The sequence below is a fragment of the Hyla sarda genome, chromosome 1 (genome assembly GCF_029499605.1).
Source record: "Hyla sarda isolate aHylSar1 chromosome 1, aHylSar1.hap1, whole genome shotgun sequence".
NCBI lineage: Eukaryota > Metazoa > Chordata > Amphibia > Anura > Hylidae > Hyla > Hyla sarda.
Genome location: NC_079189.1, coordinates 150,895,289 through 151,183,646, shown reverse-complemented (window position 1 = coordinate 151,183,646; position 288,358 = coordinate 150,895,289). Strand labels below are relative to the sequence as shown.

Below are 288,358 nucleotides of genomic sequence, written 5' to 3'. Positions count from 1 at the left end.
TTCTTCAACTGAATCGGGGACATTTATCATCGTTGCTTTGGTAAGCGAGCTCTGTAGGCATTTTTTTTATTGCTTTTGATATTGTTTATGTGTGACATATTTATCATACTATCACAGGGGGTTGATAAATTTGGCTCACATAAGCAAAAAACTATAAATCGTTTTTGAATACCATTTATTTAGCACACATAAGCAAAAACCATTAAATTAATTCAGAACAACACTTTGTAACACCACCTCCTCTCCTCAGTGACTTTTCTTCTCTAAAATCGCAGTTGTGAAGAAAATGTGTGAAATATAAATATTTTTTAACCCCTTTTGGGTTCTTTTATTTTTGAACTTTCGTTTTTTTCTCCTTACCTTCTAAAAATAATAATGCTTTCAATTTTCCACATTACATATAAAGAATAGTTTTTTGCACCACCAATTTTACTTTGCAATGGCAATAATTTCATCACAAGATCTACGGCGAAACAAAAAAAAAATATTTGTGGGACAAAATTGGAGAAAAAAAACGCCACTTTTAAGACCTTCCATTTCTACCCAGTGCACTTTTCTGTAAAAATGACACATTCTATGTATTCTGTAGGTCCATACAATTGAAATGATATCCAACTAGGCTTCTTTCATACTGCCTTTGTGACACGGCAGTATGACATCCATCGAGGAACCCGGGGAGAATAGCGGGAGGAAAAATACATCATGCATGTTTTTTCCTCCCACTACTCCCATCAAAAAACAACATTGCCTGACAGACCCCATAATAGTGAATGGCATCTGTCGGGACCCATTGTTTCCTGTCTAGCCCGGTCAAAAATAACGTCCATTAAGGCACAAAAAAAGTGCCCGACGGACTTTTGTGGCAGTGTGAAAGGGGCCTTATATAGGTTTGATTTTGTTTTGCTTTCTTCAAAAAATTATAACTATTTATATGAAAATTAGCATGTTTAAAATTGTCCTCTTCTGACCCCTCTAACTTTTTTATTTTTCCGTATACAGTGATGTGTGAGGGCTAATTTTTTCATCACCGGAGTTGTAGTTTAGAAACAGCCAGACTCCAGCTGTTGCTAAATTACAACTTACATCTTTCCCAGACAGCCAAAGGCTAGAAATCATGGGGATGTGGCTTAGCAACAGCTGGAGGCTCCCTGTTAGGAAAAGCTGGTTTATGGGCTTTTTCTTAAGGGAGGGCACTATAAATGTACTAACCAATTTTATGTGTTTTTTCTTATTATTTCAGATCCATTTATGCAGAAGACTTCTTCGGATTCGTGGACTACGTTGATGACCAGCGTTATTTTTATTTTTTTTGTTTAATATTAATAACATGGTTAATGAGGGCTTGTGGGGGAGTCTTTTTTGGAATAAAAGTTTTTAAAAAGTGTTAGGTTTTTTTGTTTAAATTTACTTTACAGTCTTAGTAGTCGAAGCAGTCTTAGTAGATAGAATCCATTACTAAACCGAGACTTAGCGTTAGCCACACAAACAGCTAACGCTAACCCCCTATTATTACCCCGGTACCCACCGTCACAGAGGTGCCAGGAAGAGCTGGTACCAACAGGCCCAGAGGGTAAAAAAATGGCACACTTGGGCCTAGGCAGTAACAGGCTGGAGTTATTTAGGCTGGGGAGGGCCAGTAACAATGGTCTCCACCCACCCTGGTAACGTCAGGCTGTCGCTGCTTGGTTTGTATCTGTCTGAGAATGAAAATACAAATAAACCCCACATGTTTAATGCATAAATAATTAAACAATAAAAAAAATGTGTGGGGTTCCAGCCAGATACCAACTAAACAGCAACAGCCTGATGTTTCCGGGGTGGGCAAGGACCATTGTTACTGGCCCTCCCAAGCCTAAATAATGCCAGCCTGTTACCGCCTAGGCCCAGGAGCGCCATTCTTGATGTTGGTATTGGCTCTTCCCAGCACTCCTGTGGCGGTGGGTACAAGGGTAATAATTGGGGGTTAGCACTAGCTGTTTTTGTGGCTAGCGCTAAGCCCTGGCTTAGTAATAGATTCCGTCTAAAAGACAGCTTCCACTACTAAGCCTGTAAAGTAAATTTAAACAAAAAACAACCCACAAGACTTTTTTAAAAACTTTTATTTAAAAAACACTCCCCCACAAGCCCTCATTAGCCATTTTATTAATATTAAAGAAAAAAACACTGGTCAAAGGCGTAGTTCACAGATCCGAAGAAGTCCTCTGCATACACGGATCCCAAATGATAAGAAAAACACATTTATAGTGCCCTCCCTTAAAGAAAACGCCCATAAACCAACGTTTCCTAACAGGGAGCCTCCAGCTGTTTCTAAACTACAACCCCATCATTTCCAGACAGCCTTTGGTTGTCTAGGAAAGATATAAGTTGTACCTTAGCAACAGCCGGAGTCTTGCTGTTTCTAAACTACAACTCCCGGGAATCAGGAGAGGGACCAGGGGACTACGGTAATGTGGCTGGGGGCTAGTGATTTGAAAGGTTGTGTAGTGAGTTTTGGAGGCGGGGCCGTGTGCCGGCGTGACTGTGACATGCGGTTTTCGCCTCCAAAACTCACTACACACATAGGGCTGCCGCCGTAAAGCCTTGTGTGTATAGTGAGCAAGGAATATGCAGCGTATTTCCCCCTGCTGCCGTAAATTTTGCACAGTAGGAAATACGCTGCGTACACGCCAAGTGGGAACGCACCCTTAAGGCCAACAAAAAGCGGCCTGGATTGTGGGGAATGGCCTCCACCCAGCACTTGAACATTCCCAGTAAGAGCCATCCCAGATTGGCCTTCCAGCTATACTACGGCCATAGTGTCAGTCTGCATCGCAGCACAGACACTGAATAAATACCTGCTCTTACTTCACCAAAGCCAGGAGCCTTAGTGACACATATCGCCCATCCACCACGATGCCTTTCACCTTCTCACAATATATATGCATATATATATATATATATATATATATATATATATATATATATGCTCAGATTCATAAGAGCTCTACTATCTATGGCCTTTAAGTTGTACAATCTGTGTCATCACCCAGGATGGCTGATCTTCTTGTGTAGGCTTAGTACTATGATATTACCAGTGGCGTAGCTTGTAGCTTCTGGGCCCCAATGCATAATCTGCAACAGGGCCCCATATGCCAATTAAAATACTCTTCTCCTATGGGGCAGATGTGTTTTTGGGGCCCCCTTAGGCACCAGGGCAACTGCTACCTCTATAGCTACACCCCTGGATATTACATAGTATGGCACAGTACATAGCAGTTTAATTATTTTTATTAATAGTCCACTATTAGAACTTGAAAAGTGTAAAATCAATATAAAAAAATTAAAATATAAAAGCCCCCCATTATAACAATATAAGCCACTCCCCTTTTCCCATAAAAAAAAACCATAAAAAAACTGCATATTTGGTATTGCCGCGTGCGTAAATATAATGTTTATTATCTTGCATGGTTAATGGCATAAGTGTAAAAATATACAAAACATAAACACAAAAAGTACAGATCTTGGCACAAAAAATAAGCCCTCATACAGACTCTTATATGGAAAAATAAAGTTAGAGTGACCAGTGAATAGAGCAACATATAACATATTTATTTTGTTTAAAAAGTTTAACTGTTTTTAAAAGAAGTACAATAATAAAAAAAAAACATGTAAACATGGTATCATTTTATTCGTATTTACCCATAGAATAAAATGTCAGCTATACCATAAACGTTAAACAAAATTCCCCAAATGTTTTATCAATTACCCCCCCCCCCCTCCCCCTTTTTTACTTTTTTTTCCTTCCCTCTACATTGTATGGTAAAGGTAAAATGAAAGATGTCATTGCAAAGTAAAATTGTCCCCGCAAATAAACACTCCCTTATATGGTTCTGTGGATGAAAAAATAAAAAAAGTTATGACTCTTAAAACTAGAGGAGAGAATCAGAAAACACAACAATTAAACCTGGCTGTGTCCTGTGCTGTGTTCTTAAAGGGATTATTCAGGAATAAAAAAACACAGCTAAAACATCTACACGTCTGTCCCCAGGTTGGGTGTGGTTTTACAACTTGGCTCCATTCCCTTCAATGGAACTGAGCTGCAGAACCACACCCAACCTGGAGACAGACGAGAAGCGGTTCTTGAAAAAAAGTAGCTCTGTTTTTCTATTCCTGGATAACCCCTTTAAAGGGGTTCTCCATTGCCCTACCCTCCGGAGCTCCGCTCGCAGCGTCCAGAAGTTTATTACTCCAAACCCCCTCATGACGTCACGCCCACCCCCTCATGACGTCACGCCCGCCCCCTCGTGACGTCACACCCGCCCCCTTTCCATAGACTTTCGTTGAGGGGGCGGGCGTGACATCATGAGGGGGCGGCCTCGAACACAGAAGCCTGCACACAACGTTCGGAGTAATAAAATTCCGGACGCTTCGAGCGGAGCTCCGGAAGGCAGGGCAGTGGAGAACCCCTTTAAGGGGTAAATATAAATGTATGACTTAATTGTCAACTGGGTGTCTAAGAGTATCCAATGAAAAATTGTGTCAAGACACGACCACAGCTTGTAACACCACAGTTGCAATTTTGTCAAATATTTCTAGAAAGAATAAGATGAATGGCCCAATGAAGCACATAAGAAAAGACATTTCTGAATTATTTCATGGGGAATATATGTATTTACTCAAACAGATGTGTCAGGAGAGCTTACAGATCCACTTTAACATTAGCTATATATGTTTTATTGTATGATTCTTATCATATGACACTTTTCAGGTTGTGTATGTAGTTTTTTTAAATCCTTTAAGTAGCTCATTATTATATAATCACATACCATCGTGACTTCATTTCAAGTTTATTGCTGTACAGTATTTATTTCAGCATTTGAATGTCCGATATTTCTGTGGTTTGTAAGTCAAATAAATCATAATATGTAGATGAAATGCACCATTCAGTTAGAGCCCGGAACTGGTTGAATTCACAAGTATTTAAGAGGTCTTTATCCAATTGGCAGATTTTCAGGATTATCATTAATTCACTCATCTCTAGAGCTAAACTTTTGCACCTAAACTTTAGTAACATGACCACTATGTCATTGCTCAAAATGTAATACTTACTCACTCATAATCAGCCATATGTGTGCCACCAAGCCTCCACATACATATGAATAGTGTTGAGCGGCATAGGCCATATTCGAATTCGCGAATATTCGCGAATATATGGACGAATATTCGTCATATATTCGCGAATATTCGCATATTCGTTATATCCTCGTTTTATTTTCGCGTATGCAAAAATACGCGCATACGAAAATTAGCATATGTGGAAATTCGCATATGCGAAAATTAGCATATGCTAATTTTCGTATATGCGAATTTTCGCACGCCAGTCTTACACAGTGGTATTACAGCCTTCTTTACACCACACAAGCTGGAAGCAGAGAGGGATGATCACTGTGATGTGTACTGTGAAGAAAAAAAAACAAAAAACAAAAAAAAAAAAAACGAATATTCGTAATTACGAATATATAGCGCTATATTCGCGAAATTCGCGAATTCGCGAATATGCGATATTCGCGAATAATATTCGAATTGCGAATATTCGCGAGCAACACTACATATGAAGTGCAAAGGGACACAACACGTGGCTGTACTTTCGACGCAAGCCTTTTTGCAAATCAGAATACTGTAGGAAAGTGCGGTTTGGTTATACTGTAGGATCATGATGAATTTAACCACATTACTATTCGGATCTCTGCCACAGTTCATCTTCTGGAAGAGTACTTTAAAGACACAGCCCTATGAAATATGAAAGCTCAAGTAATATGACAGTACAGACACATTTACTCAAACAAGATACAGTACAGGAGCTTTTTAAACAATGTTGTTGGATAACAGAACCATAAATAGACCTGAATCTAAAATGGCGGATCCACATGGGAGGACGTAAGACAAGGAATCCTGGGAAGGTTAGAAAAAGGGTTGGCAGGATGACCCTGAATCACATGCAGCATGCAGCCTATCACCAGCCAGCTACCCCTGTGATGTCACAGCCCTATATAATCGGCAGCCATATTGCGGCCAGTCACTTCAGCCTTTTATTGCAGAGAGATAGAGAGGGACAGACAGTGCTGTGTGTTGGCCAGAAAAGCTTTCTTCGCGCAGTGATTCACCTCCTAGTCACATCAGTGTTCTGTTGCACAGAGGGACAGAGAGCAGTGTGTGTTGCACAGAAAAGCATTTTTACTGCAGCAATTCACCTACCAGTCACTAGAGTGTTCTATTACAGAAAGGTTCCAATACCACTCCAAACTCCATGGAGCATAATAGCACTGCCAATAAGGTAATCCAGGGGTGATGATAAAAACGTATCTCATTAAAACATGCTACGCGTCATGAAACTGGACCAGTTTGTTCTTCAGGCAGAAGAAGAAACCGGTCCGATTTTGTAACGCGTAGCATGTTTTAATAAAATACGTTTTTATCATCACCCCTGCATCACCTTATTGGCAGCGCATATTATCCTACGTGGAGTGGTATTGGAATCTATTATTCACGCTTGGGAGTGTGAGGAGGAATGTGCAGCAGCCTTAAATCAGCAAGTGCATATATGTATTGTACCGGAATTTGCACAACTGTTTTAGGTAAGTTAACCTTTGGCTCACCTATTTTTTATTTTTATGCTGAAGGTGTCACACGAGGGAGCGCTTTAGTCTTTTGTATTTTACTATTACGGAGAGGGAAAGAGAGCAGTGTGTTGCAAAGTGTGTTGCACAGAACAGTAGCAATTCAGCTCAAACACAAATCCGGCCTAGAAGCACAGGCAAGGGAGTGAGATTGAGAGAGAAAGTGCAATTTTGCGTGTACTACACAGCGACTGTGTGCTGCAGCACCTTTGTGTACTGCTGGTGTTGTACACAAATACCTTTTTAAGCGTACTGGAGCGCATTGTCCTCCCCTCATAAGTCCATACATGCGTACATCTAAGTGGTGTAATATTTTGTTCCTGTTTAAGTCTCAAGGGCCTAGATACTGTGAAAGGCCAGCGAAAAGTACACACTGGCTGGTGTTGTACACAAATACTTCTTTAAGCGTACTGAAGCGCATTGTTCTCCCCTCATAAGTACTGCATACCACATACGTACATCTAAGTGGTGTGCTATTTTTTTCCTGTTAAAGTCTCAAGGGCCTAGATACTGTGAAAGGCCAGGCAAAAGTACACACTGGCAGGTGTTGTACACAAATACTTTTTAAGCATTTTGTAGTGCATTGTCCTCCCCTCATAAGTGCATACCACATACAAACATCTAAGTGGTGTACTATTTTATTCCTGTTAAAGTCTCAGGGGCCTAGATACTGTGAAAGGCCAGACAAAAGTACACACTGGCAAGTGTTGTACACAAATACTTTTTTAAGCATTTTGTAATGCATTGTCCTCCCCTCATAAGTGCATACCACATACGTACATCTAAGTGGTGTACTTTTTTGTTCCTGTTAAAGTCTCAGGGGCCTAGATACTGTGAAAGGCCAGGCAAAAGTACACACTTGCTGGTGTTGTACACAAATACTTTTTTAAGCATACTGTAGAGCATTGTCCTCCTCTCATAAGTGCATACCACATATGTACATTTAAGTGGTGTACCCTTTTATTCCTGTTAAAGTCTCAAGGGCCTATATACAGTGAAAGGCCAGGCAAAATTACACACCTGCTGGTGTTCTAGACAAGTACTGTTTTAAGCGTAGTTGAGCGTATTGTACTCCCCTCATATACGCACTAAGTATGTCAGGCAGAGAAGTGGCAGGACATGCACAGAGGAGTGGCAGAGGCCTGAAGTCATCAGGCAGAGGTCACAGCAGACTAGGGGCCAGTGGCAGCAGGAGTCGCAGCGAGAGGCCTGAGCTCCTGGTATCAGCTAGTGGTTGTGTCTCGACCAGCAACCCATCTGCCGTCATCAACTGGTTAACACGGTCATTCGCTTCATCACAAGTGACATCTGACACCCCCAGTCAACACGCAGTGGGTTCCTCAGACACAACCCTCAGTTGGAATGGTACAGGACCAGTCCCTGTCGTCCCATTGCCTCTGTCCTATGCTGTTCCCTCACCCACAGAAGTATCTTATGTTGTGGGTTCAGCTCCACTATTTAGTGAGGACGATCCAGAGGATAGTCAGCAGCTACTTCCCAGCCAAGAAGTGGGGAAACATCTGCCGCTTCCTCCACAAGGCGGGCAAGTAGTGATGAGGAGAGTGGCGTGGGAGGTGGTGTTGCGAGCGTTAAGGGTCCTGAAGCAGACACTGTTGAGGAACCTGAGGAGAACATCAGTGATGTGCAGACACAACTCGTTGAAAATGAAGCCTTGGGAGCTGTGTGCAGAAGGGTCTTAATCATCATAAGGAGAAGAGGGTTGCAGGTTGCCCATGAGGCAGCAGCTGAGCCCGCAAGGCCGTAGTGTGGTTGACAGTCAGCATGGTGGCAGAAATAGAAAGTCTGGAGCCAAACATGCCCGGGGTAGACCACCTGCTCCGCAGCAGCCTTCCTCTCCGGGAGGTAGTGGACAGGGGTTCCTTGAGTCAGCGGTAGGAGCAGTCAATCAGTGTGGACTGTTGGTGGGAAAATCAACTACTCGGCGGTGTAACAGTTTTTCATCAAGCATCCGGAGGAGGTTAACATGGCCATATGCAAGATGTGTCGGCAGGTGAAGCATGGCCAGGGTCCCAATGTTTGCACCACAGCCCTGCGTTAACATATGCAGCCTCAACATAAAGCAGCCTGGGAGAACCGTGGCTCTGATGTGGTGGTCTAGCCTGCTGCATCACCCAGTGGCACGCTGCTCACTGTTTCAGCAAGCAAAGGCTCCACCACCTTAGCCGAAGGGAACTCTGTGTCATACCCATCTTCTGTCGCTCCAGATGCTCCTGCTTCTCCTACACTGAGTGAATCATTCTGCCAGCAATCCATCGGCGAAGCCATGTCCAGGAGACAACAGTATGCGCCCACTCATCCAACGGTGCAGAAGCTGAATGTGCTTCTGTCCAAGTTGCTGGTGCTGCAGTCCCTCCCTTTTCAAATGGTGGACTCTGCACCTTTCAGAGAACTGATGGCTTGTGCAGAGACGAGGTGGAGAGTCCCAGGCCACCATTTCTTTGCAAAGAAGGCAGTACTAGCCCTGCATAATTTTGTGGAACAGAAGTTGGGCCAGTCCTTGAGCCTGTCGGTGTGTACCAAAGTGCACGGCAGCGCTGATGTGTGGAGCTGTAACTACGGTCAGGGACAATACATGTCCTTTACGGCACCACAGGTCGGACAGGTCATGCCGCTTCCTTCCTCCACGCACTCAGGCCGTTGGTCCTTTGACAGTGTGTGACTCCGCCTCCTCATCCTCCACCGTGTCCTCACCCTTCACTGCACGGACAAGTCTCAGTGCCCCTCCAGCATATCATGTGTGCAGGGCACAGCGGTGTCACGCTGTTCTGCACAAGGTTTTCCTTGATGAACAGAGTCACACAGGGGAGGAACTGCTAAAAGTAATTAATAAAGAAATTGAATCATGGCTTACTTCACAAAAACTGGAAATGGGAACCATGGTGACCGACAACAGGAAGAACATCTTGTCTACGCTACGACAAGGAAGCCTGAGCCATGCGCCCTGCATGGCACGTGTTCAATCTGGTTGTCAAGCAGTTCCTGAACTGGTCCCCTCATCTGCAAGACATCCTAACAATGGGAAAGAAACTTTGCATGCACTTCAGCCACTCATACGCCGCAAAGGACACCCTCCTCGAGCTGCAGCGTCAGAACGTCATGCCCTAACATAGTCTGATTTGCGACGTTTCCACACGTTGGACTTCCACCCTCTATATGTTTGACCAATACAAACAGAAAAAAGCCATCCCCAATTTTTGATCATCCAAGCCGATAGGGGGACTCCCCTGTGTAACTTCAATGTCAACCAGTGGCTGCTCAAACGTGGGAATACGGGATGAACTTCCACTGCTTCTTCATGGGATCTACATCATGTGTTGGAAATGATGGCTGGTCAGGGCACTGGAGATGTGGCGTCTACATCTCACAGCCACATAACCCCTATGGGGGCTGAACTGGAAGAGGGGGAGGGGCACAGGGCAGCACAGTTTAGGTTTTGTGAGATGGGCAGTTTTTCTAGTCATCTGAAAGAAGAGGAGGAGCAGGAGAAGCTAGAGGAGCTAGAGGGTTATGAGGAAGGCGAGACGCAGGACCCAGAAACACCGTGGCAGTATGCAGTGGCGATGGAGGCCGGGAGTCGCTCTGAGTCACTTGCACAAATGGTATGATGCATGCTCACTTGCTTGCATAGTGACTGCCGAATTGTCACAGTTCAGCAGCTGGATGACTTCTGGGACTTTTTAACACCTACTGAGAGGGAGTACAAACTGACCTACTACAGAGACATCCTATGTAGTCAGTTGGCCAATGCCTATCTGCGCCATTGTCCATCTTCTCACAGGTCTGACTCGGGGGGCCCTCTGCGCATACCTTCCACTGCCATGGCTGCTGGGGAGGGGTGGGGTGGCAGGAGCAGTACCAGCTCCATCTGCAGCAGCCCAGTCGTTTATGAGTAGCTTTCTTTACCTGCATAGTGAAGCAACTCATCAGCAGCAGGTAGACCTGGAGCAGGACCTGAACCAGCAGTTGATGGCATACCTTGACATGCCCATGCCAACACACCTTGAACATCCGCTCAACTTCTATGCAGCCAAACTTGATTTGTAACCACAACAAGCAGAGTTTGCCATGGAAAGGCTGTCCTGCCAGTAGTGTGCCATCAGAGCGCGTGTTTAGTGCGGTCGGGGTCATAGTAACCCCAAGGAGAACTCGTCTGTCCACGAAAAATGTGGAGAGACTGATTTTTGTGAAGATGAATCAGGCATGGATCAGCCAGGATTTCCACCCACCAATTCCTAATGCATCAGAGTAGATTGACCATGGTGCCACACCAACACTTCACAAATATGGTTAGTGCTAAATATATTTAAGGAGCTGCTCCCAGTTACAGACATTCCTTGCCATTAGACCACAAGTAAGTATTGAGGATATGCATCACATAAAACTTAACTTTTCTTAGGATAAAATATATGTACATAATATATATGTACATGTGGTAGCCCTTGGGGGGTGTTTGGTAGTTGGGGTGTTGTTTCGGTAGATGAGGGGTTAAGGTTAATCCTATAGTTCGTGACGCCAGGCTGAGGGCTAGTATGAGGTAATTGAGGTAATTCTCCAGCCTATTGCTGCCCTTCCCAGCAAGATAGGTGCACGCATAAAATGACTGATGGTCCACAAGGTAGTTGAACTTGAACTTGGATAACTTTACTTAAATGCTTGCGGTACATCCAATGAACAGTAACAGTCTCAGGAATATAGTCTCTATACAGTTCAATGACTGACAGTTGTTGCGGACCTTGACTTCTGATATAGTCTGAGAATTTAGGGTAGTTTGCGAAGATCCGTCCGGATTTATGGGATAGATAAGGTCCGGTGATCTTGCAGAGTGCTTAGGGATTGATACACTCACGATACTGAATAGATCAGCCGTTGCCGCAAGGCTCGGGCCTAACTCACTGCGGAAGACAGCTGCGCAGATCCTGCTCGTTTGACAGCCCGGGAACAAGAGAGATGCTTACTGCTTGGCTGCACAGGAACAAGAGAGAGAGCAATGGCCGCCGCTCCCTTATATGGACAGGGGCAGGGCCGCCTTTTACTGGTCCAAGCAACTGTCACTCACCGTCACAGGGAGTGATGGGTGAAATACGTCACAGGAACCTCAAAAGGTCCTCAAGCACAAAAACCACAGAGTTTACCTCACCACGTGACCCACAGGTCCTGCTACACTCCGTACAAGTAATTAACCATTTATATACATTTATACAATCCTTTATATATGAATCCTAAATAATTGCTAGATAACTAATACCTAGATGAGAGGTGACCAGGGGTGGACTAGACAATAAGGAGCCCACGTCCTAGGGAGTCTGGCTATGTGGACCTATACACAAAGGTACCGGATAGGATGCGGTACCGGGACACCACAAACCCCCTTACTTAAGATAAGTCGACCTTGACACCTGTCCCCTAAGACAGAGGGACTAGGACTAGAACAGGATGATCCATAAATTGGCTATACATTCTAAGTAAACATGGAACACATTTACATTCTCTGATACTCTTACTAGTATCTGGACTAAACAATAGAAATCTATCTAGACATTGGTGCTATCTAGACATTTAAGGAAGCTATCTTACCTTTTAATTTCTAGCTTCTTAGACATTTTATTAAACTTATTATACATTTTAAAGCTTACTAGACAATTAGGCAGCTATCTGACATGTAGTTGCTAGCTCCTAAGACATTTTATTAGCTCTCTACACATTTTTATGAGGCTAAACTAAACATTAGTTCAGCTCTCTATACTTTTAGTTTCAAGCTGACTAAACATTTTTATTATCTCACACATTTTATTCACCAACAATGAGTTACCTGTTAGTACACGAAAGGTTATACTGGCAAGCCGGAAGCTAGGTCACAGTAAGGTTGGCTGCTAGGGTCTATCGGCTACACGCTATTTACCCCTAAAGCACTTCACATAACCTACCTAGGTTACTTTAAGAATTACGTGTTTAATTCTATATTCGCAAGAGCACCTACTGGCCAGGCAGAGCATCTCACACACGCAAAGAAGGAGTGTACCTAATAGTGGCAGGAATTGGGTATCAATATGCTACAATTCCTAAATGTTTTCTTAAGTGAGATATCTACTTTGGTGTATGTACTAGAGAAACTTGAGGTAGTTCATTTAACCCCTTAAGGACACATGACGTACTGGAACGTCATGTGTCCGCTCCCGATCTATAACGCGGGGCCACAGCGTGGCCCCGCGTCATAGCGGGTCAGGCCCGGCCTCTAACAACCGGGACCCGTGGCTAATAGCGGGCGGCATTGATCGAGGTGTCGCGCGCTATTAACCCTTTAGAAGCGGTGTTCAAAGTTGAACACTGCGTCTAAAGTGAAAGTGAAACCATGCCGGTTAGCTCAGTGGGCTGTTCAGGATAGCCGCGGTGAAATCGTGGCATCCAGAACAGCTTACAGGACAGCAGAAGGGTCCCTACCTGCCTCCTCGCTGTCCGATCGCCGAATGACTGCTCAGTGCCTGAGATCCAGGCATGAGCAGTCAAGCGGCAGAATCATCGATCACTGGTTTCCTATGAGAAACCAGTGATCAATGTAAAAGATCAGTGTGTGCAGTGTTATAGGTCCCTATGGGAGCTATAACATTGCCAATAAAAAAGTGGGGAAAAAAAGTGAATAAAGATCATTTAACCCCTCCCCTATTAAAAGTTTGAATCCCCCCCCCTTTTCCCATAAAAAAAAACCACAGTGTAAATAAAAATAAACATATATGGTATCGCCGCGTGCGGAAATGTCCGAATTATAAAAATATATTGTTAATTAAACCGCACGGTCAATGGCGTACGCGCAAAAAAATTCCAAAGTCCAAAACAGTGCATTTTTGGTCACTTTTTATATCATAAACAAATGAATAAAAAGCAATCAATAAGTCCTATCAATGCAAAAATTGTACCGTTAAAAACTTATTAGTTATAGGGCTCAGAAGATGACAATTATAAACGTATACATTTTCCTGCATGAAGTTATGATTTTTTCCAGAAGTACGACAACATCAAACCTATATAAGTAGGATATAATTTTAATCGTATGAACCTACAGAATAAAGATAAGGTGTCATTTTTACCGAAAAATTTACTACGTAGAAACGGAAGCCCCCAAAAGTTACAAAACTGCGTTTTTTTTTTCAATTTTGTCTCACAATGATTTTTTTTTCGGTTCGGACCCGTCTCTCTGTTTTTTCTGTTTCACCGTAGATTTTTGGCCAAAATGACTGACGTCATTACAAAGTAGAATTGGGGGCGCAAAAAATAAGCAATCATATGGATTTTTAGGTGCAAAATTGAAAGAGTTATGATTTTTTAAAGGCAAGGAGCAAAAAAAAAACCCCTACCCCCTGTCTCTGATGTGGTGAATCAGCAGCGTCGGTTGAAAGGTCTTTTTCTCCTAATCTTCCCAATACATGGTAGGCTGCTGAGATGGGAACAAAGGAACGTCCATAGTGGGATGAATTCCTTCTCCCGGCACATATTCTCTCACTGGCCTTGTTGGAGGTGGAGTAGAAGTAGCAGGAGGAGCAGAAAGAGTAGGAGGAGATGGGCCAAGCACATCTTCTTTCAGGCACATTTTTATCCTATTCCTGTGGACCACCTGTGGTTCGGACCCGTCTCTCTCTTTTTTCTGTTTCACCGTAGATTTTTGGCCAAAATGACTGACGTCATTACAAAGTAGAATAGAAGTAGAGTAGAAGTAGCAGGAGGAGCAGAAAGAGTAGGAGGAGATGGGCCAAGCACATCTTCTTTCAGGCACATTTTTATCCTATTCCTGTGGACCACCTGTGGTTCGGACCCGTCTCTCTGTTTTTTCTGTTTCACCGTAGATTTTTGGCCAAAATGACTGACGTCATTACAAAGTAGAATTGGGGGCGCAAAAAATAAGCAATCATATGGATTTTTAGGTGCAAAATTGAAAGAGTTATGATTTTTTAAAGGCAAGGAGCAAAAAAAAAAACCCTACCCCCTGTCTCTGATGTGGTGAATCAGCAGCGTCGGTTGAAAGGTCTTTTTCTCCTAATCTTCCCAATACATGGTAGGCTGCTGAGATGGGAACAAAGGAACGTCCATAGTGGGATGAATTCCTTCTCCCGGCACATATTCTCTCACTGGCCTTGTTGGAGGTGGAGTAGAAGTAGCAGGAGGAGCAGAAAGAGTAGGAGGAGATGGGCCAAGCACATCTTCTTTCAGGCACATTTTTATCCTATTCCTGTGGACCACCTGTGGTTCGGACCCGTCTCTCTGTATCTCATACACGTCCGTTTCAGGATAAGGGACTGCAGTAATGGTGTATCTCTCCATTTCCCACAAGGAGTCCAATTTATGGGTTCTAGGAAATTTTCTGAGCCACACTTTATCTCCAAGCTGTAAGGGCTGAGCCAAAGCATGTTTATTATAATCTTTCTGCTGGCGTTCATGAGCTTTACAAATTTTCTTCTCAACAATGTCCTTGGCTTCCTTAATTCTTCGTTGATGCTTTGACACCCAACCTTGGGAAACCTGAGGAGAATTGTTGAAAGGTACCTGTAGCCCGAAGGTTCGATCCTTTGGCAATTAGCCGTGTCGGCCCATCATCAGGAAAAAAGACGTGTACCCCGTAGAGCAGTGGACAGTGTTGTTGTTGTTCAGGCAACAGCTGAGACCACTCTTTGTGCTTTGAAACAGAGGCAGCTCTAAGCATTTGGATGAACATTTGATTGATCCTCTCGCAGAGCCCATTCCCTTGGGGATGGTAGGCCGTCATCCGGAGCTTCTTGCAATCATGCAACCAGCAAAGTTTCTGGAACAACTGGGCTTCAAAGGCGGTTCCCCGATCCGTGAGGACCGATTCGGGACACCCCAGAGGTTGGATCCAATGTCGATAGAAGAGTTGAGCAGTAGTATTGGCGGTAAGATCCTTGACAGGGACCACAACCACCCACTTGGAATAATGATCCACCATGGTTAGAGCATGGCAATAGCCAGATCGAGTGGGGGCCAGCTTCACATGATCCAAGGCAACAATTTGATTCAGCCTTTCTGTACAGATGGGATGCAAAAGGAATCTTGCGTCCCTTCGGGGGTTCTTTATCACTTTGCACACGGAGCACTCGGCACACCATTTCTCGATGTCTCCCCGCATCCCAATCCAGTAAAATCTCCTTCTGATGGTGATCTCTGTTTTATGGACCCCGAAGTGTCCGGATTGATCATGATAGGCATTCAGGACCATGGCTGCATCTCTTCTGGGAACCACAAGCTGGTGTATGCTGTCTCTGGAAACTGGGTCCAGGGAATTTCGGTAGACCAGCCCCTTGTGCAGGAACAGGTGATTCCTCTGCCGTCACAACCGCTTCAATTCGAAGTCCCTATGGGCCTTACGCACCCGAGTGGGCACTTTCTTGTGGAGGCAATAGTCTAGGAGGTCCCCGATAACCCGGCTTTCATCCTGAAGTGTCTTCCAGGTGGACAGATCTTCAGGGACTTTGGGAGATTCAGGTCCGTCACCCGCCTGGGCAGTACTCTGGCTCACGAACCTTCGGTAGAAGGGAGGCATTTCCACATCTTCCCACACGTCTTCAGCAGGAGGTGCTTCTCCCGGGGCCATGCGAGAAAGTACATCCGCATTAACATTGGTTTTTCCGCTGCGATACTTAATGTTGAAATCATAGTTGGCCAACCGAGAGGCCCAATGCTATTCAAGAGCTCCCAACTTAGCAGTGTTCAAATGGGCCAAGGGGTTGTTATCAGTGTAGACCGTGAAGGGAGTAGCAGCCAGATAGTCCTTAAACTTCTCAGTAATGGCCCAGACCAGGGCCAGGAGCTCCAGCTTGAAGGAGCTATAGTTGGCATAATTCTTCTCAGCACCTCGGAGATGCCGGCTGGCATAGGCAATCACCCTCTCTTTGCCATCTTACACTTGAGATAAGACCGCCCCCAGACTTTCAAAGCTAGTATAAGTGTATAAACGGAACAGAAGGCTGTAGTCAGGATATGCCAAAACGGGGGGTTCCGTGAGGCATCTTCTTGTTCTTCAGCCCACTGTATGGGGAGCCTCCCATTATACTTGTCCCGGGCAGTCCCTCTCAGTAATTCGGTTAAGGGTCCAGCAATTTAAGCAAAATGGGGGATGAAGCGTTGGTAATAACCAGCAAATCCCAGGAAGCTTCGGACATCTCGCACCGTCCTGGGTGTAGGCCACTCTTTCACAGCGCTCACTTTGTCTGGATCAGGCTGGACTCCTTGAGCACTGACGACATGTCCCAGATAGTGTACTTGTGGCTTTAGCAAGTGACATTTGGAAGGTTTAACCTTGAGTCCATGTTGGATAAGGACTTGGAAAACTTCTTTCAGGGGTTCCAGGTGTTCCTGATATGTCGGAGAATAGACGATGACGTCATCTAAATACAACAGAACACTCTGGAAGTTAAGATGCCCCAAGCATCACTCCATTAGGCGTTGGAAAGTAGCTGGTGGATTGCACAGTCCAAAGGGCTTTTGAACTCGAAGAGACCCATAGGGGTCACAAATTTGGTCTTCTCTCTATCCTCTTCTGCCATTGGCACCTGCCTGTAGCCGCTCGTCATTTCCAGTGTGAAAAAATAGGGGGCCTACCCCAATGCAGTCAAGGATTCTTCGATGCGAGGGAGAGGATAGGCATCTTTATGAGTTATGCTGTTCAACTTCCAGTAATCCATGCAAAAGAGGATAGTCCCATCTTTTTTCTTCACCAGGACCAAAGGTGCAGCCCAAGCACTCTGGCTTTCCTGGATGACATCGGCCTCTTTCATCTCCAGGAGCATTTTCTTTAGGGTCTGATACATACCAGGAGCCACAGGGCGATGTCTCTCTTTAATGGGTGGATTGTCCCCAGTGAGAATCCTATGTTTGATCATGGTGGTCCTGCCAAAGTCTGTGGAAAACTTGCTGAAAGCTTCCTGATATCTCTTAGGTACCTGGATGACTCCTTCCACCTGTTCCTTGGGGGTATCTTCACCTCCTATTTGCAGTTGGCTCCACCAAGGTTCCGCTGGATTCTGGTCAGGTCCTCGTTGAGCCACTTGTGACTTCAAGACCACATCTCTGACATTGGATGCAGGATAGCCAACGGGGTATACTTGGGTAGTTGGACCGCAACTTGAGATAGGTTAATAAGTCTCACTGGAACCTTCCCATTACGTACTGTTACCAGGCTTCTAGCGGCTCGCACCAAGGGGCAATCTTCCAGTAGCTCCAAGAGCGCCTGATCATCTTGATTTTTCACCCCGGGTCGGGCACGACACCAAATAACCGTCTCCGTCTGTGGCTGTAGACTAACGGCTCGTATATCTTGAATCCTTACTCGACAGATCTCTCCTTGATGATTTACGAACTTCTGTTCTGCTTGGAGGGTTTTGAGGTGGTGTTGGGCAGCTCGCCGGCCTGGGGGTGACAAGTGAAGGAGAGATGCATGCAGTGCACAGACAATATCATCAAAACAGTGCCTCATAATATTCATGCCTAAGATTAAATCAGCTGCTCCTCATCCCTAACATTAGTGACAATCACACCCTGCCTTTCCAACACATGCTTTCCCACCTGCACCGTGGGCTCCCAGTAGCCATGCCTGGGTACTGGTTTCCCGTTCCCCGCAATTACTCTAAACTCTGCTTCTTGAGGTTCATACAACCTTTCTGGGCCTCAATACTTATAGAAAAACCCCTGCGGAATAGTGGACACCTGAGACCCTGTATCTATCAGAGCTTGTAACCGGATACCTACAACGATCACCTGTACATAAGGACAAGAAGCTACATACATCGACAATCCTTTCTTGTCGCTGATTGATTCTGGACCTTCAGCTGCTACTCCTGGGGTGCGGTCCTCGAGCCCAAGGGACGCCCGTTAAAAGCCCAACATTGGCTCTTCCAGTGTCCATTCTTGTTGCAATAACTACATACAGGTCTCAGACTTCCAGGTGGTTTCACAGGAGGGGTATTAGGTGGACCAGCAGGGCGGGGATCAGGCTTCTTAGGTGGCAGGGTTGCAGATCTAGAAGGGTTTGGCCGTACCGCCATTTCTTTAAAGGCCTTGGCTAACTGCTCAATGTCCTGTTTAATGTCTTGTAGGTCAGCTGTCCAAGGGCTAGAAGAAGGTGTTGGCGGGGCAGACTGAGAAGGGACAGGTGGCTGGGGCGAGGGCCCCGGAGATTCTGTAGTGGGAACACTAGCCTCCTCTGTCTGAGGTCCTGATTCTATCACTTTAACCTCTAGTCTCTTAAAAGCTGGGAAAGCCATGTCGGGATTTTGCACAGCCAGCATCCTAAGTTGGGCCTTGTCCCATTTGTTCAGTGCCCCTTCTATAAAACGGTCCATCAGTACTCGATTGCCCTGATCGGGCGTGATGCCGTCCAACTTCTGCACCGCCTCTAATGCACTCTGTAAAGCTACTGCATATGCTCGGAGAGTCTCACCTGGCTTCTGGCGCCGTTCATAGAGTTGGAGGTGTACCTCCGAGGGAGAATGAGATTCAAACACTTGAGAAAGTCCTTCAAAAATCTGTCCCACTGTGGCTTTATCAGCTGCTGGCCAGGTGCGAAGTTCTTCCAAGGCGGGTCCCTGGAGCTGTCCCAGAAGCAGCTGTATCTGTTGATGAGGGGGTAATGCGTAAAATCCAAAGAGGCTGTAGAATTTTTCTTTAAAGTCTCTCAATGTAAAATGGTCACCATTGTATGTGGGAAGCACAGGATTCCCCAAGAAGACAGGTGCAGCAACAGGGGCTCCCAACACATAGGGAGAGACTTAATGTTGACTTGCTGGGTCCTGCTCCGCCTGTGATGGAGGTCTTGCTGGAATCACAGGTAGAGCACGTCTTTGTGAGGTAGAAAGTGTTGATGAAAGCGGCAACACCCTTCTGACTTGGGGTGGAGACCCCATTGTTGGGGCCACTGGAGCATCGCTCACTTGCTGTTCAGATGGGGACTGTGGGGCTGCAGGTTCTGACATCTCTGTATTTGGTATGCTGGCCCTTTAAATAGATCTTGAATTCCTAGGTCCCAAGGAGATACGCAGTTGTTCTCTAATCTGGAATTTGAAAGCGGTGACTTGAAACTCAACAGCCTTTAATTGAAATGTGAGTGCATTGATCGGCAGCTGAAGCGACTCTATATAGGACTTCAATTTGGCAATCTGGTGTCTCAGAGTCCTGCACTGTTCTGGCTTCTCACGGCTTCCAGCCCGTTTTCGCACTCTGCGCCTTTTCCCGCGCTGAACTGTCTCTCTTTGTTGGTTTCAGGCACTAGGCTCCAACAAAATGGCCGCCGCGGCACCAAGGGCTTCGGTGGGCGGGGTCTCTGGATCACGTGCGCTGGGAGGTCCCGCGCTAACTTCAGTTCTTCCTTTCACAGCTTGTAGCTCCGCTGTACTGTTCGCCTCCCCCTTACTTTACATGCGCACTTCCTCCACACGCAACCCCTTACTCCGGAGTATAAGTCACAGTACATGAATAAAGTTTGTTTTCTGGGGGGGGAGTACACTTTCACTAGTGGCGACTGTAGTAGGCACACACCCGAATCCTGTTTGTGACGCCAAAAAGGCTTTGTGGTAGCCCTTGGGGGGTATTTGGTAGTTGGGGTGTTGGTTCGGTAGATGAGGGGTTAAGGTTAACCCTATAGTTCGTGACGCCAGGCTGAGGGCTAGTATGCTGAGGTAATTCTCCAGCCTATCGCCGCCCTTCCCAGTAACGATAGGTGCATGCATAAAATGACTGTAAGGTGAACTTGGATAACTTTACTTAAATGCTTGCGGTACATCCAATGAACAGTAACATTCTCAGGAATACAGTCTCTATACAGTTCAATGACTGACAGTTGTTGCGGACCTTGACTTCTGATATAGTCTGAGAATTTAGGGTAGTTTGCGAAGATCCGTCCGGATTTAGGGGATAGATAAGGTCCGGTGATCTTGCAGAGTGCTTAGGGATTGATACACTCACGATACTGAATAGATCAGCCGTTGCCGCAAGGCTCTGGCCTAACTCACTGCGGAAGACAGCTGCGCAGATCCTGCTCGTTTGGCAGCCCGGGAACAAGAGAGATGCTTACTGCTTGGCTGCACAGGAACAAGAGAGAGAGCAATGGCCACCGCTCCCTTATATGGGCATGGGCAGGGCCGCCTTTTACTGGTCCAAGCAACTGTCACTCACCGTCACAGGGAGTGATGGGTGAAATACGTCACAGGAACCTCCAAAGGTCCTCAAGCACAAAAACCATAGAGTTTACCTGACCACTCCTGCTACACTCCGTACAAGTAATTAACCATTTATATACATTTATACAATCCTTTATATATAAATCCTAAATAATTACTAGATAACTAATACCTAGATGAGAGGTGACCAGGGGTGGACTAGACGATAAGGACCCCACGTCCTAGGGACTCTGGCTATGGGGACCTATACACACAGGTACCGGATAGGATGCGGTACCGGGACACCACATACATGTGCCACCTACACCACCAAGCATTGATGTGATGCAAAGACCTCTAAAAGGTGGAAGGAAACAACATATGGTCCATTGTAACTGGTGGGGGTAAAAACTTCTCCTGTAAGGCCTAAAAAAGGGCTGCCCCACACAGGAACCTCTCCCTATTTCCCCCTACAAACACTGCCTTTTCCCAGGGTTTTTAGGTGGAAACAGAGAGAATTTCCTTTGCGGGGCAGCCCTTTTTAGGGTGAGTAACACTTGCCAAGAAGGGAATTAATAGGACGAGAGTAGGGCCTTACAGGTAAAGTTTTCCCCCTACCAGTTACAATGGACCATTCGTTGTTCCCTTTCACCTTTTAGAGGACTTTGCATCACATCAATACTTTTTACGTTTTTTTGCATGCCTTTCCTTTGGTTTCATTTAAAAAAAATGCTGTCCATATATTTTATCCTAAGCATATTATTAAAAGTTAAGTTTAACGTAATGCATATGCTCAATACTTACTTGTGCACACAGACACTTTTACAAAAGAGACCGTTTTCTTCTGCCTACCTGCCTCAGCTACTATTCTGATCCTGCCAACCGTCTGATGCCATACATTTGATGCCAAGTTCTCCTTTTTTTCACCCACCTTCATCACCGGGTACTGGTATTACCACCCACCGCACCACTCTGTCACCAGGTCACTTTCAGGACTCCTGATGCTGCTGCTGCCACCTCCAGGCTGTCTCATTCTGCCACCATATGTTCTCTTCATGTTGATGCCACCTCCAGGCTTTCTCATTCATCCACCATATTCTCTTCATGCTGATGCCAGCTCCCGGCTGTGTCATTCTGCTACCATAAGTTCTCCTCATGCTGCCACCAACTCCGGGCTGTGTCATTCAGCCACTATATGTTCTCCTCATGCTGCCGCCAACTCCAGGCTGTGTCATTCAGCCACTATATGCTGCTGCCAACTCCATGCTGTGTCATTCAGGCACTATATGGTCTCCTCATGCTGCCACTACCTCCACGCTGTGTCATTCAGGCACTAAAAGGTCTCCTCCTGCTGCCGCCACCTCCATGCTGTGTCATTCAGCCATTATATGTTCTCCTCATGTTGCCACCACCTTCACGCTGTGTCATTCAGCCACTATATGTTCTCCTAATGCTGCTGCAAACTCCAGGCTGTGTCATTTAGCCACTATATAGTCTCCTCATGCTGCTGCCAACTCCAGGCTGTGTCATTTAGCCACTATGTCGTCTCCTCATGCTGCCGCCAACTCCAGGCTGTGTCATTCAGCCACACTGTGTTCTCCTCATGCTGCCGCCACCTCCAGGCTCTGTCATTGTACCGCTCTGATACAGTGATTACAATTGCGACGCTTCTGATCTGCATGTCATACTGAATAACAGTATTATTTCACTTATCAAGCACACGCCCTATGCGTGTTACAGCAAGGCAACGTATTCTACACCCCTCTCTGTAGACCAGAAATAGCCATTTATAATAGCGATTCGGACCAAACCAAATTTATTCTCAGAATTTGTCGAATCCGTCGAATCTAATTTTTTCAAAAATTCACTCATCTCTACTTAAAGGGTACCTGTCACCAAACTAAACTTTTAATATATTGTTCTTTATGTAATTATAAGACACTTTGCAATTTACTTGCTGTTAAAATTCTCAACCTTTATATGTTTTAATGTGATAAAAAAAAAATGGCCACTAGTTGGCTCTGTTGTGTTCCCTGACACAAGTCAAACAGTTAGCTTGGTCTCCTCCCAGCCTGGCAGGAAACAAAACTCAGGAAGTGCGTGTAGGACAGTTCTCTCTCACTGCCTGCTTGGGAACACCCACTATCTCCTGTCGGGAGCTCACACAATGTGAGCAAGGGAAAAGGTATGATACAGAGCTTTTTAAAGCTCGGACATTTTTTTAAAGGGCAGGAAGAGTGTTAGTAGTAGTTAGGGAATATAATCTGAGTTCATTTAGATATATGGTTTGATGACAGATACTCTTTAAATGAAAAGGCACTTGCTGCCAGCCCAATTACTTATACTTATGTCTGTATGTTACCTAGGCTCCTAGACAACAGCATCATTTACACTGTTTAGCATTTGTGCACACTGCTGGATGTGGGCACAAATGCAGTACTGCTTCAGCCCATACTTTTTTGTGAAGATTATGTGACAATCTATTTTCCATTTATTCTGCACATTTAAAACCAGAAATTAAAAGTTTGATTTTACATGACAGGTTGTGCTGGAGGATCTTTCTCTTCTTTCTATGACAAATCTAAAGGTGTAGAGAGTACTCAGATCATCAAAGAAGGTAAATAATGTTATATGGTTGCAATGTTTTCATTTGTCCCTATTTAAAGACCCATGTATGGAGAAATCAGTGAAATTTATTACAGCCCATGGTTAATGCTGGGGGCAGGTCTTTTATATTAGCTACATATACTTGTCTCTTTACCTGATGTAACAAGTGGCTTGAAATGTCACAGCTATTTATATACAGGACTAAATTTTTTCACCCAAATCACCTTGTTGCTCTTACCTGCTTCTTTGAACACCATATGGGAGGTTAACAAAACCTGTGTAGAGGAAGAGTGGTGCAGTTGCCCATATCAAGTTAGCAACCAGAGGATTTCTATATATTTATTTATTTTTTTCCATTTTTTAGAGGCCCTTTTAGAAATGAAAGAAGCGATCTGATTAGCTGCTTTGGGCAACTGCCCCACTCTTGCTCTACACAGGTTTAGATAAATCTCCCCATTTGAACTTTGTCCTGTTCCTCGAACCATTCCTGAATGATTATTACAGTGTGGCAGGATGCATTATCATGCAGCCAAAATGTAAAACACAGCCAAATTCATCAGACCAGGCCCCCTTCTTCCATTGCTTTCAGGTCCAGTTCTGATAATCATGTGTCCATAGTAGGTTTCTTCAGCAGTGGACTGAGGTTGGCACTGACACCTTTCTATTCTAGCCAGAATCAACCTTTTCAGCAATTTGTGCTACAATAGCTTTTCTGTGGGATTGGACTAGGCAGACTAGCCTTTACTGACCACGCACATACCGTGTTTCTCCAAAAATAAGACCGGGTCTTATATAAATTTTAGTCACAAAAAACACACTAGGGCTTATTTTCGGGGTAGGGCTTATTTTTTTTACGGTATGTACATTGAACAAAATACATTGCCCCCCAACGTCCCCCCCCCCCCCCCCGCCGGTTTATCAGCCCAGCGCTGCACCCCACATCGGGGGACTAATCGTACCGTATGTTACCCGCGAGTGCTGCTTCTCTCTCCCCCCTGCCAAATAATTATCAGCCGCTGCGCTGTACTTTGTATTCCTGTGCCCGGGCTGCAAATATTAAAAAACAAACTTTAACTTACCTTCGTCCTCTGTTCCCCGTTGCTAAGGAACCGGCCTCATGGTCCCTCCGCTGTTCTTGCTGCTTCATGGTGTTGGGATGTCTCAGAGCCTTCAGCCTATCACCGGCCGCAGCGATGTCCCACCTCTGCCGATGATAGGCTGAGCCCACTGTCATATGTGAAGCCGGCCAGCTCCTTACATGACAGTGGGCTCAGCCTATCATCGGCAGAGGCGGGACATCGCTGCGGCCGGTGATAGGCTGAAGGCTCTGAGACCTCCCAAAACCAGGAAGCAGCAAGAGCAGCAGAGAACAGTGAGGCCGGTTCCTTAGCAACGGAGGACGAAGGTAAGTTAAAGTTTGTTTTTCAATATTTGCAGGCTGGGCATTGTCTAAGTCTTATTTTCGGCATAGGGCTTATATTGCAGCCCACCCCTATAATCCAGCTAGGGCTTATTTTCAGGGTAGGGTGTATTTTCAGGGAAACAGGGTAAATAAGCCTTGAGCACCCATGATATTTCTATACATAGGGGGGAATTTATCAATGTTTTTAGTGTGGGTTTTGATGAAAAAATTGTTACACACTATTGAACAATCAAACATTTGCACAAAAATGAGTGACTTTTTACACCATGGCCCAATAAGCTTTCACTTATGGCATAACCGGGGGCCTTTGTTAGGTTCCTCACTACCATTCATGGCAACCCATCTGCACAGAGGGAGCCCTGTCATGTAAAACCACTGAGATTCTGCAGTCACTATTGACAATAGCTTCTCAGGGAATAAGTTTCCTGGATGAGAGTTTCCTCCATTCCCAGCAGTTAGAGCACGGGCCATGTTGTCATTAGACAGAGGAACACCCGTTTCACCTAGCGCAGGGTTTCTTGATTAAAGCCTTAATGGTATGACGTAGGAAAGCTTATTAGTGATCGCTTAGGGGTTAATTATAATGATAATCATTACTGAAATAAATGAAAATGGAGAAAAAAGAATGGGCATGATACCAATGCTGCTCCCCAGATATCATTTACATTGGTCAAGCATCTGTGTGGTCTGTGTGGTTATTTTGTTGCTCAACCCTTAAGATGTGACTGATAGTCATAGAATAGTCGCTGTCACAAGATACCTCTTATCATTGCTTCCATTTGTAAGTAAATGTTTGTTTTACAATGTGATACCTCCTTGGCTCAAAATGGAACACAGATGCTGAAAAAAAGCTAAAGCCTGTTTACATATGTTCTAGTTTAAGTTCATCCTCCCCATAACTTATCTATAAACTTCATATCACATATATTAATCTAAAATAGTTTAAAAACATTGCAACATGTTTCTGCTAATATTTTATTCCTCTCCTCACCCCCTAGTACTTGTACAGATCTGAAGTTAGTTGCTCAAAGAATTCTGCACTCCCATACTGTACTTCTGTGTGCCTCACGTTCCTCAAAACAAGACACGGGGAGGTGTATGAAACCTTATGCGGACAAGCAGTGGAGCAACCAATCAGATTGCTCTATTCATTTTTAATTTTTTTTTAAAGGCAAATGAAAAATGAAAGCTGGCATCTGATTGGTTGCTCCAGGCAACTGTATCTTTCTAGGAGGTCCAAAAGTGGCACTATTACTCATTGTCAGCACTGAGAAGGTCACATTTTAGTGTGCATGGCCACCAATACTGTATGCAGTACAATAAAGTGACACTATAAGGCTACAGCCACATAGTGACTGTGACATGAAATGTGTGGCCAAAGATCACCGTGTTTTTCTCTCTAAATCATGCTGCATCACAGCTAATGTATATGAATGGGGTAGTGTTCGCACCTGCAAATTATGGCAACCAGAAATCCATCCAGAATAGATCTCTCCATTTTGTCGTGTCATGGTTGCAGCCACTTGCGCTTTTTAATGCAACCCCATTTGTTAAGATTATCGTATTTATCGGCATATAACACACATTTTTTAGGCTAACATTTTTTGCCTAAAGTCTATCTGCGTGTTATATGACGATAAACTGTTTGTGGCCCCGCAGAAGCCGCTGCAGTTCAATGATTTAAAGCAGGCACTTTAATTCTGCAGGGCAAGAGTCCCACCGCTACTGCCTGATTCCCTCCCCATCCCCGGTTTTATAGTTACCTGTCCTGGGGACCACGCTCCTTCATGCTCTGGCCGCGTCCTGGGCTGGGCTGTCGCTGTGTGCTGCACAATGACACATGACATCCTCAACGCGACGTCACTTGTCAGTGCGCGGCGCACAGTGACAGCTCAGGGTCCCCAGGACAGGTAACTATAAAATCGGGGATGGGGAGGGAATCGGGCAGCAGCGGCGGCGGCAGGACTCTGGCCACACAGAAGCCGGTGCAGTTCAATAATTAAGGCGCCTGCTCTATTTTTCATCTGCTATATGAAAATTATCTCCTGACACCTGAAGGATGCGGGACTGATGCTGGCAGCTCCCCATTAGCCCCTTGATTTAAATTTAAATTTACGTCCTGGTGCTGGGGTACTTAGCGCACCAGTACGTATATTTACGTCTTGTACATGACCGCGAGCATTGGAGTGATGCTTTGATCAGTCGTGGCTGGTCCCAGCTGCTGATTGCAGCCAGGGACCCGCCAGTAATGGCCGACATCCGTGATCGCGCGGTATCACTGCCATTAACCCATCAGATGCCGTGATGAATACAGATCACGGCATATGCAGCGATAGCCCGGAAAATAGGGATGATCGGAGCTTTCATAGACAGCTCTGATCATCCTACATGATAGGAGCGAGGTGGCAGGGGTGCCACCTCCTCCTATCCCCTGCGATTGGCCAATCAGGATGATCTGCGAATCACAGGGCAGGGGCGGGGAGGGGGGTCAAAGTTGAGATCCCCGCTCTGCCAGCTCTGGAAGTCATGGCAGAGCGGGGCAAAGATGGTGGTGGAGGTTACCAGCGGGGGACAGCAGCATACAGCGGGGGACCGGTGAAAGACAGCGGTGGACCGGTAGCATACAGCGGGGGAGCGGCGGCGGGGAGAAGGGGCAGCAGCAGAATGCAGCAGTGAAAATCTGGTAAGTGATCTTCACTGCTGCATTGTAGTTTCACAACTACAACTCCCATCATGCCCAGATAGCCAAAGGCCAAAGTAGTCTCCAAACTGTGCACTTGCACTTCCAGATTTTGCAAAACTACAACTCCCAGCATGCCAAGACTGTCCAGGCATGATGAGCGTTGTAGTTTGGCAATATCTGAAGGGCCAGATATTGCAAAACTACAACTCCCAGTATGCCCTTCAGCTCTCCGGGCCTGCTGGCAGTTGTAGTTTTGTCACAACTGGAGGCACACTGGTTGAGAAAAACTGTCTGTTTCCTAACTCAGTGTTTCCCAACCTGTGTGCCTCCAGCTGTTGCAAAACTACAACTCCCAGAATGCATTGACAGACCATGCATGCTGGGAGTTGTAGTTTTGCAACAGGTGGAGGTACACTGGTGCTGAAACATTGCGGTAGTCTGTTACCTAACATAGTGTTTCCCAACCAGTGTGCCTCCAGCTGTTGGCTAACTACAACCCCCAGCATGCACTGACAGACCGCATGCTGGGAGTTGTAGTTATGCAACAGCTGGAGGCTTGCCGCCCCCCTCCCCCACCACCACCACCACCACCTCATGTGAATGTACAGGGTGCATTCACACGGGCAGGTTTACAGACAGTTTCCCGCTCTAAGTTTGAGCTGCAGCAAATTTTCCGCCGCAGCTCAAACTCCCAGCGGGAAACTTGCTGTGAACCCCGCCCGTGTGAATGTACCCTAAAAACACTACATTACACTAGCACATAATAAAGAGTAAAACACTACATATACACCCCCCCCACACACACTGCCCCCCCCCCCCCACCACCCAATAAAAATTAAAAACGTCTCACACGGTAGTGTTTCCAAAACGGAGCCTCCAGCTGTTGCAAAATAACTCCCAACATTGCCGGACAGCCATTGACTGTTCAGGCATGCTGGGAGTTTTGCAACAGCTGGAGGCACCCTGTTTGGGGAACACTGCCATGTCTGTCCCCATGCAAATCCCTAATTTAGGCCTCAAATGCACATGGCACTCTCTCACTTCGGAGCCCTGTCGTATTTCAAGGCAACAGTTTAGGGCCACATATGGGGTGCTTCCGTACTCAGGAGAAATGGGGGGGGGGGCTTTTTCTCCTTTTACCCCTTATGAAAAGGTAATTTTTTCTGAGTATGGAAATACCCCATATGTGGTTGTTAAGTGCTCTGCGGGCGAACTACAGGGCTCAGAAGAGAAGGAGCACCATTGGGCTTTTTGAGAGAGAATTTGTCTGGCATTGTATGCCATGTGTGTTTACAAAGCCCCCATGGTGCCAGAACAGTGGAGCCCCCCACATGCGACTCCATTTTGGAAACTACACCCCTCACGGAATGTAATAAGGGATACAGTAAGCATTTACACACCACAGGTACATTAAAAATTTAATTTTTCACTTGCACAGCCCACTGTTACAAAGATCTGTCAAACGCCAGTGGGGTGTAAATGCTAACTGCACCCTTTATTAAATTATGTGAGGGGTGTAGTTTCCAAAATGGGGTCACATGGGGGGTCCACTGTTCTGGTAGCACGGGGGCTTTGTAAACACACAAGGCCCCCGACTTCTATTCCAACCAAATTTTCTTTCCAAAAGCCCAATGGCGCTGCTTCTCTTCTGAGCATTGTAGTTCGCCCGCACAGCACTTTACATCCAGATATGGGGTATTTCCATACTCAGAAGAAATTGTGTTGCAAATTTTGGGGGGATTTTTCTCCTATTACCCCTTGTAAAAATGAAAAATATGGGATAACACCAGCATTTTAGTGAAAAAAAAAATTTTTCATTCTCACGTCCAACTTTAGCAAAAATTTGTCTCATTCACCTGTGGGGTGTTAAGGCTCACTATACCCCTTGTTATGTTCCTTGAGCGGTGTTTTTTTTTTTTTTTGCTGTTATGGCACCATGGGGGCTTCCTAAATGAGACATTCCCCCCAAAACAGCCATTTCAGCAAAATTTGCTCTCCAAAATCCCATTGTTGCTCCTTTCCTTCTGAGCCCTGTACTGCGCCCGCAGACCACTTTACATCCACATATGAGGTATTTCCTTACTCGAGAGAAATAGGGTTACAAATTTTGGGGGACATTTTTACCTATTACCCCTTGTAAAATGAAAAAGAAAATGGGTTTATAAGAACATGTTAGTGTAAAAAATAAAGATTTAGAATTTTCTCCTCCACTTTGCTGCTATTCCTGTGAAAGGGTTAACAAACTTTCTGAATGTCATTTTGAATACTTTAAGGGGTGCAGTTTTCATAATGGGGTCCATTATAGGGTATTTCTAACATAAAAACCCTCAAATTCACTTCAAAACTGAACTGGTCCCTGAAAAATTCCGATTTTGAAATTTTATGAAAAATTGCTGCTAAACTAAAAAGCCCTATAATGTCTTCAAAAAGTACAAACATGTCAACTTTATCATGCAAACACAAACTAGACATATCATTTATTTGGAATGTCCACTTTTCTTACAAGCAGAGAGCTTCAAAGTTTGAAAAATGCTAAATTTTCAAATTTTTGCATTCAATTTTCACCAAGAAATGATGCAAGTATCAACAAAAATTTACCACTAACATAAAGTAGAATATGTCACGAAAAAACTATCTCAGAACAAAATTCATAAGTTAAAGCATCCCAGAGTTATTAATGCTTAAAGTGACAGTGGTCAGATTTGCAAAAAACGGCTGCGTCCTTAAAAGGGTATTCCAGGAAAAAACCTTTTTATATGTATCAACTGGCTCCAGAAAGTTAAACAGATTTGTAAATGACTTCTATTAAAAAATCTTAATCCTTTCAATAATTATCAGCTGCTGAAGTTGAGTAATGCTCTCTGCTGACATCTCTGCTTGTCTCAGGAACTGCACAGAGTAGAAGAGCTTTGCTATGAGGATTTGCTTCTAAACTGGGTGGTTCCCGAGACACGTGTAATCAGAGAGCACTTAGACAGAAAAGAACAGCTCAACTTCAGCAGCTCATAAGTACTGAAAGGATTAAGATTTTTTAATAGAAGTAATTTACAAATCTGTTTAACTTTCTGGAGCCAGTTGATATATATAAAAAAAAGTTTTTTCCTGTCCCCCAATAAAAATGGAAAATTTCCTTTTCTTCCCATATTACCCCCATAAAGTGAACAGCGTGAACGCAAAAAAAAAAAAAAGCTAAATTGCTGCTTTTTTGTCACATTTTATTAAAAAAAAATATAAAAAAATGTATAAAATTTTATAAACACAAATGTGGTATCAATAAAAAGTACAGATCATGGCGCAAATAATGAGCCCTCATACCACCGCTTGTACGGAAAAATGAAAAAGTTATAGGTCGTCAAATAGAAGGATTTTAAACATACTAATTTGATTAAAAAGTTTGCGATTTTATTTACCGTATTTTTCGCCGTATAAGACGCACTTTTTCTTCCCCAAAACTGGGGGAGAAAAGTCGGTGCATCTTACACGGCGAATACCCACCTATGGCGGCGGTCCCTGCGGCCATCAACGGCCGGGACCCGCGGCTAATACAGGACATCACCGATCGCGGTGATGCCCTGTATTAACCTTTCAGACGCGGCGATCAAAGCTGACCGCCGCCTCTGAAGGGAAAGTGACACTAACCCGGCTGCTCAGTCGGGCTGTTCGGGACCGCCGCGATTTCACCGCGGCGGTCCCGAACAGCCCGACTGAATAGCCGGGTTAGTGCTTACAGGACACCGGGAGGGACCTTACCTGCCTCCTCGGTGTCTTCTCCGTTCAGGGATCCCCTGTATGGCCGGCGCTCTCCTTCCTCGTCATCACGTCGTCGCGTACGTGCGTCGGCGGCGTAACGACGTGATGACGGCGACGGAGAGCGAGGATACCCGGCCGGCAGCAGAGACGTTCCAGAGCGACGGGGACACGGCGACAGCGATGGAGCGACATCCAGGGCAGCGGTGAGGGGTCCGGTGCGGCGGGGACACGTGAGTATTACCTGCTATGCAGTGGTCTTCAATCTGCGGATCTCCAGATGTTGCAAAACTACAACTCCCAGCATGCCCGCACAGCCAACGGCTGTCCGGGCATGCTGGGAGTTGTAGTTTTGCAACATCTGGAGGTCCGCAGGTTGAAGACCACTATTGGGTTAAAAATCTTTATTTTTTTAGATTTTGCACCTTTAAATTGGGTGCGTTTTATACGCCGGTGCGTCCTATAGGGCGAAAAATACGGTAAGCACATCAATAATAGAAAAGTATGTAATAATGGGTATCATTTCAATCATATTGACCCACAGAATAAAGAACACATGTCATTTTTACCATAAATTGTACGGTGTGAAAATGAAACCTTCCAAAATTGGCAAAATTGTGATTTTCTTCTTAATAATATTTTTATGGTTGCGCCATACATTTTATGATAAAATGAGTGATGTCATTATGCAGGACAACTGGTCACATAAAAAAAAACAAGCACTCATACTGGATGAAAATATAAAAGAGTTACGATTTTTTGAAGACGAGGAGGAAAAAACAAAAATGCAAAAATAAAATTGGCCTGGTCCTTAAGGTCAAAATGGACTTGGTACTTAAGGGTTAGAGACAGATGCTTATCTTTAGAAACAGATATCTATCTTTAGAGACAAAACTAAGGAATAGGCAGCACAACCAAAATGTAGACGTCAGCAGATGGTGGGGTGCAATTAGAAAACGCAGTTCCAGTCGCAGACTGTGTGAATAGATTCCAAACATGCAAAAAGATCCAGTAGCACACCTAGAAGTCATATGGTGAAACACAAAGGTGACCCATGTTACAAATACGACATTCCAACGGTATGACACCATCTTTATCAATCATAGTGCATAGGTGCAGGTTAAAGGGTTACTCAAGTGGAAAACTTTTTTTTTTTTTAATGAACTGGTGCCAGAAAGTTAAACAGATTTGTAAATTACTTCTATTACAAAATATTTATTCTTCCAGTACTTATTAGCAGCTGTATGCAACAGAGGAAATTCTCTGCTTTTTGAATTTCTTTTTTCTCTTGTCCACATTGCTCTCTGTTGACACCTCTGTCCATGTCAGGAACTGTCCAGAGTAGCATAGGTTTGCTATGGGGTTTTCTCCTGCTCTGGACAGTTCCTGCTACGGGCATCAGGTGTCAGCAGAGAGCACTGTGGACAAGACAAAAAATACATTTAAAAAGCAAAGAATTTCCTCTGTAGCATACAGCCTCTAAAAAGTACTGGAAGAATAAAGATCTTTTAATAGAAGTAATTTACAAATCTGTTTAACTTTCTGGCACCAGTTGATTTAAGAAAAAAAGTTTTCCATCAGAGTACCCCTTTAACCCCTTAAGGACCAGGCCATTTTACACCTTAGGACCAGAGCGTTTTTTGCACATCTGACCACTGTCACTTTAAACATTAATAACTCTGGAATGCTTTTAGTTATCAATCTGATTCCGAGATTGTTTATTCGTGACATATTCTACTTTAACATAGTGGTAAAATTTTGTGGTAACTTGCATCCTTTCTTGATGAAAAATCCCCAAATTTGATGAAAAATTTGAAAATTTTGCATTTTTCTAACTTTGAAGCTTTCTGCTTGTAAGGAAAATGGATATTCAAAATATTTTTTTTTTATTCACATTTCCAATATGTCTACTTTATGTTTGCATCATAAAATTGACGTGTTTTTACTTTTGGAAGACATCAGAGGGCTTCAAAGTTCAGCAGCACTTTTCCAATTTTTCACAAAATTTTGAACCTCGCTTTTTTTCAGAGACCAGTTCAGGTTTGAAGTGGATTTGAAGGGTCTTCCCATTAGAAATACCCCACAAATGACCCCATTATAAAAACTACACCCCCCAAAGTATTCAAAATGACAATCAGTAAGTGTTTTAACCCTTTAGGTGTTTCACAGGAATAACAGCAAAGTGAAGGAGAAAATTCACAATCTTTATTTTTTACACTCGCATGTTCTTGTAAACCCAATTTTTGAATTTTTACAAGGGGTAAAAGGAGAAAATGTACACTTATGATTGTAGCCCAATTTCTCTCGAGTAAGCACATACCTCATATGTCTATGTAAAGTGTTCGGCGGGCGCAGTAGAGGGCTCAGAAGCGAAGGAGCGACAAGGGGATTTTGGAGAGTACGTTTTTCAGAAATGGTTTTTGGGGGGCATGTTGCATTTAGGAAACCCCTATGGTGCCAGAACAGCAAAAATAACCCACATGGCATACAATTTTGGAAACTAGACCTCTTGGGGAACGTAACAAGGAATAAAGTGAGCCTTAATACCCCACAGGTGTTTCACGACTTTTGCATATGTAAAAAAAATAAATAAAAATTTCACTAAAATGTGTGTTTCCTCCCCCCAAATTTCACATTTTTGCAAGAGTTAATAGCAGAAAATACCCCCCAAAATTTGTAACCCCATCTATTCTGAGTATGGAGGCACCCAATAAGTTGGCATGAAGTGCATTACGGGCGAACTACAATGCTCCGAAGAGAAGGAGTGATATTTGACTTTTTGAGAGCAAATTTTGCTCGGGGGGCATGTCGCATTTAGGAAGCCCCTATGGTGCCAGAACAGCAAAAAAAAAACACATGGCATACCATTTTGGAAACTAGACCCCTTGAGGAACGTAACAAGGAATAAAGTGAGCCTTAATACCCCACACGGGTTTCACGACTTTTGCATATGTAAAAAAATATATATATTTTTTTCACTAAAATGTGTGTTCCCCCCCCAAATTTCACATTTTTGCAAGGGTTAATAGCAGAAAATACCCCCCAAAATTTGTAACCCCATCTCTTCTGAGTATGGAGGTACCCCATAAGTGGAACTGAAGTGCACTACGGGCGAACTACAATGCTCAGAAGAGGAGGAGCACCATTGAGCTTTTGGAAAGAGAATTCGTTTGGAATGGTAGTCAGGGGCCATGTGCATTTACAAAGCCCCCCGTGGTGCCAGAACAGTGGACCCCCCCCCCCCCCCCACATGTGACCCCATTTTGGAAACTACACCCCTCACAGAATTTAATAAGTGGTGCAGTGAGCATTTACACCCCACTGGCGTTTGACAGATCTTTGGAACAGTGGGCTGTGCAAATGGAAAATTAAATTTTTAATTTTCACGGATCACTGTTCCAAAAATCTGTTAGACACCTGTGGGGCGTAAATGCTCACTGTACCCCTTATTACATTACATGAGGGGTGTAGTTTCCAAAATGGGGTCACATATGGGGGGGGTACCATGGGGGCTTTGTAAACACAAGTGGCCTTCAATTCCGGACAAATTTTCTCTTCAAAATCCCAATGGCGCTCCTTCTCTTCTGAGCATTGTAGTGCACCCATAGAGCACTTTACATCCACATATGGGGTATGCTCTTACTCAGAAGAAATTGGGTTACAAATTTTGGGGGGCTTTTTTTATTTTCCCTTGTGAAAATGAAAAATTTAGGGTGACACCAGCATTTTAGTGAAAAATTTTTTTTTTTCATTTTCCCATCCAACTTTAATGAAAATTTGTCAAACACCTGTGGGGTGTTCAGGCTCGCTATACCCCTTGTTATGTTCCGTGAGGGGTGTCGTTTCCAAAATGAGGTCACATGTGGGTATTTATTGTTTTGTGTTTATGTCAGAACCGCTGTAAAATCAGCCACCCCTGTGCAAATCACCAATTTAGGCCTCAAATGTACATGGTGCGCTCTCACTCCTGAGCCTTGTTGTGCGTCCGCAGAGCATTTTACGTCCACATCTGGGGTATCTCCGTACTCAGGAGAAATTGCGTTACAAATTTTGGGGGTCTTTTTCCTTTTACCTCCCGTGAAAATAAAAAGTAAAGGACAACACCAGCATGTTAGTGTAAAAGGAAAAAAAGCCCCCAAAATTAGTAGTGCAATTTCTCCTGAGTACGGCAATACCCCAAATGTGGCTCTAAACTGTTTCCTTGAAATACGACAGGGCTCTGAAGTGAGAGAGCGCCATGCGCATTTGAGGACTAAATTAGGGATTGCACAGGGGTGGACATAGGGGTATTCTACGCCAGTGATTCCCAAACAGGGTGCCTCTAGCTGTTGCTAAACTCCAAGCATGCCTGGACAGTTAGTGGCTGTCCGGAAATGCTGGGAATTGTTGTTTTGCAACAGCTGGAGGCTCTGTTTTGGAAACACTGACGTACAATACGTTTTTTATTTTTTATTAGGGGGACAGTGTAAGGGGGTGTATATGTAGTGTTTTACTCTTTATTATGTGTAAGTGTAGTGTTTTTAGGGTACATTCACACTTGCCGGTTTACAGTGAATTTACCGATAGGAGTTTGCGCTGCGGTGAAAAATTTGCCACAGCCCAAACTTGAAAACTTACTGTAAACCCGCCAGTGTGAATGCACCCTGTATGTTCACATGGGGGGGCAAACCTCCAGCTGTTTCAAAACTACAACTCCCAGCATGTACTGACAGATGGGAGTTGTACTTTTGCAACAGCTGGAGGCACACTGGTTGGAAAACCTTCAGTTGGGTTCTGTTACCTAACTCAGTATTTTCCAACCAGTGTGCCTCCAGCTGTTGCAAAACTTCAACTCCCAGCATGTACTGATCGCCGAAAGGCATGCTGGGAGATGTAGTTATGCAACAGCTGGAGGGATCGCAACTACAACTCCCAGCATGCAGAGACAGCTCTTTGCTGTTTAGGCTTGCTGGGAGTTGCAGTTTTGCAACATCTGGAGAGCTATAGTTTAGAGACCACTGCACAGTGGTCTCCAAACTGTGGACCTCCAGATGTTGCAAAACTACAACTCCCAGCATGCCCAGACAGCAAACTGCTGTCTGGGCATACTGGGAGTTGTAGTTTTGCAAGATCTGGAGGTGCACAGTATAGAGATCACTTTGCAGTGGTCTCAAACTGTAGACCTCCAGCTGTTGCAAAACTGCAACTCCCAGCAAGCCTAAACAGCACTCTGGGCATGCTGGGAGTTGTAGTTTTGCAACATCTGGAGGGTTACAGTTTAAAGACCACTATAGTGGTCTCAGACTGTAGCCCTCCAGATGTTGCTAAGTAACTCACCGGCTTCCGTTGGATCCAGGGAGCTGCGTCGCAGTCCTCTTTTTCCGCCGATCGTCGTCCGCTGCCGCCGCTGATCATCGCCCGCTGCCGTCGCCGATGGGTAAGTGGATCTTCGGCGCCGGTCCCTGACGGTTTCCCCGTCCTGCCCCGCCTATTGTGGGTGGGCAGGACGGGGAAACCGAAAGTAAACCCCTCCGCCCCCGATCTGCTATTGGTGGTCGTGTCTAGACCACCAATAGCAGAGATAGGAGGGGTGACAACCCTGCCACCTCACTCCTATCGCTACAGGGGTCCCCCTTCTATCGCGATCCCCCTTCTATTCTGGGTCACCGGGTCACCATAGACCCGTATGACCCGGAATCGGCGCAAATCGCAAGTGTGAATTCACTTGCAATTTGCGCCAATCGCCGACATGGGGGGGTCTAATGAACCCCCTGGGCATTTGCGCGGGGTGCCTGCTGATAGATATCAGCAGTCACCCCGGCGCGATCCCCGCCCGGCGCGCGGCGGGGACCTAAATTCCCACGGGCGTACAGGTACGCCCTTAGTCCTTAAGTACCAGGGAGCAAAGGCGTACCTGTACGCCCTTGGTCCTTAAGGGGTTAAGTGAACTCATAAACGTATAACTCATAGTGCAAAATTCATATTGGCAGTATCATATCAATCATCGTAACCACGTGTCAGCTGTATGTGATAAAGTGCTAGTTAAAAACAATGATACTTCCATAGGGGCAGATCTTGTGCAAGCAAGACAATTGAAACTATATCGTAATCATCAGAAGTATATTCCATATATAGAAAAAAAATGCGTGCCACATATATAAAAAAAAAATAATAAGTGGGAAAAGACATGTGAGAAAAAAAATAAATGTTGCATAAAAATAATAACAATAATAAATAAAGAAGTGAATAAATGGATGAACAATGTGTAGAAAGCGTACAAATGTGTGTGCTATAAATATGTAAATGAAATGTAACCGGAACAATCCAAAAGCCTAAAAAATTCCGGAAAAAAAAGTTATTAAAATTTTTCATAGAAAAAAGTGGAGCCCCAATGGATTTCATAACGTACAGTCAAAAAATGTTTTTCAACAATAATGTGGTCCAGGTGAGTGTTCTTGATTGGTCCCCATGGAAACATGTCAGTATAAAGATATCCCAAATTATACAACAGTAAATTACCAATGCAGAAGACGTGACATCAGCTATGCATTTTAAATTGATGAAGTCACTGTAAAAACAACGTTCAAGCCACAGGGGCGAAGGGTATTTAACTCTCAAATCCAAAATAGTTCCCTTTTCTTAAGGCAACTCACCCTGTCCCCTCCCCATTTAGATACAGGAACATGGTCGGCTCATTCAAATAAATTAGATATGGGCTGGATCCGGCTGGGATACCGGAACACCCAGTTTTCACTCTACCCAGCCAGATCCGCTGACCGTATCTTCAAAACGTAGTGTGAACCCACCCTGCGGTTGGTTTTACAGGGCAGTATTTGGCTGAGCATTTTGCATCAGCACTTGTAAGCCAAAATCAGTAGAAAGAGTTTTATCTTTTTCTCCTTTTGTGTACTCCCCTTCTCATATAAAGAGATTCTGACTGTCACATGATTTGCTTTGAACTTTATTTCCCAACAGTCATTAATGTAGATGCTCCTTATTGTGCTGCATCGAGAATGTAATCCTCATAGTGCTAAAGTTATGTCTTCTCTCCTCATACAGCATTCAGTGTTATTTTAGGAAATAGTATCCTCCTCCTCTCCTGCCAAGTGAATTTTGTATAGTGAATTTACATAGACTATAATGCCGACAGCTATACAGTTCATAATATTATATGTGGTATATTTTCTTCATCTTGGCCAGTAAGTCAGATTTCCTCATACAGTGGTCCCTCAACATACGATGGTAATCCGTTCCAAGCGGACCATCGTTTGTTGAAACCATCGTATGTTGAGGGTTCCGTGCAATGTAAAGTATAGGACAGTGGTCTACAACCTGCAGACCTCCAGATGTTGCAAAACTACAACACACAGCATGCCCGGACAGCCAACGGCTGTCTGGGCATGCTGGGTGTTGTAGTTTTGCAACATCTGGAGGTCCGCAGGTTGTAGACCACTGTTAGAGAAAGTTGTACTCACCTGTCCCCGCCGCTCCGGACCGTCACCGCTCGTCACCACTGCCCGGGATGTCGCCGTCCATCCCTGTCGCCGCGTCCCCGAGGTGTCCCCGGCTTCTGCTTCCACAGCAACCGCGCTCTCCGTCGCCGCCATCACGTCACTATGCACGCCGCTCCTATTGGATGACGGGACGGCGTGCGCAGCGTCGTGATGACGTCGATGGAGAGCGCCCACAATGCAGAGGATCCCGAAGAGGACGCGCCGGAGCCCCGAGGACAGGTGAGTGACCATCACCGGAGCTCACGGGGCACCGTAAACGGCTATCTGGCGGCAGCTGAAACAGTCTGCGCTGCCGGATAACCGTTTATGCGATGGCCCCGACATAAATAAGCATCGTATGTTGATGCTGCCTTCAACATGCGATGTCGGGGCCATCGTAGGTCGAGGGGTCACTGTACAAGTATGTAAGTGAACTGTAAGTACTATAGCAGCTGTATATGCTGCAGTCAATTTGACTTTATAGTCCCTGCGTGTAAGGTGAACTGAGCAACTAAGCAAGCCTGACCAGAAGAGAAAACTGCCTATAGGCGACAAGCAAAAAACAAGTGATCATCCAGCCTATATTGGTAGGACTGCCTTTCAAAAACTATTGATTTCTGATACAGTAACCCCCCGACCTGCGATGGCCCCGACACATGGCCATCGCATTAACTGCTATCCGACAGCGCAAAATGCTTAAGCTGCTGTCGGATAGCAGTTTAAGCATCCCGGGCAGGTTCGCCTACCTATTCCCGCTGCTCCGGGTCCACTTCGCAATCCTCCGGCGTCTTCCGCATCTTCTCCAGGGTCCGGGCCTCGCTTTCCGGGGTCGGAAAGCAGCAGCGTAATAACGTCACCAGAAAGCGAGGCCCGGACCCTGCAGAAGATGCGGAAGAAGCCAGAGGATCGCGAAGAAGACACCGGAGCAGCGGGACAGCATCGGGAGCCCCTTGGACAGCATCGGGAGCGGTGAGGACGTGGTCCGGAGTGGCGGGGACAGGTGAGTACAGCTTCCTATACTTTACATTGCACGGATCCCTCAACATACGATGGATTCGACAAACGATGGGTCGTTTGGAACGAATTACCGTTGTTGATCGTATGTTGAGGGACCACGGTAATTGCTTCTATTAGCAAAATATGTTTTATTTCCCATAATGCATCCATCTAGGCCTATTTATCTTCGTGGTAAAACCCCTTTAAGTTCTGAGCAGGATCTAGAGCAGGTGTACTTTAGTTTTCTTTTCTAAAGTGCCACAAAGTTCTTTCCATCAAAGTGGCCTATTAATGGCTCCAGTGAATCAGTAGCACAACCTCCTACATGCAATCTACAGTAGTTAAGAGTAAAAAAAACACTCTTATTTTCATTTTATGGTGGCAGGTGAGAAAATTTGTCAAAGCGTGATGGTGGCAACCAGAAAAGGTTTATTGGGGCGTATATTTATGTGCACTACTGGCTCTTCCAAGCTACCAACGATAGAAAAAAATTGCCATTTGGGACAAAACACTTGGTCATGGATTTTTTCAATGGATTTTTTTATGTATCACAGTGACAAAAGAGGGTATAGAACTTTGTGTCTACTTTCATGAGTTTGTCTGGTGCCAAAGTACCAAAACACCTTCATAATTGCTTTAAAAAACCTAAAATATCGTGGTTTATAAAGTAGCAAAGGGGAAAAAACGATGCAATGTAAACTGTAAGCAACAGAGAAATCAACATTGACAATATTATGGAAAATATGTGAAGATAGAGTAAGTGGTATTCATAAACAAGATATACATTCTGAGGATATTTACTAAACATATGCAGCTGTTAAAACTGTTGATACTGATCTGCCAAAGCTGGTTCTATGGTTGCTTGTATGACATGTTAGGTACCGTTGTGCTTACTGTGGCTGTCAAAAAGTAACTTTTCTTCACTAAGCTATTCAAAAACAGCTTTTTCATAGTGTGTAATTTGCACCCTACTTCAAAAAATTATGTTTTCTGATCCCTACTGTTGACCTGATACTGCTGATCACATGCCATACACCTAATGTACGTTATGTCAGTAAGACGTATATATGGGCAAGTTCAAGAGCACTGTTCAGGCATGATAAATACAATATTGGGGAAGCACAGTCTTAAAGGGGTTCTCCGGTGGAAAACGTTTTCTTTTTTAATCAACAGGTGCCAGAAAGTTAAACAGATTAGTAAATGACTTCTATAAAAAAAAAAATCTTAATCCTTCCAGTACTTATTAGCTGCTGAATACTACAGAGAAAATTATTTTCTTTTTGGAACACAGTGCTCTCTGCTGACATCTCTGTTCATTTTAGGAACTGTCCAGAGCAGCATATGTTTGCTATGGGGATTTTAAAATAGACTGCAGATGTCAGCAGAGAGCACTGTGGTCATGATGTCAGCAGAGAGCACTGTGTTCCAAAAAAAGAAAAGAATTTCCTCTGTAGTATTCAGCAACTAATAAGTTTTAGAAGGATTAAGATTTTTTAATAGAAGTTATTTACAAATCTGTTTAACTTTCTGGCACCAGTTGATTTAAAAAAGAAAAAAAAGTTTCCCACCAGAGTACCCCTTTAAATGTACCTGCACAACTAGTGTACTATCTTGTATTGGAAGATTCCTCATTGTAAAGCATGAATGAGCGTCAGAAATAGTGGGTGCAAAAAAACATCATCAAAACAAATAAAAGGTATTTAGTTAACCCTATTTACATGTAATACTTTTTTTACAGTTAATTTGGGATATTTTAATTCACAGAATTATTTGTTCACAGCCAAGTAAATAGGAGCTGCCAACAGTAGAAGGGGTAGTGCGTAGTGAATTTCATTAAAATTCTCGCTAACAACACTAGTACGTGACCTCAGAATTATAGGTTAAAGTTTTTTCTTAAAGGGGTACTCTGCCCCTAGACATCTTATCCCCATATTCATAGCCATCACACCCCTTCCCATAGATATTAATGGAGGGGGTGTGGCATGACGTCACGAACATGGCTGCCCAAAGCCGACGTTCTGAACATTAATGCTCAGAAAGTCGAGGTGCCTTCCTGGAGATCCTGGAAACCACTGCGATCAGACATCTTATCCCCTATCTTTAGGATAGGGGATGAGATGTCTAGGAGCAGAGTACCCCTTTAAGTATTACAACATTTTTGTGCCATATGTGGTAATGTAATTATAAAATTCAATATTACACCTTGTAAAAACAACTTTTCATATGGAAAATACATACTTCCAGTTATGTGCATACTAGAATTATTTTTTATTTGTCACTGTCAAATAGAAAAATCCGATCTGCCCTGAGGCTCCTACCACCCAAATGATTAGCCATTCTGCATATCATACAGCCTTGCAGTGTTACTACAAGAATGAACTATACAATTAGGGCACAAGTAATAAAAAGGATCAGCAGTGTGCGCTCCCAGGTTTACATTTTTTTTTCTTATTTTGTTAAATGACCTCAGAGGTTTGAGGCCTTGAAGACATCACTGTTGTATTTAATAATGAATAAGGTAAATGGTGCATTTTTCCGAACCAGACTTTTGCAGTCTGTGCCAAGATATTTAAATGTTTCTCTTTAATGGATAACACAATGTGGGTGGCAGATGAAAAAAAAAAAAAAAGATATATATATATATATATATATATATATATATATATATATATATATAATAACCATCCTGCAGTTAAAAATGCTTTTAGATTTCCTATGAGAAAGAGGAAACTATAGTTGCTAAAGTAAACTGTTAAACTAAATATTGTATATACAGTTAATATGCAAAAGAATAATAAATAATGTTCAGTGACCTTCTTTAGGCAGTGTGGTACTATATGTGGCATGTAGAGATGAGTGAATCGAAGCTGACAAACCCAAACTCATTACGAATTTCATGAAAAATGTGATTGGCAATGAATGCGAATATCGCCACAATTCTATCGTGCAAATTGTTTCATTAAACTCCATTTAGTGTGGTCCAGGCTCCAGGGCATCTAAAATGGCGGATCCACATGTCAGTACATGGGGCAAGGAACGCTGGAAGGCGGGTGGGCGGATGACCCTGAATCACATGCAGGATGCAGCCTATCAGCAGCCAGTCACCCTTCTGATGTCACAGCCCTATATATTTGGCAGCCATTTTGTGGCTCGTCATATCATTCATTGCACTGCAGAGAGAAAAGACGGACATCGCTGTGTGTGTGTTACACAGAAAAGCTTGTTGACGCAGCATTTCACCTCTTAGTCACCTCAGCCTTCTCTAGGACACAGAGCATTTTTGCACAGAAATTAATTCTTACTGCAGCGATTAACCCCTCAGTCACTGTGAACAGCATTGTATTACAGAGAGGGTCAGAGAGCTGTGTGTTGCCTCAGCTGCAGAAACGTTTTCAGAGGAAGGAGAAAAAATTTTGGGGGGCAAATCTGTGTCTTTGTTCCACAACAACTGGTCTGCTGGTTATACTAGTCTGTAGACGGTATAATCCATACCCAGCAGTCCATTCCTAATAGTATTTGAGAGAGAATCTTTTTGCAATTTTGGGTTTAGTACACAGTGACCCTCATTTACTATTGCAAACCCGACATGTTTTGTCGAGTTGTGCACCAGATTCTGTCGCATTGCGCCCGAAATTCTGTCTGCACCAGATTTTGCGCAAGAATTTCCACCAGAATTGAAAAAAACCCGACTAACTCTCCATTTTGGAAAACCCAAAAAAGGGGTAGGGCCGCCGGGAAAGGGGGCGTGGTCACCGAAAAGGGGCGTGTTCCCGACACGATTTTCACAAAAATCTAACATTTTTACTAAGGTTTCCTCAGAAAATGTGGTGGTTTTCAGCTGAGGAAAACCCTACAGATCAGAGCATGTGTAAAAAAAAAAAAAGCAAAATGTAAGGAAAGTGGAAAATGTAGGGAAACCTTAGTAAATACTATGGAAAATAAATTGTAGGGAATTAAAACCCACAAAGAAACCTACACAACACTCTTAGTAAATAAGGGCCATTCTCTCTCCTAAAGCCCAATGGCACTCCTTCTCTTCTTAGCATTGTAGTGCGCCCGCAGAGCACTTTACATCCACATATGGAGTATGTTCTTACTCAGAAGAAATGGGGCTACAAATTTTGGGGGGCATTTTTCCTATTCTCCCTTGTGAAAATGAAAAATGTAGGGTAACACCAGTATTTTAGTGAATTTCTTTATTTATTTTTTTTTTCATTTTCACATCCAACTTTAAGGGGGAAAACTTTTTTTTTTTTAAATCAACTGGTGCCAGAAAGATAAACAGATTTGTAAATTACTTGTATTTAAAAATCTTAATCCTTCCAGTACTTTTTAGGTGCTATATACTACAGGGGAAATGCTTATCTTTTTAGATTTCTCTGATGTCATGACCACAGTGCTCTCTACTGACCTCTGCTGTCCATTTTAAGAACTGTCCAGAACAGGAGAAAATTCTCATAGCAAACATATGCTGCTCCGGACAGTACCTAAAATAGACAGCAGAGGTCAGCAGAGAGCACTGTGGTCATGACATCAGAGAAATCTAAAAAGATAAGCATTTCCTCTGTAGTATATATCCCCTAAAAAGTACTTGAAGGACTAAGTGTAATTTGCAAATCTGTTTAACTTTCTGGCACCAGTTGATATATAAAAAAAAGTTTTCCACGGTAGAACCACTTTAACGAAAATTCGTCAAACACCTGTGGGGTGATAAGGCTCACTATACCCCTTGTTAAATTCCGTGAGGGGTGTAGTTTCCAAAATGGGGTTACATCTGGGTTTTCATTGTTTTGCGTTTATGTCAGAATTGCTGTAAAATCAGCCACCCCTGTGCAAATCATCAATTTAGACCTCAAATGTACATGGCACGCTCTCACATATGGGGTAATTCTGTACTCATTAGAAATTGCGTTACTAATTTTGGGGTCTTTTTTTCCTTTTACCGCTTATGAAAATTAAATGTATGGTGCAACACCAGCATGTTAGTGTAATTTTTTTTTTTTACACTAACAAGCTGGTGTAGACCAAAACTTTACCTTTTCATGAGGGGTAAAAGGAGAAAAAGCCCCCCAAAATTTGTAACACAATTTCTCCCCATATGTGGCCCCAAACTGTTTCCTTGAAATACGACAGGGCTCCAAAGCGAGAGAGCGCAATGCGCATTTGAGGCCTGAATTGGGGATTTGAATCCACCACAAAACTACCCTACGGAAGTGTTTCCCAAATGGGGTGTCTCCAGCTGTTGCAAAACTCCCAGCATGGGCAGTCAGTGGCTGTCCGGAAATACTGGGAGTTGTTGTTTTTCAACAGCTGGAGGCTCCGTTTTGAAAACAGTGCTGTACAAGACATTTTTTATGGGGGGGGGGGACTGTGTAGGGTTATGTGTATATGTAGTGTTTTACTTTTTATTTTGTGTAGTGTACTGTCTTTATGGTGCATTCACACGGGCGGGTTTACAGCGAGTTTCTCACTGGGAGTTTGAGCTGCAGCGGTAAATTTGCTGCATATCAAATTTGCAGCAGAAAACTTGATGTAGACCTGCTCGTGTGAATGTACCCTGTACATTCACATGGGAGGTGCAAACCTCCAGCTGTTGCAAAAATACATCTCCAAGAATGCACTGACAGACCATACATGCTGGGAGTTGTAGTTATGCAACAGCTGGAGGCACATTGGTTGCGAAACACAGAGTTTGTTACTTAACTCAGTGTTTCGCAACCAGTGTGCCTCCAGCTGTTGCACAACTACAACTCCCATTATGTACAGTCTCTCAGTGCATGCTGGGAGTTGTATTTTTGCAACAGCTGGAGGCACACTGGTTGCGAAACACTGAGTTAGGTAACAAAATCTGTATCACAACCAATGTGTCTCCAGCTGCTGCAAAACTGCAACAATCAGCATGCATTGACAGTCGAAGGGCATGCTGAGAGTTGTAGTTTTGCAACAGCTGAAGGTGAACAGGCCTCACCTCCTGCTTTATCCTGCCACCAGGACCGCCGCCGCTGCTGCCACCGATCCAGCTGTTCCTGTCGCCGCACCTGCACACGAGGGGAACCCCGCCAAACCAGGGCAAGGTAGGAGACCGGCCCCGATCGCCGCCATGATCGACGTCCCGATCACCGGCCAGCAGGGTCGCGATTGGTCGGTCGTTCTGGCCGATCAATCACGTGATCGTGAGGCGGCATCCGTGCAACCTCACTCCTGCTGGGTAAGGGTGAATGGGGCTGTCTCGGACAGCCCCATTCACCCTTTTTGTCCTGGTCACCAGGTCACCAGAGACCCGATTGACCCGGAATTGCCGCAAATCACCGGTCTGAATTGACCTGTGATTTGCGGCGATTGCCGACATGGGGGGTCTCAGGACTCCCCCAGGGGTTTGCACAGGGTGCCTGCTGATAGATATCAGCAGTCACCCGGTCCCCACCCCGGCGAGTGTCGGGGACCAGAATTCCCACGGGCATTCCCATACACCCTCAGTCCTTAAGGACTTTAAAATGGGGGCGTATGGATACGCCCGGCGTCCTTAAGGGGTTAAACATGAACAAAAAAGTTTAATTGTAGTACAACATTTTTTGAAAACAAAAGGAACACAATTCACTTTACCCAATCACTTTATCTTTTTTTTTATTTTTGCCTACTCAAAAAAAAATTCAATTCGATCACCACTTTTATTTTCAGTTAAAAGGCGCCGCTATGGGCATATCTTGTGTACCAAATTACACAAATCTCTTCTTAGGGTGGTGGGAAGACACTATTGTTTTTTCAGATGCACATCATGATTTCACACCACACATATTTGGGGACGATGTATTGATGATGTTTTGATTTTTTGGGACGGCACCATTCAACAATTTCAGTCATTTGTTCAGTCACTTAATTTGAATGCACTTCACATCTGAAATTCACGGCACATCCTTGCACTTTTTTGGATTTAACTATCACACTTGAAACGGGACATCTACAGACTTCAATTTTTCGCAAACCCACTTCCACTAGTAGTAGTTTTCTGAATTGGAAAAGTTTCCATCCTAAACAAGAAAAGTTCCAAGAAGAATGTGATCTCCTGTTAAGACACTTTACAGCTCGTGGTTACCCCAAAAAAGTACTTCATAAAGCCTATGCCAGGTCTAGGGTAACTCCACCTTCAGAACTCCTTCATGATAAACCTCCATCATCGGATAAAAACAAAGATGGACATTTATCAACAGGTTTAGTCAGGTTTTCTTTACTATAATTGTCGCAAAATTGTCACAACTGCGACTACGTGTGTTTTCGTGTGGCAATTTGCATGAAGAACAAGAAAAGCAAGAAAATTCAAACTTGCTTAAGTAGTAAATTTTTCAAAATGCATTTGCTTTAGTCGGGTATTTATCAACTGCGCAAAAAAGAGCCGCAACAAGGTTTAAAATTGACTAAATTTACTCCAGCTCAAACATGGAGTAGAAAAAGCTACTACCAAAGTAAAAAAAGGAAAAATTGCTTTTGTTGATAACCAGTTGATAAATAAGTCACACATAAGCAAAAAAAAAGTAAGGAAAAAATTACTAAAAAAAAAAGAATACATAAGCAAACATTGATACATGTCCCTCAAAATGATTAGGTGTATTTGCACATTCGATCAGAACAATCAAAAAAAATCTCAATATCCTTCGCAAATACTGGCCTCTACTACAAGCCGATAATGACTTGAGGGAAGTGATTTCAGTTCATCCCTCAGTGACATATAGGCCCGGTCATAACATACATGATCAAATAGTGAAGAGCTTTTATGAGGAGATGGTACAAACCCCATGGCTGAGATCCTCGATACATGTCTCTCCTCTATGTGGTCATTGCACCTTCTGTCGGTTCATGCCTCGGATAAAGAATTTCGGAATCCGGTAGATAATAAACTGTACATAATCATAGATTTTATTAATTGTCAAACTACAGGAGTCATTTACATAGCATCTGTCAGAACCTATAGGGTTAAAAGGTTCTGACATGTTCTTTGTTTGTTTTTGTTGCAGGGTTACACTTAGCTGGTTGGTCAGCTGACCTTTTGATGAGAGCACCTATGGGGTTGCCTATTTAACTCGACAGTTGCTCTCATTCAGAGTCTGTGAAAGAGTCTTTACTCCAGTAGCTAGCATGTGTTCCCTGTTTATTCTTGTTTACCCAGCATCTTTGATTGAGAAGAACCTGAGAAATGCCCAAGAATTACAAAAGAGGTCTGCCAACTAGAAACGTACTTGTGGCATGAAATTTAAAGTTGGTGATAAAGTGTGGTTATCTACAAAAAATCTTTGTCTTAAAGTTCCACCTAAAAAGTTGGCATCTAGGTTCATTGGACCTTATGAGGTAATAGAAGTTATTAATCCTGTCTGTTACAGATTAAAATTACTTGCTTCATTTAAGGTCCATAATGTGTTCCACTGCTCTTTGTTAAAACTGTATGTTCCTACTCAGTCTCCAGTCCCGGTGCCACCTCCTCCAGTTGAGATCGACGGAGAACTGGAGTATGAGGTCTCCAAAATACTGGACAGTCGAAGTGTACAAAATTCTGTCCAGTATTTGGTTCACTGGAAAGGTTATGGTCCGGAGGAGAGATCGTGGGTTCCAGTCTCTTCTATTCATGCTTCCTCTTTGGTAAAAATGTTCCACAATTCTCATCCAGAGAAACCTAAACCCAAATTTAAGGGTCCAGTGGCCCTCTTAAAAGGTTCTGACAGGTTCTTTGTTTGTTTTTGTTGCCGGGTTACGCTCAGCTGTCTGGTTGGTCAGCTGACCTTTTGATGAAAGCACCTGTGGGGTTGCCTATTTAGCTTGAAAGTTGCTCTCATTCAGGGCCTGTGAAAGAGTCTTTACTCTGGTAGCTAGCGTGTGTTCCCTGTTTATTCTTGTTTACCAGGCATCTTTAACTTTTGGCTTTTTCTCGACTTCTCTCTGGTATTAGCGATTTTGTACTTAGACACCTCCTGACTTTAGACACGTATAGTTGACATTGGACTTATTGGGTGAGTGTGTAGTCTGAACAAGGAGTCACATGTCACATAGCAGCACAATGACAGAGCCTGGAGGTGGCATCAGAATGAGGAGAACATATAGTGACTGAATGGCACAGCCTGGGGTTGGCTGAAGCATGAGAAGGGACCATATAGTGGCTAAATGACACAGCCTGGAGGTGGCATCATTATGAGTAGACCATATAGTGGCTGAATGACTGCCTGGAGTTTCTGGCAGCATGGGGAGACCATACAGTGTCTGAATGGCACAGCCTAAAGGTGGCTCAAGCATGAAAAGACCAGATAGTGGCTGAATGACACAGCCTGTAGTTGGCTGAAGCATGAGAAGAGACCATATAGTGGCTGAATGACCTGGTGCGGTGGGTGGCAATACCACCCTGTTTGTAACTGGGAAGCAGCGCATTAAATCTGTTTGGCAATATCTATATTTGTGAAGTGTTGGTGTGGCACCATGGTCAATCTTCTCTCATGCAGCAGGCATTGGTGGGTGGAAATCCTGGCTAATCCATGCCTGATTCATCTTCACTAAGGTCAGTCTCTCCACATTTTTCGTGGACAGACGAGTTCTCCTTGGGGTGACTATGGCCCCCATAAACACCCACTCTGATGGCACACTACTGGCCAGGCAGGACAGCATTTCCAGGGCAAACTCTGCTAGTTGCGGCCACAAATCAAGTTTGGCTGCCCAGAAGTCCAGCGGATCTTCAAGGTGTGTTGGCATGGGCATGTCAAGTAAAAGACACAACCTGCTGGTTCAGGTCCTGCTCCAGGTGTACCTGCTGCTGATGAGTTGCTTCATTATGTGGGTGAAGAAAGCTACTCATCAGCGACTGTAGACTCAGGCTGCTGCTGATGGAGCTGGTACTGCTCCTGCCACCCCACCCCTCCCCAGCAGCCATGGCAGTGGATGGTGAACACAGGGGGCCCCCCAATTCAGACCTGCAAGAGGAAGGACGATGGCGCCAATAGGCATCGGCCAACTGACTACATAGGAGGCCTCTGTAGTAGGTCACCTTGTCCTCCCTCTCAGTGGGGTAGTGAGGCTCCAATAAGGTGGAGATCCAGAAGTCATCCCGCTGCCGAATGGTGAAAATTCCGCTGTCACTACGCAAGCAAGTGAGCATGCATCGTGCCATTTGTGCAAGTGACTTGAAGGGACTCCCGGCCTCCATCTCCACTGCATACTGCCACAGTGTGTCTGGGTCCTCTGTCTCGCCTTCCTCATAACCTCTAGCTCCTCTGGCTGATCCAGCTACTCCTCTGCTGTCAGATTACTAGAAAAAACACCCATTTGCGAAACCTAAACTGTCCTCCACTGTGCCCCTCCTCCTCCTCCTGTTCAGCCCCCACAGGGCTCATTTGGCCGTGAGATGTAGGTGCCACGTCTCCAGTGCCCTGACCAGCCATCGTTTCCAACACCTGTTGTAAGAAATGAAGCAGTGGAATGATGTCGTTCATCCCGTAATCCTGCCGACTTACTAATAATGTGGCTTCCTCAAAGGACCTGAGCAAACAGCAGCTGCCACTGGTTAACATTGAATCCTATCCGCTTGGATTATCAAGAAATTGGTGATGGCTTTTCTCTGTTTGTACAGTCGGTCCAACATATGGAGGGTGGAATTCCAACGTGTGGCAACGTTACAAATCAGACTATGTTGGGGGATACTGTTCTGACACTGCAGCTCAAGGAGGGTGTGCTTTGCGATGTACGAGCGTCTGAATTTCCTTCCCATTGTTAGGATGTCTTGCAAATGGGGGAAACACTTCAGGAAGTGCTTCACAACCAGATTGAACATGTGTGTCATACAGGGCGCATGGCTCAGCCTTCCCAGTCGCAGCGCAGAAAATATGTTCTTCCCGTTGTCAGCCACCATGGTTCCCATTTCCAGTTTTCTTGGAGTAAACCATGCCCCGATTTCTTTACGAATGACTTTTAGCAGTTTCTCCCCTGTGTGACTCCATTCACCAAGGCAAACCATGTGAAGAACACCGTGACACCGCCGTGCCCTGCACCCATGGTATGCTGAAGGGCCAATGAGACTTGACTGGGCAGTGGAGGCTGAGGACACGGTGGAGGATAAGGAGGCGGAATCGCACACTGTCACAGGACCAACGGCCTGAGAGCGTGGAGGAGGAAGCGGTGTGACCTATCCAAGTTTATGTTGTGGCTGTGCAGGAACCACATTCACTCAGTGAGACGTAAAGGACATGCATTGTCCCTGACAATAGTTACAGCTCCAGACGTCGGCGCTGCCGTGCACTTTGGTACACACCGACAGGCGTGGACTGGACAACCTTCTCTTGCACAAAATTGTGCAAGGCTGGTACTGCCTTCTTCGCAAAGAAATGACGGCTTGGCTGTCTCCACCTCGGCTCGGCACAAGCCATCAGTTCTCTGAAAGATGCAGAGTCCACCATTTGAAAAGGGAGGGACTGCAGCACCAGCAACTTGGACAGGAGCACATTCAGCTTCTGCGCCATTGGATGAGTGAGCGCATACTGTTGTCTCTTGGACATGGCTTCACCGGTGGATCAATGGTAGAATGGCTGACTAAAAATAGGAGTAGCAGGAGCATCTGGAGCAACAGAAGGAGGGTATGACACACAGCTCCATTCAGCTGAGGTGGTGGAGCCTTGGCTGGCTGAAAGAGGGAGTGGCGTGCCACTGGGTGATGCAGCAGGCTGGACCACTACATTGGAGCTACAGTTCTCCCAGGTCGCTTTATGGTGGCGAAGCATATGTTGACACAGGGCCGTGGTGCCAACTTTGGGACCCTGGCCTCCCTTCACCTTCTGCCGACATATCTTGCATGTGGCTATGTTAACCTCCTCCGGATGCTTGATGAAAATCTGCCACACCGCCGAGTAGCTGATTTTCCCACCATCAGTCCGCACTAATTGACTGCTTCTTCCACCTTCTCTAGGAACCCCTGTTCCACTAACTTCTGGGAAGGTAGGCTGCCGCAAAGCAGGTGGTCTCCCCTGGGCACGTTTGGCTCCAGAATTTCCACTTCTGCCACCATGCTGACTGCCAACCATGCTACCACCTTGCTGGCTCAGCTGCTGCCTCATGGGCAACCTGCAGCTCTCTTCTCCTGATGATGATGAAGCCCTTCTGCACCCGGCTTCCAATTGCGCTCGGCTTCATCATCATCAAGTGTCTGCACGTCACTGATGTCCTCCTCAGTTTCCTCAACAGTGTCTGCCTCAGGACCCTGAAGCCTGGCAACACCGCCTCCCATGTCACTCTCCTCATCACTGCCACTTCTCTGTGCACGTCCTGGCACTTCTCTGCCTGACATACTTAGTGCGCATATGAGGTGAGTACAATACGCTTCACTACGCTAACAGTACTTGTCTAGAACAGCAGCAGGTGTGTACTTTTGTCTGGACTTTCACAGTATCTAGGCCCTTGACAGATTAACAATAGTTGGTATGTGGTATGCACTTATGAGGGCAGAAAAATGCGGTACAGTACGCTTCAAAAATTATTTGAGTAAAACACCAGCCGGTGATTACTTTTGGCTGTCCTTTCACAGTATGTAGGCCCTTGACAGACTAACAGGTACAAAATAGTACACTACTTAGATGTAGGTATGCGGTATGCATTTATGAGGGCAGAAAAATGCGGTACAGTATGCTTAAAAAAACTATTTTAGTAAAACACCAGCTGGTGATTACTTTTGCCTGTCCTTTCACAGTATGTAGGCCCTTGACAGATTAACAGGTACAAAATAGTACACTACTTAAATGTAGGTATGTGGTATGCACTTATGAGGGCAGAAAAATGCGCTACTTTAAGCTTCAAAAATTATTGGAGTAAAACACCAGCCGGTGGTTACTTTTGGCTGTCCTTTAACCGAATGTAGGCCCTTGACAGATTAACAGACACAACATTGTACACCACTTAGAAGGTATGTGGTATGCACTTTTGAGGCCAGAAAAATTCAGTACAGTATGCTTAAAAAAACGTATTTTAGTAAAACACCAGCTGATGATTACTTTTGCCTGGACTTTCACAGTATGCAGGCCCTTGACAGATTAACAGGTACAAAATGGTACACTACTAAGATGTACGTATGTGGTATGCACTTATGAGGGCAGAAAAATCCGGTACAGTACACCTAAAAAAGAAAAGTATTTTTGCACAACACTAGCAGAACAGTGCTGCAGCACAAAAAAGCTGTGTACTAAACACAAAATTGAAACTCTGTCAAAGACTATTAGGAATGGATTGCAGATGATTTGTTGTGGAACAAAGACACAGAATTGCGCTGAAAAATTATTCCTGCCTCCTCTGCTAAGGTTTATGAAGTTGAGGCAGCTTTTTGAAATGTATGAGGCAACACACAGCTATCTGCCCCTCTCTGTAATACAATGCTGAAGAAAGTAACTGGGATGTTCATGGCTGCAGTAAAAATCCTTTTCAGTAAAAAAAACACTGCTCTCTGTCCACCAGAACGCTGATGTGACTAGGATGTGAAACGCTGCTGGAATGAGCTTTTCTGTGTAACACACACACACAGCGATGTCTGTCCTTTCTGTATGCAGTGTAATGAATGATATGACGAGCCGCAAAATGGCTGCCGAATATATAGGGCTGTGACATCGCAGGGGTGACTGACTGCTGATAGGCTGCATCCTGCATGTGATTCCGGGTCATCCCGCCTACTTCCCTTCCCGCCTTGCCTTCCCGCCTTCCCAGCATTCCTTGCCCCATGTACTGACATGTGGATCTGCCATTTTAGATGCCCTGGAGCCTGGACTGCAGTAAATGGAGTTTAATGAAGCGATTCGTGCAATAGAATCGCGTCGATATTCGCATTCGCTGTGAATCGAATATTTCATGAAATTCGTAATGAATTCGGGTTCGTCAGCTTCGATTTGCTCATCTCTAGTTTTAATATTGCATGGGAAGTATAGGAATCTAGGATCGCTTAGTGATCACTTGTTTATAGTTTTGATCATAACCCTCCATCCATAGGTCCTTTCTCTTTTTTTGGTAGTCTATCTACTCCAGCTTATCTCTGCTCCTGATATATTTATCCTGTGTTTTTTCTTAATTTTGCTTTTTATTTTGTTTCTTCCTGTCTTACAATTCGGTACCTTTATAATCATCTTGGATTTTTACCCGGCTAGATGCCTATTCTATTTCTGTGTTTGTTATACATCTGTGTTTAGTATTCTGCTCAGTGCATTTTAAGTGCATATATAACCCCACTTTAAAACCATCCCCCAAAAATCTTGCAACCTGAGGAGATAGAAACCCTGCCAAGTAGCTAGCTAACGGATTCACATTCAACCGGCTTAGTCACATACTGGCCCCATGTTTCCAAGGTGCAAGTCGATTTAGAATGAGCTCTGTGTCAAATAACGCATATATGCACTAAGCAACATTGAAGTATAATTATAGTTGTTGCAGGTCTGGTCTTTACCAAGGAAATTTATAATTCTCCCTGACTTATCCACTTGATATTTTTGCGGTGTATGTATCATGGCTCCTGGAAGAGCTCTGGAAGTGCTAGAGGTGGCTAAAGTATCTGCCTTTAGGAAAAAACTAGAAGTGTGAGCTGATGATATAGCAAAGGAACTAAGGGGAGATTTGAAGAGAACCTGTTGTGGTAACCTTGGGGGATAAAGCCTTGTGGGGTGTAGGGTAGTTAGGGTGTTGCTGTTCAGAATAGTAAAGGGCGCTGTTATCCCTTGTCACTCGTGATGCCAGGGTGAGGGTTAAATTCTGTAATCTTGATAGGCCTATTGCCCCCCTTCCCAAGAGCAATAGGTGATGCAGAAATAAAGGATTGTCCACAATCACTGTTAACTGGAAACTTGCAGGAACTTTTACTGAAGAATTTCTGTACATGCAGCAATAGTAACAGTCCAGATAACAGAGTCTCTACAGATATAACTGAACAGCGATTGACAATTGGTTGGGATCAGATAAGCTCAATTTAGCTTCTTAGGGATGTTGTAGCATAGATCCGCTGGATTTAAGGGTGCGTTTAGGTCCAGTGATCTTGCGGTGAGTAGCGGGGAATTGCTTAGTATATCCGCAAGGCTTTGGCCTAGTAAATCGTCTTGTAAGCTGCGGAGGTCCTACCTCTTCCAGAATCAGCAACCCAAGAGAGCGATCAAGATGGCACAGCTCCCTTATATGGGCAGAGGCTGTCCGTTTTGGATTGGTCCATAACAACTGTCACTCACCGTTACATTGCATTGTGGGTGAACACGTCATGGGAATCTCCAAAGGTCCTGTAGCAAAACCATAGAGTTCTAACCTAATCACGAGACCCGCAGGTCCTGCTACGCTGAACAGGTAGGCAATTAAATATATACACATTTATACTTATATTTATAAGAACTTCTATACAGTCATAGACTAACTGAGGGGTGACAAGGGGATAACTATAGGAGAGGGATCCCGACGTTCCTAGGGACTCTGACTATGGGGACCTCCACAAAGGTAACGTGGTACCGGGACACCACACTGTCATTAGAAAAAAGCTTTTCAAATGTCCTAGAGACATGTCAAAAGTTTTGAGCAGTGGGTGTCTGAGTGAATAGAGCCAACTGCTTCCAACCATGTTCAAGGCAATGTTCCACCCAAGGCAGTCTCGCCGAACAGCTGATCAATGTGTAACACTCACATTTCTGAAGACAGGAACCCCGGTGGATGTGGATCTGCTGGACCTGTGTGGCAGATGACTCGGACCGTACCAGGGAGCGGAGTCTAAGGTGCCGCTGGTTTTCACCAGAGCCTGCCGCAAAGCGGGATGGACTTGCTGCTGCAGATGGTACCCAGGCCACTACCCCTGGCACGGCTCGACCACACAGGCGGCTGAGGAGATGCGAGGCACAGGAGGGAAAAGGCAACTCTTAGTATGGATAGTAGAAGGTCAGGCCAGGTGGCACAGTAGCGTAGTCAAAGCGAAGCAGGAGTTCAGTAGGCAGGCGGCAGAGGAGCAAGGTCAAGTCACAAGAGCAAGAGATCTGATACACAGCAAGGCAATACAGAGGAACGCTTTCCCAAAAGGCACAAGGCAACAAAGATCCGGCAGGGAACTGAGGAGGAATTTAGAAATGAGCCACAGGTGGATTACACTAATGAGCGTACTGGCCCTTTGAATCTTAAAGCTCCGACGTGTGCGCGCCCTAGGGGATGGGGACACGCGTGCCGGAGTGCAGAGGCAGGAGAAACACCCGGAGTGTGACGGACTGGGGCTCGCATGCGGGCGCGTCCTGCAATGCGAGTCCCAGCCCCGTCGGAAGCAGAAGGTAAGGGGACCATGCGCTCACGGCCACCGTGTGTGGCCGGAGCGCATAACGTAACACAATGGAGGGTATTCTGAGGAAAATTCCTTTAACCCCTTAAGGTCTCAGGTCTCAGCCCATTTTGGCCTTAAGGACTTAGACAATTACATTTTTACGTTTTCCTTTTTTCCTCCTCGCCTTCTAAAAATCATAACTCTTTTATATTTTCATCCACAGACTAGTATGAGGGCTTGTTTTTTGCGCGACCAGTTGTCCTTTGTAATGACATAACTCATTATATCATAAAATGTATGGCGCAACCAAAAAAACACTATTTTTGTGGGGAAATTAAAGCGAAAAACGCAATTTTGCTAATTTTGGAAGGTTTAGTTTTCACGCCGTACAATTTATGGTAAAAATGACATGTGTTCTTTATTCTGAGGGTCAATACGATTAAAATGATACCCATTATTACATACTTTTATATAATTGTTGCGCTTAAAAAAAATCACAAACTTTTTAACCAAATTAGTACGTTTATAATCCCTTTATTTTGATGACCTCTAACTTTTTTATTTTTCCGTATAAGCGGCGGTATGGGGGCTCATTTTTTGCGCCGTGATCTGTACTTTTTTTTGATACCACATTTGCATATAAAAAACTTTTGATACATTTTTTATAATTTTTTTTTAATAAAATGTATTAAAAAAGTAGGAATTTTGGACTTTTTTTTTTTTCGTTCACGCCGTTCACCGTACGGGATCATTAACATTTTATTTTAATAGTTCGGACGTTTACGCACGCGGCGATACCAAATATGTCTATAAAAAAAAAATTACGCTTTTTGGGGGTAAAATAGGAAAAAACGGACGTTTTACTTTTTTATTGGGGGAGGGGATTTTTCGCTTTTTTTTTTACTTTTACTTTTAAATTTTTTTACATTTTTTTTTACACTTGAATAGTCCCCATAGGGGACTATTCATAGCAATACCATGATTGCTAATACTGATCTGTTCTATGTATAGGACATAGAACAGATCAGTGTTTTCGGCGATCTTCTGCTCTGGTCTGCTCGATCACAGACCAGAGCAGGAGACGCCGGGAGCCGGACGGAGGAAGGAGAGGGGACCGATGCGGGCGATCCGATCATTCATTCAAATCGCGCACTGCCGCAGATGCCGGGATCTGTATTGATCCCGGCACCTGAGGGGTTAATGGCGGACACCCGCGAGATCGCGGGCGTCGGCCATTGCCGGTGGGTCCCTGGCTGCGATCAGCAGCCGGGATCAGCCGCGCATGACACGGGCATCGCTCCGATGCCCGCGGTTATGCACAGGACGTAAATGTACGTCCTGGTGCGTTAAGTACCACCTCACCAGGACGTACATTTACGTCCTGCGTCCTTAAGGGGTTAAGGAACCCATTTAAGAAAAGACACATTGGCCGACATTTATGATTGTTTTTCTTTTAAAAAATTTTGGGTCTGGAAAAGCCGCAAAAAAGCCGCAAGCAGGGTTTATTTGCACCTTTTTTGCGCCTTTTGGTTTACACATTTCTGCTGATTTTGAGTTGCAATCCACTGATTTTGGCAATACACATGACATGGAAGGGTTTTATTAACTGCGCCTTTTTGTGAAAAGGTGCAAAAAAAGCGTAAAGCCACTGAAAGTTCTCTAAAACTACACCAGCCCAGCCTTAGCTTAGCTTTTTGGTGTATGTGAAGAGAGAAATTTCCGAAAATGTGACCTGCACAAAATTTATAAAATGCTCTGCGACCATTTAATAAATTTGGTGCTCCTACACATTATCAGCACACAAAAAAAGATGTAGAAAAATGCTTCATTTACACCTAAAATTATAAATGCCGGCCATTGCCTCCACTGGCTTGCCTTTTTTCTTTTTGTGCTTGTATTATCCTGTTACTGGTTCACTGATTAAACTTCCATGTACCACTTTTGGTGAGTATTAACTACGCACACTGAGAACACCTCCAAGGGTATGTCATGTTGGGGGGGAGGGGGCTCTGATCCTTGATCTAGTCATTGGTGTTGCTCGCGAATATTCGCAATGCAAATTTTATTTGCGAATATCGCATATTCGCGAATTCACGAATATTCGCGAATATGGCTCTATATATTCGCAATTACGAATATTCTTTTTTTTTTCCACGGTACACATCACAGTGATTATCCCTCTCTGCTTCCAGCTTGTGTGGTGTAAAGAAGGCTCCAATACTACTGTGTGAGACTGGCGTACGAATTTTCGCTTATGCAAATTTTTGCACGTGCAAATTTTCGCCTATGCGGATTTTCGTTTATACTAATTTTTGCATATGCAAATTTTCGCAGATATGAAAATATAATGCGAATATGCGAATTTAGCGAATATATGACGAATATTCGTCAATATATTCGCGAAATATCGCGAATTCGAATATGGCCTATGCCGCTCAACACTACTAGTCATCACCAATTGGTCCTTTTCAAAGACTCGCCAATTTTATCTGCTTCCAACACTTCACTTCAAGAACTGATTGTTTACTTAGTTCACTTGCAACCTTATATATAACATAAATTAAAAGATGCCATTGTTGGGAGATTATATAGTAAGGTGAGTTAAGGTGTCTCACTCTAATGATAAGGGGAAAAAAGAGGGTATATGAAATTAGGTGTGGAGTGCAGGAACAAGGATAATGTGGCACCTTATTCATATAAATCTCAAAGTGTTTGTCTAACCCCATTTCTAACTCTACAGTGGACATATAGGTGCCCCATAATTGTCTGAATCTGTGGCAAGGATGTACTGTATATTGTCACAGTAACTTTAATATGTGAGCAGAGTATTTTCTGTAATGTTTATTCTAAAATTGCATAAATATTTGTCCTAATAAATTCCAAGAACTAGGGACATAACAACTGACTGGCTATCATGTGCCACACATTTGTCCTTTGAATGTTTTTTCATTATTGTGTTGTGGTTTCTAAAAATAAAGAAATAGCTTTTCTAAATTAAATGTTTGGAAGATACAGAAACCACAACAATCCTAATTTTCTAGTATTTATATTTTTTATTTCTTGACTGGCATTTTACTTTCTAACATTCAATTAGTTGTATTTTAGCAACAAAAAAGTTGAGAATTCCCATCATACCCTATGAATTCTGTGATAACATTTTCAGCTGTCTATAGATTAAAGGTGGCGCTAAAGTAATGCATTTGCTCCAGAAACCGGTGTACTTCTTTGTTTTGTTTTAAAATATCTTTTTATAGTTGTTAAAAAACATGGCATTTGTCAATCGTATAAGAAAAAGAAATTACAATATCAAATTATGCTCTGTAAATTATTTTTATAACAATATGTATAGTTGAAGAGAAGGCATTTCATAAAGATTCATAGAGAAAGAGTGTCCCAGAACAGTGTCAAAATAGTCCACCTGGAACAGAAAAGCCTTATGATACCCCTATACAACCCCCCCAACACACATACAGCTTCTCCCTTGCTTTGGCTTAATTTTCCAACCCTCTTTGTGCCCCCAATGCCAATTGTCTGGAGAGAGGAGTGGCTACCACCACAATGGACCCAACAGGATGATTATCTCCAAAGGCTCCATAGCTGATGCTTGTTGTGCCGCTATGGTCCATCCTTTGCATAATGGAAAAACAATTAATGTATTCCTGCTGTTGATGAAAACTTTTTTGCATTACACCAGTGAACGTAATGTTCAAGCCCAGCTTCATCTAGTGAATAAATTATTCCATATTACTGGCAGGGTGGTTAATTGTCTACAAAAGCTTTCCACTGTGGAAGAAATTAGAAGGGATTTGCATTTCCAATCTTCTGCTAACAGTTAGTGAGATTGTGTACATCTTGTATCAATGGACCATGAAGCCACATTAGCTAAGCTCTCAAAGTATTCTGGTAATGTTTTGGGCATTGTTCAATGAATAATTTCAGTGTCGCTATTAATTAATGTAACAATGGTTTTTAAAACAAAACAGTCCCAATTAATACAGTACGCCCTTAGGAGCCACTCTACCGCATGCCTGGTACTTGATCTGATGGTATAAATTTAGAGTGATCTTACACGTTCAGAACTTAATCAGGTTATGTTCATTTTTTATGACACTTTCTCTTCAATTACAGCATGATCTAAACCTCAACATGTAAGACTACCTTAACTTATTTGCAGCTAATGCAGACCTGATAAACTATGTAGTAAATGCAGCATTGGTATTAGTGAAAAATAGAACACTAAGAGGGAGATTTATCATAACCAATGCAGAGGAAAAGTTGCCCAGTTACCCAAACCAACAATGAGATGGCTACTTTTATTTTTCAGAGGCTTTGTTAAAAATGAAATAGGCAATCTGATTGGTTGTTAAGGGCAACTGGGCAACATTTCCTCGGGATAGGTTTTGATAAATCTCCCCCTAACATTTTATGTCACTACTAAGGCTGGGTTTATAGGTAGCATTTTAGTCAGTATTTGGTCAGTTTTTGCAGCCAAAACCAACTAACATAGAGAAAACTTGGAAAGATTTTTATTTTTTGTTTTTTGGACACACTCTTGCTTTGGCTAAAAATACTGACCAATATACTGCAGCTATCTCTGATTTTAATTTATTAATATCATCACATATAAGCCTAATGGACATATGATCCGTGATATGAGCCAGATTCTTGAGGGTTTTGCTGACAGAATGAAGTGCCCCTCTCTACTTAACTCTCAAGTAAAGCCGTTCTGACATCTGGAACTCTCTGCATGTAATGTACACAAAACCACATTTTTGGTCACACCCCTCACCGCTCCTTTAAATATGTAGCCATACTAATAACACAAGAGGAAAATAAAAGTAGAACAAAGAAAAGACATAAATACATATAAAGGAAGGGTCAAGCATACACTGAAAGCTTATTGATACTGATGTTTGCATTGCTACCACTATATAAAGATCAATATAACCAATAATACCACCTAACAGTGACATTATGCAGGCCAGAGGAGAATGTAAGCTGCTAGTCTAGCTGGGGAGATGCTCCTGTGATGTGATTGGGCCTCATGGTAATGCAGCCTTGTGCCATTAAAGGATAGTTCAGGATTCCAGTTCAGAGTCAGTACAAGGAGGAGGGGTGGCACTGTTGTTGGTGACTGTATTAAATTGTGGCTCACCCTGGTACAAAATCCTGGCTAATGGTGGTTAGTGATGAGCGGCATGGGCCATATTCAAATTTCCTATATTTTGTGAATATATGGACGAATATTCGTCCTATATTCGCGAATTTCGAATATTCGTTCACTTATTTTTCATATGAAATTCATAATGAAATTCACAAAGTGCGCATGCACGATTATATCTTTCAAGTACTTTCCTATTGGTTGCTAGGGATGTTGCTAACCTCTGACAACTGTATTTGCATATTTCTCATTGTCCCACAAGCTAAAAGAAGGGAGGGTTCAGTGTCCTCTGGAAGTGTCAATATTTGAGAATTTTTACATTTTTGCATATTCGCCTTCTTTGGACCAAAGGCTGGAAGCAGGGAGGGATGGTCACTTTTTATTTACACAGTACAGATCATTGTGATGTGTACTGTGAAAAAAAAAATATATATTTTACTATTTTCTAAATATTTGCAAAAATCGCAAAGTGCCACTATTCACTATTTTTTTTTTAAGCCGAGGAACGTGAATTCACCCAAAGTGCAAGAAAAAGTGCAAACGTGTTACACTTAAAAAAGTGCACAAAGGATGCGGTCTATCGCAAGCCCTTCTCCGATAGGAGAGAGGCCCCCCAACAAACCTTACCCTTCGCCTCCGGACCAAAAGGTACCTGTGAGGTTCCAGGTTCGATGTCCCTTTTCGCCGAAGCTACTAGGGGACCACAAATGCTCCCGGCATCCCCCTTGGCGTTAGCCAAGGTATCTGCCCGCAGAGCCGATAACGGTAGGTACCCTGCCAAAGCAGGAGTACCCGGGGTGTTTGCAGTGAGGTGCGGAACCTAATGGCCACACACACCTCCCCTAGACCGCCAGGAGGGACACCCAGAAGGGCTACCACATCCTGACAAATCCTGTGAACACACAACACGCAAAAAGTGACACAGTGAGACAAAAATAAATAAATAAGTGAATGTGTGCAGATATACTGCCCGGACATCCGGCCGGATCTATAAAAATTTCTCTGATCCTAGCCAGAAGGCCGGGAATAAAGAGGTGAGTGCCACAAGGTGAAGAGATTATGGTGCCCGTGCTTCAACTCAGTGAGTCCATCCTCCCAGTGAGTTTCGGCACCTCGGGGTCACCACTCCCCGAGGCACAAAGTACCTCGGCTCTAGACCCTCTCAGCCTCATGGCGAGACCCGGAGGGAACAGGTCACATCGGGGCAGCCGTCGAGCTGATTCCTCAGAACCAGCCCCGAAAAGCCCTGGTACACCTGCACCCTCCATGCAGCACCCATCCCCACACCGGCGTAGTGTACCACCGGCATGAAAACTGATAAGAACAGATACTACACTTGATCTTAGCCAAAAGGCCGAGAAGCGATTCGCGAAAAAAATTTGCTATTGAAATATTCGCGCTCAACACTAATGGTGGTTAGGGGGCCATTGAGATAACATTAGGTGTAGATAAAGCTAAGACACTGAGGATTGAGGAGATCAAAGTAAACAGGTTTTATTATTGAACAGTTCCCTCTTATCCATAACGATGAAGGTACAAACTATTTGACACAGTTTTTCCAATTGAAGTTGTTACAGTGGTTAGCCCAGGAAGCATGTTGTGCTGAGTTTTATGCTGGTCTCTGTGTTTTCTCTTCCCTGAAGGACACTGGGGGGGATGTATCAAGACCTGTGCTGAGGAAAAGTTAACCAGTTGCCCATAGCAACCAATCAGATCACTTCTTGTATTTTTTAGAGGCCTTTTCAGAAATGAAAGAAGTGATCTGATTGGTTGTTATGGACAACTGGTCGACTTTCCCTTTGCACAATTTTTGATGAATTTCCCCCACTGTTTCCCCCGCAATGGTTGGCTCCCAGTAGGTGTCTTGTATAGAAATGTAGTACTAACAATGGCTAAGCTGCAGTTTCTTATCACATAATGTAGGTCTAAACACAGACAGATGTGGCAGCCATGTGTGCAACTTCTGCCCACAAGCTAACACTGATATTGGTTCTTTATCTCAAAAGCTTAAAAAAAAAAAATCTATCTCTCTACTTAGGACGGAAGAAACCGAGAGGATCCCAGTGAACTGTGAAAGGCAGCAATGAATAAAGTCAGAGTCCAAATCTGACTTTATTCATACTCAACTTTAGACTCCACTCATTAGACTAACTCCTATTTCTTATAGAACAATCTGTAATGATAAACTACAGAATAAGACTATGTAAAATATAGAGCTATCTATAACTAATATCAGTAGATGGCAATGTACAATTTACTGTGTAATTTGCTTCTCTTACCTTCCCGCACCACTTTGTCCCTTTTTCATGCACGGAACCAACATCTAGAAGTGCTGTAGTGCAAGTCCTTTTATTTTACTGTGGTCTTTCCTAACATTCCATGGGACCAGAGACAATATGTAATAAATCACATCATCCACATGTGGCTCTGTGAGTGGATAGCAGGGTAGAAGAGGAAAATGTCACCCAGTACCTAAAACAACAGGACGCAGCACAAAAAGGCAATAATAATACAATCAAACCAGAGGTGAAGACGATAGAATAGTAAAGCCACCAGGAGACAAGATACAGTTTCTGGGATAGTAAATAATATTTATTATGTGAATTTTTTAAATACATTCCTTAAGTAGATTACTGCAGACATCCAACGCCTAACTATTGCCACCTATAGAAATTAAGGGGACTCTTCCATTTCTAATAGGAACTAATCTACTAGTTCTAACATCTTTTAATATTTAATCGTAAATGTCCCAAAATAATGGTTTGGATACTGAATTTGGAAAATATTCAAAGGGGATGTACAAATTATGGGTTCACTTTTGCTTGGACACATACTTAATAGATGGAAAAACAAGTCTACAACGTTTTTGGATTCTATCTGAAGAATGTACAAACCAAGCAATAAGATATTGTTGTCATCGTGGGTGGCTTAATGATTGTTTCATAGGACTCTGATATCTGATGCTTTAAAGTGGGTTTTACATGGACTACAGTGTGAATGCGGTTCAACTAACACAGATCCAAGGAACTGTGGTTAGTAGAGCAAAGTGTATGGATGCCATAGAATTTGAGAATGTGGTTTATAAGGGTGTAGTAATATTTTGTTTGTGGTTTAACTGGTGCATCCACGTTAGCATATCTTTAGTATTTACAGAGTCAGTGTTATCCTAAATTGATATTTCAGGCATCCCAGAAAATATAATCTACAACAATATGCTCCTCTGCATTACTAGATGAAATAACAGAGTTGTGGTTTGTAATAAAATAACACCTCATGGAATAGTGGCATCTGTAAATAATATCAATGAAAGAAATATTAGATAACAATTGTTTTATTTGTAATTTTAAACAAGCACAACATGTTTGCTGAATAAGGATAAATTATTACCGCTAAAGACAGTGGCAGATTTTAATGTAGGCGGTTTGCTCATATTCCCTGTGGTGTCTGATCCAGGAATTCAGGGCTACTTGCCCCATATTCCTGGTCCAGCACTTTCTAATCTAATCTACAAGCAGCTTTAGGCCTGTGGGCTAGAAGTGAGCTGCAGTAGCCAGGGATTATGCATACTAGAGCAGGCAGCAGGGTGGCATCATCACGCACGCTGCTAACACTGGGCAGGATGTAGCTGGAAGAAGTCCTAGCCTCTGGACCAGATGAAGAAAAAAGGAAAAGGAAAGACAACAGTGCAGACGTCACCTGTGAGTTACTGATATCATTGTGTATTCTACCTTATTATGTCCCATCACTGTTGTAGTCAATTGTAAGTTCTGTAGTAATGATAGGTAAACTATACCTCATTCTGTGGCCCCCCCAGCTGTTAAAAAAAACTACAACTTCCGTGAGGCTTTTCAGGCATGATGGAAGTTGTTCCTTTGTAACAGCTGAACAAACACTTGAACAAAGATGATCAAGTGCATAATGTAAAATGCCTAGGGCTTTTTCTTGGCCCAGTCCTGCCATGGTGATGATGACAACACAGAGACTATATTGCCTATGGATGAGGCCTGGCTACTAAACAGGGGTTGGGAGCTGCAACAACAACGACAAGGTTTTGTTGGCATTGTGGGGAGTTTTTATTGTTCCACATGGCCTTTTAATGTTGTTCTAAGTGGTTACATAGAACCATTGTTCCTAAACTTATCATACTGTACACTACAACTCAACCATACCCCTTTTCTGGAAGGCTTTTTTCTAGAGCCTACAAGTGCAGCAGATCCATACCCAGAGCCTCCCAGCTAATTACAATGGCTGGGGGATACCATGTACTGTATATCTGAAATGCGGCCGGCTATTAGCACCTTAAAGGTGTATGGGAACTAAACCTATAGCCCATCCTTTCCCTCTCATCAACCTATTTAATTGTCTATTGACTATTTAAATTAATTCTATTTAATTTAATATGATTTACTGGAAAAAAAAAGAGCTGTTTTCCCTTTTATACTTGACACTTACATGCAGGGTGTGAGGAAAATGCATCATTCAGCAATCCACTATATCTCTGTCTAAGTCCCTTTCTGAAAGTCCAGAACAGGATGGTGGGGCTGCCCTCAGTGAGGGAGGTAATGTCAGTTAAAGGAGAGCTTTAATGGCTGCCAGGAAATGTAGTAATCATGCTGAAGAGGAGGGAAGGGTGGCAAACAAAATCAATCAGCCAGAGAAGACAACAGGGGCCACAGGAGCCATGCAGTTAAGTGCTACAGGGGTGCTACATGGCCGTAAATGTTGGCACCCCTGAAATTTTTCTAGAAAATGAAGTGTTTCTCATAGAAAAGGATTGCAGTAACACATGTTTAGCTATACACATGTTTATTACCTTTGTGTGTATTGGAACTAAACAAAAAAAATGAGGAAAAAAAGCAAATTGGACATAATGTCACACCAAACTCCAAAAATGTGCTGGACAAAATTATTGGCACCCTTTCAAAATTGTGGAAAAATAAGATTGTTTCAAGCATGTGATGCTCCTTAAAACTCACCTGGGGCAAGTAACAGGTGTGGGCAATATAAAAATCACACCTGAAAGCAGATAAAAAGGAGAGAAGTCACTTAGTCTTGGCATTGTGTGTCTGTGTGTGACACACTAAGCATGGACAACAGAAAGAGAAGTGAACTGACTGAAGACTTGAGAACCAAAATTGTGGAAAAATATCAATAATCTCAAGGTTACAAGTCCATCTCCAGAGATCTAGATTTGCCTTTGTCCACAGTGCACAACATTATCAAGAGGTTTGCAACCCATGGCACTGTAGCTAATCTCCCTGGGCGTGGACGGAAGAGAAAAATTTATGAAAGGTGTCAATGCAGGATAGTCCGGATGGTGGATAAGCAGCCCCAAACAAGTTCCAAAGATATTCAAGCTGTCCTGCAGGCTCAGGGAGCATCAGTGTCAGTGCGAACTATCCGTTGACATTTAAATTAAATGAAACACTATGGCAGGAGACCGAGGAGGACCCCACTGCTGACACAGAGGCATAAAAAAACAAGACTACATTTTGCAAAAACCTGGGGTTCAGGTGTAGGTATGGTTTGGCACCCTTTATTGCATATTTCTGGCAGGTATCACTCTTGTACCCTACCAGCTACTGTGGCATTTACTCCTTATACTTGCATATTTTGATGTATTTGTGTCCTACCATTGTCCTATATCTTTGTATGTCCACCAGTGCCTATCTACTCTTTGTTCCAATTTTAATATCTATTTTTTATCACTAAATTGTATTAATAAAGTTGATTTTGTACATTCTATTACTTTTCTGTTTATTGTTTGGTATGGTTCTCTTTTTGGTGTCATTATTACAATTACATACCTTTACCTACTATATATGTAGGGTTATATATACCTTTGGTGACAAAGGAAGAGTGGTTCAACATTCCGGCATAGAGGTGTAGAAGCTCATGGACGGTTATATGAAGTGACTGATTTCAGTTATTTTCCCAAAGGGTGTGCAACCAAATATTAAGTTAAGGGTGCCAATAATTTTGTCCAGCTCATTTTTGGAGTTTTAACCTTATATTATGTCCAATCTGCTTTTTTTTCTTCCTTTTTTGGTTTAGTTCCAAATTCCAATACACACAAAGGGAATAAACATGTTCTTACGCCGAGCGCTCCGGGTCCCCGTTCCTCGCCGGAGCGCTCGCAGTGTTTATCTGCTCGCAGCGCCCCGGTCGGACCCGCTGACCGGGAGCGCTGCGATAGTGTCCCTAGCAGGGATGCGATCCGCGATGCGGGACGCGCCCGCTCGCGGTTCGCATCCCAGCCTGCTTACCAGACCCGTTCCCCGTCTGTTCAGTCCCGGCGCGTGCGGCCCCGCTCCCTAGGGCGCGCGCGCCGGCTCTCTGCGATTTAAAGGGCCAGTGCGCCGCTGATTGGCGCCTGGCCCGAATTAGTGAATTCACCTGTGCACTGTCTATATCACCTCACTTCCCCTTCCCTGTATTGCCGGATCTTGTTGCCATTGTGCCAGTGAAAGCGTTCCTTGTATGTCCCAAGCCAGTGTTCCAGACCTCCTGCCGTTGCCCCTAACTACGATCCTTGCTGCCTGCCCTGACCTTCTGCTACGTCCGACCTTGCTCTTGCCTAATCCCTTGTACCGCGCCTATCTCAGCAGTCAGTCGGGGTTGAGTTGCTATCGGGTGGAACGACCTGGGGGTTACCTGCCGCAGCAAGTCCATCCCGCTTTGCGGCGGGCTCTGGTGAATACCAGTAACCCCTTAGACTCCGTTCCCCTGGTACGGCCCACGTCATCACCCCACTGACACAGAGGATCCACCACCAGTATCCTCACAGTATCCGGATCCTGACACATGTGTATAGCAAAACATGTGTTAATTCAAAAATTCAGGGGTGCAAACATTTACGGCCATGACTGTATATAAACATATATATATATATATATATATATATATATATATACCCAGAGCATTTAACTGAGTACCAATGGGTGCCAATCAGCTTCTATTAATAGATAGAGCATTTCTGTGACAGGTTCTACCAAAAGGCCGCACATTTCATAGATCAATACTGTGCATAGGTACTGTATTGAACTGTATGAGCCATTTAATGGGTGCTCATACAAGTCTCCTATGAGGACTAATAAAGTGTAAAAAAAAAAAAAGATAAACTATAGTGTGTACACCTATATAAAGTACACTTCCAAAATCTAATTTCAAATCCAACCCCCCCTCCTTTTGGTTAAACAAGAAAAGAATAAACATATTTGGTATCGCAACGTGCAGAAATGTCTGAACTATTAAAATATAACATATAAAAAATACACTGTTAATAGCGTAAAGGTAAAAAATGACAAACACCAGAATTGCATTTTTCTGACCACATCATATCCCAGACAAAAAATGTAATAAAAAGTTATCAAAAGGTCCAATTAATACCAAAAGAGTGCCAATAAATAACTACAGAACATAAAATAGCTTTCAAACAGCCCAGTATATGGAAAATAAAAAAGTTATGGGAATCAGACTATGACAATTAAAAAAAAGGATTCTAGATTTTATTCTAGATTTGAAGATTAGAATTTAAAAAAATTAGTAAAACATGATAGAAATTATACAAATTTGGTATTGTTGTAATCTTATTGAGGGGCATTTACTAATCTTTTACTATGTAGTCTGGTTTTTACCCTGTTTTTTTCTACTTCATTTTTGACTATGTGCGACAAATTTACTAAATCGTTGCACGGTGTTAATAAATTTGCACACATAGGCAAAAGTGGGAAATTTACTTCATGTAGTAGAAAAAATAGTCTGTTGTTTTTTCCTGCTGTCTGAATAGGTTTGGCTGCTGGTTTCCTTCTGGATCTTTTGTTTTTGAGGGTTTTTTTTAGCTTTTTCACCACATCTAAATAATTCAATAACTACAGTGGTCCCTCAAGTTACAATATTAATTGGTTCCAGGACAACCATTGTAAGTTGAAACCATTGTATGTTGAGACCATAACTCTATGGAAACGTGGTAATTGGTTCTAAAGGCACCAAAATGTCATCCAAAATAGGAAAAAGTGACAAAGAAAAATAAGTAGATAACTAATATAAAGCAAATCCCTACATATAAAAGTAATAAAGATCTGCTGAGAGCTGTAAATCACTGTCTATGTCAGTGTTTCCCAAGCAGGGAGCCTCCAGCTGTTGCAAAACTATAACTCCCAGCATGCCTGGACAGCCAAAGGCTGTCCGGGCATGCTGGGAGTTGTAGTTTTGCAAAAGATGGGGCCACCCTTCTTGGGAAACACTGGTCTATGTAGAGGACAGGAGCGTCTTCAGGGTTCCTGTACGTACAGGCAATGTCCCAAACAAGTAATGGAGTCGCCCTCACCTGGTGTCCAAAAGAGCAGCTAACCCTGATACAGGTAAAGTGTACAGAACATGTAATACCAGACACCAGTCAGTGCATACACTTCAGTAATACAGGGGTTTTACCAGTGAATGCCCATTCTGATTGGTCAGATCTTCCAGCCATTGACACGTTTCACAGATCTGGACTGCCTGCAGCATTGTATGTTGAGTCTGGTTTCAACTTACGATGGTCCAGAAAAGACCATTGTATGTTGAAACTATTGTATGTTGAGGCCATTGTAAGTTGAGGGATCACTGTAAATTGTAGTCATGGCTCAGAAGTGGTAAACGGCGTTTAGTGTGTGTGTGTGTGTGTGTGTTTATTACATTTTTTTAACACAGTTTTTTTCTCCCTAAATGTACTTACATTATTTTTTTTTGGTTACTTCTACAGATCTGTGTATCCTGTGGACTCCTTCGGATTCGGTGGACTACTTCGACGACCAGCGTTTTTCTTTGCTTGATGTTAATAAAATGGTTAACGAGGGCTTGTGGGGGAGTGTTTTTTTGTAATAAATTTTTTTTTAAACCTGTTGTGTTTTTTTTTATTTTACTTTACTAGACAGGCTTAGTAGTGGAAGATGTCTTATAGACTGAGTCCATTGCTAAGCCGGGCTTAGCGTTAGCCACAAAAACAGCTAGCGCTAACCCCCAATTATTACCCTGGTACCCAACACCACAGGGGTGTCGGGAAGAGCCGGTACCAACAGGCCTGGAGCGTCAAAAATGGCGCTCCTGGGCCTAGGCGGTAACAGGTTGGCGTTATTTAGGTTGGGGAGGGCCAGTAACAATGGTCCTCGCCCACCCTGGTAACGTCAGGCTGTTACTGTTTGGTTGGTATTTGGCTGAGAATAAAAATAGGGGGACCCTATGCGTTTTTTTAATATATTTAATTATTTATTTTAAAAAAAACGCAAAGGGTCCCCCCTATTTTCATTCTCAGCCAAATACCAACCAAACAGTAACAGCCTGACCATTGTTACTGGCCCTCCCCAGCCTAAATAACGCCAGCCTGTTACCGCCTAGGCCCAGGAGCGCCATTTTTGACGCTCCAGGCCTGTTGGAACCTGCTCTTCCCGGCACCCCTGTGGCGTTGGGTACCGGGGTAATAATAGGGGGTTAGCGCTAGCTGTTTTTGTGGCTAACGCTAAGCCCAGGTTAGTAATGGACTCTGTCTATAAGACAGCTTCCACTACTAAGCCTGTCTAGTAAAGTAAGAAAAAAACACAACAGGTTTTAAAAATTTTTATTACAAAAAACACTCCCCCACAAGCCCTCGTTAACCATTTTATTAAAATCAAACAAAGAAAAACGCTGGTCATCGAAGTAGTCCACCGAATCCGAAGGAGTCCACAGGATACACGGATCTGAAATGAGAAGAAAACAAAAAAAATGGGTTAGTACATTTATTATCACCTGCTCACACATCTCCCGCCCCGCACGACTACAACTGCCAGCATGCCCTTACAGTAAGGACATGCTGGGAGTTGTAGTTGTGTGGTGCAGGAGATGTGTGGGCAAGTGACAAGCTTGTCCCCTGCCCCCAGCTGCAGGACTGCAACTCCCAGCATGCCCTTACAGTAAGGTGGGGCGGAGGCCGGGCACAGTGTTTCCCAACCTGGGACTTGTAGTTTTGCAACATCTGGAGGCACCCTGGTTGGGAAACACTGTTTTAGGCCAGTGTTTCCCAACCAGGGTGCCTCCAGATGTTGCAAAACTACAAGTCCCAGCATGCCTGGACAGTTAAAGGCTGTCTAGGCATGCTGGGAGTTGTAGTCTTGCAACATCTGGAGGCAACCTGGTTGGGAAACACTGGCCTAAAACAGTGTTTCCCAACCAAGGTGCCTCCAGATGTTGCAAAACTACAAGTCCCAGCATGCCTGGACACTCAAAGGCTGTCTAGGCATGCTGGGAGTTGTAGTCTTGCAACATCTGGAGGCAACCTGGTTGGGAAACACTGGCCTATAACAGTGTTTCCCAACCAAGGTGCCTCCAGATGTTGCAAAACTACAAGTCCCAGCATGCCTGGACAGTCAAAGGCTGTCTAGGCATGCTGGGAGTTGTAGTCTTGCAACATCTGGAGGCACCCTGGTTGGGAAGCTTGGGCAACTTACCGGCTTCCGTAGGATCCAGCGCTGCACGACACTGCCGCGCGACACTGCCGCGCGACGATCTCCGACAGCGGAGATCGTCGCTGGAGCCTCGGAAGGGTAAGTGAACGTTTTCGCCGGTCCCCTTCAGCTGTTTAGTTTTGCAACAGCTGGAGGACTACAGTTTACAGACCACACACCAGTGGTCTGCAAACTGTGGCCCTCCAGCTGTTGCAAAACTACAACACCCAGCATGCCCTGACAGCCAAAGCCTTTGGCTCTCAGGGCAGGAGCCCGGGCTGACATTACAGTGCAGCCGCCCGGGCTCCTCATACGGCCTCCCCGCTACCCCCCTTGTCTCCCGGCCGGGCTCCTCATATGGCCTCCCCGCTAACCCCCCCCCCCTTGTCTCCCGCCCGGGCTCCTCATACGGCCTCCCCGCTACCCCCCCCCCCCTTGTCTCCCGCGCCGCTCAGCTCCTGCTGCTACAAGACTACAACTCCCAGCGTGTCCTCACTGTAAGGGCATGCTGGGACTTGTAGTCTTGCAACAGCAGACAGATGGAAGTTGTGTGGCGCTGGCAGGTGAGTGGGGGGGGGATATAAATCACTGTAGTGTCCCGGTAGCGCAGTGAGGGTAGCGGGGAGAAAGTATGCCGGAGCCCGGGCGGCAGTAGCTTTTCCTGCTCCATGTTGGAGCTGGAGTAAATTTAGTCAATTTTTACGGCCGTTGCGACAGTTTATTGCGCAATTGCGACTGTCTCAGTTAATAAATTCCTGACCACTGCAAGTAAAAACTGAAAACTTGCGTAAATTAAGCGGGAAAAAAAAAGTTGACTTTATAGTTCTTGCTAGGGAAAGTCGCACAATTTATAGGGTAGGCGCAATTGCGACAATTTTGCGCCAAAAATAGTCAGAAAAAAAATGACTAAACCCCTTAGTAAATGCCCCTCATTGACCATAAGAATCAAGATAACATATCCATTTTACTGCACAGTAAATTGTGTAAAAAAGAAGTCCACATTTTCAAAATTGCTTTTTTTTTTTAGGTTTCAGAGTATATATTATGGAAAAATTAAGGAATTCATTAGAAAGAACAATTGGTCCCACACAAAAAAATTATCATATGGGTGTGTACAGTAAAAAAATTTATAAATAAAAGGGGGATATTTATCAAACCCTGTGCAAAGGAAAAGTTGCACAGTTGCCCATAGCAACCAATCAGATTGCTGCTTTCATTTTGCAGAGGTCTTGTTAAAAATTTAAGAAGTGAGCTGATTGGTTGCTATGGGCAACTAGGCAACTTTTCCTCTGGATAGGTTTTGATAAATCTCCCCTAAAAGAGTTAGAGGGGTATTCTAGTGTTTTTTTTTTTTTTTTTTTTTTTTTTTATTTGACTATGCTACAGGGGCTGTAAAGTTAGTGTAGTTCATCTTACAGTGTCAGTACCTGTGTGCGACGGTGGTCTCGCAATTCTTATGTGATTTTTACCCAATTTTTTTTTTAACAGCATACAAAATGGCTCAGGTCTCGGGTCTTCCCAGGTTGCAGTGCGTCAAGACGTGACAGCACTAGTCAGGTGTGCAAAGGGATCCTGTCTGCTTCAATAGTTAGAGCGACCGCTGGGTGGGAGAGAGATAATTTTGCAACAGCTGTAGACACCCTGGTTAGAAAACACTGGTCTTTTGAATGGATGCAGCTCATTTCTGCTGCAATGGGGAGGAAGGCTGATGTGTGGGAGGGAGGAATGTAACTTCAAACTTACAAACATGAAACTATGGGATGTGTAGTTTAACCCCTTAAGGACTGAGCCCTTTTTCACCTTAAGGACAGAGCCTTTTTTGCAATTCTGACCACTGTCACTTTATGCATTAATAACTCTGGGATATTTTTACCGTTTATTCTGATTCCGAGATTGTTTTTTCGTGACATATTCAACTTTAACATGAAAAATCCCAAAATTTCATGAAAATCTTGGAAATGTTGCATTTTTCTGATTTTGAAGCTCCCTGCTTGTAATGAAAAAGGAAATTCCAAATAAATTATATATTGATTCACATATACAATATGTCTACTTTATGTTGGCATCATAAAGTTGCCAGATTTTTACTTTTGGAAGAAATCAGAGGGCTTCAAAGTTCAGCTGCAATTTTCCAATTTTTCAAGGACCAGTTCAGTTTTGAAGTGGATTTCAGGGGCTTTCATGTTAGAAATACCCCATAATTACCTCATTATAAAAACTGCACCCCTCAAAGTATTTAAAATGACATTCAGAAAGTTTGTTAACCCTTTAGGTGTTTCACAGGAATAGCAGCAAAGTGAAGGAGAAAATTCACTTTCAATCCAAACTGTAGCCCTCCAGCTGTTGCAAAACTACAAATCCCAGCATGCCCAAACAGCAACAGCTGTCTGGGCATGCTGGGAGTTGTAGTTTTACAACATCTGGGGGGCTACAGTTTAGAGACCACTGTACAGTGGTCTCACACTGTAGCCCTCAAGATGTTGCTAGGCAACTCACAGGCTTCGGTAGTCTGTAGCAGGGAGCCAGCCGCATGTCATCGCCACCCGCCAATCGCCACCCGCTGCCGCCGCCGATGTTGAGTGACCTCTGGCGCCGGTCACTGTCAGTTCCCCCGTCCTGCTCGGACTGCTGTGGGTGGGCAGAACGGGGGAACCAAACTTTAACCCCCCCCCCCCCAAATCTGCTATTGGTCGGTTGCTTCTGACCAACCAATAGCAGGGATAGGAGGGGTGGCACCCCTGCCACCTCACTCCTATCCCTTCAGGGGGATCGAGAAGAAGAACATAGATTGTTTAAAAAAAATTTTTTCACATATGTACAGTTATAAAATACTTGTATGAGCGGTATATAATATGGATACTGGAGGCGCTGTGCGCGTGGATGCGCATAGCTACCGCATCCACACATTATTAATACTATTCTTTTAATTTATTTTGATTGAATTGTGTTATATATTGAAATGCAATTTTGTATACTTTATATTTCAGATGACATGTATATCTCTTGCATATAAAAACTTTTAATGTATTTTCTAATATTATGTATTTTTTAATATATATATTGATTTGGTTGTATTTTTATTAATTGTCAAAAGAATCCAGGGAAGGGTTAATCCCTCCCTGTATATTAGACTACCCCCTACTCTGTTTTGTCACGCCTGATGAAGTCGTGCAAGCGTGGTGAAACGCGTTGCATTATTTTAAATAAATTCTTCTCTTACCTACTTGATGTGTCTACTCCTGGTCAGCGCCGATGAAACCCACTACTCCTGGGAGTTCTCTCCTGATATCGTTCTAGAGGGTTAAAGGAATTTTACTGTATTTTGTTTTAAGCTAGCCCCTTTTGTGGGTAGTCATATTTCTTTCTTCATTTCATAGTACAGTAGCAAATAATCTAGCTGTAGCTTGTAGCCTTCAGCGTGTGATGGGTGTGTTTTACAAGGATCCCCTGTGGTCTGCATATTTACATTTCAGGCTCATGAAAAGAGAGAGTTTATCTTTGTAACTGTCGTCACCCTGGTCTCCCATTGCTGCACATTTTCAAGTCCATCTGTTGCTCCACACTTGTTTTAATTTACCCTTCCCTCCAAGTCTCAGTTACATATGCACTTATGAAACCCCCAGGTGATGTGAAGATCTGGTTTCAGCTACACAATGAACTTTGATTGTGGATGCTAATGCTGTATGTTATCACTGTACTATGATAAATGGTTTCTTAAAGACTGGAATGACCGTGAATGTGTTTTTCCAATGTCTGTCCCGTAATATTCCAGCAGATTTATGTATGTTCTACACACTGGTCATATTATATGGATCCTTTCTCTCACCTGAACTATGTCAATCATTAAAGGCTGGAAGATATGAAGAAAGCCCTATACAAATGACTAAAAGAAAAGAAGAAAGCACCATTTATAGTAGTAAGCTTACACTAACACATTAACACTTCTATTCTAGAGGTATCCTAAAGAATACATGACATACAATGATGAAGAAAAAGCAAAGAGCATTACGTAATGCAAGCTTACACAAATGCAATTCAATATTAGGCTAGGTTCATACAACTGCTTTTTGCCTGTTTTTTTCAGCTGTTATCGGCTCAAAATAAGGCTCAAAAAGTGGCGTGTACTTTAATCTGAATCTGAATCTGAATTACTGTAATCTGAATTTATGTCTTTAAAGGCTGATTAATGAATTCATGGATAATATTCCAAAGCATACCTGTCATATCACAGAAAAAACAATGCTTCTATATATGTTATTCACTAGGTCATGTAGATTCTTTACATGTCTTTTTTAGGTCACTAGGTTCTGTAGTTGGCTTACAAATCTATCTGTTCTGTAGCTCACTCATTCTTACATCCACTGCTCAGGAAGGAGAGTGTCCCAGACAAGTACTGAGCCTGCCTCCACTCACTATGAATTCCCTTTTTCCCTGAGTCTGCTGTGCTGGCTCTCTTCATCCAATTACTGTGGGCTGCTCTGTACCCTCATCCTTTCTGTTTTCTGACAGGAGTCTGATAGACAGGACAGGAGTGAACACAGATTAATGCTAGCCCTGCCCTCCCTTCCTGGACTTTGACTCTGTCTGTGCTTCAGCTAGGACAAGATGATGCTGCAGCCAGAGAGGATGATGTTCTTGATGGTATCTAGTGGTATTTTTTATAAGCCATGCTTTCTATAAAAAGGAGGTTAAAAAATGATGATGTATATAAGAAAGGTAAATTTTTTGCCAAGATGTACAACATATAAAAGGTTTTTGAATCTTACAGTGCCCATTTAAAGGGGTATTCCCTTCTCAAGATGTTTTCCTCCATTAACAGAATAGTGGAAAACAAACTGATCAGTGGAGATCTAACCACAGGAACCCCCAAAGATCACTAATGAATGGAGGTGAAAGATCCTCTAGAATAAAGGGAGCACACCACGCAGCCAGCACTCCATTCATTCTCTATAGGGTTTCTGAACATTGCTGAGCACTGAGTTTGGCAATGCTCAGAAGCCCTACAGAGAATGAATGGATTACTGGGTGTGCTGTGTGCTCCAATCAATTTTTTCCCAGTTCTGCGGATTGGTGGGGGTCTCAGTAGTCAGACTCCAACTGATCATCCCCAACAGATATGGAATAATGTCTTGAGATGACAATACCCCTTTAAGCATAACATTGAAAATTATCCATTAATCCATTCGTAAAACAACACTCTTAATTTGTGACCTTTTATGGAAGGCTTTTCTTTTTCTTCTTTAGCGTATTCCATTTATCCTTTAGGATAAAAGTAAGTAAAAATTTCTACTTGGCCTGCAAGTACTGCTTAAAGGCTATGTACAATTTCCAACCACTTTTGTTGTTGTTCCAGTGTATCTAAAATTAAAATAGAGTATCCATGTTGGTAAAAAAAAGATGTCACATTTTGTTTCTACAGCTGCTAACTATGTATTTCCATGGTCTGGCTACAAAAGTCTGTGTAGTCTGATGATACAGTCATATTTTCTAACATTGGTTCCCTACATCTTGGTAACATACATCCGTCTAGGTGACAAGAAGAACGGGACAGATGACAGGAATATGACTACAGTTTCAGACTACACAAATGATTGCAAAGTTTTTCACATCATTTAACCTGTTCTTATTCAATTCTTTCTGGTGTTCTTTTGTCACTGAATGCTTTTTTTGCAGGTCCTATTTTGTCATTAAGGTTAGATTTAGACTAGTACTTTAGCACACAAGAATAAACAATTACTTCTATGTGGAACAAGTCACATGTGGCCCTGCAGGTATCTTTAAAATGTTCAACATTCCATTTTTAAGAAACAGTGTATTCTTAGCCTTAGGCTAAGACATTTGGTGCCCCCATGTCAGGTATGGACTGTAAAAAGAGTATAGTATAGTAAGTTAACTGTAAACCTTTATTGTCAGATCCATTGGGGGAAAAAACTGTCAAGTTGGAGGTAATTTGACACATAACATTTTTGGAAAAACTACCATGCATAATGTGGCCTTTTTCCTGGCATTTTTGTTGCAGAAAAATGTTGTAGGAAGATTTTAGCTGGATGTCAACAGAAAAACGTAAAATATGCTTAAAATATAGTCCCAAAGCCATCATATTTTTACGGTACATTCACTCAAGAGGTCAATTCATACAAAAGGTGTAAATGGTAAGGGTCAAAACACACAATACGGTTGTGTTTCAGTTGCATTGCATTGTAGTTGATCATATGTAGTATGAACTTCTAAAAGGCTACTGCTAATCTGCATTTTTGTTATTGGAGTTAAGTAATTAGAGTGTAGTTGCTTAAACTGGCAAGTATTAAAAAAATGCAGGTTAACAGTAGCCTTTTAGAAATATTTACTGCATACAACCAACTGCAATGCAGCCACGTTATCTCTTAACCCAGAGTGCTAAAAAAAATAAAACATAATTTGGTTGTGTTGCGCTTGTGCTGCATTGTGGTGCAGTTTTATGTTGACCGTATGCACTACTTTAATATTGCTGTTAAGCTGTTTTTGTTTTTACTACTTGCCACTTTAAGCAGCTTTTGAGGAGCATTTACTGCATGAGGCCAAATGAAAGGTTAGGGCATTGTGTGTTTTTACCTTTATGCCTTAAGTAGCATTGTGGTTGTACTGGGGTTCACAATATGCAGTTAATACTTCTGAAATGCTGTTGTAAACCTGTGTTTTTTTTTTTTAAACTTGCCAATTTTAGCAATAATACTGAAAGTTCTTGAGCCAAAGCCAGAAGTGGATCCATAAAGAAGGAGAAGTATAAGTCTTTTCGTTATATTTCCCATTCCTTTTGAATATACTCAAAAACTACAGTGGCAGAAAATGATGTGTGTATATCAGCCTAATTATTAAAGTAATAAGCAGCAGCATTTCAGAAGTATTCACTGTATATGGTCAACTGTGTGTTTTTACCCTGACAGGTTGGTGTATTAATGAAAAAGCAGGGGGGGGGGGGGGGGAAGAACTTGATAAGAGGGTACACTCACCTACATTAGTTGTGCTATAGGTACCACAACCTTTAAATTGGCACGGTCACTTTAAAACTACTTTTGACATAAGTTTTGTTTGATCAGTGTCTGTATGTCTGGACCCTGACCAATGCTAGAAGTCTGGAGAAGAGCATGCTAAGTGAGACACAGTTACAATGTAAGTTTATGGGATTGTCTCGGTCCCCAACCAATAAAAACTTTTGACAAGTCTCTAGGACATTTCAAAAGTTTTTTCAAAGCGACAGGTACACTTAATGGTTTTCAGAAGAATGGAGATTACAGTCTTCATCATCCTGGGTCCAGAATGCCAGCTTGGTGAAACAATACCCCAGCCGGTCCGGCAGTGCCTAAGGAAAAAGCAGCAAATAGTAGATGCACAAGACAAGTCAGTGGAATAAATAATAAACAGGTCTCTATTTAGTAATCAAAGACAACATGTTTTGAACCAGTAACCATAGTATTTGGGGTTACCTGTATGAATCCCTTTTGAAACTGGTATGAAACATTACTGAGGTGACTGGAACGAAACATGTTTAAAGAGACCAGTTGATTATTTATTCCACTGATCTATGGTCACTTATTTTTTGCCATATTGACAACAAAGCAGGATCAACCGGGGGGGGGGCTGGGGACAGGTAAGTATGTTTTTTTTAAATTTTTCCATGGACCCATCATTATATAAATTTTTTTAAAGCACTGAAGCACAGTGTACCCCTTGAAATGTTACAAAAGCAGCCTGCAGACTACTTTATCATAGTAGCATTTTGGTCAGAAGTGGTCTGCCAAAACTAAGAGCAGGTCCAGTACACAGAAGAGGTGCAAATCTTTCCATTTTTGTTTGATTTACAAATATTGATGCATAAAACTGACCCAAAATATGAAGCCTGATTCTCTCAAATGTAGCACAGCTGCAAGCATTTAAGTATGCTGTATAATGTAGCAATGTCAAATATGGAAGCAGTGATACTAATACATATCAGTGCATGGACATCTCATACTGTAGGTCAGTGTTTCCCAACCTGTATGCCTTTGGCTGTCCGAGCATGTTGGAAGTTGTAGTTTTGCAACAGCTGGAGGCACACTGGTTGTAAAACACCGCTGTAGATCCATAGGGAATAAATATTCTATTTTCCGTTTCCTCTACATGGTAGTTAACTAGTTAAATTTCTTAGCTTACTGCACAGTGGGATCACTGTTTTTCTCCTATGTGTCAGCCCTTTGTCCTATGAAATAGCAAGATATTTCAGCCAGGTGTCCTGCATGACCTTGTTCACATAACTTAACCCTGCATTGTGCTAAACATCTGTAAGCTACAAGTGTTCACACACCAAGGCCACCGTGCTCATGAGAAAAAAAAAGTACTTCTGCACCTAAGCTTATTGTCTGGCGTTTTCCCTCTTTTGTCATGATACAAATTTCTGTGGACATGGAAACAGGAGTCCAAGTCTGATGCTTCAGTCCCCATACAAACAGTGTGTGTAGGCACAGAATATACAAACTATTTATGACAAAAAATAAATAAATAAAATATTTATATTATTCAACACAATTATATTGTAACTAAAAATAACCAATCCATACAAAAAATTTAAAGAACATGAACAATGCACATTATTAGGTTCACACAAAGCTTTGAGGCAATGTTTTAATCAAGTTTATTTAAGAAAAGCCAGAAGTGGATTCAATAGGAATGGGAAATATAAAGGGAGGACATATACTTCACACTGAGTGAGAAACTGCCTCAAAAAGCTGTATTAGAAACCATCCTTAGACTATGAACAAATTTAGTTTGGCTTTTTTTGGCCTTAAAAATATGACACAAAAGTGTGTCCAGGTTCCAGGGCATCTAAAATGGCGGATCCATATGTGAGGACATGGGGTAAGGAACTCCGGGAAGGCGGGTAGGTGGGACGACTCTGAATCACATGCAGCATGCAGCCTATCAGCAGCCAGTTACCCTTGTCACAGCCCTATATAATCGACAGCCATCTTGCGGCCAGCCATTCCAGCATTTTATGTCAGAGAGAGCGTTATATTGCAGAGAGAGATAGAGCAGCTTCACAACAGCAATTCACCACAAACTGAATCACTGCAGAAAAGCACTGACAGGGAATGGAGAGAGATAGAGCAGCTTCACAACAACGATTCACCACAAGCTGAATCACTGTGGAAAAGCACTGACAGGGAATGGAGAGTGATAGAATGTATACTTTTGGGTGTACTACACAGTAACTCTGTACTGCTGCAGTGGGGTGTACAACAACTCTAAAGCTTATAGGAGCCAGTTAGGCTGAGCACTAAAAGCCATTGTCACCTGCTATTAGTGCATAATATTACTGTACTTTGCTGTACTATGCAGCGGCACTGTATTGCTGCAGTGGGGTGTACAACAACTCTAAAGCTTATAGGAGCCAGTTAGGCTGAGCACTAAAAGCCATTGTCACCTGCTATTAGTGCATAATATTACTGTACTTTGCTGTACTACACAGCGACTCTGTATTGCTGCAGTGGGGTGTACAACAACTCAAAAGCTTATAGGGGACAGTTAGGGTGAGCACTAAAAGCCATTGTCACCTGCTATTTAGTGCATAATAATACTGTACTGGACTGTATTACACAGCGACTCTGTGCTGCAGCACTAGTGTGTACTACAACTCTAAAGCTAACAGGGGCCAGCATGAAAAGCTATAGTCACCTGATTTCAATGTATAATACAGGTTTCGTAGCAGAGCGTATTGTCCTCTCATAAGTGTAACATGTGCGTACATTTGTACATTTTTCCCCTGTCAAACAAATTTGGGCCTATTTACTGTGAAAGGCCAGCCAAAGCTACACACTTGTTTCTGTAGTCTAATACAGTTTTAAGCATAGTGGAGCGCTTAGTCCTCCTCTCATAAGTGTAAACTGTATGTACACCTACGTGGTGTCCTTTATATATTTTCCTGTTACACTAATTTCGGACTAGTTATTGTGAAAGGCCAGCCAAGGATACACACTTGTTTCTGTAGTCTAATACAGTTTTAAGCATAGTTGAGTGCGTAGTCCTCCTCTCATAAGTGTAAACTGTACGTTCACCTACGTGGTGTCCTTTTTATTTTTTCTGTTAAACTAATTTGGGCCTAGTTACTGTGAAAGGCCAGCCCAAGATACACACTTGTTTCTGTAGTCTAATACAGTTTTAAACATAGTGGAGCGCATTGTACTCTTCTCATAAGTGTAATCTGTACGTACACCTACGTGGTATCCTTTATTTTTCCTGTTAAACTAAGTTGGGCCTAGTTACTGTGAAAGGCGAGCCAAAGCTACACACTTGTTTTTGTAGCCTTATACAGTTTGTAGCGGAGCGTACAGTCCTCCTCTCACAAGTGTAAACGTATGCTTCCACCACCTCCAGGCTGTGTCATTCAGACACTATATGGTCTCCCCATGCTGCCGCCACTTTCACGCTGTGTCATTCAGCCACTATATGGTCTCCTCATGCTGCTACCACCTCCAAGCTGTGTCATTCAGCCACTACGTGGTCTCCTCATGCTGCCGCCACCTCCACGCTGTGTCATTCAGCCTTTATATGGTCTCCTCATGCTTCCGCCACCTCCAGGCAGTGTCATTCAGCCACTATATGGTCTCCTCATGCTACCGCCACCTCCACGCTGTGTCATTCAGCCACTATATGGTCTCCTCAAAAATTAGCAAAATATAATTTTTCTTTTCAATTTCCCCACACAAATAGTATTTTTTTGGTTGCGCCATACATTTTATGGTAAAATGAGTGATTTCATTGCATGATAAACAAGCCCTCACACTCGTCTGTGGATGAAAATATAAAAGAGTTATGATTTTTAGAAGGCGAGGAGGAAAGAAGCGAAAATGTAAAAATAAGATTTGCTGAGTCCTTAACCTCTTCAGGACATAGGGAGTATGGATACGCCCTGCATTCCGAGTCCTTAAGGACCGAGGGCGTATCCATACGCCCGTGGGAATTCCGGTCCCCACCGCTAGCCGGTTGGGGACCGGAGCCGGATGCCTGCTGAAATCGTTCAGCAGGCATCCCGGCATATCGCCCAGGGGGGTCATTATGCCCCCCCATGTCAGCGATCGCCGGAGATCGCTGGACAATTCAATCCAGCGATCTGTGGCGATTCCGGGTCAATCGGGTCTCCAGTGACCCGGTGACCCGGAATTACTGGCTGTTCGGGGCCGTCTCTGACGGCCCCGAACAGCCAGAGCCTGCAGGGGTGAGGTGGCACTGGTGCCACCTCACGATCGCCCTGATTCGTCGGCCGGATTACCGGCCGACCAATCAGGGCGCCTGCTGCGGGTGTCACTCCCGCAACCCGCTCCGCCCCTCTTCCGGAGGACGTGAGCGGGTGCGGGACGTGCACCCCGGGTGCTGGGGATCCCGATCCGTCAATGCGTCAATGTTGGGATCGGGGCCCCAGGAGCAGCGGCGACGACGACGACGAGGGACTGACCTCATGCGGCTGGATCGTTGGAGGTGAGTGACAGCCTCCTGCTGTTGCTTAGCAACAGCTCCCAGCATGCAAAAAGGGCATGCTGGGAGCTGTAATTATGCAACAGCAGGAGGCAGACCACCACAACTCCCAGCATTCCCTTATGGGCATGCTGGGACTTATGGTTTTGCAACAGCTGGAGGCACATTTTTTCTATGGAAAAGTGTACCTTCAGCTGTTGTATAACTACAACTCCCAGCTTGCACAAACAGCTAAAGTGCATGCTGGGAGTTGTAGTGGTGCATCTGCTGGTTGCATAACTACAACTCCCAGCATGCCCGTTGGCTGTCGGTGACTGCTGAGAGTTGCAGTTTTGCAACAGCTGAAGGCACACTGGTTGTGAAACTTAGAGGTTTTTTTTACCTAACTCAGTGTTTCACGACCGGTGTGCCTCCAGCTGTTGCAAACTCCAACTCTCAGCAGTCAATGTACACCATGCACCGTACATGCTGGGAGTTGTAGTTTTGCAACAGCTGGAGGCACACTGGTTGTGAAACACTGAGTTAGGTCACAAACTCTGTGATACATAACCAGTGTGACTACAGCTGTTGCAAAACTAAAACTCTCAGCATGTACAGTCTGTCAGTGCATGCTGGGAGTTGTAGTTTTACAACAGCTGGATGTCCCCCCCCCAATGTGAATGTACAGGGTACACTCACATGGGCGGAGGATTACAGTAAGTATCTGGCTGCAAGTTTGAGCTGCCGCAAATTTTCTGCCGCAGCTCAAACTGCCAGCGAGAAACTACTGTGAACCCCCGCCCGTGCGACTGTACCCTAAAAACACTACACTACACTAACAAAAAATAAAATAAAAAGTAAAAAACACTACATATACACATACCCCTACACAGCCCCCCTCCCCAATAAAAATGAAAGCGTCTGGTACGCCACGGTTTCCAAAACGGAGCCTCCAGCTGTTGCAAAACAACAACTCCCAGTATTGTCGGACAGCCGTTGACTGTCCAGGCATGCTGGAAGTTTTGCAACAGCTGGAGGCACCCTGTTTGGGAATCACTGGCGTAGAATTCCCCTATGCCCACCCCTATGCAATCCATAATGTAGGCCTCAAATGCGCATGGCGCTCTCACTTTGGAGCCCTGTCGTATTTCAAGGCAACAGTTTAGGGCCACATATGGGGTATCGCCGTACTCGGGAGAAATTGCCTAACAAATTTTGGGGGGTATTTTCTGCTTTTACCCTTTTTAAAAATGTTAAATTTTTGGGAAAACAAGCATTTTAGGTAAAAAAAATTTTTTTTTTTACATATGCAAAAGTCGTGAAACACCTGTGGGGTATAAAGGTTCACTTAACCCCTTGTTACGTTCCCCGAGGGGTCTAGTTTCCAAAATGGTATGCCATGTGGTTTTTTTTTTGCTGTCCTGGCACCATAGGGGCTTCCTAAATGCGGCATGCCCCCATAGCAAAATTTGCTTTCAAAAAGCCAAATGTGACTCCTTCTCTTCCGAGACCTGTAGTGCGCCAGCAGAGCACTTTTCACCCCCATATGGGGTGTTTTCTGAATCAGAAGAAATTGGGCTTCAAATTTTTAGGGGTATTTTCTGCTATTACCCTTTTTAAAAATTTAAAATTTTTGGGAAAACAAGCATTTTAGGTAAAAATTTTTTTTTTTTACATTTGCAAAAGTCGTGAAACACCTGTGGGGTATTAAGGCTCACTTTATTCCTTGTTACGTTCCCTAAGGGGTCTAGTTTCCAAAATGGTATGCCATGTGGTTTTTTTTTTGCTGTTCTGGCACCATAAGGGCTTCCTAAATGCAACATGCCCCCCAAAAACCATTTCAGAAAAACGTACTCTCCAAAATCCCCTTGTCGCTCCTTCCATTCTGAGCCCTCTATTGCGCCCGCCGAACACTTTACATAGACATATGAGGTATGTCCTTACTCGAGAGAAATTGGGCTACAAAAACAAGTAAAAATTTTGTCCTTTTACCCCTTGTAAAAATTCAAAAATTGGGTCTACAAGAACATGTGAGTGTAAAAAATGAAGATTGTGAATATTCTCCTTCACTTTGCTGCTATTCATGTGAAACACCTCAAGGGTTAAAACGCTGACTGAATGTCATTTTGAATACTTTGGGGGGTGTAGTTTTTATAATGGGGTCATTTATGGGGTATTTCTAATATGAAGACCCTTCAAATCCACTTCAAACCTGAACTGGTCCCTGAAAAATACCGAGTTTGAAAATTTTATGAAAAATCGGAAAATTGCTGCTGACCGTTGAAGCCCTCTGGTGTCTTCCAAAAGTAAAAACACATCAATTTTATGATGCAAACATAAAGTAGACATATTGTATATGTGAACCAAAAAAAATGTATTCGTAATATCCATTTTCCTTACAAGCAGAAAGCTTCAAAGTTAGAAATATGCAAAATTTTCAAATTTTTCATCAAATTTACGGATTTTTCACCAAGAAAGGATGCAAGTATCGACAAAAATTTACCACTATGTTAAAGTAGAATATGTCACGAAAAAACAATCTCGGAATCAGAATGATAACTAAAAGCATTCCAGAGTTATTAATGTTTAAAGTGACAGTGGTCAGATGTGCAAAAAACGCTCCGGTCCTTAAGGCCAAAATGGGCTCCGTCCTGAAGGGGTTAAAGGGGTACTCTGGCCCTAATGCATCTCATCCCTTATCCAAAGGATAGGGGATAAGATGTCTGATCGCAGGGGTCCCACCGCTGGGGACCCCCGCAATCTGTCATTGCTCACCCACCTGTGTGAGCTCTCCTCAGCGCTGGACTTTCCGAGTGTGTAGCGTGATGACCACAGGGCAAGCGTATGGGAGGGGGCGTGATGGCTGTAACATCAGTTCATAAACTAGTAAATATACAGTATCGTACATAAGTGAGTCCACCATTCACATATTTGTCTTTATTTTATTATATCTTTTCATATGACAACAACGATAAAATGACACTCTGCTACAATGTAAAGTAGTGAGTGCACAGCCCGTATAACAGTGTTTAATGTTGCTGTCCCCTCAAAGGACCCCAACACACAAAATCATTACTCCTAAGTGGAAATGTCCAAATCGGGTCCAAAAGGGTCAATATTTTTTGTGGCCACCATTATTTACAAGCACTGCCTTGGGCAAGAACGTCACCAGAGCTTTACAGGTTGCCGCTGGAGTCCTCTTCCACTCCTCCATCATGACATCACAGAGCTGTTGGATGTTAGAGATCTTGTGTCCCCCTTGTGTTGAGAATGACCCACAGATGCTCAATTGGAGACATGCTTGGTCAGTCCATCACACTTACCCTCAGCTTCACTTAACCTCAGCTTCTTTAGCAAGGCAAAGGTAGTCTTGGAGGTATGCTGGGGGTAGTCATTATGTTGGAATACTGCCCTGCAGCCCAGTTCGCAAAGTTAAGGAATGTAAGGAATCATGTTCTACTTCAGTATGTCACAGTACATGATGGCATTCATGGTTTCTTCAATGAACTGTAGCCAGGGCCGGATTAAGAGCATCATGGGCCCTGTGCAGAGAATTTTTCTGGGCCTTTTTATGAAATGCATCACTCATATCCTTATATAGTGATCCAGACACTGATGGTGGCATGGTATAACTCCTATTGTTATATAGTAGCTCCCCACAATAGGTGCAGTATAGTTCCCCCACATTAGGTACAGTATAGCTCTCCACATTAGGTGCAGTATAGTTCCCCCACATTAGGTGCAGTATAGATCCCCCACATTAGGTGCAGTAAAGTTCCCCACATTAGGTGCAGTATAGTTCCCCCACATTAGGTACAGTATAGTTCCCCCACATTAGGGACAGTATAGTCCCCCCACATTAGGTGCAGTATAGTTCCCCACATTAGGTGGAGTATAGCTCCCCCACATTAGGTGCAGTATTGTTCCCCCACATTAGGTGCAGTATAGTTCCCCCACATTAGGCGCAATATAGCTCCCCACATTAGGTGCAGTATAGCTCCCCACATTAGGTGGAGTATAGTTTCCCCACATTAGGTGCAGTATAGTTCCCCACATTAGGTGGAGTATAGTTCCCCCACATTAGGTGCAGTATAGTTCCCCCACATAGGTGCAGTATAGTTCCCCCACATTAGGCGCAGTATAGCTCCCCACATTAGGTGCAGTATAGCTCCCCTCATTAGGTGCAGTATATCTCGCCACATTAGGTGCAGTATAGTCCCCCCACATTAGGTGCAGTACAGTTCCCCCACATTAGGTGCAATATAGCTCCCCACATTAGGTGCAGTATAGTCCCCCACATTAGGTGCAGTATAGCTCCCCACATTAGGTTCAGTATAGTCCCCCACATTAGGTGCAGTATAGCTCCCCACATTAGGTGCATTATAGCTCCCCACATTAGGTGCAGTATAGTCCCCCACATTAGGTGCCATATAGCTCCCCACATTAGGTGCAGTATAGCTCGCCACATTAGGTGCAGTATAGTCCCCCACATTAGGTGCAGTATAGTTCCCCACATTAGGTGCAGTATAGTTTCCCCACATTTGGTACATTATAGCTCCCCCACATTAGGTGCAGTAAAGTTTCCCCACATTAGGTACAGTATAGCTCCCCCACATTAGGTGCAGTATAGTTCCCCCACATTAGGTGCAGTATAGTCCCCCACATTAGGTGCAGTACAGTTCCCCCACATTAGGTGCAGAATAGTGCCCCACATTAGATGCAGTATAGTCCCCCACATTAGGTGCAATATAGCTCCCCACATTAGGTGCAGTATAGTTCCCCCACATTAGGTGTAGTATAGCTCCCCACATTAGGTGCAGTATAGTTCCCCCTCATTAGGTGCAGTATGGTCCCCCACATTAGGTGCAGTATAGCTCCCCACATTAGGTGCAGTATAGCTCCCCACATTAGGTGCAGTATAGTTCCCCACATAAGGTTCAGTATAGCTCCCCACATTAGGTGCAGTGTAGTCCCCCACATTAGGTGCAGTATAGTTCCCCCACATTAGGTGCAATATAGTTCCCCCACATTAGGTGCAGTATAGCTCCCCACATTAGGTGCAGTAGAGTTCCCCCTTATTAGGTGCAGTATAGTCCCCCACATTAGGTGCAGTATAGCTCCCCACATTAGGTGCAGTATAGCTCCCCACATTTGGTTCAGTATAGTCCCCCACATTAGGTGCAGTATAGCTCCCCACATTAGGTGCAGTATAGCTCTCCACATTAGGTGCAGTATAGTCCCCCACAATAGGTTCAGTATTGTTCCCCCACAGTAGGTGCAGTATAGTTCCCCCACATTAGGTGCAGTATAGTTCCTGTCATTATGTGCTGTATAGCTCGCCACAGTAGGTACAGTATAGTTCCCCACATTAGGTGCAGTATAGTTCCCCACATTAGGTGCAGTATAGTTTCCCCACATTAGTTGCAGTGTAGTTCCCCACATTAGGTGCAGTATAGTTCCCCCACATTAGGTGCAGTATAGTTTCCCACATTAGGTGCAGTATAGTTCCCCCACATTAAGTGCAGTATAGTTCCCCCACATTAGGTGCAGTATAGTTCCCCACATTAGGTGCAGTATTGCTCACCACATTAGGTGCAGTATAGTCCCCCACATTAGGTGCCGCATAGCTCCCCGCATTAGGTGCAGTATAGTCCCCCACATTAGGTGCCGCATAGCTCCCCCACATTGGGTGCAGTATAGTTCCTCACATTAGGTGCAGTAAAGTTTCGCCACATTAGGTGCAGTATAGTTCCCCCACATTAGGTACAGTATAGCTCCCCACATTAGGTGCAGTATAGTTCCCCCACATTAGGTGCAGTATAGTTCCCCCACATTAGGTGCAGTATAGTTTCCCCACATTAGTTGCAGTACAGTTCCCCACATTAGGTGCAGTATAGTTCCCCCACATTAGGTGCAGTATAGTTTCCCACATTAGGTGCAGTATAGTTCCCCCACATTAAGTGCAGTATAGTTCCCCCACATTAGGTGCAGTATAGTCCCCCACATTAGGTGCAGTATAGCTCCCCACATTAGGTGCAGTATAGCTCCCCACATTAGGAGCAGTATAGCTCCCCACATTTGGTGCAGTATAGTTTCCCACATTAGGTGCAGTATTGCTCACCACATTAGGTGCAGTATAGTCCCCCACATTAGGTGCCGCATAGCTCCCCGCATTAGGTGCAGTATAGTCCCCCACATTAGGTGCCGCATAGCTCCCCCACATTGGGTGCAGTATAGTTCCTCACATTAGGTGCAGTATAGTTTCGCCACATTAGGTGCAGTATAGTTCCCCCACATTAGGTACAGTATAGCTCCCCACATTAGGTGCAGTATAGTTCTCCCACATTAGGTGCAGTATAGTTCCCCCACATTAGGTGCAGTATAGTTCCCTACATTAGGTGGAGTATAGTTCCCCACATTAGGTGCAGCATAGTTCCCCCACATTAGGTGCAGTATAGTTCCCCTACATTAGGTGCAGTATAGCTCCCCACATTAGGTGCAGTATAGTTCCCCCTCATTAGGTGCAGTATGGTCCCCCACATTAGGTGCAGTATAGCTCCCCACATTAGGTGCAGTATAGCTCCCCACATTAGGTGCAGTATAGTCCCCCACATTAGGTGCAATATAGCTCCCCACATTTGGTGCAGTATAGTTACCCCACATTAGGTGCAGTATAGCTCCCCACATTTGGTGCAGTATAGCTCCCCACATTAGGTGCAATATAGCTCCCCACATTTGGTGCAGTATAGTTACCCCACATTAGGTGCAGTATAGCTCCCCACATTAGGTGGAGTATAGTCCCCCACATTAGGTGCAGTATAGTTCCCCCACATTAGGTGCAGTATAGCTCCCCACATTAGGTGCAGTATATTTACCCCACATTAGGTGCAGTATATCTCCCCACATTAGGTGCAGTATAGTCCCCCACATTAGGTGCAGTATAGTCCCCCCACATTAGGTGCAGTATAGTTTCCCACATTAGGTGCAGTATAGTTCCCCCACATTAACTGCAGTATAGTTCCCCCACATTAGGTGCAGTATAGTCCCCCACATTAGGTGCAGTACAGTTCCCCCACATTAGGTGCAGTATAGTGCCCCACATTAGGTGCAGTATAGTCCCCCACATTAGGTGCAATATAGCTCCCCACATTAGTTGCAGTATAGTTACCCCACATTAGGTGCAGTATAGCTCCCCACATTAGGTGCAGTATAGTCCTCCACATTAGGTGCAGTATAGTTCCCCACATTAGGTGCAGTATAGCTCCCTACATTAGTTGCAGTATAGTTCCCCCACATTAGGGGCAGTATAGCTCCCCACATTAGGTGCAGTATAGCTCCCCACATTAGGTGCAGTATAGCTCCCCACATTAGGTGCAGTATAGCTCCCCACATTAGGTTCAGTATAGCCCCCCCACATTAGGTGCAGCATAGTTCCCCACATTAGGTGCAGTATAGCTCCCCACATCAGGTGTAGTATTGCTCCCCACATTAGGTGCAGTATAGTCCCACACATTAAGCGCAGTATAGCTCCCCACATTAGGTGCAGTATAGTTCCCCACATTAGGTGCAGTATAGTGTCCCACATTAGGTGCAGTATAGTTCCCCCACATTTGGTGCAGTATAGTCCCCCACATTAGGTGCAGTATAGCTCCCCACATTAGGTGCAGTGTAGTCCCCCACATTAGGTGCTGTATAGCTCCCCACATTAGGTGCAGTATAGTTCCCCCACATCAGGTGCCGTATAGCTCCCCACATTAGGTGCAGTATAGTTCCCCCACATTAGGTGCAGTATAGCTCCCGACATTAAGTGCAGTATAGTTTCCCACATTAGGTGCAGTATAGTTCCCCACATTAGCTGCAGTATAGTTCCCCACATTAGGTGCAGTATAGTTCCCCACATTAGAGGCCGTATAGTGCCCCTACATTAGGTGCAGTATAGCTCCCCACATCAGGTGCAGTATAGTTCCCCACATTAGGTGCAGTATAGTCCCCCACTTTAGGTGCAGTATAGTTCCCCACATTAGGTGCAGTATAGCTCCCCACATTAGGTGCAGTATAGTCCCCCATATTAGGTGCAGTATATCTCCCCACATTAGGTGCAGTATAATTCCCCACATTAGACTCCATATAGTTCCCCCACATTAGGTTCATTATAGTCCCCAACATTAGGTGCAGTATAGTACCCCACATTAGGTGCAGTATAGCTCCCCACATTAGGTGCAGTATAGTTCCCCCTCATTAGGTGCAGTATAGCTCCCCACATTAGGTGCAGTATGGTTCCCCCACATTCGATGCTGTATAGTTCCCCACATTAGGTGCAGTACAGTTCCCTCACAGACATACAGCCTCCAGCCATATACAGTGTGTGGCTGGAGGCTGTATGCCTGTGTACTGCCCCACTTCAGTGTTCCGACCACCACTCCTCCGGTCCAGGCTCACAATCTACTGCTATGGCCTAAAGGCCATAGAGGTAGGTCCCGGGATCAGAGAAGTGGTGGTCGGAACACTGAAGATGACGTATAACATACAAGTAGCTTACCATGCACGCTCATTCTCCTACTCGCTGCTCCGCTCTGCTGTTGCCATGTGCGCACGCACGGGACGTCAGTGACTTCCCTGCATGCGCTACCTCCTGGTGGCCCCTGAATTTTTAAATTAACGCAGGGCTGCCACAGAGACGTAACCGTCGGACATCCTTGTGTACCGAAAAGATCTTTCGGGACAAAGGGATGTCCAGAATGTGACGGGAGCCCCCTGCGGTGGTCAAGGTGAGAGCGAGGCCCCAACCAGAGCGAGAATTCAGAGTTGCAAGAGTAGAGAGGATTTAAACTCTGTTCTCTCGCGGTCTTGCAGTGCGGGCGGCTCCACTCCTCGGCAGCCTTTTTCTAGGGGCCTTGAGCTGCAGCTCCACCAGCCCCTATGTTAATCCGGCCCTGACTGTAGCTCCCTAGTGCAGAACTCATGCGGCCCCAGACTATGGCTTACTGCCATGCTTAACTGTAGGCAAGACACACTTGTCTTTGTACTCACCTGGATGCCGCCACACACACTTGACACCATCTGAACCAAATAAGCTTATCTTGGTCTTACTGGATCACATGAAAAGATCTCTTGTCCTTAGTAAATGTCCTTAGTTTCAGTAAACTGTTTGTTGCTTTCTTGAGCATAACTTTTATAAGAGACTTCCTTCCGGGGTGACAGCCATGCAGACCAATTTGATGCAGTGTGTGCTTTGATTACTAACAGGCTGACCCAAAACACACACACTCCTCTTTAACCTCAGCAGGAATTCTGGCAGCACTCATATGTCTATTTCCCGAAGACAACCTCTGGATAGGACACTGAGCACATGCACTCGACTTCTTTGCTCACCCATAATGAGGTCTGTCCTGTGTGAAACCGCTGTATGGTCTTGCCCACCATGCTGCAGTTCAGTTTCAGGGTGTTGGCCTTCTTGCGGGGAAGGAAAATGACTCATTGGGCCCAATTTGGAAATTACCACATAGAGGTGTACTCACTTTTGTCTGGGTTTGGACCATGGTGTGCCAGTTAAGAACCCTGCTGTATAACAAATCTCTAGATGCTGTTTAAACCAGCTCAGGGAAGATTATTGACATACTAATAATGTGCAAAAAAAACTTAAATAGCAAAATTACATTCAGAAAATGTACTAATTAGAAAAAAAATTGTTTCAGTATAGTACTCTAATTTGTAAAAAAAAAAAAAAAAAAATCCAGTTGAAACATTCACTTTAAAAAAGTGCTGTAAATTGTTCCATCGTAAATGAGTTATTGACAGTTATGTCATGTGATTCCTAGGCTGACTGAACTTTAGGATTCCGTGAGCTTTTAAAAAAATCTTTCTGGCACCTCTTAGAACTCTCCCCTCCCCTTATTGTTGCTCTGCATGTACCCCCATGCACAGATTTCATCAATATTTCCATATGTAAGGAACCATCAGTTCAGTGACCTAGTAGGTGAGTACTTCCTAATTCACACTACCTGTCTCTGCTATCTGTGTGAAGAATTTCCAGTATCTCCTATGAGATGCAGCTTCACATTGCTCTTCCCCTGCCTCATGCTTGTAAGATCTGACAGAAAAAAAGCATGGAGACAGGTTAAAGGGCATTGCTCAGAAATACACTGGGACTCTGCAGTGTGAGTTCAGAGACTGAAGTTCTATTGGCACTGCTGTAATGCAATCGCAGGGTGCTGATTGGTTTTCATGACGAGAGGTATTCCAATCAAAATATCACAGTATCAAGTTGTCAACTGGGATTGAAGTAAAAAAAAACTTAGTATTGCTGCATCTATAATAAACAGAATAATAACATGAACACATTATATATCTTGTACTGTCAACAGCATTAAAAAAACACTAAAAAAAAAGACAATGCCAGAATAGCATAGCAAATTTTGTCCCCTCTGCCCCTTAAAAACATGAAATATTTAAATGCAACTAAAAAGTCATGTGTGTCCCAAAATTCTAAAGACCTGTCCTGTGTAAAACCAGCCCATGTTACAGGTTTTAAAATACAGTGATGTGAAAACAATGGAACTTGTAAAAAGAAATATGTTTTCCTATTGCGTAAGTACAAAAAAACAGAAAAAATACATGAAACAGAAATGTACCTGATGGACCTGCACTAAACATGAAAAAAAAAGCAGTGCTCAGATTATACTCTCTAATGATATTCCTAGACTTTGCTGTAATTTCAAGTTAAAATGAGAAAATATGCAGGGTATGTGAAGAGTGGACACACTGTAAAAAGAAGCTGGAAGATGAATATGATTAGTTAAATAAGCGGTTTCTTAGACTTTATATAAACTATAATACAAGCTTTGGTTGTGTCTGGTATCCATGGCTTAATATGGTAAGTACTATGAGGTAAATCTAAAGAGTAATGTGACAAATGTACTGACAAGAAAATTACTTCTGCAACATAGGTGGCATGGATATGATTTTATCATAAGTTTGTAACCACTGTAACCTCAGTTATAAGTTATAAATAGAGACGAGCAACATTTTAAAAAATTCGATTCATCCGATTCGCCGAATTTGCCCCCAAAAATTAGTTTCAGTCCGAATTTATTCACGGCAAATTGCTATTAAAAATGGCTATTTCTGGCCTACAGAGAGCCTTAATAAGGGTGTAGAACACTTTGCCTTGCTGTAACAGGCATCTGGTGTGTGCTGGGTTAGTGAAATAATACTGTTATTCAGTATGACATGCTGAATGACCCAGCCTGGAGTTGGCGGCTGCATGAGGAGAGCATATAGTGGCTTAATGACACAGCATGGAGTTGGCGGCAGCATGAGGAGAACATATGCTAACAGTATGAGACAGCTTAGAGCTGGCATCAGCATGAGGAGAACATATGGTGGCAGAATGAGACAGCCTGGAGCTGGCATCAGCACAAGGAGAACATATGGTGGCAGAATGAGACAGTCTGGAGGTGGCAGCAGCAGCATCAGGAGTCCTGAAAGTGACCCAGTGTTGTGGTGGGTGGCAATACCAGTACCTGGTGACGAAGGTGGGTGAAAAAAGGAGGACTTGTCATCAGATGTGTGGCATTTTTTAAATCAAACAAAAGGAAAGGTGTGTAAAAAACACCATGTGCCACCTACACTACCAAGTATTGATGTGATGTGAAGGGCACAACGTAGAGTCCATTGTAACCGGTGGGGGTAAAAATTCCCCCTGTAAGGCCCTACTCTCGCTCTACTTTCTCTCTCAACCTCACTCCCTTCACTATCAGTGCTTCTAGGCTGGATTTGGGCTTGAGGTGAATCACTGCTATAAAAAAGCTTTTCTGTGCCACACACTGCTCTCTGTCCCTCTCTGCAATAGAACGCTGATGTGACTGGGAGGTGAATCGCTGCTGTAAAAATGCTTTTCTGTGCAACACACACTGCTCTCTATCCCTCTCTCTCTGCAATAGAACGCTGATGTGACTGGGAGGTGAATCGCTGCTGTAAATATGCTTTTCTGTGCAACACACACTGCTGTCTGTCCTTCTCTCTGCAATAAATGGCTGAAGTGACTGGCCGCAAGATGGCTGCCGATTATATAGGGCTGTGACATCACAGGGGTGGCTGGATGCTGATAGGCTGCATGCTGCATGTGATTCAGGGTCATCCTGCCGACCCTTGTTCCCGCCTTGCCAGGATTCCTTGCCCCATGTCCTCACATGTGGATCCGCCATTTTAGATGCCCTGGAGCCTGGACCGCACTAAATGGAGTTTAATTGAACGATTTGCGCAATCGAATCGTGGTGATATTATCATTCGTTGCAAATCGATTTCTTCCTGAAATTCGATTCGATTCGCTCATCCCTAGTTATAAACTGACAGAAAAAGACAAAAATGTGGCATAGTCTGGACCTGGATGCCATGATGCAAAAAGTTTGCTGATTTCGCCTCTTGTCCTTGTCTACAATATCATCTATTTATTCAGCATATTTATCTATGTGCAGAATAGACAAGCTGACATAACATTCCTTTTTGCTAATGGAAAGCCTGTTTATCTGTGTTATACCACACGTTATAGACCTGCCGGTGTATTAAAGAAAAAAAAGTTTTTCCTGCGTACAAATACGCTTTTTCAGTGGCCTTATCATTGCAAAGGGCCTAAATACAAACAAATAGCGTACCATATACCACCTTTTTTCCTGTCTCTGTGCTAAATGAAGTGTTATACCACACGTTATACACCTGCCGGTGTATTAAAGAAAAAAAAGGGTTTCCTGCGTACAAATACGCTTAACAGTGGCCTTATCATTGCAAAGGGCCTAAATACAAGCAAACAGCGTACCATATACTCCCTTTTTTTCTGTCTCTGTGCTAAATTAAGTGTTATACCACACGTTATACACCTGCCGGGGTATTAAAGAAAAAAAAGTTTTTCCTGCGTACAAATACGCTTTTTCAGTGGCCTTATCATTGCAAAGGGCCTACATACAAGCAAATCGTGTACCATATGTCACCTTTTTTTTCTGTCTCTGTGCTAAATTCAGTGTTATACCACACGTTATACACCTGCTGGTGTATTAACCCCTTAAGGACTCAGGGTTTTTCCACTTTCGTTTTTTCCTCCTTACCTTTTAAAAATCATAACCCTTTCAATTTTCCACCTAAAAATCCATATTATGGCTTATTTTTTGCGTCGCCAATTCTACTTTGCAGTGACATTAGTCATTTTACCCAAAAATGCACAGCAAAACGGAAAAAAAAATGCAACAAAATCGAAGAGAAAAACGCCATTTTGAAACTTTTGGGGGCTTCCGTTTCTACGCAGTGCATATTTCGGTAAAAATTACGCCTTATCATTATTCTGTAGGTCCATACGGTTAAAATGATACCCTACTTATATAGGTTTGATTTTGTCGCACTTCTGGAAAAAATCATAACTACATGCAGAAAAATGTATACGTTTAAAAATGTCATCTTCTGACCCCAATAACTTTTTTATTTTTCCACGTACAGGGCGGTATGAGGACTCATTGTTTGCGCCGTGAAGTTTTTATCGGTATGATTTTTGTTTTGATCGGACTTTTTGATCACTTTTTATTCATTTTTTAATGGTATAAAAAGTGACCAAAATACGCTTTTTTGGACTTTGGAATTTTTTGCGCGTACGCCATTGACCGTGCGGTTTAATTAATTATATATTTTTATAGTTCGGACATTTACGCACGCGGCGATACCACATATGTTTATTTTTTTTTTTTTTACACTGTTTTATTTTTTTTATGGGAAAAGGGGGGTGATTCAAACTTCTATTAGGGAAGGGGTTAAATGACCTTTATTAACACTTTTTTTTTTACTTTTTTTTTGCAGTGTTATAGGTCCCATAGGGAAATTCGCATATGCGAAAATTTGCATATGCTAATTTTCGCATATGCTAATTTTCGCACGCCAGTCTCACACAGTAGTATTACAGCCTTCTTTACACCACACAAGCTGGAAGCAGAGAGGGGTGATCACTGTGATGTGTACTGTGAAGAAAAAAAAGGAATATTCGTAATTACGAATATATAGCGCTATATTCGCAAAATTCGCGAATTCGCGAATATGCGATATTCGCGAATAATATTCGAATTGCGAATATTCGCGAGCAACACTACTATTTAGTACCTGTATTTCTGTCTCGGTGCTAAATTCAGTGCTATTCCACACATTAGTATACACCAGTTGGTGTATACAACAAAAAAAAGAGTTTTTTTTCGCCGTATAAATACGCTTAACAGTGCGCTCATCATTGCAAAGGGCATACATAGAACCAAGTAGTGTACTATTTACTACCTGTTATTCTGTCTGTGCTAAATTCTGTGCTATTCCACACATTAGTATACACCTGCTGGTGTATTTAAAAAAAAAAAGTTTTTTTTCTGCGTAGAAATACGCATACCAGTGCGCTCATCATTGCAAAGGGCATACATACAACAAAGGAGTGTACTATTTAGTAACTGTTATTCTGTCTCGGGCCTATATACTTTGAAAGGACAGCCGTAAGTAATCGCCTGCTGCTGTTCTATACCCTCATAAATGCACTAAGTATGTCAGGCAGGGAAGTGCCGGGACGTGCACAGAGAAGGGGCAGAGGCCTACATACGTCAGGCAGAGTTGGCAGAAGACATGGGGCGAGTGGCCTGAGCTCCCGTTAACACCCAGCGGTCGTGTCGTGGACCCATTTCTCCTCGTCAATTGGTTTGCACACTCATCCCGATCATCACAAGCGACATCAGACAACCCCAGTCAAGAGTCGGTGGGTTCCTCAGACACAACCCTCAGTTGGCATAGCCCGGGAGCAGTCCCCGTAATCCCATTTGCCTTTGTCCTATGCTGTTTCCTCTCCCAAAGAAGTATCTCATGCTTTGGGTTCAGCTCCACTATTAAGTGAGGACGATGTAATAGAGGACAGTCAGCAGCTAATGGGCAGCCGAGAATGTGAGGAGACATGTGTCGCTTGCTCCGCAAGGCGGCCAAGTAGTTATGCGGAGAGTGACGTGGGAGGCGGTGTTTCAATTGTTCAGGGTCCTGAGGCAGACACTGTTGTGGAACACGAGGAGGACATCAGTGACGTGCACACATCTTTTGATGATGATGAAGCCGATTGCAATTGGTAGCCGGGTGCAGAAGCCGGGGCTTCATCATCATCAGGAGAAGAGATTTGCTCTTTGTCTATGAGGCAGCAAGGTGGTAGCATGCAAGCTCTTTGTCTATGAGGCAGCATGCTCTTTGTCTATGAGGCAGCAAGGTGGCAATCAGCGTGGTGGTGGCAGTAGTGGAAATTCAGGAGCCAAACGTGCCAGGGGGAGACCACCTGCTTCGCGGCAAGCTACCATTCAGGGAGGTAGTGGAACAGGGGTTCCTGGAGACGGAGCCAATAGCAGTGAAATAGTGGGAAAATCAGCTACTCTGCGGTGTGGTTGTTCTTCATAAAGAATCCGGAGGACCTTAGCATAGTCACATGCAAAATCTGTCTGCAGAAAGTGAAGCGTGGCAAGGGTCCCAATCTCGGCACCACGGCTCTGCGTCAACACATGATTCGCCACCATAAATCGGCCTGGGAAAACCGTGGTGTCACGATTCGGCTAGCTGGATGTGGATCCTCTGTGTCAGCGAGGGATTGGCGTGGACCGTGTTGGTGGACCGGTTCTAAGATGCTACTGGTATTCACCAGAGCCCGCCGCAAAGCGGGATGGTCTTGCTGCGGCGGTAGCAACCAGGTCGTATCCACCGGCAACGGCTCAACCTCGCTGACTGCTGAGAAGGCGTGGGACAGAAGGACTTGGCAGAGGCAAGGTCAGACGTAGCAGAAGTTCGGGGGCAGGCGGCAAGGTTCGTAGTCAATGTGGATAGCAGAAGATCTGGAAACACAGGCTTTGGACAACACTAAACGCTTTCACTGGCACAAGGCAACAAGATCCGGCAAGGGAGTGCAGGGGAAGTGAGGTATTATAGCCAGGGAGCAGGTGGAAGCTAATTAGGCTAATTGGGCCAGGCACCAATCATTGGTGCACTGGCCCTTTAAATCTTAGAGAGCTGGCGCGCGCGCGCCCTAAGGAGCGGAGCCGCGCGCGCCAGGACATGACAGCCGGGGGCCGGGACAGGTAAGAGACTTGGGATGCGATTCGCGAGCGGGCGCGTCCCGCTATGCGAATCGCATCCCCGCCGGCAATGTCAGTGCAGCGCTCCCGGTCAGCGGGTCTGACCGGGGCGCTGCAGAGAGAGTACCCCCCCCCCTTAGGTCTCCCCCTTTTTTTGTCCGGCAATTGCTTCACATGGGACGAGGACACTGGGAGCGATTGTAGGGTTTCCTCAAAGGCAGGCAGTACAGCAGGAGTGGGAATGGGGAGGGAGGGCAGAGGGTGAAGCTTGGCACGGGGCAGGGTGTCACCAGGACGGGGGCTATGAGGAGGCACGGCACAGTCCCGATAGGCCTTGGGGAGACCAGGCACAGGAGGAGACACTGAGGCCCGACAGACGGAACTGGGAGCAGAGGTGAGGCATTTCTTAAGGCAAGCAGAACCCCAATTCTTGATCTCCCCGGTGGTCCAGTCAAGGGTGGGAGAATGATGCTCGAGCCATGGCAGACCGAGGAGGACTTCAGAGGTACAGTTGGGAAGGACGAACAATTCGATCTTTTCTTGATGGGGTCCAATGCACATTAAGATGGGTTCTGTGTGGTAACGCACAGTACAGTCCAACTTCACTCCGTTGACCGAAGAAATGTAGAGCGGCTTGACGAGACGGGTCACCGGGATGCAGAACTTATTCACCAAAGAGTCCAGAATAAAATTTCCAGAAGCACCAGAGTCCAAGCAGGCCACGGCTGAGAGGGAGGAGTTGGCAGAAAGAGAAATCCGCACGGGCACAGTGAGACGTGGAGAAGCAGACTTCGTACCAAGGGACGCCACACCCACGTGAGCTGGGTGAGTGTGTGCGTTTCCTAGACGTGGAGGATGAATAGGGCAATCCACCAAGAAATGTTCAGTACTAGCGCAGTACAGACATTGATTTTTTTCCCTACGGCAAGTCCTCTCTTCATGGGTCAGGCGAGACCGATCCACTTGCATAGCCTTCTCGGCGGGAGGCACAGGCGTAGATTGCAAAGGATACTGTGGGAGAGGTGCCCAGAGATCAAGGTCTTTTTCCTGGCGGAGCTCCTGGTGTATCTCAGAAAAACGCATGTCAATGCGGGTGGCCAAATGGATAAGTTCTTGCAGGTTGGCAGGAATCTCTCGTGCGGCCAGCACATCCTTGATGTTACTGGATAGGCCTTTTTTAAAGGTCGCGCAGAGAGCCTCGTTATTCCAAGATAATTCGGAAGCGAGAGTACGCAATTGGATGGCGTACTCGCCTACTGAAGAATTACCCTGGACCAGGTTCAGCAGGGCAGTCTCGGCAGAAGAAGCTCGGGCTGGTTCCTCAAAGACATTACGGACTTCAGCGAAGAAGGACTGGACTGTAGCTGTGGCAGGATCATTGCGGTCCCAGAGCGGTGTGGCCCAAGACAAAGCCTTTCCAGATAGAAGACTCACTACGAACGCCACCTTAGACCGTTCTGTAGGAAATTGGTCCGACAACATCTCCATATGCAGGGAACATTGAGACAAAAATCCACGGCAGAGTCTAGAGTCCCCATCAAATTGGTCCGGCAGGGACAAGCGGAGGCTAGGAGCGGCCAGTCGCTGCGGAGGAGGTGCAGGAGCTGGCGGAGGAGATGGTTGCTGCTGTAGCAGTGGCAGAAGTTGCTGTAACGTGGCGGTCAACTGCGACAGCTGCTGTCCTTGTTGGGCAATTTGCTGCGATTGCTGAGCGACCACTGTAGGTAGGTCAGCGAGACTTGGCAGCGGCACCTCAGCGGGATCCATGGCCGGATCTACTGTCACGATTTGGCTAGCTGGATGTGGATCCTCTGTGTCAGCGAGGGATTGGCGTGGACCGTGTTGGTGGACCGGTTCTAAGATGCTACTGGTATTCACCAGAGCCCGCCGCAAAGCGGGATGGTCTTGCTGCGGCGGTAGCAACCAGGTCGCATCTACCTTGGCAGAGGCAAGGTCAGACGTAGCAAAAGGTCGGGGGCAGGCGGCAAGGTTCGTAGTCAATGTGGATAGCAGAAGATCTGGAAACACAGGCTTTGGACAACACTAAACGCTTTCACTGGCACAAGGCAACAAGATCCGGCAAGGGAGTGCAGGGGAAGTGAGGTATTATAGCCAGGGAGCAGGTGGAAGCTAATTAGGCTAATTGGGCCAGGCACCAATCATTGGTGCACTGGCCCTTTAAATCTTAGAGAGCTGGTGCGCGCGCGCCCTAAGGAGCGGAGCCGCGCGCGCCAGGACATGACAGTTGGGGGCCGGGACAGGTAAGTGACTTGGGATGCGATTCGCAAGCGGGCGCGTCCCGCTATGCGAATCGCATCCCCGCCGGCAATGTCAGTGCACCGCTCCCAGTCAGCGGGTCTGACCGGGGCGCTGCAGAGAGAGGAACGCCGCGAGCGCTCCGGGGAGGAGCAGGGACCCGAAGCGCTCGGCGTAACACGTGGCTCCGATGTAGTGGTCCAGCCTGCTGCATCACCCAGTGGCCATCCGCTCCCTCCGTCATCCAGCCAAGGCTCCACCACCTCAGCTGAAGGGAGCATTGTGTCAAACCCTCCTTCTTGCGCTCCTGCTTCTTCCGCTCATAGTCAGCCATTCCGCCAAAAATCGATCGCCGAAGCCATGTCCAAGAGACAACAGTACGCGCCCACTCATCCAACGGCGCAGAAGTTGAATGTGCTTCTGTCCAAGTTGCTGTTGTTGCAGTCCCTCCCTTTCCAACTGGTGGACTCTGCAGCTTTCAGGGAATTGATGGCTTGTGCCGAGCCGAGGTGGAGAGTCTCAAGCCGTCATTTCTTTGCGAAGAAGGTAGTACCAGCCCTGCATAAGTTTGTACAAGAGAAGGTGGGCCAGTCCTTGAGCCTGTCGGTGTGTTCAAAAGTGCACGGCAGCACCGACGTGTGAAGTTGTAACTACGGGCAGGGACAATACATGTCTTTTATGGCCCACTGGGTAAATGTTGTTCCTGCACAGCCACAACAGTAACTTGGACAGGTCACAACGCTTCCTCCTCCACGCTCTTGCTCCCAGGCAGTTGGTCCTTTTACAGTGTGCACCTCCTCCTCCCCCATGTCCTCGGCCTCCACTGCACATCCAAATCTCGGTGGCCCTTCATCGTACCATGTGTGTAGGGCACAGCGGTGTCAAGCCGTCCTTCACATGGTTTGCCTTGGTGAACGGAGTCACACAGGGGAGGAACTGCTGAAGTTCATTAGGGAAGAAATCTGAGTATGGCTTACTCCACGAAATCTGAAAAATGGGAACCATGGTGACCGACAATGGGAAGAACATTGTGGCCGCGCTGCGACAAGGAAGTGTGAACCATTCGCCCTGCATGGCACATGTGTTGAATCTGGTTGTCAAGAAGTTCATCAAGTCTTCACCCCATTTGCAAGACGTCCTGACAATGGCAAGGAAACTGTGCATGCACTTCAGCCACTCGTACACTGCCAAGCACACTTTGCTTGAGCTGCAGCGTCAGAACGGTATCCCACAACATAGTCTCATTTGTGACGTTGCCACTCGTTGGAATTCCACCCTGCATATGTTGGACAGACTATATGAACAAAGAAAGCCATCAGGGATTTTTTGATGATACAAGCAGATAGGAGTACTCCCCTGTGTAACTTCAATGTGAACGAGTGGCAGCTCATACGTGACACCTGCCGTTTGCTGAGGCCCTTTGAGGAAGCCACATTTTTTGTTAGTCTCTCGAATTACGCCATGAACGACGTAATTCCACTCCTACATTTACTCCAAAAAATTATTGAAAACATGGCTGGTCATGGCAATGGAGATGTTCCGCCTACATAAGAAGGCTACATGAGTCCTGTGGGGGATGAACTGGAGGAGGATGATGAGGGGCAGAGCGGAGCACAGTTTACAGTGGATGAGATGGCCGGTGTTTCTGGTAATTGGACAGGAGAGGAGGAGCAGGAGCAGCCAGAGGAGCTGGAGGGTTATTACGGGGGAGGCAAGACAGAGGACCCAGACACACCGTGGCAGTATGCAGTGGAGATGGAGGAAGGGAGTCCCAGCGAGTCACTGTCACAAATGGCACGATGCATGCTGAGTTGCTTGCATAGGGACCCCCAAATTGTCAAAATTAGTCAGCGCGATGACTTCTGGATCTCCACCTTATTAGACCCTCGCTACCGGCCCAGAATGGGGGCCTTTTTTACACCCACTGAGAGGGAGGACAAACTGACCTACTTCAGGGAGCTTCTACGTAGTCGGTTGGCCGATGCCTATCGGCCACATGGTCCATCCACTCGCAGGTCTGAGTCGGGGGGCCCTCTGCGCTCACCTTCCACTGCCACGGCTGCTGGGGAGGGGAGGGGTGGCAAGAGCAGTACCGGCTCAATCAGCAGCAGCTTGAGTCTACAGTCGCTGATGAGTAGCTTCCTTCAGCCGCATAGTGAAGCTACTCATCTACTCATCAGCAGCAGGTGGACATGGAGCAGGACCTGAACCAGCAGGTGGTGGCTTACCTCGATATGACCCTGCCAACAACCGTTGAAGATCCGCTGGACTTCTGGGCAGCCAAACTCGATTTATGGACGCAACTAGCGGAGTTTGCCCTGGAAAAGCTGTCCTGCCCGGCCAGTAGTGTGCCATCAGAGCGGGTGTTTAGTGCGGCCGGGGCCATAGTCACCCCAAGGCGAACTCGTCTGTCCACTAAAAATGTGGAGAGACTGACGTTTGTCAAGATGAATCAGGGATGGATCAGCCAGGATTTGTGCGGCCCAGGACATCTGAGGCCATAACACACCTGTTATTGCTTGATCTCGCAATTGATCGGGCAAGGTAAGGGGTTATTAAAGCCTCTTGGGTACTGCTGAGGTCTACTCCTGACTGCTCCTGGTGCAATGTATGTGGTAATTAAACACTCTTGGGTAGTGTTATTGTAAAATTTACTGATAATTTTATCAGTAATAAAATTGAAATTTGCAGAATGCTAACCGTTACACAACGGAACGCTTGTTGCGTGTGATTTTTTTAATGAAAAAAAAAATATATATATATGGAGAGGGATTAACTCTGCTTAATCATTTTTGGCGATTAGAATCCTTTTGTGATCTGGTCTTTTGGAGACAGATGCGCTTACACGCTTACACACATGTAATAATTTTTTTAACCAAATTTCAAACATTGTGTGGTTTATTACTTTTGAGAAGAATGTCTTTTGGTGGTCCACCGTCCTGCATTATAGAGTCTTCTGAACTGCTGTATATGCGCTTGTTTTTAAAACAGGTATTTTGTCAGACAATTTCAATAAAATTTTGCAGTTTTTTGGGGTGGATAGTGAAGCCCGGGTGTGTACTCGTGCATCAGCCAACTCCAGGCTGTGTCTTTCAGGCAATCTATGGGTTCCTGATGCCGCAGAGGTGGGGCCTGGGTCTGGGAATTTTAAATTTTTGTATTGCGGGTGCTACAAAAGATGGACACACCCTAATCCGTTGAGTGGAGCGCGCCTGCGGCCCCGGACATCTGAGAGCATAAAACACCTGTTATTGCTCGATCTCAGGAGAAGGGGGGTTCATCATCGGAAGAAGAGAGTTGCAGGTTGCCCTTGAGTCAGCAAGGCGGTAGCACGGTTGGCAGTCAGCGTGGTGTGACAGTAGTGGAAATTCTGGAGCCAAACGTGCCCGGGGGAGACCACCTGCTTCGTGGCAGCTTACCTTTCCGGGAGTTAGCGGGTTACCAGCACCGGTCGATGAAAGATAGAGACACGCTAATCCGTTCAGTGGAGCACGCCTGCGGCCCCGGAAATCAGAGGGCATAACACACCTGGTATTGCTCGATCTTGATTGATCGTGCAAAGGTAGGGGGTTATTAAAGCCTCTTGGGTACTGCTGAGGCCTACTCCTGACTGCTTCTGGTGTAATGTATGGGGTAATTAAACACTCTTGGGTAGTGTTTTTTTTTTTTCTATTTACTGATAATTTTATTGGTAATAAAATTGAATTTTCCAGAATGCTAATCGTTACACAACGGAACGCTTGTTGCGTGTGATTTTTTAATGAAAATAATAAAAAAATAAAATACGGACAGGGATTAACTCTGCTTCATCATTTTGGGCGAAAAAAGTCCTTTGGTGATCTGATCCTTTGGAGACAGATGCGCTTACACACATATTGACTTAGTTTTTTTTTTTAAATTTCAAACATTGTGTGATTTATTATTTTTGAGAAGAATGTGTTTGGGTGGTCCACCGTCCTGCATTATAGAGTCTTGTAAACTGTTGAATATGCGCTTGTTCTTACACAAGGGTATTTCTTTAAAAAATTTCTAAAATTTTTTTGTTTTTTGGAGGGGATTGTGAAGCCCGGGTGTGTACTGGTGCATCAGCCAACTCCAGGCTGTGTCTTTCAGGCAATATGGGTTCCTGATGCCGCAGAGGTGGGGCCTGGGTCTGGAAATTTCTAATTTTTGGATAGCGGGTGCTACCAATGAGAAATCTTTGTAAAAAATTTCATATATTGTGTTGTTTTTTGGGGGGGGATTGTGAAGCCCTGGCGTGTAGTGTACTAGTGCATCAGCCAACTCCACGCTGTGCCATTCAGCCACTAAATGGTCTCCTCTTGCTGCCAACATATCCACGCTGTGTCATTCAGCCACTATATGGTGTCCTCATGCTGCCAACACATCCACGCTGTGCCATTCAGCCACTACATGGTGTTCTCATGCTGCCAACACCTCCACACTGTGCCATTCAGCCACTATATGCTGTCCTCATGCTGCCAACACATCCACGCTGTGCCATTCAGCCACTATATGGTGTCCTCATGCTGCCAACACCTAAACGCTGTGCCATTCAGCCACTATATGGTGTCCTCATGCTGCCAACACCTCCACGCTGTGCCATTCAGCCACTATATGGTGACCTCATGCTGCCAACACCTCCACGCTGTGCCATTCAGCCACTATATGGTGTCCTCATGCTGCCAACACCTCCACGCTGTGCGATTCAGCCACTATTTGGTCTCCTCATGCTGCCAACACCTCCACGCTGTGTCATTTAGCCACTATATGGTGTCCTCATGCTGCCAACACCTCCACGCTGTGCCATTCAGCCACTATATGGTGTCCTCATGCTGCCAACACCTCCACGCTGTGCCATTCAGCCACTATATGGTGTCCTCATGCTGCCAACACCTCCACGCTGTGCGATTCAGCCACTATTTGGTCTCCTCATGCTGCCAACACCTCCACGCTGTGTCATTCAGCCACTATATGGTGTCCTCATGCTTCAGGCTCATCCAAGCTGTGTCATTCAGCCACTATTTGGTGTCTTCATGCTGCCAACACCTCCACGCTGTGCCATTCAGCCACTATATGGTGTCCTCATGCTGCCAACATCTCCACGCTGTGCCATTCAGCCACTATATGGTGTCCTCATGCTGCCAACACCTCGACGCTGTGCCATTCAGCCACTATATGGTGTCTTCATGCTGCCAACACCTCCACGCTGTGCCATTCAGCCACTATTTGGTCTCCTCATGATGCCAACACCTCCACGCTGTGTCATTCAGCCACTATATGGTGTCCTCATGCTTCAGCCTCATCCAAGCTGTGTCATTCAGCCACTATTTGGTGTCCTCATGCTGCCAACACCTCCACGCTGTACCATTCAGCCACTATAGGGTGTCCTCATGCTGCCAACATCTCCACGCTGTGCTATTCAGCCACTATATGGTCTCCTCATGCTGCCAACACCTCCACGCTGTGCCATTCAGCCACTATATGGTGTCCTCATGCTGCCAACACCTCCACGCTGTGCCATTCAGCCACTATTTGGTCTCCTCATGCTGCCAACACCTCCACGCTGTGTCATTCAGCCACTATTTGGTCTCCTCATGCTGCCAACACCTCCACGCTGTGTCATTCAGCCACTATATGGTGTCCTCATGCTTCAGCCTCATCCAAGCTGTGTCATTCAGCCACTATATGGTGTCCTCATGCTGCCAACACCTCCATGCTGTGCCATTCAGCCACTATATGGTGTCCTCATGCTGCCAACACCTCCACGCTGTGCCATTCAGCCACTATATGGTGTCCTCATGCTGCCAACATCTCCATGCTGTGCCATTCAGCCACTATATGGTGTCCTCATGCTGCCAACACCTCCACGCTATGTCATTCAGTCACTATATGGCCTCCTGACACTGATGCCATGACCAGGCTCGGTCATTGTGCTGCTGTGCGGCAGTTATTCTAAGAGCGATGCCGGTAATCTGTATGCTATTCTGAATAACAGTATTATTTCACTACCACAGCACACTCCATATGCGTTTTAGGACACAGCAAAGTGTTCTATACTCCTATAGAGGCTGTATGTAGGCTAGAAATAGCCTTTTTTAATATCGATTCGCCGCAAACAAATTCGGATCGAAACAAACTTTTCGGGAAAATTCGGCGAATCGGACGAATCGAATTTTCGAAAAGTTTGCTCATCTCTAATTATTAGTATGACCATACACTCCCACAGTCAAATCATCTCTCACCTATTTGATAGTGTGTTATCATTTATTATAGATATCACCAGCCCTTTCTGGTTAAAGACAGCTTTAACTCCCACATTCAATCCTGCTGTGCTATCCATGCCTGAGCTCTTTTCTCTTTCTCCCAGATCTAAGCGCAGGCGCTCTGAGTTCCTGACAGAGACATCAGCAAATTTGCCTGTTCAAGAACTTAAATAAACTATCCTAAACTAACTTAGGCTATGCTCCCTAACTACATCTAACACCCCCCCCACCACCACCACCACCGTTCTTAAAGGGGTTCTACGGTGCTTAAACATCTTATCCCCTATCCCCTGTAGTCGCCGGTAATCAGTCCCGGAGCGAACACGCTCCGGGGACTGATTACAGACGGGGTGCCGCGTACATGATCCCGGGGGTCCCCTGCGGCGGGACTCCCGCGATCAGGCATCTTATCCCCTATCCTTTGGATAGAGGATAAGATGTTTAAGCACCAGAGAACCCCTTTAAAAAAAAATTAATAGCTTTATAAAGCTCTGTATATTACCTGTTTCCGGTTCCCGCTGGTGTCTTTAGCATGGGAGAAGCAGAGGAGAAGCTGCAGGCCGGATGGGAGAAGCTGTCACCTGTCTCCAGCCGGCTCTCTGGCCATGTCTGCTGCTGCGGGCACAGCGATCGCTCCCCCCGGTCTGATTGACAGGCAGGGAGCAGTCAGATTTCGGACTCATGCCAGGCCAGCAGCATGAGTCCAAAATCTAGCGGCCAGGACATGGGTGGTGGGTTTTACCAAGTCAAAATAAACATAAAAAAAAAAATTAATAACATAGATTTAGAAAGTTATTAGAAATAATTTTCTCTTTAACATTTAAAAACTTTTTTAACCAGTTGGGGACGAAGGGCGTATGCATACGCCCTTGCATCCTGGTACTTAAGGACGAAGGGCGTATCCATACCGGTGAGTTGCCTAGCAACATCTAGAGGGCTACAGTCTGAGACCACTATAGTGGTCTCTAGACTGTAGCCCTTCAGATGTTGAAAACTACAACTCCCAGCATGCCCAGACAGCTGTTTGCTGTGTGGGCATGCTGGAATTTGTAGTTTTGCAACAGCTGGAGGTCTACAGTTTAGAGACCACTGCACAGTGATCTCTATACTGCCCTCTAGATCTTGCAAAACTACAACTCCTAGCATGCCCACACAGCTGTTTCCTGTCTGGGCATGCTGGGAGTTGTAGTTTTGCAACATCTGGAGGTCCACAGTTTGGAGATCACTGTTCAGTGGTCTCTAAATTGTAGCACTCCAGATGTTGCAAAACTACAAATTCCAGCATGCCCACACAGCAAACAGCTGTCTCGGCATGCTGGGAGTTGTAGTTGCGTACCTCCAGCTGTTGCGTAACTACATCTCCCAGCATGCCCTTCTGTGATCGGTACACGCTGGGAATTGTAGTTTTGCAACAGCTGGAGGCACACTGGTTGGAAAATACTGAGTTAGGTAACAGAACCTAACTGAAGGTTTTCCAACCAGTGTGCCTCCAGCTGTTGCAAAACTACAACTCCCAGCATGTACTGACAGACTGTGAATGCTGGGAGTTGTAGTTTTGCAACAGCTGGAGGCACACTGGTTGGAAAATACTGAGTTAGGTAACAGAACCTAACTGAAGGTTTTCCAACCAGTGTGCCTCCAGCTGTTGCAAAACTACAACTCCCAGCATGTACTGACAGACCGTGCATGCTGGGAGTTGTAGTTTTGCAACAGCTGGAGGCACACTGGTTTGAAAATACTGAGTTAGGTAACAGAACCTAACTGAAGGTTTTCCAACCAGTGTGCCTCCAGCTTTTGCAAAACTACAACTCCCAGCATGTACTGACAGACCGTGCATGTTGGGAGTTGTAATTTTGCAACAGCTGGAAGCACACTGGTTGGAAAATACTAAGTTAGGTAACAGAACCTAACTGAAGGTTTTCCAACCAGTGAGCCTCCAGCTGTTGCAAAACTACAACTCCCAGCATGCACGGTCTGTCAGTACATGCTGGGAGTTGTAGTTTTGAAACCGCTGGAGGTTTGCCCCCCCCCCCCCCCCCCCCCGATGTGAATGTGCAGGGTACATTCACACGGGCGGGTTTACAGTAAGTTTCCTGCCTCAAATTCTTAGCGGGAAACTCACCGTAACCCGCCAGTGTGAATGTACCCTAAAAACACTACACTACACTAACACCTAATAAAGAGTAAAACACTACATATACATCCCCTTACACTGTTCCCCCCCCCCCCCCCCCCCCACACCCAATAAAAATGAAAAACTTATTGTACGGCAGTGTTTCCAAAACGGAGCCTCCAGCTGTTGCAAAACAACAACTCCCAGCATTTCCAGACAGCCACTGACTGTAAAGGCATGCTGGGAGTTTAGCAACAGCTGGAGGCACCCTGTTTGGGAATCACTGGCGTAGAATACCCCTATGTCCAATGTCCACCCCTATGCAATCCCTAATTGAGTCCTCAAATGCGCATGGTGCTCTCTCAATTCAGAGCCCTATCGTATTTCAAGGAAACAGTTTAGGGTCACACATGGGGTATTTCCGTACTCGAGAGAAATTGCACTACAAATTTTGGGGGGCTTTTTCTCCTTTTACCCCTTATGAAAAGGAAAAGTTGGGGTCTACACCAGCCTGTTAGTGTAAAAAAAAAAAATGTTACACTAACATGCTGGTGTTGCCCTTTACTTTTTATTTTAACAAGAGGTAAAAGGAAAAAAAGACCCCCAAAATTTGTAACGCAATTTCTCCTGAGTACGGAAATACCCCATATGTGGGTGTAAAATGCTCTGCGGGTGCACAACAAGGCTCAGGAGTGAGAACGCACTTTGTACATTTGAGGCCTAAATTGGTGATTTGCACAGGGGTGGCTGATTTTACAGCGGTTCTGACATAAACCCAAAAAAATAATTACCCACAAGTGACCCCATTTTGTAAACGACACCCCTCACGGAATATAACAAGGGGTGCAGTGAGCATTTACACCCCACAAGTGTCTGACAGATTTTTGGAACAGTGGTCAGTGAAAATGAAAAATGTAATTTTTTTGTTTGCACAGCCCACTGTTCCAAAGATCTGTCAAACGCCAGTAGGGTGTAAATGCTCACTGTACCCCTTATTACATTCCGTGAGGGGTGTAGTTTCCAAAATGCGGTCACATGTGGGGAAGTCCACTGTTCTGGCACCACGGGGGGCTTTATAAATGCACATGGCCCCCTACTTCCATTCCAAACAAATTATCTCTCTAAAAGCTCAATGGCGCTCCTTCTCTTCTGAGCATTGTAGTTCGCTCGCAGTGCACTTGACGTCCAAACATGGGGTATTTCCATACTCAGGAAATTTGGGGAAAAACCTGCATTTTTGTGAAAAAAAAAAATTTTCATTTACACATCCGACTTTAACAAAAAGTTGTCAAACACCTGTGGGGTGTTAAGGCTCACCGTACCCCTTGTTACGTTCCGTGAGGGGTGTAGTTTCCATAATAGTGTGCGATGTGGGGGGGGGGATTGCTGTCCTGGCACCATAAATGGGCACTTCCTAAATGGGACATGCCCCCCAAAAACCATTTCAGAAAAACTCACTCTCCTAAATCCCATTGTTGCTCCTTCGCTTCTGAGCCCTCTAGTGCACCTGCCGAACACTTGACATACACATATGAGGTATTTTCTTATTTGAGAGAAATTGGGTTACAAATTTTTAGAGGATTTTTTTCCTTTTACCCCTTGTAAAAATTCAAAAACTGGGTCTACAAGAACATGCCAGTGTAAAAAATGAAGATTTAGAATTTTCTCCTTCACTTTGCTGCTATTCCTGTGAAACACCTAAAGGGTTAACACATTACTGAATGTCATTTTGAATACTTTGGGGGGTGCAGTTTTTATAATGGGGTAATTTATGGGGTATTTCTAACCAGAAGACCCTTCAAATCCACTTCAAACCTGAACTGGTCCCTGAAAAATTCCGATTTTGAAAATTTTGCGAAAATTGCTGCTGAACTTTGAAGCCCTCTGATATTTTCCAAAAGTAAAAACATGTCAACTTTATGATGCAAACATAAAGTAGACATATTGTATATGTGAATCAATATATAATTTATTTGGAATATCCATATTCCTTATAAGCAGAGAGCTTCAAAGTTAGAAAAATGCAAAATTTACAAATTTTTCATGAAATTTTTGAATTTTTCACCAAGAAATGATGCAAGTATCAATGAAAATTTACCAATAACATAAAGCAGAATATGTCACGAAAAAACTATCTCAAAATCAAATTGATAAGTAAAAGCATCCCAGAGTTATTAATGCTTAAAGCGACAGTGGTCAGATGTGCAAAAAATGCTCCCGTCCTTAGGGTCAAAATGGGCTCCGTCCCCAAGGGGTTAATGATAGGTACCCTTTAAGCTCTGTCACTGCGCCTGTGTTCAACAGCACATGCGCCGGAACCAGATCTTGAATAGACATTGCATAAATAGATGTCTATGTCTCATCTTATTTAATAATCATATCATGATGTTCTTAGCAAAGGTGTATTAAGGTAAGAGGTAAGTATTTTCCCTTACTAAAAGAATGGGCTCTAGTTTTGTTTTTAATATAATACAGTAATACTATTACAGAAAATATATTAAGGTAAGAAAAATACATACATTATATTGGTAAAGTTGGCAGTAAATCGACAGTCATGGCCGTAAATATTGGCACCCCTGAAATTTTTCTAGAAAATGAAGTATTTCTCACAGAAAAGGATTGCAATAACACATGTTTTGCTATACACATGTTTATTCCCTTTATGTGTATTGGAACTAAACCAAAAAAGGGAGGGGGGAAAAAGCTAATTGGACATAATGTCACACCAAATTCCAAAAATGGTCTGGACAAAATTATTGGCACCCTTTCAAAATTGTGGAAAAATTAGATTGTTTCAAGCATGTGATGCTCCTTTAAACTAACTTTGGGCAAGTAACAGGTATGGGCAATATAAAAATCACACCTGAAAGCAGATAAAGGAGAAGTTCACTTAGTCTTTGCATTGTGTGTCTGTGTGTGCCACACTAAGCATGGACAAAAGAAAGAGGACTTGAGAACCAAAATTGTGGAAAAATATCAACAATCTCAAGGTTACTAGTCCATCTCCAGAGATCTAGATTCGCCTTTGTTCACAGTGCGCAACATTATCAAGAAGTTTGCAACCCATGGCACTGTAGCTAATCTCCTGGGCGTGGACAGAAGAGAAAAATGTATGAAAGGTGTCAACACAGGATAGTCCAGATAGTGGACAAGCAGCCCCAAACAAGTTCCAAAGATATTTAAGCTGTCCTGCAGGCTCAGGGAGCATCAGTGTCAGCGCAAACTATCCGTCGACATTTAAATGAGATGAAACGCTATGGCAAGAGACCCAGGAGGACCCCACTGCTGACACAGAGACATAAAGCAAGACTGCATTTTGCCAAAATGAATTTGAGTAAGCCAAAATCCTTCTGGGAAAACGTCTTGTGGACAGATGAGACCAAGATAGAGCTTTTTGGTAAAGCACATCATTCTACTGTTTACTGAAAACGGAATGAGGCCTACAAAGAAAAGAACACAGTATCTACAGTGAAATATGGTGGAGGTTCAATGATGTTTTGGGGTTGTTTTGCTGCCTCTGGCACTGGGTGCCTTGAATGTGTGCAAGGCATCATGAAATCTGAGGATTACCAATGGATTTTGGGTTGCATGGTACAGCCCAGTGTCAGAAAGCTGGGTTTCTGTCCGAGATCTTGGGTCTTCCAGCAGGACAATGACCCCAAACATATGTCAAAAAGCACCCAGAAATGGATGGCAACAAAGCGCTGGAGAGTTCTGTGGCCAGCAATGAGTCCAGATCTAAATCCAATTGAACACCTGTGGAGAGATCTTAAAATTGCTGTTGGGAAAAGGTACCCTTCCAATAAGAGAGTGGGAGCAGTGAGGTGTAAGAAGCTTATTGATGGTTATAGGAAGCTACTGATTTCACAGCAAAACATGTGTTACTGCAATCCTTTTCTGTGAGAAATACTTCATTTTGTAGAAAAATTTCAGGGTTGCCAACATTTACGGCCATGACTGTAATCCAAATACTATCTAATGTGTAAAAAATCTATTAGCATGACAGAATATTTATTCTATGTTCCAGGGTGTAATTTTAGCTGTCAGCAGAATAAAATAACACTTCTAACTAGCTCCTAGAATGATAGTATGAGTTCTACCATACCAAAAATTGGCCAGGGTATCTACAATAACCAAGTTTAGATGGTTACATCATAAGGGATATACAAGTGCCTTTTGATGTGACTATTGCATATCATTTTGATTATCCTTGATATGTCACTAATATAATTATCATGGGGTACAATAAATACCAACCATAGATTATGGTGAATAGGATGTCCAAAATTTAAAGCATTTAAGTGACATGTCATCCTTTATGATCTGACCATCTAAATATGTCCATTGCCCTCTTTTACCATTTTGCATATAAAAAAAAGTAAACATAAATAAAGATAAACATATTTGGTATTGCCACATTCGAAGTGGTAAAATATAACATTATTTACAGAATAGCATTTTTTTTTGTTGATCAAATGGTTTTTATTGCATTTTTTCAAGAAATTTTACAATACAATACATAAAGCCATTGCAATATTATGGCCAAAAAGAAAACAGTATAAAACAAATAAAATCATAACATATGTTTGAACATAAATACATATAAAGCTATGAAAACATCACTCAGTTTAAATGAATGTTCTATAGGGAACTTAAATTTAAACTATAATTGTCTATTGACAGTCATACACTTAAATAACATGGCACATTTTTTATTACATCCCACAAGAAAATAGAGTAAAACGCTTTCAAAAAGTCAGATCAATACCAAAATTGTAAAATAAAAAAATACAGACCATGGCATTAAAAATGTGCCTTCCTATAGACCATTATACATAAAAATTGGGGAAAAAAACATGCATATTGGTCAGAAAATGTTTTTGAGCATTTTCGATTTAAGAGCATAAGTTATTGAAAATATTAGGAAAGGCATTACAAAGTACAATTGGTCCAGCAAAAAACAAGCCCTTATATGAGTGTGTACATATATGAAAGAGTTACGGCTATTAAAAGGTGAGGAGGAGAAAACAAAATTGCAAAAAATGAAAATTGGACCGGTCATTAAGGGGTTAACATGTCTCCCAAAGTATAGAAACGAAAATATTCTCTCTTTGTCTGAATAGGATTAAGTAGACCTGTCATTACTAGCTACAGATGAGGAATATTATGCTCCCAACTATATACAAAAGTTATTTACTTTGCCTCTAATAAGTAACTGACCACAATTAGCTGAATTAACAATTTACTTTAATTTTACCTCATTACGGAAGAGGAAATTCCCTATTTGCAAGAATATTTTAGCATAACATTATTCTTTTCAGTCATCATATTGTGGAGCAAAAGGAAATACCTAATTATGGTTCAGTGGCAAACACTCATGGGTCACCTACAGTCATAATTTTCCCTCCTTAACGTTCACCAGAGAAGCAGTGCAGGATTGTGAATAAGGAAAATAAAAAAGGAACTAAGATGAAGTAGGAAGCTGCAATGGAGGGAGAGTCACCGAGCCATAAATAACAGCAACTGGGAACCATTATTAAAGGAAAACTGTTAAACCTGGGCTAATAAGAGGAAGGGGTAACATTGGTTTTATGTTAAGGCCAGAAGTAACAAATATGTGGACAACAATGTGGGATTTCTAGAATTATCATGAATTCAGTGCACACGTCCTTTATGTGAAAACTCTCTGGGGGAGATTTATTATCAGTTAGAGCTTTTTTGTTTGCTTACGCCAGGTGGACAAAATGACGCTCGTGCTCCTAAAACCTTTTTTCCCTACTTTTGTGGGTATACAGAAAGTACCAAACAGCCTTACCTAAGGAACTTTCAGTTTTCACTTTGCAGCGGTCACGAATTTATGAAGTGCAAATGTCGCACATAGGCATAAAAAAAAGTAGCACGCCTTTCCAGAAAGTACCAAACCTAAGCTAAGTGAGTCCTGACTTATAAAACTGCCTTTGGAGAGCACTTTTAACAAGTCTCACAAAAAGTTGCATCTGCGACTTTCTGAGTAGAAAAGTCTCAGAGAGGAGGAATAATACAAAATGGTGTTCTGAAGTGATTTATTGTTTTTTGCTTATGTGCGCCAAATGTATCAACCCCCCTTGATAGTATGATACATGTGTCGCACAGAAGCAAAACCAAAGAAAAGAAAATGACTTCAAAACTCACTTTCCAAAGATAACAATCATAAATTTACCCCTACAAATTTGATATATTATACCATCTATAACATTTTCCCCCTGAATTTTCATTCAAAACACAGCATCTAAATGTCACCATACATGCAGCCCTATTATGGGACGGCAGGTCTTAGAGCCCTAGTAGATGGCCGACATCAGGGTGATCGGTGCTCATTTTCAAAGCGTATTACAAGTTTCACCAATGAAGCCGGAAGGGCCAATTGAACAATCAGTAGAACGTTTTGGCTTCTCTCATTTGTTGGCCGCACATCTATTACACAGGAAGATGTGCAGCTGACAAACAATAGTTTTTTTTTAACCTGTCAAAAAGAAGCCATCAGCCAATAATCAGCATTTACTTATTCACAGGTCGTCAATATCGGCATGTTAAGCCCATAATTACCCCATGTATTATGTCCCTTAACCTTTCTTTCAGTTTACCCTATTATCCTATGTAAAGAAAGAAAACTAGTTTGAAGTCATTGTCCATCCAAATGCTGTATAGTATCAGATCACTGAGCTGACTCATAGGTATGGGTTCACCACAAAATAAAAACATACCAAAACATCTATACATGACACGCACAAAACTCTAATATGAAAAGATAACCTAAGCTGACTCCAGATTTTACGACTTTTCCTTTATAGCCTTTGGTGAGCACTGAACATTAAATAAGTTAATAGTACCAGGCTAGACATATGCACTACTCAGCAAAAGGGCTTTTATGTCCCAATAATAAGGCACTTGTAAGAAACAGGAGTTCTTCAGGTGAAGGTATGCAGCCATGCTATAATACAATAGTAATTTTAATGCCGGAAGGATTATTATCCAATTGAATGGAATTCCATTCATCTGAAGCAAGAAACTGAGTGATCTCATCTACAATAACTGAAAACCATAGTATGAACATCTGAGCTGAATGGATGTGAATGGGGGAGATTTTCTCAAGGATACAGGTTAAATAAGGTTGTTGGATCATTAAAATGTATAAAAAGGAACTCCAGTAGAACAGTGCTGATCTCTTTAGTAAAGGTGCTTTCACGCCACATTTTCAGCCTACGGCTGCCGGATATGGCTGGGGGAAAACCGTGCGCTCCCGTACCCCAGCCGTACCGGCACTGAAATCCATTGACTTTAATGAGCCGACTGGAGTCACCATTTTTGACCCATATCTGGTTTTCTGACCCAACCTAATATCATAGTATACTACAGTATACTTCTAAAATATTGACTTATCTCCATTGGTCTCTTGTAGCCTCTAGTTATAGCACCCAGTACTTTTACAGCACTCTATGGAGCTGCAGATGCCACTTTACATCTCTATTCAGCCAATCACACACTGAGGCGGGGTGGGGCGGGACATCACTGTGACTGGGCGTTGATACCTGAGACTACGAGGGAGCAAGGGAGGTGAATAGAAGCTTTTTTGTTTTGTTTTATTAAGCAGCCTTGGCACATTAGATCAATATATTTTTCACTGAATAACCCATTTAAACTTTATTTATATAGGATTTTTTGACTGGGTAAGGATAGTTCCTGTTACGCCGAGCGCTCCGGGTCCCTGCTCCTCCCCTGAGCGCTCGCGGCATTCCTCTCTCTGCAGCGCCCCGGTCAGACCCGCTGACCGGGAGCGCTGCACTGACATTGCCGCCCGCTCGCGAATCGCATCCCAAGTCACTTACCTGTCCCGGCCTCCGGCTGTCATGTCCTGGCGCGCGCGGCTCCGCTCCTTAGGGCGCGCGCGCCAGCTCTCTAAGATTTAAAGGGCCAGTGCACCAATGATTGGTGCCTGGCCCAATTAGCCTAATTAGCTTACACCTGCTCCCTGGCTATAATACCTCCCTTCCCCTGCACTCCCTTGCCGGATCTTGTTGCCTTGTGCCAGTGAAAGCGTTTAGTGTTGTCCAAAGCCTGTGTTTCCAGATCTCCTGCTATCCAGATTGACTACGAACCTTGCCGCCTGCCCCGACCTTCTGCTACGTCTGACCTTGCCTCTGCCTAGTCCTTCTGTCCCACGCCTTCTCAGCAGTCAGCGAGGTTGAGCCGTTGCTGGTGGATACGACCTGGTTGCTACCGCCGCAGCAAGACCATCCCCCTTTGCGGCGGGCTCTGGTGAATACCAGTAGCATCTTAGAACCGGTCCACCGACACGGTCCACGCCAATCCCTCGCTGACACAGAGGATCCACATCCAGCTAGCCGAATCGTGACAGTAGATCCGGCCATGGATCCCGCTGAGGTGCCGCTGCCAAGTCTCGCTGACCTATCCACGGTGGTCGCCCAGCAATCGCAGCAAATCGCCCAACAAGGACAGCAGCTGTCGCAGTTGACCGCCACGTTACAGCAACTTCTGCCACTGCTACAGCAGCAACCATCTCCTCCGCCAGCTCCTGCACCTCCTCCGCAGCGAGTGGCCGCTCCCAGCCTCCGCTTGTCCCTGCCGGACAAATTTGATGGGGACTCTAGACTCTGCCGTGGCTTTCTGTCGCAATGTTCCCTACATATGGAGATGTTGTCGGACCAATTTCCTACAGAACAGGTGGCGTTCGTAGTGAGTCTTCTATCTGGGAAGGGTTTGTCTTGGGCCACACCGCTCTGGGACCGCAATGATCCTGCCACAGCTACAGTCCAGTCCTTCTTCGCTGAAGTCCGTAGTGTCTTCGAGGAGCAGCCCGAGCTTCTTCTGCCGAGACTGCCCTGCTGAACCTGGTCCAGGGTAATTCTTCAGTAGGCGAGTACGCCATCCAATTTCGTACCCTCGCTTCCGAATTATCTTGGAATAACGAGGCTCTCTGCGCGACCTTTAAAAAAGGCCTATCCAGTAACATCAAGGATGTGCTGGCCGCACGAGAGATTCCTGCCAACCTGCAAGAACTTATCCATTTGGCCACCCGCATTGACATGCGTTTTTCTGAGAGACACCAGGAGCTCCGCCAGGAAAAAGACCTTGATCTCTGGGCACCTCTCCCACAGTATCCTTTGCAATCTACGCCTGTGCCTCCCACCGAGGAGGCTATGCAAGTGGATCGGTCTCGCCTGACCCATGAAGAGAGGACTCGCCGTAAGGAAAAAGATCTATGTCTGTACTGCGCTAGTACTGAACATTTCTTGGTGGATTGCCCTATTCGTCCTCCACGTCTAGGAAAGGCATGCACGCACCCAGCTCACGTGGGTGTGGCGTCCCTTGGTACGAAGTCTGCTTCTCCACGTCTCACTGTGCCCGTGCGGATTACTCTTTCTGCCAACTCCTCCCTCTCAGCCGTGGCCTGCTTGGACTCTGGTGCTTCTGGAAATTTTATTCTGGACTCTTTGGTGAATAAGTTCTGCATCCCGGTGACCCGTCTCACCAAGCCGCTCTACATTTCTTCGGTCAACGGAGTGAAGTTGGACTGTACTGTGCGTTACCGCACAGAACCCCTCTTACTGTGCATTGGACCCCATCACGAAAAGATCGAATTGTTCGTCCTTCCCAACTGTACCTCTGAAGTCCTCCTCGGTCTGCCATGGCTTCAGCATCATTCTCCCACCCTTGACTGGACCACCGGGGAGATCAAGAATTGGGGTTCTGCTTGCCTTAAGAAATGTCTCACCTCTGCTCCCAGTCCCGTCTGTCGGGCCTCAGTGTCTCCTCCTGTGCCTGGTCTCCCCAAGGCCTATCGGGACTGTGCCGTGCCTCCTCATAGCCCCCATCCTGGTGACACCCTGCCCTGTGCCAAGCTTCAACCTCTGCCCTCCCTCCCCATTCCCACTCCTGCTGTTCTGCCTGCCTTTGTGGAAACCCTACAATCGCTCCCAGTGTCCTCGTCCCATGTGAAGCAATTGCCGGACAAAAAAAGGGGGAGACCTAAGGGAGGGGTACTGTTACGCCGAGCGTAATCGCATCCCAAGTCACTTACCTGTCCCGGCCTCCGGCTGTCATGTCCTGGCGTGCGCGGCTCCGCTCCTTAGGGCGCGCGCGTGCCAGCTCTCTAAGATTTAAAGGGCCAGTGCACCAATGATTGCTGCCTGGCCCAATTAGCCTAATTAGCTTCCACCTGCTCCCTGGCTATAATACCTCACTTCCCCTGCACTCCCTTGCCGGATCTTGTTGCCTTGTGCCAGTGAAAGCGTTTAGTGTTATCCAAAGCCTGTGTTTCCAGATCTCCTGCTATCCATATTGACTACGAACCTTGCCGCCTGCCCCGACCTTCTGCTACGTCTGACCTTGCCTCTGCCTAGTCCTTCTGTCCCACGCCTTCGCAGCAGTCAGCGAGGTTGAGCCGTTGCCGGTGGATGTGACCTGGTTGCTACCGCCGCAGCAAGACCATCCCGCTTTGCGGCGGGCTCTGGTGAATAACAGTAGCATCTTAGAACCGGTCCACCGACACGGTCCACGCCAATCCCTCGCTGACACAGAGGATCCACATCCAGCTAGCCGAATCGTGACAGTTCCTGTTTATTCATTACCTTTCTATGTCTCCAACACATTCTGATAATAGAAATGCATATGCAATAATACACTTATCATACAATAAACAGCATATGGATTCTGTATTTGCGCTAATATAAATATTCATGTCTAAATACAAATACATATTGCACAGATATTGAATAGTAATAGTATCTCCTAAATTCTACATTTTATCATCCCAGTAGGAATATGGTCTACAAGGGGGACATGGTTACATCAAGCTAGAAGGACAGCATACTGAGGGATACAAAATGCCCCCAGCCAGGTTAGCAACCAGGTTATACAGTGCATGTGGTGGTGATAATAATAATAATAATAATAATGATAATAATAATGGCTTTGCTTTAATGAAGGGTGAGGCTTGTCAGATAATGAATATGTACATGAAGGTCAAGAGTATTACTTAGAACTATGAATTGTAAGTATAAGGCTGTGACCAACCTGTCATATGAGATTTTAGATCTAAACAGTGATATAAGTGCCAGAAAGTCTGATCTATTGTGCCAGAAAGTCTGATCTATAGGGCATCTCAAAATGTTTTTATTTAACAGTATGGCCAAAGTTTTTGTAGCAATTGGTGACATGTTCCATTTCAACCACATCGACAACAATAACAGTAAACTTCACAAAACTCAAGTGGTAAAGTCCGCGATGTGCCTGTGGTAAGCAACAGAACAACTTTTCTTTAAGTTTTGATAAACAGACAGAACTGGTTTCTAGAGAGTTCTAACATTTATAATTTTTTTTATATTAAAGATAATGCCAGTCCAAAAACTAACTAACCCCAAAAAATTCAGGCGTGCATATGGTGTAGAGGTGACTCCTCACTACTGGTATGTTCATACAGCAAGATTGGAAGCTTAAGAACAATGCCCGGTTGGCCTTTTTTTTTTTTTTTTTTTTGAAAGTCAATGGCCCAGATTTATCAAACTGTGTGAGAGAAAAAATAGAGGGATTTTCCACAGCAACCAATCACAGCTCAGGTTTCACATTACCAGAGCTTGTTATATAAGCTGTGATTGGTTGCTGTGGAAATCCCTCTATTTTCTCTCTCACACAGTTTGGTAAATCTGGGCCAATATCTGTATAGCCCTTTACTGTACAGATATTGTTTTATAATACCTTGTTACAGACTTGGTAATTTCTGTATATTAAAAATTATAGGTTAACAACACTTCATTAAAATCCTTATGTTGTTTACAGGGGCTAAAAAATGGCACACAATCACCGGATAGGCTCTCCTAACAGATTTGTAAATTACTTCTATTAAAAAATCTTAATCTTTCCAGTACTTTTTAGGGTCTGTATCCTACAGAGGAAATTATTTTCTTTTTGGAACACCGAGCTCTCTTCTGACATCATGACCACAGTGCTCTCTGACGACATCTCTGTCCATTTTATGAACTGTCCAGAGCAGCATATGTTTGCTATGGGGATTTTCTCCTATTCTGGACAGTTCTTAAAATGGACAGAGATGTCAGCAGAGAGCACTGTCATCATGATGTCAGCAGAGAGCTCTGTGTTCCAAAAAGAAAACCATTTCCTCTGTAGTATACAGACCCTAAAAAGTACTGGAAAGATTAAGATTTTTTAATAGAAGTAATTTACATATCTGTTTAACTTTCTGGCACCAGTTGATTTAAAAAATATTTTTTTCCTCGGGAGTACCCCTTTAAAGCTATTTACTGTTCATGCCTTTAAAGGGGTACTCCGCTGCCCTGTGTCGGAAGCTCTGCTCCCCAGCATCCGGAAGTTCATTGTTCCGGACGCTGTGTGCGGGCTTCCGTGTTCAGGGCCGTCCCTCGTGACGTCACACCCGCCCCCTTCGCGCCCTCTTCCCATAGACTTTCGCTGAGGGGGCAGGCGTGACGTCATGAAGGGGGCGGGCGTGATGTCACGAGGGGCGGCCCTGAACACGGAAGCCCGCACACAGCGTCCGGAACAATAAACTTCCGGACGCTGGGGAGCGGAGCTTCCGATACAGGGCAGCGGAGTACCCCTTTAAGAATGCAGACACTTGTACAGAAAACTGTGTGAGTGTATTCACCCTTATATAAGCATTCTTTGTCCTCCAACATCAGCCACTACTTCCAAAAAATCTTTGATGAGAAAATACACTGCTCAAAAAAATAAAGAGAACACTAAGATAACACATCCTAGATCTGAATGAATAAACTAATCGTATGAAATACATTGATCTTTACATTTTGAATGTGCAGTTGAATGTGCTGACAACAAAATCACAAAAAAAATTATCAATGGAAATCAAATTTATCAACCCATGGCGGTCTGGATATGGAGTCACACTCAAAATCAAAGTGGAAAACCAGACTACAGTTTAAAACAAGTCAAAATGAGGCTCAGTAATGTGTGTGGCCTCCACATGCCCGTATGACCTATCTACAAAGCCTGGGCATGCTCCTGACCTGGACTAAAGCCTCCACCAACTCCTGGACAGTCTGTAGTGCAACGTAGCATTGGTGGATGTGCTCAATCGGATTCAGGTCTAGGGAACGGGCGGGCCAGTCCATAGCATCAATGCATTCCTTTTGCAGGAACTACTGACACACTCCAGCCACATGAGGTCTAGCATTGTCTTGCATTAGGAGGAACCCAGGGCCAACCGCACCAGCATATGGTCTCACAAGGGGTCTCTTGATCTCATCTCGGTACCTAATGGCAGTTAGGCTACCTCTGGCAAGCACATGGAGGGCAGTGCGGCCCCTCCAAAGAAATGCCACCCACACCCTTACTGACCCACCGCCAAACCAGTCCTGACAGAGGATGTTGCAGGCAGCAGAATGTTCTCCATGGTGTCTCAAGACTCTGACATGTCTGTCACATGTGTGAACCTGCTTTCATCTGTGAAGAGCACAGGGAGCCAGTGGAGAATTTGCCAATCTTGGTGTTCTCTGGCAAATGCCAAACGTCCTGCACGGTGTTGGGCTGTAAGCACAACCCCCACCTGTGGATGTCGGGCCCTCATACCACCCTCATGGAGTCTGTTTCTGACCGTTTGAGTGGACACATGCCCATTTGTGGCCTGCTGGAGGTCATTTTGCAGGGCTCTGGCAGTGCTCCTCCTGCTTCTCCTTGCAGAGATAGCAGTCCCGCTGCTGGGTTGTTGCCCTCCTATGGCCTCCTCCACGTCTCCTGATGTACTGGCCTGTCTCCTGGTAGCGCTTCCATGCTCTGGACACTACGCTGACAGACACAGGAAACCTTTTTGCCACAGCTTTCAAAAATTTGCCAGCACTCAAAAGTGACCAAAACATCGGCCAGGAACTTCTCCTTTATTGGGGGCGTCTTGCTAATTGCTTATCATTTCCACCTGTTGTCTGTTCCATTTGCACAACAGCATGTGAAATTGATTGTCAATCAGTGTTTCTTCCTGAGTGGACAGAGTGATTTCACAGAAGTGTGATTGACTTGGAGTTACATTCTGTTGTTTAAGTGTTACCTTTATTTTTTTGAGCAGTGTATATTCATAATGACAAATATTCAATTTTTTTGATGCAAATTTATGCGAATATTCATGCAAATATCGGCACTTCCAGACTGGACACTGATGCGCACTATGCAAATTTCATTATGAATTTTCGCATTATAAAAAAAAAGAGAATTAACATAGAGAATCTGCAAATTTCACGAACATAGAACAAACATTCATCCATATGTTTGCGAAATATCGTAAATTCGAATATGGCCCCTGCTCATCGTTAATTCAGAGGACATTTTCCCTTCATTCTCTGGATCCCCAGTGGGTAGGGGGGTAACTTTCTTAAATGAGAATACCCCTTAAAAAATCGCCTTTGTTTACTGGTTCAGACAATGCTTTGTGAAATGACAAAACAGATTACTATGTGGTTATATATCAACTCCTCCAATCTGGATGCCCCTATGCTAGCCAAAGCAGACAGGTTTCACAAAGAGCTTTTGTTAGGGTATATTTAATAGATAGCCTATTGGTTCAAATCAGGGCTGGCATGGGGGGAGAAGGGGCACAGCTGTTAATTGGTGTTGGCCCAGGTTCACACAACATAACTGCTACAGTGTGTGCTGCCAGTGCCACCTTAAGAAGAGTTTATGTGCTTCCTTAACAATCCCCCACTTCCCTTCCCCCTCAGCTGCCCCCTGTCTTCACTATATAGTATTACAGTTAGAGGTTCCTGTATTAGCAGTCGGGACGGGAGGGTGACAGCAGACATCTGCAAGCATGGTGAGGTTAGAGTTTTTCTGCTGCCATCAGAGTGGTGAAAAAGTAAGTGTATTATGTGTAAAGTCTGTTTATTATGTGTATGTGCAAATGTGTGTATGTGTGATGGGCACATGTATGTACTTAGTGTACTGTACTTTTTATACTTATTTAAAGTGTGTTTATGTTTCTGCCTTCTCTTTCCCTCCCTGTCTTTGCAAAGGAGACGATCTCTTTATTTTCAAAACAAAATGAAAATGTCTGATATTCCCTGATTTAGTCTTTTCTCTGTTGCATAAAATGTATTACCACTATTATAGACACCTTAATAATGCTTGTATCACTGTACTTGTGGAACCTTATAGGCACCTGGCTGATACCAGCAGAAAAAAGCTCCTACATAATGGGGGAGATTTCTCAAAACCTGTTTAGAGGAAGAGTGGTGCAGTTACCCATAGCAACCAATCAGATGGCTTCTTTCATTTTGCAGAGGCCATGTTAAAAATGAAAGAAGCGAGCTGATTGGTTGCTATGGACAGCTGGGCTACTTTTCCTCTGGACAGGTTTTGATAAATCTCCCCCAAGAACACACATGCTTATGTGCACTTGACCAATATGTTATATTCTCAATATAAACAGTGGAAAAGGGCTGTACATCCCATATATAAAGCGGGTTCTTGTGGATTTCTCCTGACTTTTTCTATTGATAAGTGGGGTGGCAATTACAGATGTAGCAAAGTATAGTCATAGTCATAACAGGTTAACTGAGGGTATTAACCCACCACTGACTGTTAATTCTCCCTAGAGTAAATATTACTCTAGGGCTGTGGTGCTCTGAATTTATCTGCCTCCACAGAAGCAGCATGCTGATAGACAGCCGAGATACCAGGGACAGCAGGCTGGCGCTGACCACAGGTAAGTGGGTTCTGTATAGTCCTAGATCTTCTACCATCTTCTGAGCCCTACTACTTAGGGCTGGGCGGTATGGCCAAATATATGTATCTCGGTATTTTTGTAACTTATGACAGTTCCACGGTATATAACGGTATTCCCCCCCCCCCAAAAAAAAAAAGAATAATTAGCCCAGCGCTGTCCCCATCGGGGTACTACTCACATCACCCGCAAGCGCTGCCCTCCACGTCCTCTTGTTTGTTGCGGCCGCCGGCGCTGACACTCTATACTGTATCTCTATGCCCAGGCTGCAAAAGGTAAACAAATATAAACTTTAACGCAAGTTCCTACGTTGGCCTTACGCTCTTCCTGGGGACGGGAACGTCGGACAGCCGTCAGCCTATCACCGGCCGCAGCGATGTTCCGCCTCGGCCGGTGATAGGCTGAGCCCACTGTCATGTAAGAAGTCGGCTTCTTACATGACAGTGGGCTCAACCAATCACCGGCCGAGGCAGAACATCGCTGCGGCCGGTGATAGGCTGATGGCTTTCCAACGTTCCATTCCCAAGGAAGCTGGTCAGGACCAACGGGGAAGGTGAGTTAAAGTTTATCTACACATATAAGAAAAAGAAATTACGGAGGAGCTCACCAGTTCCAAGGGATCAGGTCTGTGACATCGCGGTCAGGTGACAGAAGGACGGGGAGGCTGAGATGTTACGGGGGGAATCAGATGTCAGGGCCACAGCCGTATCGCACCCTTTGGTGCTTCGTCAGGCCCACTGAGTTAAAGTTTATTTTGTTTACCTTTTGCAGCCCGGTCATAGGGATACAGTATAGAGCAGTGGTCTTCAACTTGCGGACCTCTAGATGTTGCAAAACTACAACTTCTAGCATGGCCGGACAGCCAAAGGCTGTCCAGGCATGCTGGGAGTTGTAGTTTTGCAACATCTGGAGGTTGAAGACCACTGGTATAGAGTGTCAGCAATGGCGGCCGCAACAAACAAGAGGACAAGGAGGGCGGGGCTTGCAGGTGACATATGTGAGTAGTACCCAGTGGGGACAGCACAGCACTGGGCTAATAATTAATTGGGGGGGGGGGGAGAGAACAGCGCTCGCGGGTCACATATGATTAGTTCCCCGATGTGGGGACAGCGCTGGGCTGATAATTCATTCATTCCCGAGGGAGAGGGGCCAAACCGGTATTGCGATATGGGTTCAGCACAAAAATTTTGGTATGAGCCGGTATACCGCCCAGCCCTACTACTACTTATGGGAAATGTTTTAATGAGCAATGTCTCCCCCACATTCTCTGTGACGCTAATCCTGGGCATTGGGCTGCTATTAGGTACTTTTATAAGGTATGCAGACATACACTGTAAGGGTACAAAAGTGCTGTATTAGATGTGGAATTCCTCCCTAAATTACTAGAAGTGAATAGATAGTTCCATAATGTTTTAGGGGCATTATATATTGGTCCGGATGTACATCATATGGCATCTAAACATTGTAAATGTAGCAGAAATGCACACAATGATGAAGTACAAATTTGTATGTATAAAATGGTAAAAATGTTAATATGTCATAGCTGGAATCTTGGAAGTGCTATCTACAGGGTGGGTTTTGGCTAAAAATAGTAGCAAAATATTTATAAGGCTGCAAGTATATATTCCAAAGTAGCTAGATTGAAGAAGATACAGTTTTCACATTGCATGTCATTAGACTAGAAAATATGTCATAGCAGGAATCGTGGAAGTGCTATCTATGACGGGGTGGGGGGGAAGTAATGGACTTTGGCTAAACATAGTAGTAAAATGTGGATAAGGCTGCTAGTATATATTCTAGTTTCGTGAAATATTTTATTTAGAAAATGTACTTGCTTTCAAACACAAGTCCCTGGTAGTCTTACCTATGTAACATTTTTTTACATGGACATTCAAGGAAGTACAGGGTGGGCCATTTATATGGATACACCTTAATAACATGGGAATGGTTGGTGATATTAACTTCCTGTTTGTGGCACATTAGTATATGTGAGGGGGGGGACTTTTCAAGATGGGTGGTGACCATGGTGGCCATTTTGAAGTCGGACATTTTGAATCAAACTTTAGTTTTTTCAATAGTTTTTTTTTTAGTTTTTTCAATTAAATTTTGTCACATTTTTTTTCAATTTTTTCAATGTTTTTTTCACATCAAATCTACTGGGAATTTTACAAGAAAAACAATGATGTGCTTTGTTTTAAGGAAACTTTATTCTTTCATGAGTTATTTACAAGTTTCTGACCACTTATAAAATGTGTTCAATGTGCTGCCCATTGTGTTGGATTGTCAATGCAACCCTCTTCTCCCACTCTTCACACACTGATAGCAACACCGCAGGAGTATCCGTAGTTTCAGGTGCTGCACATCTCGTATCTTCACATCATAGACAATTGCCTTGAGATGACCCCAAAGATAAAAGTCTAAGGGGGTCAGATAGGTAGACCTTGGGGGCCATTCAACTGGCCCACGACGACCAATTCACTTTCCAGGAAACTGTTCATCTAGGAATGCTCGGACCTGACACCCATAATGTGGTGGTGCACCATCTTGCTGGAAAAACTCAGGGAACGTGCCAGCTTCAGTGCATAAAGAGGGAAACAGATCATCATGTAGCAATTTTGCATATCCAGTGGCCTTGAGGTTTCCATTGATGAAGAATGGCCCCACTATCTTTGTACTCCACATACCACACCATACCATCAATTTTTGTGTTCCAACAGTCTTGGAGGGATCTATCCAATGTGGGTTAGTGTCAGATCAATAGCGGTGGTTTTGTTTGTTAACTTCACCATTCACATAAAAGTTTGCCTCATCACTGAACAAGATCTTCTGCGTAAACTGAGGGTCCAGTTCTAATTTTTGTTTTGCCCATTCTGCAGCACCTGAAACTACGGATGCTGGAAGCCTGTGCTAGCATTTCTCCTGTGGTGTTGCTATCAGTCTGTGAAGAGTGGGAGAAGAGGGTTGCATTGACAATCCAACACAATGGGCAGCACATTGAACACATTTTATAAGTGGTCAGAAACTTGTAAATAACTCATGAAAGAATAAAGTTACGTTAAAACCAAGCACACTAGTGTTTTTCTTGGGAAATTCCCAATAAGTTTGATGTGTCACATGACCCTCTTCCTATTGAAAAAACAAAAGTTGGATTCAAAATGACCAACTTCAAAATGGCCGCCATGGTCACCGCCCATGAAAAGTTTCCCCCCTCACATATACTAATGTGCCACAAACAGGAAGTTAATATCACCAACCATTCCCATTTTATTAAGGTGTATCCATATAAATGGCCCACCCTGTACTTATGGATACATATAAAAGGAGATATAGTAACAGGATGGAACGTCAGTCAGCATGATATCCTATGAGAAGTAGATATAGAATTTACAGGTAGGTATCATTTCCAAATTGAAGGTAAATAACCCCAACAAAAATATAACATTAATTTTTACAGGTAGGAAGAAAATTCAACTAATCACACAATTATCAATAGAATGTAACCTAAAAAGGATATTTTCTGGTCTTATAGAAAGGCGGCAAACGGAAAACCCTCATGTAGACCTGAGGAAGCCATACATTTCATACAGTGGATCCAGCGTGCTTCTTCCTTTAATAACAAAGCATCAATGTTACCCCTTCTGGGGCCCAATTTCAGTTCACACAAACTCATAAAACAAAGTGCCTTTACATCCCCATTATGTGCCAAATGAATATGTCTTGACACTGGTGTGTCTGTCTTAGTCCTAATTGTGCTCAAATGTTGTGAGATACGTCTTTTAAAGGGTTGCGTAGTCTATCCCATATATACTTTTGGGCAACTGCAAAGCATGATATATATAATATTCTTGCTATTGCAGTTGATATATTGTCGAATATAGTATGTGTGAGAATCAATAGGATTGACAAAAGATTTTGTTTTGCTGATGGTGGGACAAAAACTACAATGACAGCATGGGAATGATCTGGCAGGTCTGTTAGGTATCCCTGTTTGATTTCTCTTGTCTGTGTCCAGATGGCTATGGACCAACTGATCTCTGAGGTTTTGAGCTTTCCTATAAGTAACACTTGGCTTCTTGCTCAAAACTCCCGCCAAGTCCCTATCCATGGTAAGCAGATGCCAGTGTGTATGTAAAATCCCCATCAGCCGATAGGTATAGCCGTCATAAGTCCCTATACAGGGTATAATCTTAGACTCCTCCACTGGTCTTGAATTAGCAAGTAACACTCTTCTGTGACTACATGTAGCCCTATGAAAGGCCCCCTTCAGGTATTTCCATGGGTAGTTGCATTGTCTAAACTGTCTAAAGAGATCTTGACACTCGGTATCAAATTGCACTTCTGCTGAGCGATTCCGATGGGCACATAGATATTGCCCTACTGGAATGCTACTCTTCAAATGATGTGGGTGCCAACTTCCCCAATGCAGAAAGGCATTCGTCGAGGTCAGTTTCCTGTAAATTTTGGTTTGAATGGTGCCAAACTAGTCTATGTATATATTGAGATCTAAGAAGTTTATGGATTTGCCCCCAAATACAGATGTCAATAACATGCCTATATCGTTAGTGTTAAGAAAACAAACAAATTCCTCAAAAAGTGCTCTATCTCTGACCCATAAGATCAGGACATCATCGATATACCTAACCCAAAATAAAATGTTCATGCAAAAAATCACCAAAAACAATAGTGTCCTCCCACCACCCTAAAAACAAATTAGCAAGATGACCCCATAGCGGTGCCTTGTGTCTGGTGAAAAAAAGTGCAGTTGAATAAAAAAAAATTATGTGTAAGGATGAACAGAAGTTCAATAGTAAAAGGATTGTGTTCTGAAAAGAAAGGGCTCCTAGTGTTCAAGAAATGTGAGACTGCTGTGATCCCTAGTGAGTGTTGAATTTTGCTGTAGAGAGATTTAACTTTGAGGGACTCTAGTGATGTTGATTCGGTGACAGTAGTATCCAGTAGGTATGACAGTAATTAGGTCACAAATGGTGCTAACACCTTTTCCACATAGATACTAGATACCTCGATGAAACAATTATTTCCTGACACAATCGGTCGTCCACATACAGGGTTTGTTGATTTGTGCATTTTTGGAAGGGCATAAAAGGTTGCTGTTGTGGGATGTGTATTATGTCAAGACATACAGTGGGGATCAAAAGTTTGGGCACCCCAGGTAAAAATTTGTATTACTGTGCATAAAGAAGCCAAGGAAAGATGGAAAAATCTCCAAAAGGCATCAAAATACTGATTAGACATTCTTATAATATGTCAACAAAAGTTAGATTTTATTTCCATCATTTACACTTTCAAAATAACAGAAAACGAAAAAATGGCGTCTACAAAAGTTTGGGCACCCTGCAGAGTTAATACCTTGTACTGCCCCCTTTGGCAAGTATCACAGCTTGTAAGCACTTTTTGTAGCCAGCCAAGAGTCTTTCATTTCTTGTTTGAGGTATCTTTGCCCATTCTTCCTTACAAAAGTCTTCCAGTTCTTTGAGATTTCTGTGCTGTCTGTCATGCACTGCTCTTTTAAGGTCTATCCATAGATTTTCAATTATGTTGAGGTCACGAGATTGTGAAGGCCATGGCAAAACTTTCAGAAGCTTCAGTTTACACCGTGGATTTCGAAGTGTGTTTAGGATCATTATCCATTTGTAGAAGCCATCCTCTCTTTAATTCCAGCTTTACAGATGGCACCAAGTTAACATCCAAAATTTGCTGAAATTTTATTGAATCAATTTTTCCTTCTACTCGTGAGATGTTCCCTTTGTCACTGGCTGCAATACAACCCCAAAGCATGCTTGATCCACCCCCATGCTTAACAGTTGGACAGAGGTTCTTTTCATTAAATTATGTTCCCCTTCTTCTCCAAACGTACCTTTGCTCATTCCTGCCAAAAAGTTCAATTTTAACCTCATCGATCGACAGAACTTGTTTCCAAAATGCATAAGGCTTGCCTATATGTTCATTTGCAAAGTTCAAACGCTGATTTTTGTGGTGAGGATGTAGTAGAGGTTTTCTTCTGATGATTCTTCCATGAAGACCATATTTGTACAAGTATCTCTTTATAGTGGAATAGTGTACCACAACTCCAGTATCTGCCAGATCTTTCTGGAGGGATTGTGCAGTCAAACGTGGGTTTTGAATAGTTTTTCTCACAATTCTGTAAGCTGTTCTTTCTGATATTTTCCTTGGTCTTCCAGATCTTGCTTTAAATTCTACTGTTCCTGATGACTGCCATTTCTTAATTACATTCCAAACAGAGGATATTGATATCTGAAAACGCTATCTTCTTATAGCCTTCTCCAGCTTTGTGAGCATCAACTATTTTCAGTTTCAGATTTCTTGACAACTGCTTAGAAGAACCCATGGTGCTGATTGTTGGGGAAAGGTCAGATGAGTCTGGGCATTTAAAACCTTTGAGATTGACATCACCTGGTCTTCCCAGATGATAATTGAGAACAATCCATGACACTGGCAGGTCTCAGCTTTGCTAAGGGGGCAGTGCATGCTATAAATTCTGCAGGGTGCCCAAACTTTTGCAGACACCATTTTTTGTTTTCTGTTATTTTGAAAGTATAAATGATGGAAATAAAATCTAACTTTTGTTGACATATTATAAGAATGTCTAATCTGTAATTAGATGTGGTGACACCGAAAGATGTAGAGGGGGCAATTTTTCATATGTTTAATTGCGTCACTCATATACCTGTTAATAGAGGTAGTGACTGTGCACCCTAGGTGGAAGAGCCTGTAGGCCCCAACAACAGCAGGTGGTTCAGGTGTAGGCACCACTTAGCAATATACTTATATGGTGGTAGAACCGATAGACCCCACCAAAACCTGTGCAGTGGGTGCAGGTCTATTGTGACGGAAGAGCCTGTAGGCCACGCCACTTACCCCACAACTGGACTGTTAATTATAACAGTGAAACATATAATCAGGATATTTTGACACCATTTTAACTGTTACTAATCACCAAGTTACGTCGCACTCATTAAAAGTTACGTTTTAAGGTAGTTAGTTCCTAATGGGACTTTAGTGCCCCAGACTTCTGCCTTGGGACAATTGTGATTATATTGTGATTGTATTCCCAGACTTACCTGGGTTTCTTTGCGTTTAGTTTCAAATACTAATTTTCCACCAAAATTTGCAATAAATTCTTTAAAAATCAGAAAATGTGATTTTATCGATTTTTTTTTTTCATTATGTCTCTCAAAGTTGAGGTATACCTATGATGGTGGGAGAACTTGCACATCTAAATATTTTTTTCACCACTATATATATATATATATATATATATATATATATATATATTTGTTAAAATATTGATAGTAAAATGGAAAATGAAATAGCAGCAAATTGAATGAGAAAATTCAAAATTTTTTACACTCGCATGTTCTTGTAGACCAAGTTATTGAATTTTTACAAGGGATAAAAGGAGAGAAATCTTCCTAAAATGTGTAAGCCAATTTCTCTCGAGTAAGAAAATACCTCATATGTGTATGTCAAGTGTTCGGCGGGCGCAGTAGAGGGCTCAAAAGGGAAGGAGCGACAGTGGGATTTTGGAGAGTGAGTTTTTCTGAAATGGTTTTTGGGGGGCATGTCACATTTAGGAAGCCCCAGTGGTGCCAGAACAGCAAAGAAAAACCTCCATGGCATACTATTTTGGAAACTATACCCCTCAAGGCACGTAACAAGGGGTCCAGTGAGACGACTTTTCCTTAAAGTTGGATGTGAAAATGATTTATTTTTTCACTAAAATGCTGGTTTTCCCTCAAATTTAGATTTTTTACAAGGGATAATAGGACAAAATGACCCCCAACATTTGTAACCCCATCTCTTCTGAGTATGGGAATACCCCATGTGTGGACGTCAAGTGCTCTGCTGGCACACTACAATGCTCAGAAGAGAAGGAGCGCCATTGAGCTTTTGGGAAAAAAAATGTTTGGAATGGAAGTCAGGTGCCATGTGCGTTTACAAAGCTCCCCACTGTTCCAAAAATCTGTCAGACACCTGTGGGGCGTAAATGCTCGCTGTACCCCTTATTACATTCCGTGAGGGGTGTAGTTTCCAAAATGGGGTCACATGTGGGTATTTATTTTTTTGCGTTTATGTCAGAACCGCTGTAAAATCGGCCACCCCTGTGCAAATCACCAATTTAGGCCTCAAATATACATGGTGCTCTCTCACTCCTGAGCCTTGTTGTGCGCCCGCAGAGCATTTTACGACCACATATGGGGTATTTCCGTACTCAGGAGAAATTGGTTACAAATTTTGGGGGTCTTTTTTTCCCTTTAACGCTTGTGAAAATAAAAAGTATGGGGCAACACCAGCATGTTAGTGTAATTTTTTTTATTTTTTTACACTAACAAGCTGGTGTAGCCCCCAACTTTTCCTTTTCATAAGGGATAAAAGGAGAAAAAGCCCCCCAAAATTTTCAGTGCAATTTCTCCCGAGTACGGAGATACCCCATATGTGGCCCTAACCGGTTTCCTTGAAATACGACAGGGCTCTGAAGTGAGAGCGCCATGCGCATTTGAGGACTAAATTGGGGATTGCATAGGGGTGGACATAGGGGTATTCTATGCCAGTGATTCCCAAACAGGGTGCCTCCAGCTGTTGCTAAACTCCCAGCATGCCTGGACAGTCAGTGGCTGTCCAGAAATGCTGGGAGTTGTTGTTTTGCAAAAGCTGGAGACTCTGTTTTGGAAACACTGCCATACAATACGTTTTAAATTTTTATTGGGGGGGACAGTGTAAGGGGGTGTTTATGTAGTGTTTTACTCTTTATTATGTGTTAGTGTAGTGTAGTGTTTTTAGGGTACATTCGCACTGGCGGGTTACAGTAAGTTTCCCGCAAGGAGTTTGCGCTGCGGAAAAACTTGAAGCAAGAAACTTACTGTAAACCTGCCCGTGTGAATATACCCTGTACGTTCACATGGGGGTGGGGGCAAACCTTCAGCTGTTTCAAAACTACAACTCCCAGCATGTACTGACAGACTGTGCATGCTGGGAGTTGTAGTTTTGCGTATCAACTTCTCAACATAATCAGACCACAGGTGTGCACGTAATGGGTGGCTTCCCTATGTCTATCTCAGGGCTCCGTCTCCTGAGTGTAATAAACCATATATATAGAAATAGACATAGACTGGCAATTGCACTTAAAAAGTTCTTTATCTCCAAATTCATCCATGTACAAAACAGTAGAGAGATTTACAGAACATAATCACCCGGTGCTCAATAGACTGCTCAGAAGTTATTCCGCTCGGTGTCTTCAGAACCTTCCATCCCAGACTTGCTGCTTGCTGGACGGTGTGTTCCTGGCCATGTGGACGCTAATTCTGAGGGGGTGTGGAAACGCTCGCTGGCATGTGAGCTGCTGGACGTTTCAGGAGTTGTAGTTTTGCAACAGCTGGAGGCACACTGGTTGGAAAACCTTCAGTTAGGTTCTGTTATCTAAACAAACAACAAAAAACCTGGTCTCAAATGGCTGGAGGTGCTCAACCCCAAATGCGGTTGTGCATTTATACTGGGGGAGCAGATCCTGCCCTTGTAGTCCGTTGCTAAGGGCGATCCCCAGCATAAAAATGCATACAATGGAAGATGCCTGCAGCGGACTACAAGTGCCACAATAGAATCCTACACCAGATAAACGGTGTGGATGTGTAACAATTAGAATACAATACAGGAATATGTATTTCTATTGCATGCTATTCCTGTATTGTGTTCTGTTATCTAACTCAGTATTTTCCAACCAGTGTGCCTTCAGCTGTTGCAAAACTACAACTCCCAGCATGTACTGATCACCAAAGGGCATGCTGGGAGATGTAGTTATGCAACAGCTGGAGGTACGCAACTACAACTCCCAGCATGCCGAGCCAGCTGTTTGGGCATTCTGGGATTTGCAGTTTTGCAACATCTGGAGGGCTACAGTTAGAGACCACTATCTAGTGGTCTCAGACTGTACCCTCCAGATGTCGCTAGGCAACTCACCGGCTTGCATAGGATCTCGCCCGCAGCCTCCGGATTGGTAAGTGGATCTTCGGCGCCGGTCCCTGTCGGGTTTCCCCGCCCTGCCCCGCCTATTGTGGGTGGGCAGGACGGGGAAAACGAAAGTAAACCCCCCCCGCCCCCGATCTGCTATTGGTGGTCGCGTCTAGACCACCAATAGCAGGATAGGAGGGGTGGCACCCCTGCCACCTCACTCCTATCTCTTCAGGGGGGTTGTGGGTGTCATGGACACCCGCAATCTCCCTTTAATTCCGGCTCACCTGGTCACGCGATCGCCGACATGGGGGGGGGGTCTAATAACCCCCCTGGGCCTTTGCATGGGATGCCTGCTGAATGATTTCAGCAGGCATCCCGGTCCGATCCCCGCCCCATTGTGTGGCGGAGGTCGGAATTTTTCATGACGTACGCGTACATCATGGGTCCTTAAGTACCAGGGTGTCATGACGTACGCGTACGTCAAAGGGTCCTTAAGGGGTTAAAGAACACGTGCAATGCAGGGAGTGCATTGAACACAGTACACTTCATGAGCCTGTGATTCATAAACATAGAGGTAACTGGAGGACACTGTAGGATCTGTCATGCATCAATGGAAAATACAGGAGGAGATCTGTATGAAAAATTTATCAGAATCGGAAGCAGGTGTTTTTTTTAAGGATGAACTCGGTAAATCCAAATGGAATGCCGGATGCTTTTTTTAAATACATTTCCTACCTTGGAATATACACTTGCAGCCTATACATATTTTGCTATCATGTTTAGTCCAAACCCACCCCGTAGACTGCACTTCCATGATTCTTGCTATGACACATTGCCCAGCATAAGGCCATTTTTACCATTTGATGCATATGGCTTTGTATTTCATTATTTTGTTATAAGAAATAAGTGCATTTAGGATTTTTAGATGACTTAATGGAAATCTAGAGCTGTATACCATGTCCCTGAGACATAATGGATTTATCTATTTAAAGATTATTTTGTTTCACCTTGTTCTCTTATCTAGGAAATTCATATGATTCATATTGTTTTGTCCCAAGTTACGTGTGGCAACTTCTCCACCCAATTCTCACAATAATCACAATAATCGAGAAAAAAATTGAGATAAAATTGTGGCAGGTGGTGTCCCAGCAGGAAGCTGGATAGACCGGCAAAACACACGTCTGCACTTTTGTACCCTTATGTGTCTCCACCTCATAGTGCCTAATAGCAGATAGCAGCCCAATGCCCTAGATGTCACTGAGAATGTGGGGGACACACATTAGTACTTTTCCCATAGGTAGGGAGGGATCAGAACATAGCAGATGATCAAGCCGTGCAGAACTGTTTGGATCATACTTACCTATCCTCAGTCTACTGTTCTCCAGAAATATGTGGTATCCTCCTCTGTATTAACTACCATTGCCAAACAGTTTGTAATTTCTACACTGGTAATACATGTAAACTAAACTGGGATATGGTATTGTACTGCTGCTTATCACTTCCAGCATTGGGGGGAGGGGGCAGTTGGGCTCAAGGTGCCCATCCCCAAGGGGGCAGCCTGGAATCACTATTGTGCAGTGGGACAGGGGTAAGAGTGCATCTGTCAGTGGCCTGCAGCAGCTTATAGTAAATCTCCATGCAATGAATTCCTTCTAGCAAAAGTTTATGTCATACAAAGCAGCTGCAGAGTGCTGCTAGTGCCATGTTAAAGCCCAACTGTCTCCAGTGTTTTACCCCCAGACTACCCACATGAGCTTACTGTTGTCAACGCAACACATGTAATGCAACCATACCTTTGGATGTGCTTTTGGCTGCTTTATCCAGGGGAAAATGTTTGGATGCCGGTCAGCAACAGTCGGATAGGCGTGGCTGGACTTCGCAATGGACCCTCTCGCCACCACACCTTTCCTCCCTACACCCTGCTTGGACCACTGCCAGAGAGACCTGTGCTGAGGACCTCTGTCTATCTGTCAGTGGTCCAAGTGGCAAACATGATTTTTGCCCGGATAAAGCAGTTGGAATTGCAACCAAAGGTATGGATGCATTGCATGTGTTCACAACAGTAAGCTCATGTCTGGGGGTAAAACACTGGTGACAGTTGCACTTTAAGAGGAGTACCTGTGCTCCATTAAGAAACCTCCTTTCCCCTCCTCCTGTGCTGACCTCTGTCTTCAAATAGCAGCAAAAGTTGGCGGCTCACCTCAGCCTGACTTTCCCATCCGCTTCCGGACTAACCGGCTGGGCCACCGGTCCAATAGGCAGAACTAGAAGAAGGAATGTCCAGCGCAGGATAAGGTCAAACAGGAACTTCATTAGCGATCACATGGAGCACACAGAAAAACCAACGCGTTTTGGGTCGAACTGGACCATGATTAAGGGTCCAGTTTGACCCAAAACGCGTTGGTGTTTCAGTGTGCTCCATGTGATCGCTAATAAAGTTCCTGTTTGACCTTACCCTGCGCTGGACATTCCTTCTTCTAGTTCTGTCTTCAAATACAACCAGCCACAGCTCCCCCTGCTGGTGTAACATCCTGCAGCTGAGCTCAGGAGTTGGGACTAAGAGTAGGATGGGCGGAGAAGAGGGGAGGGAGTTGGCAGCTATCATGGGGCTCATAGGGCAACCCCGGAAATATTCATCAGGGGGTGAAGTGACTGACCCCACAGCTCCCAGCTTTCCTTCCCACAGCTCCCAGCTATCCTTCCCACAGATCCAAGCTTTCCTTCACACATTACATTCATACAATACACATTTTACACATAATGGGACAACAAAACCTATGCTGAGGAAAAGCTGACCAGTTGCCCATAGCAACCAATCAGATTGCTTCTTTAATTTTCAGAGGCCTTGTTAAAATTAAAACGAAGCGATCTTATTGGTTGCTATGTGCAACTGGGGAACATTTCTTCTCCACTGGTCTTGATCTCCCCCATTATGTGTAAAATGTGTATTGTGTGAATGTAATGTGTAATGCATGTACGATGTGAATACGTATACACTATACTGTGCGTGTACTGTGGGGGATATTTATCAATATGTGTCTGTGTGCAGCCACTTTACAGCTGTGCTGCTGTGTTTTTGGCATACGTCTGTGAAATGTATCAAGACGGCGCACAGACTTTGATAAATTTTGCACAAGTGAACCTCAGAACTTGCTGTAGGATGTCACTTTTCTAAGGAAATGCAGAAGTGGTATGAATTTATTCATTTTTTTTATGCTTTCGCATTATTTTTGCGCTTAAAAAAACTAATAAAAAAGCAGTGAATATATCTTGTCCACTGCATTTCTCAGACAAACTGCGCAAAAGTTTTGTGCCAAATTACAGCCAATAAAAATGTCAGGAAGGCAATGATAAATCTCCCTTTGTATGTTTATACACTTGTATAATGTGTGTCTCTGCATGTGGGTGCAACATGATAGGGGAGATTTATCAAAACCTGTGTAGAGGAAAAGTTGACCAGCTGACAATAGCAACCAATCAGATAGCTTTTTTCATTTTGAAAAGGGCCTCTGAAAAATGAAAGAAGAGATCTGATTGATTGCTATAGGCAACTGGTTAACTTTTTGTCCACATAGATTTTGATAAATCTCCCCCGATGTGTTTTTCTCAACTGTGTTGAGGTACTAAAGAGGTTGTGCAGTGCCAGGAAACTGTCTGACACCCGGTATGTATCATGTATTCTATTATTAAAATAGGACACATGTATAACATGCTGGGCAATTGTCTCTTCTAGTGTGCAGCAGCATCACTCCATGGCTAATATCAGATAGGGTGAACCCCTTAGTCTTATTTACGCTGGCCCATTTTCAGTAGGATCCACTCATATGTGAGAAATCAAAACAACCGCTTATTGCTGAACTTAAACAATTGCACCATCATAAAAATTATTAGTAAATGTAAATGCTGCTCATGGTGGCCTTTACATTTAGATAACACTATTAGAGGAGCGTGTCTGTTATGATATGCATCTGGCACCTACAAGTGATTTATGCAGGTACAGTTTCTGTGGCCACACCATCACTGTGTTGTATGGCTACCCCATCAGGATCTGATGAAGAGGGTAGGCTCCCTCTCAAAAAGTGTACTTTGTGATTTATTCTAAAAAAAACATACATTTTCTATCTTGTCCGGCATTGGTTTATACCCTTTGGCAACATTGGTAAGTGCCGCATTTGATCCATTTTATCCTGGGTCTCTGAGGATATTAAAGGGGTACTCCACTGTCCCAGCATTCAGAACACTCCCTCAATGCAAGTCTATGTGAGGGGGTGTGGTTACTGCCACGCCCCTTCCCATAGACTTACATTGAGGGGTCGTTGCTTGACGTCACGAGGGGGAGTGGCCGTGATGTCACGATTCCCGCAGCCTGCACCCGGCGTTCGGAACAAAATGTTCCGAACACTGGGGCAGTGGAGTACCCCTTTAAGAATATAACATATTGGCAAAGTGCACTTTACCACAGAATTTGTGTCATTTTTATAAATTGATACAAGTATTCTAAGATACAAGTGTATATAAGCACTCCATGTACTAGATATTTTCCACTGGTATCAACTATTTGCCTTTACAATTCAATAAGTATAATGTAAATGAAGAAGCATTAAGAAATACTCTGTAATAGAGCTGGTCTCGGCTATTATCAGCCATTATGCTCAGTTTATTTTTGTGTTGTTTGGGGACGTAAACAATTGTATACAACAGAAAACGAACTAAATATGGTAATAGCAGGCACGGTATTATTAACTTTTGAAAAGACAGAGAGACAATTTGAAAGACAGCATTGTTTATATTATGGAAAGAAAATAATATTTATGTTTTACTTAAAAAAATAATAATAATATTTCCTTTTCATTCTCTTTTCCTGCCTCCCAAGGATAAAGAATTCCAATCCTTCCTATTTCTATGTATTATATAATCGCTTGTAATTATCCTATGCATAGTTTGTACATCCAGCCTGAATTTTAATTCGTTTAATCGTTTTCTGTGTAAACATATATAGTTCTTACAAGTTGACCTATTTTGGGTAGTGCTACATAACCTAGAATGTTTGAATGCTGCATATAGCCCATCAGCTGCATGCTTAGTATTGAAGCATCCTCCAGCTGCACTAGTAAACACAGAGCAGTGTCCAGCATGTGAGTGAGTTTCCAGAGTTATGATGGGCAGCCCAGTGGCTATGTATACAAATTCCAGCCCCATCCCCACTCTGGTGCCTGGCGTGTGTACAGGGGGCAGTGACGTCAGGGGGCGTGGGGTGGCAGCACCTCCTTGTGCTCCACTTAAAAAGAAGCAAAAAGAGGAGCGAAACATGAGAGCCCCGAGGAGATGTGAGAGCAGCACAGTCACAGGCAGCTGTAGAGGAGAGGGGATTCCAGCACTGTGCCAAACTCTTAGACACGTCCCATCCACCAGCACTAAGCCCTGCCCTACCTGCACACAGGACACCTGGTCTGTTGCTCAGGACTCTCTTAGTGGACTGTGCAGGGAAGAAGATGCTGATGTTCCAGTGGATGCTTTTTTGGGGAGCTGCTATTCTGCTGATTCTGGAATGTGAAGCTAAATATGGGGAGAAGAGTGACTCTGGAGTCAGAAGGAGAAGGTGCCTGAATGGGAACCCACCAAAACGTGTGAAAAAGAGACATAGAAAGTTACAGAGCCTGGACCTGGGGGGAGCTGGATGTAGAGGACTGTATCCCCGACTCTCCTGCTGCCCAAAACCTGAAAGCACAGGAATGCATATAGATCCCAAGGTAAGCAGTTAACCTCTAGGGGCATGCATACAGTGGTGAGCTGCAGGTTGGCACCACTGTAGTATGCAGCAAGCTGGATGGGACACACGTGTTTTGAGCTGGGGGTTGGTGAGTGCAGGTGTATGCAGTAGTATTTCTTTTAGTTTTCATAAGGTCTGTTTTTTGTGTCAGTCATGATAAAATACAATTTCACCTGCAACATTTGAATAAAAAAATGATCTGTTATAAACACATAGAAATAAAACTAATAGAGAACATATTTACATATGATGGTTGATGGGGATGAGCCACAGGTTGTCTGCCTCATGGCAGTAACATGAAGTACAGCCGCTCTCACATGATCAGATATACCAAGTTAAAATTAGATATTTATGGAAGATAGTAAAAGACAGTATCAGCCAGTTGCAGCTATGCTGGGCATTGCAGTTCCATAGTGGTCAGCACATTTGACAAGAACTGGGGGGGGGGCACAGGTTGCAGATCTAGGAGTACCTACATGTGGGTTTTGCTCTTCACCATCTGTGCTAACAGCTCTTGACACTAAGAGGCTCCAGAGCATCACATGTGAGGGAAACAGCAGCCACAGTTCCTCCAATACTACACACTAGATTAGGCAAAAGTTCTTGAAATTTTAAGACTTTACAGGCGTCAAAACTTTAAAATATTGATATGATGCCTCTATAGCTCTTTTGCATAAACATTTTGCATACATTGCAAACATATTGATATTCAGTTATTGTTCTTCTCATTGTTCTGCAAAATGATGTGCATCATAGACAAGTGACTACATCGAATATATGCGTGTCATGGATGCTTATTGGATGTATAGATAACATATGACATATAACAACAGATCTGAGAAAAAAAGTGCACTTTCTGTAGGTTCCTGTGTATGGGGCATGCATTTTATTCATACATGTGGTACTGTGTGGAGTCTATCACCAAGTCGAAAACAGGTGTGACATACTCAATGAATCAACATCACATCTGGCATAGTCCAAATATATAGCCAGTAGTACAAAAAGCATTAATTTTAATGTAAAAGAACCTGCTACCCTAGGTTTAGGATATGTCCAACTCATTGCTGCAAAGAATGAGTAACTAATGGTGGCCATGTGATCTTGTCTTATTAGCTATTTGTCCCTCCCTCTGACTATCTTGCCGATGTAAGGTCAACATTTAGAGTATTTGTCTATAAAGGATTAACAGAGAGGTGGTATGTGTAAGTTTGTATACATATGTCTGTAGTGTTTGCGTTACCATCTGTGTACCTTTTAATGGTGTTTATAAGTTGGAGGGAAAGGATGTGTGTATGTATGCATTTATTTACAGTAAATACACCCTGTATATGTTTAAGTTAAATGTATAATATATATATATATATATATATATATATATTTATATATATACACATACACACACACAGGAAACTTTGCATTAGGGTGTGTAAATAAGATTTGCAGTATAGGTAAGCAAAACTCTGTTTATACACAAAGTGGGTGGGAATGTACATGTGTCATATAAATTCATTAAAAGAAACGTGGGCACTAGACACGTGTTTTTACATAATTTGTATATGTTTGCCTAATAGTCATAAATAAGAGTTTAAAACAGGGGTCCGTTTCCATCAGCTGTCTATGTATATAGAAAGACTTGTGTTTTCACATTCACAAAAATGTACTTGATACATTGTGTCAACATGAAGTAAATAGTGTCACTGAGATAGAAACCAAGGGGTGAATGATGGCATAATCAGGAGTGGACTATGGCGTATAAGAGAGATGGTTGTTTTGTACTTTCCTATATAGCGATTACCTCAGATGCTCAGACTTTTTACCTCTGTTACGTCTTACCCATACCATGGACAGAGACATCCTTGCAAACATCCTCATATTACAGACCACACAGAAAAGATCTCACTTCGAGCCAAATTTGAAAGTAAGAAATAGATGCTGGTGTAGATGTTTATCTTGACACGTCCATAGCTTCCTACACCTTCTGCAAAGTTTATAAGATCTTAACTTTAGTCTGAGTGATCATTGATGTCTAAAAAGGTTTGTTTCCAGTACTTGTCCATCTGTTTTCATGTGTAATAAGTTAATATAGTCTATAACTACCAAAGTGTTCATGTAAAGTCTTCTAGAGCAAATGTAGTGTTTGGAATTGACCTAAGGCAGACTGTAGCACTAATGCGCTCAGGGTGCTATTACTTCACTACCAGCTTACTCCTCTATCCAGGTCATTGTTGTGGTGTACATTAAACAACAGCAAAGAGTCACATGGTGCCTAAACCTGACCTTAGTTCTGTTGGCTAGTGATATCATATGGCTTAATGTCACTCCTTTATTGACTTCAGTGCGCTGTGTTAGAAACCTAAGTGCTTTAGAATAGCTGTGAGCTATTGTGGTCTACATGAAGATAACAAATAAAAAAAAGTCACATCTTATCTCTCCTTAGCTGTCATTTTATACATGAATAAAAACTAGTCCATGTAGACAATCTTAAATGTCACTAAAAATTATAACCATACCAGTCCCTTTGGTAATTCATATGCCATTGACCATCAGGTTGGATACATTGGAATGGTTGGTTTGGGGTTATAAGACTTTAAAAGTGATGGTGTGTCTTGGTCAGGTTTTGAATGGCTTTAAGGCATTAACTGGACAATAAAGAATAGCCTCTTGAATGGTGAATGTGTTAAATGTGCCCTTTTTATTGTGCATTTATCTGCACTGGTGTTAAGGCATCATTTCATTAAGAATCCGCGCACGTGAAATGAACCATCAGGTGTCCCCTTTTTCCTTACCCTGGTTTTAGTTGAATTAAGAATTCTTCAGTGGCAAGTATGTTGTTGTCAAGGCCTGAGAGACTATTGGAAAACTTGCGCTTCAGCCTTTCTGGCCCAAGCACAGTAAAGAAAAATGGCCATTGCTGAATCGAATTTTTATGCTTAGTTCACAGTAGATTTCATTCTATTCTCATGTAAACAGCTTCTACGAATCAACATATGTGTCTGGGTGGTATCTTTCACTTTGTTTTGTAACAAAAAGCCATATTGCATCATTTAATTTGCTCAAGTCATGCAAATAGAACAAAATCAATAGGACAAAAAGGGGTCGACTTCTCCTCCTCCTCACTAAACTGCTGCCCACACACAGAGTCTTGTTGCTTATGGCAAAAGAATAACAACACCATTGTGTTTGTTAGTTGGTTCACTAATGGGTGAAACTGGAGAACATCATTCTCCTTCAGCCCCTGCGCTCTGTCCAAATGTTCTTGCCTTTTCAGGGAGAATTTGGGCCAGGCCCCTTTTCTTATCCCAGATGAGTGAGAACTGTCTTACTGCAGGTTTTAGTGTCAGTTTGTCCATTATTCTCCAGTGACCAGGAGCAATTTATGATTCCAGGCATGGGTAAAGCTCCATGTTTATAGTGTTCCAGGACCACTGAGGTTAGGCTGTGATTGAAATGTACTGCAAACAGATGGTTTTAAGATGTGTAGATTTTTTTTTTTCTACATTGGAGCTTAGAATTCTTTTGTATTCTATGGGTCTCTACAATAATCAATGAGCCTTTAGGATTTATTGTTAGTTAGTCAATAAAGTATATAATTGATACATAGCTTGAGAAGGTGATTGGGCCCAATTATCCTATGAGACCCCCAAGCACATAGACAATGACAAGCTGGATAGCTAGTTGGGGTGACTTTCCACTGGAATTACCAAGGCTTTGGTAGGGTATCCTTTTGTTGGTATCCCATTTCTAGTTCAGATAAAGAAGAATTGATGGTAAAATTGAGCATATGTGTTTAAGCCTTTGGTTTCCAAACCTGTTTAAGGCCTAGTACCAGCGTCACAGATTCACAGCCAATGCTGTCTGTAGTTGTTGTTTGAATATGGTTCCTAAAAGTGTTCTTTTACAATCATCTGTTTGCTTTAGCTCTTTAGAGACAAAAGCTTTTTGTCAGTATCATGACTAAGCAAACAACATCCCCTAGACTCCTTTGTTAAAGCCACAAGGGTATTACTATTTATTTACCTACTCACTTAAAATTGAATTTGAACTCTTTAATAGTAAGGTTCAGGTTCACAGATTGATATATACCTAGGAAATGGGGGTTTGGGACAGACAAACATGTATCCAATAATTCCCGGTGAACAAAGGATTATGTTCCTTAATTTTGTAAACATGAACTTTGTTCAGCAGTCACGAAACAAGACACAAAGAAAGATCAAAGAATTTGTATGAAATGCAGTCACTTTCTCCAGATGTTGACTATGGTCTTAACTTTCAGTCAATCAACAGATTTTGTTACAAGGTTTGTCACAGGTATGTGACGGTAAATTTAATATTATAAAAATACATAAATACATAATACATAAAGTTACTACTAAAGCTACGTTCATATGGCAGAATTTCTGCATGGAATTCTGCATGAAAATTCTGCAGAAAATTCCTCAGAAATGAATTGTCCATTCACTTCAATGGAATTTCTGCAGCGGAAATTCTGCTGTGTGACTGGGACAGCGGAATCCCATTGAATTGTATTGGCTATAAATTCATGCTGAATTTTTATGCGGAATTCCATGCAAAATTCCATGCAGAAATTCTGGCAAGTGAACATAGCCGAACAGCATACATAATGAAGCATATACAAGTGCATTGACAAGAGCTGAAGGAGGAGATCTCTTATCCTAACAGATCACAGTCCCATTAGGTTTACAGTAAACACACAGACAATAAGAGTTATTTACTAGGTCAGTTCAAACATGTACATCTGGGCTGCGAACATACATTTGGCTTCATTGCCTTATTTGCACTAGAAAGAGAGACCTGCTATGTTTGCTAATGAGTTTTAGTACAGATGTGCACTTTAGAGAAATTATAGTGCATAATAAGTGTTGGGTTGAAAGTTTAATATTTGGCCACAAACAATCCATTTTTATCTTTAAATTAGAACAGCTATTAAGAATGCTTAAGATATTTTCTATGATATGAATTATTTTATCTCTATTTTTAACATGCCACATACATTTTTATTGGAGACTGTAATGGTAAATCCTACCGGAGTGGAAACAGGAACAGTAGGTATTTTGACCAAAGGAGCAGATTGGTCAAAAGTGGTCACTTTAGTACCATACATATTTATTGTGAAACTTGTAAAATTGTCTCCCTATGACTAGCATAACTAACAAATCAATATACATTCATGTCTCCTATGACAAATAACAGCTTTACAGCAAGCAGAGCAATATGGAATCTCTTACAGAGCCCTTACATGCACCCCTCTTGGTTTCATTGACTTGCATATGTTCATTGACTTCTTAGAAGGTTCTTGATCTTTGAGGCTGATGTAGTAAGACAAGAAAAAGAAAGAAAAAAGAAAGAAAGAAGGACAGATCTACGTCCCAAAGAAGTATTGTGTGTCTTGCATGCCTATCCAGCAATTCATGTGTTAAATAGGGCCCTAAGGCGTTATAATTGACTTCACAGAGAGTATTAGTTTATTGAAACCAAACCTGGAATGATGGCTCTATCAATCTTCCAGAAAGGTAATTCCACCACAGACCTCACACAGAACAAGATGTTAGGCTCCTGCTGTGTTGGAACAGCAAGGGAGACACACACAAAAAAAGAATAGTGTTTGTTGAATTTTGACAATTTATGGAACCCATTCCACATCTCACATTTTAAGGATTTCTTTTTATCTGCCCACAACTTTCATTAATAATTTCCTTTGACAGTTCAATAGAAAGAACTGCATTCTGCCAAGAACTGACTTATCTCTTCCAATTATATTTACTTTTTGATACTTGAATTTTACTACTTTTACTGCTAAGCTATTTTCTTTTACATATTCTGTTAAATGAAACCATCCTGTATTCTTTAAAAATCGAAACAAATTCTTAAATATGAAAAGACCCAACATGACAATGTGGTTTCTGTTGGGTCCATTGGTTGTGGATGTAGTCAACCCACTGGGACTATGTTAGTCACTAATGGATAACACCAAATGGTTTAGGAAAAATCCAGACTGCAGTTGTCAATGTTCTATTTATTTATTTATTTTTTTATTAATGGGGATCATATTAATGTAAATATGAATGACTCAAGAACATTTTTATGCCTTAAATGGTTATCCATATGTGTATTATGTTTGTGTATCATGTCTCAAAGTAAAGGCAGTATTACCAGACTGTGGAACTTTCAACATTTCAAAATAAAGTCACAAATGAGTTAATAGCAATACCTTTCATAAAAGAAAACCAACCATTCATGAACCCCTATTGAGAAAATTCCAAGACAGGAATTTCAGGAATAGGATCAAATACTCTCTAAAGTATGCATATTTAACCCACCTGCATATTCTTTTTATTCTAATGCATTTTATCTTTGGAACTTCAATGCCCTTTATGGGCATCCATCAGACCTCACTAAAATACAGCGGTTGACCATAACATAAAGTAAAATTCCTGAAATTCTGTATATTCATAGTTGCTCTGTAGATACAGTTTACAAAGATGTGCAACCAGCATGTTCCTCTGCATTCTAGATTATTGTTCTGCTAGCTCTGCTTCAAATATTTGTCCATATGAGACATGTGTCATGTGATTATTTTTCTCTGCTTTGTGACTTGCAGATATTTTCAGTTACCAACAACACAGAATGTGCAAAAATATTGGAAGAAATCAGATGTGCCTACTGTTCACCACATGCCCAGAATCTCTTCCATCCTCCAGAGAGCACCAACACATTTGAAAGGCTACTGATGCTCCCAACCTTATGCAAGGACTATTGTAAAGAATTCTATTACACATGCCGAGGACAGATACCAGGTAATGGGATTACTGTATCCAAGCTGGATAAACATGTAGTTACTATATACGCAAGCTCAGTCTGTGGACTTTCAGACTTGTAAATGGCAAATCATTAGTAAGGTTATGGTCAAACAACAAATAGTTGCATGTGTTTTTGTCACAGAAACAGAGCTAATTTCCTCAGCAACAACCATGCGCTTTCTGCCTCAGAAACTCCTCTCTCATTGACTTTAATGGAAGGTTGGGAACATGCAAAAAAGAAGACAATGAGAGCTCTTCACCTTTGGCACTCACCCTTAGTATCCCGGCCTTCTGGCTAGGATATGGGAAATTTTTATAAATCCGGCCAGATAACTGGGCAGTATATCTGCACTCATCCACTTATTTATTTTCTTTGTTTGTCACTGTGCCACTATGCATGTTTGTTTGGGACACAGGATTTGTCAGGGTGCGGTAGCTCCTCTGGGTGCCCCTCCTGGCGGTCTAGGGGAGGTGTGTGTGGCCATCAGGTTCCTCAACTTCCTGTAACCCCCGGGCATCTCGGCTTTGGTTGAGGTGCCATCAGTATACGGCTCCTTGGCTGATACTTTGGTGAATGCCTAGGTTGAAGCCAAGTGCATTTGTGGCCCCTATTAGTAGCTTCGGCGAAAAGGGGCATCCAGCCTGGATCCTTGCAGGTGCCTTTTGGCCCAGAGGTGAAGGGTAGGTTTTTTGGGGGCCTCTCTCCTGTTGCAGAAGGGACTTGCGAAAGACCGCATCCTTTGTACATGTTTTTTAGTGTGACACGTTTGCACTTTTTCTTGCACTTTGGATGATAAAGAGCATGTGCCTAGGCTCTTTAAGAAAGAGAGAGTGCTGAGATCAGAGAGGGCGCAGAAGTTTGAGAAGTTCTCAAAATCTAGTTGATGTTATTTATTTTAAATTTAAGTTTCCTTCTCAATATTATGCTATGCACTGAATCCATTTTTACAGTATAGGACATTTTTTAATATTTTGGAAATTAGAAAAGCACAGCTTCCTTGCTACAATGTCTCAGAAAATACTTCCTGCCATTTTTTCTATGGGTTGATCCAAGTCACCATCTTCATCAATACCATAACATATAACTGCTGCTGTTTAAGCCCGCATGTGGTCAATGGTATTGGATAAGCCATGTTATTTCCCCACAGCCAGGCTGGCCTACTGTAACTTGAAGCAGTGTCCTTGTTCCAATGCCTGAGACCCAGTTGTTTGGTCTAATATAATGTGTTTGTGTATCTTACCATAGAAGAGGTGTCTGATGGAAAGTCTGAGTGCATTATGCAGATCTATACTGACTTGGATACACTGCATTAAATAATATCAAAAAGTAATCTCCTTTCCTCCATTAGGATAGAGTACATGCTAGCTTTCAAGTTTGTGTCTGTTATATCTTTCTCAGAAGAAAATAACTTAAAAGTATAGCTACACTCAGAGGTGTAGGAACCCTCATAAATCTGGGGAGGGGGTAGCGTTCTAACTTGGTGTGGCTTTGCAAGGGTGTGGCACAAAGGGTGTGGGACCACAAAAGGGGAGAAACCATTCAATGTTGCATGATGCTACAAAATCAAGCTTTGGGCTCATCAGCACAGGTACCTTCAGGAAGCAGTGATTTCAGGAGACAGGGATCTATCAGGATTGTGGGAGGCAGGCTGTGTGTAAGGTCAGGGCAGGGGAAGGGGGGGGTTCTCTACAGCCTTATAGGCACCTTAACACCTTAAAGGGGTACCCCGGTGGAAAACTTTTTTTTTTTTTTAATCTACTGTTGCCAGAAAGTTAAACAAATTTATAAATGACTTCTATTTAAAAATCATAATCCTTACAGTACTTATCAGCTGCTGTAAGCTCAACAGGAAGTTGTGCAGCTCTTTCCAGTCTGATCACAGTGCTCTCTGCTGACACCTCTGTCCATGTCAGGAACTGTCCAGAGTAGGAGCAAAAACTGATAGCAAACCTATTCTGCTCTGGACAGCTCCTGACATGGACAGAGATGTTAGCAGAGAGCACTGTGGTCAGACTGAAAATAACTACACAACTTTCTCTGGAGAATACAGCAGATGATAAGTACTGGAAGGATTTGGATTTTTTTATAGAAGTCATTTACAAATCTGTTTTACTTTTTGGAGCCAGCTGATATGAAAAAATGGTTTTCCTCCAGAGTACCCCTTTAAGGCAGTTTGTCCTTTAGGCGTCTGGGGTCTATGTTCATTTTTACTGTGGGAAACTTTTAAGGGCTTATGTTTCTACACAGTGTACTTTTCAGTAAAAATGACAAAGTGGCAGTTTTTTTTATTTTGGCCCCACAAAATTTTATTTTTTAACAGTTTGTGCTAAAACGATTGAAGTCATTACAAAGTACGATTGTTGGTGGGAAAAACAAGTCCCATATGGGTAGGTGACAAATTCAAAACATTAAGGCTAGGAGGAAAAAACTAAAGTGCAACAATTAAAAATCCATGCCAATAAAAATGCCCATTCTGCCGTATGGCTTTTATTTTTTTGGTGAAAAAACGCTGTGGCCAGATGTTAGCTGCAAGTCAATAGTTAACTGCAAAATGCCATATCCACTTGGCATTTTTCAGTTTGTTGTTTTTTTAATCCTTTTGTAGTTTTTGGGCTCCTTCGCAGTTTTTAAAAAAAAACTACCTCTTGTTGAGACTTTGGCATTTTTTGGGGAAAATCTTGGCGTTTTCTTCCCAAGAAAAACGCCATGTGGGTTTTAACTTTGGTGTTTTTGCAGGCGGTTTTAATAGTTTTTTGGACTTTAGCGATCCCAAAAAGTGATGGAGATACCTTTTTTAATTACATTTCGTAGGGTACCATTAAAAAAAAATTATATAAAAGATACAGTACTGATGGAAAAAATTGTATTTAACGAAATGTATCTTTTTTATAACAAAATTGTAATAAATTTTTAAACAGGGATCAATTTATGTGGGCGGGTATGGAACTAAACATGTAGCCGACAATAATAAAAATGTAGTGTGTGTGTGTGTGTGTTTTTAATATTTTTTTTTTTACATTTTTTAGGTAGTACCACTACTCCAAACATGGAACATACATTTTTTTTATTACTTATTAATTTGTTAAAAAAAAAAAAAAGGGTTCCCCTTCTTTTTATTCTCAGCCAGATACCAACCAAGCAGCAACAGCCTGACGTTACCAGGGTGGGTGAGGACCATTGTTACTGGCTCTCCCCAGCCTAAATAATGCCAGCCTGTTACCAACTAGGCCCAGGAGTGCCATTTTTGACACTCTGAGCCTGTTGTACCCAACACCTCTGTGGCAGTGGGTATCGGGGTAATAATTGGGGGTTAGCGTTAGCTGTTTTTGGGGCTAACACTAAGCCCTGGCTTAGTAATGGATTCCGTCTATTAGACAGCCTCCACTACTAAGCCTGAAAATTCTATTTAAAAAAAAACAACACATTGGAAGAATTAATTTATTTTAAAAAACACTCCCCCACAGCCCTCGTTAACCATTTTGTTAAAAGAAAAAAAATCCAGTTCATCCGCCATAATCCATCGAATGCGCCGTAATCCTCTGCATACACGGATCTGAAACGAGAAGAAAAAAAAACCACAAAGAAATGGGTTAGTACATTTTTGTCACTCTGCAGGGGAGAGCGCCCATAATGCAATGTCTTCCCAATGTATACCTCTCAAAGGGGCTATAGGAGCAGGGAGTCCTGTCAGTCTGGTGACAGGATTCCCGGCTCCTATATAGTATACATAGGTACACTATGTCAAACTGTATACTAAATGGCCGGGGGAGGTAAGCAGTGATGCTATACATTCCTCCTTATCTCCATACACCCTGTGGACCGGGCGCTCAGCATCCGACCCACAGAGTGGTACCTGAAGACAAATTTGGCTGTTTCCACACACCAGAAAAAATGCCAGAAAAACTGCCAAAACACAGGAAAAAGCTGTGGAAGTTTTTCTGGTGGTTTTGCTGGCGTTTTTTTAGGAGTAAAAAAAAAAAACAAGTGGAAAACTAGCCTAAAGGGTTACTCTGCGGCACACATTTTATTCCCTATCCAAAGGATAGGGGATAATATGTTAGACCAATATCACCATTAACACCACTACTATCACTGTACACAGACTACTATCACCAATTACACGACTATACAAGGGACAGATAATACCTCCACATTATTACCATTACCACCATATAATGATGGGATAATATGAATAAATTTGAATAATATGAATAAAAATCATTATACAGAGACCATTATCACCAGTATACAAGGGGCAAATGATTGCACCACACCATGACCACTATCATTACCACCATATAGTGACGAGATAATACCACCATACTGATACTAAATATAACCACTGTACACAGACCATTATTGCCAATAATACCACTATAAAAGGGACAAATAATACTGCCACAATATGACCACTACCATTACCACCATATAATGTTAGGATAATATTGCCATACTGATACTGAATAAAGCCACTGTACAAAGACTAATATGCCCCCATACAGTGACCATATAGTATTGACCTCAGCTCTACAGACCATATAAGTGATTACATACAGATACACCAGGTGACGTCATCTGTGATCTGACTTATTCACTTTTCCTTTTTCTTCTCCATCCAGCCCAGACCGCCATGCCGATTCTTCCATCCACAGTTCGTCTCCACAGAACCTGCCAGACAAATATTTTAGGATCCTTCTCTTTAAGCACCTATAGCGCTCCATACAGTGATAATATACCTTTGGATTCTCACACAGTAGAGTACGTAGATATGGGGATTGGGGAAAGAGTAGGTAGGTAACCCCATTAAGTAGATCCACACATCTATCATACAGACACACACATCATGCATATGCACGCATAATAATTACATGCACACATTGTACAAGCATACATACATCTAGCTTAGGCTGGGTCCACACTACGTTTTGTCCCATACGGGAGCGCATACGGCAGGGGGGAGCTAAAAGCTCGCGCTCCCGTATGTTACCGTATGCGCTCCCGTATGTCATTCATTTCAATGAGCCGACCGGAGTGAAACGTTCGGTCCGGTCGGCTCATTTTTGCGCCGTATGCGCTTTTACAACCGGACCTAAAACTGTGGTCAACCACGGTTTTAGGTCCGGTTGTAAAAGCGCATACGGCGCAAAAATGAGCCGACCGGACCGAACGTTTCACTCCGGTCGGCTCATTGAAATGAATGACATACGGGAGCGCATACGGTAACATACGGGAGCGCGAGCTTTTAGCTCCCCCCTGCCGTATGCGCTCCCGTATGGGACAAAACGTAGTGTGGACCCAGCCTTACACACATCTATCATACATGCATTATATACATATCTACACACATCATACATACAGGCATCTATTAGGCACCTTTCACACTACCGTTGTCACGCGGCAGTGTGACGGCCGTTGGGGCTGCTGGGGAAAATAATGGGAGGAAAAATACATCATGCAATGTTTTTTCCTCCTGCTACTCCTACTGAAAAACAGTGGAGCCCCACAGACCACATTGACTATAATGGGGTCCATCGGGACCCGCTGTTTGATGGCTGTCAAACTTGAAAAAAAGACAGTTGGACGGCCGTTCATGAGGGAGCGCAGCGGCAGTGTGAAAGAAGCCTTATACATACATTAAATACATACTCACATCATACATACACACATCCTACAAACACACAGCATACATACATGCACACAAACATACACACACATCATGCCATCATGCATACACATATCATACATACACCTGCCCCTCACACATTACATACACATACCATACAAACATATACAACTCCCCCCCCCCTCCCAGCCATTCCCCCTTCCAAACCCTTCCAACCCAACACCTCAACCAACAGAACACGTAAAGTAGTGGAGTATCTTCTAACAAATTTCTTTTGAATCTAGGAAGTTAGGAAAAAAGGATTTATTTTTTAAACAACTAGCTCAGTGTATGGGCCCAAATAACTCTAGGAAGTTGTTTTGAAAATATATGTATTATGGTCTCAGCTGTGGTCTAAGGGAGGAGCTGTTACTGTTTGTGAGACCGGGCCTATACTATACTGCTGTTTGAGAGTTGTGCCTCACTTTTCACAACACTCCTCGGTAAGTGCTTTTCTGTAATTGTGCACTGACCAAAAGAAACTTGTTCACACAGGGGTGCGCTCCATTTTGTGCTTTATATTTTTTATTCCATAAGAGCGTTCAAAAGAGAGTGGGCAGAAGACGTTGGTGAATGATTTCACCAGCTGGGCCCACAAGCCCCATTCACTCTTATTACAGACATCAACACATTTCCACTTCCATTTTTCCCGTATTGATAGTGTTAGAAAATGGCAGGGTGAGTTTATAGTGACACTGACTGGATTGTGGAAGTGATTGAAATGGCCTATGTCATATCAATGAGAAATATCAAAACTTTTGACCAGTCAGAGTCTGAGTGTTTAGACCAGGCATATTCAACCTTTGGCCCTGCCGATGTTTTGGACTACATCTTCCATGATGCTTTTGCAGCATTTTAGCTGTAAGAGCATCATGGGAGATGTAGTCCAAAACATCTGCAGTACCGAAGGTTGCCTATGCCTGGTTTAGACCATGGCACATCACTAGAATGAGCCCGGAGAAGTACTGAGCCACTCGCTTCTCTCCCTGCTCTTTATCTATGTGAGAAAGCCAGTCCTTAGTCATGTGGCGCAGATTGGGAAGACAACAAGTGCGCATTTCTTCCAGCTTATTCTACTGATTGGTCATGGTCTGAACACTACGACCTTGACTGATAAAAACTTTTTATATGTCTGTATGAAATATCAAGAGCTTTTTTTTTTATAATAACATTGCGCATTTTAGCCACTACCACAATCCAGCCTGTGTCACCATAACCTCAGATTGCCACTTCCTCACACTATCATTGTGGAAAAAGTGGTAGTCTAATATCCTGCCGACAATGTGTTGATGTAAGAGTGAATGGAAATTGTGGGCAAAGCTAGTGAGATCATTCACCAAAGTATCCTGCTCGCTCCTTTCTGAGCCCAGGAATGGGAAGAGAAGAAACATCTTATATTACTGTATGCCTCTGCAAGTAATTTATTTATACATGAGGAGTCCACAATGTCAAATTTTTAATGCAATAGTCGAAGATGCTACCCTGAATAACATAGTGTTATATTACAGAATTGCTGCTGTCCGAAAGAGTTATTGCACAGAAGATGAAAGACAAAATAATAACCATATTTCCATCTATAATAGCTGATCAATTTTATCAAATCTTTAGAATAATTCATGATAACATTCTAACTATTGGATACTTCTGCCAACGTAAATCTATTATATTCAATTGGAGTATTTTATTTACACAACCACTGCACGATAACAGCATCTTCAGGTCTTCATATATAGTGGAATATTAGTGCAAAACTGTGAACTGCCATCTTATCTCCAGGGAATTCTGGCATTGGTACTCGTTTCTGGTACAGATCTTCAAGATGATCTGGAATCCCAGCAAGTCAGATTTAGAGAAATGAACAGAGAAAACATTTGAGATAGAAGATGATTTTTATGGAAGTATTTTATTTCTTACCTGTCTTCCTAGAGGTTTTCTGCCCTCGTACATATATTTTATACTCTAAATCCATAAGACTAAGTAGGGCCCATTTACACTCCAACTTTCCAAGTGGAAGCCTGCTTCGAAGTTCTGCTACAGAAAACACAGATTCTGCTGCACCATTCACACAATAGAAATTCTGTGGCGGATGTTGTGCTGTTGAAATTCCTGACCCCAGACTCGAAAGAATGAACAGGTTTATTCTTTTGTCGGCATGTGAATTGCATAGTTGTCCATGGAGACAGAGCATTTCCGAGTGGTCCTACTGCTGGCTTCCTCTGCCAGCACCAACAACAGATGGAAACTCCAACCAGAATATCTCTATAGTGTCAATAAACCCCAAATCAGGCCATATTACATACAGGAATTGTTTTGTATTTTTTACTTTTGTTTTTATTTATGTAAATTTCAAATTGTTAAGTTTCCCATGTTCCTATGTAAAATACACAACTCAGTCGAAAATCCTTAAGAAAAAGATAAGAACCTCATTGAACCCTAACTTTGAGTCTAAAAATACCCATATTAAATAGAACTATGCTTGGTAGTCTTACTGAATGGATTTCCACCCTAGTGAATATGCTCACCTTAACTCCCATTATCACAGTCTTAAATCAGTTTGCATTGGTAATTTTAGCAATGGATTTTGTCCATTTCTCTTAATTCACATAATATCACCAAAACATACTGTTTTCGGTGAAATGTTCTTCCTAGTCCAAGAGTCCGAGAACGTTGTGCTTTCCAAGTAGTTGGCTTTCAATTATTGGTGCACAATATATGTTTTCTAAAAGGTACTTTTGTTTACTGTTTAAAACAGAATTCAGCACTAACAATTATGCATATGAGTATTGTTATTGAAGGGGTTAAGGTGATTCAGGAGAGTAAAGCTTACGAAAATGATGGAGAAACCCAGGAGCCAGAGCTGCTGGAACCTCACTCCCCAGATCAACATATGTGGTGACGAATGACAAATTTATTTTTCTACAAAGGCTGTGTATATGTAAAACTGCTGAAGTGCACCAAGATGTCAAGTGCTTTCTGTGACCACCCAGGCTGCTCTGAAGGATAACCAGATGAAAGCATAACTCAAGCACTGGACAGAGCCATGCTGCTCTGTATGAGAAGAAGAGAGGGGAACGGTCACACACTGCACAACCAAGGAGAGTCAGATGCTAATAATTAGTTGAAAAGCCTAGAATAAGAGATAACCATGAGAGAGGTGCATGAGTTTGGGAGGTCTTCATTATCATTATTCCCACTACTCATGTTTTATTAGTCCATTGTAATATATATAAAAGTTGTACCTCATTTTCCAGTATCCCTTTCTTAATTTCATGACTGGACTGGACAGTAGGACTAAAGTGATATAATTTGTTGTAAAGAAATTAAAGTTGTGCAGGAGCCTGGCAGCGAGTCATTTACTACCTTAGTTATATTATCCATTGGCCATGTAGGCCAGTAGGCCGTGTATGGTCCAATTATTATAGTTTGAGAGGATTAAGCAAGGTTGCCAATAGAGATCTGATAAGTAACTCAGGGATGTGTTTAGGAGATAAGTATGTGTATCCCAGAAATGTCATATACCAACTGAGGTATTTGCATTCTTTTCGCATTCTTATGTCATCGAATCTAACAGTTCCTCTGCCAAAGCGGCTCTCATAGAAAGCAAGAGCCAAGATTTTTGCTGTTCAATCCATTGACGCCAAATGCCTGTTACAAGTGTTAAAAAATGGGGTGTGTAACTGTTGGTCGATAATATAACAGATATATTTTAATACCTAGTGGATAGGGAATGTCAGAAATATATTTGGGAAGATCTCATTGGTGATGTTTGAAATAACAACCGCTCTCTGTTGTTCTAGGTTCTTTACCATTGTTCACATACTAGGTTTCATATTCTCACAATCTGTTTTTAAATAAAATACTGATTGGTGGAAACCTCTGGTCCCAGATTATAAACCTTTGCAATGTAATCTTTTCACAATTCTATGACATATTAGAAGATCCCTTTGGTTGAGAAACTTAGTAACCTTACTAACTTGTGTTTTAGTGAGAAAAAGGGATTTGTTAACTGTATTTTTTGGTTTTGCTAGGTTGTTTCATACTGTAGAGAGTCTATTGTGTACTTTGGTTTCTTGCATGATACTTTATATCATATTCAAGCATTATCATATCATCTTTCATGAAAAAATGAGTTTTTAACATGCGACAGCAGATATCTGATATCCATTGGATATACTATAAAAAGTAGTAATCAGAAAACTGCTTTTTGTGGGAAAAGGCTTGTTGTGTTACAGAAAATTATTGTGTGGTTTCCATACCTCTTCACACCCGAGCCGCAAATTCTAATGGTTCCTGTTTACCCCAAGTCTCTTATTGAGTCTGTCTTTTTTACAAGAAGGGAAGCAAAGTCCACACTGTTTAGGTTCCTATTTGTCGGCAGGCAATAACTGGTAGTTGGATTGAGGTCTATCGTCTGTTACCTGTTAAGACAGAACCACAAAGGAGAAATTTTGTATAGAGTAGAGTTCCAAGCTCCAATAGAGTCTCAAGGACATCTGAAGGAGCATGAATGCTCCATCCAAAACTGGGCTTTCAATATTTTCCATATACTTTACTACTGACTTTAGCAAATAGAAGCTGTTCAAATATGATGATGTGAACTAAAAGCCTATTTTCCAATTGTATTTGCCACTAAACCCCAGAGTTCTGTATACAGTTATATCCTTCTAAATCCTATCCTTTCCGTTAATCATAGAAGGAATGTTAATAATGTGCCAAATTTGATACCCAAAAATGTGCTACAGTATAGCTGTGATGTAATGTATAATAAATATGGTCTTGTGGTCACCTGCTGTAGTAGCAGACAAAATGGACAGGAGAATAACGTTGCTTTTCTTAAGCAACATGAAATAAATCACTTGTGTTTAACCTTTTGTGTTAAAGATCTGTCATTCATTCCTTGCAGGCTTAATCCAAATCACTGCTGATGAATTCTGTTTCTACCATGGGATGAGGGACAGCGGTCTGTGCTTTCCAGACTTTCCAAGAAAACAAGTGCGAGGACCAGCATCAAACTACTTGGACCAAATGGAGGAGTATGACAAAGTGGAAGAGATCAGCAGGTTCATATCAATAACATTTCTTTTATCTTAAAAAAAACACTGACAACTTTTGTGGTTTTGACAGTAAATTAACTTAGTCTGGCCTGATTTTCCACAGCTGTGCCTTCCAGATGTTTTGCTCATCTGCTGTTTATATGATTGCCTGGGAACAAATGCTTTTTTAATATTTTGGATGCTCGTCATGCTTTCTCAGTTGTTAGTAGAGTACTTCCGACCCACAGCGCTCTCCCACTAGCATGTAGATAGATTTCCTTTTCTAATTAAGTCTCAAATTAATTTAGTTCTTTCCTTCTAAATAAGAAAAGTAAGCAATGACCTCTGCAATTACTTTCTCCAGGTTTTACCTAGTATGTTTGCCAATGCCATGACTGCTCCAAAGACTTTAGTCAGATACATTCATCAGTATATAAATTAACATTTGGCTGTCTTTAAAATGTGTAAATGTTTAATCAATTTTAATATAGAAACGATAGCTTAGTTTATGCCAGATTGTGTTACTTATGGGATGTACTAAAGCCCTATTTACCCTTGAATTCAGGATTTCCATCTGCCTCTCCATTATTATGACAGTCTGCACTGCTATTCTTGCTGTCATACATATTAGAGCCCCCTGTTGGGTCCCATTAAAGTCAATGTTAAAGGGGCACTCCGCCCCTAGACATCTTATCCCCTATCTCTATTGTGGTCTCCCTGCTGCACCCAGCGTTCGTTTAGAGTGTCGGGTGCAGCGCCAGAGGCTTGTCACGTCATGGCTATGCCCCCTCAATGCAAGTTTATGGGAGGGGGCGAGACTTTACAATTCAGTCATTTGCTACTTCTTTTTTGCCTCAACTTGCTTAGTTGTAAGCATACGGGGACTATAAAACTAGCATCCTTGTATGCTATTGATAGCCTATATATATATATATATATATATATATATGCATGCATTGCATATATATATATATATATATATATATATATACATATATATATATATATATATATATATATATATGCATGCATTGCTAAGTCATACTACATACATAAAAAATATATACATATAAAATAGGAGGAGACAGAAGAAATGTATTCAAATTATACCAGGGTCCAATGTAGCATAATTTTCAGTGTATTATACACAGGCAGTCAGACATGCACAGCATTTATTAAGAAGCAAGCGTCTTGCATCTTGCACCAGCCCACTTACCACTGAATGAAACGCCAAAGTGTATTAGCAAGTTGCAAAAGCTTCTATATTACAATAATTGAAAATCTATATATATATAAAACTCAACGTGTGTGTGTATGTATGTATGTGTGTATGTTCCAGCATCACGTCCAAACGGCTAAAGATATTAACATGAATCTTGGCACACATGTTACTTATATGTCCACTTAAAATATAGGATAGTTAATTTAACCCTTAACTACCCCCATTTGTGAGGGTCGGGGTTTTTGTTTAAAGTCCCATGCAAATCAATGGGAAATGTATGTTCCCACATAACTTCTGTACGGCTGGAGATATTTCAATAACTGGTACACATATTACAGGTCGGGATAGGAGGACGGTATAGATGGACGGGATAGATGGACGGGATAGATGGATGGGATAGGAGGACGGGATAGGAGGACGGGATAGGGGGAGGGGATAGGGGGACGGGATAGGGGGACGGGATAGGGGGACGGGATAGGAGGTCGGGATAGGAGGAAGGGATAGGAGGACGGGATAGGAGGACGGGATAGGAGGTCGGAACAGGAGGTCGGGATATGAAGTCAAAAGCTTCCTCCTTTGTTTATTTTCCTCCCCAAGAAGGATTAGGAAGGAAAAACCGGGCAATGCCGGGTACTCAGCTAGTATGCAGATAAAACTGAAAAATCCTTTCTTGGAGCCTCAACGTAAGTGACTAAAAAAAGACAGACCAAAAGCAGCAAACTTTATTTTATTTGTTTTGCCGTTTACTGCTCAAAAAAAAAATATATATAAATCTGCGCAGAATACTGTTAATAGACCCTAACATGGTTTTACAGTTATTCATACATATTCTGGATATTGATGGAGATGTATCCCCGGTATCGTTTATTTTATTTATTTCCTATGTACTCTAACAGTTCCTGTTTCTTACAGAAAGCACAAGCACAACTGCTACTGCATTCAAGAGGTTATGAGAGGCTTGAGGCAGCCAGTTGGAGCTATGCATAGTGGAGATGGATCACACCGACTCTTTATCCTGGAAAAGGAAGGATATGTGAAGATTCTTACCCCAGAAGGAGATTTAGTAAAGGAGTCTTTCCTGGACATACATAAAGTGGTCCAAAGTGGAATAAAGGTCAGGCATAACTGTACTACTCTCATATTTGTTTAAGCCTAAGGTTTTTATATTGTTGTGTAATGCATACATTACTGCACTAAGTTGTTCTCAGATTTCACCTATTATTTGATATTTGTCTCTCTTAATTATTTTAGTTTTTTGGGCCTCAATATATATGCGTTATATAAAATGGGAGACATACAGAAGTAAAGTAGAGCCCAATAGAAATCTATAGATGCCATTACAGAGGTTGTACTGAGCCAAAATGCAGCATTCTGTATTACATCTTTTTTAATGTAATTCTAGTCCTTGGATGTCTGTTTTATCAAGTACTTGTATACCCCTTGAAATAAGAATTTTGAAGCATATTTTTTGCAATTTTTTGTTGTCATTATTCCTTGTGGGAGTGTATGAAGAGACTGGCAGTTTGCATTACCATTCCACTTGTCGGTGGGGCCTGTCCTGACACACTGTAAAGGTAGCCTTCAACATACAATAGCTGCCAAATGCTCGTTCGACCGTCAGCTATTTATCCTGATCTCCTCATGTGCATGAACACTAAATATTCTGAATAGAAAGTCTAGGAAAACCTGCTGCCACACTCATCTGGTCTGGCATCAGTTTCTTTTCCAGAGGATCAGGTGGGAAAGATAGTTCTCTTTTCTGACATCGTGGTAGAGTCTGGAGGCTCCCGTATACATTAAACTGCCAGTCCCACCAAAATTAGTGGGTTTAACCACTTGGTATGTGCCTGACAACTGTAGTACAATATGAGAGTAAGAACAAGCAGATAAGGAAAGTTTTTTTTAGAGGTGTGCCTAGTTGAGTTACGCCAAAGTTGCTCAGAAGTCCTTGGTTGGTGACTTAAATGGGCTCATTAAAACTAATTTTTGCTATTGCACTCCTTACGGTAAATTAAAAAATCTTTGGAACAGTGGGCTGTGCAAATGAATAATTACATATTTCATTTTCACTGACCACTGTTCCAAAAATCTGCCAGACACCCGTGAGGAGTAAATGCTCACTGCACCCCTTGTAACATTCCGTGAGGGGTGTAGTTTCCAAAATGGGGTCACATGTGTGGGGGGGGGGGGGTCCACTGTTCTGGCACTATGGGGGCTTTGTAAATACACGTGGCCTTCAATTCCGGACAAATTTTCTCTCCAAAATCCCAATGGCGACAGCGTATCCATAAGTCCTCCGTCCTCAACAGGTTAAAATAAATATATATATATATATATATATATATATACAGCAACAGGAGAATACAGCAGCACACTGCTAGCACAAAGATATAGATAAAACATGAGTATGTAGATGAAACATGAGTATATAGATAAAACATGAAAAGCTATACAGCTGTAGTGCAATAAATGAAAATATGAAATTATGAAACAGTGAGGTACTTAGCTTGCAAATTTGGCGGCCAAATAGCTTGGACCGTCCCACAACGGTAAGGTGACCTCATTTTGGGACGGACCCTACACTATGAATATGCCTCTGTGTGAACAGTTCAGCAGGCATTGCAAGATCTGAAACATCCAAGGCACCTTATATACACCTGATAGAGGTGGGTGGGGTGCAAGAGCCAACATGGAGGTAGCCACTCCCCCATATGTGTAATACAAACAAAGAATGAGTGGGCCAGCATTAATGATTCCAAACTATTATATGGACCTGGCTTACAGGTGCAGGCTGCTGGTTGTATATATATACATATATCAACTGGCTCCAGAAAGTTAAACAGATTTGTAAATTACATCTATTAAAAAATCTTAATTCTTCCAATAATTATCAGCTTCTGAAGTTGAGTTGTTGTTTTCTGTCTGGCAACAGTGCTCTGTGCTGGCATCTCTGCTTGTCTTGGGAACTACACAGTGTAGAAAAGGTTTGCTATGGGGATTTGTGTCTACTCTGGGCAGTTCCCGAGACAGGTGTCATTAGAGAGCAGTTAGATAGAAAAGAACAACTCCTCTTCAGCAGCTCATAAGTACTGAACGGATTAAGATTTTTTAATAGAAGTAATTTACAAATCTGTTTAACTTTCTGGAGCCAGTTGATATATAAAAAAAAAAAGTTTTTTCCATGATAACCCTTTTAAAGCAAGAATCACTGATGGACTAAGACAGTAAAGGTTATCTGTCAGTTGTATCATGCTCAGAGCTGTAGAAATGAGCAGATAGCTAATAGGAAAATAAAACAAAGGATACCTATCTCTTAGCTGATGGCTGTTTGTAAAGTTATAAAATTAGGCTTTCCCCCCAAGCTAAAGTGTCATTGAGGCAATGCTGAGCACGCACGCTCACTCCCTCGCCCATCCCTGCTCTGTATAAATGATATACAAGATAGGGCCAATCAAGAAGGTATACATTAAATACTGTAGATGTAATCCATATCAAATTTGGTTTGTCCTTTAATATATTTTGTTTAAAGATAAGAAAACTTTCATTGTTACAGTTATACACTCATATGAGCTATGCAGAAAATGCTTATCTGTAGCTCTGTATACGAGTACAGTATATTGTAAGAGACCTTGTAATACTCTTTACTTAAAAAATTTAGGCAAAAGGTACAACTGGGTGATTTTATGTTGCATTTAATGTTACTGGGCTATATAATATGTGAATTTAATGATGATTATAATTGATGAAGCAATGACAACCGCCCACTCAGAATCATAAAAATAGACGTGTAACAATCAAAATCTAAACAACTCTAACCGTAGTATATAGTATACAAATCTCACAGATAACAATTTAATGGATGATTGTGCATTTCTACCTCCAGGGCCCACTCACGTAAAGCCTGGTATTTGAATATCTGTGCCAAATGTTTCCAATGCAAAAATTTTGCTGAGTTCACGTTGCAGCAGAATCCTATTGAAAACAATGGGGGCCTGCTGCAATGGAATTTCCTAACTGAATTTTTTCACCAGATTCCACTCGGAAATTCCGTCATGTGACTGGGGCCTCAATGTGGTCTCCTACAAAGCTTTTTTGGAAAGAAACAAAAAACACTGCAGATTTTAATACAGTTTAATTGAGCCATAGCTGCAAGCAGCAAGAATAATTCCTTTCTCTATATTTTACATTTCTCTCGAAACTTGGCCTTACTTTGGCTAAAAAAACATCAAAAATTACAATGACATAAAAAACACTATGAATAAAAATATCCAAAGAGATGTTCACACAGGTCAAGGACTGCACCAAAAAAGCCCCAAAAAGCAGGGTTTCCATGTCTCATTTATTTTTGGATGCTCAAAAAGGCATGTGGTTTGGGACTAAATTAATTGAGCTCACAGAGCTGAAAAATTGAAGGTTAACACGCCTAGGCGTACTTACCTTGAGGCACTAGCCATTATTAGGACTTTGTATACTGGGCCATGATAGTAGTTCTGCTTAGAACAGGAGACCTATCATCATAGATACGCTATATTTATGACAACTGGGGTTTCCAGTCCAGATTTGTGGTCTGCTATTTAAGAGTCACTGCCTTAGGACAAACTATTTGCCAGAATGTAAGCCTCAGGAAGTTTAGTGGCCCATAAACCTTCCCAGGTGCTTTCACAGCAGGATGATCGGACAGTAAATTACCATAGCTGGACTTGGTCCTAGACTACATGCTTTTACTACAAGCGTCGACATGGTGATTTTCTGCCTAACAATAAGACCTTAGTGTCTACTTCTGGATTATCAGCAGTTTAGAAAGTCAGATTCTAGATTTATTCGACTATAGAAAGGCTGGAGAATGTGTGATGAAACATATTGCTATAAAATCTATGGTTCCAAAAGGTTAAACTCACTTGCTACCTTGTGGGAGAATCTGGTTACTCTGGAACTCAGCAAGTTGGTATTAGCTTTCTCACAGCCATTGACTTTAATGTCTGCCAAAATATTTCCACTTCACTATCTTATTGAAGTCCCTCTATCTTAATGTGTATTTCAAGGCTGTGATTATTTCACATAGCTCAATGCTATGTGGCACGTCTATCTGCCAAACAGATTGAGTACATATGTTTTTCATTATGTGGTTTCAAGAATACAAGTAGAATAATTATTTCTTTTCCAGCAAGGTGCTATTTAGCAAGTGTTTAAAACGCTTGTAACAATAACAGCAAACCACATTATACCAAATCATTCAGAATACTAGAATCATTTCACCTGCATTTATGTCATTGAAATACATTTTTATTAAAATAATCTGTATAGATGATTTGATATGTTGGTGCATTAAAGTGGAACAACAGGACCTTCTATCCTAGAGATGAGCGAATCGAATCGGGCAAATCCGAATTCGTCCCCAATTTCATGAAAAATTCAAATCCAAATTTCCACTCGATTTGAAATAACAAATTTCTTCATTCACTCCATTTTGTTATTACTCTAAGGCTAACATTCCACTGAGTTTTTGCAGTAAAAAAAATGTATTTAACAAAATTTTTCTTTTCTATAACAAAATTTTTATTAATTTTTAAACAGGGACCAATTTATGAGGGCGGCAGGCACCTAAAAATGTAGTCGACAATAATAAAAATGTAGAAAGGGGCCATTTAAATGTAAAAATAATATATATTTTTTAATTTATTTTGTTAAACTTTTAATAAGTAATGTATTTTAATAATGTGTTTAATAAAGTTTGTGCGTGTTTTAACTTTTTTCATTTTTTTTCTTTATTTTTAATTTTTTTTTAGGTAGTACTACTACTCCCAGCATGGAACAGACTGTTCCATGATGGGAGTAGTAGTACCTGTACCAATAGACAGATCGTCCCGGGGTCTGACACACGTTGCGATCCTCCTATATAATGTATAGATGCGGGCGGCTGGCCACTCTTCTGCGCAATCCTGCACTATGTTCTGCAATTTAAAGTTCTTCACATCACAGATTCATATTTCCCGCAGAGAGATGTAATTGGCCAAATGGTTCCAGCCAATCACAACTCTCTGCAGGAAATAACGGCAGTGCAGGGGACCAAAGAAGAGCGTCCGTGCCCCGCATCTATACATTATACAGGACAATCGTAGTGGGTGTCAGGAGTGACACCCGCTGTGATCTGTCCTTAATTGCAGGTACCACTGCTATTAAAATGGAGCACACTCAGCTCCATGCTGGGAGCTGTAGTACCTGCATTAATAGACAGATCGCAGTGAGTGTCCCTTCTGACACCTGTTGCGATCTTATTCTTATATGTGGGTGGTGAGTTTTCTACTGTAAAAAATAAACAGTGTCCGTTCTCCTGTGCTCAGCAGTGATGCGATGCGAGCGGCCAGCTCTCATTGCAAGCGCTCACTCCCCATGGGCGGCATAATGCAGTAGCGGAATGAGCTGGCCACACGCATCCCATCACCGCTGTGCACTCTAGGAAGACAGGAGAATATGTGGCCGGCTCATTTCGCTACTGCATTATGTCGCACATAGGGCCTTAGGGAACGAGTGCTTGCTGTGGACGCCCACATCGCATCACTGCTGGGCACAGGAGAACTGGCACTGTTTATGCGCCACCCGTATATAAGAAGTATAAGGGGCCTATGGGCTGGAACCTGTGTGTCAATCACACAGCGGTGCCAGCGCTGACATACAGGGGATATCCGACTGTTGCTGACTTTCATAAAAAGCATTTTTTAGCCAGATTAAAGCTGCTAGAAAGCAGCAAAAGGTATGCTTGAACTGTAATTTCTAACAACTTTGTCCTCCTGACACCCACTGCGATTGTCCTGTATAATGTATAGATGTGAGGCACGGGCGCTCTTCTCTGGTCCCCTGCACTGTCGTATATATATATATATATATCCTTATATAGGAGGATCGCAACGGGTGTCAGACCCCGAGGCGATCTGTCAATTAGTACAGGTACTACTACTCCCATCATGGACACAGTCTGCTCCATGCTGGGAGTAGTAGTACTTCCAAAAAAAAATTAAAAAATAAAGGGAAAAAAAGGGAAAAAAGTTAAAAACACACACACTTTATTATATCGTTTTGCCGTGAATTTATTCGGATGGAATCGGCAAATCAGCCGAATCGAATTTTTCAAAAATGTGCTCATCTCTATTCTATCCCTTATACAGGCTCTATTGTCTTTGTATATATTTGTTACATTTTCAATAGTTCTATTTTCTTGTTGATGGTGTTATTGGTGGAGTTTATGCCAGATGTATGTTCAGACTACCTTCATTCCGATCCCCTGCCTCTTCCATTCCAACACTCTATGTCCCTGCTAATCACTGCTTCTTCCTAGTTCATGTGATATATTGACCCCACAGGAACTGCCCTTCTCAGGCAATCACTGGTCAAGGTGGGTCACCATTGCGGCCACTGCTTGGCCTAGTGAACAGTTTCTGTGAGTTTTACACATCACATGAACCAGGGGGGAGTGAGGGGAGTGTCAGAATGGCAGCAGGGGCAGTTGGAGGATTTAAGTATTTTTTTCATATACTCCCAGACGGAGTAATTTTTTTTAAATTCCTAGACAACCCCTTTAAAGGGGTACTCCGGCCCTAAGCCATCTTATCCTTTATCCAAAGTATAGGGGATAAGATGTGTCCCGCCACTGGGGATCCCCGAAATATTGCATCCAGCACCCACCTCTTTGAGCTGCACGCCGCGCTGCCAGCTCACAAACTGCCGAGTGCCTACCACGGGGTCAGAGTATCGTGACGTCACAACTCTGTCCCCGTGAGATGTCACGCCCCGCCCCCGCTATGCAAGTCTATGGGAGGGGGCGCGACGTGGTGGGTGCCGGATGCATGATTGTGGCGGTCCCCCGCGGTCAGACATCTTATCCCCTATCCTTTGGATAGGGGATAAGAAGTCTTAGACCCCTTTAATCCTTTTATAATAACATTTGTGACCTTTGTTTTATCTTTATTGTTATAGTTTCCAAAAGTGATACCTGAAAAAAAAAAAACTCAGACTAGATGCAGATGTTGTATCTAGGTGTTACTTTATGAGACAGACTAGATACAGATGTTGTTGCTGTTACAGTTTTCTTTAGAATGAACAGTCTGTTCTTCCTACATGAATTTAGATGGGTGTTCACTATTCTATTCTTTGAAAGAAGTTCACAGGAAGGACATTCTGTCTCATAAAGTAACACCTTGATCATTTAAATTAGCACACTGTTACATTCCTATTTGTAATACAGTAATTACACAGAGCAGCTCATGTTGGTTATAAGGCTGTACACACCCTTGTACTGACAAAATTACTGCTTTTCATTGTAATCTGCGGTGTTCTATCTTGGCTCGTCCACACAAGTATTACAGCCATGTTTGGATCACACTTATACATAGGTAGTATATACCGTATAGGTAGTATAGAATGGTGATAACATTAGTAAGTTTAGTGGCACTCAGTTAACCATCTGAATTTGCCAAATGGTGCTACAGGCAGCAAGAGAAAGCAGGGGAATGTAGATTACATGGTAGCCATTTGGATGAATGGTTCTCCATGTATTGTGTTTTGGCAAAAAATACTGACCAAAATAATAATACCCAGCCTTAGGGCGCAGTTGCTTCCTGACTTATGGAGTAGGTCCTGAGCTCACCCCCATCTCCTAATAGGACATATGGAAAGGGGTTGTGTTCATCAGAAAACCTACTTAAACCATGTATTTAATGAGTTCTGGCTAAAGCCATGATAAAGGTTTGTAGCTGAAATGTCTTTTGAGCACCTTTTGGTTGATAAAGAACTAGGTTTGCTTAATCCTGGATGTTCTTACTTATGGTCTTTCATTTGGATTATGGATGGGGAATTTTGGAAGATTTTCTCCAATTACGGGCAGCCTAAAAGTGACAGGAAACCAAGATGAGTTTATGCCAAAATGAATTTAAAAAAACTAAAGGCGATAACCTAAAAAAAACAATAAAAAAACAAAACAATATACATACATTGGCCCAGATGTATAAATCTGCCAGAAACCAAAACTGTCTGACTTTGCCCATAACAAACAATCACATGTCAGCTTTCATAGCTGGTAAAATGAAAACTGAGCTGTGATAAGTTGCTATGGGCAAAACCGGACAGTTTTTGTTTCAGGCTCATTGATAAATCTGGGCCATTTTCTGTTGGGTAGTCTGACTACATGTAGTACAGCACTCTGCCTTCTGTGGTTTGGTAGCCATTATGGCAGAAAGAAATGGACTCCACCAGATTGTATTTTTGCTGTATGTGCACTTTTTTGAGGATAAAGCAGTGAAACCTGTGAACATTTACCATGGGATGTTGGCTCATATCACCATTAATCAACAACAAGTTTCTGAGTGGGTAGAAAGTAGAGAAAACAGGTGTAACCGTTGAAGGTCACTCTGCATCAACGCTGCATAAGAACACATCGACAGGACAGATACCTTGGTTAGACAAGATCAACTGATAATGTTGTGCAATATTCTGGCACACTTCCAAGCACATGGAAAAACAATGCATATTACTGTGTTTTGCTGAGCAATGCGCTTTAACCTGCAATTCGCAGCAATTTACAGCAAAAGAAGAGGAATTCTTGCTGCGCCATGACAATACACATCCTCAAACAGCTGCAGACAGTAGAGACAACAGCTTTAGTTTGAACATCTTCCACATCCCCCTTACAGCATGAATCTAGTCCACTGTGGGGGACACTGCACAGCTTCAGATTCTCCTCACTTAATAAAGTAAAGGAAGAAGTGCTCACCTTGCTTCAGGAACAACCAAGGAGCTTCTGCAGGAATACAAAAACATGTTACCCACATCCCCTCCCCTGCATCCACCCATACCCTCTTCCTTTATTCACCTTCTCTGCTCCCTTGGTTGAACTTGATTGATATGTGTCTTTTTTCAACTGTACTATATAACTACAGTTTATGTAACTAAGATACAGCCACTTTGTCATCTTGCATGGAAACTCTGTGAAAAGTGATGTGCTCAATCGCTCCCAGTTATTTCTATTAAAGCCGATTAATGTCTATCTCTTATACTTTTTGATTCTTTCTTGAACATATACAAACATGGCCGTAAATGTTGGCACCCCTAAAATTTTTCTAGAAAATGAAGTATTTCCCACAGAAAAGGATTGCACTAACACATTTTGCTATACACATGTTTATTCCCTTTGTGTGTATTGGAACTAAACCAAAAAAGGGAGGAAAAAAGCAAATTGGACATAATGTCACACCAAACTCCAAAATGGGCTGGACAAAATTAATGGCACCCTTAACTTAATATTTGGTTGCACACCCTTTGGAAAAAATAATTGAAATCAGTCGCTTCCTATAACCATCAATAAGCTTCTTACACCTCTCAGCCGAAATGTTGGACCACTCTTCCTTTGCAAACTGCTCCAGGTCTCTCTTATTGGAAGGGCGCCTTTTCCCAACAGCAATTTTAAGTTCTCTCTACAGGTGTTCAATGGGATTTAGATCTGGACTTATTGTTGGCCACTTCAGAACTCTCCAGGGCTTTGTTGCCATCCATTTCTGGGTGCTTTTGGGGTCATTTTGGGGTCATTGTCCTGCTGGAAGACCCAAGATCTCAGACACAACCCCAGCTTTCTAACACTGGGCTGTACAGTGCGACCCAAAATCCATTGGCAATCATCAGATTTCATGATGTCTTGCACATTTTCAAGGCAGCAAAACAACCCCAAAACATCATTGTACCTCCACCATATTTCACTGTAGGTACTGAGTTCTTTTCTGTGTAGACCTCATTCCATTTTCGGTAAACAGTAGAATGATGTGCTTTACCAAAAAGCTCTATCTTGGTCTCATCTGTCCACAAGACATTTTCCCAGAAGGATTTTGGCTTACTCAAGTTCATTTTGGCAAAATGTAGTCTTGCTTTTTTATGCCTCTGTGTCAGCAGTGGGGTCCACCTTGGTCTCCTGCCATAGCATTTCATTTCATTTAAATGTCGACGGATAGTTTGCGCTGACACTGATGCTCCCTGAGCCTTCAGGACAGCTTGAATATCTTTGGAACTTGCTTGGGGCTGCTTATCCACCATCCGGACTATCCTGCGTTGACACCTTTCATCAATTTTTCTCTTCCTTCCACGCCCAAGGAGATAAGCTACAGTGCCATGGGTTGCAAACTTCTTGATAATGTTGCGCACTGTGGACAAAGGCAAATCTAGATCTCTGGAGATGGACTTGTAACCTTGAGATTGTTGATATTTTCCACAATTTTAGTTCTCAAGTCCTCAGACAGTTCTCTTCTCTAACTGTTGTCCATGCTTAGTTTGGCACAGACAGACACACAGTGCAAAGACTAAGTGAACTTCTCTCCTTTTTATCTGCTTTCAGGTGTGATTTTTTTATATTGCCCACACTTGTTACTTGCCCCAGGTGAGTTTAAAGGAGCATCACATGCTTGAAACTATTTTTTTTTCCACAATTTTGAAAGGATGCCAATCATTTTGTCCAGACCATTTTTGGAGTTTGGTCTGACATTATGTCCAATTTGCTTTTTTTCCTCCTTTTTTTTTTTTAGCTTAGTTCCAATACACAGAAAGGGAATAAACACGTGTATAGCAAAGCATGTGTTACTGCAATCCTTTTCTGTGAGAAATACTACATTTTCTAGAAAAATTTCAGGGGTGCAAACATTTACGGCCATGACTGTAAGTGCAACTGATCCAGGGGCAGGGATCAAGCAGGAATGCATGGGAACTGAGTTACTGCACCTTTTTCACAGCAGAAACACCGTTCCCATTAGCAGGAGTCCTGCACTACCAGCCCTTGAGTGGAAGAGTTCCCACACTTTTTTTCCTGGGACTTGACCCCTGTCCGGGGTAAGGTGTCCACAAATAAACACGGTTTCCTGGACTTTTCAGTGTCCCCTGCTTTGAAAACCTAGCCAGTTAGTCTCCTTGTGGTCAACTTGCTCAAATTCAGTAGAAGTTTTTAAAGTTATGGGAAAGGTAAAGGGCTACAAGTCATGACACATCATTTATGAGCTTTAAGTTTAATAATACTGACCTAGTAATATCCAGAATTTCTTCTGGCTCTCAGTGACAGTTGTCTTCTAGCTAATGTATTCATTTGTCAGCAAACTTAACCATTATGCTTTATAGGTCTTAGAAGGCTTGTTTATGATCCCTTGCCAGAATATTTTCATTTGGCTGCAACTATAGTTATTTCATTCCTCATGGGCAGCTTTGAACTGTTTGGGTAACTCCTATCTGTGCTGTGAATATATTTTGTTCCTGAGATCATGAGATCACATAATAGTAAATATTATTTCACATCTCCTTATGAAGTCAGTAAGGTTTATTAAGGATATCTAGAGGTACAACATGAATCCATTTTGGGACATCATTCTACTTTGGACCAAATGCACTTGTTGTTATAAATAAGTCAGCGGATAAAAAAATAATAGATACATTGTTGTATGAACTATACATCTATACAGGACACATTTATTTACTGCATAAATGTCTTTCCAATTTTGTACAACTTTGTGCCACACTCGCTAAGTGGGCAGGGCTTAGGATAGAGCAACCGGGCTTATTGCAAAAGGGATAGGTCCTCTCACATTCACAGCATCGCTGTATGAAGTGTCAGTCTTAATATTTCCTCCAAGGTGTTGCAGAATCTGCACCGATGCATTTCATTACAGATTCATTGCAGAATCTGCAGCATAAATCATATTCCAGGCAGATCTATTGTGCGGCTTGTCTCATCCACTTTGAGGGTAGTGGGATGCGCTGTGAATTTTGCATCTACAAGATGTGAATTACCAATCCACAGTGTATCCTGCTGGTTTGAGAATGCAGTCCACTTATGTAAGCCATCGGACACTAGTTTACATTTTCTATACCGTTACAGAATATTATTTGCACCAGTTAGTTGTCATAGGCAGATGTCTCTCTGTATTTGGAAACTTACTTTACATTTCTGTAATACAGGGAAACAGGGCACTGTACTGCAGATAGATGGGTTTGTCAGGAGTCGTTCACACTTCATGCATGAGTTCATCTTGTAATTGGATATCCCTCTCAAGTGTTATTTGTGGAAGTTCTAATGAGTATGACAAGAGTAGAGGCACAGAGAGCCTGAAAGGGCAGCATTTTTGTGGGGGAGCACCTTTCACCTTCCCTAGTAGCCAAGAATGCTGTTCGTTGAGCCTTAGGAAATTCACCCTTTTTTTTGGTTTTCTTCCTATTATCTAAGATTTCAGAATCTGGGGGGGGAAAAAAAGATAATACTTCATTGGTTTACATACACATGTGTACATTTCAATGTTCTCTGTTTCCTTGAGAGGAATCCCAAGGAGCCAATTAACCTAACGTGTTCCCAAACAATTCTCTGTTTGGAAAGAATAATTTTCAGTGTGGGTGTTCCTTGAAATTGTATGCCTCATACCCTGTTATTACTGAAATGTGTGCAGTGCTCTTCAGAGTGCCAGCTACATTCTCATGCACTGTATAGATTATGGCAATATCCCACACACAGTGCAAGATAATCCCTGTTTTGATTTTGTTAGGCGTACAAATCCTTTTTGAACGTTTAGTAATTTAAAAAATGTAGAAATCCCATCTGTATCTAGAACAACGATGTGTAAACAGAAATTGCTTCATTTCAATGTTTTAATTAGTGATTTATTTGGTTAGAACAGTAGTCTGACATGTTTAAAGAGGTTTTGTATGGAGAAATCAATGCTGGTTTTCTTCTACAAACCCCCAGAATTGAACTGTTTTCTTTACTTGCAAGGCTTGTCCATTTAAAGGCTATAAATTTAGGACGGTACTAATTGCCTTTGTAAAAGTACGGGGATAATACCGGGATGATTTGTTGCTTTTGGCATTTGCCAAGAGTTTGCAAAGTTTGAGAACCGTAGTACTATGGCAATGAGGCCTGCAAAACAACATTATTCTTCCTTGTGAGCTACCACCAAGGGGAGATATAGTTTAATAAAGGGAAAGTACCTGAGAGGACAGTCCACACCCCAGGCATACCTTCTTTATGTAATGATATGTGTGTGTGTTAAGGGTCACAGTAAAAATGATATATAATGAAAAACAATTTACATGCCTCAACGTTTACTCCTTATCCGCTTAATGCTATTTTAATGCAGAAAACTATTTCCATAGAAAACTCACATGTGGTGTTGTATTACAGATCTGTTTTAGAAGGAGAGAGGTATACTCAGCTATACGCAAGGACAGGTGTGGACCTCACCTGGGATACAAACTGGAAGATGAAATAGTAGTCCAGCGCAGCAGCTCAAAGCAAGACCTGCATTTATTAGTATTAATAGCACGCAGTACAGCAGGTAAGCATGGAGGTAACGCATTTCGGCCAGAGGCACCTGGCCTTACTCGAGTGCTTACTTGAAAAGGCCAGGTGCCTCTGGCCGAAACACATCACCTCCATGCTTCTCCGCTGTACTGCGTGCTATTAATACTAATAAATGCAGGTCTTGCTTTGAGCTGCTGCGCTGGACTACTATTTCTTCTTACAGATCTGTTTTGTACAGAAGCATGATTAAAGGGGTACTCCGGTGGAAACGTTTTTTTCTTAAATGAACTGGTGCCAGAAAGTTAGACAGATTTGTAAATTACTTCTATTAAAACATCTTAATCCTTTCAGTACTTTTTAGCAGCTGTTTGCTACAGAGGAAAATCTTTATTTTTTGAATTTCTTTTTTGTGTTGTCCACAGTGCTCTCTGCTGACACCTGATGCCCATATCAGGAACTGTCCAGAGCAGGAGAAAATCCCCATAGCAAACCTATGCTACTCTGGACAGTTCCTGACACAGACAGAGGTGTCAGCAGAGAGTACTGTGGAAAACACAAAAAAAGAAATTCAAAAAGCAAAGAATTTCCTCTGTAGCATACAGCTGCTAAAACGTACTTAAAGGATTAAGATTTGTTAATAGAAATCATTTACAAATCTGTTTAACTTTCTGGCACCAGTTCATTTAAAAAAAAAAAAGTTTTCCACCGGAGTACCCGTTTAACCTGTTAAGGACCCAGGGCATACCCGCGTCATAGCGGGTCGGGCCCGGCCTCTAACAAGTTGAACGCCGCGTCTAAAATGAAATTGAAACCATGCCGGTTAGCTCAGGGAGCTGTTCGGGATAGCCGTGGTGAAATCACAGTATCCCGAACAGCTTACAGGACAGCTGGAGGATCCCTACCTGCCTCCTCGCTGTCCGATCGCCGAATGACTGCTCAGTGCCTGAGATCCAGGCATGAGCAGTCAAGCGGCAGAATCATCGATCAATGGTTTCCTATGAGAAACCAGTGATCAATGTAAAAGATCAGTGTGTGCAGTGTTATAGGTCCCTATGGGAGCTATAACACTGCAAAAAAAAAGTGAAAAAAAAGTGAATAAAGATCATTTAACCCCTCCCCTATTAAAAGTTTGAATCACCCCCCTTTTCCTATTAAAAAACAAACAGTGTAAATAAAAATAAACATATGTGGTATCGCCACGTGTGGAAATGTCCGAATTATAAAAATATATCATTAATTAAACCGCACGGTCAATGGCGTACGCGCAAAAAAAAATTCCAAAGTCCAAAATAGTGCATTTTTGGTCACTTTTTATATCATAAAAAAATGAATAAAAAGCGATCAATAAGTCCTATCTATGCAAAAATAGTACCGCGGAAAAATGAAAAAGTTATAGGGGTCAGAAGATGACAATTTTATTAAACGTATAAATTTTCCTGCATGTAGTTTTGATTTTTTCCAGAAGTACGACAAAATCAAACCTACATAAGTAGGGTATCATTTTTACCATATAGACCTACAGAATAAAAAGAAGGTGTCATTTTTACCGAAAAATGTACTGTGCAGAAACGGAAGCCCCCAAAAGTTACAAAATGGCGTTTTTTTTTTCAATTTTGTCTCACATTGATTTTTTTTTCCGTTTCACCGTAGATTTTTGGGTAAAATGACTGACGTCATTACAAAGTAGAATTGGTGGCGCAAAAAATAAGCCATCATATGGATTTTTAGGTGAAAGATTGAAAGAGTTATGATTTTTTAAAGGTAAGGTGGAAAAAACGAAAATGCAAAAACGGAAAAACCCTGGGTCCTTAAAGGGGTACTCCGCCCCTGGCATCTTATCCCCTATCGAAAGGATATGGGATAAGATGTTAGATCGCCGCGGTACCGCTGCTGGGGACCACAGGGATCGCCGCTGCGGCACCCTGCCATCATTACTGCACAGAGCGAGTTCGCTCTGTGCGTAATGATGGGCGATACAGGGGCCGGAGCAGCGTGACGTCATGGCTCCGCCCCTCATCACATCACGGCCCGTCCCCTTAATGCAAGTCTATGGCAGGGGGCGTGACGACCGCCACGCCCCCTCCCATAGACTTGTATTGACGGGGCGGGCCGTTACGTCGTGAGGGGCGGAGCCGTGACGTAACGATGCTCCGGCCCCTGTATTGCCCGTCATTACGTGCAGAGCGATCTCGCTCTGCGCAGTAATGATAGTGGGGTGCTGCAGCAGCGATCCCCGTGGTCCCCAGCAGCAGGACCCCGGCGATCTGACATCTTATCCCCTATCCTTTGGATAGGGGATAAGATGTCTAGGGGCGGAGTACCCCTTTAAGAGGTTAAGGCTTTCATAGAGGTGCATGTGGCCAGTGCTGTACCTTCACATGTCTCCAGTTTCATACAGATGCATGCTTATGAATCCAAATGAAGAAGATATGCTCCATTCAGTGCCATGTGGACAGAGATTTTCTCCCCTGGCACGTTTCTAGGAAAGAATATGACATTCAACAGAGCCTAAACAACAGCAGGTGGATGCTATGCAATTTTGCACTAAGGAACCATGTGGCCTCTTTGTGTTGCTAAATAGGCAACATTTTCCCAATTTTAAGTATGCATGAGGCCTTAAGATGACTTGCCCATGTATCTGCTTCCATTAAGAAAAGAGACATATGATTGGCACTTTACATGTGGTACTGTGACTGGAACTGTTATAAGGGCCTTGTAGATGGAACTTTGGCTCCTACTATTTTAGAGGCAGTTGGTTGTCAGTGCCAAGGGCAAAGCAAGTTGTACACCCCCTAACCTGACCTGGCAAATTTCAAGTAGGTGGAGATGCATACAGTCTATGTAGTTCTGCTTAGTTCGGGTGATAGGAGTCCTTTTTCTTATACATACATTCTGTGGCAAATTAGCAAGAGCTCCCAACCCTGTGAAAGTACAGTTTACAGTAGTAAGCAGCAATGCATACACTGTATGTATCGCTGCTCAATCATTTTTTCCCCTGGATAATGGGTGCAAAAATTGTTAGATTCTGTGTGCCTTAGAATTTTTCAGGCTTGACAATTGCCCATGTGCTATGTCACTGTTTGGAGGCACCATGTTTCTTACTTTATTACTCGTATAGAGGCTCTGTGAGGGTCTTACCCTTGCGATCTCCATTGTTGAGAAAATTGTCTGTGGATTGAATTAAGTGCACTGTGTATTGACAGTGCTGTATTCATTTTCTATAGGGCATTTTCAAGCATTGCCAAGCTAAGCGCAAGTCAAGGAGCGCCATCTGAGAAAAATTTTGCTGAATTCTTATTCGCCAGCAGTTGTACTCTCATTAGTAACCCTAAGTTTATTTAGTTAGAAGAAGGCGTTATTTTTGGTATGGTATTAATATGTGAAGGGGCAGGACATATATCATTCCCACTCTGTCCCAAATGTAAGCAAGTATGCATATATAATAGTAATGGGATGTAAATGTATCATATACTTTTAGATGATACTAGTTAAATATTTTTTATTTCATCAAATAATGATTTTTTTATGTTACACATTTTCCAATAATACTTATGGTAAATGTGTGAAACCCTATACTGCCAGTAGTCTACATACATGGTGTAACCATCTCTGCTGCTAAGCGATATAAGAGAAGCCAGCTTCTGATAGAGGCCCTCATTACAAATCTAATTCATCCATAACTAAAGATCTTTCATCTGTACATTCCTGTAATGCTTCTTAATTTAGCTTTCAAGGTACAGAGAGGGTAAATATCCCTCCCAGACTCAGCAAACTGTTTAAATTACTCTTAGGGAAAAGTTTAGTGGATTTTTACATTAGAGATCTGCATTCCGAGGGTTTACATTTCAAATGGCATGTCAGTCATTATTGTTCATTGAATTATTTACCCCTCGGTTATTTACTGTGTCCTCTCTTTAAATCTCATTATTGTTTTGTATGAGCATGTAACTCAATGACTTTTTTCTAAATATCATTTTATAGTATAATGGTCGTATAATTGAATGTATAATGATTTTACCTCACTGGTATACCTCTATTTAATTGCGTTCATAATAAAATTAAATGTCATTATGAATCCAGCTGAAATATTTAGGTTGAGGCTGCTTATTTCTATATTGTTTTTTAGATTGTAGATATATAGAAGGTGGGAACTGACGTATATGATTAAATATACACATAAAAAGTGTTATATGAACTCTGTGGGGGAGATTTATCAAAACATGTGGAGAGGAAAAGTTGACCAGTTGCCCATAGCAACTAATCAGATCACTTCTTTTATTTTTTACAGGCCTCTTTAAAAATTAAGGAAGCGATCTGATTGGTTGCTATGGGCAACTGGTCAACTTTTCCTCTACACAGGTTTTGATAAATCTCCCCCTGTATGTCTAGCAATATAGTAAAATATACAGTCATGGCTGTAAATGTTGGCACCCGTGACATTTTTCTAGAAAATGAAGTATTTCTCACAGAAAAGGATTGCAGTAACACATGTTTTGCTATACACATGTTTATTCACTTTGTGTGTATTGGAACTAAACCCCAAAAAAAAGAGAGGGAAAAAAAGCTAATTGGACATAATGTCACACTAAACTCCAAAAATGGTCTGGACAAAATTATTGGCACCCTAACTTAATATTTGGTTGCACACCCTTTAGAAACAATTACTGAAATCTCAGCCGGAATGTTGGACCACTCTTCCTTTGCACACTGCTCCAGGTCTCTCTTACTGGAAAGGCTCCTTTTCCCAACAGCAATTTTAAGATCTCTCCACGGGTATTCAATGGGATTTAGATCTGGACTCATTGCTGGCCACTTCAGAACTCTCCAGCGCTTTGTTGCCATCCATTTCTGGGTGCTTTTTGATGTATGTTTGGGGTGATTGTCCTGCTGGAAGACCCAAGATCTCAGACGCAAACCCAGCTTTCTGACACTGGGCTGTACAGTGTGACCCAAAATCCATTGGTAATCCTCAGATTTCATGATGCGTTGCACACATTCAAGGCACCCAGTGCCAGAGGCAGCAAAACAACCCCAAAACATCAATAAACCTCCACCATATTTCACTGTAGGTACTGTGTTCTTTTCTTTGTATGTCTCATTCCATTTTCGGTAAACAGTAGAATGATGTACTTTACAAAAAGCTCTATCTTGGTCTCATCTGTTCACAAGAAATTTTCCCAGAAGGATTTTGGATTACTCAAGTTCATTTTGGCAAAATGTAGTCTTGTTTTTTATGTCTTTGTGTCAGCAGTGGGGTCCTCCTGGGTCTCCGGCCATAGCGTTTCATTTCATTTAAATGTCGATGGATAGTTCATGCTGACACTGATACACCGTGAGCCTGCAGGACTGGTTCAATATCTTTGGACCTTGTTTGGGGCTGCTTATCCACCATCCGGACTATCCTGCATTGACACCTTTCATCAATTTTTCTCTTCTGTCCACGCCCAGGGAGATTAGCTACAGTGCCATGGGTTGCAAACTTCTTGATAATGTTGCGCACTGTGGACAAAGGCAAATCTAGATCTCTGGAGATGGACTTGTAACCTTGAGATTGTTGATATTTTTCCACAATTTTGGTTCCCAAGTCCTCAGACAGTTCTCTTCTCCTCTTTCTGTTGTCCATGCTTAGTGTGGCACATACAGACACATAATGTAAAGACTAAGTGAACTTCTCTCATTTGTATCTGCTTTCAGGTGTGATTTTTATATTGCCCACACCTGTTACTTACCCCAGGTGAGTTAAAAGGAGCATCACATGCTTGAAACAATCTTATTTTTCAACAATTTTGAAAGTGTGCCAATAATTTTGTCCAGCCCATTTTTGGAGTTTGGTGTCACATTATGTCCAATTTACTTTTTTTCCTCATCTTTTTGGTTTAGTTCCAATACACACAAAGGGAATAAACATGTGTATAGCAAAACATGTGTTACTGCAATCCTTTTCTGTGAGAAATACTTAATTTTCTAGAAAAATTTCAGGGGTGTCAACATTTACGCCCATGACTGTATAAAACAGTAGCATATGTATAGTATTTTATTTTCTACCATTTTTGCGTTTATATATATATATATATATATATATACATATATATATATATATATATATATCACAATCTATGGATGAAAATACATAAATAGGTTGTGTTGCAGTTGCATTGGGATTTTTCAATGGTAAGTAATGTAGAGGTTCTTGTGTACGCCTTGTGCTTATGTTTTTGAGCTTATGTGCCAGGCATGGGCTGTGCTCTATGTTGGATGGAAATAGATCATTAAAATATCTTGCTTATGCTGCCTACATTTTCCAATGAATCCTTTGGCTCCAAGAGGTAGATGTGGCATTCGATCATTGCGCCTGGTCATCTCATTAAGCTTTTGGTGCAGTTGTTTACCTTAGTAAACTTATTAGACTTATAAGGGGGTTGGGCCAGTATACACTATGTGCAGTTTAGATGCATTTTATCATTCAAAGAGAGACATTGTCATAAGATGAACATGATTCAACCATCATGATCACATTCAAGGTGTCTTTAGGCTGTGTTCACATGTGGAACCCCACAAGTTTATCTTGAAGGATGTTTGTTTATTTTTGTAGACTGTTTTTGCTGTGATTTTATTAAAATCATTGTAAAAAATTAGACACTTTCACAATTACAGTGAAATAGCATTGTTTTTGCAGTAATTTAGGAAAGTCAAGGCAAAAATTGCAACAAAAGTGCAACATGTAAAGATGGAGCTGGGAGGGGTGGGGAGATATCTGAGAGTTAGTAGGAGGGATTAGTAGGGGATGATATCATCTTGCAGTTCGCAGGCAGTCAGCTAACACAGAACTGATATTCTGATCTGACACATTAAAAGTGGGGTACATTTTCTGAAAAATGCCACAGAAAATTACCCAGTCAAGCTGGATTTACCTATTTCTTTGAAAATTTGGCCCTCAATGTTTTTGGAGTCGTCTAAACACATGATCTATGCAGGGACGCTGAATAGCTCCACGACCATGGTGAGCTGGATATGCTTCTATTTTATAAATTAGATTATAGTATTACATCAAGCATTACAGCTCAATAGGACAATAAATAGTCAGTTCTTAAAGCTGATGTGTTAGTAACAGGAAAAATGTGCGAGTGTATGGATCTTAGCATCTTTAACAAGGTCAAAAATGTGATGGCTATACATTGGGTCAGAGCATCTTCATAATGGCAGGACTTGTAGGGTATTTCCATTATGTACTAGTTAGTACCTACCAAAAGTGATATTAGTAAGGCTGATTACAGGCTTATGGGTACCTGAGGCTCATTGACTGTGGGGAGCAAAGGATAGCCTTTCTATGGTATCCCCACAGAATAGCTAACATGATGCTGACCAAAATCCATTCTTGAAGGTGCGGATAATTGGAAAACAAGCATCAGAACTGGACCATGGAGCAATAAATGAAGTTGGCCTGGTCTAAACTTTTCATTACAACAGGGTGATATGTGTGTGTGTGTGTGTGTGTGTGTCACTTACCTGGTGAAGAGATGGCTATAGGATGAGCTAAGAGAAAAACTATAGCCACCGTTGATGTTATAGCATCAGTGGTAGCATATATGTGGAGGATACTTTAATACATATCACCTACTTAAACATTGATGCATACCCCTTAACGGCAAATGCCTTCCATAATGGCAAAGGTCTCTTTTTGCAGGATATCATCCCTGGTCACACTGCATACACTGTTCAGAAGTGGTTTGAAACACGTCATAGACTTTAAGAAGTTGACTTGGCTTTCAGACACATCGGATGTCAGTTTAATTTGTGGGATGTACTGGAAAATTAAATCTAATACATTCCCACCTGACAAATTACAGGACTTAAAGGACTTGTCGCTTACTTCTTGGTGGAAAGACAACGTCAGTGGTCTTGTGGAGTCTGTGCCTCGATTAGTTATTTTGGTAGCAAGAGGGAAACCTGCACAACACTAGGCAGTTGGTTTTAATAATATGGCTAAAAGATGTATATGAGTAGTATATAGTGAATATATAGAGTGCAATTTATTCATGATCATATCTAAATAGATATGCGGAAGCTTTGTTCAGTCACAGAAATTGTTGTGACCACTGGTGAATATGCCCTAAACATGTATCCAGATCTACATCACCCTGGGCAAAAACACATTACCCACTTCATTCTCACTAATTATATTTAAAAAATCATGGCCTAAATTGTTAAAGAACATTGTTATAACCCAAAACATTTGTTGAAATCCCTAACCAATTAATGACTATGATGACATTTTTATTGTGTCCCTCAAATAATTTATACCATTGCTGGAGGAGACAGGTTCAAAAAACACGTAATAATTGTTACAATTAACAATGATTTGTTGTTAACACATATTAGCAACTAACATAAGTAGAATGTTTTCTGCAGAAGTCGACGCATGCACACACATACACATACATACTTAATACACATTAGTAGATATTAAACCTACATTTGTAAAGTATTTTCTCATGAATGCAGTCAGATTTTTTCCATTTAAAATTATATGGCTTTTCCATATTACACCCAGTCCTATAACTTTTGCAACTAACAGGTCTATATAATACTCAGCAGGAACTGATTTTATAAACCAAAAAATGAAGGAGACTTGGGAGTGATTATGTTGCCCTTATATATTATTGTGAAGTAGTATGTCACCTATAAAAGAATTGGCTCCGGTGGACTTTTTTGGCATATAGTAAGGCTGCAGTAGGATTACAATTTTAGATTTTATGGGTTGGTTCTATAGCTAGATGTGCGTTCCCTGATATCTGTAAAGCACAGCTGTGTCAATTCATTCTCTTGGTTCTCCCTAATTAAGTGCAAGGTACTGGTCTCAAAAACTGGCTTTCCACACATCATTACTTAAGTATAGACATCTGTTTTGCCATATTCCCTGGTCTGTTCCATTTATGAACTTTGACCTGAAAGGGGCAGAAGTCACTAGCCTCCGGAAGGTGAAGCAATATGGCCATTGGGCTCATCAGAGCTCCAACTTTTTTACACAGGGGCTAAATTGTGCTCTATGAAGAAGTGGGTCATTTGACATCTTTAAAGCTAAATAGTGCTTACTGCTGTTTGCCTTCTTAAGTAAAACTTACTTTTTTTGTATGTTAGTGATACATCATATCATTGAAATTAGTTATATTTTATTATGTGTAGAAAACATGCAATAGCTTTAATTACCTATATTATGTATGCATTGTATTGTGGCATTATTTAACCAAATGTCTACCACATGCTAGGGTATACTTACAAAGCAGACCATGCAGCTACTTTGTTGCCCTACTCTGAAGCTGACCATGGTTCATGGCCGTTGCATTTTGCTAATCGGTGGCAAAAACCTCAGTATTACTTTTTTAAGAGCAACGTAGGGCAACTGCAGTGTCAACACAAGGGTCATAAATAGGGTGTGGAGGGGGAAAAAAACAACAAGTCCTTTGTGACAAAACTCAACACGTAAGACTTACTTTTTACGTAAGACACTGACTGTATGACATTTAGCTGCAAATAACATATCTGGCCACTAAATCGCTAAATAAAACAGGCATTATGGTCAAAGCCTATCTTCCAACCTCCATCTGGTCACCCATCCTATAATGGTGGGTAACTGATGAGCTTGCAAGGGGGGAGGGTCACATGTTCATTATGAAGTTTGAAGCTTTCTACAAATTTATCTGCAGGGAAATGCAATCTCCCAGTACCACAGTTCAAGCTACCATTCCTAAGAAGTTGTGTAGTTGTGAGAGAACTTTTCTGTAAACTACATCAATTTACAGAATTCCCATAACTTAAAGGGCCATTCCCTAAGGTGCCAGGCACCACATATGTAAGGTTGTTCTGTCCATTTCCTGGTGCCTGAGCAATATTGTAGTATCTACATGGTGTCTGTTCTATGGTTTCTGTACTGCATACCTATGCCTGATCAGAGCTTGATATCCTGACCTTGTCTCTGCCTGATCCCTCTGTAACTTGCCGATTTTCCAGTGTACCTGTGCATTCATCAAGCCAGCAACCACTTGGCTGCACCTGAGCTCACTCAGCTCTGCTTCGTTGAATGAAGTTTCAGCATGCCACCACCTAGCTGCACCTGTACCAGTGCAGCTGTTACACAATTAAATCAGCACTCCTCCATCCAACCTCTATCTACAGCATCTGCCTGCCTCACCTGTCTGTATGCCAGGTGCATGACACTAGGCAATCTGGCCTGTTAGGCCATTTGCGCCTTAACTGAGACCACTCTTGTTGTAACAAACTGGTATCTCTCCTGCAGCAGAAGTCCAGCTTCCACATTCTGTAGCAGGATGAAGGATTAATACCAGGGGAATACCTGGACGTTGTTCCACATTTTCGCCCAAAGTCAAACTGGTAGGTGGCTGAGCAGGTCCACACCTGTTTGGGCATTACAGGTATTCTGATTGATTTACAGCTACACATCCCCCAAAACCAAAAAAATTATGCTATACTGGGTGTTCTGATACCTGTGTGTCATACATGGCATTAGCATTTTCAACAATTTGTTCTACAGTAGCTCTTCTGTGGGTCTAAACCAAGTGCACTTGCCTTTCTTATATTTCGCTTTTCAATTGTATCAATATCAATAGTATTAGTCTCACATAGCGCATGTAGCACAGCCACCATGCGATTGATACCTCCAGAGACACACTGTTTTGCAAACTGTTTACCTGCAAAATTGTGTGACTCTACGTACTGCTTATTAATGGCTGCACAATTTTTCAGCCAAATGTAGTTATACTCAGAAAACCCCATGGCCATTATTATATTCCCACAGTTTCCAGTTGCAAGGCAGCAATGTCTCCACTACACAGCTTCCAAGATGTCCCACCATACCCTAATATGAATCAAGGTACTCTTCTGTATGGGCAAAAATGAATACAAGTTGTACCATTTGTACCAAAATGACAGAATTTGTAATTTGGTAAATATATAACAGACCTGTGCAGGTTATTTGTTTTATGATGTGATATGCAACAATCTGTTTATAACTAGCAGGAGATGTGGCGATACATGACTGACAGTCTTCAGCACGCACACACTGTGTTTAGGCATACTGAAACATAGACTAAACTTTGGACACTGTTTTAAAATAAATTAGATGATAATTATAATGTTGCTTTTTCCAGCAAAGCCGACACAATGCTCCATTTACTAGTCTGGTCCTAAATTAATCTGTTATAGTGAAGAATAACATAATCTTTCAAATGATTTAACAAAGTGGATGGCTAGAACTTTCTTATAGCTAACAGAACAAAACATTTCACACTTAAGTCATCCTTATAAATCAGAAGCATACACTATCTATGTATTTTAGTTGTTCCTGTCACATACATTGACACATTACTATTTTGTGCTAACACAGAGTTGTACAGACTTAATACATCATGGACAGGAGTGGATGGTGCCATATTGTACCTTCATAGGGCTCATAGTCTCACTATATTTTCTTTGGTAACATGAATCTGTTGGAAATCTATTTGTGCTATATGCCTTTGAATGCTGTATTACAGAGCAGTGCTTCTAGGGGTGAGTGCTTCCATACAGCAGAACAAAGTGTGCTTCTCTAATACAAAGCTATAAGGAATCTGTATACTTTCATAAACCGCCTTCTCAAAAGAGTACTGTGGTGCAGTAAAACTTATGCCCTATTCAAATGATAGGGGATAAGGTTTAGATCACAGGGTGGTCTGACTGCTGGGACCCTACGCAATCCCCTGCGGGGCACCCTGGCTCTCTGGATGATCAGGGCCTGTCGACCCCCACAGGAAGCAGCGGATGACACACCCCCTCCATGTATCTCTATGGGAGAGCCAGAGATACAGCATTCTGGTATCTCTGAAGGGGGCGTGTCGAACACTGCTTCCTGCTGGGGTCGACATGCTCCCTTCCTGCGGAGAGCCAGGGTGCCATGCAAAAGATCGGGGAGGGTTTCAATGGTCGGATCCCCTAAAATCTAAAACTTATCCTTTGGATAAGGGATAAATTTTACTGCACCACAGTACAAATATTGTGTAAGTCAAATCAAGGACTCCACAAGACCTTTGAAAGTGTCCTGTGGTATTTGCCAACAGTATTTTTGCAGTAGATGTCTTAAGTCTCATAAGTTGTGAAATGCTGTCTCCATGTTGCAGAAATGTTTTTCCAGCATATCACACAGATGCTTAGGAAACATTCTCTTAGGGTACATTCACACTACAGGGCTAGGACTGTGCAGCCCATGCAGAATTTCACCAAATTAATGAACAGGTAAATTTTTCCAGTGTGGAAATTACTCAGTGTGAATAGGTCTATGGACAACACATTTACACCAATGAGTGGAATTCCGCTCGGAAATTCCGTAGTGTGAAAGTACCCTTAATTGAGATTTGGGACATTTACCACTTTTCCAGGAAAGCAACTGTCATCCACAGGATGTTAAAAAAAAACATGATTAATCAGACCAGGTCATCTTCTACAACTCCTCCATGGTCCATTTCTGATGCTCTTGTACTCATGTGATTTTGGCGTTAAACATGGGACAGCATGGTCACTTTGACTTATCTGGAGCTTTGCAGTTCTATATATATGACAAATTTTAGTGCAAGTGGGGGAGATTTATTAAAATGTGTATGAAGGAACAGTAGAGCAGTTGCTCATAGCAGATCGCTTGTTTCATTTAAAAAAAAAAAGCCTTTGAAAAATGAAAGCTGGAATTGAATGGCTGTTATGGGCAGCTGCTCCGCTGTTCCACACACAAGTTTTGATAAATCTCCCCCACTTGCACTAAAATTTGTCATATATATATATAGAACTGCATAGCTCCAGATAAGTCAGAGTGACCATGCTGTCCCATGTTTAGCCATCCCAACTTGGCCTTTATCAGAGTCACCCAGATCCTTACTTGCCTACCAATCCTGTTCTGACACATTAAAGGGGTACTCCGGAGGAAATTATTATTATTTTTTTATTTTTTTTATTAACTGGTGCCAGAAAGTTAAGCTGATTTGTAAATTACTTCTATTAAAAATTCTTAATCCTTCCAGTACTTGTTAGCGGCTATATACTTCAGAGGAAATTATTTTCTTTTGGGATTTATTTTCTGTCATGACCACAGTGCTCTCTGCTGACACCTCTGTCCATTTTAGGAACTGTCTAGTGCAGCATATGTTTGCTATGGGAATTTTCTCATGCTCTGGACAGTTCATGACACAGACAGAGGTGTCAGAAGAGAGCACTGTGGTCGTGACAGAAAAGAAATCCAAAAAGAAAAGAATTTCCTCTCTAGTACACAGCCCTAATAAGTACTGGAAGGATTAAGATTTTATAAAAGAAGTAATTTAATCAGTTAATTGTAAAAAAAAAGTTTGCCCCTGGAGTACCCCTTTAACTTCAAGAACTGACTGTTCAATGTCTGTGTTAGGCTAAGTTTACATAAATTAACAATGATTTGCCAGCATTTCTCACCTCTACATCAAAATTTTGCCAAAATAAGAAGCCAACGCATATGTGAAAATACAGGCATAGCCTCATTGACTATAATAGCCCAAACATAGCTAGTGGCTTCATTAGGGTCATTTTCCAAACATATGTGTTTTGACTCATACTCTAAAGCCTGGTTTGCAGCTTTTTTTTTGCTTCCGAGCCCAAGTGTGTATACACTGCTTGGGAAATGATCAAATTGTAGTCACTAGCTGACTACATTAAAGCCATTAAAGTCAATGGCACCCATGCTTATATGTGCATGTATACATCACCATCCAATTTTGACAGGATGCAGACGTATACACCGGACCTGTAAGCAAATTGCGATGTAAACACAATTTTTGGCTGCTTGTTGACAGTCTTCCAAGTAGAAATTGAGGTATTTCATCAAAACACTATTAAAGCACAAACTGCATGAATTTATCATGAAAGCACATAAATACAAATGATGCCCTTTTGCTGGTAATAGATGTGAACAAGGCCAAATAAAGCATCAGTAACTACAGAATCTATTGTACCAAGTTACTAAATATAAAGATTGGCGTTTCCCCCTGATATACTGCATTCTTAACTGAGGTTACCCACCAAAATGAAAATTTTACAGGAATCATGTGGCTGGGATTATTGACATGATAAGTGAAGGTTTTCCTTTCTAACTAGCTATAAAAATATAAGATCAGAGTTTACAGTTGGCATTCCCACTAATGTGTATAATCTGCAAATTTATACATGGTGAACGGCATAAGCAGAGACCTGACATGTAAGTAAAGCACTTGCTGGATGCAACCTGTGAGGTATAAAACGTTTCCTCATATGCAAAGACATGTTTGACATCTCATGTTAGAAAGCACTCACATTGTTATTACTTGAATTTTTTGTGGTAATAACATTGGTGGTTGTTTTAAATATATTCATGTGCATTACTTTTTAAAATCAAAATATTTTCCTGAGAATGAATACAGTGTTATGTTTTATTAGACAGCGCGTTTCTAGCAAAATGTTCAGTGACTTCAGTGTTAATGGTAAGATGTAAAGTTAAGCGACGTTTTCAAAAGTTTGGTTCGGCAGGTGCTCTAAATTTCTGCAAAAAGTTGGTTTGGACTGAATAAATTAGAGGCAAACCTGAACCTCAGCAATAACCATAAAAATCATGTTTAACACTGTCCAAGAGCCCTGTAAGTCATGTGTAACACTTCATGTCAGCTAGGAGTAAAGCCAAGTCATTTTGAACTGTTTCTAAGGCTCAGTTAACGTCAAAGTTACAGCAACATTTATGGCTATTGGTAATTGGTTGGTGCCTATGGTAACTGACAGCTTGTTTAACCTCTTAAGCCCATTTAGGCCTTTCATGTTTACATTTTAGTTTTTCTTTCTCACCTTTTAAGAAAAATCAATGAGACTCTGCTGCAGCGTAATGTCCATGCGGAATATTACATAGAACTGTAGTTCCTAACCATGCACCCTGGCCATGCCTTACCTTCTGCTTGCAGAACCGATATTGTGCCTGATTACTTCCTCTGAGAAAGTAAAGAAGAAATTCTGCATGGCAAAGTACTGTAAAGAGCTAGTATGTACAACACTACCAAACTGTGACCCTTCTCTTGCAGGCTTCTGAAAGGACCACACCAGCAGCCCTACATCTGGCATGTTTATCTGGCCTACTTAGGCTCTTTATCACTGACAGTGCCACCACTATCCTCTTGCTCTCACAACGTCAACTCTTCCTCACCAGATTCCCACATCCTGTCCAAAACCATGTCATCATAGTCCTCCTTACCGTTCCCACCACTCCTCTTATTCTGTTTATCATTGCCATATCTGAGTATCCTTGCCATATCCAACTTCCTGACCTTATCACCATGCCTACCACTGGTCCCACTAACACAGCTATACTCGGTCACGGCATCCGAGGGGGAAGCCATTACCGAGCAATATGCTTAGATTTCCTTAGATATTGAACAATAGCTAAAGGAAATCTAAGCAATGTCTACAGGCTAAATAAGCTTAAAATGAAAAAGTGACTTTTGTACTGATGTCTGTTTTTAGCATGACTCAACATAGCTGTTCTATTACTTGAAATGGCACTGGACCTTACCATCTATACTGATAAGAAAATCTGAGACAACTTCTCCAGTGTGGAAAGAATCAAAAATAGAAACTGTCGAAAAATTTTTTATACTATAGAACAATATGCATCAGTTAGTCTGGATCAGTTGTGCAAAAAAAATAAAATATGTACACTGTGTCCTAAGAGGGGAGCTATGAGATGTTTTGTCGACTACGTCAATTTCTGTTTCCAAGGGAAACCAAAAGAAACTTGAAAACAGCTGTGAAAAAGTTAAAGTTACCCGATTTTTTATGGAAATTGAGATGTTGTTAAAAGGGAAATTCGGCTTTACAAGTTGTCTTTTTGCAGGTCTATGTATACTGCCTGGATAGGTACTTGTAACGTATGGTAAGCAGCAGGGTTATTGAAAGCCCCTGATGGTGGCTTCACAAAATTCTTAGCTGTTTTTTAGTGAGTTGGGAAATAAATACACCTGCGGTATAATGTCTGTATATATTCTTGCCAATGGGTATTAACACTTAATTATCTTACTGAGTAAATGTGCTGCCATCCGGTGACACAGCCCGGACAGAAATCCTGGGGTTTTTGATTGGCTGAACCTGTCGACTTCATGTTAATTGCTAAGGTTATTCCTATCGCCTCCAGCAATTCATTATTTAAGACAAGTTACAAAGGATCTCCTATTGCAAATGAAGAAAAATGACTATTTTATGTTTAAGCGATGAAAACACAATAGCTGACAGTCTCCAGGTAAAACATGGATGATAATTAGAGATAAGCAAATTTTTTGAAAAATTTGATTCGGCCGATTCGCCGAATTTTCCCCCAAAAATTGTTTCGGGCCGAATTAATTTACGGCAAATCGTTATTAAAAATGGCTATTTCTGGCCTATAGAGAGCCTCAACAGGGGTTTAGAACACTTTGCAAATGAGCATGCATCGTGCCATTTGTGCAAGTGGCTCAGAGGGACTCCCTGCCACCATCTCCACTGCATACTGCCACGGAGTGTCTGGATCCTCTGTCTTGCCTTCCTCATAACCCTCTAGCTCCTGCTCCTCCTCTCATGTCAGATGACTAGAAAAACCACCATCCCGCGAAACCTAAACTGTGCTCCACTGTGCCCCTCCCCCCCTCCTCCTCCAGTTCAGCCCCACAGGGCTCATGTGGCCGTGAGATGTAGGCACCATGTCTCCATTGCCCTTACCAGCCATCGTTTCAAACACGTGTTGTAGTAGATGAAGCAGTGGAATGACGTTGTTCATCCCATAATCCTGGCGACTGACTAATAATGTGGCTTCCTCAAAGGGCCTGAGCAAACGGTGCTTTGCAGTGTATGAGTGGCTGAAGTGCAGGCAAAGTTTCCTTCCCATTGTTAGGATGTCTTGCAGATGGGGGAACACTTCAGGAACCATTGACAACCAGATTGAACACGTGTAACATGCAGGGCGCATGGTTCCCATTTCATGTTTTCGTGGAGTAAGCCATGATTAAATTTATTCATGAATTACTTTTAGCAGTTCCTCCCCTGTGTGACTCTGTTCGCCAAGGCAAACCATGTGAAGAACAGCGTGACATCGCCGTGTCCCGCACACATAGTATGCTGAGGGGGCACTGAGACTTGTCCGTGCAGTGGAGGCTAAGGACACGGTGGAGGATGAGGAGGTGAAGTCGCATACTGTGACAGGACCAACAGCCTGGGAGCGTGGAGGCGGAAGCAGTGTGACCTGTCCAAGTTGCTGTTGTGGCTGTGCAGGAACCACATTCACCCAGTGGGCCGTAAAGGACATGTATTGTCACTGACCGTAGTTACAGCTCCACACATTGGTGCTGCCGTGCACTTTGGTACACACTGACAGGCTCAAGAACTGCCCCCCCTTCTGTTCCACAAAATTGTGCAGGGCTGTTACTGCCTTCTTCGCAAAGAAATGATGGCTTTGGACTCTCCACCTCGGCTCGGCACAAACCATCAGTTCTCTGAAAGGTGCAGAGTCCACCACTTGAAAAGGGTGGGACTGCAGCACATTCAGCTTCTGCACCGTTGGATGAGTGGGCGTATACTATTGTCTCTTGGACATGGCTTCGCCAATGGATTGCTGGCGGCTGACTCGAAGTAGAAGGAGCAGGAGCATCTGGAGTGACAGAAGATGGGTATGACACACAGCTCCCTTCCGCTGAGGTGGGGGAGCCTTGGCTGGCTGAAACAGGGAGCAGCGTGCCACTGGGTGATGCAGCAGGCTGGACCACCACATCGGAGCCCTGCTGACTGTCCTCTAGATCATCCTCACTAAATAGTGGAGCTGAACCCACAGCATGAGATACTTCTGTGGGGGAGGGAACAGCATAGGACAGAGGCGATGGGAGGACAGGGACTGCTCCCGGGCCATGTCAACTGAGGGTTGTGTCTGAGGAACCCACCGACTGTAGACTGGGGGTGTCAGATGTCACTTGTGATGAAGTAGATGACTGTGTTAACCAATCGATGATGGCAGATGGGTTGCTTTTCGCGACACAACCGCTAGCTGATACCGGGAGCTCAGGCCCCTCACTGCGACTCCTGCTGCCACTCGCTCCTAGTCTGTTGCGACCTCTGCCTGATGAATTTAGGCCTCTGCCACTCCTCTGTGCACGTCCTAGCACTTCTCTGCCTGACATACTTAGTGCGTATATGAGGGGAGTACAATATGCTCCACTACGCTAAAAACGTATTTGCGTACAACACCATTCGGTGTGTACTTTTGTCTAGCCTTTCACAGTATCTAGGCACTTAAGACTTTAACAGGAACAAAATAGTAAACCACTTAGATGTACGTATGTGGTATGCACTTATGAGGGGAGGACAATGTGCTCCAGTACCCTTAAAACAGTATTTGTCTACAACACCATTCGGTGTGTACTTTTGCCTGGCCTTTCACAGTATCTAGGCCCTTAAGACTTTAACAGGAACAAAATAGTACACCACTCAGATGTACATATGTGGTATGCACTTATGAGGGGAGGAAAATGCGCTCCAGTACGCTTAAAACAGTTTTTGTGTACAACATCAGCAGTACACACCAGTGCTGCAGCCCACAGTACTACACCCAAAATTGCTCTTTCTCTCTCAATCTCATCCCTTCCCTATCAGTGCTTCTAGGGAGGATTTGGGCTTGAGGGGAATTGCTGCCGTTCTGTGCAACACACTGTGCAACACCCTGCTCTCTGTCCCTCTCTGTAATAGAACGCTGTAGTGACTGGGAGGTGAATCGCTGCTGTAATAATGCTTTTCTGTGCAACACACACTGCTCTCTGTCCCTCTCTCTGTGCAACAGAACACTGATGTCACTGGGAGGTGAATCGCTGCTGGAAAAATGCTTTACTGGGCAACACACTCTGCTGTCTGTCCCTCTCTATCTCTCTGCAATAAAAGGCTGAAGTGAATGGCCGCAAGATGGCTGCCGATTATATAGGGCTGTGATATCACAGGGGTGTCTGGTTGCTGATAGGCTGCATGCTGCATGTGATTCAGGGTCATCCCGCCTATCCTTGTTCTCGCCTTCCCAGGATTCCTTACCCCATGTCCTCACATGTAGATCCACCATTTTAGATGCCATGGAGCCTGGACCGCACTAAATGGAGTTTAATTAAGCGATTCACGCATTTGTTGTGAATCAAATATTTTCTGAAATCCGTAACAAATTCGGATTTGTCAGATTCGAGTTGCTCATCCCTAATGATACTCTATCATCATGCTATCTGACCACAGTGAGTGAGCAATCTGATAGCATCTCTACTGTCAAAAGTCTTGTCTCATAAGAAGGGGTTATAGCTTGCACATAATTCCTAGTGTTTATTATCAAGTTCAATGAGAATTTTGTACTTCCTAATGTGCTGGCACTAATATCATAGCCTTACACATTGTGCACACAGTTGTGTAGACAACTAGGCAGAAATATGGTGAGGGCTCCCTATATAGTAACAGTGTCATGTAATTTGTGTTACTAATTTTTCTAGAAGCTCCTGTTCAGCTTTGTTCAGTCTCCCAATCTTCCTGCTTCTGAGATGAGCACTTGTTGCAGGACCTGCCTGCTCAGGCAATCACTGACAGAGACAGGACAGGGCTGTGGCCAGCAATCAGCTGATCTAACAGGTCCTGTAACAAGCACTCATCTCAGAAGCAGAAAAAAAGAAAGAAAATCATGGGACCAGATGAAGCCAAATAAGAGCTGGAAGGAACCAGGTAATTGTGCCTTATTTTCTATTGTCACCTTACCCTCTCATATTCTTTATAAAATACTGAATAACCCCTTTAAGTAATACCTCTCCATTCTGCCTTCAGTGGTGTCCTCTGTCTCCCAAAGCTCCTACTTTACCACAGTGCATGATGATGTCCTTAACCAACCACATTTTTCACCACAAATTTCATGTGTAGTTAGGCTTTTTCCCCAATGCATACTGAAAACATTTTCACAGATCACCCATTGGAGAACAAAAAAGTTTTAATTTAAATTTCGATTGTGTGTTTTTTCTTTGGCTTTATGTTTTTTAGTTGGATAGAATAGCACAGACCTCTATTACATTGAACTGGATTGTGTAAAAATGTATACTGACTTATATACATGTATTTAAAGGGGTACTCTGCTGGAAACATCTTATCCCCTATCCAAAGGATAGGGGATAAGATGTTAGATCGCAGGTGTCCCGCTGCTGGGGACCTACGCGATCTCTGGCATGGCACCCCTGTCATTCGTGGCACAGAGCAAACTCTGCTCCTTGCACAATGACTGGTGATGCCAGCCAACCCGCCCCCTCCATTCACGTCTATGGGAGGAGGCATGAGGGCTATGTACCAGCCATCACGCCCCCTTCTTATAGACATGAATGGAGAGAGCGTGGCGTGACGTCACAAACGCAGAAACTGCAAGCCGCCGCTGCAGGCCTGGAGATCGCAGGGGTCCCCATCGGCAAGACCCTCGCTATGTAACATCTTATCCCCTATCCTTTGGATAGGGGATAAGATGTTTCAAACAGAGTACCCCTTTAAACTTGGGAGTCTTTGTATGAAAGATGGCACAAAGTGGCATTCCTTAATGTATTCTCCCAACAAACTACTACTTTAGTAAAAGCTACACAGCCATTTATCTGTTAAATATTGCAATTTTTATACTGTTTGAGGTAGACTTAAAAAAGTTTTAAACTGTTGGAGCCCCCTGTCGTATTTGCTTTTTCTATAATCATGCAAAGACAGATTGATGTCATTATTAGATGTTCAGGGTCAGTTTTTTAAATATTTTATTAAGAGGCAATGGTCATAGACTTTAATAATAACAGAAGTAAGGGCACAATGAGTACATGAATTATTGTTCATGCTTTGACTAGGCCCATTTCTTTCCTAGCTAACACATTTCTCTTTAATATCGCAGTTCCCTAAGTAACTCTAATATCTCAGTTTTTTCAGGGCTGTCTTATTCCCTAGATTTGAAGTCTGCGTGTAATAAAACTTGTTGGCCACCAGAAATAAAAAGGTGTGACTCAGCCATGATTTAATTGACAAAATTATTGCAGTGCTATGTAATGCTTCTCTGAAGAATACCCTATTTTTGTAGCTGGTTTTTATTAGTTGCAGAAGCCGGCATGTGACTTTTGCGATTGTGTGTGTTGATGTCTATATAAGGAGGAGGGATCAAGGAAAGGTTGATTATGTAATCCTCGTGCCACCGAGAGAATGAACAGGGGATCTACAGAAGCAACTGAAAAGTGCCTTTGTGTTGTTTCATTTTGCTCGGCACCATGGGAATTTTCATTATCCCAACAAAAATGTGACGCCTGTTCCACTGATGTACAAAAATGGCTAAACTTTGCAGACATCGTACGAAAGAAATCTTTTCCAAGCAAGAAGGTGTTCATTTAACAAACAGGAAACCCCATGAAATATTATCCAAGATTGAGGAATGGAAAGCTGCATGGATGAAGTCGCACATTACAAATATTATTTGTACTTTCAGCTTTTTTTTTTTTAGACATTATGAGAATGACATCATATATATGACTAGTTTTTAATAGCTTTTTTTTTTCAAAACTCTAGACTGGAACTGTTAAAACCAGTGTTCCAAGATATGCAAACTCCGTCCATGTTCAGCCTACTCTTACGGGCAATTTTCTTAATAAAACCGTGAGCATGGACCTATCCAGTAATTTAACAAATGCTCTCAATTTGCTTATAATGTAAAGCTCCGGGTTAGAAGATGATACTTTTATTTAACGCTTGTAAAGAGGAGGAAATGAGCACATTTTATTTTATTCCCTTCAGCTTTCTGCTGCTTGGATTGGCTGATAGACTTTTTACATTTATTTTGTTTGGGATAAGGCTGTGCAGTAATCATATGAAAGATTTCTTCATTATCATACCCTCCCTGAGGAAATGCACATTATCCTTGCTTCAATGCCAGTGCCCAAAACAGTGAAAACTGAGATTGTAATGAAACTAAAATTCTTTGTACCAGGTGTACCTACAAAAATTGTATTTTTTTTTATTATTATTAAAGGTATGCATTTGTTGTATGTTTTAAGATAAGGCAGTAGGAATGAATTATTATTATCATCAGCCCTTCAACTACAGAGGTGTGCATGGGATCACCACATCTTTTCTCTATTGCATTTACTCAAGTTTTATATAGAATTCATTTTTTTATAAGCCCGCAGTGAAGAAGCACACCTAGCACCGCTCTAGGGTGACTGATAGAGTTTATAAAGCTGTCAGTAGGTTAGGCGATTGTTCGCATCAGCTGGTGTGTTAGTGGTGCTCACGCTAGCAGATACAGCAAGGCAATCATCCAAAATAGCAGTAAGGAACGAAGCGGATCACTCACCACAAATTCATTGCTGTGCACTTTATTCAGAGATGATGACAGTGTCTATACATAGACAGATGGAACGGCATGGCAGTAGGGGTTGTGCAGCCCTGTCCGGAGCGACGGCACCGTTTCACGCCCTCTGGGCGTTTCCTCAGGCCCGGAATTGAGATCACATCACAGGTAATGCCTATCTTTATATAGACCATGTATTTCATAACAATGAATGTAATAACAGATAATATTTGTCTAATACATATAGATTGTATAAAAACAGGAGAGCCGAACCTGGAACTTTAAAGAAAAGCTGAGAACTCATTCCGTTCATTTAGACCTATTGCACCTGTAGCATTTAGCTCCGCTATCCAGCAGGCTTTCCTTTTGCAGCAGTTTTCTATGTCTATCTCCTCCTTTTTCAACAGGATCTACTTTCTCTAGACCGGCAAATTTTATTTGTTTCAAATTCCCTCCAAGGGCTTCTTTTATGTGTGTAATTAATCTGGGCACCCCTTTCCCGGTTATCACCGACCTTGCATGATCTCTTATTCTTTCTGATAACCTCCTCTTCGTTTTTCCGATATAGAAAAATTCCCAGGGACATGTCAGGCAATATATTACATAAGTGGTTTTACAGGTTATCAATTGTTTGACTTCTATTATTTTTGGACCTAACCTGAAAGTGCGCTCACTAAGGTTAAATTCACACATAGAGCAATGTCCACATTTAAAATTTCCCTGTGGTTTTCTATCTGTCAGCCAGTCTGTTTTTTAATTTTTTAGGCTATGTTTTTTATGTAGTCCCCTATTGTTCTATTTCGTTTAAATGTGATGATCGGTCTGTCCGCTGCTGTTTTTTTTAATATCCCGATCTTGTTCCAAAATGTACCAATTACGATGAATAATGTCTAAAAGTGTTTGATCCATTGGGGAGTTGCAAAAAGAAAAAACAAATTTCTGTTTTCTTTGTTTTTTCCTGTTCTTATACATTAAAGGGGAACTCCGGTGGTCAACGTGTTTTTCCGTTTTTGACTTACCCTATTTGTTTTGTTTCATTTCTATTCTTGTTGTTTAGCCTACTCTATTTCCGTTTTTTGTTGTCTTTTTATCCCCCACTTTGTTTTCCTATCTTTGCTTCTATTTCCTGTTTCTTGCTGTGCTGAAAACTACAAATCCCAGCATGCCACATGCCTTGCTGGTTTGGGGTGGCTCCTCTTTTTTTGTTTGTTTGTTCCGCCCTTTACCCACCCTACTATTTTCCCGGGTCAGCCCCCTTATACACAGCACACTAATATAATCAGCCTTGGTTGGGATCCACTGTCATACACACACAAAAGGGACTACAATTCCCAGCATGTGTCATTCAGGAGTCTTCAGTCTGTGGTATAACAACAGCATGCTACCTCTGTAGTCTCCTGGGGGTTGTAGTTCACCACACCTCTGTAGGGCATACACCAGTGTTTCCCAACCAGGGTGGCTCCAGGTGTTGCAAAACTACAACTCCCAGCATGCCCTGACTGCCTTTGGGCATGCTAGGAGTTGTAGTTTTGCAACAGCTGGAGGCACACTGGTTGGGAAACACTGGTGTAACATGATGTGTATGCTGAATAGGCTAGAACAGTGTTCCCCAACCAGTGTGCCTCCAGCTGTTGCAGATCTACAACTCCCAGCATGCCCATAGTCTGTCAGGGCATGCTGGGAGTTGTAGTTTTGTAACAGCTGGAGGCACACTGGTTTGTAAACACTAGCATACACACACACAACAGGGACTACAACTCCCAGCATGTGTCATTCAGGAGTCCCCCCCTTCCCCCTTCACATATAGGGGGAGATTTATCAAAACCTGTTCAGAGGAAAAGTTGCCCAGTTGCCTATAGCAACCAATCAGCTTGCTTCTTTCATTTTTATGAAGGCCTGTGAAAAATGAAAGAAGCTATCTGATTGGTTGCTATGGGCAACTTTTCCTCTGCACAGGTTTTGATATGTCTCCCCCATAGAGCTCATTCCCAGTATGAGATTTATTCCCCTGCAGTCCATACATCCCCAGCCCGTGCACCTTCTCATCCTCCCCTTCAGATAACACCTATCTTCTCTGTGTTTCTTCTCCTGTGCAGACCTGTGTCCTTAGAATACAGAGCAGGGGGGTGGGGAAGTGAGGAGCTGTGTACTCGGCTGGATGAGATGAGGGGGCGTGGTTTATTTTCCTCTTGCAGACAGAGGAAATAAAAAAAAATTAAAAAGCTGTGACATCTTGTCCACAACAGACTCAGAACTGTGGACAACAGTAAAAGAAAACTCTCTGAACTACAGAACTTCCTGCCCAACAAACAGGTAAGAAAAACACACACATGCTGCCAAAACATATAACACATATATATTGCAAAAAAAAAAAGCTTACAAAGAAGATGCCATATAGTCACTGGAGTACCCCTTTAACTCCCTCCTTTGTTTTTCTTCTGCTCTTTCAAAAGCTTTATTCACCACCTTCGTAGGGTACCCTCTAACGTGAAACCTATTTTTTTATTCATCTGACTGCTGTCTTTTTTTGAGTTTATCCATTTCAGTCTGATAAATTGACTCTATGGGATGCTGTCGTTCATTTTTCTCGGGTGGAAGCTGAAGTAATGTAGTAGGGCATTTTTTGCTATACCCTTCCTGAAACCTTTTGTTTCAATTCCTCCATTCTCAATGAATATCTCAATGTCCAAAAATGCGAGGGACAAATCACCCTACAGGTGTAAATGTCATGTTCACTTGGTTGGCATCATTGAGATACACATTCATTAAATGTGTCCTCTGTACCCTCCCACACTATCAAAATATCATCCCCAAAACGTTTGAATAATTTGATGTTCCTTATGTATGAGTTTATGGTGGTGAGTACTACTTCTTTCTCCAGTACAGACAGTAACGGGTTGGCAAATGTACAGGAGACCGGAGTCCCCATTGCCGTACCCTCTCTGTCTGTACCAGATACTCTCATATTGGAAAGTGTTATTTTCCAGGATGAATCTTAAAGATTCATCTATAAAATCAATAAATTCTGCAGATTTTTCCTGTCCAGCCAATACCTCTCGGATCACCTGTACACCCGCATCATGTGGGATGCGGGTGTACAGGCTTTCCACATCTATGGAGGCAAGATGATATCCTTCCTGCCAGTGGAAGTCTTCCAATATCTCTATCAAGTCCCCTGTATCTTTTAAATATGTTGGCATTGTTTCCAGCATAGGGGACAATGACCAGTCCAAATAATTGGATAATGCTTCTGTCACTGAGCCAATCCCGGCCACTATAGGGCAGCCTGGGGGTTGGCTCAGCAATTTGTGCACCCTGGGCAAGATGTACCAGTGGGGACGTGGTGGGCATTCAGGGAACAATTTGTTTGCAGTGGTGTCTGACAGGATACCTATTTCTGTGAATTTTCTTAAATGTGTTCTCAATTTTTCTTTTCTTTTAGTTGTTGGATCACATTTCAGCTTCTCATACACCACAATATTGCACAACTGTAGGGAGGCCTCGATCTCATAATCTCGTTTATACCACACGACGACTGCACCTCCGTTATCCGCTTTAGATACCACCACATTTTCATTGCTTTCTAACCTTCTCAGAGCATCCAGCTCATTTCTTAGGTAGATTTGGTTCTGGTTGTGGATAATCGAGTGCACGTGCGTCCCTAAGCATTGTTTGTAGAAAATGTCTACCACACTGCCTCCCACAATTGGGGGGTTAAATTTTGATTTGTTCCCCTTTGTGAAAGGCTTCACTGTAATGACCTCTACTGAATCTTCGAGGTTAAAGTTGGAGTTACTTTCCCCGCTGGTTAAATCTTCCAGCATCTGGACCATTTCTATATCTTTTACAGTGAAGTCTTTAATCATAGAGAACCCCAGTCTACCAATCACACATGGCACATCACCTTCTTTAGTCATTTTTTCTGCTGCTGAATTCATTTTATTAGGACCTGAAAAAAGTTCCAGGTTCGGCTCTCCTGTTTTTATATAGGCTATATGTATTAGACAAATTTTATCTGTTATTACATTGATTGTTATGAAATACATGGTCTGTATAAAGAGAGACATTACCCGTGATGTGATGTCAATTCCGGGCTTGAGGAAATGCCCAGAGGGTGTGAAACGGCGCCGTCACTCCGGCAGGGCTCCACAGGAAGTAACTTTCTTTTTGAATTTTCTTTCTGTCTGACCACAGTACTCTCTGCTGACACCTCTGTTCATTTTAGGAACTGTCCAGAGCAGGACAGGTTTGCTATGGCGATTTTCGCCTACTCTGGGCAGTTCCTAAAATGGACTGAGGTGTCAGCAGGAGCACTGTGGTCAGACAGAAAGGAAATTCAAAAAGAAAAGAACTTCCTGTGGAGCCAATGGCAGCTAATAAGTACTGGAAGGGTAAAGATTTTTTAATAGAAGTAATTTACAAATCTGTTTAACTTTCTGGCACCAGTTGATTTAAAAAAATTTTTTTCCAATGGAGTACCCCTTTAAGGCTCATGCAAACAGGAGTATTACATCTATTTACTACTTCTAACTTCTAAGGAGCCATAGATTTCCATAAGGCACTACTATAACACCTAATAAATCAGAAAGAGTAGATTCCAACACCGTCCATTGGTTACGGTAGTCCACTTAGTATTTTGGACTGCATTTGATCCTCATTTTAGAGCAAATTTTTGTCAGTATTTAGCCAAAATAAGGAGTGGGTCCAAAAACACAAAAAAAGGGGCAAATTTTTCTGTTTTCAGTTTTTTTTCTCTTTGCTGGTTCTACTTCTGGTTTTCGCTAAAAATACTGATCATAATGAGCTCCAAAATGGGGATGAAATACTTGTGGACTAAATAGCGTAATGCAGCCTTACAGAGTATTCAGATGTACTGCACAATATTATAGAATTACTCTCAATGCTATGGGAAAATACAAAACACCAGCAGACAGAAGATGTGGAGGACTGGAACAAGAGGTAGGCAGAGTAAGCAATTTCCAAGGCCACTATTAGGAGGGGATAGCATTTATGGACCTTTCTGGCTTAAAAATAATTTTACCAATCAGTGCTTTTCTGTATATATTAGAACACAAGGAAATGATAGGGAAAGGTACATCAATGATGAATAAAATAATGGTTCTCCATCCAAGAGTTATTATACTTGATTTCAGGGCTAAGGCAGAGTGGTGGGGCTCTGAACTAAATGTTTCTTCAATGTACATGTTACATGTGACTGTAAGTCACAATCATAGTGTTGTTGCTACTATTAGAATATGTGCTTTTAGTGCTTATTAAGACATTTGAAAGATAAATGTTTCTGTATGTTCCTGTCTAGAGTTATTAAGAATTTACCACTCATCTCCTTTTGGGAATACTTCCCTTTGCTGTAGTGTGGCACATCAGGGGGACACTAGACTTCATTGCAACCAATCTAAGTTCATTTTTGTAGCACAAACATAGGCATAAGCAGTCTGTAACTTGAACTTCTAAAACCTTAAGGCAAAAAAGGGGTTGTGTAGCCTTACGTTATGAAGCTAAATCAAATTAGGTAATTCCCTGTAGGTGAAATTCCTCTCCTGCCATGGAGTCCTGGCAGATAAATCTTACATTTTTATATACTTACCTTGCCTAGCTCCAGCACCACTTCCTTCCACTTCTAAATGCTCGAGTAAGCTTCCCTTATCAGCTTGACAATCGCCCTTCACGTCAAGGTTGATAGTCAGGGAGTGAAGTGCTGACCAACCTATCAGGAGGTGAGAACGCTGAGCCAATCAGCTGCGGCACCAGCACTCACAATTACCAGTGGCTGGGGTTTTAAACTGATCAGTTTCTCAGTCCTATGCACATGATTGGGGTTTGTCCCATCACTAGCATTCCTGTTTATTGCATTCCTATACTGTTTAACCTCCTGTGACCTGACCTTTTGCCTGATCCCTTACTTTGCTCCTGCCTGCTGACTGTACTTCACTGCTTTGTCTCTTATTATGTACGACTCTACCCTCCTGATTTTGATCCTCTGTTAACTCTTTGTCTTCTGATTTGGTACTGTTTTTGCCCATGTGTTATTGACCTTAGTCACTGGTTGGGGCTAGATCCAGGTCTGCACTGATCCCTACCTCGTACATGACACTTGCTTATGCTAATAAACTGCCACACACTGCATCTGTGTTTCAAAACTAGTTAAATACATACGTTTCTAGCCTCTGAATGTAAGCAATAATATTTTAATGTATTCAGAAAAAGCAGAGATCATGAAAATTACAATAGACACAAACTTGAAAGAATCTTACAAAACTGCTTAACATGAGATTGGGATTAAGTTTTATTTACCTAAGACTGAACAACCCCTTAAGTGTGTGTATATTGTGGGTTATGTCATTATCATTGGTGATGATATCAAACACCAAATCCTTAAAGGGCCGTTAACTGGCCTTTGCTCCTTTTATACTTTTGGCTTCATAATATTAAACTACTCAATATTTCTCGTAATATTTTGTCTTTTATAGGTATCTGCTTGCATCCGAACAGCTATTCAGATGCATTATGATCATATTTATATATCTGGAAAATGACATATCTTAATTGTTGTCATTAATGTTTTATAAGCAGAGTATCCTGTATGCAGAAGTATGCAGTCAATTTTTTTAACCTGACCTTGGAGTCAAAACAATCTGTTGCAAAACTCCGCAGGGGCAGAAACGTGATAGAAACCTCATATTTCTTAAAATTTATGACTGTTTCTTGGTGGTCCACAAGCCATTCAGGAAAGGGAGTACTTAGTCTTCTAAACTGTTTAATGTTTGTTCTTAAGGAAGGTCAGTGTAAGTTCTTATTTAGATTTATGGTTGCAAATATATAAAATGTCAGTAGCTAATCCAAAGACTAGCAAGTAACAAGTCAGGGTTACTGGATTTATGTTTCATTATAATGATGTGAGGATAATTCTTTTAGCTGCATGACCATTTCATTAGTCACAGTTTGTAGAAACAAATCTTTATACAAATAAAGGTTTGAATTAAAACAAAAACAAATGAAGTCACATTTATCCCGGTCTTCCGTTAGGCAAGAGCGATGAGATTGTTCTTCCAGTTTAAAAAGAAGGCAATGCAATATTCCACAGTACTCATTACTACAGTGGGGTAACCCACTACTTTGTGAAAATGGAAGACGGCTAAGAATAGTAGAACGGCCTGGATCTAATGAAACCATTGTTTTATTTCTTCTTTTTTTGTTATTTTATTTCTGTCTTCTTGTCACTCCAAATATATTATATATTTGTATGGGATGCACAAGTTAAAACTCGGCCTTATGCACATGGTAGAGTCATGTGCATAAAGCTTCTACAGAGCTTTAGACATTGCATGTATTGTTGCATGGTGCCTCCATATATTTTATTCTAGAAGCAACGTTTCTAAGGCAAGTTACCTCCATAATACAGTACAAAATATATCACATTTTTTCTGCCTAATTTATATGGTATGCAACTGAATTTGATCCTTCTATTGAAGGGAACCAAGATTACACTAAAGGGCAAATATTATACCAAATACCCATCAAAATGTTTCTGGAGTGCAGATGGAATTTAGAGAACCTGAAAAAAATCTGCACAAATATTGGGAGAATATTTAAATTGTATGCACATTTTGTTGTGATCAGATTAAAAAAAAAAACGACTTGAAATACAAGAAATAAATCTTAAACTCTTGGGAAAAAAAAAGAATCCTATGACCTTAAAGAATTACTTAACCACACATGTTGTTGTCTAGGATGAGACCATAACTTGGATCCGCTCCCACAGTCTTTGTCTTGTTGCAAATTATTGTTGGTAAGGATCATAGTACATTTCTTTGGCACGTGTCTTCGAGCTGAAAACTATACCCATAATCTCTTGGAACGTATTAGAACAATCTCATTCATTCAGGAAGATGTGTAAAAAATGTTTCACTCCTAGTGCAAATCTCTGGATTTTTCAGATGTTTCCTTTTCCATTCATTAACTGGAACGTGGCATTCTAATCTACTCTGAGGCTGGCTGCCAGATTCTTATCAAATAACGAGTGGCACTAATATTTGTGAGGCTGAATTTTTTTTTCTTGATTAACAAGGGATTGAGTGTCATGCATTCTGGAAATGCTTTCAATGCATGCTTAGCTAGAAAAATGTTTTCACGCACAGGGTCACTAGGGAGATGGTATTACATGAGTCACTATTCAGAGTCTGTAAGTGAGTTGTGTCTATTTACTAAAACATCTCAGCTTGAAACAGTCACATAGAAATGAAGGATTTACTAAACCGGACTGTGAGAAGAATTGGTTGAATTTATTTTCTCTTATTTATTTCTTTTTTTTACTTTGTATTGAGCACTTTATGTCATCTGTAGACTTTAAAGGGGAACTCCAGTGGGAAAATAATGTTTTCTAATCAACTGGTGCCAGAAAGTTAAACAGATTTGTAAATTACTATTTAAAAATCTTAACCCTTCCACTACATATCAGCTGCTGTATACTACAGATATACTACAGAGAAATTTGTGAACTTCTTTCCAGTGTGAACACAGTGCTCTCTGCTGACACCTTTGTCTGTGTCAGGAACTGTCCTGAGCATGATAGGTTTGCTATGGGGATTTGCTTCCAATCTGGACAGTTCCTGACATGGACAGAGGGGTCAGCAGAGAGCACTGTGGTCAGACTGAAAAGAACTACACAATTTTCTCTGCAGAATGCAACAGCTGATAAGTACTGGAAGGGTTAAGATTTTTTAATAGAAGTAATTTACAAATCTGTTTAACTTTATGGCAACAGTTGATTTGAAAGCATTTGTTTTTCACATGTTTCCACTGGAGTTCCCCTTTCAGAACATAATCAACATCAATCCATAGTGTAGGTCAAGAAATCCTATATCCTCAGAAATCCTATATCCTCAGAAACCTATATCCTAATCGTATATTAATCAGTTACCTCAAGACCAGTTTCACAGAGGTGTAATATGCAGCATTGTTGCATCTGTATTACCACTTGGTCTTGATCTGACTCATGACCAGGAGAGGACTTGCAGCTATAAAATAGACATAGATACAATAATTGTTACACCCATGGAATAATAGAGGAATGACACATTGCAGAGTTCTAAGAAAATAAGAAAATGTAATGTGGAATACAAGTATTTATTTTAGAGACCTGACAGGTGTTCCTAAAGAGGGGTGTGTAGGGCCCTGTGGGTCAGACTAAAGGATTATTCCAACAATAGATTTTTTTTCTTTATAAAGGAGTAAAGGTGCATTAAAGGGGTACTCCGGTGCTTAGACATCTTATCCCCTATCCAAAGGATAGGGGATAAGATGCCTGATCGCGGGAGTCCCGCCGCTGGGGACCCCCAGGATCTTGCACGCGGCACCCCGTTTGTAATCAGTCCCTGGAGCGTTTTCACTCTGGGTCTGATTACCGGCGGCCACACGGCCGGCATCGTGTGACGTCACGCCTCTGCCCCGTGTGACGTCACGCTCCGCCCCTCAATGCAAGCCTACTGGAGGGGGAATGACAGCTATTACGCCCCCTCCCGTAGGTTTGCATTGAGGGGCGGAGCGAGACGTTACACGGGGGCGGAGGCGTGACGTCACACGCCGCTGGCCGTGTGGTCGCCGATAATCAGACCCAGAGCGAACACGCTCCGGGGACTGATTACAAATGGGGTGCCGCGTGCAAGATCCCGGGGGTCCCCAGCAGTGGGACTCCTGCGATCAGGCATCTTATCCCCTATCCTTTGGATAGGGGATAAGATGTCTAAGCCCTGGAGTACCCCTTTAAAATAATAAGCCATGCTTACCTGCCCTGATTTCCCCTCATGTACAGTTTTGAAAGAACCAGGTCTGCTGCCTGTTTCACATGTCAACCCTGCAGGAAATTCCCACTCAGCCAACCCCAGGCCAAGGTGGGTCACGGCTGAGGCCAATAATTGGCTGAATGGGCATTTCAGAGTTATTGGTAATCAGTGGGGACCCATTACCCTGTGAATGGAAGTTGCGGGGGATCATGGACCAGTATGGTTTGTTCTTTATGAAAAACATCAGTAAATAAATAAATAAAAGTCCAGAATGGCAAATCGTGAGTGCCACATATCTTTTTCTCTTCACTAGTCGGACCAATATATGGAGGGTTAAATTAATTTATCAACCTATAGATCCCTATTAATAGGAATCCAAAAATCCCTAATTTCCCATATATATTCTCTTTATGGTGAACCCACAAGCTTTATTAAAGTAATTGTGCATAAACATATAATGAAGACTCACATGAATTAAAAATTAGCAGAGCAGCAGCTCATTATTTGATCTAATATCTAGCTACTGTACATCAAGGCCAGTGTACTCCAACCTAATCTGATTGGCTATACTAAAGTGGAGATGCCCACATATCTTTTTGCCTTAGATCTTACTATGGATCTATACACTAACATAGTGTACCACTGAGTTTCATTATTAGGTATTTAGGACTACTGCAGGAAAAGTAGTATGCCAATCCTTTCTTCTATATGATTGAGGAAAGAATTTAATGTTGCTGGCATTAACCAACATGTTTTCATTAAATCCAGAACAAGACTTACCTGTACAGTATGTTGTCCAAGTGTAAATAATAACCTTCCAAGTATATAAAGATATTTTCTAATATAATGTATGGTATAAGGAATAGCTAAATCAGATGTCAATTCGCAATTCAAAAATCTGAGATGAAATGACTTCTAATGGCTTTTCTGCATGCAGCTATGTTAGGAAAGTGTTTTGACCACATTCTTTGCTGTGAATTCCATGCAGGAATCAGAGATAGTGGGTTAGTACCTACAGGGAGCTATGATGTGAGGACCACCAGAGTTGTGACAAGTGATGTAGCTGCCTCCAGGGTAAAACAAAGGTTTACATATTACACTAGCAATTTGAATGTTTTCAAAACATATTGCCAAGACAGTGGGACTTGGCAGTCGTGGCTGTGTTTTTTTTTTCTTCTTCTTCGTCTTCTTACGTTGTGCATGGCTGGATTAAATGTTATTAACCTTTTTTTCTTCATTTGCCTACAAGAAACTACAAGCAACCTAGTAACCCAGCTAAGAATTCTTTACAGCACTTAAACTTGTCTTCATGGCTACCAAAAGATTACACACACAAATCACTTCACAAAAGTAGTGTAAGAGCCTAGAGCATAGATAACCATGCAGGACAATTGTCTTTTCCAAATTCTTAAATAGTCTCCCAAAGTGAAATGTTTTATAATCGTTTTTTGTGCGGTAGTCATAGAAGAAAGAAAGAAGTTTGGGCACAGATTATCCGTTCGAAAGAAGGGATTTTTTTTTCTTGGTTCCAAGTGAAACACAATAAAGCACATAATTAACTTCACAATTCTTTGTGTCTCTGGTTTGACTGCAGGGAGGAGATGAAAGAGGACTGCTAGGCCTTGCATTCCATCCCAATTATAAGAAAAATGGAAAGCTGTATGTGTCATACACCACCAACCAAGAGCGGTGGGCCAGCGGACCTCACGACCACATTCTTCGAGTTGTAGAGTATACAGTATCTAGGTACTGCATCTAAGCAGCGTGGGGCTGTTCATTGTATTAATAATTCTTTATACATCTAGCTCATTCATAAGAGTTTGCATGTGTACTGGTTGTAGCATTACTCAGTGATTGTAATTCCTTTCCATAGAAAAGTATTTATGCAAGATGTGTGTGGGTCTAGAGATAGATAGATAGATAGATAGATATTTAGCAATCACAGAATCTAAGAGATTTATTTATATATGGCATTACAATGGGAGAAAATAAATCACATAGATTCAGAGGAATTTGTGGAGGATTGTGGCTTATGTAACTTATAGCTACAAGGATCCTGAAAGTAAATTCTCTTCTGTCCAAGAACTCTTTGTTTGCCAAAGTGCAATCTCCCTTGGAATAGACTAAACGATAGATGGATGGATATGAGATAGATAGATAGATAACCAGTCACCAGATATTAGTAAAAAAAAAAAAAAAATTTTTTTTTGCTTACTACAGGTGCACAAAAAGTCGCATGTGCGTCTAAGCACTTTTTTGTGCAACTTTTGTGGGTGAGCAAAAAGTTACCAACAGTTACCAACAACCAACAAAACCAACCAAAAAGTTAACAACAGTTACCAAAAAGTTACCAACAGACCTACCTAAGCAAATTTTAGTTTTCACTTTGCAGTGGTCCCAAATTTATGATGTGTGAAAGTCACATGTAGGCAAAAAGTTGCAAACCTCTTACAAGAAGTCACAAGTCTGCTCCAGGTCTTACCTGCAGTACAAAACTCCTGTAAGTCGCAAGAAAGCCTCACAAAAAGCTCAGCTGTGACTTTTTTGTACTGCTTGTGTGCTACAAATTTATCAACCCCCTGTGATAGTTCAATAAATATGTAGCACATAAGCAAAACTAAAGCAAATAAAAAAATGCCTTCAGAACTCACTTACCAAAGCAAACAATGATAAATGTCCCTCTTAGTTCACAAGTAGATAGATGATGGATGGAAATAAGAAACAAGGACAAACCAGCCCATTGGTAGATGTAGATGAAGATGTAGATGAAACAAACTTTATTTGTTTAAATATGTGGTTTAAATTAATAATTTTAAAACAGGAAGAACCCCAGTCAAGTGGATGTGAGAACCGAGAGGATGTTTCTTGAAGTAGCAGAGCTGCACAGAAAACACCTGGGAGGACAGCTCTTGTTTGGTCCAGATGGCTTCTTATATATTTTTCTTGGAGATGGAATGATAACTATTGACGACATGGAAGAAATGGATGGTTTGAGGTAAAAAAAAAAAAAATACAGACATATGAAAAATGCCTTTTTTTCAATTGCTATTGGGCCATAAGGCATAGTGAGATTGAGCGATATTAATTATTTACTATTACAGCATTTGGTGACATTTTGCATTATACTACATTATAGCCTATGGAACATTTGATTGAATTCTTAGTTACACCCTATAAAATGAAATTATTAAAACAAAATTAAGCAATATACCAGATACAGTTTTAGTGTATGTTCAGACAGGCGAATTTGCTTGCAAACTCGCAGCGTGTTTTCCGCTGGGAATTTGAATGGGGCGGGGCTCTCTGCAAGCTGTCTGCATCCGATTTTCAGCAGTGAAAATTGGGCTTTGGAAAATCTGCCACTGGCTTCAATGCAAGTTTGCAAGCAAATCCACCCATCTGAATGCACCCTAAAACCATGTTTGCACACACACCATAAAAAAGCTCCAATTTCACCTGATACCCTTTTACCTCCATTTTAACCTGAGCCCTGTTTACGGCTGAATAAAAGGATATATGGAAAAAACAGTATGTTAACATTGTGTGAACATGACCTAAAACTTTATTATTTTGTTACATAGTTTTGTTTTATATAATGGTATTGAACTTTGATACATTGTTATTGCTCTGATTTGTTTCTTGTTTGTGAAAAGTTAACAGACCATTTTTGTAAGACCACAGACACAGCTTTCAGCATTTAACCATTTGACTCTTTTTAATCATGTTATTTTTCTAGTGACTTTACAGGATCAGTACTAAGATTAGATGTTGACATTGATGGATGCAGTGCTCTATACTCTGTACCAAAAAGCAATCCTCACTTCAACAGTACAAACCAGCCTCCTGAAATCTTTGCACATGGACTTCATAATCCAGGCAGGTAAGCCACAAGTTATAGTTGTAAATACCTATGAGTTAGGGAGGAAACATACAGTGGATGAAATGGGTTTAAATGGGTGGAGGCTTAATGTTAAGTACAGAAAGATCTATTTAGCTTTAGGGTACGTTCACACTACGGAATTCCCGCAGTGTGAACTTAACATTGGTGTGAATGGGTCTCCACGAGACCTGTTCACACTGCGGAATTTCAGAAGCGGACAATTCCACCGCTTCTGAAATTGAAACTGTTCCGCGCAAAGAAAGAACATGTTCATTCTTTGAGCAGATTCCGCGAGCACTGCATAGCCGTCAATGGTGATGGCTCAGTGCCCCGCGGCCCTAGCGCCGAAGTATTTTCGGCGGCGGCCGCCAGACGGAATTTCCGCTCGCTGAATTCAGCACGCGGAGATTCCGCAGTGTGAACGCACCCTAATGAGTGACTTATAATTTTAAAATGTACCATGTTAATTCTGTAGCAGTTTTGGGACATGTAGAAAAGAGGGCAAAACATAGCTCTGTCCCATTATTAGTATTGTAAACCTTTTTAGGGTTTCCACCATCAAAGTCTTCACAACTTAGGCCTAGGGTGAAACATTTCTCCCCATTGAGTAATCATTCACTTATCACTTGCCCGACATGGAAATGGGATTGGTATTTCACAAAAAGACACAAGCAAGGGGATTATGGCTCCTATTATATCATCCAACACCACTCTGTACATCCCTGAACAAAACATCAGAATAAATGAAAATGTTATTAAAGAGATTAAAAAAACTGTTCTTCTTGAAACTGTTTATGAGGCCAATAAAAATGAAAATGATTTCTTAGGTAGCTTGTTCTTATATATTTTTTTGTTGGAAAACATTCAGTACAACTATTCCAGGCTTAGGAGTCCCATGGGTGGTCCTACTTTGTGTTTAAAGGGGTATTCCAGCTTTATACAACTTATCCCTAAGGATAGGGGATAAGATGTACGATCGCATGGGTCCCACCGCTGGGGACCTCCGCGATCTCGGTGCAGCCCCCAGAATTCTGTGCCGGGTGCTGCCTCCGAGACGTGGATGTGACGTCATGGCCTCACCCCCTAGTGACATCACGGCACGCCCCCTCCATGGTCATGTCTGTAGGAGGGGGGCGTGATGACTGTCATGATCCCTCCCATAGACACATGAATGAAGGGGGTGTGGCATGACGTCACTAGTCGATAAGATCATACAGGTTATCCCCTATCTGGTCAATAAGATCATACAGCTTATCCCCTATCCTTTGGATAGGGGATATGATGTATAAAGCTGAAGTACCCCTTTAGCAGCCTTCGTGGTATGAGTTTGCATGCAGAAATTGCTGTCAGTCAGAGACCACCCACTGGACTCCTATGGTTGTTATATTACTTATATTAAATCTTTTCCCACAAAACTATATATCGATCTGCTGCGCTCCTCCTGTTCTGTAGTATTATGTTTACAGATTCATTTTCAACATTACGGGCTCTATTGAAATAAGCAATAATACAGGTTATGCTGAATTTTTGTTGCTATTAAATTATATATAAACCTGCTCAGATCATCCTGCTTTATTACATGCAGCTTAAAAATTCACTTAAAAGTATAGAATATATGACTCACTTCTTTTGTACTTGCTTTAGGTGTGCCGTTGATCGTCATTCCAAGGATAGCAGTATGAACTCAACAATTCTTTGCTCAGATTCCAGCACCAAGAACAGGTCAAATTCCCGAATATTACAGATCATTAAAGGAAAAGATTATGGTAGGCTACAATGAGATTTTTGCTGTCATCTAAAACAGTTAAAATATTTTGACATCCATAATGGCACATAACAGCTTAAAAGGGTTATGTAGGAATTAAAAAAGCAGAGCTGATTTCTCTAGAAAACAGTACCACACCTGTCCTCAGGTTGGGTATGGTATTGCAGCTCAGTTCCATTTAAGTGAATGGAGCAAAGTTGTAAGACCACACACAACCTGAGAACACCATTTTTTCTATTTCTGGATAATCCATTTAACATCTAAGTCCAATATGCAGCATATGTCTGATGTTGAGGAATAAATCGTTTTTACATTCAGAAGATGACATTTTAAACATACTAATTTTGGTGCATGTAGTTATAATTTTGTTTAAGTAGTAAAATAAAAAATTGTAATCATATGGACTTACAGAATAAAATTATGGTGTCATTTTTACCGAAAAGTGCACTGCATAGAATCGGAAACCCCCCCAAAATTACAAAATAGCGTTTTTTATTCCAATTTGCCCCTAAAATATTTTTTTTTCTGGTTTTGCCATACATTTTTGGGTGAAATTAATGATGGCATTACAAAGTACAAATGGTGGAGCAAAATACAAGCCCTCATATAGGTCTGTAGGTGCAAAATTGAAAGCGTTCTGATTTTAAGAAGGTGAGGTGGAAAATACGAAAGTGCAAAAACCAAAAAAAAACTCTGGTCCTTAAGGGGTTAAGGTCACAGATATTGGTGATGTTATTGGTAAAAGACCAATAGCACTTAAATAAGGGAATTTAGAGAAAGCCTGAAAAGGATGATGTCCGGGAGGTTTATTTAAAGGGAACCAGTCAGCTGCTTCTTGTTGCCCTCTCTGATATGAGGAAAAAAAGAATATTCTTGTTCAGCAAACCTTTACATACATTCCTGCTGTCAGACAAGAAGTAGAGATAATTGTATAGAGACTAAACAATGCTCTGTACAATGAAACTCAACAGATTAAACAAACGTATAATGGAAATTAACATAGTCATCAATATCATTTTAAAAGGAACCTGCCATCACTTTCATGTGACCTGAACCAAAAGTCATTGGGGCAAGCCATGGTGGCTTCTGCCTACCCCTTGAATAATATATCTGTCCCTATACTAAAACAGGAAGATATCACTCAAAACTGGGGAGTGGTCCGAAGGCTCATGGGTCAGGCAGCTTGAAAGTAATGACAGGTTCCCTTTAAATAATAGTTGTAATGTACATAATGTAAATGTATGGTGAACCAGACAGACATGTTGTGGACAGGGTCAGAGTACCAGAGACTCCTCCAGTGGGCCCCAGATGTGACACAATAATTCAACCCTTATTTAGGGCTTCAAAGGTCTAGCAGAAGGCAGCCTTGCTAGAAGCTAACTTTAAAAGCAATCACTAGATATCCTGTTAAACCCTGGGTGTGCAATGAAGTGGATTTACAAAAAGTATTGTGGGCCCTTAAAATGTTTTCACTTGTAGGCCCAAATAACTTCAATCCAATCTGTTGATCAGTTTCAAATTGGGTTCATCTAGTAACAGAACAAATACACACACATTATAAATGGGACTATGAAGTCTATGTGACTTCTCACTTATTATTTTATACATCCTATTTTAAAGAAGACTATTGGGTCTCATTTATTAAGGCTTTTCCATTTACTAGGGTTTTTTGTGTCACATGTGTCTTGCGCCAGAATTCCAACAAAAAATACAAAAAACCCTACTAACTCTCCACTTTACTCAGAAAACCTACAGAGGGGTGTGGCAATCAGGAAAAGGGGCATGTCTCCCAAAAAAAATACATATAAAGAAACCTACAAATTTACTAATGTTTCTGCATAAAATGTGGTGGTTTTGAGCTCTGGAAGACCCAAACAAACAAAGAATCCTCACTCTTAGTAAATGAGGTCCAATTACGTCTCATATACTCATCAGAATTTGCCATCAACACCATTGTACTGTTTTGGCCTAATGCTACAACAGGACCTTTTCTTTTTCAGAAAATGAGCCTCCACTCTTAGAATTCAAGCCACTAAGCAACGGGCAAACAGTTGGTGGTTTTATATACAGAGGCTGTCAGTCGGAACGGCTATATGGAAGCTATGTATTTGGAGACCGTTACGGGTAGGTTACAATTATTGTGACTAGATTACAGTCATTACATAATGGCTGGTTTTGATTTTTATATTGTGAAGACCAGGGAGAAAGTTAAAATGTAAAGGAATAAAACTATTGAGTGAAGGGCTCTACTGACAGAAGGAAGAATTTAACCTTTGTGTGTTTTTTTACACATACATAGGTAGATTGTATTTGTCATATGCTTTTTTTTTTCCAGTGTTTGGGTCTCATCATAACAATGTTACCTTATAGTTGACCACCTGGGCATTTACCACTAGTCATTAACTAATCATGTGTTCCTATTGTTTGGGTTATAATCTAAACTCTACTTTGTATATGGTAAGGATCTGTTTTATTGATGATCATTCTTTTCCTAAGGATAATTGTGGCTTTGTTATATATTTATCATAGTAAGTTAATATACTTAAATACCTTCATTCTCTCAAAGCCAGACTACATTTTAAAGACTGAAGAGAACCTTTGCATATGTACATATGTATATATTACCTTCATACGTCTTAGCATTCTTTTATTCATAAGGCAGCTTTGTTTTGATTCAAATTTCGTCTATGTTAAACAAATTGTAATAATATTTTGAAAGCACAAGCAAATAATGATTGTGCCATTTCAGAAACTTTCTAACGCTTCACCAGAACTCCATCACCAAACAATGGCAGGAGAAACCATTCTGTCTTGGCAGCGGAGCTTCCTGCAGAGGACCCTTCACAGGACACATTTTGGGTTTCGGAGAAGATGAACTAGGTACAACAAGAACAAAGTGAAATTATATTTTCTGTACAGTATGATAGTGAAAGATGCTATTTAGATGTTGGCAACCACATATCTAAATTATTTCTATGAATATATGTCTATTAATAAAGCAAATAAGGCAAAACAGCCCATGTCTGTTGACTAAATCTATAGAAAGCCTCCTTAAAAAACATTTTGACTAGATATTGACTGTAAAGTATACAGGTTTGTACTAAAAGTATAATGAATATTAAAGCGCAACTGTCACTAATTTGTACCCCCATAAACTAATCCCAAGATGCCAAAGTTGCTAACAATCCAAGCATACCTTTTGCTGCTTTCTAGCATCTTTGATCAGGCTAAAAAATGCTTTAGTGACGGTTACACCTATCTCATGTATGTCAGCGCTGGAACTGTGTAATTGACACACAGGTCCCAGCGCATAGGCCCCTTATTCTTCTTACATGTGGGCGGCGACTTTTCTTCTGTAGAAGAAAAAACAGTGCCCGATCTCCTGTCTTCCTAGAGTGCACACCGGCAATGTGATGTGGGGGGCTAGTTTTCACAGCAAGCGCTCGCTCTCTCTGCAAGCGCTCGCTTCCGATGGCCCCAGTGCATGGTGTAATGCTACCAGCAGCAGAGAAAGCAAGAGCTTGCTGTAAAAACTGGCCTCCAGCATCGCATCACCGGTGTGCACTCTAGGAAGACAGAAGAACGGGCACTGTTTTTTCTTCTACAGTAGAAAACTCGCCGCCCGCATGTAAGAAGAATAAGGTGCCTATGCGCTGGGACCTGTGTGTCGATTACACAGTGGTTCCAGCGCTGATATACAGGGGATAGGTGTGGTGGCCGGTGGGCATAGCCACGCCTATCTGACTGTTGCTGACCGTCATATAAAGCATTTTTCTAGCCTGATCAAAGCTGCTAGAAAGCAGCAAAAGGTATGCCTGAATTGTAATTGTTAACAACTTTGTCATCCTGGGATTAGTTTATGTGGGTACAAATTTGTGACAGTTACACTTTAAGAAAGAAATAATCACAATGGGGAGATTTATCAAAACCTGTTCAGAGGAAAAGTTGCCCAGTTGCCCATAGCAACCAATCAGTCGCTTCTTTCATTTTTAACATGGCCTCTGCAAAATAAAAGAAGCAATCTGATTGGTTGCTATGGAAAACTGGGCAACTTTTCTTTTGCACAGGTGTTGACAATTCTCCTCAAATATCTTTAGCAAAGTCAATTTGCTGAATATTAAAATACTTCAGCAATACTAGGAAAGTGTGAACCTATAAATATGCCATGACTAAGTTTGAGCTATCTTAAACGTGAAGTCTGACACATGCTTCTGACATGTCCTTAAATAATATGTGTAACATCCATGTTATATTGGCACTTTTAACAGGTGAAGTCTACATACTGTCAAGCAGTAAAAGCATGACTCAGACACACAGTGGAAAACTTTACAAGATCATTGACCCCAAAAGGTAAGGATTTTTTTTTACTTAAATACAAAAGTAGGCTATTGTAAGAAAAGGTGGGAGGAACACATAGCGTTTGGCACCATTTCAGCATATAATGAGGAAGTAAGAACACTGAGATGATGCAAGGGTAGCCCAGAATACTTTACAGCTGGCAGCAAGATCACATGACTGCAAGTTAGCCAATAATTGCTTGCAATATATTGCATACAGCACCCAAGCCAATCAGAAGACAGTTAGTGGGTCTAAGAGACTGATAAGCCCTATGCACAGTGTTGCGGTTGCCATCTTGGAGAAAAAGCAGAGCAGTGCACAAAGCAACTCACTGTGGGACTACTGATTCCAGAAAGGTTTCAAAGTATAATACAAAGCAATTTGAGCAAAGCATTGTGCAGTGGGATGACCTCAGTGACCTCAGTATTTTCTAGGTTTCACAAAATATACAGCATTTCTAACTAAATTTTGTTAAAAAAAAACATTTCTATAGTGAGAGTAAAAGTTCACTGGGTCAGTTACACTAGGCTAACTCAGTTTTCTAGGTTTAACCATATAAAGCGAGTTTAACAAAAATGCATTTCTAACAGTGAGAGTGAAAGTTCACTGGGAATGTTATGCCATGTTACCTGTATTTTCTGGGTTTAAACAATCATAGAGCATATCTAGTTAGGTTTAACAAAAACATGCATTTCTAGCGGTGAGAGTAAAAGTTTACTTGGTCAGTTACACCTCATTATCTGTATTTTATGCGTTTAATCAAATATAGAGCATTTCTAGCTGGTGTTTAATTAAAAAAAACAATGAGAGTGAAATTTGACTAGAGTTTTTGCGAAAACAGGGCACTTCTAGCTAAGTTTAACAAAAAGCAGCATTTCTAGCTGTGTAAACAAAATAATTTCTCTTCAGCTAGTCCCGTTAAATAGAAGTTATTTTTATTTATCAAATTGTAAAGCTACAAGTACGAAACATCAGTGTCATGCTTCGAGCTCCAGCCACCTGCAGCGGCTGGGAGCGCATTGTTCCCTTGTCCCCAGCTGCCGGCGGGGCTGGGATTCCCTTCGCGGGACACGCCCGCATGCAAATCCCAGCCCATCACTCACCTCTCTCCCCTGCTGCCTCCGCTGTGTCTCAGCTCCAGAACGTGGGTCCCTGTCCCTTAGGGAACGCACCGGAGCTCAAAAATTTTAAGGGCCAGTACGCCCATAATTATTGTGTACACCTGACACCATTGTCACCAAGTTCATGCACCTCCCACATTTCCCTGCTGGATCTTCAGTGCCCCTAGCCTGAGATTAAGCGACCCTTATAGACTGTTAGCTTTACCCTTTTGATCCAGACCTTGTGCTATGTTACACCTTTGACGCCTGTCTTGACCTTCTGCTACGTTTGACTACGCTATTGCCTTATCCTTCAATACCTCGCCCAGCTACCTGTGTGGTCGAGCCATGTCAGGGGTAGCGACCTGGGTGTCGCCTGCTGCAACAAGCCCATCCTGCCTTGCGGCAGGCTCTGGTGAAGACCAGTGGCACCTGGATTTACATCCAGCTCCGTTACATTCAGGATGGCAAATGTAAAGGGACTGATACATTTTAAGCACTATGTGCTTAATTTTACATTATAGGAACAGTCCAGAGCAGCATATGTTTTCAATGGGGATTTTCTCCTACTCTGGACAGTTCTTAAAATGGACAGAGGTGTCAGCAGAGAGCTCTGTGTTCCAAAAAGAAAAGAATTTCCTCTGCAGTATTCAGCAGCTAATAAGTACTGGAAGGATTAATATTTTTTTAATAGAAGTAATTTACAAATCTGTTTAACTTTCTGGCACCAGTTGATACAAAAAAAAAAGTACCCCCTTAATGGTAACAAGAGAAAAAAAAGTAATAAATTCAGAAAAAAAAATGTACAAATATATACAAAAATATGATAATCAGTTGGTTGCATGAATGAATGAAGAAATAAATATTGGTGCTGAGAACAATATATATATATATATAAGAGATGTGAACAGCGGACACATTATATGAGTTAATTGTAATAGCATATTTAGTAGAAATACAAGTGGTCATTGCGCCAGTTCAAATAATACTGTATGTGTGTTTTGAGTTTTAGTATCCAAGAAGCCTGAAGTATCCAAGTAGACACTGCCAGTCGCCACCTCTAGAGGGGCAAAATACCATCTTTAGCAGTACATTATAAAGTCTCCAGACTGCCTCCATGTACAGAAATTCAGTTTCTGGCCACTCTTGAGGTGTTATGTAAACCTTTGTTATTATAATTAAAGTGTTTTTTATGCCTCATTTCCTGGATTTTAGCAAAAACTGAGCATTTCTAGCTGTGTTTAACAAAAAAAAAGCATTTCTAGCTGTAAGAGTAAAAGTTGACTGACAGTTTCTCCAACACTTAACTATTTTGTGAGTGACAAATCACCCCAAAAATAAAAAATACACCTCAAAATATTTTCAATAAACAAAAGTCTGATAAAGGAATGGTTTTGTCGAGGACAGTTTAGAGGAATGAGCACCACTTCCATGTCCTACTAAACATGTTGGTGGTGGTACCAGCACTGTGGCCACCACCCATTTGTCGAGGCATAGTACCAGTACTATCAGCAGCCAAGTGCCTGAAGGTAGTAGTAGTAGTAGTAGCAGCAGCAGGCAAAACTTATCTATGTCTTCCAGGGGTGTGTGGTTTATGAGGATAATATGGCCATTGTGGACTGATTGGCATGTTCTCGGTTATCTAAGGAGGAAAAAGCTGACTACATGAAGTTGAGACAGGTTTCAGTGGATTCCTCATTGTCTTCATTGTCAGTTGCATGGTGTGGTGGAAATGTCCTTCCTAGTCTGTTCCATAATCCTTGTCTTTGCTTCCCCCTGCCTAGTGCTAAACAGAAGGAAAGCAAAAAGCAGGAGTGTGAGGATATTCAGCCTTTAGAGTGTGTTGTAGAGGTGGTGGATGTGTAAGCAGTGGAGAGTATAGCACTAGTGGGACTGTAGATGGTAGGAGTGGTGATTACATTGAAAGGCATCATAGTAGATATGCTAAGGGAGGCAAAGAAGCCTATGATCTGACATGAGAAATTAATACAGAGAGATGTGGCATGGACAATGAGGAGGAGTTTGATAATGATGGTGATGATGATGATTTAATTTTAAACAGGAAGTGGGAACCTTGCGTTGAGGAGGTGATGTGTTCAGAGCAGTAGGGTATTGGTGATACTGTCAGCAAAGAGTGTAGCCAAGGAAGGGCCAGAACATCGGTCAAATGTACTAGACATAGGCCTGCTGGTATGTTCAGCTCAGAAGCAGGTGGAGGCTAGGCAGCTGCATCTGTAGGCTTGAGAAAAAAGTGACTAGAGGAAGTACAAAGTCGGGTTGTGATTTACCTATCTGGTATTCTGCTGTGTGGAAGCATTTTTCTAAATGCTTGCTGTCCATTGGCTACTACAACTACCACCAGTCCACCTTTGCCTGCTGTCAGATGGCTACTACAACTACCACCAGTCCACCACCCTTGCTATCTGTTGGCTACTACAAGTACCACCAGTCCACCACTGCCTACTGTCCACTGGCTATTTCAACTACCACCAGTCTACCACCCCTGCTGTCTGCTAGCTACTAAAACTAACACCGGTCCACAACTGCCTGCTGTCCACTGGATACTACAACCACCACTGGTCCACCACTGCCTGGTGTTTCATGTCTACTACAACATTTATCAGTCGATCTCCACTGCTATCCGCTGGCTACTACAATTACCACAAATCCACCACCCCTCCTGTCTGCCAGCTACAACAACTACCACCAGTTCATCACTGCTTGCTGACCAAACTACTACAACTTTCACCAGTCAACAACACCTGTTGTCCACTGGCTACTACTACTATCATCAATCCACCACTGCCTGCTGTATGATGGCTACTAGTCTACCACCAGTAACCAATGCCTGCTGTCCATTGTCTATTACAACTACTAATCCTGTTGAAATTCCCAAAAGGGAGAATTTTTGGAATGCATGGAAAAAGTCATTACATCTTCCAATAGCTTCTTGTGCATTTTAAAACAATCAGGCATCTGCCAACAAAACGGGATATTCTATTCACCTTTAGTATAATGTTAAAAAGCATGCAAAATATATTCTTAAAACTACAATCCTAAGTGTGTTATATAGGAATTTAAAGCTTTTAGGCAGTGTTATACACACGTTTTGAGAGATATTGCATTGTGGGTTCACTTACAACTTATTTGCCATGAACTTAACTTTTTTTGAAAAGTTCTGTGAACCCGACGAACCAACTTTTTAAAACCTCGTTCAACTCTATACTTTAATATTGAAGTAAAATAATATTTTACCGCTAAGGAAAAGAGAAAAGGGGGCTCAATCCATGCAAGTATCAAAGTACATGGGTGCTAATCAGTGATAAAGGTACTAAACCAAGCAAAAGAGAACAAGCAACACTGAAATACAGCTGCACACCAGAAATAATGCAAATGAACAAATCTTTATCATGCACAAAAAATTCTGTAGACACTACAAATATTGTACTTTTGAGAGAAGAAAGATAAAAACAATTAAAATTGGCTCACTAGGAGCCTGAGCACAACCCTAGGGAGGGGCCATGAACCCCCTCTCCTAGAAACTGACACCCATCCTCTTAAGATGTTAAACAGTTATCTACTCCATACAGAAATACACATAGTACAGTATATTACAAATGTGAGGAAGTCGCCTTAGTAGTGACAGAACACATGGGGTCTTTTGTGGCCCCATCCTCGTCTTTTACCATCAGCATTTCTGCTTATCCATCCAGTCTGGGACGCTTGCTTCCTATACATTGTTCATGATTGCAAGTATTTATTGATGGGATTGTGGCAATACATTTGGAAATAGGAATGGTAGTACTTATGCTGCTGGGATATTATTGCAATTATTTATCAGCATCTTAATATTATTTATTCCCTGTATGGTCTTGTTCCTATCTGTGCCCTCACATTTTTAATATACTATGAGTATTTCTGTATGGAGTAGATAATTGATTAACATCTTAAGAGGACGGGTGCCAGTTTCTCTTGTGAGACAATTTTAATTGTTTTTATCTTTCTTCTCTCACAAGTACAATATTTGAAGTGTCTACAGAATTTTTTTTGCATAATAAAGATTTATTCATTTGCATTATTTCTGGTATGGTGCTGTATTTCAGTGTTGCTTGTTCTCTTTTGTTTGAAATAATATTTTACTTCACATCTCCAGAACTTTCATACACCATCAAAAGTACACCATCAAAATTAGATTGGTAATCCTGAATAATAATACAGCCATACTGTTGCTCAATACGATGTTCAATATGAATCACTGTACACAAACCAGTATCCCCCCCAAACAGTGCCCATATAGTGACAGACACAAGCTCTACACAGGCTCTGCAGAGCATATAAATGAATGCATTGCAGTTACATCCATTAGCTTACCAATGATGACTTCTTTGGGTTGTTTTCTTTCCTTCTCTGTGTGGCTCAGACCACAATGAAGACTTCTTGCAACCAACGCTCAGCTCCGCAAAATCTATCCTTATACAGCGCTTTTTCCATCTTTTCCTTGCCCTTATCATCCTAAATATTGCCTATTATTTTGCCCTTATAGTATGAGTAGGTAGGAAAGTGGGTTGGTAGATAAATGCCCCCTTTTGGTAGAAAATACCCAACCTTTTTAGGTAGATGCCCTCAGTAGGTATCTAATTTCCCCCAATAGGTAGATGCCCCCAGTAGCCCTTCCGCTCTTCATTAGGTAGATAGACCCAGTAGATAGACCCAGTAGGTATATCATTTTCCACATGAGGTAGAAGCCTTTCCTGGTACATTATCCCCTTACTAAAAAGATGCCCCAGTAGATAAATAATCACCCTCCCCATTAAATTGATGAACCCAGAAGTTTCATGATTTCCCTACATTAGTTAGAAGCCCCCGGTAGATAAATAACCCCCCCCCCCAGTAGATACAGTATTTAGTCAGCCACCAATTGTGCAAGTTCACCCACTTAAAAAGATGAGAGGCCTGTAATTGTCATCATAGGTATGCCTCAAGTATGAGAGACATAATGAGAGAAAAAATCCATAAAATCACATTGTCTGATTTTTTTAAAGAATGTATTTGTAAATTATGGTGGAAAATAAGTATTTGGTCAATAACAAAAGTTCATCTCAATACTTTGTTATATACCCTTTGTTGGCAATGACAGAGGTCAAATGTTTTCTGTAAGACTTCACAAGACAATGTGATTTTATGGATTTTTTCCCCTCATTATGTCTCTCATAGTTGAGATATACCTATGATGAAAATTACAGGCCTCTCTCATCTTTGTAAGTGGGAGAACTTGCACAATTGGTGGCTGACTAAATACTCTTTTGCCCCACTGTATATAATTTCCCCCATTAGGTAGATAATCCCCCACCACCCAACATTAGTTTAACCCCTTAAGGACCGGAGGTTTTTCCGTTTTTGCATTTTCGTTTTTTGCTCCTTGCCTTTAAAAAATCATACCTCTTTCAAATTTACACCTAAAAATCCATATGATGGCTTATTTTTTGCGCCACCAATTCTACTTTGTAATGACGTCAGTCATTTTGCCCAAAAATCTATGGTGAAGCGGGAAAAAAAATCATTGTGCGACAAAATTGAAAAAAAAACGCTGTTTTGTAACTTTTGGGGGCTTCCGTTTCTACGTAGTACATTTTTCGGTAAAAATGACACCTGATATGTATTCTGTAGGTCCATACGATTAAAATGATACCCTACTTATATAGGTTTGATTTTGTCGGACTTCTGGAAAAAATCATAACTACATGCAGGAAAATTTATACGTTTAAAATTGTCATCTTCTGACCCCTATAACTTTTTTATTTTTCCATGTATGGGGCGGTATGAGGGCTCATTTTTTGTGCCGTGATCTGAAGTTTTTAATGGTACCATTTTTGCATTTATAGGACTTATTGATCACTTTTTATTCATTTTTAAATGATATAAAAAGTGACCAAAAATGCACTATTTTGGACTTTGGAATTTTTTTGCGCGCACGCCATTGACCGAGCGGTTTAATTAATTATATATTTTTATAATTCGGACATTTCCGCACGCGGTGATACCACATATGTTTATTTTTATTTTTATTTACACTGTGTTTTTTTTTTATTGGAAAAGGGGGGTGATTCAAACTTTTAATAGGGGAGGAGTTAAATGATCTTTATTCACTTTTTTTTTTCACTTTTTTTTTGCAGTGTTATAGGTCCCATAGGGACCTATAACACTGCACACACTGATCTTCTATGTTGATCACTGGTTTCTCATAAGAAACCAGTGATCAACGATTCTGCCGCATGACTGCTCATGCCTGGATCTCAGGCACTGAGCAGTCATTCGGCGATCGGACAGCGAGGAGGCAGGAAGGGGCCCTCCCACTGTCCTGTCAGCTGTTCGGGATGCCGCGATTAGCCGCGGCTATCCCGAACAGCCCGACTGAGCTAGCCGGGAACTTTCACTTTCACTTTTAGCCGCGCGGCTCAGCTTTGAGCGCGCGGCTAAAGGGTTAATAGCGCGCAGCGCCGCGATCGGCGCTGCGCGCTATTAGAGGCGGGTCCCGGCTTCACTATGACGCCGGGCCCGCCATGATATGACACGGGGTTACTGTGTAACCCCGCGTTATATCAGAAGAGCAGGACCAAGGACGTACCGGTACGTCCTTGGTCCTTAAGGGGTTAAAGGCCCCAGTAGTTAGATCATGTTCCCATTAGGTAGAAGCTCCCAGTAGGTAGATCATTCCCCCATTATATAGAAGCCCCCAGTAAGTATGCAATCCCCCACCCTCATTAGGTAGATGTGCGTAGTAGGTACATAATCTGTCATGTTGTATAGATGCCAGCAGTAGGTAGGTACAGGAGCAGATGCTCCATTTATCATCAGACTCCCTCTTCCTAATCCCTGTATAAAACTAAGCGGTGACACATTCATTGTACACATTACCACTCGATTTACATTCTTACGGGCACAAAGTTTTGCACCCCCCTAAGAATATAGCACCTGGACCCAAAAATCCACTTTATTTTATTTTCTATAAAGGTAAATAATGTATATTAGTTCAATATAATATATGAACCAAGTTCTGCATAAAGCAGTGACTACTAGGCACTGAAGCTATTAACATTCACAAAATATATGTAATCATTCCCATTCCCTTAAAGACGCTTGAGATGTTTTACATGGTATTAACATTTGTTGGGTTGTGTAGAAAGTATAATCTTACATTATGTTATCAGCTATTTTAGGTTGGGGTGAGGTTGGATATTTGTTTCCCCATATAATCCTAATTCAGATGAATATATCTCCAATAGAACACTCCCAAGAAACCCTTAAAGGGGTACTCCCACCCTAGACATCTTATCCCCTATCCAAAGGAATAAGATGTCTGATCGCAGGGACCCCCGCCGCTGGGGACCCCCGCATTATTGCATGCGGCACCCACCTCTCTTTACACGGGAACCGCTGGAGGCTCTGAGTCGCGAGTCCGGGACGGAAGTCTGTGATGTCAGGACTCTGCCCCCATGTGATGTCACGCCCGTCTCCTCAATGCAAGTCTATGGGAGGGGGCGTGACGGCAGACTGCTGCCCAATGCAAGTTCTGATCAAGTATTGTAGATAGGCACATGTTTACAAAACCCATTACATGGCTCAGCTTTTGTGCGGCCAGGACTGTTGGATCACTTATGCAGCCCTTGACTTTTGTCATGGAAGGGAAGATGGGCAGCCAATGAGTAATGGTTTTTTAACCATCATTGTATAGCATTCGGAGATAGTGTAGTGTGTCACTTTTAAAAGGCTGCTGTGATTACTCCAGTCGTAAAGTGAAGCGTTTTAATAGCTATTCAGTACATTGCTGTGGCACCTATTACCTTATGAATTGTACGTGTACATTCATACTTTTTTTTTTACAGTTTTTTCATAATTTTAAGCAAAGTTACGAAGCCAGTATTTATATTCTTGTGCCAGTAGTAGCGCCATTTCAAAAGAATACAAGAGCTACAACAAAACCTTTATTTTTATTCATTAGCTTTTTAGAATAATCATCATTGGCTTTTAAGAAAAGCCTATGAAAGTTATTTCAGAAAATTCATATAAAAACGAAATGTAAGTGTGTAGTTGCCTTTAGCAACCACAATGAAAGTTGAGTTGTCAGTGGTCGCTATGGGCAAAACCAGAAAGTTCTGGTTTCAGGTAGAATGATTAATCTAGACCATTGCGTGAAGTGCATTTTATTTCATTATTGACTTTAAAATGACACTACAGAGTTTTTTGGGAGAAAAGTATATAAAAGAACTATGAAAAAAATACCACTTAAACTTGCTTTTTTTTTGGCTATAAATGCTGTGTGTGAAACCAACCTTAGGCCTGTTTCATGTGTAGTATTTTGGTCAGTTTAAAAGCTCATAAGTACTAGAAAGATTGAGACTGTAATTTCATTTCAGACCCCAGTTGCTTTACAAAAGAAATAAATCCAGGCTACCCCTTTAAAATAGCATTTTTAAAATGATAAGTGTAAATGTTTGCTTGCATTTTGCTGTCATCTAAGATAAAAATACAAATAATTACAAGATAAAAATAAAAACAGTATTCAAACTACATATATGAAAATAGATGCAAATTTCCCCTTATTTGAATTATAGGAATGTAGCAATTTACATAGAACGGTTAAAACACCTTGTGTGTGTATATAAATGTAGCTAAGCTCTCACTGATTATAATGGCCAAAAGACAAGCAGATCCCAAAATGGCTGTGTTTACAGACAGAGTAAACGTTTAGAAATAGATGGACAGTGCAGCATTCTTCTTGAAAAGAACGTAAACAGAAAGAAACGGCTTCAAATTCATTTAGAAAGCAGACGCACACACAGTTTTGTTAACCTGTGAAATGATTGAAAATAAATGACATTTACCCCACACAGTGGGTACTGACTAAGCCACCATGACATGGACCTGTGTCACGATGCCGGCTGGCAGGTAGTGGATCCTCTGTGCCAGAGAGGGATTGGCGTGGACCGTGCTAGAGGATCGGTTCTAAGTCACTACTGGTTTTCACCAGAGCCCGCCGCAAAGCGGGATGGTCTTGCTGCGGCGGTAGTGACCAGGTCGTATCCCCTAGCAACGGCTCAACCTCTCTGGCTGCTGAAGATAGGCGCGGTACAAGGGAGTAGACAGAAGCAAGGTCGGACGTAGCAGAAGGTCGGGGCAGGCAGCAAGGATCGTAGTCAGGGGCAACGGCAGAAGGTCTGGAATCACAGGCAAGGAACACACAAGGAACGCTTTCACTGGCACTAGGGCAACAAGATCCGGCGAGGGAGTGAAGGGGAAGTGAGGTGATATAGGGAAGTGCACAGGTGTAAACACTAATTGGAACCACTGCACCAATCAGCGGTGCAGTGGCCCTTTAAATCGCAAAGACCCGGCGCGCGCGCGCCCTAGGGAGCGGGGCCGCGCGCGCCGGGACAGAACTGACGGGGAGCGAGTAAGGTACGGGAGCCGGGGTGCGCATCGCGAGCGGGCGCTACCCGCATCGCGAATCGCATCCCGGCCGGAGGTAGTAACGCAGCGCCCCGGGTCCGTGGAACCGACCGGGGCGCTGCAGTGAGGGAAGTGTAGCGAGCGCTCCGGGGAGGAGCGGGGACCCGGAGCGCTCGGCGTAACAGTACCCCCCCCCTTGGGTCTCCCCCTCTTCTTGGGGCCTGAGAACCTGAGGATCAGACTTTTGTCCAGGATATTGTCCTCAGGTTCCCAGGACCTCTCTTCTGGACCACAACCCTCCCAATCCACTAAAAAAAAAGTTCTTCCCCTGACCTTTTTAGAGGCCAAAATCTCTTTGACAGAGAAGATGTCCGAGGAGCCGGAAACAGGAGTGGGAGGAACAGATTTAGGAGAAAAACGGTTGAGGATGAGAGGTTTAAGAAGAGAGACGTGAAAGGCATTAGGGATACGAAGAGAAGGAGGAAGAAGAAGTTTGTAAGAGACAGGATTAATTTGACACAAAACTTTAAAAGGACCAAGATAGCGTGGTCCCAACCTATAGCTCGGGACACGGAAACGGACATATTTAGCGGAGAGCCATACCTTGTCTCCAGGGGAAAAAATGGGAGGAGCTCTTCTTTTCTTATCTGCGAATCTCTTCATGCGAGAAGAAGCCTGTAAGAGAGAATTTTGGGTCTCTTTCCATATGGTGGAAAGATCACGAGAAATTTCATCCACAGCGGGCAGACCAGAGGGCAAGGGGGTAGGGAGGGGGGGAAGAGGGTGACGGCCGTACACCACGAAAAACGGAGATTTGGAGGAAGATTCAGAGATTCTGAAATTATACGAGAATTCGGCCCAAGGTAGAAGATCTGCCCAGTCATCCTGGCGGGAGGAAACAAAATGTCGTAAATAGTCACCCAAGATCTGGTTAATTCTCTCTACTTGTCCATTGGATTGAGGATGGTATGCAGAAGAAAAATTTAATTTAATCTTGAGTTGTTTACAGAGAGCCCTCCAGAATTTAGACACAAATTGGACGCCTCTATCCGAGACGATCTGTGTAGGCAACCCGTGAAGACGAAAAATGTGTACAAAAAATTGTTTAGCCAACTGAGGCGCTGAAGGAAGACCAGGAAGAGGGATGAAATGTGCCATTTTGGAGAATCGATCAACGACCACCCAAATAACAGTGTTGCCATGGGATGGGGGTAAGTCAGTAATAAAATCCATACCAATCAGAGACCAAGGTTGTTCGGGGACAGGTAGAGGATGAAGAAAACCAGCGGGCTTCTGGCGAGGAGTCTTATCCCGGGCACAGATAGTGCAGGCTCGCACAAAGTCCACCACATCAGTCTCTAGAGTCGGCCACCAATAGAAGCGAGAGATGAGTTGCACAGATTTCTTGATGCCCGCATGACCTGCGAGATGGGAGGAGTGACCCCATTTGAGGATCCCAAGGCGTTGGCGTGGAGAAACAAAGGTCTTTCCTGGAGGAGTTTGCCTGATGGAGGCTGGAGAAGTGGAAATCAGGCAGTCAGGAGGAATGATGTGTTGAGGAGAGAGTTCAATTTCAGAGGCATCTGAGGAACGAGAGAGAGCATCGGCCCTAATGTTTTTATCAGCAGGCCGAAAGTGAATTTCAAAATTAAATCGGGCAAAGAACAGAGACCACCTGGCCTGACGAGGATTCAGCCGTTGGGCAGACTGGAGGTAGGAGAGGTTCTTGTGATCGGTGTAAATAATAACTGGAAATCTTGATCCCTCCAGCAGATGCCTCCATTCCTCAAGTGCTAATTTAATGGCTAGAAGCTCTCGATCCCCGATGGAGTAGTTCCTCTCCGCCGGAGAGAAGGTCCTGGAAAAAAAACCACAAGTAACAGCATGCCCGGAAGAGTTTTTTTGTAGAAGGACAGCTCCAGCTCCCACTGAGGAGGCATCAACCTCCAATAGGAAGGGTTTAGATGGGTCAGGTCTGGAGAGCACGGGAGCCGAAGAAAAGGCAGACTTGAGTCGTTTAAAGGCGTCTTCCGCTTGAGGAGGCCAAGACTTGGGATCGGCATTTTTTTTTGTTAAAGCCACAATAGGAGCCACAATGGTAGAAAAATGTGGAATAAATTGCCTGTAATAATTGGCGAACCCCAAAAAACGTTGGATGGCACGGAGTCCGGAGGGGCGTGGCCAATCTAAGACGGCAGAGAGTTTATCTGGGTCCATTTGTAGTCCCTGGCCAGAGACCAAGTATCCTAGAAAAGGAAGAGATTGGCATTCAAACAGACATTTCTCTATTTTGGCATAGAGTTGATTATCACGAAGTCTCTGAAGAACCATACGGACATGCTGGCGGTGTTCTTCAAGATTGGCAGAAAAAATCAGGATATCGTCCAGATATACAACAACACAGGAGTATAGTAGATCACGAAAAATTTCATTAACAAAGTCTTGGAAGACGGCAGGGGCGTTGCATAGACCAAAGGGCATGACCAGATACTCAAAGTGTCCATCTCTGGTGTTAAATGCCGTTTTCCATTCATCCCCCTCTCTGATGCGGATGAGATTATAAGCACCTCTTAAGTCCAGTTTGGTAAAAATATGGGCACCTTGGAGACGATCAAAGAGTTCAGAGATGAGGGGTAGGGGGTAGCGGTTCTTAACCGTGATTTTATTAAGACCGCGGTAGTCAATGCAAGGACGTAGAGAGCCATCTTTTTTGGACACAAAGAAAAATCCGGCTCCGGCAGGAGAGGAGGATTTACGGATAAAGCCCTTTTTTAAATTTTCTTGGACGTATTCAGACATGGCAAGAGTCTCTGGGACGGACAGAGGATAGATTCTGCCCCGGGGTGGAGTAGTGCCCGGGAGGAGGTCAATGGGACAATCATAAGGCCTGTGAGGAGGTAGAGTCTCAGCTTGTTTTTTGCAAAAAACGTCCGCAAAGTCCATATAGGCCTTAGGGAGACCGGTTACATGAGGAAGCACAGGGACACGGCAAGGTTTACTGGGAACCGGTTTTAAGCAGTCCTTGGAACAAGAGGGCCCCCAACTCTTGATCTCCCCAGTGGACCAATCCAGGATTGGGGAATGGAGTTGAAGCCAGGGAAGTCCAAGAAGGATTTCAGAAGTGCAATTGGGGAGGACCAACAGTTCAATCCTCTCGTGATGAGATCCGATGCACATTAGAAGGGGCTCCGTGCGGAAACGTATAGTACAGTCCAATCTTTCATTGTTTACACAATTGATGTAGAGGGGTCTGGCGAGACTGGTCACCGGGATGTTGAACCTGTTGACGAGAGAGGCTAAGATGAAATTTCCTGCAGATCCAGAGTCCAGGAAGGCCACAGCAGAGAAGGAGAAGGCAGAGGCAGACATCCGCACAGGCACAGTAAGACGTGGAGAAGCAGAGTAGACATCAAGGACTGTCTCACCTTTGTGCGGAGTCAGCGGACGTCTTTCCAGACGGGGAGGACGGATAGGACAATCCTTCAGGAAGTGTTCGGTACTAGCACAGTACAGGCAGAGATTCTCCATGCGGCGTCGTGTCCTCTCTTGGGGTGTCAGGCGAGACCGGTCGACCTGCATAGCCTCCACGGCGGGAGGCACAGGAACAGATTGCAGGGGACCAGAGGAGAGAGGAGCCGGGGAGAAGAAACGCCTCGTGCGAACAGAGTCCATATCCTGGCGGAGCTCCTGACGCCGTTCGGAAAAACGCATGTCAATGCGAGTGGCAAGATGGATGAGTTCATGTAGGTTAGCAGGGATTTCTCGTGCGGCCAGAACATCTTTAATGTTGCTGGATAGGCCTTTTTTAAAGGTCGCGCAGAGTGCCTCATTATTCCAGGATAATTCTGAAGCAAGGGTACGGAACTGTACGGCATACTCGCCAACGGAAGAATTACCCTGGACCAGGTTCAACAGGGCAGTCTCAGCAGAAGAGGCTCGGGCAGGTTCCTCAAAGACACTTCGAATTTCCGAGAAGAAGGAGTGTACAGAGGCAGTGACGGGGTCATTGCGGTCCCAGAGCGGTGTGGCCCAAGCCAGGGCTTTTCCAGACAGCAGGCTGACTACGAAAGCCACCTTAGACCTTTCAGTGGGGAACTGGTCCGACATCATCTCCAAGTGTAATGAACATTGGGAAAGAAAGCCACGGCAAAACTTAGAGTCCCCATCAAATTTATCCGGCAAGGATAGTCGTATTCCAGAAGCGGCCACTCGCTGCGGAGGAGGTACAGGAGCTGGCGGAGGAGATGATTGCTGGAGCTGTGGTAGTAACTGTTGTAGCATAACAGTCAGTTGAGACAGCTGTTGGCCTTGTTGCGCAATCTGTTGTGACTGCTGGGCGACCACCGTGGTGAGGTCAGCGACAACTGGCAGAGGAACTTCAGCGGGATCCATGGCCGGATCTACTGTCACGATGCCGGCTGGCAGGTAGTGGATCCTCTGTGCCAGAGAGGGATTGGCGTGGACCGTGCTAGAGGATCGGTTCTAAGTCACTACTGGTTTTCACCAGAGCCCGCCGCAAAGCGGGATGGTCTTGCTGCGGCGGTAGTGACCAGGTCGTATCCCCTAGCAACGGCTCAACCTCTCTGGCTGCTGAAGATAGGCGCGGTACAAGGGAGTAGACAGAAGCAAGGTCGGACGTAGCAGAAGGTCGGGGCAGGCAGCAAGGATCGTAGTCAGGGGCAACGGCAGAAGGTCTGGAATCACAGGCAAGGAACACACAAGGAACGCTTTCACTGGCACTAGGGCAACAAGATCCGGCGAGGGAGTGAAGGGGAAGTGAGGTGATATAGGGAAGTGCACAGGTGTAAACACTAATTGGAACCACTGCACCAATCAGCGGTGCAGTGGCCCTTTAAATCGCAAAGACCCGGCGCGCGCGCGCCCTAGGGAGCGGGGCCGCGCGCGCCGGGACAGAACTGACGGGGAGCGAGTAAGGTACGGGAGCCGGGGTGCGCATCGCGAGCGGGCGCTACCCGCATCGCGAATCGCATCCCGGCCGGAGGTAGTAACGCAGCGCCCCGGGTCCGTGGAACCGACCGGGGCGCTGCAGTGAGGGAAGTGTAGCGAGCGCTCCGGGGAGGAGCGGGGACCCGGAGCGCTCGGCGTAACAACCTGACCTTTTACTAGAACATAATGTGAATGCCGAGCATATTTAAGCTGTTGCTTGCATATAACTTTCTAGAGAGTTACTGTCCCTTTAAGCAAAGTCTGTCAACTGTTTTGATCTGATTACGAAAAACATTTTAATTGACCTTGACTCGACTCGTAGGGTGGTCCCACAATGTCATACCTGAAAGGCCAGACCTCACAGTGTAGTGCTGTGTGGGGAAAGGATTCTTTGTATTGAGTATCGTATTGAGAGGATATGTAGGAGGCAGACTACAAGTATGTTAAACCCATTGACCCCATATGGTTGATGGAGACATTTGATGCAGTCCGTCACAGTAATGTAATTTTCATACATAACTTGGGAAAGAAATACTGAGTGTTTTACTCGTCATGTTTAATAAGTATGATAACTATTATGGCAGGTAAAAGAGAACTTGATATCTTGTTTTTGTTATTTTCAATGTATGGGTGGAATAGGATCCTTAACTAAAAACTGTGTTAGGGATTTTGCATAAAATAATAATAATTTTATTAACACTAAATTATCAGTAATAAATGCTTTGCTTAGGATCCAGATATTATTTTCTAATTTACCAGCTACTCTAAAGGCTCTAATACATATACAATAAAAAAAAAAAAAAAAAAAAAAAATGGCCAGACTTACCAATGTGTATAGGGGCTTTTTAATTCTCTCTTGAAAAATGTGGTCAGAGAAAAAGAAGATTTCAAAAACATGTGGAAAAAGAACATATAGAGGCCCTATATGGGCCATAAACCTTTACTGTAAACATAATGGTATTGTGCTCACCTAAGTTACAATGATGCTCTAAGGGCACATAAATATGTGCTCAAAATATATGTGACCAGGAGCTGCTTCATCAAACTGAGGTCCAGTAGATGGAGTGGTATATACACCAGAAGCCTTGAAAATTATCCTGAAGAATAGATGCTGGATTGTGCTTACTGGCAATAATGGAATGCCTTAACCAATTCCAGACAAAGCAGTAAAAAAATATATAAAAACAAATAACACGTTTCGAGAGGAAGTATTCTTCATCCATCATCCCTCTTTTCCTATTCTTTTCAATCAACTTCAAGGCTTCTGGAAAAGAAGAATCGGCTTGCTCCTTTTCGTTCTCAGATAGATAAGCCACCACCAGAAGAGTCCGGGATCAGTTTGCGTCTCCCCTTTCTATTGAGAAGGCATAAATGCTCAGCCGAGTTGAACATTCACAGTGTACAGTGAGATCCGGAGAGGTAGCTGTCGGCTGAACAAATGAACCGCCAAAAGCTTGCATATGTGTATGGTTACCTCAAATTTTATAAAGTCTCTCCCTATGAGAGAATAACATAACCACTCTGTCCTCCAAGGAATAATAGGCACTGCAATGATCCAGTTGATGCATGAACATATAGATTTATTAAAACATGATAAACGTACTTACTTTTTAAATAAATCTAAATGTTCATGCATCCACTGGACCATGGCAATACCCATTATTACTTGGAGGAGAAAGTGGTTTTGCTATTTGTATACACCAAGAGCATTAAGAGGTGCAGCAGCCTGCATAAGATCCATTGTCTAAAGCTTTAAAGGGGAATTCCAGTGGAAAACTTTTTTTTTTTTTTTTAAATCAACTGGTGCCAGAAAGCTAAACAGATTTGTAAATTACTTCTATTAAAAATTCTTAATCCTTCCAGTACTTATTAGCAGCTGTATACTACAGAGGAAATTCTATTCTTTTAAGAACTTTCCAGAGCAGCATATGTTTGCTATGGGGATTTTCTCCTGCTCTGGATAGTTCCTGACATGGACAGAGGTGTCAGCACTGTGGTCGTGACAGAAAAGAAATCCAAAAAGAAAAGAATTTCCTCTGTAGTATACAGAAATCTGCCATCACTCTATTGTTGGAGACCTTACACAGGGGAGCATGCTTTGTCTGTTTATTTGATTCTAATGAGAGAATAAGCAGGAAATGTTCTTAATAAGAAATTTTACACCCTATGTGTTGACGTCTACCACAGGGAAGAACGTTATGACATAGGGATCCAGGCTTTCTTCTTATAAAGGAACTATCAACATAAAATTTAAAATAAAATACCTCAACAATTCATTCATGAATCTTTGCCTTTGCTTTGATGGGATTTGACTCATATTACCCCTAAAACCAAGAAACAGATAAACATTAAAATCGTATCTTATCTTTCTGTCCCAGCTGCCTAGCCCTTTGTCCTCACTATTCTCTGTGTCTTTGTAAGATAAATAACTGCAGCAGGTATGGCCCTGTCTACCCTGTAGCAGCAAAAATATGTAAGCCCCACCCCTTAGATAACCCCCTCCCCCTCAGCGATTCCCCAGTGGAAAAGATCAACAGGAGATTAACCCTGTGTTGTCTGGAGGATTTCCACAACAATATTTTAAGAATATGCAAAAAATCCTTCAGATTAACAGCATGGGGACATTTTATTTTGTAATATTTTGAACATGCATATTTTTCTTTCAGTTTTGACATCCTATGACAGAAAGTATGGGGGGGGGGAAAAGCCTAAAGGAACACCTGAGCATTCTGCATTTAAAAGTATAACTGACCCCAAAACACCACAAAAAGTGCCACACATAAAAATTGGGGGAGATTTATCAAAACCTGTGCAGAGAAAAGGTTGTCCAGTTGCCCATAGCAACCAATCAGATGACTTCTTTGATTTTTCCCAGGCCTTTTCAAAAATGAAAGAAACGAGCTGATTGGTTGCTACGGGCAACTCAGCAACTTTTCCTTTGGACAGGTTTTGATAAATCTCCCCCATTATGTGTATGTACTGTTTACTTTTCTTATTTTACTATAGACTTTAAAAAACACGTGGATGCAGCATATTTAACCTAGAAAAAGATACTGTGAAAATGTCTCTGACCATGTGTATGTCTGCCCCTCCGTGAAAAATACAATACAGAGAGCAACCAGTTCTGTATACCAATTTCTTACAGTCGGTTAACCTGTGCAGGTCAACACTAAAGTTGGAAAAGTATAAAACAGTATGCACTGTGCTACATTTATGTGGTAAAAACTGCTGTCAATTTAAAGGCATTTAGATATAAAACGAATAGAAATTGTGAATTAATAGATTTCAAAATAATTCCACAACATGACATTGCATACCTAAAACCAAAATACTACCTCACGTTTACCATTTGATACTTTTAGTTAACTTTTAATGTTTGAAAAGGGAAAGAGCCTCTAAGTGTACTTCTCATCTTCACTAGGCAAACCTTTCATCTGGCTTAGGGCACTCTGCCTTTCAAAGAAGTAAAGTGACAACCACTCAGCTGGAAAATAGTTTCCAGAGCAAGTATCACCTTAGATGGTTAAACCGCAAGTGGTAGGGCTTTTATTTACTGTATGATCAGTGCCAACTAAAGGTGCAATATAATATTAAAAGGAAAACAACTCTTGTTCTTTAAAGATCAGTTATAAATAAATTGGGGATATAGAGTTAACTTATAGACTTTATATACATTTTGAAAAATATATAAAATGCATAGATACCACCAGAACCACATCAACATTATGATGATCACCCCATAATACTCAATCAGTCTTGTTAATTTAGGTTTTTGCCACAATTGATCATTGGATTTGGTGAACATCCTTTAAATACTCCATCAGGTTTACAGAATTATTTAAAGGAAAACGGTCATCCTGTTCACCCATACTAAACCCAACACACTGGGTTATAGTGTGGGTGAACAGGAGACGGTAAGGGGTCACTGACTTCTATACGTACCTTTACTCCTGAAGATCTGCTTTCATCTTCTGTTAACTGCGCGCTGGAGGCGGGCCCGCAAACTTAATTTGAATGTTCATTGTCGCCCGTCACGTGAGCGCTCAGTCGGCACAGCGCTCACATGACCAGCGACACTAAATATTTAAACTGAGCCGGCGGGCCCGCCTCCAGCGCGCAAGTTACAAAAGATGGAAGTAGTGTAATGGGTTTAGTGTGGGTAAACAGGATGACCGTTTTCCTTTAACTCATAGATACCTACGAGGTTGGAAAATTCCATTAAAAGGTGTAGTGGATTTGCTGTGCTTTTAATTTTACTCAGCGGTTTTTAACATAATGTTCCAAATTCATCAAACTACGTGAGAGAAAAACTGGAGAGAATTTTCCAAAGCAACCAATCACAGCTAAGCTTTCACTTTACTGGAGTTCATTAAGATAGGAAAGCTGAGATGTGATTGGTTGCTGTGGAAAAATCTCTCCTGTTTTTTTTTTTCTTACACAGTTTGATAAATCTCAGCCAATGTCAACTAATAGTCAGTGAAAACTAGTAGCCTGTATAAGTTTCAAAAGATTGCCTTTATAAAACATTCCATAAAAGTAAGCAGTACATCACTTTCTACTGGGTTCAGACCCTACGTGTTTCTGATGTACACATCACGTCCTTAGACATGGTTTATCCATGAATAAGGGCGTGATGTCTATGTCAGAAACACGTAGGCTCTGAACTACTTAAAGCCAAGTGCTGTACTGCTTACTTCCATAGAATGTGTTATAAAGGGTATCTTTTAAAATTCATAGCAGGCTGGACATCCTCTCCGTCTTGCATGTTGTGTTCTGACTGGAAACTGAGCCTTGTCCATGCCGAGGAAGGAGTGTCAAGTGGTGAGCTGGATTCATGGTGCCGCTGTGCACACCTGTTTGCATTAGTCAGTGAGAACACCCATGCTGAATGGAAAATCTTTTAGCCATTCACAATGTATAGGCTTTATTAAGTGGTTGTGTATATGTTACAAAAGGGTATGAAGATTTGAGTGAGTTGTCCGGAAATAGTTTATGTACAGCACACTTTGCCCATTCCCCTTCATGGTACATTAAAATGCTGTATTGTTATTTATTCCTGGAAATAGAGGAACGCTGTCATATTATAACAGGTGACAACAATATTGCAGAACCTCTACCTTTTTCCATAATCACTTTTAAAATGCTCCGAGACTACATCCAGATGTTCCTTTATAGTCTGCCTGTAGCACTTCAGGTACTTCAAGAAAAAATATCTTCATTATTTATTAAATGCTATTGATCTCCTTTTCATTCTTCCATATTTGCTCTCCAAAGTTCTGCAGAAAAAGTTTAATACAAGTGGCCCCTTTAGTTGATAAACTCCTACAGGGCCTGTTGACCCAGCTGTTAAGCGCTTAGGCAGCAGGTGTTGTTTTTGCGACCACCCTGATAGTAGTGCAAACTGTTTAGCAGTTGCATTAAACTCCTGAGCTTTTAATCCCTTTTCTGGGCAAGGTGGCAGCGTACAAGTTAATGTTCATTGTAGTTATACAAAGGCTTTCAAACCACATATAACATTGTAGGAACACAGATCAAGAGCAAATAAAAATTGCTTGTTCTCCAAAAGCAACAAATACAAGTGGAGTAGTAATAATAATCATCATACACATCACAAATGGCCTATCATGGCCTCTGATCTGGTCCTGATGTTCATAATGGTTGGCATTCTTCTACACATTAGCAGTGAGTGTTGTGAACACATCATTTATTAATATTAATGTTCGTTCACATATAATAGCAAGATGTAGTTGGTATTAGATAGAGAAACATTTTATTTGATGGGGCATTGGTGGTTACTTTTGCGGTTTTATGATGTGATACAATTTTCTCAACATATACATACAAAATCTGGTAATTGTAAAGGCATTAGGGGAGTCATGTTTATGGAAAAGCTATAGCTATATATTTAATTTCTAACTGATCTGGATCACAGGTGCAATTATTTATAGGCCCTATTAAAATATGTGAATGCATGCAAGGCAACATATATATTGAAATAGCTATAAAACATGCACGCTTATAAAGTAAGCTTCAACTTCAATATGCCCCTTCTATAACAGCGTGTTTATTTTGGCTGAATTAGTTTCAGGTTCTAGAAATGTTTTCTTTAGGCTGCTTTGCTCCCTCTAGAAGACATTTGGTTAAACATAAAATATATGTGTAGCTTTATACATTGAATAGAGATGTGTGATTAGCAATAAAACAGGCTAATACCCTTTACAAATGTGTTGAATTGTAATGTATTTGTGGGAACAGTGTAATACTGCCAGGCACTAAACATAAATCACTGTCTAGATGGATACATGATTCATAATAGATATATTTAGATGATTTGCGATTGGATGCCAATAACTTTGGAAAGGTGATGAATGTCTTTACTAACTTTACAAATGAATAAAAAGGTAAACCCACTTTTATACTGTTATATTGCATATAGATTACCTGCGTTAAACCTAAACAAGCATAAGAGAAAATCGCTTATTTGTTGGTTACAGTCATGGCCAAAAGTTTGGAGACTGACACAAATTTTATTTTCACAAAGTTTGCTCCTTCAGTTTGTATAGTGGCAATTTACATTGACTCTAGATTGTTATGAGGAGTGATCCGAATTGCAAGAAAACTACAAAGCCAACATCATTTCATGAACTTTAGTTTTTTTTATAATTTTTTACATTTGTTTTTTTATCATTTTCAAATAAATTTTAAGCATCATTATAGTGATCTTCTTAGCTCAGACAAAAGTGTTAAAGGGGTACTCCAGTGGAAAACATTTTGTTTAAATCAACTGGTGGCAGAAAGTTAAACAGATTTGTAAATTACTCTATTTAAAAATATCAGTCCTTCCAGTACTTCTCAGCTGCTGTAGTTTTTTTCTTTTTGAATTTCCTTTCTGTCTGTCCACATTGCTCTCTGCTGTCACCTCTGTCCATGTCAGGAACTGTCCAGAGTAGGAACAAATCCCCATAGCAAACCTATCCTGCTCTGGACAGTTCTTGACATGGACAGAGGTGACAGCAGAGAGCACTGTGGTCAGACAGAAAAGAAATTCAGAAAGAAAAAAACTTCCTGTGGAGCATATAGCAGCTGATAAGTACTGGAAGGATTAAGATTTTTATATAGAGGTCATTTACAAAAAGGTTTTCCAACAGAGTACACCTTTAATAATGAAAAGGCAACTTATATCACTCTCATGCAGCTTGAATTATAACAGCAGACTGGTTGATTTAAAAGAGGAAGGTGCTTAACATCTTTGTCTTCTGTTGACCATGGTTATCTCCAAGGAAACACATGCAGTCATCATTGCCTTGCAACAAAAAGTCTTTTCAGGCAAGGACATTGCTCCAAGATTGCCCCTAAATCCACTGATTATTGGATCATCAAGGAGAGAGGTTCAATTACTGTGATGAAAGCTTCAAGGCCGAAGAAAATCCAGCAAGTGCCAGAAACGCTCCCTAAGAGAATTTAGCTACTGGATCGGTTTTCACGCCGGTGCAGAGCTTGCTCAGGAATGGTAGCGGGAAGATGTTGGTACGTCTGTATGCCAAGTAAGGGCAGCAAAGAAAAATTTCTCTCCAAGAAAAACATCAAAGACAGCTTGACATTTTCCAAGAAGTACAGGGACGGAGATTCAGAGGTCTGGAGTAAAGTTGTTATTTCTGATGAAACCCCCATCAGACTGTTTGGGACATCTAAAATAATGATTGTCCAGAGAAGAAAGGGTAAAGACGATCATGAGTCCTATGCCATGTCAACATAAAAAAAAAAAAAAAAAAGTTAAACAGCTGGTGCCAGAAAGTTAAATTACTTCTATAAAAAAAATCTTAATCCTTCCAGTACTTATCAGCTGCTGTTCTTTTATGTCTGACCACAGTGCTCTCTGCTGACACCTCCATGTCCATGTCGGGAACTGTCCTGAGTAGGAGCAAATCCCCATAGCAAACCTCTCCTGCTTTGGACAGTTCCTGATATGAACAGAGGTGTCAGCAGAGAGCACTGTGGTCAGACAGAAAAGAAATTCAAAAAGAAAAGAACTTCATGTGGAGCATACAGCAGCTGATAAGTACTGGAAGGATTACGATTTTTAAATAGAAGTAATTTACCTTTCTAGCACAAGTTGATTTGAATTTTTTTTTTCCATCGGAGTACCCCTTGAAAGTATCCCGAAATTTTGGGTCCAATGCCAGAATACTTCCCAGATCTCAATCACATTGAGAACCTGAGGCCAATCTTCAAAAAAAACTGGTGGAAAAAAGAAATTTTGGTAAACTCCAAGCTCCGATTAGGCAATAATTGGTTGCCATCATCAGGATTTGGCCCAGAAGCTGATACCCAACATTCCAGGGCGAATTGCAAATGTCTTGATAAAGAAGAGTAAACACTGTAAATACTGCATAAACTTTATGTATTTGTCAATAAAAGTTAAAAAAAATGTATTAAATACTTATAATTAGACTTCAATATACCATATACACATCAGACTAAAATATATAAAAACAATACAGCAGCAAACTTTGTGAAAATCAACATTTGTGTCAGTCTCAAAACTTTTGACCATGACAGTGTATAACTTTTATTATATACAGCTTTACTTATAAAAAGCAAGAAAACTCCCTCAAACATCTGCATATGTTGCCATTGTGTATAGGTCCAGAGGTGTAGCAAGGAAGGGTGGGGGCACTTTTTTTGCCAGTGCTTGGTTCTCTTCTGTCTATACTATAGTAAAAAAAAATTTAGTTTACCAAAAAAAAAAAAACATCTACTTTTTGGTGCATATTTTTAGCTTAAAAGTAAGCCAATTTTAAAGTGGTCTAAAATGTGGAAACAGACAGAGCCACAGTTAGGCTGGGTTCACACCACGTTTTGTTAAATACGGTTCCAGTATACGGCTGGGAGGAGGGGGGGCGGGGCTTTATCGCGGCGCCCGCACTCAGCCGTATTCGGGAACCGTATTTAACAAAACGTGGTGTGAACCCAGCCTTAGAATTCTGGTGCTCTCTAAGTTACATCTACGAACTAGACAGTTATATTTATCTCCCCTAAGACATAAAAAGGAAAACATTCATTCCTGACAACGTCTCCTGTTAAAAGGTGTGAATTCAGTAGGCACTGCCTAAATAGTCAGATCGAGATTTGCTGGAAGCAAGAAAATTTGGAAAGCATAAGGTTCTGAGTAACTTTGACAAGGACCAGACAGCTGGATCAGAGCATCTATAAAAATGCAAAGTCTTGTAAGGTTTTTCTCAAACAAAACAAAAGTGGTCGAGAGAAGGACAACCGGTGAACTTGTGACTAAGTCATGGATTGCCAAAGTTTATTGATATGTGGGGAGATTTATCAAAACCTGTGCAGAGGAAAAGTTAACCAATTGCCCATAGCAACCAATCAGATCGCTTCTTTCATTTTTCAGAGGCCTTTTAAAAAATTTAAGAAGGAATCTGATTGGTTGCTATGGGCAACTGGTCATCTTTTCTCTGCACAGGTTTTGATGAATCTCCCTTATGGAGTGGAATGAAGGTAAATTATCTGGTCCAGCCCCATAGAGATATTTTGGCACTGCTGTGCATGATAGAGGAGTGTCAGAACACACAGTGCATCACATCTTGTATGGCGTGTATAGGATTGCATAGCCACAGATCAGAGTGTCCATGTTTACCAATGTTAACCCCATTAATCCCCTCAGATTGTGAAAGTCCTTAATGTGTACTGTAATAATGTATAAGATGGTTAAGAGAAAACTGGGGGTTTCGTCTCTAAGGATGACAATGTTTGCTGACGGGGCGACATTAATTCCAAGTTTTTTATCCAAACCATTCTTTTCAAAAGCAAGTCAATTTTGGGCATGACTTAGTTTGAAAAATGGTCCTCAGTTCAGTAAAGTAAAATTGATGGCACCTGTTAGGAACCACAACAGTCCTATGAAAGACTTGTAGAGATGGTTCCATCAAAGTGCCGTGCCAGTTTCCCTTGTTAACCATAGTGCCACTGTGAGAATAACATAGTAATGCCTAAAGGTTCTCATGAAGATTGGTTGAAGTTGATATAAATGGATTATTTTAACCAAAATGATTGTTAGTCGGACACAATTTAATAATAAATGATCGCTTTAGCAACTGTCATCATCTTGAAAGATGTCTGCCGTGTTTCAGCCAATAGTCAAACAAAAGATCTTTGGTCCCCAAAGAAGCTTTCCTGGAAGATTCTCAGTAAGATTGTTCATCCTTCCCCTGGTGTCATTGATCATGTATGGCCAGTTCAAACAACTGTAAAGGCTGATATGGACTAAAATGTGCATGGCTGTGCCTGAAAAGCAATTGTTCACCAGACAGTCATTCATTCAACTACTGTTACACATTTTACCTATTTCTATCCAATATGTATGGCTACATTTATTCTTTTAGCTCTGTAGCCTTTAAGTTTTAAATGCAGACTACAGTACAGGCTGTTACTATAAATTTGCTATAAATCACTTTCAGTAATGTAGTAACAAAGTTACTTAATATAAATATATGTAACACACAAATATATATATATATATATATATATATATATATATATATATATATATAATGTTAAATGTTTCTTTCAAAAAAGCGTACACAGCTTACACAGGTTTTTCAATAATAGATGTAGCTTAACTTGATTTACACCTGTGTGCTATGCTTCTCTCCATTCCAGTAGAGTATAGCATACAACTGTGTACTGGCATTTACAGTGCCCATTTATTGGCTCTTTTCAGTGCATTGCTGTCACTGGATTTATTATGCATTTTAACTGCTTGCACCTGGGACCAAATAGTTTTTTTTTTTTTTTCAACTAGTTTGTATGTAGTAACAAGCAAATGGCTACGACTGTGGCAGAAGAAGTGTGCTATAACTCTGGGTGGAAAAATGCATTGCCATGATGTGTACTGACCTTATAAACCACAAACATATCATAGTAACTGTTTCACCATTATTGAAATATGTTACTTATCAGCTTAATGTGAACCTTAAGTCATAGTTCCCCATGTTCTACATTTCTACAAGCAGTAAATATGTATTTGGCGAGATGCAAAACTTTTAGCTGCATATACTTTAGCTAGTCCAGCCTCCATATCATTGGTATTTCATTAGCTGAGGATCAGATTAGAGCAGACGTTTTTACATCCACAAAAGGTTTAACCACTCTCTTAAAGGGCTTCTCCAGGGAAAATATTAATATATGTTAAACAGAGAGGTAGATGTTCGTAACTTCTTTATATACAGTTTGTTAAAACTAGCTCCCTGAAGTTCAGTGTTTTCATGCCACGTACCCCTTTGTGATAAGACATTCCAACTGCCCCCCCCCCAAAAAAAAAAAATACAATCCCTTATTAATGTTACCAAAATAAGGCTATGCTCACACTGCTCTCAGAGTTTTTTTTTCGGAGCCTCTATTACCGTTTTTTTCAGATATGATGGGAAGAATGGCACAGTTTGCATGACTGCTCTACCTGGAAAAATGATGGGACACCTCAATAAAACCAAATGAACTCCGTTATAAGTTAATGGTTTTCAAAAATAGAACAGATATTTACACCAGGCTAGATCCCCTTATGCCCTTCACGTAGGTCCCCCTTTGTTCCCCATACTGTAATTATGCCCCTCTTTGTGCCCCCACATTGATGCATATTTCCAACATACAGTTACTGATGTAGAGTATGTGCTAAGGGCATTACACAGTTATCCAAAATAGTCAGAGAAATGTCCTATACCCTCATGCAGACTCTGAGCTCAAAGTTCAGAAAAAGTAAACTCCCAAGGGTTGGATTTGCAGGGGGTTTTCAGTAATAGCAAAGTGGAGATTTCAAAAAAAGAAAGGAAAAAAGTTAAACAAAAATTACACAATGCATACCTCTTCTGGCACTCCATTGGCAATGCTTTTCTTGTCCCACCTGGTCTGATAACACATGTGCCTACAGCAGTCAACCACAGTATTCCTCCGTCACTTGTGACAACAATATCATCACCTGAGGCTGTGTACACAGAGAGAAGTTTTTTTTTAAATATATTTCCCTAGTTGAAAAATATGTAACAAAACTCACCATACAGGGAGATTTTTGGGTGGATTTCTTATTAGTTAGGTTTCCTGTTGAATTATCCGTAACAGGGTCAACCTGGAGGAACATACCGTATTAATGATAAGGCACATTTTTTATTTTTAGGCATATATAAAAAAAAACAAAAAACTTAATAATGCTTGTATTGCTGAAAAGATTATGTTATTGTCTAATGAATTCTATATTTATGCATCGTTGTCTGGGAAAAAGTTTTTATTCAATATGCAAATAAGCTTTATAGTGCACTGAGGACATGACTGTATCTCTAGGAGCACCACTTTGCCCACCAAGACCTCTTTCATTGTCCTCTTTCTCATCCGGCATGGGTATGGGTAGAGATTGAAGGGGTACGGGCGGGCAAAGCAGTGCATCTAGATATACAGTCATGTCCTCAAAGCACTGTGGAGCTCATTTGCAAGTTGAATAAAAAACTCTATTCAGCAATACCAGTTTACATTTGCAAAATTGGAGGCTGATTACCTTTAAAGGGGTACTCCGCCAAAAAACTTCTTAACCTAACATCCGTGCATAGGGGATCCAGTCATCCGTGCACGGAGTTAACTCTGCTCCGTGCCGGCTGACTGGCGACTACACCTGCCACACACCCTCCATTCATGCCTATGGAAGGAAGCGTGACGGCTATGTACTAGCCGTTACACCCCTTCCATAGACCTGAATAGAGGGGGCATGGTGTGATGTCACAAACACAAAAGCTCCAAGCTTCCGTGTTCCAGATACCACCGCTGCCAGCCCCAGCGGACCGATCCTTTGGATAGGGGATAAGATGTTTGATTGGGGCTTCAGGCTGCAACACGCAGAGATTACAGACCTAAAAATAATTACAGAAACATACAAACCTAGTTCTTCATGTTATTTTACCTGTTTCCAGAAGGAAAAAGATAATAGAAATTCTTATAAAAACTGATTTTTTCTTTTCTTTTCTTTGTTATTTGGTATAGAGCTACAATGCCTGAAGAATGTAAACGGACAGTGATACCGCCACAGCCTTTGTCATCGGAGTGTTCCCGACACTGTAAAAATGGCAACTGTACACCGACAGGAAAATGCTGCTGTAATCAAGGATGGGAAGGAGAATTGTGTCGAATTGGTTAGTAATCTCTTTATTACATATGCCGTGATTTTTTTCTACTTTCCATTAATTTGTCATCATTACCACAAAACAATAACTGTACCCAGACTGAAGTAACTGGAGAGCAAAGGATTAGTGGGATTTAGTAACATAACTAAGTAATCCTACGTAAATCTTCTATATGTTCTCTGAGCGCCTCAGAATATATAATTTACGGCCTTGTAATTTTATTGTGGTGGATCTATGGAGAAAGGCTCAGTGTCTCCATATAATGACAGCTCCAGCCTCAAATAACATGTAAACTATAGTGTTGTCTGTACTATGAAGTGAATTTTCTCTAAGTGATCCTATGGAAAGTCACTCTACATTTTCCATAACTGTCTCTTATTTTAAAAAAGAGTTATATTTCACCTAAAAATGCTGTGGTTTTATGTATGTCGAAAGTGTCAGAAATGGAAAGCAATTAGGGTCAGTGTGAATACATTTCATCTAATATTATAAAGCATATGGGAACACTCATCTAATATAATGTAGGAAAACCAGCTAATATAATGTAGTGACACATTCTATAAAAACCAGAAAGCACAGAGGGTGATCCAGGCCGCATACCTGGTGTGAACAGGTCCAAAGCAAAATGCAAAAATTCCAGCTCCCATGAAAACGAAAAAAGGGTATAAAATCCAAAAATGAATTTATACAAGATTTAAAAAGTTTCAAAAACCAAAGGGTATAAAAGGTAGGCAAAAACGCTGACGCGTTTCGAACCGACCTGCTTCTTAGTCTTAGCACAGTACAACTACAAACTGCATGTCTATTATATCATATAGCTGTCATATGGAACGCCCAATTGTGACTTGTAGGGATGAGCGAATCGAATCTGTCGAATCCAAATTCGTTACAAATTTCTGGAAAAATTTGATTCACAACGAATAAGAATATTGCCACGATTCAATCATGAGAATCTCTTCATTAAACTCCATTTAGTCCAGGCTCCAGGGCATCTAAAATGGCGGATCCACATGTGAGAACATTGGGCAAGGAATCCTGGGAAGTCGGGAACAAGGGTTTGCGGGATGACCCTGAATCACATGCAGCCTATCAGCAGCCAGCCACCCCTGACATGTCACAGCCCTATATAATCGGCAGCCATCTTGCAGCCAGTTACTTCAGCCTTTTATTGCAGAGAGAGAGGGACAGACAGCAGTTTGTGTTGCACAGAAAAGCATTTTTACAGCAGTAATTCACCTCCCAGTCACTTCAGCCTTTTATTGCAGAGAGAGGGACAGACAGTAGTGTGTGTTGCACAGAAAAGCATTTTTACAGCAGCGATTCACCTCCCAGTCACATCAGTGCTCTATTGCAGAGAGAGAGGGACAGAGAATAGTGTGTTGCACAGAAAAGCTTTTTTATAGCAGCGATTCACCTCAAGCCCAAATCCAGCCTAGAAGTACTGATAGGGAAGGGAGTGAGATTGAGAGAGAGAGAGAATGCAATTTTGGGTGTAGTACACAGTGACTGTGTGCTGCAGCACTGGTGTGTACAACAACTGAAAAGCTAATAGTAGCCAGACAATTAGGGTGAGCAGAGCACTAAAAGCATATTGTCCTCTATTAAGTATAACCTGTGCACACATCTAAGTGGTGTACCATTTTGTTCCTGTTAAAGTCTTAAAGGCCTAGATACTGTGAAAGGCCAGCCAAAAGTACACACCTGCTGGTGCTGTAGACAAATACTGTTTTAAGCATACTGGAGCGCATTGTCCTCCCCTCATAAGTGCCTACCACATACGTAAATCGAAGTGGTGTACCATTTTGTTCCTGTTAAAGTCTTAAGGGCCTAGATACTTTGAAAAGCCAGCCAAAAGTACACACCTGCTGGTGTTGTAGACAAATACTGTTTTAAGTGTTTTGGAGCGTATTGTCCTCCCCTCATATACGCACTAAGTATGTCAGGCAGAGAAGTGCCAGGATGTGCACAGAGGAAGGGCAGAAGCTTAAATTCATCAGGCAGAGGTTGCAGCAGACTAGGGGCGAGTAACAGCAGGAGTCGCAGCAAGAGGCCTGAGCTCCCGGTATCAGCTAGCGTTTGTGTCTCAACCAGTAACCCATCTGCCATCATCGATTGGTTAACACGGTCATCCACTTCAACACAAGTGACATTTGACACCCCCAGTCAACAGTCGGTGGGTTCCTCAGACACAACCCTCAGTTGACATGGCCCGGGAGCAGTCCCTGTCCTCCCATTGCCTCTGTCCTATGTTGTTCCCTCCCCCACAGAAGTATCTTATGCTGTGGGTTCAGCTCCAATATTTAATGAGGACGATCTACTAGAGGACAGTCAGCAGCTACTGCCCAGCCAAGAAGTGAAGGAGACATCCGCTGCTTCCTCTGCTAGGCGGGCAAGTAGTGATGAGGAGAGTGGTGTGGGAGGTGGTGTTGTGAGCGGTCAAGCTCCCGAAGCAGACACTGTTGAGGAATCTGAGGGGGACATCAGTGAAGTGAGGACAAAACTCGATGATGATGAAGCCGATCGCCCTTGGCAGCCAGGTGCAGAAGGGGCTTCATCATAATCAGGAGAAGAGGGTTGCAGGTTGCCTGTGAGGCAGCATCTGAGCCAGCAAGGTGGTAGCATGGCTGGCAGTCAGTATGGTGGCAGAAGTGGAAAGTCTGGAGCCAAACATTCCCAGGGTAGACCACATGCTTTTCGGGAGGTAGCGGAAAAGGGGTTCCTGGAGTCTGCAGCGGTAGCAGTCAATCAGTGCGGACTGTTGGTGGGAAAATCAGCTACTTGGCGTTGTGGCAGTTTTTCATCAAGCATCCAGAGGAGGTTAACATGGCCACATGCAAGATGTGTTGGTAGAAGATGAAGCGAGTATAGGATCCCAATGTTGGCTCCATGGCACTGCGTCGATATGCAGCGTCACCATAATGTGAACCATGGCTCCGATGTGGTGGTCCAGCCTGCTGCATCACCCAGTGGCACGCCGCTCCCTGTTTCAGCCAGCCAAGGCTTCACCACCTCTGCCGAAGGGAGCTGCGTATCATACCCATCTTCTGTCGCTCCAGATGCTCCTGCTCCTCCAACTTCGATTCAGTCATTCCGCCAGCAATCCATCGGCGAAGCTATGTCCAACTCCAGGCTGCGTCATTCAGCCACTATATGGTCTCCTCCTGCTGCCGCTAACTCCAGGCTGTGTTATTCAGCAACTATATGGTCTCCTCATGCTGCCGCCACCTCCACGCTGTCTCATTCAGCCGCCATATGGTCTCCTCATGCTGCCGCCACCTCCACACTGTGTCATTCAGTCACTATATGGTCTCCTCATACTGATGCCACCTCCAGCCTCTGTCATTGTGCTGCTCTGCGACAGTGATTCTAATAGCGACACCTCTGATCTGCATGTCATACTATATAACAGTATTATTTTACTAACCCAGCACACACCCTATGTGTGTTACAACAAGGCAAAGTGTTCTATACCCAAATTGAGGCTCTCTGTAGGCCAGAAATAGCCATTTTTAATAGCGATGCGCCGCAAATAAATTCGGACCGAAACAAATTTTGGGGGCAAATTTTGCGAATCGGCCGAATCAAATTTTTCAAAAATTCGCTCATCCCTACTGACAGGCTTCCTGGGATGTGCCTTCTGATGTCATATGCATATGATTACCAATAGAAATATACCCATAAATATTGGGTCTCGTTCCTGCTGGATCCACTTCTTGCTTTGACTCAAAAACTCTAATGGAAACACAGCCATATTCTGTCAAAACCACAGGCAGCATAGCACAGGTGCAGGCAGCATGGAGATGGACACATTCACAGTGCAGGCAAGAGAGGGACACACCCCCTCCCTTTGGGAAGATAAAAAAGACAGTGGGCAGCTGGAATATGCTAGTTTTTAGTAAAATATCCATGATAGATACATAAAAATGATATGTACAAGATCAGTATTAGGTGACAAGTAACTGATCAATTTCATTTACGTCAAATATGTCCTCTAAATACCAGCTTCTTTTATGAGTGGGTCTTGCATCCCCCAAGAATAATAGGCTAAGCATGATTAAAGTGTACCTGTCATTTGCAAAACCATATAACATTATATGTAGATATGTAGTATACATTGGTTAAAAAATGTGTGTATATTTTTTGGGTGAAAAAAAATCCCTGTAGCTTTTACCTGTGTGCCTCTGTGCAGGGACAATGTACAGTAAATGTGAGCAGGACGAGCAGGGCTCTGCGAACTGAGGACAAGCAGGGCTCTGTACACTGAGGCCAAGCAGGGCTCTGTGCAGTGAGGACAAGCAGGATTCTGTACACTGAGGACAAGCAGGGCTCTGTACACTGAGTACAAGCAGGGCTCTGTACACTGAGGACAAGCAGGGCTCTGTGCAGTGAGGACAAGCAGGGCTCTGTGCAGTGAGGACAAGCTGGACTCTGTGCAGTGAGGACAAGCAGGGCTCTGTGCAGTGAGGACAAGCAGGGCTCTGTGCAGTGAGGACAAGCAGGGATCTGTGCAGTGAGGACAAGCAGGGCTCTCTGCAGTGAGGACAAGCAGGGCTCTGTGCAGTGAGGACAAGCAGGGCTCTGTGCAGTGAGGACAAGCTGGACTCTGTGCAGTGAGGACAAGCAGGGCTCTCTGCAGTGAGGACAAGCAGGGCTCTGTGCAGTGAGGACAAGCAGGGCTCTGTGCAGTGAGGACAAGCAGGGCTCTGTGCAGTGAGGACAAGCAGGGCTCTGTGCAGTGAGGACAAGCAGGGCTCTGTACACAGAAGACAAGCAGGGCTCTGTACACTGAGGATAAGCAGGGCTCTGTACACTGAGGACAAGCAGGGCTCTGTACACTGAGGACAAGCAGGGCTCTATACACTGAGGACAAGCAGGGCTCTGCACATTGAGGACAAGCAGGACCCTGTGCACTGAGGACAAGCAGGGCTCTGTGCACTGAGGGGAAGCAGGGCTCTGTGCACTGAGGACAAGCATGGCTCTGTACACTGAGGACTAGCATGGCTCTGTACACTAAGGACAAGCGGGGATCTGTGCACTGAGGGCAAGCAGGGCTCTGTGCACTGAGGACAAGCAAGGCTCTGTGCATTGAGGACAAGCAGGGCTCTGTGCAGTGAGGACAAGCAGGGCTCTGTGCACTGATGACAAGCAGGGCTCTGTGCACTGAGGACAAGCAGGGCTCTGTGTAGTGAGACTCTGTGACATGCTCCCGGCATACACAGCAGGATGATTGACAAGCCAGGAGCCTGCACAGAGTCCTGCTTGTCCTGCTCTCACTTCCTGTATTTGGTCTCCTCACAGAGACACACCAGCAATAGCTGCAGGGACAGCAATTTGTCACCCAAAAATATACAGTTTTTTTAAACAATGCATATTACAAATATACATATAATTCTATTATCTACATTATATAAAAAGTTTTTGCAAACAATAGGTACACTTTAATTATTAAGGTTGCAATTAATTCTCTAAATATTAAATGCTGCCGGGATACATTTGAGCTTCACGTGACCTATGTTGGGCCTTTTTTCTGTGGGTGGGGAATGAGATATATAAAAAGTATGCAACATTTACTTTTTTAGAACACTGAATATTTTTGTGATGTTTTGGAACACTCTTCTAAGTCATATTGCATTTCTTGTGTACTTTACAGCAAAATGTGAGCCAGCATGTCGACATGGAGGTGTCTGCGTGAGGCCAAACAAGTGTTTATGTAAAAAAGGTTACCTGGGCCCACAGTGCGAGCAAGTGGATAGAAACATTCGGAGAGTGGCCAGGGCAGGTATTCTAGACCAGATCATTGACGTGACATCATATTTGCTGGATCTTACCACCTACATTGTATAGTTATCACGGACTGCTTGTATATGTTCTAAACGGGCATTTATTTTTAAACCATGTAAATTAAACAAACAAAAAAGGACTTTGTAATTCTGCTCTAAATCCCTGTGTTTTAAAATATTTTTATTAATTTAAATATATTGTCCATAAAAGTGAGTTTGTGTGTGTAATTTATGAATATTTGAGTGTATATGTATGTGTGAAGATATAGACAATATTCATTTATTAAACTTTCTGGTATTGTAAACACTGGCTGCGACAAGGTCATGTGAGCAAGATTATACTTTTGGTTGTTTCTAAAATAACATTAAAATAGTTATTTAGATTAAAATTTGTCATGTGTACAGTATTTCATTTGTATCTACCATGGGAGGGACATTTTTTCATAAATCACTTTTTTGCTTTTTTTATATTATTATCTCAGGTAATTGCCTTTTTAGCTTTCACAGGTCATTTTACTATATTATAATAGTAATGCAAAAAGTATTCTTTGCAATAAACCTGTTACTGATATTATTAATTTTTTGATTTCTTGTTTATTTTCAGTGCTAGAGAATATGATGTCATTTACTATGCTGTTAATGCAATATAAATGCCAATACAAAGAAAGTATACAGTGAAACCTCTTTAAGAAGCCCACCATAGTTGCATTGAAAACTGATCTTCTATGGGGTGGTCTTCTCTAAGAAAATGAGCACTATGCATAAAGTATGGTGGACTGAAAATTGGTCACACAAAATCTGGATACGGGAGTCTTCTCAAAGCAGTGGTCTTTGAGAGGTTTCACTGTATTTACATTTAGCAGTTGTAAATGGCAAAAATATGAAAATCACCACAAATATTACAAAGAATTGAAACATGTGAACACATCCTTAAGGAAAAACACACTTTGGAGGGTCTTGGCAGAAAATATTTGTGTATTTCTTATATTGGAATTTCCAAATAGAATACTATTAATGGCAATAAACCTCTTAATACCAATTGCGAGGATGCAGAAAGAAATGTGATTTTTCATGTGTGTAATGTGATCAACAGACTACAGGTTTATAATTATGGCTGCACTCTCTGAATAGGGCGTAGAGCCAAAACCACAGAGGATTTGCAGACTATGGACACCTTTGACATGAAATTTTTTTATTTATTGGGAACCTGTAATGAGATTTTACCATATAACACATGTGGCAACCCCCTCAGCACGATTGACAGCCCAGCCATGGCCTGTGTTATCCCTAAGCAGACGTAGCAGAGCGGTCATGAAAGCTGTCAATCATACTGAGGGTAGGATAAGGCTTCAAAGGAACCCGACTCAATCAGCGCTGAACGACCACAACAGGTGAACGGTTAAAAGGAATTTATTTGACCAGAATGCAACGCTCGCATGCCTGAGGAAGCTGCGCATGCGCAGCGAAACGCATGGCATTCTGGTCAAATAAATTTCTTTTAACCGTTCACCTGTTGTGGTCGTTCAGCGCTGATTGAGACAGGTTACTTTGAAGCCTTGTCCTACATTGCAAGTAACTACCGGAGGGCAGCAGTCGACCTGCTATTATCCTATGCTTACATCATTGTTGTGTATGAATTTGCACAACCACCCAGGGTGAGCAAGTAATTTGTATAACAATTATTTCACCACGAGTTCTTACGTTACTACTCGATGGAGCGCCTGTTTTTCTCAATCATACTGAGGGAGCGTGATTACAGCTGGAGAAGACGGGACTAGGTAAGTATAGCTTCCCATTCAGCGGTCTACTTATGGGGCCTGCAGAGCACACTTTTTAACACCATAGCCCCAGGAACGTTTCCTGAGGATGGTGAGAAAGAAGATTTTACTATATATAATGCGTTGCCACGTGTTATGTATGATTAAAATCCAATGAAAGGTTTCTTTTAAATACGTTAGTGGTTACTTTGACTTAAAAAAAAAAAAAAAAAGGTAAACTAGGTTTAAGGCCAATTTTATAAAAGTATAATACAGACACATTTTTGCACTTATATTACTACCACAAGTCCCACCCTGGTCAAGGATCTGATGACTCGAACTGACAACTGTCAGGTGGGGTCATTGCACCCATGATTAGCCCAGGACTTGTGGCTTTAATATAGACACAAAAATGTAGCCCTATTATACCTGTGTGAAACTGGCCTAAGGCTGTCATCTTTATTCCTTCATTGATTCAGACATCCTGATATGCAGTTTGTAACCTGCTCTATTGCAATTTTTTTTTACATATAAAACATATTCATATTCTGGTTAAGAACATGTTGTTTAAAAGGAATCTGGCAGTTGTGTTTGCCGATAAGAGCTGCAGACACGGTTAGATATCTGTTAGGATATTAAAGCAATTGTACCTTTCTGGGAACTGATGGTGTTGGCCAAACTTTTAAAATTTCCTTCTTACATCTCAGTCAATTCTCCAAGAGGCTGGGCTCAGCTGTTTAGGTGCCACAGCTTGGAATGACTTTTTGCTTGGCCTCACCTCCTAGCCTATCTTTGATTGTCATACAGGGCACTCAGTCAAGGAGGTGCTGGGAGGTGAGGGTGAATGAGGAGGAATGCCAGGTGTGTTTTTTATTTTATTTTTTATGTTCTTAGGATCCACAAAAAAGTTTCGAACAAATTGACCCAGTACCGATGTGTGAATGGGGCCTTGCTTCAAAACAAAGACCATATATGTAATTATAGACATTTGAAAATAAAATATAAATGTATTAAAGCAATACAGAACATAATAATGACATTCTAACAGTACAAGGGACCAAGTAGAATTATGTGATAACAGCCAACTATGTTCACAAGCAACTTATCAAATCTTTATGTTAAGGTGTTTCTAAAAGAGGAAGTATCGGCTTTCTCTATTTTGAAATTAATTATTGTATGTTGACAAGCCCTAATTAATGTCTATGAAAAGCAGATGTGCCTTGGTTTACTCTTCCCTACAGAGAGTCAGGGAAACAACTTCAAGCTGCAAGCCAATTTCATGAGTCAACGATAGAGTAAAAAAAAATACACAGGAAACATCATAGAGAAGGGGTCAGAGGAAATCTAAAAACTAGATTAGTTATGACAACATCACCCGTCTAAGGGTAAATGACCTTTACAGAAATCAACAGCTTTACAATATTGTGTTTCTAATCAATGTGTACAAATATAAAATACGTGTCTGAAGTGAAGCTCCGGGCAAAGTTTTAGAATTAGTATAAAAGAGCTTCAGGGGTCATGTAACATACCAGGGTCATTGATTCTCTTTGCTACTTCAATTGCAATTCCTAGTTGCTCTGTACACCATTGAGGGGTATTTTGGAGAATGAAAATTGTTTATTTATTAACTGGTGACAGAGAACTATACAGATTTGTAAAATTACTTCTATTTAAAAGGAAGTTGTGTAGTACTTTCCAATCTGACCACAGTGCTGTCTGCTGACATCTATGTCTGTGTCAGGAACTGTCCAGAGTAGATGCAAATGCCTATTGTAAACTCTCCCCTGCTCTGGACAGTTCGTGACACAGACAGAGGTATCAGCAGAGAGCACTGTGGTCAAACTGGAAAGAACTACACAACTTTCTCTGTAGTATACCGCAGCTAATAGTATAGTAGTATGTATTCTAGAAAGGACATTCAAAAAGAAAAGGCCTTGCTGCGGAGCATACAGCAGCTGATAAGTACTGGAAGGGTTAAGATTTTTAAATAGAAGTAATTTACAAATCTGTATAACTTTCTGTCTCTGGCTGATTTAACCCCTTAAGGACCCAGGGGCGTACAGGTACGCCTTTGCTCCCTGGTACTTAAGGACCAAACCGTGGGAATTTCAGTCCCCGCCGCACGTCTATCAGTAGGCACCCCGTGCAAACCCCTGATATCTATCAGTAGGCACCAAGTGCAAACCCCCCATGTGGCGATTCTGGGTCAATCGGGTCTCTGGTGAGCCCCATTCACCCATACCCAGCAGGAGTGAGGTGGCACAGGTGCCGTCTCACAATCACCTGATTCATTGGTCGGTAGACTTGTGCAATTCGTTTCGGCACGAATGTCTAATTTACCGAATGTTACCGTTTTCTGGCATTCGGACTGATCCGAATGCACAAAAACATATTTTGAACATTCCCAAATAGCCACAATAATACGAATAGCAAAATAACGAATGCATTCGTTATTTACCGAATGCATGCGGTAAATAACGAATGCATTTGTTATCCGTAAACTAAAGTAAAGAATTCATTCTCATTTTTTATTGGTCCTTGCGCTAACACTGTTGCGTTACACACTGTTTCTGTTACTGTTACCAGGGTGCCTCCAGCTGTTGCAAAACTACAACACCCACCCAGCATGCCCTGACAGCCAAAGGCTGTCTGGGCTGTCAGGGCATGCTGGGTGGGTGCTGTAGTTTTGCAACAGCTGGAGGCACCCTGGTAACAGTAACAGTGTTAGCGCAAGTGACATGACATGTTATACATAAATCACCCAACAATCAAACACATCGATCAAACACATCAATCATTCATACAGCATTCATTCATTCATTTACTCATTTTTTCAACATTACATTATGTATTAATAATAAATCACATAAAATTATATTATCTTACCTGTCTTCCAATGTTCCGATCTCTGCGGCAGCCCTCTTTTCCTGCACACACACGCTCCCAATAATGGTTCCCTGCTGAAAACAGATTTACCCGAATGTACCCGAATACCAAATGTATCCGAAAGAAAATAAAAACCCGAATACCGAATATATCCGAAAAATCAAACCAAACACCCAAATACCGAATGTATCTGAAAAATCAAAACCGAAAATATTACCGAACCGAAAATTTTATCCGAAACAAAAATGTTTCTTGTGCACAAGTCTATTGGTCGGAACAACCGACCAATCATGACCCTGCTGGGCGGTGATCGGATGGCAATCATGGCAGTTATCGGGGCCGGCAGGGGTCTCTTACCTCTCCCTGGTCCGGCAGGGGTCCCCTCTGGTGCAGTGGCGGTGACAGGAGCTGCAAGATCAGTGCCAGCAGCGGTGGCGGTCCCGGCGGCAGGATACAGCAGGAGGTGAGGCCTGTTCACCTCTTGCTGTTGCTTAGCAACAACTCTCAGCATGCAAAGCCAAAGGGCATGCTGTGGGTTGTAGATATGCAACAGCTGGAGGTACATTTGCCTATGAAAAAGTTGGAGGCACACTGGTTGCGAAACACTGAGTTAAGTAACAAACTCTCAGTGTTTCGCAACCAATGTGCCTCCAGCTGTTGCATAACTACAACTCCCAGCATGTATGGTCTGTCAGTGAATGCTGGGAGTTGTAGTTTGGCAACAGCCGGAGGTTTGCCCCCCCCCCCCCCCCCATGTGAATGTACAGGGTACTTTCACACGGGCAGGTTTACAGCGAGTTTCCGGCTGCAGGTTTGAGATGCAACAAATTTTCCTCCGCAGCTCAAACTCCCAGTGAGAAACTGACTGTAAACCCGCCCGTGTGAATGTACCCTAAAAACACTACACTACATCTACACATAATAAAAAGTAAAACACTACATACACACATACCCCTACACAGTAACCCCCCCCCCCCCCCCAAAAAAAAAAAAGTTATTAATGCTTAAAGTAACAGTGGTCAGATGTGCAAAAAGCACTCTGGTCCTTAAGGTGAAAATAGGCTTGGTCCTTAAAGGGGTACTCCCCCCCCTAGACATCTTAAGATGTCTGATCGCGGGGGTCCCGCCACTGGGGACCCCCGCAATATAGCATGCAGCACCCACCTGTATCTACTTCTGGCAGTGCTGGAGGTTCTGGCTCCCGACCACGGGAACGGAAGATCATGACATCACGACTCCACCCCTGTGTGACATCACGCTCCACTTCCTCAATGCAAGTCTATAGGAGGGGGCGTGGCAGCTTTCATGCCCCCTCCCATAGGCTTGCATTGAGGGGGAAGAGCGTGACGTCACACGGGGGCAGAGTCGTGACGTCACAATGCTCCGACCCCGGGGACGGATTTTAACGGGGTGTGGCGTGCAAGATCACGGGAGGTCCCCACCGGCGGGACCCCCGCGATCAGGCATCTTATTCCCTATCCTTTGGATATGGGATAAGATATCTAAACGCCAGAGTACCCCTTTAAGGGGTTAAAAACATTTTTTCTAAAATTTCCCCTTTAACCTGTTAAAGGGGTACTCCGGTGAAAAACTTTTAGTTTTTTAATCAACTGGTGCCAGGAAGTTAAACAGATTTGTAAATTACTTCTATTAAAAAATCTTAATCCTTCCTGTACTTATTAGCTACTGAATGCTACAGCGGAAATTCTTTTCTTTTTGAAACACAGAGCTGTCTGCTGACATCATGAGCACAGTGCTCTCTGCTGACATCTCTGTTCATTTTAGGAACTGTCCAGAAAAGCATATGTTTGCTATGCGGATTTCCTTTTACTCTGGACAGTTCCTAAAATGGACAGAGATGTCAGCAGAGAGCACTGTGTTCATGATGTCAGCAGACAGCTCTGTGTTTCAAACGGAAAAGATTTTCCACTGTAGTATTCAGCAGCGAATAAGTACAGGAAGGATTAAGATTTTTTAATAGAAGTAATTTACAAATCTGTTTAATCTTCTGGCACCAGTTGATTAAAAAAAAAAAGTTTTTCACCGAAGGGCGTACCTGTACGCTCTACACCCGGTCCCGGTGTTTAAAATGGGGTCACGCCGTGACCCTGCATCACACCAGGTCAGTCCCGGCTGCTAATCATAGCCAGGACCCTGGGCTAACAGCGTGCGGCATCGATCGTTGTGCCGCACGCTGTTAACCCTTCAGACGCAGCGATCAAAGTTTACCGCCGCGTCTGAAAACGAAAGTAAATGCTTCCCGGCAGCTCAGTCGGGCTGATCGGGACATTGCGATAAAATCGCAATGTTCTGATCAGCTGGGACGCAGGCGAAGGTCTCCTTACCTGACTCCGTGGCGTCCGATCGTCCATTGATTGCTCCAAGCCTGAGCTACAGGCTTGAGCAATCAAGCCCCTATCTCGCTGATCCATGCAAAGCTATGGCTTTGCAGGGATCAGCATAGGAGATCAGTGTGTGCAGTGTTATAGGTCCCTATGGGAGCTATAACACTGCAAAAATAAAGTGAAAAAAAAAAGTTAACAAAGGTCATTTAACCCCTTCCCTAATAAAAGTTTGAATCACCCCCCTTTTCCCATAAAAAAAAACTGTAAATAAAAATAAAAATAAACATATATGGTATCGCCGCGTGCGGAAAGGTCCGAACTATAAAAATATATTGTTAATTAAATCACATGGTCATTGGCGTGCGCCCCAAAAAATTGCAAAGTCCAAAATAGTGTATTTTTGGTCACTTTTTATATCTTGAAAAAATGAATAAAAAGTGATCAAAAAGTCCAATCAATACAAAAATGGTACCGTTAAAAACTTCATAACATGGCACAAAAAATAAGTCCTCATACCAGCAAAACAGAAAAATAAAAAAGTTATAGGGGTTAGAAGATGACAATTTTTAACATATACATTTTCCTGCATGTAGTTATGATTTTTTTCCGAAGTACAACAATATCCAACCTATATAAGTAGGGTATCATTTTAACTGTATGGACCTACAAAATAAAGATAAGGTGTTATTTTTACCGAAAAATGAACTGCGTAGAAACGGAAGCCCCCAAAAATCACAAAATGAAATATTTTCTTCAATTTTTTTTCCGTTTTGCTGTGGATTTTTGGGTGAAATGACTAATGTCACTGCAAAGTAGAATTGGTGGCGCAAAAAATAAGCCATCATATGGAATTTTATGTTCAAAATTGAAAGCATTATGATTTTTAGAAGTTGATGAGGAAAAAATGAAAATGCAAAAACGGAAAAACCCTGCTTCTTTAATGGGTTAAGGACCCAGGGTGCACCTGTACGTTCTATAACGGGACCCGTGGCTAATGGCGCGCGGCATTGATTGTGGTTCCGCGCGCTATTAACCCTTTAGACGCGGCGTGCAAAGTTGAACATTGCGTCTAAAATGAAAGTGAAACCATGCCGGTTAGCTCAGGGAGCTGTTCGGGATTGGCGCGGCGAAATCGCGGCATCCCGAACAGCTTACATGACAGCCGGAGGATCCCTACCTGCCTCCTTGCTGTCCGATCGCCGAATGACTGCTCAGTGCCTGAGATCCAGGCATGAGAAGTCAAGCGGCAGAATCATCGATCAGTGGTTTCTTATGAGAAACCACTGATCAATGTAAAAGATCAGTGTGTGCAATGTTATAGGTCCCTATGGGTAAAATGACTGACGTCATTACAAAGTAGAATTGGTGGCGCAAAAAAGAAGCCATCATTTGGATTTTTAGGTGAAAAATTGAAAGAGTTATGATTTTTTAAAGGTAAGGAGGAAAAAACGAAAATGCAAAAACGGAAAAACCCCGGGTCCTTAAGGGGTTAAAGGGGTATTTCGGTGGAAAACTGTTGTTTTTTTTTTTGTTTTTGTTTTTTTAAATCGACTGGCTCCAGAAAGTTAAACAGATTTGTTAATTACTTCTATTTAAAAATCTTAGCCCTTCTAGTACTTATCAGCTGCTGTATTCTCTACAGGAAGTTCTTTTCTTTTAGAATTTATTTTCTGTCTGACCACAGTGCTCTCTGCTAACACCTCTGTCCATGTCAGGAACTGTCCAGAACAAGAGCAAATCCCCAAAGCAAACCTCTCCTGCTCTGGACAATTCCTGACATGGACAGAGGTGTCACCAGAGAGCACTTTGGTCAGACAGAAAAGAAATTCGAAAAGAACTTTCTCTGAAGCATACAGCAGCTAATGAGTACTTGAAGAGTTAAGATTTTTAATATCAATTTATATATCTGTTTAACTTTTTGGCACCATTTTTTTTTATTCCACCGGAGTACCCCTTTAATGCCACAGGAAATCACAAAATGGCAGCATGAGAAAAAAGGAAGGAAAAAAGGGTGCGCACCTCGTGAAAAACACTAGGATAAAAGTGTAAAAATGAAATCTGGACCAATAGAGTGGCAACTTAGCGGATAGGGTTGTGATCAGGGCACAACTCCTTGGCTAGCATAAATGATGTGGTCAGCTGCCGCAGGCCCCTCCGGTGCAGGATCATCTTCACCATAGTATTGTTTATAAAGTAAAAAGAAAGAAATCTAGGGCTACTTTTTCAACGCTTCTCCTATGATGAAAGCTGATGCTCCAATGGTATGGATAAAATTGCTTTAACTGTAACATGCAACGCTAGAATACACACAAGCGTTTCCAGACCAAACTGGGCTCTTCCTCAGGCATCAGATGACTGATGAAGAGCCCAGTTTGGGCTGGAAATGCTTGTGTGTATTCTAGCGTTGCATATTACAGTTAAAGCAATTTTATCCATACTATTGGAGCATCAGCTTTCATCATTGGAGAAGCGTTGAAAAAGTAGCCCCAGATTTCTTTCTTTTTACTTTATATACAATAAAATGGCCGCATGTTACTTGGCATGTTACTGCTCTGAAGCTGTTGATTAAAGAGTTTATCCATGTTTCATTTATTAAGAGCCCCAAATTCATTAAAATAACAAACTAATAGTCATTCATCCCTCTGATTCTGTGCTGATCCCCAATTCATGCTCCTGTCAGCACCTTTCAATCCTTTTGGAGCAAATGTCAATGACTGTAGAGCAACGTCCTCCTTGCACTCCTGCAGCCACAGTCACTCCCTGTCGCTGCACTGATGTCTTCTCTCAGCCCTCAATTAATCTTCTCTCTCCCACCTGCCCACCTCGTCCCCTCTCCCGGCCTCTGCACTATTCTCTGCACCTGCCTGTTGGGCAGTTAAATCATACTTAACCATCACATTGGTCCTGCAACAGGATGTTTAAAATTATTTGCCAATGCCACAGCCTGAGAAAAACATGAAAGTCAACATCATGTTACCTCTACATTCTCCGCTGTTTTACTCTCAGGCTGTGAAGATTGCCGGTATCGGGACATCCCAAAACTGTACTATATTTTTATTTGGTGTCTAAGGGTATATTCACAGATACTATATCCACTGTAGATGTAATGCTGTGGATCTGCTGTGGATTTAATGCTCCAGATTTCATGCTGTATTCAACTATTTATTTGTATTGATTTAACAGCTTTAGATCCACAGCAGATACGGTATGTGTGAATGTATCTGTAGAGTGTATTTACATTGTGCAACCTTCCTCTAGGTATGGCTGTGTGGCCAAGAACCACTCAGCCAAAACCACATGCATATTTACCACAATTTACCCATTTCCACATAAAGATCAATTTAACTGCAAATCACAGTAAAGGCACATGAACTTTTGCCAAATTGCATTGAACAAAGGTATAGATTTCACAACTGAATTTCATAATTTGCTATAGAAATACAACAGCTGTATAATAGCTATAGACCCACTTCTTTTGGCTTCTTCACAAGCACCATTTCAACCCATTTATTTAGTACTTGGTCAAGGCCATACTGAAAAATATGAATTATAAAAGTCAAGCATGAAGAAATTATAAGACAATATACTTTCACATACATCAAGGGTATGTCCACCCAATATAGCTTGGGATATGATAGCAGAAACAAAGTATGCATTTTCTACATGTAGATATTTTATTCTGTTGGATCCACTATCAAGGAACCTTGAAAACTAAGAATTATACAAATGTGTTCATTGGCAGTATCCTTTAATTATACATATATTGTTATAGGTCAGGTCTGACAAAAGATCATGTTACCAAAAAGATCCCCAGGCTCTCAATGGTTAAGTGCAAAACTCTTCCAACTTGATAATTAAAAGCAGCGAACGTACATTGCTGAATGCTACAGTCCTACTGTATATCAAACATGGTAATAAAAAGCAGAAAACTTAGTATACGTGTGGAAAGTTATATACTGTATATGGTTATATATAAGTTATATATAACCATCTCTGTCAAAGCAAAGATTGGCCTTGGCATCATGGTAGTTAGCAATGTGATTTTAATGTAAATATACATTTCAAAATTTAAAGCAATACTTACCGTGAAGTTCATCCAGGAGGCCCAGGATCATACAATGGAGCCCTAGATTTTTATTTATTTATTTACTAGCTGAGTACCCAGCGTTGCCCGGTTTTTCCTTTATAGTCCTTGTTGTGGAGGAAAATCAACAAAGGAGGAAGCTTTTGACTTCATATCCCATCCTCATATATTGTTGTCATATCCCAACCTCATATCCTGTCCTCATATGCCGACCGCATATCCTGACCTCCTATCCCGACCTCCTATCTTGTCATCCTATCCCGTCCTCCTATCTCGACCTCCTATCCCATCCTCATATCCCGTCCTCATATCCAGTCCTCCTTTTCGTCCTCCTATCTCGACCTCCTATCTTGACCTCCTATCTTGACCTCCTATGCTGACCTTCTATCCCATCCTCCTATCTCAACCTCCTATCCCGACCTCCTATTCAGACCTCCTTTCCTGTCCTCCTATCCCGTCCTCCTATCTCGACCTCCTATCCCGACCTCCTATCCCGTCCTCCTATCCCGTCCTCCTATCCCATCATCCTATCTCGATCTCCTATCCCGACTACCTATCCGGACCTCCTATCCCGACCTCCTATCCCAACCTCCCATCCCGTCCTGTAATATGTGTACCAGGTATTGAAATATCTCCAGCCGTACGGAAGTTATGTGGGTACATACATTTCCCATTGATTTGCATGGAAATTTAAGCAAAAACTCCGACCCTTACAAATGGGGGTAGTTAAGGGTTAAATTAACTATCCTATATTTTAAGTGGACATATAAGTAACATGTGACCAAGTATTATCGAAATATCTCTAGCCGTTTGGAAGTTATGCAGTAACGTATATTTCCCATTGACTTGTATGGGAATTTAAACAAAAATCCCGACCCTGGCAAATGGGGGTGAGTAAGGGTTAAATCACCTATCCTATATTTGTTGTTGACATATAAGTAACATGTGTGCCACGTTTCATGTTAATATCTGTAGCCGTTTGGACGTGATGCTGGAACATACACACACACACATACACACACATTGAGTTTTATATATATACTAGCTGAATACCCAGTTCAACAAAGGAGAAAGTTTTGACTTCATATCCCATCCTCATATATTGTTGTCATATCCCAACCCGATATCCCGTCCTCATACCCCAACCTCCTATCCCGTCCTCCTATCCCGTCCTCCTATCTCGTCCTTCTATCTCGACCTCCTATCCCGACCATCCCGTCCTCCTATCTCGACCTCCCATCCCGACCTTATATCCCGACCTGTAATATGTGTACCAGGTATTAAAATATCTCCAGCCGTACGGAAGTTATGTGGGAACATGCATTTCCCATTGATTTGCAAGGGATGATAAACAAAACCCCAACCCTCACAAATGGGGGTAGTTAAGGGTTAAATTAACTATCCTATATTTTAAGTGATACAGTCTGGAATAATGTGAACCAAAGGCCTGGGACACATAAAAGGAGGACTGGGTTCCGGGCGCTTCCCCTCCTAGTAGAGTACTGAATCTTAGGCAGGCAGATCCATAGAATAAAAAGGGAGTTTATTCGCATAATAAACTCCCCTTTTTATTCTATGGATCTGCCTGCCTAAGATTCAGTACTCTACTAGGAGGGGAAGCGCCCGGAACCCAGTCCTCCTTTTATGTGTCCCAGGCCTTTGGTTCACATTATTCCAGACTGTATCAGAAATGCTGAGTGACTAGCTCACTCAGAGAGGACTTCAGGAGCTGCTGACCTCATCTTCACCGAGCGATACTACATGCAGATATAGGTGTTGTGCCCTGAGCATGACCACTTCTGGTAAGCCTACCTAATTATCCTAAGGGGCTCACCTGTCTGAACCATCCGCACTAGGAGCGCACCTCTCTTTTTGTCTTTTTCTCTCTATATTTTAAGTGGACATATAAGTAACATGTGACCAAGTTTTATTGAAATATCTCCAGCCGTTTGGAAGTTATGCAGTAACATATATTTCCCATTGACTTGTATGGGACTTTAAACATAAACCCCGCCCCTGGCAAATGGGGGTGAGTAAGGGTTAAATTACCTATACTATGTTTGTTGTTTACAGATAAGTAACATGTGTGCCAAGTTTCATGTTAATATCTTTTGGCGTTTGGAAGTTTTTGTGGAACATTCACACATACATACATACATACACACACACGTTGAGTTTTATATATATATAGATAGACTAGCTGAGTACCCGGCGTTGCCCGGTTTTTCCTTCCTAATCCTTTTTGTGAGGAAGAGGAGGACAGAGGAAGCTTTTGACTTCATATCCCGTCCTCACATGTTGTCATATCCCAACCCCATATCCTGTCCTCCTATCCTGACCTCCTATCCCGTCCTCCTATCTTGACCTCCTATCCCGTCCTCCTATCTCGACCTCCTATCCTGACCTCCTATCCCGTCCTCCTATCCCATCCTCCTATCCCGACCTCCTATCCCGACCTCCTATCCCATCTTCCTATCTCGACCTCCTATCCCGACCTCCTATCCCGACCTCCAATCCTGACCTCCTATCCCGACCTCCTATCCCGATCTCCTGTCCCGTCCTCACATCTCGACCTCCTATCTCAAGCTCCTATCCCGACCTCCTTTCTGGTCCTCACATCTCGACCTCCTTTCCCGAGCTCCTATCCCGACCTCCGATCCCGACCACCTTTCCCGTCCTCACATCTCGAGCTCCTATCCTGACCTCCTATCCCGTCCTCCTATCCCGACCTCCTATCCCAACCTCCTGTCCCGACCTCCTATTCCGACTTCCTATCCCGACCTCCTATCCCGTCCTCATATCCCGTCCTCCTATCTCGACCTCCTATCCCGACCCCCTTTCCCATCCTCATATCTCGACCTCCTATCCCGACCTCCTATCCCGTCCTCATATACTGACCCCGTAATATGTGTACCAGGTAGGGATGTCCCTATACCATTTTTTTTAAAGACGAGTACTGATACTTTAATTCTAGTACTCGCCGATACCAAGTACGAGTACTTTTATTTTAAAGGGAATCTGACACCAGGGTGACCCGGTTTCTGGCGCTGTTTACCGTGCTGATATGTTGGTTCCTTGTTGTGTACAATGGAGGCGGCTGCTGTAGTATGAGCCAAGATTTCTCTCTTCTCCATTGGACAGAACAGGGAATTTGCATTGGCGGTGAGACCGATGTACACATGGTGAGCAGCGGTAGAAACCGGGTCACCTGCCCTATCTACCTAGAAATTCAAGTTAGTGCAGGTGACTCTGCTGTAAGATTGCCTTTAATAGTAGGTAGTATCCCCTTGCAGACATTAGCAGCAGCTCCCCCCGGCAGTCATTTGTAGCAGCCCTCCTGTAGACAGCAGCCCCTTTGTAGACAGCAGCCCCCCTATAGACTGCAGGCCCCCCTTGTAGACATTATTAGAAGCCCCCCTGTAGACCGCAGCCCCCTTTAGACAGTGGGCCCCCATTTAAACAGCAGCAGGCCCCACCTTTAGACAACAGCAGCAGCCCCCCCCCCTTTAGACAGCAGCAGGGCCCCCTGTAGACATTATTAGCAGCCCCTTCCTTGCAGACAGCTCACCTGCGGTTGTCCTCTGTCGGGTGATGCCGCTCCACTGCCCCATCCTCCCGTCCGCATCATGGCATCCTATGGAGGAGCATGTGACATATACGTTACTCTGCTTCCTCCGTAGCATTACGCTTGGACGAAAGGAAGGAGGTGGAGTGACGTGTGTCACATGCTCCTCAATGGAACACATTGATGCGGACGGGAGGATGGGAGAACAGGGTAGCGGAGCGGCAGCAGGTATCGGACATGGTATCGGGGACATTAAACGAGTCCCCGATACCATGCAAATGGATAGTATCGGCCCCGATACTGATACTAGTATCGGTATCGGGACATCCCTAGTACCAGGTATTGAAATATCTTCAGCCGTACGGAAGTTATGTAGAAACATACATTTCCCATTGATTTGCATGGGACTTTAAACAAAAACCCCGACCCTCACAAATGGGGGTAATTAAGGGTTAAATTAACGATCCTATATTTTAAGTGTACATATAAGTAACATGTGACCAAGTATTATCGAAATACCTCCAGCCGTTTGGAAGTTATGCAGTAACATATATTTCCCATAGAGTTGTATGGGACTTTAAACAAAAACCCTGACCCTGGCAAATGGGGGTGAGTAAGGCTTAAATCACCTATCCTATGTTTGTTGTTGACATATAAGTAACATGTGTACCAAGTTTCATGTTAATATCTTAAGCCGTTTGGACATGATGCTGGAACATTCACACATACACACATACACACACACACACACACACACACACACACACACACGTTGAGTTTTACATATACCGTATATAGATTTATTTTTAAACACCAACACGTGCACATACTGTACAGCTCATTTGGAAAGTTTCTAGACCCCTTCAATTTTTTTTTTTTTTTTACATTTTATTATGTTAAGACCTTGTACTAAAAAAAAAAAAAAAAAAAGGTCTGTTTCTCCCCCATCATTCTGCACTCAAAACACCATAATGACAATGTTAAAACAGAATGGTTGAAATCTTTGCTAATTTATTGAAATGAAAAAACTAAAATATTGCTTTAACATAAGTATTCAGACCCTTTACTTAGTATTTATTTGAAGCACCTTTGGCAGTCATCACAGCTTACAGTCTTGGGGATGATGCCTCAAGGTTTGCACACCTGGATTTGGGGATTGTTGTGCCATTCTTCTCTGCAGCTCTTCTCAGGTTCTGTCAGGTTATATGGAGACTGTCGGTGGAAGCCATTTTCAGGTCTTTCATGAGATGTTTGAATGGATTTAGGCTTGGGCTCTGGCTGGGCAACTCGGAAGACATTCACAGAGTTGTCTTGGCTGTGAGCTTAGGGTCATCGTTTTGGTGGAAGGTTAACTTTCAATCCAATCTGACATCCAAACCTTCAGACTTTCATTAAGAATATCTATGTACCGTATTTATCGGGGTATACCACGCACCGGCCTATAACACGCACCCTCATTTTACCAAGGATATTTGGGTAAAAAAAGTTTTTTACCCATATATCCATGGTAAAATGAGGGTGCGTGTGTGCGCGTGTATACCCCGATACACCCCCAGGAAAGGCAGGGGGGAGAGAGGCCGTTGCTGCCCGCTTCTCTCCCCCTGCCTTTCCTGGGGTCTAGAGCCCTGCTGCCGCCGCTTCTCTCCCCCTGGCTATCGGCGCCGCTGCCCGTTCTGTCCCCCTGACTATCGGTGCCGGCACCCCATTGCCGGCGCCGATAGTCAGGGGGAGAGAAGGGGCAGCGGCACCCATTGCCGGCGCCGCTGCCCCGTTGCCTCCCCCTATCCCCGGTGGCATAATTACCTGTTGCCGGGGTCGGGTCCGCGCTGCTGCAGGCCTCCGGCGTGCGTCCCCTGCGTCGTTACTATGCGCTGCACGGCGCGGTGCATGACGTCAGTGCGCCGCGCCGTGCATAGCAACGACGCAGAGGACGCACGCCGGAGGCCTGCAGCAGCGCGGACCCAACCCAGGTAATTATGCCACCGGGGATGGGGGGAGGCAGCGGCGACGGCAATGGGTGCCGCTGCCCCTTATCTCCCCCTGGCTGTCAGCGCCGCTTCTCTTCCCCTGGCTATCGGCGCCGGCACCGATAGTCAGGGGGACAGAACGGGCAGCGGCGCCGATAGCCAGGGGGAGAGAAGGGCCGGCAGCAGGGCTCTAGACCCCAGGAAAGGCAGGGGGAGAGAAGCAGGCAGCGACGGCCTCTCTCCCCCTGTCTTTCCTGGGGGTGTATCGGCGTATAACACGCACATAGACTTTAGGCTAAAAATTTTAGCCTAAAAAGTGCGTGTTATACGCCGATAAATACGGTACTTTTCTCCATACAGCTTTTACTCAACCCTGGCCAGTCTTGCTGTCCCAGCCACTGAAAAACATGCTCAAAGCATGATGCTGCCACCACCATGCTTCACTGGAGGGATGATATTGGGCAGAGTTTAGTATAATCTGCAAATATTGAAATTCTACACTGTAATCCCTCTACAAGGTAATTAATAAACATAGAAGTGGACCCAGTACTGACCCCAATGGTAAGCTACTAATATATGTGACAATCAGAGTATGTACCATTAATAACTATGCTCTGCTTCCTATCACTGAGCCAGTTACTAACCCATTTACAGTGGGGATCAAAAGTTTGGTCACCCGAGGTAAAAAAATTGTATTAATGTGCATAAAGAAGCCAAGGAAAGATGGAAAAATCTCCAAAAGGTCTCAAATTACAGATTAGACATTCTTATAATATGTCAACAAAAGTTAGATTTTATTTCCATCTTTTCCACTTTCAAAATAACAGAAAACAAAAAAATGGCGTCTGCAAAAGTTTGGGCACCCTGCAGAATTTATAGCATGCACTGCCCCCTTTGCAAAGCTGAGACCTGCCAGTGTCATGGATTGTTCTCAATCATCATCTGGGAAGACCAGGTGATGTAAATCTCAAAGGTTTTAAATGCCCAGACTCATCTGACCTTGCCCCAACAATCAGCACCATGGGTTCATCTAAGCAGTTGTCTAGAAATCTGAAAATAGTTGACGCTCACAAAGCTGGAGAAGGCTATAAGAAGATAGCAAAATGTTTTCAGGTGTCAATATCCTCTGTTCGGAATGTAATTAAGAAATGGCAGTCATCAGGAACAGTGGAAGTTAACGCAAGATCTGGAAGACCAAGAAAAATATCAGACAGAACAGCTCGCAGGATTGTGAGAAAAACAATTCAAAACCCATGTTTGACTGCACAATACCTCCAAAAATATCTGGCAGACACTAGAGTTGTGGTACACTATTCCACTATAAAGAGATACTTGTACAAATATGGTCTTCATGGAAGAGTCATCAGAAGAAAACCTCTTCTACTTCCTCACCACAAAAATCCACGTTTGAACTTTGCAAATGAACATATAGACAAGCCTGATACATTTTGGAAACAAGTTCTGTGGACCTATGAGGTTAAAATTGAACTTTTTGGCCGGAATGAGCAAAGGTACGTTTGGAGAAGAAGGGGAACAAAATTTAATGAAAAGAACCTCTGTCCTACTGTTAAGCATGGGGGTGGATCAATCATGCTTTGGGGTTGTATTGCAGCCAGTGGCACAGGGAACATCACACGAGTAGAAGGAAAAATGGATTCAATAACATTTCAGCAAATTTTGGATGGTAACTTGATGTCATCTGTGAAAAAGCTGAAGTTAAAGAGAGGATGGCTTCTACAAATGCATAATGATCCTAAACACACCAAGAAATCCATGGGGGATTACATCAAGAGGCATAAACTGAAGGTTTTGCCATGGCCTTCACAATCTCCTGACCTCAACATATTTGAAAATCTATGGAGAGCTGTGCGTGACAGACAGCCCAGAAATCTCAAAGAACTGGAAGACTTTTGTAAGGAAGAATGGGCAAAGATACTTCAAACAAGAATTGAAAGACTCTTGGCTGGCTACAGAAAGCGTTTACAAGCTGTGATACTTGCCAAAGGGGGAAGTACAAGATATGTACACTCTGCAGGGTGCCCAAACTTTTGCAGACGCCGTTTTTTTGTTTTCTGTTATTTTGAAAGTGTAAATGATGGAAATAAAATCTTTTGTTGACATATTATAAGAATGTCTAATCTGTAATTTGATGCCTTTTGGAGATTTTTCCATCTTTCCTTGGCTTCTTTATGTACATTAATACAAATTTTTACCTGGGGTGCCCAAACTTTTGATCCCCACTGTATATATTCTTTCCTATGAAGATAAATATGTAGAAAAGTTCCTCTCAAGAAGGTGCTGGTACCCGGAGATGGAAATAAACTTCTTTATTAGCAACGCGTTTCGATCCCGAACCGGGATCGAAACGCGTTGCTAATAAAGAAGTTTATTTCCATCTCCGGGTACCAGCGCCTTCTTGAGAGGAACTTTTCTACATATTTATCTTCATTGCTATCCACCGGACTGACGGACGTCACACCGGGTTGTTCCTCGTGGCAGCGGTTTCCCTCGATTTCCTGCATATAGACGCTACTGGAGGTGTTGTGCTCTAAGCGCAACACATAGGAGTAAGAACCCATCTTTGCGTTATTTCTGTATTCTTACTCAAACGGTCCTCACTAGGGGCGCACCTGTTGTTTTTTCTCGTACGGTACGGTATCAAAGGCCTTAGAAATGTCCAGTCATATAACATCCGTAGCTTCAACCCCGGTCCAATCTATCACTGACCTCCTCATAGAGGTTGATTATCTTGACAGGACTGATTCATCATAAAACCATGTTGACGCTGTGTTAGAAGGTTATTTTTATTAAGATACTCCAAAATAGAATCCACTCAAATATTAACCTAAATTAGATATTAAGCCTATAAATTCCAGAATCCCTTTTGGCCCCTTTTTTAAATACTGGCACCGCATTTGCTGTCTTGAAAGAATCTTAAAAAAATATGCAATAAAGGTCTAGCTATCATAGTATGTAATTCCTGCAGAACTTGGGGGTATTTAATAGCTTTACTTTTCCTCATCCACCATTACACCCAGATTAACCCTTTTAATTTAACCCCTTAAGGACCAAGGACGTACAGGTACGTCCTTGGTCCTGCTCCCGTGATATAACGCGGGGTTACACGGTAACCCCGCACATATCACGGTGGGCCCGGGGTCATAGTGAAGCCGGGACCCGCCGCTAATAGTGCGCAGCGCCGATCACAGCGCCGCGCGCTTTTAACCCTTTAGCCGCGCGCTCAGAGCTGAGCCACGCGGCTAAAAGTGAAAGTAAAAACTGCCGGTTAGCTCAGTGGGCTGTTCGGGATAGCCGCGGCGAAATCACGGCATCCCGAACAGCTTACAGGACAGCGGGGGGTCCCTACCTGCCTCCTCGCTGTCCGATCGCCGAATGACTGCTCAGTGCCTGAGATCCAGGCATGAGCAGTCAAGCGGCAGAATCATCGATCACTGATTTCCTATTAGATACCAGTGATCAATGATAAAGATCAGTGTGTGCAGTGTTATAGGTCCCTATGGGAGCTATAACACTGCAAAAAAAAAGTGAAAAAAAAGTGAATAAAGATCATTTAACCCCTCCCCTATTAAAAGTTTGAATCACCCCCCTTTTCCCATAAAAAAAAACAGTGTAAATAAAAATAAAAATAAACATATATGGTATCACCGCGTGCAGAAATGTCCGAATTATAAAAATATATTGTTAATTAAACCGCTCGGTCAATGGCGTATGCGCAAAAAAATTCCAAAGTCCAAAATAGTGCATTTTTGGTCACTTTTTATATCATTTAAAAATGAATAAAAAGCGATCAATAAGTCCTATCAATGCATGGTACCGTTAAAAACTTCAGATCACGGTGCAAAAAATGAGCCCTAATACCGCCCCATACACGGAAAAATAAAAAAGTTATAGGGGTCAGAAGATGACAATTTTAAACGTATTAATTTTCCTGCATGTAGTTATGATTTTTTCCAGAAGTATGACAAAATCAAACCTATATAAGTAGGGTATCATTTTAATCGTATGGACCTACAGAATAAAGATAAGGTGTCATTTTTACCAAAAAAATTTACTATGTGGAAACGGAAGCCCCCAAAATTTACAAAACAGTGTTTTTTTTTCCAATTTTGTCTCACAATAATTTTTTTTTCCGTTTCACTGAAGATTTTTGGGCAACATGACTGACGTCATTACAAAGTAGAATTGGTGGCGCAAAAAATAAGCAATCATATGGATTTTTAGGTGCAAAATTGAAAGAGTTATGATTTTTTAAAGGCAAGGAGCAAAAAACGAAAATGCAAAAACGGAAAAAACCCCGGTCCTTAAGGGGTTAAAGTTATTTTTTTTACTGTTAGATTTCAGCTGTTGTCTTGGCTTTCCATGCCTGATTGCATTTTCACGTGTTGAATACCTTTTCCCTGTTTCATTTTTCATTATTACACATTAACTAATTTAGTATCTCTGACGAAGATCGGCATCCCGATCGAAACGCGTTAGATGTATTTTGGCCCTCATGCCCTGCTGTATACAGTGACGTCACGCACAGCAATCAGGCTGCAGTGAACCATCCGAAAGCCAACAGTGTGGTAGCACCGGTGAGATGCTTCCGGCTGTAGCTTACCTCCCGGTGCTTATACCCGCTGTATTCCCGAAGCATCGCCAGCATCCCCAGGATTAAAGGAACACCTTCAGCATATCTGCTGTATTCCTGAAATATCTCCAGCACCTCCAGGATTTAGGGTACATTCTCAACATCACCATCATTTCCCGCCATCATCGGAACGAACATACTGCTGATCTGACAGGTACAATTTCATATGTATCTAAGGGCGCACTATCCAATGTAAACTACAGTGCTGGTATTGGGAACAGTGAGCGATTAGCACCGCTTTTTAAGTATCAACATATAGTAAGTACACTAAAATAATTTGGGTGTTTATTGTGTATCAACTGTGACTTTTATCATGTTTACCCCATCGACCGATCAGTTTTATATCCCATTCTACACAGTGATCCCCCCTCTCTGAACCACCGACTGCACAGGATCTTAATGGTACGAACCAGTCACTATTTCAGCTACCAACAACGCTGCTGAACCTGGGAGCAACATAGCACAGTCTATTTAATTGTAACTACTTTTTCAGCATAAATAATGTTACATTGTTGTTACCAGTGGACATTGTAATTTATTATCGCCATTTCTCCCTTTTGTAGTGGAAGCTAAATAATATTGAAGAATTTTACTGCAACTACAAGAGTGATTTCTACTTCTCATTCAGTTCACTCCTTCCTCCTGTAAGTGGAATCAATCTTTACCCTTATTTGTGCGCCGACACACATACTTTGTTACTTATTTCAGTTTGTTTTTTGTGGGTACGGCCAGGACCCACAAGTGTGTATTTGGGCAGCCATATTAGGGATACCATTCTTGCGCTAAGTATATATTTCTATATAAGTAATTTAGTATCTTGTTTATTTTCTTTGTATGTATGGCTTTCTTGGGTTGTTACCAACATCTGGTAAAAATTTTATGTCAATGGGGGAGATTTATCAAAGGATTTAGACAGTTTTTTCCCATCTAAAATTGTTGCACAGAAAGTCGCTGTCTAAATACGTGCAACTTTTTAGCGACTTTTGCTTTAGAGGATTTTTAGTCAAGTTAAGTTAACGGTAGCTTTTACTGACGTAGAAAGATGGTACAGTCTTTACAGCTAGGCCAGGATCCCAGAGAGGTGACCAGTAAGACAGGGGACCTCGCAGCTTCCTGGGACATGCAGTGACTCAATAGACTTTAACACAGCAACGCTGACTATAATTGGCTTGACTTGACTGAAGATAGGGACAACAGATATAGATGACTTGATTTAGGGTTAAGGCCTCCAGATGTGCTGGACATTGGCTCTTAGACGTCTGGACTGGACTTGACCTCAGCAGAAAGTGTGGTGGAAGAGAGTGATTGTTGTACCTCCCCCTCTTTAAAAGGGGGGCTGAGCAAGGAGCCCATAGGCTAGCTGCGGGTCACCTGGTGCTCTCTGGGTAACAAAACATGTGACTTTAATATATAGCAACCATTATCATGTGACTAATCACCATGTGACCATATCAAAGGTCCTTTATCCTTAAAATATAGCTTATATATTAAGGATAAAACACATTATGGGGAACACTGCAGGTGTGCCCTGAGGACGTACAGGGACTCAAGTTGATAGGACTGTAGGATGATATCCCGTACTGGGACATTATATATACATATATATTTATTTGCATAGTTTCTATAATATATTGATGTTGTTTTTTTTATAATATATTGATGTCGGTTCTAAGATATTGTTTTATTTTTATTATGAACAATTTACACAGTTACATAGTTCATAATGTGTTTTTTAGATTGCCACCAACAAAAGATGAATGCATCTCCCGTTACTTAATATGTCATGTGAAAATGGAGATTAGCAGTGACATCTGTATTGAGCTCTTGATGAACAATGCTTGCCATAAAAGAGTGCTTTCATAATGCTTCACAATGTGGATCCCATTGACAGCCTATTTAAAAATGGAACACAAAATAAAAGAGCATGAAGGCCAGTCCCTCCTTGCTCAGAAAATGTGCTCCCATTTAACCACAGGAGCAATTCACTGGATAAATAGTGTGACCAATTTCCAATGATCCAGTCTACATTTGACAGTTAATAGCAATCTTTTGTCCTTAGTTTGGTCACTCGGAGGAGTTTTGAATAGTGATCCCCATTTTTTGTTCATATTTGTTTCTAAAAGAATACATGATGTGTGTGTAATTTATGTGTGATTTTCACAATATTTGAACCTTCAGGTTTTACAGATGTTTATAGATAATGCTTCATATTCCTAGGGATAGCAAGTCAATTCTAATTTCCTTTAATGATAAACTCAAAAGAATGCTTAAAGAGGCCCTAATGTTTTATAAGGCTCCAAAATTCACTCCCTGAACATAGACTGAAGAATGTACTGGCATCCTTTTCGATTTACACATACATATGTACACGACATAGGCTATGGACCCTTGGCATACACACATTTCCTCAATAATATCCCACCCAATGCATAAACTTTTTCACTAATTAACCTATGCGTACATCAATAAAGTATTAAGAAAGAATCACACTGGCAGGCTTGGACAAATTGTGAACCTTAAAGGAAAACTGTCAGCTTGCTCCCCCCGCACTAACCAGCAGTACTGGCTGGTAGTGCGGGGGACGCTGATCAGTTTTATGCCTACCATGCCCAATCTTCGATTTTCTGTATATGCTAAACTGGCACAAGCGGGGTTACTGGTACTCTGACATCAGCGCCGCTTGTCCGCAACGCCGCCCAGCTCATCAATATTCCTCCCCTCCCTCCCCCTCTCCCTCTTCATTACAGACTGGGGAGAAGAGGCAGAGGGAGGGGAGGAATATTGATGAGCTGGACGGCGCTGTGGACGAGCGGTACTGACGCCAGAGTGCCAGTAACCCCGGCCTGTGCCAGTTAGCACCTAATTAGCATATACAGAAAAACTAAGATTTTGGCCGAACAGTGGGGCGGATCTGGGCACGGTAGGCATCAAACTGATCAGCGTCCCCCGAACTACCAGCCAGTACCGCTGGTTAGTGCGGGGGGAGCAAGCTGACAGTTTTCCTTTAAGAAAAGATCACACGTCAATAGGTAGGAAAATACACAGCAACAAATATGTAGCAAAATATGACACATGTGACCCTACCCTAAAGGAATATCCCAGCAACACAAATTTTTTAATATTTGTCTTAGGATGCAGTAAAAATAAAAGCAGAAGTCATACTTAGCTGTTCTGATCCCCTACAGTTGTCTGCTCCCTGTTTCTTGTAATGCGTTGTCCTCACATGAACGGCCTTCTCAGCCAATCACTTGCTGTGGCAGGTCCCTACTGTGACCAGTAATTGGCTGAGCAGGGAATTCCTGCTGGAATAATGCTTCTCAAGAACATGGAAGCTGCCAGTAAGGAATAAGAGACATCAGAACGGCAGCTGAGGGGGATCGGGGCAAATGAGTATGGCCTCCTATTTTTCAGCACTACAAGCAACAGATAAAATATTTTGTCATGCCTGTATCCCCCTTTTAAGAGGTTGTTCAGAAACAGTCACACCCCCTGAGATCCTGCAATTTTCTACAGAAGAAACACCATTCCCATTAGCAGGAGTTCTGCAAGACGAGCAATTGAGTGGAAATATTGGGTGAGTCCCCACATTTCTTTTTACCAGGACTTGACTCTTTCCCCAACCCCACCAAATATGACATCAGCAAAGAGTGATGCAACTGCATGCTAGGTAGTCAGGTTGCTGGGGCAACTGTCTGATGTATGGCATGTTCTCTTTAATTATCTTATTTTAATTTATGCAATCTATGCACTACGATCTAGCATAGAGTTGTGTGTCTTTATCAGGAGAGGGAGTATACCTGGACAACCCCCAGGCTGATATTTTGCAATGAGTGACAAATATGGTTACTACAATGGTTAAAGACAAATGATATGCTTTACATTTACTATAACAAAGTTGAGGTTTAGAGATGTGCATACATCTATACACACGCACACATGAATATCTGGCTATTGCCCACTGGGCTTGGTGCCTATATCAAAGGGGTTAACCGATTAACATCTTCTTTTTCTCAATATGCTCAGAATGCTAGCGTACAAAGTTTAAAAAAAACTTTAGGTGTCAATTAAGCGAGCGCAAGAGATCATAGGCGGTGAGTATTGGACACTGTCATTAGCCAGGAACTCACTGCTATTGACGGACAGTAGAGATCTCATTAACCCTTACAACACCGTGATCAAAGTCGATCATGGCATCTAAAAGGAGTAAAGACAGGTGCCAGTTTATTGCTGGTGCTCATCAGACCCCCACAGTAGAGAAGAGCGTAATTCTCACATGTCAGTGATATGCATAGCATAATATTCTATAGTGAGTGCAATCTAATGAATGCATATAATAGTCCCCTATGGGGACTTAAAGCAAATCTGTTACCAAGAATATGCTTGTGAAGCTGCACATACAGTACACTAGGACTTCACAAATATATTCTAGGCATACTGTTATAGATAAATTAGGTTGCTTTATATTTACAAAAAAACTGCTTTAAAATCCCTCCAGAGTCAGGCCAATATTTGGAGAAGTTGGGCCTAGGGTCTGGTTTGCTTCAAGGCTACATCACTTCTCTCCAGCTACGTTACACTGTATATTGACACTCTGCATGTGCTAGCTGTCAATCAACCGTGCATCATAAGCAGAGAGAGGCTATGTGGCCACGGTGCATAGAAGACTCCCTAGCCCCGCCCCAAAGAGGACTCCCTAGCCCCGCCCCAAAGAGGACTCCCTAGCCCCGCCTCTCCAACTGTTGGCCTGACTTCCGAAGGAATTATAAAGTGTTTTTTTAATGTAAGTATAAGGCAGCTTAATTTATCTATAATGATATTATTAGAATATGATTGTGAAGCCCTAGTGCACTGTGTGTGCAGCTTCACAAGCATATTCTTGGTGGCAGTTGCACTTTAAAAAGTTTAAAATAAGATTATTATTTTTTTTATTACATAAAGGCCCCTACCCTAATAAAAATTACAATCACCCTTCTTTTCCCACTAAAAAAAATAAATAAATGAATAAACACAATTGATATCGCCACACGCATAATTGTCTAAACTATTAAAATATAATGTTTATGATCCTGCACAGTGAACAGCTTAAACGTAAAAAAAATAGCAAATGTTAGAATTGATGAATTTGATCAAGTCATATGTCATAAAAAATAATAAAAAGAGAACTGGTTCTGGTAAAAAATAAAGATCATGGCCTAAAATTAGCCCTCAAACAGAAACATATATGGAAAAATAAAAAAGATATCGGGGTCAGAATAGGACAATTGTACGCATACTCATCTTGTTAAAGGGGCACTCCAGTGGAAAACATTTTTTTAAATAAACTGGGGCCAAAAAGTTAAACAGATTTGTAAATTACTTCTATAAAAAAATCTTAATCCTTCCAGTACTTATTAGCTGCTGAATACTACAGAGGAAATTATTTTCTTTTTGGATTTCTTTTCTGCCTGTCCACAGTGCTCTCTACTGACACCTCGGTCCATTTTAGGAATTGTCCAGAGCAGCATATGTTTGCTATAGGGATTTTCTCCTGCTCTGGATAGTTCCTGACACGGACAGAGATGTCAGCAGAGAGCAACATGGACAGACAGAAAAGAAATCCAAAAAGAAAAGAATGTCCTCTTTAGTATTAAGTAGCTAATAAGTACTGGAAGGATTAAGATTTTTAAATAGAAGTTATTTTCAAATCTGTTTAACTTTCTGGCACCAGTTGATTTAAAAAAAACAAAAAAAAAGTTATCCACCGAAGTACCCCTTTAAAAAAAATTGGAATTTGTTTTAATCGCAGTGACCTGCAAAAAAAGAGAACGTGTCATATTTTTACCAAAAGGTGCACTGCATAAAAATCCACTACAAAAAAATATATATATATCTATATATATATATATATATATATATATATATGTATATATATATATATATATATATATACATTTTTTTGGTCTTGCTATACATTTCATGATAAAATGAAAGGTTTCACTGCACAGTAAAATTGGTTGTGCAAAAAACAAGCCCTTATATGGGTCTGTAGATTTAAAAATAAAAGTTATAGCTCTTAGAAGGCGAGAAAGGAAAAACAAAAAAGCAAAAATAAAAATTGGCTGTGGCCTTAAGGGGTTAATTGTAGACAAGTTGAAAATGGAATCAGTTTTTATGATGTTGCAATACTATTGCAATATATTTGTCTTTCTATAAGTCACTATAGAGATGTTTTTAGCAGTGTAACCTGATGTAGAAACACTTGTCTATTGACTGGATATATTTATCCCATATATCCCAGTATATTAGTATTCAAAAACATAATTCATAACTGTGTGCACACTGAGGACATTTTAACCATAATTTGTATGAACCGTACTGCAAACATATTATGAGAGAAAATTATTTTCTTAAGAACTATAGATAATTTATTAGAAAAGGAAGATTGGAAAAACTATATTTAGGATCCAAAAATGGATACATGTCACGGTTTATCCCAGACCCAGAAGTCTGCACATTATTAGCTTGAAGTAAATTACAAAGTTGGAAATAAATGTCATAAGTTAAAGGTTAAAACACTAAGCTAAAGAAAAAGAATGTGTGCACTGGTGTATGAAGATGATAAGGAACGGTGTAGAGTAACCGAAATACCCTGGAAAAAGTGCCCTGAAATGAATGCTGTAGTCTATGTTGTCAAAATATAGAGCTTTTATTATGATAAATTTGGAACTGACACACATAATGTAGCAATTTATCTTTGAAAATGGATATATGGGTTGTCAAGATTAACCTTACATTCTACAGACACAATACATTGCCCTATATTCACAGATTCTATGACATCATTCTAAAACAGATCTTTTCATTATGAAGTCCATTTACCACACCGAGACCCTGAAAGGACCAGACACTCTGGAGGGTTTGTCTATGACCACACAGAATATTAAACAATTTTCATCTGTCTACATTGTTATGTAGGTATACTGGAGAAATGTACTTCTGAAATAATAAATACATAGTGCACCGTAGCATTGGAAAATGTACAGTGCTAAATCATCCAAAATATACAAAACCCCATCATCAGTTATGGAGGGCACTAAAGGGAGGAAAAGGACATGTCCTCCGTCTATGGAATACGTGCATGTCCTGTTTTGAAGGAATCAGTCATGCAACAACTGGGACATAATAACAGTGGTGTCAACCATAGAATAGATTATAGGCCCATATAACATTACGGTAAGACAACTTTTGATGTACTGCAGATCCCTTTTCAACATTAGAAGTAAAGCTACCAGACAATTCTTCCTGTTGCCGTATCCACTATTTTTAGAATAAAGTATATTCTAGATATCCCTTTAGTTTGTACTTATAGCTTCATCTGCCTCTTCTTTTTAGATACCCATGCCAGGCTTTTTGCATATGTACAGTATATCCTTTATATGGGGTCAGCAACATGTCAGCAATGACCAAAGGGCCTATACTAATTTTTTGGACAAGTATCATTGGTGGTTCTAGGTATGTTCACAATTAAATTTACTTTTACTTTTTAATTAAAGGAAAACGGTCATCCTGTTCCCCCACACTAAACCCAAGACACTGGGTTATAAGGTGGGTGAACAGGAGACTGATGAGGGGTCACTGCCTAATACAAATACCTTTGGTCCGGAGATATGTCCCACTGAAGATCCGCTTCTATCCTCTCTGAATTGCGTGCTGGAGGCTGGCCATGCCAGCTCAATTTAAATATTCATTGTCGCTGGTCTTGCGAGCGCTCAGTCGGCATATGCGCTCCCGTGACCAACGACTCTGCGTCACTAGGATGTGGAGTCACAGACAATGAATATTCAAATTGAGCCAGAGGCGCCGGCCTACAGTGTGCAATTCAGAGAAGATAGAAATGGGTCTTCGGTGGGACAAATCTACATACTGAAGGTACGTATATTAGTCAGTGACCCCTCAATGGTCTACTGTTCACCCACACTATATCCCAGTGTATTGGCTTTAGTGTGGGTAAACAGGGTGCCCATTTTCCTTTAACCCCTAAAGGACCAAGAACGTACTCAGTGGCGTTGCGACCGGGGTGCGGGGGGGTGCGGCCCGCACCGGGTGACACCATCCTGATGGGGTGACACCAAGTACGCCCCCGGTCCTCACTTGCGCTGTCTCTGTAATAGCAACCACCCTCCTCCTCCTCCCCCCACTCGCGCTGTCTCACTAGTCTCCGTACTAGTAGCACCCCCCCCCCGTCACCTGCACAGTGAACCGGCCTGCACCCCCACGTCTTCTGTTGCGCCGGCCCGACGTCACTCCGCACAGGGCCGCGCAGGAGGACGTGAGTGACGTCAGTCGCAGAGGGCCCGCAGAGAAGGAGCACTTCGCTGGATGGGTAAGTGAGTGTGTGTCTGTTTCACTCAATCTCTGTTTGTGTCTCTCTCTCTCTCTCTCTCTCTGTCTGTGTGTGTGTGACAGTGACTCTGTGTGTGTGTGTGTGTCGCTCTGTCTGTGAGTGTGTCTCTGTGTGTGTGTGTTTGTGTGTGTGTGTGTGTCTGTCGCTATCTCTGTCTGTATGTGGCTCTCTGTCTGTGTGTGACTGTGTTTGTGTGTGTCTCTGTCTGTGAGTGTGTATCTCTGACTGTGTGTGTCTCTCTCTATCTGTGTGTGTCTCTGTGTTGTGTGTGTGTGTGTGTTTTTTTTTTGTGTGGGGGGAGGAGGGGGGGGGGGTTTGTTTGAACCAGCGATCTAATGTGGGGAGACTTTGACCTATTGTGGGGAACTTGCAAGGGAACCTGCGGCCTAATGGGGGAAACTATTACCAAATGTGGGGAATCTATGCTACCTAATGTGGGGAAACTGGTACCTAATGTGGGGAATCTGTGCTACCTAATGTGGGGAAACTGCTACCTAATGTGTGGAATCTGTGCTACCTAATGTGTGGAATCTGTGCTACCTAATGTGGGGAAATTACTACCTACTGTGGGGTAACTGGTACCAAATGTGGGGAATCTATGCTACCTAATGTGGGTAAACTGCTACCTACCTAATGTGGGGGAACTGCTACCTACCTTAAGGGTACGTTCACACGCGCTGATTTTTTTGCGGGTTTTCCGCTGCGTATTTGAAAGTGGGCGGGTTCTTCTCGGCTGTCCGCAGCAGATTTTCTGCGGCAGAATGTACACTGCGGAAAATCCGCCACAAGCCCCAATGGAGTCAGTAGGGACTGTGGCGGAATTTCCGCAGCGTAAATTCCGCCGCGGAAAATCTGCTGCGGACAGCCGAGAAGAGCCCACCCATTTTCAAATACACAGTGGAAAACCCGCTAAAAAAATCTGCCCTTGTGAATGTACCCTAAAGGGGTAGTCCAGTGGTGAAAAACTTATCCCCTATCCTAAGGATAGGGGATAAGTTTGAGATCACGGGGGGTCTGACCTCTGGGGCCCCCTGCAATCTCTCTGTACAGGGGCCAGGCTCTACGGCCAGATAGCGGGTGTCGACCTCCGCACGAAGCGGCGGCCGACACGCCCCCTCAATACATCTCTATGGCAGAGCCGGAGATTGCCGAAGGCAGCTCTTCAGCTCTGCCATAGAGTTGTATTGAGGGGGCGTGTCGGCCGCCGCTTCGTGCGGAGGTCGACACGCCCCCTTCCCGCGGGCTGTCGGGGCTCCGTACAGGAGATCGCAGGGGGCCCTATCCTTAGGATAGGGGATAAGTTTTTCACCACTGGGTTCACCACTGGACTACTCCTTCAAGTGGGGGAACTGCTGCCTACCTAATGCTCCCCCCACTGGCAGTAGCACCCTCATCATCCACCAGCAAACCCCTCCAGCAGCAGCAACTCCATCAGCAGATCCTGATGGTGGATGATGGCGGTGCTCCTGCCAGGAGGATGATGCTGCCGATGGATGATGGGGGTGATACTGCCAGGGGGGATGGCCAGTAGCACCCTCATCATCCTCCAGCAACACCCCCCCCAGTACTAGCACCCCCATCATCCACTAGCAACACCACCAGATTTATATTCAGAGGGTACAGTATGTGGCAGATTAATATTCAGAGTGTACAGTATGTGTTGGGATTATATTCAGAATGTACAGTGTGTGGTAGTATTATATTCAGTGGGTATGGTGTATGGAAGGTTTATAATCAAAGAGTGTAGTGTATAGTAGTATTATATTTAGAGGGTACAGTGTGTGGCGGTATTATATTCAGGGGTACAGTATGTGGCAGATTTATATTCAGAGTGTACATTATGTGTTGGTATAATATTGAGAATGTACAGTGTGTGGTAGTATTATATTCAGTGGGTATGGTGTATGGAAGGTTTATAATCAAAGAGTGTAGTGTATAGTAGTATTATATTTAGAGGATACAGTGTCTGGCAGGTTTATATTAATACTTGTTTTCATATAGAGGATGAGAATGCGCTGACATAGTGAGGAGACGTCTGGGCGTCACATTCTACAGACAGAAGTTTTAGCTGGACAGGGCGGTATGTACCATCTGAATTAGATAAGGAAAGACTATAGAGAAGACGTCACCTGTAGTCACTGATAGAGATGAGCGAATTTACAGTAAATTTGATTCGTCACGAACTTCTCGGCTCGGCAGTTGATGACTTATCCTGCATAAATTAATTCAGCATTCAGGTGCTCCCGTGGGCTGGAAAAGGTGGATACAGTCCTAGGAGACTCTCTATTAGGACTGTATCCACCTTTTCCAGCCCACCGGAGCACCTGAAGGCTGAACTAATTTATGCAGGAAAAGTCATCAACTGCCGAGCCGAGAAGTTCGTGACGAATCGAATTTACTGTAAATCTCTAGTCACTGATATCATTGTACATTCTCCTCTCTATGTCCTATCAGAGCTGTAGTCACTTGTCAGTTCTACAGTTATGATGAGTGAAACTACAACTCCCAGCATAACCTCACCACTGCATAAAGGGGTACTCTACTGGAAAACATTTTTTTTAATCAACTGGTGCTACAAAGTTAAACAGATTTATAAATTACTTCTACTTAAAAATCGTAATCCTTCCAGTACTTCTTAGCTGCTGTATAAGTGATTCACAGGAAGTTCGTTTCTTTTTTAATTTCTTTTCTGTCTGACCACAGTGCTCTGTGCTGACACCTCTGTCCATGTCAAGAACTGTCCATAGTAGGAGCAAATCCCCATAGCAAACCTATCCTGCTCTGGACAGTTCCTAACATGGACAGACAGAGCACTGTGGACAGACTGGAAAGAACTACACAACTTCCTGTGGAGAATACAACAGCTGATAAGTACTGTAAGGATTAAGATTTTAAATGGAAGTAATTTAAAAATCTGTTTAACTTTCTGGCACCAGTTGATATAAAAGTAAATGTTTTCCAGTGGAGTACCCCTTTAAGTAATTCTGGGAGCTGTATATTTAAATGGTGAAAACTTCTTTAACACTTTCCTATTCTGTGGCAACTGGTATATCTGATTATTATACTGGAATTTCTCACAATGCGCTACAACAGTGGTGTCTGTCACAACAGGCTAAAAACTTACTGGGGGGAGGGGGGAGGTATGGGGGTGACACCATTTTCTACCGCACCGGGTGACACCAACCCTAGCAACGCCACTGAACGTACTGGTACGTCCTTGGTCCTGCTCTCCTGATATAACGCAGGGTTACACAGTAACCCCGCATCATATCACGGCGGGCCCAGCGTCATAGTGAAGCCGGGACCCGCCTCTGATAGCGCGCAGCGCCGATCACGGCGCCGCACGCTATTAACCCTTTAACCGACTAAAAGCAAAAGCGAAAGTTGCCGGCTAGCTCAGTGGGCTGTTCGGGATAGCCGCAGCGAAATCGCGGCATCCCGAACAGCTGACAGGACAGCGGGAGGGCCCCTACCTGCCTCCTCGCTGTCCAATCGCCGAATGACTGCTCAGTGCCTGAGATCCAGGCATGAGCAGTCATGCGGCAGAATCGTCGATCACTGGTTTCTTATGAGAAACCAGTGATCAATGATGAAGATCAGTGTGTACAGTGTTATAGGTCCCTATGGGACGTATAATACTGCAAAAAAAAAGTGGAAAAAAAAGTGAATAAAGATCATTTAACTCCTCCCCTATTAAAAGTTTGAATCACTCCCCTTTTCCAATAAAAAAAAAAACACAGTGTAAATAAAAATAAACATATATGGTATCACCGCGTGCGGAAATGTCCGAATTATAAAAATATATAATTAATTAAACCGCTCGGTCAATGGCGTGCGCGCAAAAAAATTCCAAAGTCCAAAATAGTGCATTTTTGGTCACTTTTTATATCATTTAAAAATGAATAAAAAGCGATCAATAAGTCCTATCTCCGTTAAAAACTTCAGATCACGGAGCAAAAAATTAGCCCTCATAACCGCCCCATACACAGAAAAATAAAAAAGTTATAGGGGTCAGAAGATGACAATTTTAAACGTATTAATTTTCCTGCATGTAGTTATGATTTTTTCCAGAAGTCCGACAAAATCAAACCTATATAAGTAGGGTATCATATTAATTGTATGGACCTACAGAATAAAGATAAGGTGTCATTTTTACCGAAAAATGTACTATGTAGAAACGGAAGCCCCCAAAACGGCGTTTTTTTTTTCAATTTTGTCGCACAATGATTTTTTTTTCTTTCACCGTAGATTTTTGGGCAAAATGACTGACGTCATTACAAAGTAGAATTGGTGACGCAAAAAATAAGCCATCATATGGATTCTTAGGTGCAAAATTGAAAGAGTTATGATTTTTTAAAGGCAAGGAGCAAAAAACGAAAATGCAAAAACGGAAAAAACCCCAGGTCCTTAAGGGATTAATGCACAAGTGCTTATGTCTTATGAACTACTATTGTGCTTAGTTTCCACTTGGAAGTTTTTTGGAAAACTACCACTGCAGTTTTGGAGCCAAAGTCAGAAGTGGACCTAGCAGGAGGGAGAAGTCTAAGTCATTTCTTGATATATCCCATTCCTTTTGAATACACTTCTGGCTTTTGCCCAAAAACTGCAGTGGCAGTTTTTGAAAGAAAAACCCAGCCTTTAAGTATAAAGGTTGCAGCTGGGGGAGCTGTGGAACCATAGAAGTCCTTGGTACAGATTTTGCACCATGGCATTGTAGCTTTAAGCTCTTTTGTAATTATGTTGTCTGTAAATATACAGTGGGGCAAAAAAGTATTTAGTCAGCCACCAATTGTGCAAGTTCTCCCACTTAAAAAGATGAGAGAGGCCTGTAATTTTCCTCATAGGTATACCTCAACTATGAGAGACATATTGAGAAAAAAAAATCCATAAAATCACATTGTCTGATTTTTAAATAATTTATTTGCAAATTATGGTGGAAAATAAGTATTTGGTGAATAATAAGCGTTCATCTCAATACTTTGTTATATAACCTTTGTTGGCAATGACAGAGGTCAAATGTTTTCTGTAAGTCTTCACAAGGTTTTCACACTGTTGCTGGTATTTTGGCCCATTCCTCCATGCAGATCTCCTCTAGAGCAGTGATGTTGGACAACACGGACTTTCAACTCCCTCCAAAGGTTTTCTATGGGGTTGAGACCTGGAGACTGGCTAGGCCACTCCAGGACCTTGAAATGCTTCTTACAAAGCCAATCCTTCGTGGCCCAGGTGGTGTGTTGGTGATCATTGTCATGCTGAAAGACCCAGCCACGTCTCATATTCAATGCCCTTGCTGATGGAGGAGGTTTTCACGCAAAATCTCACGATCCATGGAACCCATTCATTCTTTCCTTTACACAGATCAGTCGTCCTGGTCCTTTAGCAGAAAAACAGCCCCAAAGCATGATGTTTCCACCCCCATGCTTCACAGTAGGTAAGGTATTCTTTGGATGCAACTCAGCATTCTTTTTCCTCCAAACACGACGAGTTGAGTATTTACCGAAAAGTTCAACTTTGGTTTCATCTGACCATTTGACAGTCTCATAATACTCTTCTGGATCATCCAAATGCTCTCTAGAAAACTTCAGACCGGCCCAGACATGTGCTGGCTTAAGCAGGGGGACACCTCTGGCACTGCATGATTTGAGTCCCTGGCGGCGTAGTGTGTTACTGATGGTAGCCTTTGTTCCTTTGGTCCCAGCTCTCTGCAGGTCATTCACTAGGTCCCCCTGTGTGGTTCTTGGATTTTTGCTCACCATTCTTGCGATAATTTTGACACCATGGGGTGAGATCTTGCAAGGAGCCCCTGATCAAGGGAGATTATCAGTGGTCTTGTATGTCTTCCATTTTCTAATAATTGCTCCTACAGTTTATTTCTTCACAGCACCTGCTTGCCTATTGCAGATTCAGTCTTCCCAGCCTGGTGCAGGTATACAATTTCGTTTTTGGTGTCCTTTGACAGGTCTTTGGTCTTGGCCATAGTGGAGTTTGGAGTGTGACTGTTTGAGGTTGTGGACAGGTGTCTTTAACCTGTTCAGGACGCCGGGCGTATGCATAAGCCCTGCATCCCGAGTCCTTAAGGACGTGGGGCGTATGCATACGCCCGTGGGAATTCCAGTCCACGCCGCTAGCCGGTTGGGGACCGGACCGGAATGCCTGCTGAAATCATTCAGCAGGCATCCTGGCACATCGCCCAGGAGGGTCCTGAGAGTCCCCCCATGTCGGCGATTGCAGAAAATCACATGTCAATTCAGACATGCGATTTTCTGCTATTCCGGGCTGATCGGGTCTCTGGTGACCCGATCTCCCGGAAAATAGGGATGATTGGAGCTGTCAGAGACAGCCCCGATAATCCTGAGGGCTAGGAGTGAGGTCGCAGTGCTGCAATCTCCTCCTCTCCCCTGCCATTGGTCAGAACTGATTCTGACCAATGGCAGAGCAGGACAGTGGGTTGCCATGGCAACCCCCCGTTCTGCCCACCCCTGGATGTCAAGGGGAACATGGACAGAAGATGGAGGCCGGTACCTGGAGGAGAAGATGCCTGGGGAACCCCCCGATCTTCCCCAGGCATGCTGGGAGTTGTAGTTCTGTAACATCTGTCCCTTCAGATTTAGCAATTTTCATGAAATTTTTGAAAATTGCTGCTCTACTTTGAAGCCCTTTTTTCTAAAAGCAAAAGTATGTCCATTTTATGATGCCAACATAAAGTGGACATATTGTATTTTGAATAAAAATAAAATTTATTGGGAATATCCATTTTCCTTACAAGTAGAGAGCTTCAAAGATAGAAAAATGCAATATTTTCTAAATTTTCATGACATTTTGGGATTTTTCACCAAAAAAGGATGCAAGCAACGCCGAAAATTTACCACCAAAATAAAGTAGAATATGTCACGAAAAAACAATATCAGAATATTCGTTAAAAGCGTTTTCGTGTTATTAATTCGTAAAGCGAATCAGAAATGTAAAAAAGGTCTCAGTCCTTAATGTGAAAAAGGGCTGCGTTCTTAAGGGGTTAATACTGAAAACCAGTTCAAACAGGTGCCATTAATACAGGTAATGAGTGGAGGACAGAGGAGAGAAAGAAGAAGTTACAGGTCTGTGAGAGACAAAAATCTTGCTTGTTTGTAGGTGACCAAATACTTATTTTCCTCCATAATTTGCAAAAAAAACTCTGATTTTATGGATTTTTTTCTCATTATGTCTCTCATAGTTGAGATATACCAATGATGAAAATGACAGGCCTCTTTTAAATTTTTAAGTGGGAGAACATGAATAATTGGTGGCTGACTAAATACTTTTTTGCACCACTGTATCTGTTGACATGCCAGCTAACTAGTTGCAGTTGCAACCTGCAGCATCTGAGCGCATCTCAGGACTGCAAAAAATTATAATACAGAGAAACATTGTACAGCCATACATGACTTGAGGTGTGGCTTATTTGATTGGTGGAATCTAAGGTGTAGGATCATGTATGTCTAAGACCCCTGGGATGTAAATCTTTTGCTAACAATCTCAGTATTACCTACCAATATCATATATTTCAGACAGTGATGTCTTTATGTTCTATGTAGACCCCCTAAAGTTTTGTCCTAATATAAGCTGAGCTGTTTGTCAATAAGATTTGTGAGTTGGCCACTTAAAGGGGTACTCTGGTGGG

At 42.4% G+C, this 288,358-nt stretch overlaps 1 protein-coding gene, 1 long non-coding RNA gene and 1 pseudogene across 7 annotated transcripts; 1 reads left to right on the top strand and 2 right to left on the bottom strand.

Moving 5' to 3' along the window:
* Positions 1–62,455: 62,455 nt before the first annotated feature.
* Positions 62,456–62,555, bottom strand: LOC130343128 (U2 spliceosomal RNA; annotated as a pseudogene).
* A 61,835-nt stretch (positions 62,556–124,390) lies between these two features.
* HHIP (hedgehog interacting protein) lies at positions 124,391–251,622 on the top strand. Of its 4 annotated transcripts, none has more exons than XM_056562869.1 (13): positions 124,391–124,752; positions 147,996–148,191; positions 158,761–158,917; positions 161,025–161,226; positions 208,226–208,377; positions 209,453–209,626; positions 210,368–210,511; positions 212,156–212,277; positions 214,277–214,400; positions 215,026–215,156; positions 216,545–216,626; positions 245,144–245,292; positions 250,934–251,622. In XM_056562869.1, the coding sequence occupies exons 1-13, from the start codon at positions 124,708–124,710 to the stop codon at positions 251,125–251,127; spliced, it is 1,872 nt and encodes a 623-aa protein (XP_056418844.1). In that variant the 5' UTR covers positions 124,391–124,707; the 3' UTR covers positions 251,128–251,622. The 4 variants fall into 4 exon arrangements, with proteins under 4 accessions (XP_056418844.1, XP_056418845.1, XP_056418846.1 ...); XM_056562870.1 differs by lacking the exon at positions 124,391–124,752 and adding an exon at positions 125,390–125,601; XM_056562871.1 differs by lacking the exon at positions 124,391–124,752 and adding an exon at positions 139,252–139,270.
* Positions 215,035–244,236, bottom strand: LOC130359784 (uncharacterized). Of its 3 annotated transcripts, none has more exons than XR_008890468.1 (3): positions 243,980–244,236; positions 234,373–234,432; positions 215,035–215,152 (listed from the first exon to the last, which is right to left on the bottom strand). It is a non-coding gene; the product is annotated as an uncharacterized LOC130359784 (long non-coding RNA). The 3 variants fall into 3 exon arrangements; XR_008890471.1 differs by lacking the exon at positions 243,980–244,236 and adding an exon at positions 235,455–235,553; XR_008890469.1 differs by lacking the exon at positions 243,980–244,236 and adding an exon at positions 234,861–234,930.
* Positions 251,623–288,358: the final 36,736 nt, after the last annotated feature.

Bases quoted from the DNA above. Each gene is read 5' to 3' on its own strand.
- HHIP (XM_056562868.1), top strand. From the start codon at position 141,099: ATGCTGATGTTCCAGTGGATGCTTTTTTGGGGAGCTGCTATTCTGCTG. The intron at 158,918-161,024 runs GTTCATATCAAT...TGTTTCTTACAG, and splicing joins AAAGTGGAAGAGATCAGCAG to AAAGCACAAGCACAACTGCT. The intron at 210,512-212,155 runs GTAAGCCACAAG...TACTTGCTTTAG, and splicing joins GGACTTCATAATCCAGGCAG to GTGTGCCGTTGATCGTCATT.